The sequence below is a fragment of the Schistocerca nitens genome, chromosome 3 (genome assembly GCF_023898315.1).
Source record: "Schistocerca nitens isolate TAMUIC-IGC-003100 chromosome 3, iqSchNite1.1, whole genome shotgun sequence".
NCBI lineage: Eukaryota > Metazoa > Arthropoda > Insecta > Orthoptera > Acrididae > Schistocerca > Schistocerca nitens.
This window is the reverse complement of record NC_064616.1, coordinates 534,987,701-535,276,058: the sequence shown is the minus strand read 5'-3', so window position 1 is coordinate 535,276,058 and position 288,358 is coordinate 534,987,701. Positions and strand designations below refer to the sequence as shown.

Below are 288,358 nucleotides of genomic sequence, written 5' to 3'. Positions count from 1 at the left end.
TGTCTCTAGTATAACCCCAGTTAACATCACGTCGCTCTTCTCATTTCTGAGCTCGCAGTGAGTGCGTAAATATGTCTAGAAAATAGTGTCTGCCGCCAAGTACGAGGGCCTGGTGAGAAATTTCGCCTGAAGCTATGCAGCTAACATTACATAACTGTCGTGCTGTTTCGTCTTCAAGACAATTCTCAGCCGCATTCTGCAGGGGCAATGAAGATGCTCCTGCATCGTTTGCAAATGGAAATGTTAGATTACCCACAATACAGTCCGCAATTGTCTCCCCCTGAGTTTCATCTCTGGTCACATGAACCGCTGTCTTTGACGACAACATTTTGACACAGACAACGAGGTGTAGGCCAGCGTGGAGAATTGGCGGAAAGCACTGGCGGCTGCCTTCTATGATGAGGCTATTGAAAAGTTGGTACAACGCTATGACAAAAGTCTAAGTCAGAACGGCGACTACGTAGAGAAGTAGCTGAAAGGTGTAGCTAATTGTTACAAGTAAAACATTTCTGATGTTCACTGTGGTTTCAATTTGGCAATCAATCGGAGCTTACTTTCTGAACAGGCCTCGTACTTACGAATAACATGCTAAATAATGAGTCCAGATTGCATGTCCTTGTAACTGCAGAAAATACATGTTAGCTAAAATACTAATCTAGGCAGGCAAGCACACAAAAACATGGGGAGTCTGAATTAAAGGAAGAATGTGTTTAATTAGGCGTACTGGGAAAACACCATATTACGAAAGAAGGAAGGAAGAGGGTGTTTTGACGATTTTCTTGCGATGTACCGCCAAAACTATATATTTTTGTATTACTCGAAGAGAACTTCTCCAGTGTTTACACACATCGGCGCAACAGGACAAGAGTCGATATCTCGAAAGTAAGCTGATAAAATTATTTATATTTGTTGAGTGCAAAAGAACGTATAGGTGGCATATCGTTCTATGGAAATATAATTTCAGATATCGAAAATGGTATTACATGTAAGGTTTCAAGCGCAAAACACACTTAGTAACCACAATTGACTTTGAAATTCAATATTTCCACATTTAAATTTTCTGTATTCGTTGTTAAAATACAGTCCGCTTGATTATTGGCACTACTGAAATAAATCATAGGTTAGCAAACGAGTGTAGCCAGGATTAAATTCATCTAAATATATTAAATCGGTTCTCAAAATACAAATGAGCACTATTGCTAATTGTATTTAACTTCCAGACATTAAATATGTGACATCGATACTCTGCGGCCCACAGAGAAAAATGGCTGTGAGCACTATGGGACTTAACCTCTATGGTCATCAGTCCCCTAGAACTTAGAACTACTTAAACGTAGCTAACGTAAGGACATCACACACATCCATGCCCGAGGCAGGATTCGAACCTGCGACCGTAGCGGTCGCGTGGTTCCAGACTGTAGCGCCTAGAACCGCTCGACCACTCTGGCCGGCGGCCCACAGAGAGTGCTACTGAATTTTCAGGATCAACTGAAGCCTCTCCCACAATATTTCGCTCAAGCAAGACAGATGACGCAAGCTATCTATTGTTTGTAAACGTTTGTTTTTGTGATTAATTTCAGTTGTCATTAGTAGCATATAATCCGGGGTGGTTCAAGTACATTTTTTTCCACTCAAGCATCTTATTATTTGCCCCTCCCCCCTCACTTTTACCTTTGTAGACTTTCACCCATATCAGGTTTCCTTACGCGTTGTGATACACACTGTATTCAGGTCTTGCACTTGAGTGCCCCTATCAGCTTAGTGTTCCATGCGGTCACTACTGATTGTGTTACGTCCAATATAGAAATCAGTTTTACTGACTCTTGTTTGATTTTCGACACAGTAGTAACGTTGTTTACTGTCGTCTTCGACATGTGTATTTTACGCTACTGTGCCCATGTCTGTCGATGGATAATGGACATGTTTGACTTGTTACGCTCATTGGATATGAGACTTGTCGCAACAAGCAAAATGCTCGTTCAGCATGTACAGAATCGCATGTATCTGACTTCCTGCCTTGTGACACACTACTACAACGTAGATGCGGAAAATAATTGGTTTGAGGGTCCATTCGAGTTTTTCGTGTATGCAGGTGCTACTTTACGTAATTGCTTGCATAATATTTGGGAAAATGTCAGAAAAATGGAGCGTTAGGATACTCAAAAAATGTTCAGATGTGTGTGAAATCTTATGGGACTTAACTGCTAAGGTCATCCGCCGGGACCAGCTGCACAGTCCGTGACTGCAGCGCCTTAGACCGCTCGGCCGTTCGGATACTTCTGAGGACCCTTCAAAATACTGTGAAATACTTCAAATTACACGCTTGACGTAATTTTTGGATAAATGTGTGTGTGTGTGTGTGTGTGTGTGTGTGTGTGTGTATTGAACAATCGCCGATTGTTCAATACAGTATTGTGTACTTTTTTGATGTTTATATCATCGTCTCTCAAGTGTATACCTGAACAGGTGTAAACACTTGTCATTCTCATTATTGCGAAACACATCTCTTCTGATGGTCACTTTTGTCCCTTGTTTTCACCCAGAATATTGGAAGCAAAGAGCTTACAGTAAAAAAGGAAATACAGCTTTACACAAACAGTTTCTAGATTTCTTTGCAGGAAAGCTATGAAGTGCAAGGGCCACTTTTTTAATTTATTTATTGTATTCTTTGAATTACATCCTGGTTGAGATGCCTCATTTTAATACTGTACTGTGCTTGGCTAGAGGGGAGAGGAAGGGGTTATAAAACACAATTGAGCTAGTTAAATTGATTTTTTAAAATGTTTTGTTTACTGAAATTGCGTTCTGATAAGACTATCTTATTTTAATACTATGTCGAGATTGAGTGGCCAGGGTAGGTGATCGGGATGGGAATGATTACGTAATTCATTCAAGGTCGAGGTTAACTTCCCCTGCATCTATACAAGCCCTGCACATCGGCAACCTGACGGGCAGATAGTACCTTGAAATACCACTGTCACATTGGTGGATCGAAGGCTGTGTTGTAGTGTTACCTGTGTCTGTTACTTGTTTACTATTTTTTCATATTGTTTCTACAACTAAATGATTGAATCAGGTCTTACTGGGGTGCTGCAATTATTTTCAGTCACCAAAGGCAGAAAGATATGAACGTGTAACTGAAAAGAAGTAATGGTACCGTACTTCGTATCAAAATAATTTATATCATAGGCACTTACTAACAGAAAATTAAGTGACAAGGACGGTCGTTTTTGTATTACAATGGACCTTGTTGTGCAACGTCTATGGTGCCTTCTCTGTGCCATGCTTGTTCTTGTACCTGTAGGATGTCTATACCAGGACAAGGATAAACTTCCTTGTCTGGCAGTAAAAGAATGGGTGAAAAAGGTTTTCGAGTGTAGATCTCTTTTAGGTCCGTACATTTCGTCCATCGTTTCTCCAATGAATAGATTCCATACTTCACGTAAGATTCTGAAAGCTCTGCAGCACACACATCATTTACTGTCATAACCTGTTCAGTGGATTAAAAATCTTTTGCAATCGCAGATTATTTGTGACGTGGGATAGATGGTCAGTTGGTATCTAATTTGATGACAATGGCGGATTTACAAAGAATTCGTACTTGTAATCGCTTAGTTTTGCCAATATAAAAGCAATTTTGAAGGCGGATGAATCGTGCCACGGAATGGGGAGTCTGCTTTCCCAGGTAGTCCAAGCTTATTCGAAAGGATACTTCTTCCTGTAGTTAACCAAAGAAACGTGTGTAGTATTAATCAGTTGCTGTTTTACCGTTAACGAGACAATAAACAAGAAGAATCCCAGTCTCATTCAGGAAAAAACTGATCGTATCTATTCTGCTGTTTGCTGTTTCGTTTCTGGCGCGATGCGGTGGCCCATAATTCATCCACCGTAACAAATCGCCCATATGACTCAGCTCAAATTTATTGAGTTATTCATTTTCGTACTTCATTTGGTCAGCATCAACGAATGCGGTAGCTGTCGTCCTCGAAACACATTACACAGTTAATCCTTCACCTAAAATGCAGCATACTGTTTTTACTAATCTGGTTGTCCCGTCAGCTACGTTAAACACCTTCAATGGCCGATTGTTCAATATAATATTGTGTACTTTTTTGATGTTTATATCAGCGTCTCTCAAGTGTATATCTCAACAGGTGTAAACACTTGTTCATTCTCATTATTGCGAAACAAATCTCTTCTGATGGTCACTTTTGTCTCTTGTTTTCACCCAGAATATGGGAAGCAAAGAGCTTACAGTAAAAAATGTGTTTCACGGTGTCGAAGATGAAACAATGCTCGTAGGTCTTAAGTTATGCATTTAAGAGGCCTTGTTTACTGCATATTTTTCTTGATTTGTCCCATACCACCATCTCTGAAAGTTTGTCGGTGGAATTCTTGTTCACCCTGTATAGTCTACCAATCTACAATATGCTATTGCAGTTTTGGAATTACTCCATTTTAAAGCACAGTCAGTTTGTACTAGTGCAGGGTATAAGCCAATTTACAAGTGATTTGAACTGTTGTACATTACATGCCACTTCACAACATCTGAAGAAACAACAGCTTGTGCACCAGTTCCTGAGGGTGGTAACATTTGAATTCAATCGCTCATTTTTTTTTTTTATAGTTGAAAACTCAAACTTATTTCGGAATGTTTATTGCTGAATGAAAATCATCCAAAGCGTTTTACGATGGTACGATACTTTCGACAATCCGTTTCAACCAGACACACACAAAACGACTACTTTGGAAATCAGAGTAGGTCAAAATGTTCTTAAGATTAGGTTTAAGGTTACTTACTTGCGGAATATGAACCGTCATAAGGAAAACGGAGTGCCTTTGCCATAAACTCCTTCCATGTGACAGAGCGAGGGTTCTTCCCCCTTCCGTACTGCGATGCAAGACCCCAATCAACGAAATGGTCCATCTGATATCCGCAAAGATACTGACTTCTCTACTTTTGCAGCTCGACGAGACATCGATGTTTCCACTCAATGAGTTCGATTTCTCGGTTGTTCTATTGACTTGCGTATTCTGCAATTCTGTAGAATTTATTCTGAATCCAGAATGAAGGTTGTTATAAAATACTGACTTTTCATTGTCAGATATATTATCCAATGCAAAGAATGCTGTGTTACGATTTCCTTAAATCAGTCGATTTCGGGAAGGTCGGGTGTCATTGAAACACAGCACTCAGCCAGGACAGGCTCATCGTTTCATTACCGCTTCTCTCATTACTGCAGTGAGTCCTGCTGTCAGGAATGCCGACGGCGGGAGGTGGAAGGCATTCGGCTCTTGCTGGGGATCAGTCACAGTATCGCTCATGACATAGCATTTGAGGTTCCCACACAGGCTGACGGGGGAGCGGAAGTTAAACAGGAAGTCTACATCACTGCAGCACCTGGAGAAGTATCACGATGAAGAATGAAGTATATCGTTCCCTGTTCCGCATTGTCAAGAGAGATGAAGCATGGTGTCCATCATCTTGAGCCAGATGGCAAGCGTCAGAAACCAACACTGGAAGCACATGAATTTAACACCCCCCCAAACCCCCCCCCTCCCACACACACACACACACACACACACACACACACACACACACACACACACACACACACACAAAAATCCAAGGTCGTGTACGCTAGCTACAGGAAAGTAATGATGGCGTTTTCTTTGATAGCTTTTTCTTTGACTGCAAGGTCCCGCTGCTCGTTGACACACTGAAACGCGGCACCACAATTAACGCACAGCGGCACATTGACACACTGAAGAAACTGCAGCGCGCCGTCAAGTTCAAACGCACAGGAATGTTGCCGGACGGTATCAGTTTGTTGCAGGAGAGTGCCTGCCTACATGTTACAAAGATTGTTACCACTACGCTGCAAAATTTTCGCTGGGGAGGTGTTATACATGCTCCATACAGTCTCGATCTCTCCCCATGCTATGGTTCCGTACTCTAATGTTACATATCCCTTACCAACAAAATGTTCGTAGATGTACAGAAAGTAAATATCCAACGTTGAACTAACTATTCTAGTGCTGTCAACGTTTGTATGCTTTCGTAATTGCAGAGACATTATATTAGATTAGCAGATAAATGTGTGTCGTGCTATGGGTTTCGCATTGTGTAGGATGTCGGTTCCTGTTTATGCTTCCCAATTAGTAGGACCAAGGTTTTTCGTTTAAGTAAAAGCCACTGGAATATTGGTGTTTTTTGGCATCATCAGTATTTGTTCGTAAATTCTTGACACTTTCTAGAACACCATTTGTTAAGTAAATGCGTTGTGCTGCATTTCAGTACGACACAATGAACTTCATATTGACCGCTCTGGACAGCAACTAAAACTATTATGGCGCATTTGGCGCCTAAAATTTCTATAAGTATTACGTACATAGCTTCAAGTTCCTTCAGAATAGGATGTAGTTAAAATAATTTTATTATGACTATCTTAATTGAAATTACTTTTCAAGTATAATTTACATAATGTTTTGTGGAAATAATTATTGACAGAAGGATTTATGCTCCTAATAATTAATAACTGAAGTTACAAATTTAGGCATTTAAAAAACACCAACTTCACTACTTATATGATTGTCGATTGAATTATCGATGGTAAAATTAGAAGAAATAAAAATGTAAACAGAAATATTATTTACCAAAAAACTAAAGCATAATAATATTATATGAATGTGTGGTTTCTGTTGTTTCGGACATGTCCGAAAGAACAGACACAACATATTCATATAATTTGATAGGCCTAGCTGGGCAGTGAATCCACCTTCATCAATGCGGATGCACAAATACGTCCGACCTCCTGCGGGAATCTGAGAGCGAATATGGAGGAGATGGACAGTGACTACGGATAGGTGGCGCTCGATGGGAGTGTGGATCGGACGTGCGGCGTGCCGAGGTAGTCCGCACAGTTTCATAAAGACTGTGTCCTGGATGGAGCAGTGGTTACCGCACCTGCCTAGTAAGCAGGATATCCCGAGTTCAAATCGCGGTACGATACACATTTCCACCCGTCGTCGCCGATTCCGTGTAGTGTCCTAATGTAGTTGACAGCAGTGATCCCTTCCCTTTCTTCCCCTCTGCAACTGCAATTTTCATACGATAATAATATTAATTTCACTGTAAAGTAGTTTCTGACTCATTTGAGGTAATAGCTGTGATTACTAGTTTTCGTGGCTCAAGATCAATGTTGCTAAGCGGATCGATATGAAAAATTAAATTATATTACCAGGAAAATAGTGTTTTGGTGATAAAACATATGCAAAATTATCTCTAGATGTGGACGATATAATTTAAGCATAAAAATTAAGCCAGGCGGAAATTTATACGGAATCTAATATTACAGCTAAGGTACTAAAGTTCTGAGAAGGCAAGATTCATTGTAGTAGACAACCGCAATCATTTTCATGAAGTCAGTGACGTCTTGTCTTGCAGTGGCATAAATGTATTAACAGTTACGAAGATTACTTTTGAAATAATAAAAAGGTCGCTTACTTTCGTCTATGCATCTCGTTTCTGGCCCTCATACTTTTACTTCGTGAACTAAACATAAAAATCGTGCTTCGTGGTGAACAGGGTTTAATGTCATACAACACAAATAACCTGTTGCAATTCCTTGATAACTGTTGCAATTCCTTGATAAACGTAGCTGAAGACATAGGGAATCTGAATTTGGTGATTTCAAGTGCAGTCAACGCAGTTTTGGTGTTTAAAGCGATGCAAAGGGTCTTTTTGTGCATAAAGAATGTGCTCTTCATTATTGGGATGAATACCCACACTACGGCATCAGAATAGTCAGGTAATCCTCCCAGTGGACTCACAATTTCTTCGTCCTTACGTGTATGGTGAGCATAGGTCCTCGAGTCACTGCAGAATTAATCTTTTCTTCCTCCGTTCTGCAACTCGTTCTCTTTCGACTATCTACATTCTTTTCAGTCCTAACGACCCCATTCATGTTCTGTAATGTCGCTACGACAATCCCTTACGTTTTATTTCGGGACAATTCATTCTGTTTCTATCACTTTGTCGGGGTAAGAAACCCACTACCAGATTTCGGGTTGCCTTTCTCCTTTTTCCAAATTCTTATAGTGGTGCGAAGCTTTTGGGAAGGACTACTGTAGAAGAATCCCTTACGTTGAGTAGACTGATAATCTACACTTGAGCCCAGAAGGCCAACACAGTTGCAAATCCAATGTGGTGGAGTCATCAGGTACCTTCGCCATTGTAGTCCAGTGACAACGCAAGGATCGCACTGCTGATGGTAGAGGTATCAACTTCCTACGCATGCCATGAAGTATATGTTCATTCTTTTTGGGAAAAAGGGACTTCAGGCAATGACCAACAATGATATGACAATTGCTGTGGCTCGGTGGCAACCGTGTGCGACCCCTCGATGCGTTTAGGGTGCATCACATGTGATATCTAGCACACGCAAGGAACTTGCATTAGGTGATGTACCCAACATAAAATCTTTAACAGAGCTCAAGGCAAACAGTGTGAACACAGAGACCTTCATATTTGCAATCGAAGGAAACTTTACTGTGGAAGAAATAAAGGTCATGGTGGGGATACATCCACCACCACCACCACCACCACCACCTAGGTGGTGGTGGTGGTGGTGGTGGTGGTGGTGGAACATCCCACTACCCACGCAATGTTTAGATGTTTAGAAATTAGTAGCAGTGCCTATTAAACATTCTGTAGGCACAGGCCGCAAGGCACACGTCGTACAATTTGTCTCACTAATATCCAGTCAGTGGCTGCATTCAGTATCTCCAGCACATTAAGTCACTATCACACAAGTGCAGCACACCTGAATAAATGGACCCTACACTGTATCTGTCTAGTCTCCATTATAACATTCATTCCACTTTTTAAGGTACAGCCCCAAGATTTTTATATTTCCTCGAAATTGTTTCCAATGATACCTTGATGATTTTTTCCGATATTGCTCTTGCTGAGACGTAGTCCTTCCTGCGTAGGAGAAATAGTAGTTTCGCCTTGACACTATGTATCACAAACATGTCTTAATCGGCAACAAACGTACTTCCATTTACATCTGTTTCGGCATCTACATCTTCATCTGCACTCTGCAAATTACTGTGAAGTGCATGGTAGAGGGTACGTCCCATTGCACCAGTTATTAGAGCGTTTTCCCGTTGCATTCGAGTATGGAGCGCAGGAAATTTACAACGTGTAATTTTCTTCTCTCTAAATGTTCCTGGCAGTCCATTCATCACAGATTTTAACCATCATAATGTTGTCACAAAACGATTCTGTGATGGGCATAAGTCCATTTCTATTCTTTCTACTAATGTGTGTACCATTTTCGTTGTAATTTATGTTAGCGATCTCAGTAACAAGATTATCCAGGTTCTCCAATAATAACCACAAACCAAAGCGTTCATCAATTCGTCTCCGCTATTTCCCTAGTATATGGGAGATATTTAGCACTTTGGAGAAATTGACTTTGATACTTTCTGCTATTGGAGAAGACTGATCAGTTCTGGCTGTTAAGCGACCTTTTATACACAAAGGATCCTATATGGTGGTACTTCCAGCGATGTGATATTCCTGTCATGCCTGTACTTGCAATCCAATTGTGAACTCCTACCTCAACTGGACTATTTTGTGTGTTGATACTTTCCCTTGTCATAACTTGTGTGGGTCCACATCCATAACCTATCTCAGACATAACGCGGGTGGATTCATCTCCGAATATTAGAAAGGAGAGAAGACACTTTTAAAAATGTTTTGTAGTTCTTTTAACGTTTTTTGATGTTATTGAAATCCTCATCAGTGTTCTATATGTTATACTTAGAAATATTTCTTTTCTGTGGATTATTAAGTTCCATTTTTAATGGATAGAAAGCACTTTCCATTAGTGCAGGTGCACTATTTAGGTTTCTTAAATATCTTAATATAAAACCACAGCAAGCTGTTATATGTTTATTCACGACAGTGGACTTACAATTCCACGTCAAGAAATTACTCTGTAACTGTAACAAACTGTACGTTAGACAACTTCTTTATTGTAACTTATTCCTTAAAAAGCTTTAGAAGATTTGTAAACGTAAGTTTTGAACTAGATGAATTGATTTAAACCCATTATTTTAAAATAAAGAGAAGCGATCTGCAGATTGAAATTGGACAGTTTTGTAATGAAAGACTATTTGATCATTAAGGTGTATTAGTATCCCTTTTAGATTAATGCAATTAGACCATCACTTTCCACTGAGCAGATTCTGTTCCAGAAGTTCGATTATCAATCTTCTGCATATTACCCGTCTGTAGTCACCATAACCTCTTCATTGGACAGAAAAACATTTAAAGTCACAATTTTTTCTAGATGTGGAACTACATGTTACTTCTGGTAAACAGGATGGATGATCCAAATAGCTCTCTTGTTTCCATTTTCTCCTTTTACAATCCACAGTTTTTCTCATTTCGTTTTTCTTCCAACATGGTCTAAAGCAGTCATCCTCAAACTGGGGGTCGTGCCTCCGTGGGGAGAGGTGCAGGGAATAAGAAATTGAAATACTTGTATTTCATATTATGTAAGAAAGTCTTCGGGTAAAAAAATGTATTGCTAACGTCATATCCATGAACTAAGTTAGGAAGCTCCCCATTGTTCATTTGTTGTCTTGTATCCCAAGGACTGACCAGTAGACCCTGTCACCAGGAATGCTAAGAAAAGTTATGAGTAGTATTTCATCGCGGAGTCCCTGTCACCGATCACCCGCAGGGTTAGCTACTTACCAAACATTTAACAACCATTAATGACAATAAGCCGCTTTGCAATGTGACCGCCACATCCTGGCGTCACTGACTACAAGAATAGGTTGTTAATAAGAGCCATTGTGAGGGTCCATTCGAATTAGTTCAGTCTTCCGGAGTCAGTTCAGAGGTAGTGCGTAAGCTAGAAGTTTAATTCTGGTTTATGTTCAGTGAAAGTAGTTAACCGGATTTAAAATTCTAGGAGGTGGAAGGATGGCAGGCGGCGGGCTGTGGGTTGCTGCCGATACATATACAATGGATGGTCCTTGATGCCATTGGTCCGGGCGCGTTGGTCCCTGACCAGGCGCTCACGGCGGCCGCTATTGCTGCGTCGCGATAAGGCCCGTAGTGCTGGCTTGCACCACGGAAGGCGGCGGTGAGGTAGATCTCGGCTACGTCACGTTCCGAGCCACGGAGCGCATGAGACCCATGTTGAACCCCCGCCAAGGGCAGGGCGGACCGGAGCTGCTCGACTTGTCCTCTCTGCTGGTGAGAGGGGGGGGGGGAGGTGTGGCTCGCAGGACAGGTACTCAGGCAACACGGAGGGGTTCGGGGCCTGGTAGCGGCGGAAACAGTTGCGTCATTTGCATGGGGCAAAGTATCACGGACTTCGCCAGCTGACGAATCACGAATGACGGCGGCATCGGGTTTTAATGTAATGCTGCCTACTGATCACGTGATTGTGGCGTCATTAGTGAGTCATGGCGACGCCTCTTTTCCTGACCATATTTGGTAAGGTGTTGGTGTCGTCCCAAAGGCAGCAGGGTGTCGTAATTGGCAGTAGGTCACTTCCAGCAACCTTTCTGGGCCGTCTGGGCGCGCGGTCTGATGCAACCAGTTACTCAGCAGAGCAGCGGCCGGCACGACGTGTCCCCAGTTCTGCGGCCAGCTGCTTCGTCTGCTCCGTCCTCTGCTCCGAGTCTTGGTTTTGTACACAATAAAGTGATAGAATATCCGCCATTTCCACTGATAAATGACTGATTTGCAGTGGCAATAAGAGCTCCAATGGAAGTGATTCATCGAGTGTCTTCTCTCCTTTGAATGCTCGCAGTTCCAATTTTAATCAAAGTACATTCGTTCGTGTCTTCTTCTGTTCCTCTCAGCAACATTAGGTCTCAACGCAAAATCAAACTGCGTACAAATGAAGCTGAATAGCTGAGTACTCGGCATTGCCCAGGACTGTACGGTACTTATTCCATTTCTCGTCTCTAGTCTTTCAATTCATCTCCTCGCCCTCCCTCTCTTCGTCCATCTCTTCTTCTTTCCTTTCCATTGCCATCTCCTCCTCACCTTCTCTACGGCTCTCTCCTCGTCTTTACTTTCTCTGTCCATTTCGTCACTCACCTCTCTCACGATATGCTCCTCCAGCCCCTGTCCGTCCAACTCCTCACTCCGCACTCTCTGTCCAATTCCTCCACCCCACTACTCTCTTTCCGTCTCCTCCTGCCATTCTCTCTGTCAACCTGCTCCTCTCTCTCTCTCTCTCTCTCTCTCTCTCTCTCTCTCTCTCTCTCTCTCTCTTCATCTGGACTTCCCCCTTTCTCTGCCTATATATTTCTCCCCCCCCCCTCCCCCTGTCCATTTCTCCACCCCTCTCTCTGTCCATCACTTCCACTTTCTTTCTCTGTTAAGCTCCTTCCACCCCTTCTCTGTCCATCTTCTCCTTCCGAGTTTCTGTATGAACATTTCCTCTTCTACTCTCCTCTTGAACATCACCCTACGCTAATAGGTTGCTGGTTCTTGTACCTACACTATTTCTTCCCAGATAGTATGTAATATGTGCACCAAATGTGATTGAAGTCGATTCAGGGTTCTAGGTGGCGGCTTTTCCCACGTACCTACACCTCACATATATTTAACATATTTCACACCGCTTTGAACGCATATTTCAACTGTACCTCCAGCGAATTTCGTCGTGCAGTTCCTTTTTCCTGTAGGCCAATGTTTACGACGTAGTGTCTCGTGAACAATGTAGCATACAGTTATATACTTTCGCATGTACATTCGGTGGAATGTGTGAATCATGTCCGCAAAATGTCTTGCGAGTAGAGTTGGTTGTAAAGAAGTAATGAATTACAAGGTCATGCCTTATGCGACAGTTTTACTGCCGGAACACCTAAAATAGAGGAAGCGAAGAACTTTTTTTTCCTCTCACGATTTTGTGAGGGTTTCACCGAGAAAAAGTCTCGTGAAGGTTTGAAATTACGTGTAAACTCGGGTGCAAGTCACTAAATGCTCTCACTCGCAAATACTGGATGTTGAGTATATTCTGACCACTTTCGCGTCACGAGCTACGCTTCTTTTTAACCCTGAAACCCACTCCTTTGAGATATAGATGGTTCTTACTCCCAATAGTGGTCCTTCCCAGACATTAAGTGATATGTGTACCAAGTTTGGTTGATATCGATCTAGTGGTTTAAGGCGAGATGTGGAATATAGATAACACTTTTACATATATACATCCACTGTTATAATATGTACAGATTATCTGACATTAGTCTTCACCAGTATTCTTTTGAATAATGAGGTACGACCACAATGCATTCTTTGTTTGGAGATTTGAGTTAACGATAGCTCGAAGCCTATAAAGCTAAAGCTGTAACTCCTGTCAAATCATCCAGGCCATGTAAATAAGCCACCAAATTTTTCTAGCTTCATGAGCAACAGGTAAAATGAAATGTCAGATTCTTCAAAAACAAGTACCATTTTCTAAGAAAGCCGTAAGAGCTTCCCTACTTAATTGCAAAATCGGAATCACCACAAATTATTGGTGAGGAATTACTTCTTCCCGCAGTCGTCAAGACGTGTGAAATCATGCATGGAGAAAGTTTTGGCGCTGTTCTTGAAGTCGATTCTACTCTCATATGTTACCGTGGCTCGTGGTACTGATGCAGTAGCCACTGACTTAAAAAATCAATTGCTACCACGTCTTCATGACAGCCCAAAATTCGCCCTACAACTTGAGGCCAGTACTGATATCGGAAATCTTTCCCTGCTTCTTGTCTTTGAAAGCTACTGTTATAAAAATGAAATGCGCAAGGCCTTTCTGTTTTGTAAAGCTCTGGAACAGAGGGCTGAAGGCGATGATGTTTTCTTCCTTTTGAATTCCATTTTTATTGAAAACAATTTGTCATGGACAAATTATTGGAATTAAAAACGATTCATGTGTTGTTTCTCCTTCTGTAAAATTCACACATTGCGTGGTACACAGGGAGGCATTAGCTTCTAAAATGGACAACCGGAAGTCAGTAAAGTCCTCAGTGATGCTGTCATTGTTGTAAATTTCTTGAAAGCACGAGATTTGAACTGTAGGCTATTTTCAATTCCATGCTTTCCGTGGACATGGATACTCTGTCGTTCGTTGGTTGTTCGAGGTAAGATACTTCGTCGCGTTGTGAAGCTGGAGGATGACCGTCTCTTTCCCTATTGAATAGCAGTCCTACACTCAAGGCTATGTTTATGGATGAAAAACGGCTTCCAATATTGTGCAACTTGGCCGACATTTTTTACACACAGAATGATGTTCACGTATCACTTCAATATCGAAGTAGTGATATCATCTCTCTAAGCGAGGAAGCGTCTGCGTTTAAATATAAAACTTGGACTTTGGAAAACCCAAATTAAGAAGGGTGACTGCAAGATGTTTTCTTCTGTGAATGTTTTCGTGAAGGAAAATGAGCTGGATGTAGGTAAAATTAGTAGAATTGGCGTAGTACATCTCGAAAACCTTCTTCAGCAATTAGAGGATAAATGTCCAGAACCTTCGTTATAGTATGACTGGGTCCACAGTCCCATCCCACACGTTTGTAACAAGACCTATTGTAGACAGTCGAGTAAGAGGAGCTAGCAGAACTTCGAAATGAATTTAAATCGAAGCCCCTGAAAATTTTTGTGTGCTGACTGGGAATGAATATCCAAATTTAGCAGAAGGCAACTTACTTGTGTGAGTCAACATTTTCCACAATGGGATTAATCAACACGAAAAATCGGTCTCCGCAGCATCTTGAAGGTGGTCTGCGAGTTGCGGTTTCAAAGACCCAACCAGGTCCGCTTAAGGAGCTGCGCGGTCAGCCCGGTGGAGTGCTACCGAAGGGGCCTGCGTTCGACTCCCGGATGGGTCGGAGATTTTCTCCGCTTTGGGACTGTGTTGTCATCCTTACGTTAGCATCGTCATAACTGCCATTCCACTATGGGGGTGGCTGTATGGGAACGTCCCGAAAGCCAGTAAAAAAAATCCAGCCTGCAATTTTAGTATTGTTTATTTTACTTTTTTTATGATCAGTGTGAATATAATTGTTTTTAAATGAGCTTTTAAATATTGACATTTGGTCTATTATAATTTGTATATCGCGCTGTTTCAGCTATTAAAACATTAGAAATGAATTAAAAGCACTCTAAATATAAATAGTTAAACAGTAACAAAGAAGTGAGATTTTCACTCTGCAGCGGAGTGAGCGCTGATATGAAACTTCTTGGCAGATTAAAACTGTGTGCCCGACCGAGACTCGAACTCGGGACCTTTGCCTTTCGTGGGCAAGTGCTCTACCAACTTTTTTTTTCTCATTTTGTTCTCTTTTGTTCGTTGCATCTGCTCGGGGCGGACGTCGTAAGACATCCGTTTAAGTTCGTTGTTGATCGGTTAACTCAGCTTTTTATTACAGAGGGCAGATAACCGTCTGACCGAACACGCTGAGCTACCGTGCCGGCGCCAACTGAGCTACCGAAGCACGACTCACGGCCGGTACTCACAGCTTTACTTCTGCCAGTACCTCGTCTCCTACCTTCCAGACTTTACAGAAGCTCTCCTGCGAACCTTGCAGAACTAGCACTCCTGAAAGAAAGGATATTGCGGAGACATGGCTTAGCCACAGCCTGGGGGATGTTTCCAGAATGAGATTTTCACTCTGCAGCGGAGTGAGCGCTGATATGAAACTTCCTGGCAGATTAAAACTGTGTGCCCGGCCGAGACTCGAACTCGGGACCTTTGCCTTTCGCGGGCAAGTGCTCTACCAACTGAGCTACCGAAGCACGACTCACGGCCGGTACTCACGCACTCATATCAGCGCTCACTCCGCTGCAGAGTGAAAATCTCATTCTGGAAACAACCCCCAGGCTGTGGCTAAGCCATGTCTCCGCAATATCCTTTCTTTCAGGAGTGCTAGTTCTGCAAGGTTCGCAGGAGAGCTTCTGTAAAGTTTCGAAGGTAGGAGACGAGGTACTGGCAGAAGTAAAGCTGTGAGTACCGGCCGTGAGTCGTGCTTCGGTAGCTCAGTTGGTAGAGCACTTGCCCGCGAAAGGCAAAGGTCCCGAGTTCGAGTCTCGGTCGGGCACACAGTTTTCATCTGCCAGGAAGTTTCAGTAACAAACAAATCGATTGTTTTTGAAAAAAATATGTCGTGAAATCCACCAATTTTCTGCGATCTATTAACCACACACGCAGCCGTGGTTGTTTGTAAACTAATTGTAATTGTTAACTTTTACCGCCTTTGAAGAATAATACGGTAATTTTAAGAAAATAATTGTAATGTGCTCGGAAGACATTGTCTAATTATATTCAGGATTACTGTAGTTCTAACAGATAGCTCCAATAAACAGACAAAAGTAAATACATATTGTAGGCCGGTTCTGTGCGAAGTATGAGAAGTATGGAGGAAGGAAAGAAAAATGATGGGGGAAGGCACAATAATGTATGTTTCAGGAGTGTGGCACAACGGAAAAAGTTTGGCAACACCTGGTCTAGAGGACTTATCTAGTAGCACATACTCACTGAATTATACTAACTAGTTCTCAACCGTTGAAATGAATGCAGAAGATTCTTACCAACTATACACACTTTTCTTAGTACCTGAAAGTAATGCACTGTGTGCAGAACCCATGACGCTACTTCTTCATCCTTAACAGGTTGTGAGAGTACTATGATAATGCATTCTAGTAATCATTAAGCATAAAGGGTTCTTGGTAATAGATAATATTTGACTTACACTTAGCGAGGAAAAGTGAGTTTGCGTTCCATTGCAAGAATAGCCAATAGTGCTGCCCCTAAGATCGGGGATGATAACTGATGTCCCACGCCTTGTACTACTATATTTAATGCACTCACTTTAGGGTCGTATCGTGATTAGTCATCACACTTCAGTGCCTTCGGAATAGTTGTTATAAGAGGTGCAGAACAAAACACATGTCCCATACTTAGCTTACCGTGTTGTGAGGATGTCAATACCGATTCTGTACAATATGCTTACACATACCACATGGCCATCCGAACACATCTCATTTTTGGTGACCTATTTCAGTTTTCTTTACTCTTTGTGCTTTCTCAGATACTAGTGGTGGTGGTGGTGGTGGTTAGTGTTTAACGTCCCGTCGACAACGAGGTCATTAGAGACGGAGCATAAGCTCGGGTTAAGGAAGGATTGGGAAGGAAATCGGCCGTGCCCTTTCAAAGGAACCATCCCGGCATTTGCCTGAAACGATGTAGGGAAATAACGGAAAACCTAAATCAGGATGGCCGGAGACGGGATTGAACCGTCGTCCTCCCGAATGCGAGTCCAGTGTCCTAACCACTGCGCCACCTCGCTCGGTAGATACTAGTGAATATGCAGCCGGCAGTAGAATCTCGTACACTCACCACCATTCATTAAGTACATCTAATGGTGAGATGTTACATAGAAGTACAGGGATGGGAAAATAATATGGGAATACCACGAGAAATAGATGCTTAGACATAAATACAGATGCTAGCCGAAGCCTGCCAGTTGCTCTGTTGCGTTTGACCACGAACGACACCCGTGCAATATCCTCAATTTGTTGCAAGCGTCAATCATGGTCTGAACACTGTTCTGTGTAATGGTGACTGCATTATGCTGGAACCAAATGAGTTCAAACGTGGTCAAATTTTTGGTGCTCCTATGTTGGGTGCATCCGTAACCAAGGTAGCTGAAGTGTTTGGTGTTTCAAGCGGCACCGTATCCGACAATTATATCGCATACGGTGAAAGCGAAAGAACATAATCCAGAAAGTCACATCGCAGACGAAAGTGTGTGTCGAGTGATCGTGACGGACGGTCATTGAAGAGAATTATGAAGAAAATTAAGGTGAAAATAACTACAAATGTCACTGCAGAACTGATTGCCGCAGTCGGTAACCCAGTTAGCACGGAAACAATACGAAGAGATCTCCATAAGAAGGCAAATGCAGGGCAGGCCAGAGATCCAAAAGCACTCATCAGTGATGCAAATGCCCATAACAAGGAAACGTGGCGTCGAAGTTATAAAACCTGGACTGTGGAGCAGTGGAAGAATGTAATTTGGTGGGATGAGTCGTGTCCCTTGCAGTTTCCAACTTTTGGCCGGGTTTACATTGTAAGAGTGAAACATTGCGGGGACTCTTTGATGATTTGGGCAGCCACATTGCGGTACTTCCATATGTCCCATGGTTACACTTCAATGCATTACTGCCAAGGATTGTGTGACATCATTGGCTGATCAGGTTCATCCCATGGTTCAAAGTTTGTTCCCCAATTTTGATGTTCCAAGACGAAACGGTCTCAGTACTAGTCGCATCTTCCCTGATCACCACAGTCATCATATTTCAATATTATTGAACTTTTGTGGACTACTTCGGAGAGAAGAGTGCATTATCGCAATGCACCGCCATTATCGTTATCTGATCTTGCCTCTGTTTCGCAGGAAGTATGGTACAAGATGGCCTTGAAACCCGTACAGAGCCTATATTTATCGATTTCGGGACGACTCTAAACTGTTTTGAATGTCACCGGGTGACCTACACCGTATTAGGCATGGTTGTGAGCTGTTTGCTGTTGCCATATATTTTGTCCAGCCTGGCAGGTAGTGCATGTTCTGGTGCGTAGTATGAAGTTTCTTTTCAGTGAAATCAACCAGGGAAAGTTTTATAGCATTTCGATAGACTGTGCGGAATGTTGGCTATCAGCTTCTTATTATTTGTATATTTAGTCACGTATGTATCTGCCATTCACGTACAGGCGTATAGTATTCTGATGATAGCTTCTAATTCAAGGCTCTCTACGTGTTGAATGAGTCTGTAGTACTCTAATATGATAATGGTGCTAGGGTCGTACCATGCAGTGCATTGAGGCAAATCAGAATTTCACAGAAAGTAGGGAATCACTGATGAATTTCCTTTTTTTCTGGGCGCCAGGCTTGATCGTCATTAATATAACCAAATGTCACCTTTTCGTTCAAATAAGACTTCTAGTCAGGGATATGGGGAATAATACATCTGAATAACTAAGAGGTGAAGAGGGATAGTAATATCAAACATTTAGTAAAGCAAGGAGTATTATAAAATGCATAAAAGGTGTTGAATGTCGCCGGCCGGTGTGGCCGAACGGTTCTAGGCGCTACAGTCTGGAACCGCGCGACCACTACAGTCGCAGGTTCGAATCCTGCCTCGGGAATGGATGTGTGTGATGTCCTTAGGTTAGTTAGGTTTAAGTAGTTCTAAGTTCTAGGGGACTGATGATCTCAGAAGTTAAGTCCCATAGTGCTCAGAGCCATTTGAACCATTTGTTGAATGTCAGGGCGCTTTGACATCGCTGATACGGCAGAATGAAGGCGTTTGTGGGACGCTATGGGCTCTCTGGCGAGTTAGCTTGGCAGTTTGATCCCAACTATATCTTGTATCGGCTGCCAACAGCGGATAATTTCCGAGTAGCGGGCGGCGACGTGCAGCGGCGCGGGTGATGGGCTGCTGTCTCACTTCTATCTGGCCGATCGATCGGCGCTTGGTGAATGGCTGACGGCTGTCGGCAGCTGAACGCTTTCGACCATGTGAGGGACTAAAGTAGATGAAGACCGTTATCTGTCGGCAGGTGCTACTTGGCCGGGATTCCTTGCCACTCAGGTAGCCGGCTGGTAGGCTTACAATTAATTGAGGCAGTTATTAACTCGTACTTTGACATCAAGATGGAACTTTAGTTGAGGGTCGGAATCTCGCCTCTGAAGTGAAGGAACTGGAATTAGCATATGGTGGAATGTAGTGGAGTTAAGAATGGAGCAGATTTTGCAGAAGTGTCGCCAAAGGAATCGGAACTGAACTGAATGAGAGTGGTCATAAGAATGACTAGTTGGCAGCAGAGTCAGGACTCGAGTTACCACTGAACAGAGACTGCAATAGTAGCATCAGATTCAGAGTTGAGTTACTTGCATTAGAAACGAAAACGACGGGGAATTCTCGTGAAAATAGATAGAAATCCAGCTTAGACTGAAATGATGATGGAATTTGATCAACATGAAGTGCAAGTGAACACCAGGTCTTTCCTGTTGGATACTGACTGTGGTGTACTACGGGGGTGTGTCGTAACTGTGACATGTTTCGAGATTGCCACGGTACGGAGTAATCTAACACTCCATTGCTCGACATTCTTGGTCCACATTGACTCCCTCTTGTGCTTCCACTGCGCCGAACTATCATAATCTCAGCTTATTGGCTGGCGTCGTATCGTTGCCTGCCAGTAGATGGTGCCTCCTGTGCGATTGGGCTGAGCTATCTCCAAACCCTTCAAAGTCAGTTACTTGTGGCCAGCTGTTTTGGACTCGCCCAAGCCATGTGTCTCGCAAATGTTCTCACGGTCTTGCACTCCCTGCGGAGTTCCCCTTCGGCGCAAGGATGACGACTCTCAGCGTATCTCTGTGAGGCTATCACTTGCGTGGCCTAAAGGGGGTGCAGGGTGGTTGCACACCTGCATGAGAGTAGCGTGCCCGTTATGTTTTTCAGCGAGGCGTTAGCTTTGCAAAACAATATGTTTTTCTAGCACAGAAATTCTTTAACTGTCCAGAGGTTCAGTGATCACAAAAGTCTGCGCCTTAGCCTCATTCTTGAGCCGTACTAAGCTGTCGTAACCAGCCTTTCGCTAAGAAGTCTCTCCAGTGGGAAACAGTATGCTGAATGCAATTCCACCCTATCCATCACCTCTTTTGTATTTAAAGCTTGTGGTTCAAATGGCTCTGAGCACTATGGGACTTAAAATCTGAGGTCATCAGTCCCCTAGAACTTAGAACTACTTAAACCGAACTAACCTAAGGACATCCCATACATCCATGCCCGAGGCAGGATTCGAACCTGCGACCGTAGCAGCAGCGCGGTTCCGGACTGAAGCGCCTAGAACCGCTCGGCCACACCGGCCGGCTAAAGCTTGTGCACCTCACCTACATTTACTGCAGTATTTTTAGACAAGGAAACTGAGTCACTGGCACACTCCAGTGACTTCTGCACTGAAATGTGTCGTGAAATACATCGCTGAATAGGAAGCTGAGGATGCCCAGTGAATGAGTATTTGTAGGTGTACATTTCGTAATTACTCGACAGCATAAGCCTCCTAGCACTCACAGAGTATTAACAGCAGGATTAAAGACACACAAATCAATTTTTCTAAGTAAAGGATCCCTTACATAAGAAGGTACGCTTGAAAATTTGCTGTGTGTTTTACATGCCTAAAAGAAGTCTTTTAAAATATGAGAAAAGTGCATTCTACCATCTAGTTGTTGACAGCGCTGTCGTATAGCAGAATTTGTTCTCCTTGACTTACCGGCGTAGCAAAAAAAAGGGAAAAAAGGACTTTTCCGTTGGTACAGAGGCGTATGCGCATTCGTTCTTGCATACAATGTTAATTAATGCAAGTTTCTGAGTAGATTTATCGGGAGCAGGCAATAATACCAACAAGCCAAGGGTATAGGGTCAGGGATGTATGTTACCAGCAGTATCATGTTAAGTTAAAAAGCAACTCCGCATAGTTAAGTCATGAAGAATGGAGCAAAAGTGGTCAGAAATTAATCAGCTTTAAAGTAAAATACAGACGGAATTTATCGCTTTCTTAATACTCTGCCACTTTGCCAACGGCCCAGATTAAAACCTGTATGATGATAAAATGGAATAAATTCAGTTAGAAAAATGCAAGAGTCAGTGATAAATGGAAGTAAACTTGGAGTGAAAGAGGCTACACACCGGAGGAATTACCAACGAAGATCACTATGGATCACACTCACTTAGGTCGGTAGAAGTGGCTACGAGCTAAGCGACAAAGTGGCCTGCAAAACTCACCTATCTTTTACTGCACGAGTTCGTCCCACTCTGTGCTCCTTCTGGTTGCACATCAGTTTAATTTGAGGTAACTCATAGGGAAGTGAAGACGTTGGTTAGCCCCATAAAGAAGTAGACTAGTCTAGTACAAACAGATTCTATTTTGTTCTCCAATTATGTTGGTATACTAAAGTTTCACATATAGCTCAAAGTAAATTCTGATCAACACCAGAATATAAGGAGTCTTCACGGGAGCCATTAGTTAAGAGTAATCGTCTTCCCAACGCATCCTCTGAGAATTCGCAAAACTCATGGAGAATTAAACACACACGTGAGAGTTAAATGCTCACTTCTCACAGTAGGGAGAAAAGACGCAGGGGAGTAGCGAAGGTGCATTAATTATTGTCTAACCACATCTCAGCCTGGACGAAATGTTACCATACAATTTAAACATTTGTTCATAATATCTAAAGTAACTTCCTACATGATTTGACATATTTTACTTACCAAACACAAGTGAACTTCTACCACAGCTTACTTCACCTCTGAGATCCGACGGACACTGGTTACATAAATCGGCTGTCGGCCGATCCCCGTCACGATCTGGTGTGAACAAGGGGCTGATACTACTTTAAGTTAACTTTCTAACGTCCGTGATGCCATATACATCAGTTTTTTTAGATAACACAAACTGAACAATTTCACTTGCCCAGTATGTGACGAATGCTTATTCCTTCTCGAATCTATCATCGTAAAAATTTTATTACGTCCACTTACCTTCCAAATATTACAATTCTTTACGCACTGTGTTGTATGGTGCCGGCTTCAGGGACATGGACGCGTACATCTGTCTCAACCAAACTGTTTTCCTTTCCCTTCACACAGACTATAGCTCCCTTGTTCGTCTCTGAATTTTACAATTCCGCTGCTTCGCTGCCTTTAAAAGTGAATGTGATCCAAACCATTGGCTAATTGTGATGCGGACTGCAGTTATCACCTCACAATTTCAGCTGCACATTGTCAGACACAAATTCCAGTTTTATTAATCTTAAGCTGTCACAAAAATTACATTCTGGAATGAAATAGCGCTGCCACATTTCAGTCTGATAGCACGATAACCGCCCATATTTTTTAAAAACGTTCAAGTGAGACCTTACTGCATCACCATAAGGGAAGGTACGCTCAGAGGGAGTTTGTTGTGACGTTCTTCTGTTATCACTAGAGACCGGATTATATGCATCTTAAAAACTTTAAAATATGCATGAAAAATGTTTAAGAAGTGCATGGAAAGTGTCAAAACATGCAAGATCAAATAATAATAAAAAAAAACAAGGTAGTTACTGCGTACATATCATCTCAGAGTAGAACCTATGCATATCAGTTACTAGGAAGAGCACCGGCCACGCGAAAAATCGGTGCATTTAGAACGCTAATATAATGTTCTGAATACTTTCTGGTAGAGGTTAGGAAGGGTGCATTTCTGGGATAATTTTCTAAAAACTGGCAAAATGGGGACGCATACCGTGTTTCAAGAATTGTTCCTTCTATTGTTGTTGGTAACAAGCGGATACGATATGAAGGAGTTGCAGCGAAACAATCAATATGTACAGGACTAGCTTCGAGAAATATCGCGCCATAGAGGAGCACCCTCAAAAACTCCGTAATATTTTATTTAAAAAACAACAAAGAATGATGAATTTATTTTTGAACAGCATTAACTTTCCATTAATACTATTGGACCAAAGCATTATTTACAATTTATTTTACATTTTTCTACTGTTGTAAACATAAACGACCAAGTACTATTCCATATGTTCGGTAGTAAGATTGTGTCTTCGATCTCTCAAAACAATTTTATAAGCAGAGAAGGACCGTTCTACATCAACTGCGGTAACTGGGCAGTATTTGAATTTGGGTGTTATGTTGGCACTTACTGTTTTTTGTAAAAGTTCACCGTTCCATTAATAAAACTATCAATTTGGCACCGGGGATTATTGTTGAAAATGTTTTCAAACTTTTCTTTAAGGTTTCTTAGGAATACCTCTGGCAATGAGTTCACTAGAATAATTTTATTTTTTAACTGAATAAATTCATTCAACGCCAAACCTTGAGTTTCAAGTTTTTCAATATTTGCAGGTATATGGGGAAAATGAGTGCTAATCACAGCGATGTCTTTTTTAATATTGGAATCATTAAAAGCTTCCTTGCACTGGCAAACTGCTACAGCCTCTGCACTATCGATGTCGTTTACTACCCCTCCAATGGCCTCGAAATGTTCATTGTAAAACAACACAGCTTCGACCCACGTACCCCACCGAGTTACCACTGGTTCGGGAGGTTTAGGCACATTTGGTAGTTTTTCTTTGTAGGTCTTGATGCGAGCAGGAGCCTTTAGAAACATTTCCTTTGTGGATGAAATCAGTTTACTTACATTCAAAAACGTGGGACGTACTGCTTCAGCAAGGCGCTGTACTCCATGAGCAAAGCACGTCACATGAATAAAATAGGGATAAAATACTCGGAGATCTTTTGCTGCTTTGATCATACTGGAAGCAGCATCTGAAATAAACACAAACACCCTTTCATTCGCAAAAGATACTGGAAATATTTTTCTTATATCCATATTCACAGATCTGGCGATCGTAGAATGATATCCTTTTTAAAGTTCTGTGCAGGCCGTTAAATGGGAAGAAGAAGGCTCTTCTTTTAAAGTACCAACAATTAAATTTGCAATGTAACGGCCACAAGTGTCTGCAGTTTCGTCAACTGAAATCCATGTAATGCTGTCCTTGAGTTCATTGCGTATTTCTTCCAGAACATTTACGTAAATTGTCGGTATGTAATTTTTATGCAATGTTGATTCATCTGGTATATTTTAATTTAAGCAATTTTTGCGCAGGACGCCTTTGAGGATAGGGTTTGTAAGTTTGTGAAGAGAAATATTGCTTGCAATGAATGCTTCACATAGATCCGTGTTAAACCGACTTTTTTGGTTACCTTTGGACAAATCGCTGCTACTGCAACTTGCTGTTGTCAGAAGTTGTTGTCGTGGTCCTTTCTTCTGCATTCCTGCGATATTAAGACTTATCTTCACATGCTGGTCTACTTGAAACTTTTTGTTGTTGTTGTTGTTGCACGAAACGTTTTTCTCACAAACTCGACAATATAAAACAATTCCGGCATATGTAAATGTTCCAGGATGGTCATCTATCCACGAAACGACGTTTCTTTTTTTCGGGCCGCATGGCGCACAACACGTTACACACTACACGTCGTAAACACGTTCAACTGTGTACAAGTAAATGGAAAGCTAAACTGAAACAATGGACGTGCGACTAAACACTTGCGTAGTTTAATTGTTGCAGACGTGCACTGTATGACAGCGGAGGGGATTAACCGGAGGCGCGGGTGCGGGAGCATTTACTCTGTCTATCCGTTCCTGTTCCTCTGCTGTAATGATTTCGCTAGGCAGTGACATCACGGTTAGCGATTGCACGCAGTTCTAGGTCGCGGGCAGTCTGTGAGACATCAAAATGTGATCGAACTAGAGACCGCCCGTCTAAATTTTTAAAATATTCTAAACATAGAGCGAAAATAGGCATCGTCACTAGTCTTTAGTTAAAATATGCAATAACCGGTGAAAAGGAGCCAACTAAGCAAATGCATATAATCTGGTCTCTAGTTATCACCATGAAAGTATTAATTTGTATACTCGGAATGATATCCCACGTTTAAATGTATAAAAAATAGACGATCTGTCAAGGGATTCAGTATTATATCTCTCATAACATTGGGAAACACACAGGAAATCCACATCTAAGTCTGAATACATATTCAACTAAGCTCTACGTAACGTCCATTGCTCCACATGGTACTGTGTCGTATCTCTTCCTTTTAAAAAAAGTCTGTCCTCGTGTACTGCAACAGTGTCATACAGGATTGCGGGCGGAGGTTGTTGGACTTAGCGTACAGTTACTGTCAACATATCATTCACTATAAACCTGACATGGCGGACTGTGACTGTGGTGAGGATAAAGATTAAGATCTAGAGGATACTAGCATTCTTGTACAATTATTTTCATGCAGAGATACAGAACGCTTATCACAGCTATGGCTACTGTAATGATTTTATCATTTCACCGCTGTCTCTCAAAGGTCACCAAGGTCTGTGTCGTGATTTTGGGAATGCAGTAGCTGGTTTGAATAAAACATTTAGAGTGAAGGCAACTGATCGAAATAATATTGCGAGCTACTGGAAGTGGAGTACGAAGATGCTGGAAGTGCAGTTGTCAGCCACATTAAGTTGCGAATTGCACGCCATGTGTCATTGACAGCATTCGTAAATGGTTCCATAATATGGAAGCCATTAATTTTTCTATCATGAAAATCTCTCATACTTTCCAGCAGGATGGCAGTGTTCGTACACTAAACTCATGATCTTCCGCCGAACGGATGCGTAGTCGTAAAAAAATACATACGCAGATGATTATAGTTTCATGTATTGCGACTATAAAACAATACATTTAGTAATTTTTCTTGGCGTGGTACTTAATATTTATGTCCTATATACTACACAAAATAGTACGTTAGTGGTGAGAAACTGAGTAAAGTTTGGAGTAAACTAGAAACTGTCAAAAACATTGTTATTAGGATTTCATCATGTGAGGTATCGAGTAATGATACATTTGCAAAGAAACTGTAAACATACAGAATTAAATGAGCTTTTAAATTAGCCGATTAGCCGTATTTAGGGTATAATTTAACGTCTCCTGAGGTGCAAGAGTTCATAATATGAAAGAGAGGTAGTGAAATACGTAAAAACATGTTGAGAAAGCTTGTGTTTTCCCCAAGCAAAAATGATGAAACGAGTTTGACTAAGCTGCTCCCATTTTCAAGGACTTACCGACGTTTTAAATCAGATTGAGAAATCCCACACAAATATTAATGTGGTGCAACATAGTTTAAATTTGAATTTACTTGCGCCGCTTTTTTAAATTAGCAGAATCGATTTGTAACTGAAGTACTGATTTTCTAACTGGAGATTTAGCTCTTTCTGACAATTTGGATTCTTAACTAAGCATAAATCGGCTGGTTCTGTAATCTTTAATTTTTTCCTGTTATGTTTACAGAAATTGATATTGGTGGGGGAGGAGGGAGACGAGAGTGGATGGGTGACGTGCTTTGTGGGGAGAGGGGGGCGGGGTGAGTACAGCGAGTGTAGAAGTGACATAAACAGTGACGGCAGTTGGAGCAATTGCCTCAGGACTAGTACTACTTTTGCGTGCATGAATGTCTGCTAGTTTTTCATACTCACTTAACTGTACTAATGTGCTCATAGTAATAATTTGTAGATTCTCAATTTAAAATTAGTTGCAAGGAAGATGGAGATATAACTATTATCCAGTCTGCTTAGATCTCAGTATATTATGGACACATTATCGACACCTTTCTAATAATAATTTTCCTTCAATTTCAGGCTATGTACGAGTTCACTTGCCAAGACCATCCGGTGGTAAGTAACCGTGGTATCACTTTTATGTTATTTATGTGAAATTGGGTATGGTGTGCATGTACTTTGTGATGTTTGGTTTTTAACAGTTCTGATCTTGTTTTATCTTAATGATGAATGATGATTCTACAGTAAATAACTCAGTTCGTTCTTCGTGTAATGGCCGTGATCCCTAGCTATACTTATGACGACTTCTGCAGTGTGAACAGCACGACGACTCCTACTTCTTACTCACATAAGATGCGTGAGAGAGACTGTATGTATTGTTCTGAGAGTTAGTCATAGGTCATTTGCGGTTTATTTAATGCATTTAATGTTAAATTCACTTAGGTGCAGTCAGGCCAAAGCATTACTAGCTTACACTGGAGCAGGTATAATTTATCCATTTCACTGGTTGTTGAGCTCAGTGGCTGTGAATTATATTATGTTAAGAAATACAGCAATCAGCCAATTGTTACGTTCAAATGGCTCTGAGCACTATGGGACTTAACTGCCGTGGTCATCAGTCCCCTAGAACTTAGAACTAATTAAACCTAACTAACCTAAGGACATCACACACATCCATGCCCGAGGCAGGATTCGAACCTGCGACCGCAGCATTCGCGCGGTTCCAGACTGTAGCGCCTAGAACCGCTCGGCCGCTCCGGCCGGCCAATTGTTATGTATTTTTACGTATGTCAGTTCGCGTTTCGGACTTTCATCTATCATTAGTTGGCGTAATACATATTTGATCTTCAAAATTACTGCGCGGTTTTTTGAGCAGTATGGAAGTGGAAGAGTGTTTATAAAACATATGTAAAAACGGACGTGGGAGGAAAAGCAAACCGAGTAGAAAGTAAGTACACCTAATCAGCAATATATCGTAAAGTTACGACTCGCGAAGTGGAGTACCAGCACAGGTTAGCAGCAGCATCTAATTTCTTGTCGATGTGTTAACGATGTACTTACTGAAGATTCAGATACGTATTACGCCAACTGAACGTAGGTGAAAGCCTGAAACGGGTGTTGGCGTCAATAAAAATATATAAAAAAGTGTCTGCTATTTCAATCCGAATGCTGAAGTTTCAGCACATCTTCCAAATGATTAAGTTATAAAATTAAAGACTGTTTATCACCTTTCAAAGCATCTTGCAGGCTCTTATGGGAAATACAGAACTCCAAAACTGTGAAAAACCATGCTGCGTCTCATTAGGTGAAAAAACATATAACGAATCATATGTGAGGGTCCTGTGAGGAACATTTCTCATAGAGTGTTACACAGAAGTTTAAGAATAAATAAAGATTTAAATCGCGGAATAAAATTGACAATCACTTCAAAGAGAAACAGTTTGACCGCGATACGTTAGCTGGAGGCAGCTGAAACTGCTGATAGCAACAGGATAGTTTCTGTCCAGTGTGTTAACGTCAGTTGTCGTTGTCTCATGGGCTTTTCGTGATCTGTAAATCGAGTTTCGGGAAGTAAGGGCGGTGGTCATCGGTACCTGACAAAGGTATTCGAATACGCCTAGGTAATGCTGCAGTTAAAGTGGAGCGGCGCTGCATGACCAGAACAGTGTAGCGCTGCGAGCAGAGCAGCGCTGGTGAAACAAACAAGTGTCGCGCAGTGCGGGTGCTTGTAGTGGCCCTGCAAGCAGAGCGGCGCCGAGCGAATCAACCATGTTCGTTTCTGAGAGAGGCGACCAGAGCGGTAGTGGCACTGGCTGCGGCCGTGCAGCGCCGGCAGCATTCGGCTGTCGCTGTGGGTAGCAGCGTCCATAATGTTGCTGGCGCTTGTGTTTCTTTTGTTGTATTGCTGAGAAAATGCTATCAGAGGAATTTTTGATAGCAGCTGGTTCTGTAGTTGGCATTCTTCATTGTTGTTTGAACCACCCAAACAGCTGTCATCACAACTGATTCATTTTAGGCAAGTTGTAGGATAACGTGGCAGCAGAAAAAAATTGTGTGTGAAATCTTACGGGACTTATCTGCTAAGGTCATCAGTAGACCGCTCGGCTAATCCCGAGCGGCGTGGCAGCAGAATTACAGACTATAAGTACATTATGCGTTTAGGTAATCTTGTATCTCATTTCATTGTCTTAAAATGAGAGACGATAGTAAAACTGAAGTAGCATAGCTGAGTGTACATGCAAATCGTGTTTTATTTTGGGAGAAAGAGCTTTAAAAACTGTCTCATTTGGACGGTTTCGTTTGAGGCTCTCTTAAAGTTTCGTCCTCTATGGCAAATGTCTTGCGTAGAACGCTCGATGTCTGCTGTGTGTTGCTCACAGGCACTCAGAGATCCTTGTAGTTCAATGACAGTGTAGTGAAGGAGATATGCATTTCAAAATATTGTCATCAAATTCAAGCGAAGTATCTCTTGGGTTCCAAAATATGCTCCACTTAACCGCGCATAACTCCAAAAGCACATTCTATTAATCGTCATGGTCTGGAAAAGCTTTTGTTGAAATATTCATTCCACGCATTTAAAACACATTGACCATAATATCTGATAAAATGCCTCAACGATGGGTATGCCTAATCTCCAATGAATACAAAAGGCGATACAGCAGATGTATTAGGTAGTAGAGAGAGTGTCGGTGTATTAAGATCCCCTTCTTGCATCAAGCGAAATACACCAGAAGAATAAAATCTAGCATCATCCCTTTCCTTCCCAAATTCCCCGACATCCATTACAATGAACTGTCCATGAGGATCTGCAACTGTCTGTAGTACGATTGAATGAAAAACTTTATTAGTATAAAAGATTGCACCAGAATTTTCTGGGCATTTTAGACGAACGTGTTTCCTGTCAGCATCACCAGCTGCAGTTCGAAAGTTCTGTATGTTATATAAATCATGCATAGTATCTAAAAAAAAAAAAAGACACTCGCATGTGGAGTGGCTAGCCAACGGCCTTCCCGCAGTGGTAACACCGGTTCCCGTCAGATCACCGAAGTTAAGCGCTGTCGGGCTTGGATGAGCATCCGGTCTGCCAAACGCTGTTGGCACGCGGTGTGCACTCAGCCCTTGTGAGGCAAACTGAGGAGCTACTTCATTGAGAAGTAGCGGAACCAGTCTCGAAAATAGACATACAGCAGGGAGAACGGTGTGCTGACCACATGCCCCTCCGTATCCGCATCCAGTGATGCCTGTGGGCTGAGGATGACACAGCGGCCGGTCGGTAGCGTTGGGCCTTCGTTGCCAGTTCGGACGGAGTTATGTGAAGTGGCTGCAAGCAATCCCACAACAGAATGAGATTTTCACTTTGCAGCGGAGAGTGCGCTGATACGAAACTTCCTGGCAGATTAAAACTGTGTGCCGGACCGAGACTCGAACTCGGTACCTTTGCCTTTGGCGGGCAAGTGCTCTACTGTGAGGACGGGGCGTGAGTCGTGCTTGGGTAGCTCAGTTGGTAGAGCATTTGACCGCGAAAGGCAAAGGTCCCGAGTTCGAGTCTCGGTCCGTCACACAGTTTTAATCTGCCAGGAAGTTTCAATCCCACAACATTTTTGTAGTTGATTCCACAATACTGGTAGCGGTTGTGAATCTTGTGGTGAATGTCAGAGCCATGTCTCGAAACCTTCATCTCGGTTTCTAGGAACGTGTAATAATTCTCGTTTTATCAGATATCGATGGCCCTTAAAATGACGTTATTTCAGTGGAAAAATCTGTAATAGCTTGAATAGCGGTTACATAAGGAAGTTTCGACTATTAATCATATGGCAAAATATTCTTCACTATGTGTACTGTCTTTTTCAATACTCTTGTTTCGATATCTCAAAACATTTGTGAGTTATGAAGAGTGTTACAAGTACCTCATTCTGACTTCTACACTGGCTCTCGAATTCGGGGCGAAGTGCTTTACATACGGTCAGTTTTCTCGCGATTGGCGAAAGTGATATTTTTCTAAATTTAAAGAACAATTCTGTATGTTAGCTACATTTAATTGGCAGAAGCATATGACCTGACATGCACCAAACACAAATTCATAGCGACCCCTATTTTTCAATGCAAACTCCACGAAATTCTTGCTGTAGGTTACTTAATTTTTAAGTATCGGAATAACTATTAAGGAAATGATAGGCAGTTCATCATGAAGCTGACGAATAAAGCTATGAGATAATCGAGAATCTAATTTTTTATGTAGCAGTTCCTTTAAAATCGTTTGAGAAAGATTACAGATCGGTCGGCATGCGTGGCTGCAGTCCAGGCAGTCAAGTGTGCGGAAGAACTGTGTTTCCGTGTAACTGGCAACCTTCTGCAGCGGAGGCCCATGACCGGGGCCCGGCTATTGTAAGTGTGGCACTCAGTTAAACTGCCAAAGCTTCCTGAAGGCCGATCGATACCCAGGTCATTGGCACGCAAGCGCGGAGGTACGGGAGGGTCGGCATCTGCTGAACTGCAGCAACAGCGATGCCCAGTGGGTAGACCGTTGTTGCTACCTGTTTGCATTTCTGGTCTGCTTTCCATGCTGCTGGAATTCTAAACCGCAGCATTTACCGCATCCTTATATTATTCCGCCCATCCTTATATTATTCCGGGTCTCGAGATAACTGCGTAAGGATCTGGCTGCAACAGAGAAACTGATTTTTCCATAACCGTTTCTACACTTAACATTCTACTGCACAGAGCCGGAGTAACATACGTTTTCCATAATATTTCTCCACGGTTTATCTTTCTTCTGCCGTTGACTGTAGGTACTTAATAATTATTTATTTCACTTCACTATGGCAGTTGAGGCCTTCAGGTCATTATCAAGTGGTGCAGAAAAAGATTTTGCTAAGCGTTTTCATGATACCATGTATCCACGTCGGAAGATCTTGGCAGTCTGACATTTGCTGAAGCCAATTTTTTTGTAATACCACTTGATAATGGCCGATAGGCCTAAATTGCAATACTGAAATGAAGTAAATAATGTCTTTCAAAAAAATTCAACGTGTCTGTGCACCCTGACGATGAGAAGTTAATATTACATTACGTATACTGTGTATCCCTTCTCACGCTCAATGAAGCAGCTTCTAGGTTCACCTTTTTCACATCACTCACTGCGGTTGAGTCACTTCTTCACTGGTGCTGACACGACTTCTATGGACCCGCAGCTTGAAGGAAGATAAGGGTGGGATTTGGGCGACTCTACAGATGAGGTGGCGGTACCCAGTTCTTATTGTTATCAGAATTACGTAGGCGGCAGATGATGTGCTAGTTCGTATGATAATTAGTCGTTGGCGGTTTTGAGTCCGTTATTTCTTCACGTGGTCGAGAACGTGTTCCATCGCCACAACCATTTTTGTGCTGCTCTCATCTGGTTCTACGAAGAAAGAAGTGGCGGGTCTAGCATGCCATTTAAGCAGGTCAGGTTTTCTTCCTTGGCCAAGATTTCGAAGGCTGGTAGATGAACAAGTAACTGTTGTTGAAGGGTGATGATTCCAGTGATGATGGCAGGTAACCAGAAAGCAATTCCCGAGATGTCGCATTGTGTACCATTTGTAAGCAGTCCCTATCCCTCCAGTTCTATTCGCTGTGAGCCGCCGAAATTACTTTGTTGCAGGTACGCATGATAAGTACCGGTTTTCTTGCTGAGAATAGCTAGGCTGACCCTATCTTTTGAAAGAAATCGGTTTAGATTGTAATAACGTCCATGGGGACTCGGTCGCTGGCTTCTAGAAGTGAAACCGTGTGTACTCGCATGACTCAGGGACTGTGTGTATTCTATTTGTGGGCAAACAATGACATGCCCGCACTGCAGTAATTTTGCGATGGAGGGCGGCACTTCCTTAAATCACTCATCATCTTTCAGTACGCTGCAGAAGTTTTGCTTGGAAGCGCTTACACATCCTCCACTCAGTACCTATCTCTCCCTTGCGATTTCCATATTTTTGTAGCCCTGAAGAAAGACATTTGCGGCTGTTAATTTGCTTCGGACGAAGAGGTGCAAACCTGGACACAATAATGGTTCCGTAGGCAGCCACAGATATTTTTTCCATAAAGGCACTGACAGCTTTGTCTCATCGTGGGATAAGTGTGTCAAGAGTTACAGTGATTACTTTTGAAATAACAAACAGACTACTTAACTTTATCCATCTGTCTTGTTTTCACCCAGTATATGGTAGGCCTACTTATCGTCCATTATTTAACCACTGACTCTCCTCATCTCAAACCACTGGGCTTTGCGACTGAATTGTTTCACAACATTTGCGATGGATGATATAGCATTCTTTATTTTGTGTGTCCCTTAATGTAATGACAAGTTGCTATGTAACATTTCACATTTTCTTATGCGTAGTTTAGTCTACTTTGTACCTCTATGTAAGGCATTCGTGATTTACTTTTAATCAGTTCTATGGACGATGTTTGGGGTTTAAGATAATGCGTTATACATGTTAGTGTTCCTTAAAGTAATGACGAGTTGCTATTGATCATTTGCCATTTTAGTTTATGTAACCCACTCTAAACTCCACATCTCTGAAGACATTTATTAGTTGTTTCGAGTGTACTTTTAATTTGTATAATTTACACTACATTAACTATGTCTTACGACATTTCTTATTTTGTTTTATGCAGAACCACATTTTATAGTAGCCTTTTTAATTACTCTTTCCAGAGTTACTCAGCAACGTTCTCTGTAGCGTTTGAAACAATCCGATTAACCTCCTTCCGTCACTAAGATCAAAAGGAAAACTATAATATGTCTAGATGTTAATTATTACTTTGAGACAAAATGCATCGACTCGCTTTGTGTTAGGCGTTATTACTACATTTGATTATGACGCATCAAGAAGATAACGTAGCATAATAACGCGCCACTTCTGGGATTTGGCGAATTGAGCCTCCCCCAGATCGAATCCGTCTCACGGATTAACGATGAGTGCTGTAGAGTGGGCCTAGCTGGACATGGTCTTTAGGGGGGTTTTAAGGTCTCACATCTCGGTAATTTCGAAAATTCGCCGGCGGGCATGGAACGCGATGAAGGTTGGTAGTTGGCACGGCCACATCCGCGTGCACTACAATCGTATGTGTAGCGTTATCTTTACAAAGTCACAGGGCTACTCCCACCTTGCCGGCGAATTAGTGCTTGCTGCCGGACTATAAAACTATCCACGCCCTGGCCCTGCCTTCAGTTGATTGTTCGCTGTATTCCGTATCGCTCTTAAAAGTGATTCGTTGATTTAATCTGATTACTGGTAGTATAAATCTTGGGCAATATCTTGACCTTATCATAGATAAACACTTGGAACGTAGCATCAGCTGATTGTTCCTATTCTACAAGTACACGTTAGTACCGCCTCTGATCGGGTATCCCACCATTTTCAGTTTTCATTTATCATGAACCATAAGTGCAGTGGCCATACGACCCCTTCTGCATAGTATAGTTCAATCAGTCCGTGATCAGAGTGCGCATGAATATAGGGTTTTGGCGCCCGTTCTCAAGGGGAAGAGTACCAGATACTTCGAGAAGCCACTCGTGAGAAACCTGAAGAGTCAGTGAAACGCCTCACCTAAAAATTTTGTGGGAAGGACCGTTTCTCCATCTGCGGACGCGCTAGGAGTCACGCAGGCCACACAGGAATGTGCCGTTGTTCGTTCCTCCGTTTCTCATGTAAGGCAATGAACAGGCACAGAGTAGAAATTGCTGATCAGAAAGACGACTTAAAAAATAAAAATAAAACGCAGCTTATGCAGATGTTTCATTTGGGCATCGGTATTATCCCATAGAATTAAGAGACAAAAGTAATACGATTCCTAGTTAAGGTCCCGGCGGGGTCAGGGATTTTCTATGCCTCGTGATGACTGGGTGTTGTGTGATGTCCTTAGGTTAGTTAGGTTTAAGTAGTTCTAAGTTCTAGGGGACTGATGACCATAGATGTTAAGTCCCATAGTGCTCAGAGCCATTTGAACCATTAGAACCTAGTTAAGTTAATGTGTCCTATAATCAATGAAAAGGTACAAAAAACAATTTACTTTCACTGCCATCTTCGCTAGAGAAATTTTCCACAGGCCAAGAGACTTATAAACATCATCACATAAGTACTTGCACTGGAGGGGACACTAGCTTCAATCCAAGAACACTGAATACCCAACGTGATACAAAATTTGCCTTAAGGCCTGGCCAGACAGAATCCGGCCTGCCGCTGCGACGGACGGCGCGGCGGTAGGCCGGGCCAGTCAGCGGCCAGGGACGCCACACAGGCAACGGCCGGTCGGCCGGAGCGACTCTTGATGCGTCAGCTGTTACACTATGGAAGGGGCCGAGCCTCATTATTAAGCTTGCATGCGTAGCGCGATTGTCTTGGCGTTAGAAGATTTGGAATCTTCACGCGGGACACGTTATCTTTGCGGGAGATAATTTTTTTCTTTTTTTTTTTCTTATTGAAAATTGAGTAGCTCGCACTAGCGATACGAAATGGCACCAAGAAGAGAAGATGTTGGGTGCACGACATTAATAGCAAGAGAGAAAGCTTAGGAGAATACCATCGTCTGTGCATTGATCTAGAGTCTGACGAAGATAGGTTCTTCAAATATTTTCGTATGTCGCGAGAATGTTTCGAGGAAATGCATCGCCTGATAAAAAGGTAGCACCGAGAAGTGCAGAAGGAACTGGAGAAAGCCAATTGATACAAGGCACAGACTAGCCATTTGTCTGAGGTAAGTTTTACCGTTTGTGGCCTCTTTTTGCTTCAAATAGAAGTCATATAAATTATTCCATTTCAGTTTTGCTGTATCATATGAAATGTTCGGCGGAAGAAAGTGCTATCCCACAACGTAGTTACGAGTGGAGTGATAAATTTATCTGCAGTGTGTACGAATACAGCAAACGATAGTAAGATCTAGTTCCGTATGTCCCGCTAGAGAGAACTTTGTACTTAAGAGATTGTTTCCTTTCATTGTATTTATAACATTGTCATTGAATTTAAACAAACATATCTTTGGTCGTTAACTTATCTATTCGTTCTATCGGCATAATTGATTTTAATCTTTTCGAGATACTTGTTTACAGGCGACAGTCACCAGACCATAGCTTTTTCTTTTCGGTTACGACGTTCAAAGTCTCAGAAATTATGAAACAAGTGTGCCAGGTAATATGGACTGTTCTACAACCCAAGTATTTACCTACTCCTACAACAGAGATGTGGAAGAAATCTGAAGAAGGATTTGTAGAACTTTGGGGGATGGCGGACTGCCTTGGAAGCATACACGGAAAGCCTATCAGGTTAAAATGCCCGAAGGATAGTGGATCCCAGTTCTTCTGTTACAAACAGTTCTTTTAGCTAGTTCTCCTGGCGATCGTTGATCCATACTACCGAGTTTACAGTAGTTGATATGGGAAGTTATGGACGTCACAGTGACAACACTATTTCTGAGAATTCGGCTTTCTATCAAGGGTATATCGAGGGCAAAAGTATTCTACCTCCAAATCAGGATCGCGTGTATCATACAAAAAGTTGTATTCCCTCACCTCCTCTATAAGTCTTTCTGTGTTCATGATGCGTGCACTACGAGCTGCAAGACAAAAACCGCCTAGCGCCGCTGCATCCAGTGTGACCACAGAGCAGTTGAGTGCGCCAACAGAGCCAAGCAGCCGCTCCGGCTTGCGGCGAATCTGTAATCTGTGACAACCCGGCGGCGGCCGGTGCGGCAGGCCGCGTGCCGGTGCGTCAAAGCCGCACTCTGTGTGACCGCCGCCATACAGTAACGAGAGATTCAACAGTGCGGCCTGCCGGCTGCGGTTCAGGGCTACAGGCCGGACGGCCAGGCCGCGTTCTGTCTGGCCAGGCCTTTACTAAGAATTTATAAGAGAATGGTTGTGAGCATAAATTCGTTACCGTTATCATACAGCTGCTCCAGAATCCAAATGCCGTAAACTCAGTTGCTTTAATTGGAAATGTACTGATCATTAAGTAGCTTGTAATACCACTCAAATGGATGACTAATAAGGATGAGATGATAGTGTTGTTGAAGCCAAAGACACGACTTTCAAGCAATCAGCTATGGGAATATTAGAAAAAAATCTCAGAAATTTTTTTCACTAGTACTATCACATTAGGTAAAGCGTACATCAAAAACAGGGGTTTCTTCATTAATGCCATCACGATAAATCATTAATAAAGGCAATGTTGAAACACACATCACCAACAAAGAGCGTACACAGTAGGACAGAAAGAGATCCAAGCAAGTGTAAATTGATGTAACACCTATACAACTCTCACTAAATGGATTCAGGATTCACAACACCGTTGGTGTTATTAACATGTATCGAAACAAATGTGTGTAAATCATAGTGTAAACATTGTAAAACAGTGATTACATCAGCACATACAAGTTATCATAAACAAAACAGAAGTTTGCAGCACCAAAGGATGTGTAACATTCTGTACTGTGTCAAATCATGCAGACTCATGTAAGAGGAACTGGGAGTTTATATACTGTAAAAATAAGATTAAAATGAATATATGCAGATTAACACAACCGTGATGCTATACAACTCTATGCCAGGTCATATAATAAAAAACCTATTGCCAAGAACCAAATTAATCAAGGGAGAACAACTGACACAAAAAGGTTCACACATGTTTACATTAAACTAACTTCTAAGTTATTAGGAAAAAGAGACAGATAAAGAGAAAGACACACATATAAAGAGATGGGGCGGGGGGGGGGGGGGGGGGGGGAAGACAGAGAACGCAACTCGGAACAAGTCGTTAAAGACAATATAGCTGAAAAGTGTATCATAATATATACAGTAACAGCAGTAGTAAACAGAGTTCTTAAATCACAATTGTGTCATCAGCATTTCAATAATGTATACTCTAAGCAAGAGAAACTCGTTTGTCTCAAAAATCGAATTCATACTACAGATACACCACAGGCCTTAGCTGTTACATATTGCCTCGTAACTGTAGCAATACACTACCATACGAGATTAGCCACATTTGAGGTTGGCTACTCTCATGACGATGGCACTGTTGCAAGCATGGCATGTTTTGGTTGATTGGTAGTCCTGGAGTTGGCAGTCATTCGTATGGCACCCCTTTGACAACATACTGTTCAAAATCTAAGTGTTCATCAAGAATTAAGGGACCACAAATGTATCTTGATTAGAGTCTCTCACATTCTTCCATGTGGCTACAACTAATCTTGCTGCCACGAAAGTTCAATAACTGTCCATAAAAACAGCCATTGCAAATTTCATCCATCACACCGAAGTCCATCCATGGTCGTACAAGAATAGTGGGAGTGCAACCTTGTTTCCAAAGACTATGCTGTAGGAAACAATTAGAGAGTAAATTAGATCGCTGGAACATGCAATCTAGTCCCAAAAACCTAAATGAGTCTATTCCCAAAAACCTAATTGTGCTTGTGGCTGAGTCTCTTTTTGTGGACCACATTGCTTGACATTAACAGCTGAATCAAATGTTAATGTTGAAAATCGCACATCACAACATGCTTAACCTAGCAATGCTCAGAGTAAATAATTGTTCAGTGTGCGCTACAGTATAGTTCAAGAGTTGTAAAATTCGATAATATGCTTCCCACTGGCCAAAGAAATGGAAAAATGACTGTCGCCACTAAACGTCCGTGTGTTGCAGCAGTAATGACTTAAAACACTAGAGGTTCAGTCAAATAAAAGTTACATAATCCTCTCCTCTCTTAACTGAGACCAGGTGGATTACAAGCAACATCGTTAGCTGTAGCTACGGCTGTCACACCTTCGGTTTCAGTCAAGTGGAATGGCTCCATTAGACCGCTCCCAGCCTGTTTACAACCAACATCCATTGAGTGGTGGGTCTCGTTTTTGTTGCAAGACGACAAAGGGCGTAGGCAGCTGGTTCCTTTGAAGACTGCTCGCCTAACAGGCCCGGGGGGCGAGTGTGGGGTTTGTTGGGCCGCGGGGGGGGGGGGGGGGGCGGTAACGATGCGGCGGCATTGATGCAGCAGCTTACCTCGTTCGCTCTGGGACGCCGGTGTGTATGGTGGCTAATTGAGAGCCAGGCTGTCGGCAGTGTGCTCACGAGGGGGGCAGCTGATGCCCACCACAAAGTCGTCACGTGCTCGGCAAGATCGGACAGAATTCGCAGACTTCGCATTCGGTACATCAGTAGATGCTACCCCGTCACCTGCCGTGACTGGGATTCGGCTCACATGACTGACGTCAGTCGTAAATCTCCCATGCCGCGCCGACACAGTATGAAATATGGTTACAAAACGCAATAGTATTTGTTCCTCCATCTGCTTACATTCTCAACAGTGCCTCCAAACATCTATCACAAATTATAATAGTTCAGAGAGTGAAAAATAAGAACCTAGGATCCTAATATTCACAAAACAAAGTAACTTCTCATCATACAATAAGAGGTGAAAGACATATTAAAATTTACTAGATTGGCAAGGTATGCTTTACCTTACATGTTGCCCTCTGCATTTACAACACCAAATATATTAGTGAGAAACATATGATCTCTGTATCTCAAACTACAAAACATGTTGACTAAAAGGAAAGTCTAGCGAGACAGAAACAGAATACATCAGATAACGCTATTTATTATTTCTGATAATAATCAACTGAATACAAGGGTTTAGTCGAGATGTTGTGGGGGAGGAGTTTAAATCAAACTACTGCCCTTGCATCATGCTATTAATGGGCAAAAACTAGTCTGTACCACATCTCGATACCATGAGGTATGGAATGCTATCCATATCCTACCAGTCCCAGTATATTATGGTTAAGTAATTCATATATTCGTGCAAAGAGTGAAGTCAGTCTACAGGGTGTTACAAAAAAGTACCGCCAAACTTTCAGGAAACATTCCTCACACACAAATAAAGAAAAGATGGTATGTGGACATGTGTCCGGAAACGCTTATTTCCATGTTAGAGCTCATTTTAGTTTCTTCCACCTACGCTCAATGGAGCACGTTATCATGATTTCATAGGGGATACTCTACCTGTGCTGCTAGAACATGTGCCTTTACAAGTACGACATAACATGTGGTTCATGCACGATTGAGCTCCTGCACAGTTCAGTCGAAGTGTTCGTACGCTTCTCAACAACAGATTCGGTGACCGATGGATTGGTAGAGGCGGACCAATTCCATGGCCTCCACGCTCTCCTGACCTCAACCCTCTTGACTTTCATTTATGGGGGTATTTGAAAGCTCTTGTCTACGCACCCCCGGTACCAAATGTAGAGACTCTTAGTGCTCGTATTGTGGACGGCTGTGATACAATACGCCATTCACCAGGGCTGCATCAGCGCACCAGGGATTCCATGCAACGGAGGGTGGATGCATGCATCCTCGCTAACGGAGGACATTTTGAACATTTCCTGTAACAAAGTGTTTGAAGTCACGCTGGTACGTTCTGTTGCTGTGTGTTTCCATTCCATGATTAATGTTATTTGAAGAGAAGTAACGAAATGAGCTCTAACATGGAAAGTAAGCGTTTCCGGACACATGTTCACATAACATATTTTCTTTCTATGCGTGTGAGGAATGTTTCCTGAAAGTTTGGCCGTACCTTTTTGTAACACCCTGTACTAACTCTTCAAGACTGTGCACCCAAACAACGAACTGTTGCAACGTGAATATCATCAGTCTGCTATGGCTGCGGTGTATAACTATTGGAAACGTTTGTGAAGGTCAGTTGACTTGCTTACAGTATTTCTCTCTTCCTCAAGACTTGTAAAATTAGCTCATTTCTCAAGGAATACATTTGGGTAACGAATCTAAAACGCAAACCAAAGTCACTATCAAACTACTTGAAATCTAACAACATATCAAGACGCAATCATCTCCAGTCTCTTCGCTAATGTGAGGATCGAGACATACGTCTTTCCATCATTTCGATGCTCAAGACATTTGTTTCCAGTTAATGCATAAATGGTAACCTTTGCTTTGTCAGGTTCTCAGCACATTCGTTAATTCATGGTTCGATGTCGCACTGCAAACTATCAGTCTAATGGCTCTGAGCACTATGGGACTTAACATCTGAGATCATCAGTCCCCTAGAACTTACAACTACTTAAACTTAACTAACCTAAGGATATCACGCACATCCACGCCCGGGGCAGGATTCGAACCTGCGACCAAAGCGGTCGCGCGGTTCCAGAATGAAGCGCCTAGAACCGCTCGGCCACAACGGCTGGCAACTGTCAGTCCTTCCTGGCATCTGTTCCCCTTTTCGTCAGGGTACTTGATCCTTACTGTAATTGACAGTTCAAGTTTCACCTTAAATAAAGGATAGAAATCAGTCCTGGCGACTATCCATCGGCTTAATTGCCCTTAGTGCTTTCCTAGCACTGGGCTCAAACTCGGGTGGTTCAAATGGCTCTGAGCACTATGGGACTCAACTGCTGAGGTTATTAGTCCCCTAGAACTTAGAACTAGTTAAACCTAACTAACCTAAGGACATCACAAACATCCATGCCCGAGGCAGGATTCGAACCTGCGACCGTAGCGGTCTTGCGGTTCCAGACTGCAGCGCCTTTAACCGCACGGCCACTTCGGCCGGCAACTCGGGTGGTATCGGGATTTAAATAAAGGGCCAGTTATTCTTTGCCTACCAATGCGGCCCATTGTCGAAAATAACATTTTCCACGTAGCCTACCTCCATCATAAATTTGTTCGAAAACGCCTGTGCGACTGATTGTGCCATCGCAAATCTCAAAGGAGTAAACGTCACATATTTAGAAGTGAGTTCTACAGTGATTAACACATACCAAATTCCACGTGGCGCACATGCTACTGGCCTAAAAGGGTCTACTACGATCAATACTCTCAGCTTGTTATTTACAATACGAAATAATTCGGCCCGATGCGATGTTGTTGAAAATAAATGCATAAAGCAGCAACCAGTCACTTTTATGAATAGTTATTTATTAGTCCATGAACCGGTTTTTGAACCTTTTCAGGTTCATCTTCGGAAAAATTTCTGGAAGTTTATTTACTATTTCTAGTATAATGCTGGGTGCTGGCTCTGTTCAAATGGTTCAAATGGCTCTGAGCATCATGGGACTTAACTTCTGAGGTCATCAGTCCCCTAGAACTTAGAACTATTTAAACCTAACTAACCTAAGGACATCACACACACCCATGCACGAGGCAGGATTCGAACCTGCTACCGAAGCGGTCGAGGGCTGCTCCAAGATCAGGATGAAACTAACGAAAGTGCTGCACACATTGATTAGGAATACAATCCCTTCTTCGAAAATTATTTGCAGAGTCCTTGTCTGACGGTTATAGTACAATTCTCTCCTGGAAATTATTTGCAAAAATGGTTCAAATGGCTCTGAGCACTATGGGACTCAACTGCTGAGGTCATAAGTCCCCTAGAACTTAGAACTACTTAAACCTAACTAACCTAAGGACAACACACACATCCATGCCCGAGGCAGGATTCGAACCTGCGACCGTAGCGGTCGCGCGGTTCCAGGCTGTAGCGCCAGAACCGCTCGGCCACCAGCGGCCGGCTAATTATTTGCAAACCGAAATCTTATTTTGCATTTTCTTTTCATGCTTCTTACAGATATGTTAGCAAATACAGTATATATGTATTATTTCAGTTTATTTTCAGTGAAAGTAAAGTAAAAATTGAACAGAAAAAGTTTCCAAATCAGGATACGATCCAAGGACCCCTGTATTACCGTTCTGTACTATTTGCGCTGTGCGATCTACTGCTTGGAAAGTACGCTACGTAAATGGCTCATACCTCGCCTGACCTGCACCAAAAATGCTTCATTTCCTTTTCTAAACGCTTGACCGCCTTTACTTCTCTCTTCTGCCACTTCCGTTTATGGCCGTGCTCTGCATAAAACACAAATTTCAACGAAATCGGTGTTGGCGAATAGGAGTCCCTTTCGTCACATTACAAGATTACCATCTGATTTCTTCCGGTTAGCATCTTACGATTTGCCATCTTACCGCGTGTATGCTAACTCTGACAGCTGTATCAGGTATACTTATGCTGTTCTTTAGAGCGTGCATGATGTTTCGTAAGGTTTACCGTCTGCTAATATTTAAGGTTTATCCAATAAGAACACATCCATCCACTTTTTATGATGTCCTCTTAACTTGCACCAATCCAAACTGACCCCTAATCGTGATACCAGTCGTTAACTTTGAAATTAGCAGCTTTCGTCTGTTAAGGGCACTTCATTTTTGATAAGGTTTTCATTACCGGTACTACGAACACACTCTTCGTACTGCTCACTATTTATGCACTCGCAAGAACACCGGTCTGTCCGTCCGTCCGTCCCAGTGGTCAACACTCAGACCCAGAATAGCAGCTCGATTGCTAATTATTGCGTCAATATTCCACCAACAGCAGATGCTAAAATCCGACCTCAACACCAATTTCCGATAAATACAGACTTCGTTGAGCGCCTAATAAGAAAAGGAACTAGATCGAAAGGAATTTAGTAGATCTTGTTTGCCCCTCTACTTCCTTGAGTTCTAAACAGTAGGCCATCGTTTATTCACTACTTTACTGTGATGAGCGGAGGGGCACAGTGGTTAAGGCACTAAATACGCATGCACTGCATCCAGATTCGTGTATTCTGTAGAATTTTTAACATATAACGTATTCTGCGATTGGTTCTTCTTCTATGGTTGGTTGGTTGGTTTTTTGGGGGAAGAGACCAAACAGCGAGTTCATCGGTCTCATCGGATTAGGGAAGGACAGGGAAGGAAGTCGGCCGTGCCCTTTCAGAGGAACCATCCCAGCATTTGCCTGGAGCGATTTAGGGAAATCACGGAAAACCTAAATCAGGATGGCCGGACGCGGGATTGAACCGTCGTCCTCCCGAATGCGAGTCCAGTGTGCTAACCACTGCGCCACCTCGCTCGGTGTTCTTCTTCTATGATGCACCCGATTTCTTCCCCAGTAGACTACCTTTAATGACATAAGTGTTGACGTGATGCTTATGTCTAACACTGAATGTTCATTCTCGTGATGAATAAATCACTATATCAACACTTCATTTGAAGCCGTGGGAGGTTGGTATATTCACTGATCTGGTGATACACAGAGATCTGGTGATATACAGAGATTAAATAATTAGGATTATGTTGTCTCAGAATATCAGCTCAAGGGTTTATTACCCTCTTGTTTGCTTTATTAATACTTTTTTTTTACAGTGTGGTACAAAAACACCTTACTTAGCTCAGTGATCGTGCTGGCATTGTTCCGACGGGATAGCTAGAACTGACTCGTGTTAAACCATTAGCGCCTTGAGCGTAGTACCTTAATCACAGTCTGCCATAAGAAACGACGAATTACACTGAAGAGCACAAATATAATACACTGAAGAACCAAAGAAAATGGTACATCTGCCTAATATCGTGTAGGACCCCCACGAGCACGCAGAAGTGACTCAACAAGACGTGGCATGGACTCGACTATTGTCTGAAGTAATGCTGGAGGGAACTGACACCATGAATCCTGCAGGGTTGCCCATAAATTCGTAAGAGTAGAAGGGGGTGGAGATATCTTCTGAACAGCACGTTATAAGGCATCCTAGATATGCTCAATAATGTTCATGCCAGAGAAGTTTGGTGGCCAGCGGAAATGTTTAAACTGAGAAGAGTGTTACTCGAGCCAATATGTAGCAATTCTGGACGTCAGGGGTGTCGCGTTGTCCTGCTGGACTTGCCCAAGTCCGTCGGAATGCTCAATGGACATGAATGGATGCAGGTGATCAGACAGGATGTTTACGTACGTGTCGCCTGCCAGATTCGTATCTAGGCGTATCAGGGGTCCCAGTCACTCGAACTGCACATGCCCCACACCATTAAGGAGCCTCCACCATCTATTTTGCCTGTTTACATATCTCTGTATTTGAATACTCATAACTATACCAATTTCTTTCGTGATTCAGTGTATGTAGGCTATTTCAGATGAGATGTTTTTCTCTGTACCTTACAAATAAATGAAATGAAGGAAAGTTGCTCTTACTATGGAGCTATGAAGAAAGTGTATTTAGTTAATTCCAGAGAGCTAAAGGAATGAATATATATTTCCTTAAATAGAAGATAATTTTTGTATCATGCAGTTGATAGATTTAATCCAACTGTGTAAAAGTGCATTTAAATCAGATTTCTATCCATTTTAGTTATGGAGTTAGAAATGTCCAAAATTTTAGATATGGATCCAACATTCAGCACATAACTGGCTTGTTCAGATAGCTGTTCTGTTGACGGAATAGCTATATAAATGATATGTTCGGACGAGTGCCTATTTCCTGCATGCACAACTCATAGCACCTTCTAAACGACTTGCAAATGAGATGTAAAGTTTTTAGTTTCACGGAGCAACAATATTTCTTGATGTCCTGTATGAACTAATTTGGGGTTGTGAGTGACATAAACACAGTTCTTTAAACATCTCAACAAAAAGAAATCTACTTGTGTTCAATCGGGTGACCTTACAGGCCAGTCCTGACACATTTTAATTACTCATTTGCTTATGTACTTTATCTCTCTTCATTCTCCGTCAGTTAGAATTTTACCTGAAATAACCAAAATAATTATTGTAATTAAAAGCAGAAGAATGTATACGATTCATAACTAAAACCTGTCTTTTCTTACGGTTAGAGTTGTTTCTTTGTAGCTAATTATTATTTTTAGAGGTGTAGCTGATGGTACATACTGGCCTTATTGCTATTTGATGGGGAACTGTTCCGTGGCCCTTGTGTTGAGTGTAAAATGGTACTACTGCCATAAACATTGTATATGCTATATACACTCCTGGAAATTGAAATAAGAACACCGTGAATTCATTGTCCCAGGAAGGGGAAACTTTATTGACACATTCCTGGGGTCAGATACATCACATGATCACACTGACAGAACCACAGGCACATAGACACAGGCAACAGAGCATGCACAACGTCGGCACTAGTACAGTGTATATCCACCTTTCGCAGCAATGCAGGCTGCTATTCTCCCATGGAGACGATCGTAGAGATGCTGGATGTAGTCCTGTGGAACGGCTTGCCATGCCATTTCCACCTGGCGCCTCAGTTGGACCAGCGTTCGTGCTGGACGTGCAGACCGCGTGAGACGACGCTTCATCCAGTCCCAAACATGCTCAATGGGGGACAGATCCGGAGATCTTGCTGGCCAGGGTAGTTGACTTACACCTTCTAGAGCACGTTGGGTGGCACGGGATACATGCGGACGTGCATTGTCCTGTTGGAACAGCAAGTTCCCTTGCCGGTCTAGGAATGGTAGAACGATGGGTTCGATGACGGTTTGGATGTACCGTGCACTATTCAGTGTCCCCTCGACGATCACCAGTGGTGTACGGCCAGTGTAGGAGATCGCTCCCCACTCCATGATGCCGGGTGTTGGCCCTGTGTGCCTCGGTCGTATGCAGTCCTGATTGTGGCGCTCACCTGCACGGCGCCAAACACGCATACGACCATCATCGGCACCAAGGCAGAAGCGACTCTCATCGCTGAAGACGACACGTCTCCATTCGTCCCTCCATTCACGCCTGTCGCGACACCACTGGAGGCGGGCTGCACGATGTTGGGGCGTGAGCGGAAGACGGCCTAACGGTGTGCGGGACCGTAGCCCAGCTTCATGGAGACGGTTGCGAATGGTCCTCGCCGATACCCCAGGAGCAACAGTGTCCCTAATTTGCTGGGAAGTGGCGGTGCGGTCCCCTACGGCACTGCGTAGGATCCTACGGTCTTGGCGTGCATCCGTGTGAGTCGCTGCGGTCCGGTCCCAGGTCGACTGGCACGTGCAGCTTCCGCCGACCACTGGCGACAACATCGATGTACTGTGGAGACCTCACGCCCCACGTGTTGAGCAATTCGGCGGTACGTCCACCCGGCCTCCCGCATGCCCACTATACGCCCTCGCTCAAAGTCCGTCAACTGCACATACGGTTCACGTCCACGCTGTCGCGGCATGCTACCAGTGTTAAAGACTGCGATGGAGCTCCGTATGCCATGGCAAACTGGCTGACACTGACGGCGGCGGTGCACAAATGCTGCGCAGCTAGCGCCATTCGACGGCCAACACCGCGGTTCCTGGTGTGTCCGCTGTGCCGTGCGTGTGATCATTGCTTGTACAGCCCTCTCGCAGTGTCCGGAGCAAGTATGGTGGGTCTGACACACCGGTGTCAATGTGTTCTTTTTTCCATTTCCAGGAGTGTATATTAGTGGCATGTAAAACTTTTTGTATATACAGATACCGTTTGGAGACAATGAATGTATCAGTATAAGCCGGCCGGTGTGGCCGTGCTGTTCTAGGCGCTGCAGTCTGGAACCGCGTGACCGCTACGGTCGCAGGTTCGAATCCTGCCTCGGGCATGGATGTGTGTGATGTCCTTAGGTTAGTTAGGTTTAAGTAGTTCTAAGTTCTAGGGGACTGATGACCTCAGATGTTGAGTCCCATAGAGCTCAGAGCCATTTGAACCATTTGTATCAATATAACAACGCATCCCCTCGTATGCAGTATCTGTGATGCAGTGGCCTGTGGACAATAACATTTTTGGAAATGGACTGGTCTTCTCAGGGTTCCTACCTGAACCTAATTGAACACCTTTGGAATGAGTCAGTATGTCAACTCCGTTCCAGACACGAGTGTCCAACATCACAATGTTACTTGCTCTGATCTCAGTTCTTGAGGAAGAATGGGGGTGCTGTTCCCCCACAGGCATTCGGACACCTAAATAAGAGTGACCCCCAGTGAGTTTAAGCCGTCGTAAAAGCGATGTGGTGTTCCCCCATATTAATATCCACTATTATTTGTCTTGATATTTTTGACTAGATGGTGTCTAAGGTGATTTAATGAACTGCGATACAGGCTGAACGATGATCGTTTAAGTGATTCCCAGTGAAATCCATGATGTTTTTTTCATATGTGTAGTTTCTTATCATTATTCGTACTTTTTCACTACTTTATGTAGCAGTAATGATTACAACTAACAGATAAAGACTGTCACTGGGTTTATTTTTCTTTACAGGTTACTCACATCAGGGAGAGCCTGTACCAGGACGTTGTAAGTGGCAAACATAACTTAAATTTTCTTTTATATTCGCATAAAATCATATTTCTGTTAATCCAAACATTTAGCTTAGGCTACAGTGCGACTGGAATTGATATCGAATGCAACAAGAAGTTTACTGATCCATTTACTCTTTGTTTCCACAATGCGTTTCAAATGTTTAAACGTTGATTATCAGGCGCATTTATTTGTATTAATATGGCATGTCGGTCTTTTGTTTCGACTGTTGCACTGACTAGTAAAAAAATTAAAACACCATGTCAGAAAATGGCCGTGTGGAAGCCTTTGACTATAAATTGGACGTGGATATAAGTTTGGAAACAAAATAACTAAAACAGAATACCTCCAGGGATCAGCGGCTCCTTTCTCTGTCGAAGTACATCACGTATAAACTAACACTTCGTAAACAAAGATGGTGTCTAGAGACTGATCAGTGCAAAGGACGTATAGTATAAATAGAAACACGGTTTCAAAGTACAAATAACATAGCAAAACAAAGTTATTATATTAGAGCATTGTGAAAATTCCATGATGACTGGGTGTTGTGTGCTGTCCTTAGGTTAGTTAGGTTTAAGTAGTTCTAAGTTCTAGGGGACTGATGACCATAGATGTTAAGTCCCATAGTGCTCAGAGCCACTTGAACCATTTTTGAAAGTTCCACACGATGTTGTGCCTAGCTTCGACACTGTCGAGCAGTCGTCAGAATGCCTTAAAATTCTTATTTCCTAGCTCTTTAGCGACTTTCAGGGTCTCACTCTGCAACATGGGTCGAAACAAAGGTAAGGTTTTTCCCGCGCTCTTACTAACCGTTCCCACACTATCTCTTTGATTTCTTCTTTCCACATCTTCTTCGCCTTTATTTTCATTTGCTCGTTCCCTTTCATCCGTTCATCCAATATCTTATTTTCCTTTCTTAAATTGATGTTAAACCGCATTTGAAACGCAACATTATTTCGCGCTCAAAGAGTCTGCCTTTCTCATTCACCTCGATTACCTTAATCTTTTCGTTAAGTGTTAGGGACACAGAAATCTTGTTCAACATCATGTTATCACCTAGGTGCTGCTAGTCAGCTGACACTGACGTAAATTGATAAGATCCGAAGTGTGAAATAATTTGGGTGAAGGTCACGGTTAGAGCAGGCTCAAACACGATAATTGGATGTCTCTATAGGCCCCCTGCCTCAGCAGCTGTTGTAGCAGAGCACCTGAAGGAAAATTTGGAAAATATTTCGAGTAGATTTCCCCACCATGTTATAGTTCTGGGTGGAGATTTTAATTTGCCGGATATAGAGTGGGAGACTCAAATGTTCATAACGGGTGGCAGGGACAAAGAATCTAGTTAAATTTTGTTAAGTGCTTTATCTGAAAACTACCTTCAGCAGTTAAACAGGGAAGCGACTCGTGGCGATAACATATTAGACCTTCTGGTGACAAACAGACCCGAACTATTTGAAACAGGGAACAGGGAATCAGCGATCAAAAAGCGGTTACTGCATCGATGATTTCAGCCGTAAATAGAAATATTATAAAAGGTAGGAAGATTTTTCTGTTTAACAAAAGTGTCAAAAAGTAGATTTCAGAGTACTTGACGGCTCATCACAAAAGTTTTGTCTCAAGTACAGATAGTGTCGACGATCAGTGGACAAAGTTCAAAACCATCGTACAACATGCATTAGATGAGTATGTGCCAAGCAAGATCGTAAGAGATGGAAAAGAGCCACCGTGGTACAACAACCGAGTTAGGAAACTGCTGCGGAAGCAAAGGGAACTTCACAGCAAACATAAATATAGCCAAAACCTTGCAGACAAACAAAAATTACGCGCAGCGAAATGTAGTGTCAGGAGGGCTATGCGATAGGCGTTCAATGAATTCGAAAGTAAAGTTCTATGTACTGACTTGGCAGAAAATCCTAAAAAATTTTGGTCTTATGTCAAAGCGGTAGGTGGATCAAAACAAAATGTCCAGACACTCTGTGACCAAAATGGTACTGAAATAGAGGATGACAGACTAAAGGCCGAAATACTAAATGTCTTTTTCCAAAGCTGTTTCACAGAGGAAGACTGCACTGTAGTTCCTTCTCTAGATTGTCGCACAGATGACAAAATGGTAGATATCGAAATAGACGACAGAGGGATAGAGAAACAATTAAAATCGCTCAAAAGAGGAAAGGCCGCTGGACCTGATCGGATACCAGTTCGATTTTACACAGAGTACGCGAAGGAACTTGCACCCTTCTTGCAGCGGTGTACCGTAGGTCTCTAGAAGAGCGTAGGATTCCAAAGGATTGGAAAAGGGCACAGGTCATCCCCGTTTTTAAGAAGGGACGTCGAACAGATGTGCAGAACTATGGACCTATATCTCTAACGTCGATCAGTTGTAGAATTTTGGAACACGTATTATGTTAGAGTATAATGACTTTTCTGGAGACTAGAAATCTTATCTGTAGGAATCAGCATGGGTTTCGAAAAAGACGATCGTGTGAAACCCAGCTCGCGCTATTCGTCCACGAGACTCAGAGGGCTATAGACACGGGGTCACAGGTAGATGCCGTGTTTCTTGACTTCCGCAAGGCGTTCGATACAGTTCCCCACAGTCGTTTAATGAACAAAGCAAGAGCATATGGACTATCAGACCAATTGTGTGATTGGGTTGAAGAGTTCCTAGATAACAGAACGCAGCATGTCATTCTCAATTGAGAGAAGTCTTCCGAAGTAAGAGTGATTTCAGGTGTGCCGCAGGGGAGTGTCATAGGACCGTTGCTATTCACAATATACATAAATGACCTTTTGGATGACATCGAAAGTTCACTGAGGCTTTTTGCAGATGATGCTGTGGTGTATCGAGAGGTTGTAACAATGGAAAATTGTACTGAAATGCAGGAGGATCTGCAGCGAATTGACGCATGGTGCAGGGAATGGCAATTGAATCTCAATGTAGACAAGAGTAATGTGCTGCGAATACAGAGAAAGAAAGATTCTTTGTCATTTATCTACAATATAGCAGGTCAGCAACTGGAAGCAGTTAATTGCATAAATTATCTGGGAGTACGCATTAGGAGTGATTTAAAATGGAACGATCATATTAGGTGATCGTCGGTAAAGCAGATGCCAGACTGAGACTCATTGGAAGAATCCTAAGGAAATGCAATCCGAAAACAAAGGAAGTAGGTTACAGTACACTTGTTTGCCCACTGCTTGAATACTGCTCGGCAGTGTGGGATCCGTACCAGATAGGGTTGATAGAAGAGATAGAGAAGATCCAACGGAGAGCAGCGCGGTTCGTTACAGGATCATTTAGTAATAGCGAAAGTGTTACGGAGATGATAGATAAACTCCGGTGGAAGACTCTGCAGGAGAGACGCTCAGTAGCTCGGTACGGGCTTTTGTTGAAGTTACGAGAACACACCTTCACCGAGGAGTCAAGCAGTATATTGCTCCCTCCTACGTATATCTCGCGAAGAGACCATGAGGATAAAATCAGAGAGATTGGAGCCCACACAGAGGCATACCGACAATCCTTCTTTCCACGAACAATACGAGACTGGAATAGAAGGGAGAACCGATAGAGGTACTCAAGGTAATCTCCTCCACACGCAGTCAGGTGGCTTGCCTAGTATGGATGTAGATGTAGATGCAGGTAGTGCTTGACCTTGGCAGGTAAAATCATTGTTTAACGAAACAACACCCACATCTTTAACTGGGGAGATTGCAGCAGAGTGTGTATAGGTACGCAGCAATGTTCTAGTATGCGCGTTAGGCCTGCTTCAGGCGGGAGGCCGCCCATCTGAATGCAGTGAGCCGCTTTCTGCCGCCAGTCTTCGGCTCTCAGGGCCGAACTCCTGTCCACTGCAGCTATCACGTGGTACCTAAAAAGAAGTGCTGACTGTTGGCGTATTGTTTCTTGAACCAGTCAGTAACAAAAGTTTCCTGTAGAGCAAGTTGCTGCTGCAGTTGTTATGAAGAAACGCAAAGTGCCGAAAAGAGAGAATTGGTAAACTCCAATTACTAGTTGTCTATTAAGCTTAGGAGCTTTTCATTGTCTACGTGGAACACTTCGAAGAGATCCTGACGAATTTTTAAATTTTTGCCGTATGTCATTAACTTCATTCGATGAGTTGTGTGCAATACTGAAACCATTCATTCGGTTGGTGGACACTAACATGAGGAAGCTTACAACAGTGAAAGGGAGAGTGCCTCTGACTCTGAGGTGGGTGCAAATCATACTTCTTTGTTGCAAAAATGTGGAACATTTTATTAGAATTTTAATAAGTTATTTGTTATTGATACAAATGTCAATCAACATAAGAGCATCTAATATCATGGTAGTTTTTCCGAATGGTATGACAATTGAAGTATTGTACGTATTAAAAAGTTAAAAAAGTTTTTTAAAGGCTCAGGGTTGACGAATTATGGTACTGGTTTTCGATTTCTGGAGTGGGCTGAGAGGAATGTTGTGTGTAAGTGCTGGATGGATAGGGAGACTTGGGAGATTCATTTCAGAGGCGTTTGTGGAAAACTGCTGGGGTGGGTGAAAAGGAACTGGCCCTACATGACATTGTTGTGACATGTATGCTGCAAAGTTTTCATAACGTGGGTGATGCATAGATGTAGATATCCGTAGCTTATATTTAGCAACCACTTGAATTGTTCCACATATTGCGAGAAGATGGCCGTGTTCTGGAATAACTACGAAGTCTTTCATCAAAGATAATGGGAAAAAGTTTATCGTCATCAGATAGTTCTGTGCTGTAGTCTTCTGTAATTTCAGTGGTTCGGTGCAAAACATTACACAATTTTTCTGTTTCTGATTTTGGACCTTGTTTTGTAATTTTTCTCGTTTTTGAAAGGATCTGTTCTCTCTCAATAATACTAACTGGCAGTTCATTGCCATCTCCATCAGTAGTCGTTTCTAATCGTGTCATCGTCTTTACATAATTAGCGAATGTCCTGGAAAGAATCATTATGTGACAGCATTAAAAAAGTAAAGAATTTGAAAGCGTTCAGTTGTCTAGAATAAGTTAACACACGAGTACCGGATATATTGTATACTTACATTTTGTGCTGAATAACAGGTGACAAAAATTACAGGAGGTCAGAATAAATGTTTAGTTTTGTCAGTTAGTGCAGAACCACTCTTTACTTCTCTACATCTTTTAATATTCCTCACGTATAATAATCTCACAGACTCCCACTTCTTTTTTACATCACTTCCTAAAAAAATTGTAGGTGTCATTAATATATTTTGGTAAAGCTATTCTTCTTACAGGTACTTAGCATCTGGCAAAGTCAACAATGTGTGCCAAAACTGTGCGCAAAGGGCGACAAGCGGCTCACTGTATCCCGTGTGATAGTTGCCGTAAGGCTCTGTGTAAAGCGAGTAGCAAGCGATTCACTTGACAAGCTGCAGTGCGGCTCAATGAGTCCTGAGTGTTTCGTATGAAAGGACACTTCAGCTATCTGCAGCTGGATGCACGACCTGCCGTGTGAAAGGGCTGTTGTTCGTTGCTGCACAGAGCGGCGCGGTTTGGTCTCCACATCCGCAGCGCTGTGCTGGGCAGAACCTCTTTTCTTGGGCAACTTCACAGCACTGTCAGGGCTGTAGTCTTCTTGTTAAAAGTAGCGTTCTTGTAGAGTCGTGAATAACTAATGTGTACTGTAAGGCAGTAGTCCTATATAGTCTCTCTTCCGCTTTATACAATGGCGTATTAATTAAGTCTCAAAATTTGTATTCCGTTCTCGAGTTAGGCACGTTCCGCTTTATACAAAAAATTAGCATATAAAAATGTACAGAATGCGTCGACACAGAAATTCTTGTACGGTTTGGGCAGATGTACGAATTATACACGTTCCACTTTTATCAAGATTTACTGTATTTAGAAAAAAATATATGGTTTATTTTGCCGTCTCATTTGTATCCATTTTTATTTTTTCAACATTTTAGTGTCACCATAAAAAAGTTAGCTGAGATGGCAAAATAAATGATTTTTTAAAACCTAACGCTTGAAATTGTATTTGATGGTAACCGATCCCTTGCCTTTAGAAATGCTTTCCTTCCTATTGCCAATCATCAGTCATTTTGCTGCCCAAAAGGTAAAACTCGTTGAATACTTCTAGTATCTCAAAAAAAATGGCTCTGAGCACTATGGGACTCAACTGCTGAGGTCATTAGTCCCCTAGAACTTAGAACTAGTTAAACCTAACTAACCTAAGGACATCACAAACATCCATGCCCGAGGCAGGATTCGAACCTGCGACCGTAGCGGTCTTGCGGTTCCAGACTGCAGCGCCTTTAACCGCACGGCCACTTCGGCCGACTCTAGTATCTCATTTCCTGATTTATTCCCTCAGCATCGCCTAATTTAATTCAACTACATTGCATTACCCTTGTTTTACTTTTGTTGACGTCCATCTTAAAAGCTCTTTTTTAAACACTGCCCATTCCGCGAAGCTGGTCTTCCAAGTCATTTGCTGTCTCTTATCGGACTACAGTGTCATCGGCAAATTTCAAATATTTTATTTCTTCTGCTTAAAACCTTAATTTCTTCCCCATATTTCTTCTAGATTTTTCTTAATGTTTGCTCAATGTACAGATTAAATACCATCGTGGATAGGCTACAACCCAGTTTCACTCTGTCCTCAAACACTGATTCCCTTTCAAGTCCTACTCTGACAACTGCAGTCTGGTTTCTGTAAAAGCTGTGAATATCATTTCACTCTCTGTATTTTATCTACGCTACCTTCAGAACTTCAAAGAACGTATGCCCAGCAACATTGTCAAAAGCTCTCTCTGGTTGTTGTTGTTGTTGTTGTTGTTCTTGTTGCGACCTTCTGTCCAGAGACTGGTTTGATGCAGCTCTCCATGCTACTCTATCCTGTGCAAGCTTCATCTCCCAATACCTACTGCAACCTACATCCTTCTGAATCTGTTTAGTGTATTCATCTCTTGGTCTCCCTCTACGACTTTTACCCTCCACGCTGACCTCCAATACTAAATTGGTGATTGCTTGATGCCTCAGAATATGTCCTACCAATCGATCCCTTCTTCTAGTCAAATTGTGCCACAAATTTCTCTTCTCCCCAATTCTGTTCAGTACCTTCTCATTAGTTAAGTGATCTACCCATCTAATCTTCAGCATTCTTCTGTAGCACCACATTTCGAAAGCTTCTATTCTCTTCTTGTCTAAACTATTTATCGTCCACGTTTCACTTCCATACATGGCTACACTCCATACAAATCAACAAATTATAGTATAAACATAGGTTTACTTTTAGCTTGCCTGTCTTGCCGTAGGATCAGTGTCTCTCTCTCATGTTTCTACGTTTGCCCGGAACACAAACTGATCTTCTCCAACGCCGACTTCAACAGGTTTTCCAATCATCTGTGAGTAATTCGTCCCAGAACCCTGCTAGTCTGCAGACCAGACTAATGATTTGGTAATATTCGGACCTGTCAGCGCCTGCCTTCATTGGAACTGGAATTATACCATTCTTGTTGAAGTCTGGGGATACCTCGCCTAACCTCTACACCAATCCTAATAGCTTTATTACTGATGGCTCTTCCAACTTACCACAAAATTAGAGTGAGATATTAAATGGAGTAGCTGCACTTTGTTTGTTTCAGTTGAATCAGTCGCCAATTAAATTCACGTGCAATGTTTTAAATTTAAAAGAACTTAAAAGGAAAAAAGTCAAAGAAAATATACATGTCAAAAAAAGTTCTGCATCACCTCGGTTCCGAGAGTTCCGGAACCTGTACAGAAAATTGGGATAGAGATCAACATAAACATCATTTCCGCCCTTTTTATTGCTCATGAAAACCACACATCGCATGTTATACCACAGTACAGCGAGACCTTCAGAGGTGGAGATCCAGATTGCTGTACACACTGGTACCTCTAATACCCAGTAGCACGTCCTCTGGCATTGATGCATGCCTGTATTCGCTGTGGCATACTGTCCACAAGTTCATCAAGGCACTGTTGGTCCAGGTTGTCCCACTCCTCAACGACGATTCGGCGTAGATCCCTCAGAGTGGGTCACGTCATCCATAAACAGTCCTTTTCAATCTGGCCCAAGCATGTTCGATAGGGTTCATGCCTGGAGATAATGCTGGCCCCTCTAGTCGAGCGATGTCGTTATCCTGAAGGAAGTCATTCACAAGATGTGCACGATGGGGGCGCGGATTGTCGTCCTTGAAGACGAATGCCTCGCCAATATGCTGCCGATATGGTTGCTTTATCGGTCGGAGGATGACATTCACGTATAGTACAGCCGTTACGGTGCCTTCCATGACCACCAGCGGCGTACGAAGGTCCCAAATAATGCCACCCCAAAACATCAGAGACCCTCCACCTTGCAGCACTTTCGCTGGACAGTGTGTTTAAGGCTCTCAGCCTGACCGGAATGCCTCCAAACACGTCTCCCGACGATTGTCCGATTGAAGGCATATGCGACACTCATCGATGAACAGAACGTGATGCCGATCCTGAGCGGTCAATTCGGCATGTTGTTGGGCCCATCTGTACCGCGCTTCCTGGTGTCTTGGTTGCAAAGATGGACCTCGCCATGGACGTCGGGAGTGAAGTTGTGTATCATGCAGCCTACTGCACACAGTTTGAGTCGTAACACGACGTCCCGTGGCTGTACGAAAAGCATTATTCAACACGGTGGCGTTGCTTTCAGGGTTCCTCCGAGCCATAATCCATAGGTAGCGGTCATCCATTGCAATAGTACCCCTTGGGCGGCCTGAGCGAGGCATGTCATCGACAGTTCCTCTCTCTCTGTATCTCCTCCATGTCTGAACAACATCGCTTTGTTTTATCCCGAGACGCCTGGACACTCCCCTTGTTGAGAGCCCTTCCTGGCACAAAGTAACAATGCGGACGCGATCGAACCGCGGTATTGACCGTCTAGGCATGGTTGATCTACAGACAACACGAGCCGTGTACCTCCTTCCTGGTGGAATGACTGGAACTGCTCGGGTGTCGGACCCCTCCGTCAAATAGACGCTGCTCGTGCATGGTTGTTTACATCTTATGGCGGGTTTAATGACATCTCTGAACAGTCAAAGGGGCTGTCTCTGTGATACAATACCCACAGTCAACGTCTATCTTCATGAATTTCTGGGATTAGCGAGTGCTTATGAGAGACAAGGATATCGTCAGAAGCACCTCAAGGAAGTATGATTGTACCTCTATTCCTTTCTGTATACATAAACTATCTGGGTGGGGAACGATCTGCGGTCGTTGGCTGATCATGCTATGGTGTACGGGGAGATGTCGAAGTTGAGAGCCTGAAGGAGTGTACAAGATGACTTAGAGAAAATTTCTAAAAAAATGGTTAAAATCGCTCTAAGCACTATGGGACTTCACATCTGAAGTCATGAGTCCCCTAGACTTAGATCTACTTAAACCTAATTAACCTAAGGACACCACACACACCCATGCCTGAGGCAGGATTCGAACCTGCGACAGTAGCAGCAGCGCGGTTTTGAACTGAAGCGCCTAGAACCGCTCGGCCACAGCGCAAAATTTCTAGTTGGTGTGATTAATGGCAGCTAGTCCTAATGTAGAAAAATGAGAGTTCATGAAGATTAGTGGAAAAACAAACCCACAATGTCCGGATACAGCATTAGTAGTCTGCTGCTTGACACAGTGACGTCGTTTAAGTATCTCGGAGTTAATTGGCACGGCGGTGTGAAGTGGAATGAGGGTTGTAGTAGAAAAGGTGAACGGTCGACTTCGTTTTATTGGGAGAATTTGGGCAAAGTGTTGTTTATTTGTTAAGCAGGCCGCATATGGCACGCTAGTACGACATATTATTGAGAACTGCTCTAGTATTTGGGATCGGCACCAGGCCAGAATAACAAAGACTTCGAAGCATTTCAGAGGCATACTGTTAGATTTCTAACCGGTGGGTGGAACAACACGCAGGTATTACGGAGATGCTTCGGGAGCTCTAATGGGATTCCCTTGAGGGAAGGCAATGTTCTTTTTGAGGAACACTACTGGGAAAATTTAGAGAACCGGCATCTGAAGCTGACTGTAAAACGATTATACTGCTGAAGAAATGAATTAAAGTTTGTGCTGCGGTCGAGACTCGAACCCGGGTCTTCTTGCGTAAGGAGGCTACTCCCGCTACAAACGTCAGGAACTTATAGTGGGGAATGATTACGTAATATTTCGAAAGGAAACCCATGTACAGAAACTTCACCCAACGACGATACAGAACGTCAAAGTTAGGCGCTGACGCCTGTGAATGTGTGTATATGCCAGACGATTTCGTGATGATGTTACGGACTTTCAAGGACGATGTAGACGGATAAATGTATGAATTTGTGGTAAGGGCCCCTGGTTCTGAAATGGAAGAGTCGAAAGTTACAAGCGAAATTCATTCTGTTATCTCTGAGAGTAGAATACATGTACTGATATGGTTGTTGCGAAGAATGTATGGTATGCAACTTTCAGAGGTGGTAGTATGGACCAGAACAAGAAAAAATCCCCACTAAACATGGGTCGAAAATGCATAACTGAAGAACTATGAGCACTTCATCTTCGCTAGTGTGAAACATTTCCTCTGTTGAACGAGTGCTCATAGCTCTCAAGGTATGCATTTTAGAACCCAGGGTTACTGACTTTTTTTTGTCCATACTACCACCTCCGTAAGTTGCCTACTCCGCAGTCTAAGCAACAATAATACCGGTGGATGCTAGTATTCGTGGGCACACGTATTGCACTGTCAGAGATACCAGAATGGTTTTCGCATATAACCTTCGACTCGTTCGTTTCTTTCTCAGTGACCCTTATCTCAAATTGATACATTTATCCCTCTCCTTCATCCTTGAAAGTTTGTTACATCATCACGGCATCACCTTGTATATACATAGATTTACAGTTACCGGCGCCTATAGCTTTGACGCTCTGTAGCGTCGTTGGATGACGTTCCCGGACGTGGATTCCTATTCAAAATACTATGAATTAACTCTCCACCACCAGTCCTAGAAGTTTGTAACGGAAATTTCTGAACACCCAGTAGAAAGTCGTTTTTCAAAAAATGGCTCTGAGCACTATGGGACTTAACATCTATGGTCATCAGTCCCCTAGAACTTGGAATTACTTAAACCTAACTAACCTATGGACAGCACACAACACCCAGTCATCACGAGGCAGAGAAAATCCCTAACCCCGCCGGGAATCGAACCCGGGAACCCGGGCGTGGGAAGCGGGACCGCTACCGCACGACCACGAGCTGCGTTTTTCCATTACTCTCTCTTTGAGAGTGGCACAGGAGAGGAAATGCCTAGCAATGGTACACGGTACCCTCCGCCACGCCCCGTACGGTGACTTATGGTGTGTGTGTGTGTGTGTGTGTGTGTGTGTGTGTGTGTGTGTGTTGAGATGCTTGTTATAAGTGCAACACCAGGAAGGATACGAAACTACGAAATTTAACTTCTTGTGGTTCTGGAGTACAGTAGGACAAAAGCATGATTAAATTTGTGTGCATGATTAAATTTGGTTTTGGGATATACAGGTTGTGAAATTTAGTACACAGTTGCCACCTCTCGCATCAACGATGATTCTAACGTGGGTTATCATCGAGTCGAGCTGAGCTAGGACGACAGAGACAGGTATATCATTGCCCGCAACTCAACTGTATGGCAGAGTTGATCAGTGGGAATTGCTGACGACTTTTGGCAAGTCAGTCCATCGGCAACTCATGTTCTGATTTTTTTCAATGGGTGGGATATCTGAAGCACTTGCTGACCAGGGCAACAGTCCCTCCGTATTGAGGTAGGTCCAGACAGTACGGACAACTTGCATTATCTTGTCGAAAGGTAACATCATGGAGTCCTCGCAAATAGGGAATAGCCATCGGCCGCAACATTTCAGAAATGTAACGGCTAGTGTCCAAATTCCCTGCAATGCTCTTTAGAGGAGACCGTATTGGTACCCAATGGCACCTAAATAACCTAAGGACATCACACACATCCATGTTCCGAGGCAGGATTCGAACCTGCGACCGTAGCAGTCGCGCGGTTCCGGACTGAAGCGCCTAGAACCGCTCGGTCACAAAAGGCCGGCGCCGTGTTGACACTCAGCGCTGTTACAGACGTCATCGCACTATACGTTCAAATATATGCATTGCTACAAATAAGCAACGCATAACACGATCCTGTCAGAAATTACCAGAGCGCAAATGCGATTTCTGACTGAGAAGCCTGCTCGTAGTCCTTCCGTAAACACCATATATACAAAATGTAGATGGCATTACTAGTATGTGCTTTATGTTAGTAGTATGTGCTTTATGTGGTTGCGCAAACACACTAATCAATTGCATAACCAGGCGTGTACAAGATGTGACAGAAAGACGATGTCCCGGTTTTCAGAAAGTAATTACCAACAAAGAAAGATAGAGAAAAAATACTCTTGTGAACTAAACATGATATGCCATTTTACATTAGCTGATTTTTAAAATTATGTCCGGCAAATAGCGTCCTCCACTGTGGACATAGACGAATTTTTCCTTTATTTGCGTATTTAATGTAATATTTTGCTTCTGTGTGTCTTGAAACTGATAGAGACAAAATGTTTCAATGTGAAGCCTTTCCTTGAAGTTGTCCACAGTTCTTCGTGTCAGTTCTCGTGGAATGACAGCCACTTCGTGAGTGACTGCCTCTTTAGCTGTTGTAGGGCGATATTTGTACACTTGTTTTAAGTGTCCCAAAAGCCTGCAAATCTCCCAAAAAAATCACAAGTTGATAAATCGGGTGACTTGGAAGGCCAGGAGATGTTTCTCCGTGAAGAAAGAAAATGTCTAGGGAAACAGCTCTCTCAAAACTCCTTAGGGATGCTGAGAAGTGTAAGCTGTGGCTCCAGCTTGCTGCAATCAGACTTCTCCCTTTTGATGTTCCCCAACTAACTGGTTTAACCCAGGTCGGGGAAGGTCTTTATCATGTGATAGTAGCGATTTGTACCGAGCGAGGTGGCGCAGTGGTTAGCACACTGGACTCGCATTCGGGAGGACGACTCTTCAAACCCACATCCGGCCAACCTGATCTAGGTTTTCCGTGATTTCCCTAAATCGCTTCAGGCAAATGACTGGATGGTTCCTTTCAAAGGGCACAGCCGATTTCCTTCCCCATCCTAATACGATGGGAACGATGACCTCACTGTTTGGTCCCCTCAACCAACCAACCAGCCGACCGATCTGAATTAATCGTTATATCAGGTTACCTTCCATTAGGAAAGTGGGTGCACTCAGCGACTGTTACCTAATTTATAAAAGATAGAGCGCAGCAATCAGTCGTCCTTGCAATTTTTTTTGCAGGTTTTATAACGCAAATCCAAATTTCGGCTAGTGCCTATCCATTATCAATGCACTACTCTTTTAATCTCTATGCATGTAAGTTCCCTGTTGTTCGGGCGTCAGTCACAGTTCTTTGAGTAGTATTCAGATAACTATGACTGACGCCCGAACAACGGAGAACTAACATGCATCGAGGTTAAAAAATAGTGCATTGGTAATGGCGAAGCACTAACCGAAATCTGGATTTGCGTAATAAAATGTGCAAAAAAATTACAAGGACGACTGATTGCTGCGCTGTATCATTTAAAAATTAACTGTTATAGTTATGCCATCTTCTTCGAAAAATACGGACCCCAACATCAAATTTAGCATCGGCGCATTAAACTGTGGCACGATGCCTAAAAAGTGGTCGCTGGTGAAGTTTCTGAAAATTCTCTGCTGAACAGTGGCGGAAATTTTGTTTACTTTACCTGGAACTGGGCCTCATTAGAAGAAATTAAAACCGTACTAGGGGGAATGCTCTAAAGAAGTTCCACACACGCAGCTCTGCGAGTTAAAAAATTAAATTCAAAATTCTTGGGTAATCATCATTTAGTATGGGTGCATGTGAAGATCTCTGTGCAGGACGCTTCTTACACTCTTATCAGATTATTCCTGAGCAGTTGCGTGTATAAGTGCTAAACGCTTCGGAGATTGCTGAACGGACGCTCTCACATTTTCCGGCATCGTTACAGTCCGAGATAGGCCGACAGATTTTCATTTCAGTGCAGAATTCGATGGTACTCTAAAGCCTGATACCCAAACTCGAATAGTTTTTCTGTCAGGAACAGAATCATGTCGGTCAAATTCGAGCCGAACGCGAAATGCTCGCCGAGTAGTAATCACAGAACCGCCATTACGAATATACTCCTTCACAAGAAAAGCACGACGCTCACTTAGCCAGGCCATTGCGCTCGTTCAAAATGGCAGGTATACCGTTATCGATCGATACCCCCTCCACATCAGTATCCCCACCACAGCTCGCATAGCCGCCTCTGCAAATACGGGAGGTCTTTTTGCCGGACCCTGTAGTGAATACACGCCATGCCAATCTGAGCTTTGTTACCGAGCGAGGTGGCGCAGTGGTTAGCACACTGGCCTCACATTCGGGAGGACGACGGTTCAAACCCGCGTCCCGCCATCCTTATTTAGGTTTTCTGTGATTTCCCTAACTCGCTTCAGGCAAATGCCATGATGGTTCCTCTGAAAAGGCACGGCCGACTTCCTCCCCATCCTTACCTAATCCGATGCAATCGACGTTCTTGCTTTTTGGTCCCCTCCCTCGATTCAACCAATCTGAGGTTTTTTACATGTTGCAATTATAATGGCCAGCGTCGTACTAGTTGCAGTTATGTAACAGGTTATCTATGATGTGTTGCGGAAGGAAAATACATCGTTAACACAGCAGTAAGACTTCTGTATCTCAGGCACTAGGCAGTTTGGTACAAGGGACTGCCTCATGGACAGGCGTTACGGCTTCCTATAATTCCCGTTTACTTCCTTACATTTACAAGTGGGAAAGTGTGACAACATCGGAGGAAGATGGGATGGAATGTGCTTTCGAAATGTTTAAGTTACGTATGTCGCTAGTGTATGAATTGTGGAAGGACACGATGCATGGCAGATTGGGTTTCATGGGTTTCCAGCACCATCTCCCTCCTCCACGCCCCTTCCCCACCCCAAAAAATTGATTACAATAGGTGTTAGATTGAAGGTGTGCACGTGTGTCCCCGTTAGGCAGAAATGCAAGGACATACTAACTCTGCAGATACTTCATAGCCACTGAATGAAATGCAGTGGTTACTTGCACAGTTACCAGTTTCAGCATATTAATTTGTCATCGTGAGAAGCTTACAAAACTAGCAGTATTGTGAGTTATTGGATCTTGGCCACACATTTATATAAAGTACAAGAAGTATATTACTGGAACTTAATAAATTTTGATTTCGCAGATGTCACTATCTTCCTCAAATGGTGCAAATGGCTCTGAGCACTATGGGACTCAACTTCTGAGGTAATTAGTCCCCTAGAACTTAGAACTAGTTAAACCTAACTAACCTAAGGACATCACAAACATCCATGCCCGAGGCAGGATTCGAACCTGCGGCCGTAGCGGTCTTGCGGTTCCAGACTGCAGCGCCTTTAACCGCACGGCCACTTCGGCCGGCAGTATCTTCCTCGCAGAAGCATAATGCCAAGACATGTCCAAAATTGTGCATATTGTGATTATTGTAAACGCAGATATACAGATTGATAATTTACAGTAAATGAATCACATCTGTGTACGTGTCAAACTGTAGTTTCATCTGACATCAGCTACACCAGTACTAAGTAATATTATGTAATACACCTCTTATACATCTACATAAATGTACAGCCAATATCTGATGGCTTATAATATCCCTAATTTTGGAGGCTTCAGAAGTTGACAAATTAATTTTTTTAAAACCGGTAAAAAGAAATAAAAATATCTGTGCAAGCGATGACTGAATTTTATTCTGAAATATATACTGCAGTTTCTGAAAAAAATAACAGATATGAATAAAATATGTGAATGTAATTGTGATGAGGGTGTACTGTATTTTGACGATAAACTGATGTTCTGGAAACCTTGCTTAGACGTTGAGGCAGATTTGCGTTCTGAGCAGATCATTTAATTGTTTTATCAGCAATAAGTTATTCACAGTTCTTGTGGCAATTAGTATTTCCGTTTCATCCTATATTGTGGTGTGTATTGCCGGCCGGTGTGGCCGTGCGGTTTAGACGCTTCAGTCTGGAACCGCGTGACCGCTACGGTCTCAGGTTCGAATCCTGCCTCGGGCATGGATATGTGTGATGTCCTTAGGTTAGTTAGGTTTAATTAGTTCTAAGTTCTACGTGACTGATGACCTCAGAAGTTAAGTCGCATAGTGCTCAGAACCATTTGAACCATTTTTTTTGTGGTGTGTATTATTTCAGTACATTTCTTTGGCTCGGTCCTTCTTAGACAGAAAGCTTCTCACGCTAGTTGTTTAAGTGTTAGTTGCAGCCACGACATAAAACGAAAGTGGAGTGGTGTACAACTCCATAATTGTCATAGCTCACATCTACGACCGCTGTGGGTAGCCTACTTTACAAATTCTGTAGAGCGGCGGCTGATTAGGGAAGGCTGGCTTTGTAGGGCGGCCATATCCCTGAAACTGCCTCCCGGCGCCAGCAGAGCGCAGCAGCTGGAGGCTGAATCGCGTCTCTCTCTCTCTCTCTCTCTCTCTCTCTTTCTCCCTCTTTGTCCACATCCAGCTCTTGGGATGTCAGTGGGCGTGGTCTAGGAAGAGCCAATCGGGTAGTCGCTGAGCGAATCGGAAACTCGAATCCAACGCGAAACTCATACCTTTTACAGTGTTTCAAACGAGTGATCGCAATTTGTTCCTATTACCCGACAAAGCTAACTCCTGGCAGACCCGCGGTGTTGACGCCTGAGATAGAGAGACGGAGACAGAAGCTAGCGACTCAGATCATTCATAAATAATTTCACATTCTGTGACTATGCATTGACGTCAGCTGTTTGCGACACATGGAAATTTGTAATTATTACATGCACGCGTGTCTCAAGGACTTGTACTGTGAAGGTACGGACACTGTATAAATACAGACATAGTAAGCATCAATGACGCACGTCACTGTCAACTGCTGCTGGGATAGCAGACGACTTAACTGTGACAGATTGTTACAGGAATACAAATGTATTTTTCCCCTTGTTCTTCCTCTATGATGATCACGATATTGCACTGGCAGCACCCGTGCAACCAATTCCTGTGGCAATAGACTACCTCTCGGCATCCCCCCGAGCCAACCCTCGCGGTTATTCCGCGAAATATATCATGTAGCCTCGTGGTTATCCCGCGAAATAAACCATAGAGGCCGGTACAACTTCTCTTTGCTTGTAGTAGAACGTAAGCTCGGAATTTTTATACGTAAAGCAGGATTCCCACACGCAGCTAAAGAGACGCCACACAGATGGCCTTTCTGAAGTTGTGAGTGGAAACACAGCGTTTTTTAATGCCACCGATATACTGTATTTTTTAAATATATTGATAGTTGCCAGAATCATTTTTCACTTTACTGCGGAGTGTGCGCTGATTTAAACTTCTTGGCAGATCAAGACCGTGTGCCGGGGCTGGACAGAGATGACTGATCCGATAAGTATTTTATATTTGTAGGAGATGCTGGGAGGACATAATTCCCATGTACGGTCTGTTAGCAGGTTTAGCAGTTTTTGCCTATTGAGGTCAATGGTCGTTGGAGGCCGAAATACAGACTGCTTGACCTCTGCATCTTGGACCGTATTGGCCCATTTGACGTCTTATATCAGCAGCAATATGTGCCGGTTCCCCATTATGCATGTAACAGTAGTCGTCAAACTTGTTTGCTCATGAGCCAATACTGACATTGTAGAGCTGCACCTCAGACGGCAAATTTATCGTTCTGATTATTTATACGATTTCATAAATTAGTTTATGAGCCCCCAATAGTCTAGCTATAGTAATTGCTATAGTAGTTGCTGGCTCTCAAGTACTGATTGTTAAAAATCGGCACCATTTGAAACTTTTCGTCTCCACTGTTCTCTTCTTCAGACTGCTGCCATCCGCAGCTATTCTAAAGTTGTGACACTCTAATTGCTTGACGATGTGTTGTTGTATTGTCTCTGTGAGCTGATGATTAATTGATTAATAACAGTTACTATATTTACATTCAAATCCATTATACAACAGGAGACACTGCGTTATATTACAAAGGCCTTAAATTAATTTCATATTCGTTGCTGTAAAGATGTACTGCGTGTGAAGATGAGGGTCTCTATAATGCACACTCAAGAATCCACGTTATTCCGTCTGAAACGTAGCAGCTCATCAGTACGAGACACACGCGCCCATGCGTTGTCGTCATTGGAAGACAAACAAGAAGACTTTCAAATACTTCACCCTGCAAAGACAAACCTATCTGCTCTTGCTTCCAGTTTCGTCCCTGAAGTGACCGGCCAAATTTTCTCAAACCTGCTATAAGTCCTCCAATACATTTTTGATTCGACGACAGAGTCACGTACAGTCAATAACTGTAAATGATAAGTATTTATTCCTTGCTTATAAATTTAATTATAAAAATTACTTCATTAATGTGTCTTGTATGTACTTCTTTGGCTTTCTCGTCCATTACCTATTCAAGTATGTAAATCCATATTGCTTCTTCTAAATGCAGAATCCTTCTCCTTACAGTGCCATTAAAATTACTTTCTGCCTGGCAGCCGACGAAACGGACGCAGTGCGTTTCCACCTGTAATTGCACACTGACAGTTGTGACAGAGAGCATGTCTAGCAGTTCGTGCGCTACACTGCTAGATGTGATTGTTCCAGTCAGGTACAGGCAACACATGATATTAATCGCACTGTAGTTGCAGTTAACTTCTACAACACGTTGGGTAAACTTCTCTGTCCGTGCAAAGCCATTCACGTGGTAGTAACACATCGAGAAAAATTTTAAATAAAACTTCGACTTCACAGGTTTCTGCAATTGGAAGAACGCTCGGAAATTGCGCTTCTATAATTATTGGTCCCTTTTCGTATTGACAGTATTGTTCTATAGTAGACACGCGAGAAGGTGGCTGGCAGCCCCGAAGTACTGTTGGCTACATGTCAGTACTGTTGTGTAAGATTTCATACGCCGAGTCTTGCGGCAGCTGTAATCGTGGGAAAGCTGGGTAGGAGCAGAAATAATTAACGAACAAGTTTACACAGTAAGCAGAAGATGTACGTGCCTTTTATTTCTCTAAGTGAACGAAGACTCACTACAAATAATGAAGCAAGAAAGAGTCCATCTGTAAATGTCGACAAGGATTAGGCTCTCTGAACTAAGGTACAAACGATGATGATGTCTGAGCAGCAGGTAGGCGTCGTTTGCCTTGCATCACGTAACGAAGAGGCTCCTAGTGGCAGTGGGTTCTGTGGCTGCAGCCGGCCATCCTATACTACAGCGGCAGAGGGCGCTCATGGTACGATGTCGCCGGAAGCGTGGCTCAGCGGGCATGCACCATTGGACCTGCTGGATCCTGCACGACCGATCTCCGCGTTTTGACAGAAACTTGCAATTCCGTTGTCAACTTTGATGTCCGTGGGTTTGTTTCGATAAACGATACCACAGGTACCATTCGGGACACTTTGTGTTGATTGTCTGTTTTAGACTGCTGCCAATCTGAGCAATTTAACAGTTGTGACACTGTAGTTATGTTGTGAAACATTTTTTGTTTCACCATGTGTTCGAATGGCTTGGGTTAATAACAGTAGTCGTCCTCATAAAGTTTGATAAATGAGATCCCAGTGATCCTCTACTCAGTGCATTGTATTACAACAGCCTCAATTAATTTATTGTTATTTGCTACAGATACATACATTTGAAGTTGGCCGTCTCTGTAATGCAGCTTCACGAATCTGTGTTCGACCTATGTCAAAATTTGTACAGTGATAGCTGGTCGGTACACGTCGCAAACGCCGGTGAGTTGTTAGTAATGGAAGACAAAAAATACAACATTCCCTCTCTAACATCTCGTAACCCCGTAGTGGCCGTGCCAGTTACTCCTCTCCCCCTGAGGCAGGCGGCCAGTTTTACTTTGCTCACGGCCCAAGTAACCAGCGTCCATTAAAATGAAGCACATCTTAAAATGTTGCAATTTCTGTAAGTATTTTTGTTTGACACTGAGGAGGAAAACTACCCGCTTAAGAAGGTCTTAACGTTAGTTTACTTTTTGTTTCGAGTGTTACCTCCTAAATGCGTAGGCTACTGTTATAAAATACGACTGAGAACCACGGGCCGCACAAATACTTAATTCGGGCCAGTTTGAAGACTACTGCTGTAAGACCACACAGTTCGACAGCACAGTCGGTGTCATTTGCCCACCTTTGCTGAGTCCTTTAAAAATGTAATACACACGGACAGACTCTGACGGAAGTCCTAGGTGCCTGCAGGCAAGCTACACTGCTGCTCTTGCGTCTGGAAGGAGGCATGTGGAATGTGTAAGCGGTTGCCTGCCTTCAGGCACCTATAGGACTCGTGACACATTTTGTCTATGTACAGGTTCTTTTTTAAAGTGCTCAGCAGAGGCGGGCAGATGGCATCGATAATGTTGCCGAAATAGGTGTTCTTAGATAGGCTATTTTTCATTTTATTCGTGCATGTGTCAATGTCGCGTCCCTCCCTAATCAGGTCACAGGATGGTGCAAAACAGGAGGGCTGAAAAACGTAAGCACCTTTTCTGCTTCGATTCAAGTTAAAGTTTCTTCACATGTTCCTTAGCGATTTCAACCTATACACCAAAGCAAAAACACCTGGCTTACTGCACTTCTAGAGGAACAAGCATGTTAATGGGACTGCTAGACTATAATGTCGTTAGAGAAGGGCTGAATCATCCCAGGGGTGTCGTGTCAGCAGTTGAAAGGTGGTCAAGAATGTCGTCCTGTAACTCACTGCTCTGTGTAGTGTCGTTTTCGACTGCAAAATGTGTGGCAATCATTGCCCCAAGGACAGGGGTGGTTTCACTGAAGCCCTTTTGCTACCTTCTGTGGCATTTCCGTGTTGATTCTACGCAGATTGGTTGGTTGGTTTGGGGAAAGAGACCAGACAGCGTGGTCATCGGTCTCATCGGATTAGGGAAGGATGGGGAAGGAAGTCGGCCGTGCCCTTTCAGAGGAACCATCCCGGCATTGGCCTGGAGTGATTTAGGGAAATCACGGAAAACCTAAATCAGGATGGCCGGACGCGGGATTGAACCGTCGTCCTCCCGAATGCGAGTCCAGTGTCTAACCACTGCGCCACCCCGCTCGGTTTTCTACGCAGAACGTCGTGGTTCTGATCTCCTTAACACAGGCGTCAAAATAAGGGACGAAATGTGGGCAAGAGCGGGGTATGACGACCATCTCATCGTGTGACACAGCCACTGGGGGGTTGGGCAGAATTGAGATATTTCGTGCCAATGTGACATCATTAACCCATTTTAGACCTCACATGAAGTTTACACAATTAAGAGGGAGGTTGTAGGCAACTTTGAATCAAGTCTCAAACTTTTACTTCGCAATGAGAGAGAATTTCAGCATCTCGAAACAGTGATCCTTTAACTTTGATGCACAGTGTAGGAGGAGCGTTCAATAAGGAATGCAACACATTTTTTTCTTAAAGCAATTTGGTTTTAATCAAGATTCCAACACACCATATTATTCCCTCCCCCAGCTTTCAACGTGATCTCCGTTAAATATGACGGCCTTACGCCACCTTACTGGAAGGACGTGTATGCTCGCATGTTACCACGTCGAAGCCAACGTGATGGTGCTTCAGTAAACTCCCCATCATGGAAGTACTGCTTCCTGCGTAGTGCTTCCTTCAATGGGCTAAACAGATGGAAGTCGGAAGGTGCGACATCAGGACTGTATGGCGGATGAGGAAGAACAGTCCAATGAAGTTTTGTGAGCTCCTCTCGGGTGCGCAGACTTCTGTGAGGCCTTGCGTAGTCATGGAGACATTCCTTGGAATTTTAGTGGCAACGAACACGATGAACATTGCAAAAGTCACATCTGTGTGCGACCAGCTGGCATGTAGAAGAGCAGACAGGTTTGCGCAGTCTCCTTGCGATGATGACAGACGCCTCAAAAATGCTTCTAAGCACTATGGGACTTAACATCTGAGGTCATCAGTTCCCTCGACTTAGAACTACTTAAACTTAACTAACCTAACGACATCACACACGTTCATGCCCGAGGCAGGATTCGAACCTGCGACCGTAGCAGCAGCGCGGTTCCGGACTGAAGCTCGTAGAACCGCTCGAACACAGCGGCCGGCACAGACGACTCGCCCAACGACACGCCGTTATTTTGTTTACTGTCAGATCTCAGTAGAACTTCTGCAAGCATCTATGAATATCTGTGGTGCTTTGATTTTCCGCCGAAAGAAACTCAATGACAGGTCTCTGCTTGGAACGCACGTCAGTAACAGACACCATTTTGATGGCTACATATAGCGCCGCCACCTATCTGGAGTCCATAAAACTGTAGGGGTTGAAGCGGAAATGTTCCACGAAGTCCCACAACAAATACCGTAGTTTTTCAAACGAAATTGGCCGAGGAAAAAATGTGTTGCATTACATATTGAACGTCACTCGTATGGAGAGATAATGATGAATCCAGTAGGTGTGTGGGAACTGAAAGTTAGAGTGTAACAGTAATTAAGGGTGATAAACTTGTAAATATATCACGGCAGATGCCATATTAAATGCATTTTCATTTCCCTGATATGTTGAAAAGATTCGCCGCAGGTTTCGCTAGCCTGGACTAGAAAGTATATATGCGGTCATCAAGGGGAATCTCCGTGATGACGATCGACTCTATTACATAAGTACGTGGGGTATTGTACGTTCTGCACTTGATGCAGCTGTAGGTAATCAGATGGATACACAATGATCGTTTGATGAACCGTCTTCAGTTGAATGTCTGTTGAATCTTTCTAATAACGGTGTGGTTACATGAACTGTATACTGTAACACATTTTTGCACAGGTTCTGAGGGTAGGAAGTGGATTACCGAACAACAAAAATATAGGGTGCTGTTATTCATTTCTTCGTAACTAGCAAAGTTTCAGTTAATGCTCTAGTGGCAGCTAAATAACATTCGCTGTACAAATTTGTTCTTTGCTTTGCTTCTGGACAAAAAGTTATTTGTGGTAGTCAAGATAAATAGGACACCCTTTACACATCTGACTGCGTCACATTTCGCATTTTTGTATGCGAATGACCAAAATGTTTCAGACAAGAGCGTTTGATAATCAGTTCTGTTTCCAAAAATGGTAACGTGAGAATATCGCTTGGCAGTATTTGAACTAACTTCAATAGCAACAAATTTCTACATTAACCTGAGCTGCATGAACACGAGCATGACAACATATTTACGTATCACAAAAGTTGTAAGATTCTTCAGCATAAGAATGCTGAAGACACAAAGAAATAGTTACTAAGCAATAAAAAGCGTTTTTCGTGTATGTAAGTATGCAACTGTATAGCAAGGGGAGTGCAAGTAAAGTGATAAAGTTTGGGAGGAGCTAATTAAAACAATTAAATTATTGATTTTTTTCTCCTTCCCTGTGTGTATATCGAGGTGAATGAACACACCGAACACTGAGGAATGATTAAAACATAAATGTATTTATTTAAATTTTTTAAAGTATTGAGTAAAAATAACTTTGTGTCCTTGAGTCCTTTCGCAGTCTTTCTTTTCCACTAGCACCGGATTTACAATATTCACTGTCAGTGGGAGTAGCAATAGCACCTTGCTAGGCTCATAATGTCTCACTTCAATTCTTCCGAAAGCTCGGCATTTTCTGAGAGTATTCTGAAGCGAAGCTCTTATTATGGTGGCCTAGAAAGAAGCGCGTTCCAATCGCGACTGCAGGCAGTGAGGAGAGGTGATGTGGATTTGGCGGCCTCTAGTGCTGCGTGTAGCGCCACCTGACGGCGTACGACGTGCCCTCAAAGAACAGCGGTTCGCGGCGGCCAAAGTAAATGTCTCGTCTGCGGGGGTGTGAGCGACGCGCGACGCGCCGTGTGTGGTCCACGAAGACACAATGGATATCACATTTCTCAACCCCAAAACAGCGAACCGTTGTCGGATAGCGTGGGTGTGGACGACGATGTGGTGGAGGTTTGGGTTTTGCTGCTGCCCATGGAATTGAATGTGGGGCAGTGCCAGATGGTGCCAACGAACCTGCGTCCTGACATTTGCTTTGCAAATCACGGGAATATCTGCCAAAATACCGGAGGTAGGACGTGTATCCAGCGACACAGGTGGGAGCAACAGTGGCGGTGGTGCGGACGCTGAAGGATATACGGCTGGCACAGGCTCAATGTCCGTGACTGTGCTGTGGCAGTGGATGCGGTAGCGGCAGCAGCTGCGTAGGCGGGCCTCTGTCGAGCTCCATGGCAGTGTCGTTTCACGACCCATGCCCCCGAACGTCAGGCACCCGCAAGGGGACAGCAGGCTTGGATGCAAGCAGCGTTTTGAAACATGAAAATCTATGGCAAGATCAAAATAATCATGAAGACGAAGAGTTTAGTGCCGTCACTTGGCCCTGTTTCGCGAGAGAGAGCCTATTGCTTTCTGTCCATGTGAAGAGAGCTGCACTGAATTATCGAAGTTTTGCACAGAGCATGTCCCTTTTCAGTTCGTGCACTTCCGTCTGCGGTTCATGTGAGAGTTGCCAGGAGGAGTGGGTAAGGATTCACATTATGTGATCACATCAATCTCCATTTGCTCAAATCTAGATTGAAGTGGAACAGAATTTGCTTTCCACTACTTTTGCAGACATACTTATTGTGTATGTCCCAACTTGTGACAGTGACGATTTTCACTTGGCAGAAAAAGCAGTGTTTGCTATCTGCATCTACATGAGTAATCTGCAATAAGTGTCTGGCAGATGGTTCATCGAACCACGTTCAGACTGTATCCCTACCGTGCAGCTTTCTGACAGAACGTGGCATAAACGAAAACTTAAATTTTTCCATACGAAATCTTGATATTTTATATTGACCATTTCTTCCTATGTAGATTGACATCAGTGAAATAAAACTTCCTGACAGATTAAAACTGTGTGCCGGGCCGGGACTCGACCTCGGGAGTTCCCGAGTTCGAGTCTCGGCCCGGGACACAGTTTTAATCTGCCAGGAAGTTTCATATCAGCGCACACTCCGCTGCAGAGTGGAAATCTCATTCTGGATCAATGAAATATTTCTCTATTCAGAGGAGGAGAATGTTGCCAATTGAATTTTTGTGAATAGTTGAATGGACAGCCTTTAGATTTTTTGATTTACGGTGTAACCAAATTTAACGAATTCTTTTTATTACTTATGTGATGAATGACCTCACACATTACCTTATTTAGAGTCGTTGCCACTTTTCGCACCATGCAGATATCGTGTCTAAGTTATTTGCAATAGTTTTGATCTTTTATCGACTTTACTAGAGGGTAAATGACTGCATGACTTGCAAACAATCTACGAGGGCTGCTCAGATTTATTAGGAACAGCAGAGGGCTTGTAACATTTCTTTGGGGAACACCAGTTATCACTTCTGTTTTACCGGATGACTTTCCGCTGGTTACTACGAACAATGACCTTTCTGAGACGAAACCACGAATACAGTCTTCATTTGATGTCTTTTGTGAGGAACGTTGTAAAAAGCCTTCGGGAAACCTAGAGATATGGAATCAGTTTGAGATCTCCTGTCGATCATTCGTGATATAGCACTTGACACAAGATTTCGGGGCGCGTGAGTTTGGAGTGTAGGTGGCAGAGTTCCTCATGCCCTGCAAACCTTTTGCTGCAGCTGTTGTCAAAATGAGCTATACGGGGCAGAGCCCGCTCAGAACTAACCGTGGTGAGTGTTACAACAACAATCACATTGAAGTCAAGTTTCGCGACGTGTTGTACTTCATGAGCTTCGATTACTTTAAGTACATAACAAACAAGGACGGCGATCATTTAGAATCTCAGCCCGAATTCTGTTGTCTACCAGGTTCTGTATAATGGCATCACGAAGTATTTCGTCGTGAAAAGAAGTTCCACAGGTGCAGCTAAATTTACAGTTACCAGTCATGCCTTTGAGTTCAGCGATCCATTCCTTGTAAGGCGTGTTACTATGACAACGCGTACGAAAAAAATTGAAACGAGCAGGACCTACATTAATGTGAGTTTCCAAAAATTCATCTTACTTCTGAACGACATCCTCAGAGAGTTGGGTTTGGGGCTGTACTCGAGGGAACAGTTTTCTACACCACTGATACGCAAGGAAAAAAAATGAAAGTGGTTATATAGGGTGTCAAATGAGTTCGAGCTGGATTCGGTGCTTCTACCATTCCTTTTGTTTTTCCATCAGAAGAGTGGAAGGGAGAAGGCAGCACCTGGCCGCAGAATTCTGTACTTCTCTCGCTTGCCTTCTGTGCTTCCGCCGGTCTGGTAATGCTTGCTATCAAAATCTGGACTTCTTGGCTCTGAAACTGAATAACTGCAGTGAGTGGTTGTTCTTCAGAAGTTGCCACTGCGCACAAAATTTAAATCACTTCGAGAATAGAGATAACAAATTTAGAAACACTGTAAGAATAATCCAAAACCGAAGGAATCTAGACAATTTACTCTCCTGCCTGATTCTAAAAAAAGAAATATTTCAGTTAGTTCCACCAAAGAGAAATTAATAGGAATAATTTTGTATGTATTACTACACTTGCTGTACTGTTACTGATATGCATTTTGTTTGTGATTTCAGCCTGTGATGAACCCGGTCGCCCACCAGTACGTGGTAAGTCTAAAGATATTAAAGTCTTGAAATTAGCTCTTAGAAGAACGCTGTAATCATATATGGAACTGTCAGTAAATAATAATTAGATTTCTTTGTCTCTCCTCTGTATCTCCTGCAAGATTTAATCACCTAGTGTCGCTTCGCATCTCACGATTTAAGCTTTCACTTTTACAATCCACCAGTTGAACCATGTGATGTACTTGCTGATAAATATCCTTATACAAGAGGAATTATTTCCAGTAAGATATATTTCATTGTGAAAATCGGTTTCTTTCACTTTTTCCTTGAAACTCTGATAATGTCGGTAAATGTGGTGATGGTGTATAGGACATGAGTTTATTATTCTGGAGAATCGGGGTCCAAATCCTTGACTGAAGTTTTCCAAGAGTATCTAAATCGATTCGGCTCAATAACTGAGTGATTTTGAAAGCACCCGGGTGTCTATCTCCTTCTGAATACGCCTCAGAACGTACAACCGCTCTTACCGTCTCAACGACAAGTTAAACTCTGACATTCGTTTCCTTATTTTTGATTTCAACACTCGAACAATATATGGTGTAACCCTGATGTGGCAGTTTCACTGCCTGAACAACGAAAATACAGTAAGCGATGAACTTTCTACCTTTCATGATTTTGTCAGGGTTTAACCGAGAAAAAGTCTCGTAAAGGTTTGAAATTACTCGTAAACTTGGGTGCAAGTCTGTAACTGCTATTATTCTCAAATACTGCATGATGAGTAAATTCTGACTTCCTGCGCGTCATGAGCTACGCTTCTTTTTAACGCTAACACCAACTCCTTTGAGATTAGATGATTTTACACCCATAGTGGTCCTTTCCAGACAGTAAGTGATATGTGTACCAAGTTTGGTTGATATCGATCCAGTGATTTAAGATGAGATGTGGAACATAGATAATACTTATACATATATACATCAACTGTTATAATATGTATGAATTATCTGACATTAGTCTTTACCAGCATTCTTTTGAATAATGAGGAACAACCACAATGGATTCTTTGTCTGGAGATTTTAGTTAACGATTGCTCGAAGCCTATAAAACTAAAACGATACCTAGAGACAAGACATCCAGGCCATGTTAGCAAACTCATCGAATTCCTTAAGCTTCTTGAGCAACAAGTAAAAGGAAATATCAGATTTCTCAAAAAAACGGATATCATTTGTTAAGAAAACCTTAAGAACATCCCTAGAGGTTTCTCGGTTAAGTACAAAATCGAAATCACCACAAATTATTGCCCAGAAATTACTCCTTCCCGCAGTCGTCAAAACGTGTGAAATCATGTACGGAGAAAGTTTTTGCTCTAGTCTGAAGTCGATTCTACAGTCATATGTTACCGTGATTCGTCGTATTGAAGCAGTAGTCACTGACTTAAAAAATTAATTGCTGTCAGGTCTTGATTATAGCCCAAAATTCGTCCTACAACTTTTGCCGGTACACTACTGATATGAAAATTAAATACAGGAGGACTATCTGTTTCGTAAAGCTCTTTAAGGGAGGGCTGCAGGTGATGATATTTTTTTACTTGTGAATTCCTTTTTTATTGACAACTAATAGTCGTGGGCAAATTGTGTTGGTATATGTACGGACGGGGCGACAGCATTTACTGTAACTAAAAAGAATTCATGGCAAGAGTGTGTGCTGTTTCTTCTTCTGCAAAATTCACACGTTGGATGATACACAGGGAGGCATTAACTTCTAAAGTAGTACAACCGGAATGCAAAGTCGTGAACGATGGTGTCAATGTTGCAAATTTTGTGAAAGGACGAGCTTTAAACTGTAGGCTATTTTCCATACCATGCTTTGTGCGGAGATGTATACTACTCTTAATTCACTTCTATCCCATACGCAGGCACGTTGGTTGTCTCGTGGTAAGGTACTTCTTTACGTAGTGAAGCTGAGGGATTACATTCGTCTTCTCCTATTGAATAGCAGCCCTACACTAAAGGCTATGTTTCTGGATAAAAAATGGCTTCTAATATTGTGCTTTTTGGACCACATTTCACAGACACTGAATGATCTTCACGTAACACTTGAAGACCGAAATAGTGATATCATCTCTCTAAGCGAGGAAGTGCCTGCGTTTAAATAGAAAACTTGGACTTTGGAAACCCCAGATTGAGAAGAGTGACAGCGAGATGTTTTCTTGTGTGGATGCTTTCGTGAAGGAAAATGAGTTGGATGTAGATAAAATTATTCGTAGTACACCTCTAAAACCTTCAACAATTCGAGGATAAATCTCCAGAACATTCGTTTTAGTATGACTGGGCCCACAGTCCCATCCGATACGTTTGTAACATACCTGTTGCTGACAGTAGAGCAGGAGGAGCTAGCGGAACTTCGAAACGAAATTAAATCGTATCCTCTTGAAAATTTTTGTGTGCAGTCTGGGAGTGAATATCCCAATTTAGCAAGAAGGCAACTTACTTGTGAGTTAACATTTTCCAAAATGGGATTAATTAACACGGAACATCGGTCACCGCAGCATCTGGAAGGGGTCTGCGAGTTGCGGTTTCAAAGATCCAACCAGGTCCGCCTCGGCAGATTGCTAACCGAAGGGGCCTGGGTTCGACTCCCGGATGGGTCGGAGATTTTCTCTGCTTGGGGACTGCCCGTTGTGTCATTCTCACGTTAGTATCATCATAGTTGCCATTCCACTATGGAGGTGGCTGTATGAGCACGTCCCGCAAGCTTAAAAAAAAGTGGACATTTTTACTATTGTTTTCCTTTTTTCGATGATCAGTGTGAATATGTAACATACATTAATTTGTAAAAATCTGTGTAGTTAAATGCATATATTTTCTCGGGTCCAATAACTGCACAAGCAGCCGTTGTTATTTGTACACTAATTGTAACTTAACTTTTGCCGCCTTTGGATAATACAGATGTACGACAGCTTTTAAAAATGACTGTGATGTGCTCGTAAGATACTTTCTAATTAAATTGAGGATGACTGTTGTTGTAACAGATAGCTGCAATAATTAGACACAAGTAAATAGATACTGTGGACCGTTTTTGTGCGAAGTGTGAGAAGTACAGAGGAAGGAATTAATATTGGGGGAGCTGGGGGGGAGGCTTCTTACAAACTTTCAACAAACTGGACGATAAAAAGTCAAAAACAATCATTTCATGACGTCACAGTAGTCTGCTCATGAATGACCCCTGTACATACATTTAGCCCCTATTGACAATTTTCTTAGTACCTGAAAGTAATGCATTGCGCGCAGCATCCATGACGCTATTTCTTCTTCATTCTTAACAGGTTGTGAGAGAACTGTGATAATGCATTCTAGTAATCATTAAGCATAAATGGTTCTTGGTAATAGATAATACTTGACTACACTTAGAGAGGAAAAGTGAGTTTGCGTTCCACTCCAATTACAGCCAATAGTGCTGCCCCTAAGATCGGGGATGATAACGGATTTCTGGCGCCTTGTACTACTATATTTAATGTACTCACTTTACGCTTGTAATGTGACGGGTCATCACACTTCAGTCACTTCTGAATAGTTGTTATTGGAGGTGCGAACAAAGCTGATGGTTCATATACGTGATCCAAACTTGGTTTACAACGTTGAGAGGACGTCAAGGCCCATTCTGCTCAGTATGCCAGCATATATCACTTGGCCAACACAATCCATCTCATTTTCGTCGACCTTTTATTTGTTTATGTATTTTTAACTCTTCGTGCATTTTGAAGTATCTGGGAGCTCATATTTCGAGATACCGGTGATTACACATACGGAGAAGGATCTTGTACACTCCCCACCGTTCACTGAGAGTGTGGGTACACCTAGTGATGAACTGATACTTTAAAGCACAGAGGTTGGACACAAAATATGGAAACATCACGAGAAATGCCTGCCTGAACAGAAATGCAGATGGCAGTTAATGCTGCAAACTATCCTGTTGTTTGACTACGAGCGACACATGCGCAGTGTCCTCAATACGTTGCAAGCGTCAATCATGATAATTACAGTGTTCTGTGTAGTGATGGCTGCATTATGCTGAAGCCAAGTGAATTCGAATATGGTCGAATTTTTGGTGCTTACGTAACCAAGATAGCGGAAGTGTTCGGTGAGTCAAGATGCACCGTATCGGGGATTTATATAGCATACAGGGAGAACTCTCCTACCTCTGCGGCTAATTATGCTTTTCTGTATGGCCGTGTACCTAAAGCCACCTAATCAGTGGGGAAAAGGCATCTACTCCGAAGAATAATGTAAAACCGAGAGAAGTAGATGAAGTTATAACCGAATCGTCACTGCTCAGTACTTCAGCAATGACGATTAGAAACAAAGTTCTGTTATCTTTATATATTTTTATTACGCAAAGTAATTTTTCACTAACAGTAGTTAGTGGAAAATCTGGAAAAAAGTTTTCAAAGTATGTCATTAATGAAAACAATCAACGGTGCCATTTCCTCAACGGAACAAGAATAATTAAATTAAATCTGAACTTTATACTAGTAGGCAATCTTACGTTAGAAAAGTTATTTCCATTACGACGTAGGAACAGTACCTAACGCACACTTTCAAGTACATCACACCATACGTGTCGCAGTAGTCAGATATTAATCAAATAGGAAATACATAAAACATATTATATTAATTTTCAAAGATCATCTAAAGTAAGCCGGCCGAAGTGGCCGTGCGGTTAAAGGCGCTGCAGTCTGGAACCGCGAGACCGCTACGGTCGCAGGTTCGAATCCTGCCTCGGGCATGGATGTTTGTGATGTCCTTAGGTTAGTTAGGTTTAACTAGTTCTAAGTTCTAGGGGACTAATGACCTCAGCAGTTGAGTCCCATAGTGCTGAGAGCCATTTTCCCATAGTGCTCAGAGCCATTTGAACCATTTAAAGTAAGATTGTGTACTGGCTATGGGCAGAAACTTTTTGTTACGTTACTCACCGTAATACTGACTGTCGCAATTGTAGCAAGCACAAAGATTGTTTGAATTTACTCATTGGTAAGGACTGTCATTTACCTAACAGTTACTCGGATATTTCTTTGCAATAAAAGTTATAAATTATGCCACAAGCTATAAATTGGAACCTGTGCTTTGACCGTGGAATTCAGTGTCAAAGTTACGTAAGGGTTTACTACCAATTTTTTTTTTATTATGAAAGATACTCTATTTTTAGCAAATGAATTAATACTGGCTTTTGTATCATTCTACACTCCTGGAAATGGAAAAAAGAACACATTGACACCGGTGTGTCAGACCCACCATACTTGCTCCGGACACTGCGAGAGGGCTGTACAAGCAATGATCACACGCACGGCACAGCGGACACACCAGGAACCGCGGTGTTGGCCGTCGAATGGCGCTAGCTCCGCAGCATTTGTGCACCGCCGCCGTCAGTGTCAGCCAGTTTGCCGTGGCATACGGAGCTCCATCGCAGTCTTTAACACTGGTAGCATACCGCGACAGCGTGGACGTGAACCGTATGTGCAGTTGACGGAATTTGAGCGAGGGCGTATAGTGGGCATGCGGGAGGCCGGGTGGACGTACCGCCGAACTGCTCAACACGTGGGGCGTGAGGTCTCCACAGTACATCGATGTTGTCGCCAGTGGTCGGCGGAAGGTGCACGTGCCCGTCGACCTGGGACCGGACCGCAGCGACGCACGGATGCACGCCAAGACCGTAGGATCCTACGCAGTGCCGTAGGGGACCGCACCGCCACTTCCCAGCAAATTAGGGACACTGTTGCTCCTGGGGTATCGGCGAGGACCATTCGCAACCGTCTCCATGAAGCTGGGCTACGGTCCCGCACACCGTTAGGCCGTCTTCCGCTCACGCCCCAACATCGTGCAGCCCGCCTCCAGTGGTGTCGCGACAGGCGTGAATGGAGGGACGAATGGAGACGTGTCGTCCTCAGCGATGAGAGTCGCTTCTGCCTTGGTGCCAATGATGGTCGTATGCGTGTTTGGCGCCGTGCAGGTGAGCGCCACAATCAGGACTGCATACGACCGAGGCACACAGGGCCAACACCCGGCATCATGGTGTGGGGAGCGATCTCCTACACTGGCCGTACACCACTGGTGATCGTCGAGGGGACACTGAATAGTGCACGGTACATCCAAACCGTCATCGAACCCATCGTTCTACCATTCCTAGACCGGCAAGGGAACTTGCTGTTCCAACAGGACAATGCACGTCCGCATGTATCCCGTGCCACCCAACGTGCTCTAGAAGGTGTAAGTCAACTACCCTGGCCAGCAAGATCTCCGGATCTGTCCCCCATTGAGCATGTTTGGGACTGGATGAAGCGTCGTCTCACGCGGTCTGCACGTCCAGCACGAACGCTGGTCCAACTGAGGCGCCAGGTGGAAATGGCATGGCAAGCCGTTCCACAGGACTACATCCAGCATCTCTACGATCGTCTCCATGGGAGAATAGCAGCCTGCATTGCTGCGAAAGGTGGATATACACTGTACTAGTGCCGACATTGTGCATGCTCTGTTGCCTGTGTCTATGTGCCTGTGGTTCTGTCAGTGTGATCATGTGATGTATCTGACCCCAGGAATGTGTCAATAAAGTTTCCCCTTCCTGGGACAATGAATTCACGGTGTTCTTATTTCAATTTCCAGGAGTGTATTTCTGACTTTATTCATACTACAGCCTAGGGTTTCATTTTTACGTAATTGTCCAAAAGTTGGAAAATTGTTTTGATAATCTAATAAATTAATGTTCACTTCACTTTCACTTCATTTTCTGATCGTCTCGGTTCGTGCAAAGTGATAGGATGGACACTACTTGGATAATAACTTAGGAAAATTATTTACGTGACAATATGCACGAAAAAAATGTTACTTACACAAAAAATATTCAACTACGCTGGTCAGCCTATTACAATTCTAGTTATAAAAAGGCTAGATCTTACTTTACTTCATGATGCCGTTGGTTTGTCGAGCGGCATCATTTCGCGGGAAAATAGGGCACAGGCTGATCTTCTTGCCATACCATAGCCAATTACAAGGGCGCACAGTACTCTTGATGTTATGTGAATTACTCTTGCAGCATTTGTACTGTGCCCAATAAATGCCATATACATAGCTTGCCCATATTAAACATCCGGCAAAACAATCATTTTAGTTTTCACCGCTCCGCATTTCAGAAAAAGACACATTATCTCCGCAATTTTGCATAGCCACACCGACGAATATTCACAACCAACGACAACAACCGCCTCCTCGAGACTCCTAACTGCTACTTTCTGGACGCGCTCGCACGCCCAGCGATAATATATTTACAATTTATTACACTTTTTGACAACAGATTTTTCCTGGTTCAAATGGTTCAAATGGCTCTGAGCACTATGGGACTTCACATCTATGGTCATCAGTCGCCTAGAACTTAGAACTACTTAAACCTAACTAACCTAAGGACAGCACACAACACCCAGTCATCACGAGGCAGAGAAAATCCCTGACCCCGCCGCGAATCGAACCCGGGTACCCGGGCGTGGGAAGATTTTCCCTGACTAGGGCAGCGTGTCTACTTACAAAATGTTAACATTCCATGCGTATTCTTTGTTAAATAACAAATAATTGACAACATATTTACAAGAATAATATTCAGCACAGTTAATAAAACAGACTTCGTAAAACACGTAGAAAATGTGTGATCATCAACAGAGTTTTGGTGTTATAAATTGAAGAACACAATCCGCAAAGTCTTGGCGCAGACGAAACTGAGTGTTGAGTGAATGGTGACAGACGGGCACTGAAGAGGATTATGAAGAAAAATGCGGTGACAGTAGCTACAAAAGTCACTGCAAAACTGAATATCGCACTCGGAATCCCTGTCAGCACCGAAACAATAAGAAGGGAGTTCCATAAGCAACGAATTGCAGGGCGGGCAAGATTTCCAAAAGCATTCGTCAGTGATGCAAATGTCCTTAACAAGAAAACGTGGTGCCGCAACCATAAAACCTGGACTATGGAGCAGCGGAATAAAGTGGTTTGGTCGGATGAGCCTTGTTTCACACTGTTTGCAACTTAGATGGATTCACGTTCCAAGAGCGAAACATCGCGGGCGGTCGATGATGATTTTTGCAGCCATGTTGTGGTATTCCATTGGCAGCATGGATGCTCTGCAAGATCGCATTATTGTCACGGATTATTTGACATTGGCTGATCAGGTACATCCCATTTTTCAGTGTTTGTTTCCATAGGAAATGTTTGGTGTGTCCATATTTTTGTCCAGCTCCTACAAGTAGTGTATGTTCTGCGCTTAGTTTGAAGTTTCTGTTCAGTGATATGAAACGTGGGTAGTCTTACAGAATTTCGATAGCATGTGAGGAATGTCGGATATCAGCTTCTTATCATCGATATTTTGACTCGCATACGTACCGGTTCTAATGCAAGGGTCTATACAGGTTGCATATGTCTGTAGTGTTCCAGCGAGGTGATGATGCTAGGGCCGTACCGTGAACTGTATTGTGATAAATTGAAATTGCGCAGAAAGTAGGGAACCACTTTTTTAATAAGGACGCCAGGCTTGATCGTCATTAATCTAACCAGGTGAAGAGGGATAATAATATTAAAGCAAGGAGTATTATAAAATACATTAAAGGTGTTGGATATCAGGGTTCTTAGACATCGCTGACACGGCGGAATGACGGCGTTTGTAGGACGCTGTGGGTTCTCTGGCGAACCAGCTTGGTAGTTTCACCCGACCCAACTCTCGAACCGGTTGCCAACAGCGGTTAATTTCCGAGCAGCGGGCGGTGACGGGCGGCGGCGTGATGGGCTGCTGTCTCAGTTCTATCTGGGCGAGCGATCGGTACTTGGTGAATGGCCGACAGTTGTCGGCAGTTTAACGCTTTCCTCCTCCTGAACAAATTAATTAGATGAAGACCGTTAACTGCGGCTCATGATACTTGGCCAGGATTTCTTGCGTTCAGATAGTCGGCCGTTACGCGTCCCATTCATTGAGGCAGTTATTATTAACTCTTACTCTGACATCAAGATGGAACTTGAGCTGAGGGTCGAAATGTCGCCTGTGAATCGGATGCAGGGCGGAATCTGCATGTGGTGGAATGTAGTAGTTATGCATGGAGCAGATTTTCAGAATCACCAGAGGAATCTGAATTGAACAGAATGAGGTTGATCATAAGAATGACTCGTTGGCAGCGGAGTCAGGACTCGATTGCCATTGCAGTGTGTTTGCAGTGGCGACCATGAGGGTCAGAGTCTGTTGACTGGCATCAGACGTGGAAACAAAGTGAAATGCTCGTGAAAACTGATTGGATCTGATCAACATGAAGTGCAAGTGAACACGAAGTCCTGCTTGTGGGTTACGGACTGTGGCCTTACTGAGTGTAGGTTACTTGCTGTGGTGCACTGGCTGTGGTGTAATACGGGGACAGGTCCTGACTGACATTTTCTGAGATAGTTTCGACACGAAGTCCTCTTCCATTTCATTGCTCGGCAGACTTGATCCTCATCGACACTTCTTGTACTTCCACAGCACCGAACTTTTGTCATCTCATCTTATTATTGGCTGGCGACGTATCTGTTCCTGCCAGTAGTTGAGTCCTACTGGGCGATTGTTCCCGTCTTCTTTACCTATCTGTGGAAGCCAAATCTTTGCTGGACTATCTAAAAAATTCTTGCAAATCAGGTACTTGTGGCCAGTTGTTGTGGACTCTCCCTGGCATATGTTTTGCAAACGTACTCACGGTCTTGAATTCCCTGAAGGGTTCCCCTTTGGCGACAGGGTGACGACTCGCAACGTGTCTCCCCAATAAAGTCAAACACTTGCGTGGCCTTAAGTAGGTACGGATGCTCGTACACCTGCACGAGAGTAGCATGTCCGTTTAGCTTCTCAACGAGGCGTTAGATTTATGAAAGGGTGTCTTTTTTTTTAAATATATATGAGCACAGAAAGCCTTTAGCTGTCCAGAGGTTCAGTTGTCACGAACTTGTACACCTTAGCCACTTCCTTGAGCCATACTAAGCTGTCAGTCACTATCCTTTCCCTGAAAAGCCTCTTCAGTGGGAAACAGTATGCTGTTGGCACATCCACCGAATGCATCAACTTATCTTTCAAGGTAGGCTTCTCAACAACACCCACAATACATTAAGCCCTCCCCTTTGTACGTAACGCTTGTGCACCTCAGCCACATTCACTACAGTATTTTTAGACAAGGAAAATGAAACTGCCACTGCCCAACAACTTCTGCATTGAAATGTGTTGTGAGATACAATGATGGATATGAAGTTGAGGAGACGGTCGCTGTGACCGAGCGGTTCTAGGGCTTCAGTCCGGAACCACGCGGCTGCTATGGTCGCAGGCTCGAATCCTGCCTCGGGCATGGATGTGTGTGATGTCTTAGGTTAGTTAGGTTTACGTAATTCTAAGTCTAGGGGACAGATGACCTCAGATGTTAAGTCCCATAGTGCTTAGAGCTATTTGAAGCTGAGGATGGCCAATGAATGAGTGCATATCTGTATGTGTACATATCGTATTTGGTGATCAGCATAAGCCACCTAGCACTCACATAGGCTTAGCAGCAGGATTAAAGGCACATAAATAAATTTTTCTAAGTGACGGATTCCTTTCATAAGAAGGTAGGTCTGAAAATTTCCTATGTGTTTTACTTGACTGAAAAAATCTTGTAAAATATGAGAAAAGTGTATTCTACCGTGTAATTGTTGACAGACCTGTCGTATAGCGTCATTGGTTCTCCTTGACTTACAGGAGTATCAAAAAAGGGAAAAAAACTGTTCCGTTGATACCAAGGCGTATTCGACTTCGTTCTTATATACAATGTTAATTAAAGGTTTTGAGTAGATTTATCACGAGCAAAATGAAGAAGAGAAGTGTATAGGGTCTGGCCAACACCCATGTGTTTCCAGTAGCATCATGTTCATGTAAACAGCAACTCTACAAAGTTAACTAGCGTGAAGAGGGCAGCAAAATTGGTCAGAAATTAATCAATATTAAAGTAAAGCACAAACGCAAGTAATCGCTTTCTTAATACTCTCTCAGTTTGTCAGCCAACCTGTGCTGTACACAGAGCACATGAGAGCTCTAAAGAGTGACAGCACACATTCAACTTTCGCAAAACACCCAATGAACAAAATCCATAACCCCATTAATACCGAAAGTGATCTACACATTCTGAAACACAGCAACAGTCTATACTGACAATAGAAGAAAATTATTACATACAAAAGGCTATAGTGGAAGGGAAAAAGTTTAATAAATGAAAACACAACACCCTGCAACGACACACACTTTACCACTCTGAGAGAACTGACCAAGGACACAGAAAAGAAAGCACACACACGCAAAAGAACCACTTCCCCATCACACACAGAGATATAAAAAAGGAACAGAAGTCGTCGTAACTCCCACTACAGTTTTCATTGCCTTTTCGCAACATGCAATACATCTCCCGCGACACACGCGAACAGCAAGATGGCGTAATCTTGTGGGTCATAAACAAAGTGGAAAGTTTTGTTTTTCTGTATATAGATTCAGCTACATGCCGTCCAACGAACGTGAGCACAAGAATAACTAAGTAACAGCTCAGTACACGCCACAATTGTATTCCACAACACTACCGCAACCCCAATTGCATAACGCTGGCATAGGTAAATTCACCTTTTAGTATTTTCTTACTAACAGCCGCTCACACAGCTGCAAACGACATGATGTACGCTAAGAAAAAACTGCATCAGAAAAAGCACCGAAAAGATGCCGCAAACAGTGACAACGATTCTTAAAAAATGCCATAACATACAATAAATAAGGTAGAATGAAAGTATCGACAGAAAACTAGATTTCAAAAAAACGAACAGTAAAAATGTAATTATGTGTTCTGTGTTTGTATAACTATGCTAGTGCCCGCATCTCGCGGTCGTGCGGTAGCGTTCTCGCTTCCCACGCCCGGGTTCCCGGGTTCGATTCCCGGCGGGGTCAGGGATTTTCTCTGCCTCGTGATGGCTGGGTGTTGTGTGCTGTCCTTAGGTTAGTTAGGTTTAAGTAGTTCTAAGTTCTAGGGGACTGATGACCTTAGATGTTAAGTCCCATAGCGCTCAGAGCCATTTGAACCATTTTTTTGTATTATGGAGACATTGACACCTTTTTAATAATAATTTCCCTTCAATTTCAGGTTATGGACAATTTCGCATGCGAAGTCCAGTGAGTGGTAAGTAAACGTGATTCACCTTTTATTTTTTGTTACGTGCATGTGGTGTGCATGCACTTCGTGACGTTTGGTTCTTAACAGTTCTGGTCTTTTGATTTACCTTGTTGATGAATGAAGATTCTACAATAAATAACTCAGTTCGTTCTTCGTGTAATGCCCGTGATCCCTATATATAATTGTGATGACTTTTGCAGTGTGAACAGTACGACGACATCTACTTCTTACTGACATAAGATGCGTGCGAGAGACTGTACGTATTGTTCTGAAAGTTAGTCACAGGCTAGTTTCGCTTTATTTAGCGCATTTAATGTTAAATTCATTTAGTAATAGTCAGGCCTAAATATTACTAGGTTGCACTCTAGCGTTTATAATTTATTCATTGTACTGTTTGTTTATCCCTGTGGCTGTGGATAGTATTAATTTAAGAAATACAGCAACAAGCCATTTGTTATGTATTCTCATTTATGCCAATGCGCAGGACTTTCACCCCTCTTTAGTCGACGTAATACATATTTGGTCTTCAGTACGCACGTTGCTAAAACATCAACAAGAAATAGGATTCTGCAGCTCCCCTGTCCAAAATAAATTACTTCCTACTCTGTTGTTATTCCGATTTTCTCGTTCATAGATGTGACACACACACTTTACCACTTGTTTCTTGCATAAAAATACTGCGCTGATTTTTTGGGTGAGGTACAAGTGGAAAAGTGTTTCTGCCACGTCTATGAAAGCGAAAATAGGGGTAACAACAAGCAGAGTAGTAGGTACAACTAAAGAGCAATATATCGTAAATATACAATTCGCGAAGTGGAGTAGCTAAACGCAGTTGTTATTTTGTACAAGGCACCAGCTACATCCAGTTTACCGTCTGTGTTTTAATGATGTACTTACTGAAGATTCAAATACGTTTTACGCCATTTGAAAATAGTTGAAAGCCTGAAACGCGTATTGGCATAAATAGAAATACAGAATAAGTGCATGTTTGCTGCATTTCTTGAAATGAAACTATACAGCTGTTTCAGTTACAATGTTGGAGTTTCAGCACATCTTCCAACTGGTTAGGTTACAGCATTATAGACTCTTTATGATGAAACGAAGCGTCTTGCAAGCTGTTGTGGGAAATATCATAATGCCAAAAATGTGGAAAACCATACCGCGTCGTCTTAAGCGTAAAAACATACAACGATTCATATATATGGGTGAGGAAACCTTTCTCTTCGGGATTTACGCAGAAGGTTAAGAATAAATAAATGTTTCAGAGGCGAAATAAAATTGACAACCACTTCAAAGAAAAACAGTTTCGTCGCGATACGTTAGCTGGATGCAGCTTAAGTTGGTGATAGAAACGGGATAGTTTCTGCCCAATATGTTAACATCAGTTGTCATTGTTTCATCGAATTTTCGTGATCTGCAGGTCGAGTTTCGGGAAGTAAACCCGTTGGTCATCCTCGGTAACGTTCAGTTCTGAGTATGCCCACTATCTTATCAAAGGTATCCGAAACCCCCAACGTTATAGCGATGGTGAAGCAAAACAGTGCTGCTCAGTGAGGGTGATTATAGCGACCCGGCAAGGAGATTGGCGCGAAGCTATGCGGCATAGAGCGGCGCTGAGCGAACCAAACATGTTTGTGTCTGACTAGGGTAACTCCCCATCACAGACTCTTCAGATGTAGTAGTAACATGGCCCATTGGATAGTCCATCAAAAACTGAACACAGATCGAGGATGGAAACAGAGAAGCAAAATAGAAACAGTGAATTGTCCAAGCTAAAGATGTACGACATGGAGCGCATTTGAATAGCCTCGGCATGGTGGTTCTGTACGCACGGTGCTGGAGTGTGAATGGGGAGATCCATATTCAAATCTGCCTCGAGTTCCATATTTTTTCACACAATTATGAACTTGCCGTCCAATCACTGATGTATCTATCACTGTACTCAAAGTTTTGCTGTGTCGCGGTGTAACGTCCGTTTGCAAAAGCGAGGTGTAGGGAAAAGACGTCCAGACGTACATACTTCCAATTTGTTCTACACAATTACCACACGTAATGACTCTTGTGTTCCGTTTTGGAAGTACAGACCCTTGAGTTCCTTTGTTGTAACATAATTCATACCCGTTTATTTTTTGCTTTCAGTTCTGTGAGAGGTCTACGCAGCATCTCGCCTGCTCTTACTGTTCTTCTATTCGTCACATTTACTTACAACGATAATTTATTCTTACTACATGACTCATAATCTACAGCCAATGTATAGTGTGACAATGACCAAGATTACAGAAGGAGAACAGACCCGTCAGTGATCGCACGAAAAGTTCATAATTTTGTGGAAGAAAAATAGGCACGTGGAAGGTTTGAACACGGATATCACGCTTTATAGTCCAACACCCTAACCACACAACCATGACGCCGTGGTTCTCACAGTTCGCTCGATGTTGCACATCTTCAGCTTGGACCATTCATTGTTTCTACTTTGCTTCTTTTTTCACAGTTCAGAATATCTTGCTGTTTTCACGCTTGATCTGTGTTCAGTTTTTGATGGGCTGTACACTGGGCCATTTTATCACTAAATCTGAGGGAAGTGCGATAGGAAGTTTCCCTTGCGAGAGCGGCGACCAGAGCTATAGAGTGGCTCAGGCTGCGGCCGCGCAATGCCGGCAGTATTCGGCTGTCACTGTGGGTAGCAGCGTCAGTGCTGGTGATGGCGCTTGAGTTTCTTTAGTTGTACTGTTGAGAAAATGGCATCAGCGGAGGCTTTGAGAGCAGTTTTTTTTATTATTATTATTTGGCATCCTTTATGGGACCATCGAAGCACTATCATCAGAACAAATTTATTTTGGACAAGTTATGTGATGAGGTGGCAGCAGAATTACGGACTATAAGAACAAAATGCATTTCATTAATTTCTTATTTCTTTCATTGACTTAAAATGAGAGGCGATAATGCTGTCGAAGTAGCATAGCTGAAAAACACATGCAAATCGTGTTTTCTTATGGGAGAAAAAGAGTTCAAAACTATCATTTAGACGGCTTCATTTTAAGATCTGTTAAAATTTCGTCCTGTATGATAAATGCCTCGCCTTGAACGCTCGATATCTATTGAATGTTGCTCATCGACACTGAGGAATCCTTGTAGGTCAATGACGGCGTTGTGAAGTTAATGTACATTTCACCATATCATCAGCAAATTCAGGCACAATTTCTCTTGGCTTCGACAATATGCTCCACTTACCCGTCATTATTGCAAAATCGCATTCTGTTAATTGTCATGGTCTGGAAAAGCGTTTGTTGAAACGATAAGTACTCCTAATGTCCATAGAATACAAAAGGCAATCCAGCAAATGTATTTGGTAGTGGAGAGTGTGACGATGTACTCTTGCATCAAGAAGAATAAAATCTAGCACCTTCCCTTTCTTTTCCAAATCCCCCAACATCGATTGCAATGAATTTCAAAAATGGTTCAAATGGCTCTGAGCACTATGGGACTCAACTGCTGAGGTCATTAGTCCCCTAGAACTTAGAACTAGTTAAACCTAACTAACCTAAGGACATCACAAACATCCATGCCCCAGGCAGGATTCGAACCTGCGACCGTAGCGGTCTCGCGGTTCCAGACTGCAGCGCCTTTAACCACACGGCCACTTCGGGCAATGAATTTCCCCTGAGGATCTGCAACTGCTTGTTGTAAGATTGAATGAAAATCTTTATAAGTAAAAAATATTGTACCAGAATTTTCTGGGCACTTCAGACGAATGTGTTTTCGGTCAGCATCACCTACTACAGTTAGGAAGGTCCGTATGTTACATAAATCATTCATAGTATTTAGAAAAAGACACTCACATGTGGAGTGGCTGGAAGCAATCCACCAATATTTTGGCAGTTGACCCCACAATACTTGCAACGGTTGTGAATCTTACTGTTAATGTCAGAGCCATGTTTCGAAAACTTCTTCCGTTTTCTAGGAACCTGTAAAAATTCTCTTTTTATCAGCTATAGATGGCCCGTAAAAATGGCGTTATTTCAATGGAAAAGCCTGTAGTAGCTTGAATATCGGTTGGATATGGAAGTGTCGACTATTAATCATATGGCAAAATATTTTTCTCTTCGCGTACTGTCATTTGCAAAACTCTTGTTTCGATATCTCAAAACGTGTATGAGTTTTGATTAATGTTACAAATATCTCATTCTGACTTTTTCGCTGGCGCTCGAATTCGGGACGAAGCGCTTTACAAACGACCAATTTTCTCGAGATTGAGGATAGATACTGATATCCTTCTAAATGTAAGGAATAATTCAGTATGTTAGGTACTTTTCATTGACAGAAGCATGTGACTGAACATGTACCATGGAGATCAATTATGAAATAATAAACACATTGTTACTTTCCCCCGTGTGTCTTGGTATCATTTGTTTGTAACTTATATGGTACTTATCATCAATTATTTAACCACGGACTCTCCACATATCACAACACTTCGCTTTGCGTCGTAATTATTTCACGACATGCTTCACGTCACTTGTGATGGAAGTCCTAGCAATCTTTATTTTTTGTGTCTCTTAGTGGAATGACAAGTTGCTATGCAACATTTAACAGTTCGTTAGTCGTAGTTTAGTTTACTTTGTTCCCTAATTTACATTTGTAACTTATTTTAAACCAGGTTTATGGACGATGTGTGAGGTTTAAGTTAATGCGTTACACACGTTAGTGTTTAGTAACGTAATGACGAGTTACTATGATCATTTGCCATTTTAATTTATATTACCCACTCTAAATTGCACATCTCTGAAGACATTTGTTAGTTGTTTCGGTTGTCCTTTTAATTTGAATTTACACTACATTAACTGTGTCCTAAGCCTTTCCTTATTCTTTTGTATGCAAAGCCCCATTTGGTAATGGCCTTGATAGTTACTCTTGTCAGAGTTACTTAGTTTCTCTGTAGCGTTTGAAACAATACAGTGAATCTCTTTCCATCACAAACTAAGATTAAAAGGAAAACCATTATATGTCTGGATGTTGATTATTACTTTGAGACCAAATACATCGGCTCGCTTTACCTTAGTCATATTAGTACATTTCATTATGAACCATCAAGAAGATAGCCTAGCACAATAACACGCCGGTTCTGGGATTTGGGGAGGTGAACCTGACCCAGACAGAATCCGTCTCACAGATTAACGATGGGGGCTGTTGAGTGACCCTTCCTTGATATGATTTTTTGGTGGTTTTAAGTTACATCTCAGTAATATCGAAAATTCGCCAGCGCACATGGAACTTGATGATGACTGCTAGACGGCATAAAGCCGCGTGAGTACGCCCACCTTGCCGGCGAATTACTGTTTGCTGCCAAACTATTAAGCTATCCACGCCCTGACCGTGCCTTCAGTTGAGTGTCTACTGCATTACGTATCGCTCTTAAAACGTACTCTCTGATTTAATCTGACTACTGGTAGTATGAATCTTTGGCAATATCTGGACCTTTTCATTGATCAAGACTTGCGACTTAGTAACAGCTGAGTATTCCTGTTCTACAAGACCACATTAGCAACGTTTCCCACCAGGTATCCCACCTTTCTCAGTGTTCATTGGTCTTCAACCATAAATGCAGTTGCCATACAGGGTTCTGTCCAAAACGAATCATCTAAGACCTGAATTTGAGAGAGAAAATTTGCATTCTAACCCTGCGCACGCTAACAATAACTCGGTACAGCCTTGTGCAGATGACTACTTGATCATTGAATGCGATGTGTACCGTTCTGATTTCTATTACCGACTGCAATGATGATGGGACTAGGGGACGGGTAATTTAAAAAAATGCATTATTGACCATGATGTTTATTGACATTTCCTAGAACGATTGACAAGGGATTGGACTACAGACTTACGGAAAATTACTACATATTACTGGCCCGTAAGAATTCGTGTTGGAGTGAAAGCTGATGAGAAGACAGATCAGCGTGTAGTGGAGCGAAAGGAAATAGGCACTACATTTGAGTGGAATCTTAGCCGTGGAAGCACAAGGCAAGCTCAGTTAAATGAATTATGAAACCAACAGAGAGCACTGAAACTTTAGCAGTAGATACTGCATTGCATGTAAGATGCAGCCATGGAAAGGCTAGTTAGAGCACAGCTAATTAATGCTTTAGTAGATAATAGCGGGGTGGACCATTCCAGAACCTCTCTTTTCTGAAAGAGGAAATCGGACTCTTATGCGAGAGGAAAGAGTGATTCTAAATGTACCTATTTGCGTGATCTCCCAGAAAGCAAAGTTGATTTATAGAGGAAGATATTAGTTACACGGAGGCCTAAAACGCATAGATACTCTTATTCTCGTGTTCCGCAAAGGCAACACGGGCCATGGACTATTCCTTCCACAACCTTCAAACAGCTTCTTAGCCATTACAGAAGTATGAGAGGCAGTGTCTATAATCACCTGAAAAGTTTTTTTTCCCTATTTGTACACAGACCATCGGACAGCTCACTGTCAATAACTCAACTTATGTCTTCGATGTCTGTGTACAAAACAAATATTTGTGTCTCCTCAGAACTACGAACTCCCTCTCCTAATATTTCTAGACCATATCGGTCCACGTTTCTTTACTCATTGCACCTATTCCGAGACAGTCCTGAGTGTGACCATGCATTTCGTCTTCTTCGCCCACTTTTACGTCTGGAATAAGATCGCTGATGACTCCTTCGTGTCTCGTGGAATTTACGAGAAATGCGAAACTGATTTTGCTCTGTTGGTAATGGGGAGCATGGTACTGTGTCTCGATCGTAGCCAGACTTCGTCAGTAGAGATAGAAAACCTGGAATATTGCTTATATTCCTGCCATCAGTCATGATTTCTCTTTGCATTCTGCGGGCAGCTTGGTCTACATCTACATTTATACTCCGCAAGCCACCCAACGGTGTGTGGCGGAGGGCACTTTACGTGCCACTGTCATTACCTCCCTTTTCTGTTCCAGTCGCGTATGGATCGCTGGAAGAACGACTGTCTGAAAGCCTCCGTGCGCGCTCGAATCTCTCTAATTTTACATTCGTGATCTCCTCGGGAGGTATAAGTAGGGGGAAGCAATAAATTCGATACCTCATCCTGAAACGCACCCTCTCGAAACCTGGCGAACAAGGTACACCGCGATGCAGAGCGCCTCTCTTGTAGAGTCGGCCACTTGAGTTTGCTAAACATCTCCGTAACGTTATCACGGTTACCAAATAACCCTATGACGAAACGCGCCGCTCTTCTTTGGATCTTCTCTATCTCCTCCGTCAGCCTGATCTGGTACGGATCCCACACTGATGAGCAATACTCAAGTATAGGTCGAACGAGTGTTTTGTAAGCCACCTCCTTTGTTGATGGACTACATTTTCTAAGGACTCTCCCAATGAATCTCAACCTGGTACCCGCCTTACCAACAATTAATTTTATATGATCATTCCACTTCAAATCGTTCCGCACGCATACTCCCAGATATTTTACAGAAGTAACTGCTACCAGTGTTTGTTCCGCTATCATATAATCATACAATAAAGGATCCTTCTTTCTATTTATTCGCAATACATTACATTTGTCTATGTTAAGGGTCAGTTGCCACTCCCTGCACCAAGTGCCTATCCGCTGCAGATCTTCCTGCATTTCGCTACAGTTTTCTAATGCTGCAGCTTCTCTGTATACTACAGCATCATCCGCGAGAAGCCGCATGGAACTTCCGACACTATCTGCTAGGTCATTTATATATATTGTGAAAAACAATGGTCCCATAACACTCCCCTGTGGCACGCCAGAGGTTACTTTAACGTCTGTAGACGTCTCTCCAATGATAACAACATGCTGTGTTCTGTTTGCTAAAAACTCTTCAATCCAGCCACACAGCTGGTCTGATATTCCGTAGGCTCTTACTTTGTTTAACAGGCGACAGCGCGGATCTGTATCGAACGCCTTCCGGAAGTCAAGGAAAATAGCATCTACCTGGGAGCCTGTATCTGATATTTTCTGGGTCTTATGAACAAATAAAGCGAGTTGGGTCTCACACGATCGCTGTTTCCGGAATCCATGTCGATTCCTACAAAGTAGATTCTGGATTTCCAAAAACGACGTGATACTCGAGCAAAAAACATGTTCTAAAGTTCTACAACAGATCGACGTCAGAGATATAGGTCTATAGTTTTGCGCATCTGCTCGATGACCCTTCTTGAAGACTGGGACTACCTGTGCTCTTTTCCAATCATTTGGAACCTTCCGTTCCTCTAGAGACTTGCGGTACACGGCTGTTAGAGGGGGGGCAAGTTCTTTCGCGTACTCTCTGTAGAATCAAATTGGTATCCCGTCAGGTCCAGTGGACTTTCCTCTGTTGAGTGATTCCAGTTGCTTTTCTATTCCTTGGACACTTATTTCGATGTCAGCCATTTTTTCGTTTGTGCGAGGATTTAGAGAAGGAACTGCAGTGCGGTCTTCCTCTGTGAAACAGCTTTGGAAAGAGGTGTTTAGTATTTCAGCTTTACGTGTGTCATCCTCTGTTTCAATGCCATCATCATCCCGGAGTGTCTGGATATGCTGTTTCGAGCCACTTACTGATCTTAAGTAAGAGCAGAACTTCCTAGGATTTTCTGTCAAGTCTGTACATAGAATTTTACTTTCGAATTCACTGAACGCTTCACGCATAGCCCTCCTTACGCTAACTTTGACATCGTTTAGCTTCTGTTTGTCTGAGAGGTTTTGGCTGCGTTTAAACTTGGAGTGAAGCTCTCTTTGCTTTCGCAGTAGTTTCCTAACTTTGTTGTTGAACCACGGTGGGTTTTTCCCGTCCCTCACAGTTTTGCTCGGCACGTACCTGTCTAAAACGCATTTTACGATTGCCTTGAACTTTTTCCATAAACACTCAACATTGTCAGTGTCGGAACAGAAATTTTCGTTTTGATCTGTTAGGTAGTCTGAAATCTGCCTTCTATTACTCTTGCTAAACAGATAAACCTTCCTCCCTTTTTTATATTCCTATTAACTTCCATATTCAGGGATGCTGCAACGGCCTTATGATCACTGATTCCCTGTTCTGCACATACAGAGTCGAAAAGTTCGGGTCTGTTTGTTATCAGTAGGTCCAAGATGTTTTCTCCACGAGTCGGTTCTCTGTTTAATTGCTCGAGGTAATATACGGATAGTGCACTCAGTATAATGTAACTCGATGCTCTGTCCCTACCACCCGTCCTAAACATCTGAGTGTCCCAGTCTATATCTGGTAAATTGAAATCTCCACCTAAGACTATAATATGCTGAGAAAATTTATGTGAAATGTATTCCAAATTTTCTCTCAGTTGTTCTGCCACTAATGCTGCTGAGTCGGGAGGTCGGTAAAAGGAGCCAATTATTAACCTAGCTCGGTTGCTGAGCGTAACCTCCACCCATAATATCTCACAGGAACTATCCACTTGTACTTCACTACAGGATAAACTACTACTAACAGCGACAAACACGCCACCACCGGTTGCATGCAATCTATCCTTTCTAAACACCGTCTGTGCCTTTGTAAAAATTTCGGCTGAATTTATCTCTGGCTTCAGCCAGCTTTCTGTACCTATAACGATTTCAGCTTCGGTGCTTTCTATAAGCGCTTGAAGTTCCAGTACTTTACCAATGCAGCTTCGACAGTTTACAATTACAATACCGATTGCTGCTTGGTCCACGCATGTCCTAACTTTGCCCCGCACCTTTTGAGGCTGTTGCCCTTTCTGTACTTGCCCGAGGCCATCTAACCTAAAAAACCGCCCAGTCCACGCCACACAACCCCTGCTACCCGTGTAGCCGCTTGCTGCGTGTAGTGGACTCCTGACCTATCCAGCAGAACCCGAAACCCCACCACCCTATGGCGCAAGTCGAGGAATCTGCAGCCCATACGGTCACAGAACTGTCTCAGCCTCTGATTCAGACCCTCCACTCGACTCTGTACCAAAGGTCCGCAGTCAGTCCTGTCGACGATGCTGCAGATGGTGAGCTCTGCTTTCATCCCGCTAGCGAGACTGGCAGTCTTCACCAAATCAGATAGCCGCCGGAAGCCAGAGAGGATTTCCTCCGATCCCTAGCGACACACACAATTGGTGCCGACATGAGCGACCGCCTGCAGATGGGTGCACCCTGTACTCTTCATGGCATCCGGAAGGAGCCTTTCCACATCTGGAATGACTCCCCCCGGTATGCACATGGAGTGCACATTGGTTTTCTTCCCCTCTCTTGCTGCCATATCCCTAAGGGGTCCCATTACGCGCCTGACGTTGGAGCTCCCAACTACCAGTAAGCCCACGCTCTGCGACTGCCCGGATCTTGCAGACTGAGGGGCAACCTCAGGAACAGGACAAACAGCCATCTCCGACCGAAGATCAGTATCAGCCGGAGACAGAGCCTGAAACCGGTTCGTCAGACAAACTGGAGAGGCCTTCCGTTCAGCCCTCCGGAATGTCTTTCGCCCCCTGCCACACCTCGAGACGACCTCCCACTCTACCACAGGTGAGGGATCAGCCTCAATGTGGGCAGTATCTCGGGCAGCCACAGTCGTAGTCCGATCGGGGGATGCGTAGGACGAGCTGGCCGTCCCCGACAAACCCCCATCCGGACCCCCACAGTGATGCCCATTGGCAACAGCCTCAAGCAAACAAATTCTGATAAATTCGGGAGGGTCGTACAACGAATCGAGATCCTTAAAAATGGCATCAGATTCTGGTGTCTCGCATCGTGATATGCGGCAGCATCAGGATGCTAAGTCTTACTCGATCCAGCGTACTTTTCGATCAATATTTGGCGAAGAAACCTGTTCGGAACTCCGTGTATAATTTACGGTCTTGCATGCCTATACGCATCCGCATCATTACTTCACTTCTCTGGTGCACACAGGAAGTTCATTTTTCATGATGGATTGCAGCATCTCCTGTTTTCTTCATCTTCAGAGTCATTAATTGATCTGTTCAAAGCGCCCATGTAATACGTTGTCGGACTCCGAATTCTTGACTCTGAAACTCTCTGAGCTCGTCAGGAAAGCGTCTTCTCTTCTTCGTATCACTATTATCGGAACACACTGCTCCCTCGATTCCTACAGGTCCTCACCGTGTACGGCTAATTTTTGCAGTTCATCTGGAGCTTCATGGTGTCGCCAATTAATTGCCGCCTGAATCTCCTTAAAACAAAGCAGAATCTGTACCTTTTCCGTTTCTGCCACATCTACTAGACGAGTCCTGTTCGAATTATTCTCCTCAAGATCAGATAACTGTTCAACTGCCACCGTAAAAACTTCAATTTGTCTGTTTGTCTTGTATATTTCACCATCACTTTGGTTCAAGTCCTGCTTGCGTCTCGATACTTTCTGAGAGACATCCCGTAACGTGTTATTTTGTTCCTTGTTGACTTCTTCCAATACTTACTGTACAACGGCCGGTTTAGCTGAAATTCCGTTTTCTAGATTTTCAGCTACCATGGCACTGTCTTTCGTCATTTCGTCTGGCCACTGATTTATCGCCCCTAACTCAGATTTCACGCTTTGCAACTCCTGATGAAGGCTTAAAATTATGCGTTTACTATCAACTATGAATGAAATCTATCCTTTGATTAGCACTACTTCTTTTTTCCTGTATTCTCTTGGAATTTTCGTCTTTTTTATTGTTGTCTTTTTGTTTGGAACTATCTTTCATTTGTTGGAAGTATCTTTAATTTTTTGGAAGTGTCTTCTATTTTAAGTAATTTTTTGCAGTTTCATTTCCCTCAGTAAGGCTTGCAAGCTATTAAGATAAAAGACAGGCACTGGAATTCTTGCTGCATCTGATGTTACCTTTTCCGCTGGTGTTTGTAAGAACTCAGTCGTATCCTGTCTCGGGGCTCCGGGTGATAAACAACTCTCCGGACTCTCGCCTATTGCCTTTAGCTTTTATGCTTCATATCGATAGTTACCTATTGATCTGGCTTCCACCGCCTCCACGTTCTGAGCACTCTGAGTTGGCTTCGTTTCAAGAGAAAGCTCTGTCTCCCCTGGCACTCAGCAAGCCGAGCCTTTAGGTCGCGATCGTATTGTAACGCTCTTGACTAACCTGTTCTGTTTAACACCATAAGCAATTTAACTCCCTAACTTGAGACTGCAGTGAATATAAACCTATAACTGTTCTGAGTACCCAGATCAACCATAAATTTACTTAAACCCAATGATATGGTAGGCAGAAAAAGCAGAAACCATCATAAGCAACGCTGCATAATCATCAAAGGTGTATTACGATGCTGAACAACTCAGACGAGGCAGAACAGAATTGCCTGATGCCTGTTGAAAAGAGAACCATCAATTACAAGAGTAAATTTAAAGCTAAGTTAGCCTACTTTTCTTGTTCTGGCTGCGAAAATGTAAAGAAGGCCTTAAGGCAGGGATATCATACATGAAAGGTACTCGTTGATTTAAGCTGACTTCTGGTTGTATAATAAGCGGGTACACTACATCAGTAGTATTTGGTGTAACTTGCGAATTTGGGCCTCACATGAGGCATGTTAGGGTTGTCCATGAGATTGTGGTGAGCTCTGCGTGGGGATGGCGCAGGGGTAGCGCACCTGCCTAGAAGAGTAATGTATATATGTGTCACTTCTGTTATGCGACGTTCTTTTTAATGCTGCCCCATCAAATCAGAAAGAGCTTCTTTCTCACCTTGTAATGTCCAACTGCGGGCAATGAGCAACAAAGTTCCCTTAAATTGCGAAGTCTGCAATGAATTCTGGATGTTCTAATTTTCGTTCTTGTACTCCTTGTTTCTTCATGGATTCAACGATAACGAGTTTTAAGTGGAAAAATCGTTCCGGGCATGCCCCTTGACTTAACCAACGTACTTTGCAGTAATATACACTCCTGGAAATGGAAAAAAGAACACATTGACACCGGTGTGTCAGACCCACCATACTTGCCCCGGACACTGCGAGAGGTCTGTACAAGCAATGATCACACGCACGGCACAGCGGACACACCAGGAACCGCGGTGTTGGCCGTCGAATGGCGCTAGCTGCGCAGCATTTGTGCACCGCCGCCGTCAGTGTCAGCCAGTTTGCCGTGGCATACGGAGCTCCATCGCAGTCTTTAACACTGGTAGCATGCCGCGACAGCGTGGACGTGAACCGTATGTGCAGTTGACGGACTTTGAGCGAGGGCGTATAGTGGGCATGCGGGAGGCCGGGTGGACGTACCGCCGAATTGCTCAACACGTGGGGCGTGAGGTCTCCACAGTACATCGATGTTGTCGCCAGTGGTCGGCGGAAGGTGCACGTGCCCGTCGACCTGGGACCGGACCGCAGCGACGCACGGATGCACGCCAAGACAGTAGGATCCTACGCAGTGCCGTAGGGGACCGCACCGCCACTTCCCAGCAAATTAGGGACACTGTTGCTCCTGGGGTATCGGCGAGGACCATTCGCAACCGTCTCCATGAAGCTGGGCTACGGTCCCGCACACCGTTAGGCCGTCTTCCGCTCACGCCCCAACATCGTGCAGCCCGCCTCCAGTGGTGTCGCGACAGGCGTGAATGGAGGGACGAATGGAGACGTGTCGTCTTCAGCGATGAGAGTCGCTTCTGCCTTGGTGCCAATGATGGTCGTATGCGTGTTTGGCGCCGTGCAGGTGAGCGCCACAATCAGGACTGCATACGACCGAGGCACACAGGGCCAACACCCGGCATCATGGTGTGGGGAGCGATCTCCTACACTGGCCGTACACCACTGGTGATCGTCGAGGGGACACTGAATAGTGCACGGTACATCCAAACCGTCATCGAACCCATCGTTCTACCATTCCTAGACCGGCAAGGGAACTTGCTGTTCCAACAGGACAATGCACGTCCGCATGTATCCCGTGCCACCCAACGTGCTCTAGAAGGTGTAAGTCAACTACTCTGGCCAGCAAGATCTCCGGATCTGTCCCCCATTGAGCATGTTTGGGACTGGATGAAGCGTCGTCTCACGCGGTCTGCACGTCCAGCACGAACGCTGGTCCAACTGAGGCGCCAGGTGGAAATGGCATGGCAAGCCGTTCCACAGGACTACATCCAGCATCTCTACGATCGTCTCCATGGGAGAATAGCAGCCTGCATTGCTGCGAAAGGTGGATATACACTGTACTAGTGCCGACATTGTGCATGCTCTGTTGCCTGTGTCTATGTGCCTGTGGTTCTGTCAGTGTGATCATGTGATGTATCTGACCCCAGGAATGTGTCAATAAAGTTTCCCCTTCCTGGGACAATGAATTCACGGTGTTCTTATTTCAATTTCCAGGAGTGTATAAATTCTGTATACTCTTAGTTCGGTTGCATGGAAAACTGTTGCAACTGAAAGTGGAGGCATATTATCCAAGGACAGCTCAATGAATGTGGTATACGGGGACGTTTACCAGTTCTCTTACGTTCCTTTCTCTCCCCACGTTATTTTAAGTATGGAATCTGCAATACTTTATCAGTCTTTTTGAAGAAGAGAGCAGTGTCCATCAGGTGGTATTTCTGAGAACGATGATGCTCGTAACAGTTATTAACAGCATTACGAACGCGGGAGAGACCCTGCCCAGTGTTTACTATTTGTGAACGACTTCTCCACCTTGAGCTTGTTTTCCAGCATTACAAGTAGCACATGCCAGCTTCAGCTGACGGTCAGGAGACTGGAGGAGTAGGCAACTAAAATCAGGTTGGATTTCCGACTGAGAAATCTATGTATGTTCTTTTTAACCGTTTGCACTCCATTTTTACTTTCCCTGAATTGAGAATGAAAGGCTCCACTTAAATTTTAAGAATCCTGGGGTTCCTGGGCCTCACCTCTGACGAAAAACTGCCTTGTCTGCCACATCTGAAAGATTTGAAGGCAAGATGTCTCAGAGCGCTTAGTGGTTAGTGACAGAGCTTAGGAGCCAGACAGGACCTGATTGTCCCTGTTTTATCGATCCTTTGTACGATCGCGGCTATACTGTGGATGTATGGCGTAAAAGAATGATTCATCCACCACAAGGAAATTCGACCAGTCTTGAGGCATTTAGGACCAGCCCTATACCCAGCTTCTGTGCAGGAGGGCCACCACTTCACATCAGGTGACAACTCCTCATGGCATGACAGACGCACAGAATTTATTCCTCTTCCTTCTCACTTGCATACCACTCGATTGTTCAGTCACATTTCGAACGACTCTTTAACACCCGATGGCGAGGAACGAGGCTTATTTTGATACCTGCGAGGGTTTCGTTTTACAACTGGATGCGGCAGATATTGCTGATGTTTCACGCCAAGTTTGGAGTGAAAACCCGCTTCGACCTCTTGAGAGGCCAATAATTATTTTAGAATTGAATGTGTTAGACAAAGAAAGCACTTTAAGTGTAACTTTAGAGTTTCTATACCATTTCATATGAGCACTGCAATTTTAATAAAATACATACAGGCGGGCCGAAGTGGCCGTGCGGTTAAAGGCGCTGCAGTCTGGAACCGCAAGACCGCTACGGTCACAGGTTCGAATCCTGCCTCGGGCATGGATGTTTGTGATGTCCTTAGGTTAGTTAGGTTTAACTAGTTCTAAGTTCTCGGGGACTAATGACCTCAGCAGTTGAGTCCCATAGTGCTCAGAGCCATTTGAGCCACATACAGGCGGATAGAAACAAGAGGATATCTCAGTAGTCTACCCTAGTCGTGTCCCTTTACTTATCGACACTCTGACCAGTTCACAGTTTTTAGTGCTGAACCACAGGGGTCGGACAATAATATGGAAACACTGCGACAAATGCACGTTTGAGCATAAATGCAGATGAGAAGCAAGCCTGCAGATAACGCTGTTGAATTTGACCACGAACGGCACCTGTGCAATGTCCTCAATACGTTGCGAATGCCAGTCATGATCAGAACAGTGTTCTGTGTTATTGTGAGAGCATTACGTCGGAGCTAAGTGACTTCAAATGTGGGCAAATTGTTGTTCGTATGGTGGGTTCTTCCTAACCACGGTAGCGGAAGTGTTTGGTGTTTCACGAGGCACCGTGTCGAAGATTTATACCTCATACGGCGGATGCGGAATAACATTATCTGCTGAGTCACAACACGGATGCAAGTGTGTGTTGAGTGATCGTGACGGACGGACATTAAAGAGGATTAGAACAAAAATAAGGGGACGACAGTTGGAAAAATCACTGTAGAACTGAATGTCGCACTCGCGAACCCTGTCAACACCTAAACAACACGAAGGGCACTCCAGAAGCAGAGAATTGCAGGGCGAGCTGGAATTCCAAAATTATTTATCAGTGATTCAAATGCGCTTAACAAGAAAACGTGAAGCCACAGCCATAAAATCTGGGCTGTGGAGCAGTGGAAGAAAATAATTTGGTCATATGAACCTTGTTTCACACTGTTTACAACTTCTAGCCGCGTTTACATCCCAAGAACGAAACATGGCGGGGATTCCTTGTTGATTTGGGCAAACATGTCGTGGTGTTCCATGGGCTGCATTGGTGCTCTGCAAGGTAATGTCACTGTCAAGTATTATGTGAGCGTTTTTGCTGACCTGGCCCTTCTAATGGTACAATGTTTGTTCCCAAACGGTGCTACAGTGTCCCAAGATGACAGGTGCTCTATTCACACAGCTCGCATCGTTCAGGATTGATTTTATGAGCACGAGGACGACTTGTCACATTTTCCTTGGCCACTGCTGTCACCAGATCTCAATATTATTAAGCCTTTTTAGTCTGGTTTGGAGAGAAAGGTGCGGGATCGCTATCCACCTCCATCATCGTTAGCCGAGCTTGTAACTCTTTTGCAGGAAGAATCGTATAAGATTCCCTTGAAAACCACACTGGAACTGTATTTTTCCGTTCGGAGACGACTGGAAGTTATTTTGAATTCCAACGGTTTTCCTAAACCAGAGGTCTCCAAACTACGGCCCGCGGGCCGAAACCGGCCCGCGAGAGCCGGCAAACCGGCCCGCGTTAGCTGGCCGGACGTCCCCGGTATCCGGTCCGCTAAATATTTGAGGTGGTACCTATACTGCCAACAATTGAGTTTCGAGGCCTATGGCGACCAATACACCGCGACATTGGCTCTGCTACTCGCTACAAAACTACATAACTAAACTTATTGTTGCGCCCTTGAAATAACAATGCGTTGACATACTCCACCTCTGTTACGTCTTGCAGTAGTAGTGTTGCTAACATTGATTTTGAGATTTCGTTAACTTTGCAGGACGCTTTCGTGAAGAACGTGCAGTGATATACTTTTTTGTCGGTGAAATTCGCCAGAGTAAAATACGCCAGAATTTCGGTCAGGTACTTCCACCAATCAAAATTATTTAATTAAATAAAAATCGTAGTTCGTTTCAATGCTAGCTATTCCCACAACCTTAGATTTTTGCGATTTCATCTTTCGTTTAGCCTTACATTACGGTGATCATGGAGTGCTAGGGTGCTTTAATCCCACTTGGTAGATCTTGGCCCTTATGACTTCGTGGAGGAGTCAGGAGTAGTCAATGTGGCCCGCGGACCAAAAAGTTAGGAGACCCCTGTCCTAAACAGTACTCAGCATGGTGAAGTGTTGTGTTTTTGCTGTTTCCATATTTTTGTCCGCCCACCGTGTACGCTAACTTGAAGGCACTGGATCAGTCATCGAAGCAAGCAGTTTCTCATCATCTCAGGTTCCCTTAGTGACCTACAAATTCACCATCAACTGTACCCAGCAGAGAAGATGATCCAATTAATGCAGGATAAACTGCTGCTTCTCCATCATCAGGGGAAGTAGGTATCTTTCTACTGAATACGAGGGCATCTGGTATTTTTTTTAAAAAAAGGGGGGGGGGGGAACGAACTAGCTGATGTAGCAGCGAATAAGGCCTACGGAGAACCCATTGTGACTACGTACCTTACCCATCAAGTTTCCAACACACTGCTGAGTAAAAAAGCCATGTAACTGTGGGAAAAAGAGTAGCAAAGCGTCTGGGACACTAAGCTGCTGTCAGTGACGCCAACTACCCGGCTGTGGCGTACCTCATACAGGTCACCCCGACGGAACCAAGTCGCCCTAACTCGTTTCCGAATAGGATAGGCTAATATCAGGTGAGACGTAAACTTTGTTTTAGCTAATGAGGAGACGTCTTTTAGAATTATTTTTGTTGTCCGAACTTCAACCTAAAGTCTTAGTGTGGGGATGTTTTAGTCTCATGTGGAGTATCTGGCTCATGCTATTTCGTCTGATGATCAGCCAGTATATATATTTGCGATGATATTTTAATCACTTTTTTATTGTATCTGTCTCTGTTTTCAACAAATATTTTAGGATATGTGTATGTGTGTATATAAAATGATTTTTCAGAAGCCATTTTACTTTTATTTCATTATAATTTTTATCTTTCACCCATTTTAATCATACTCGTCTCATAGTTTAGTACGGGCGCTAAAGTTCTTGACGTCGTGCACTCACACAACCCTGTCATCCTTATCATCGACGGCAAGGCCCGGGAAGTTCAAAACCGCGTCTATCTTTCCATCACTGCACAATTCAGCAAGTGGTGATGTTCTCTTCTGGGAGGAAAGTAAACACACAGGGTGACAATTGTTGAACTATATGAAAAAATCGTAAATTAGTTACAAACTACGGCGTGCACTCACTTTATTCAACATGTAAACGTCACTGCAGACATTCGGATTTAGATTATGACATGATCGATATGCCTGCCATCATTTGCGATGATGTGGCGCAGACGAATAGCGAAATTTACACGACCCGCTGAAGTGCCGGAACATCGATGCTATCGATGACCTCCTAAACGGCTGTTTCCAGCTCAGCAATGGTTTTGGGATTATTGCCGTACACCTTGACTTTAGTATAGCCTCACAACAAGGAGTTACATGTGTTCAGATCTGGAGAATATGGCGGCCAATCGAGGACCATGCCAGTGGCCTCTGGGTACCCCAGAGCCAGAATGCGGTCCCCAAAGTGCTTCTCTAGAACACCAAAAATTCTCCTGTTTCGATGGGGTCGACCTCCGTCTTGCATGAACAACATCATGTCGAAATCAGGGTCACTCTGGATTACGGGGATAAAATCATCTTCCAAAAGCTTCACTGACCGTTGGGTAGTCACCGTGCCATCAAGGAATATCGCACCGATTATTCCAAGACTGGACACCGAACACCGCACACTCACCCGTTGAGGGTGAAGAGACTTCTCGATCGCGAAATGCGGATTCTCAGTACCCCAAGTGCGACAATTTTGCTAATTGACGAACCCATACAAAGGAAAGTGGGATTCATCGATAACCAAATCATACATGGCATAATAATTCCCATCATGCTCCTCAGCCAACCGTGCAGTTTGAACGTCATAACGCAAACCGTTCAGAAGTTATGACCATTTTATTTCATATAGTTCAATAATTATCACCCTGTAGGATTAAATGAGGCCCGCAATATGTCTGACAGAGGTTCTTAACTGTAGGTGTTACGGGAACATACTAATCCACACATTTGTATCCGTCTTTCGGTCTACAGGAAGGGAGGAGGGAAGGAAGGAAGATGATGGTTTAATGTCCCGTCGACAAGGAGGTCACTAGAGACGCAGCACACGCTCGGAATGTTTCAAAGATGTGGAAGGAAATCTGCCGTGCCCTTTCCATGGAACCATCCCGGAATCTGCAGGAATGATTTAGGGAAATCACTGAAAACCCAAATCTGGATGGCCGGCCGCGGATTTCAACCGTCTTTCTCTCGACCGCGAATCCAGTGTACTCACCACTGCGGCGCTACTTCCCTCGATGACTGAGGAGCGTATACGTGCTACCGCACTCAAACGAAGCCATTAATTTCGATCGCTTTACTGCTCGTCGTGTTAGAACTACACGACTATTTTGAGGAGACACACAATCAAAACTATCCCCTAATTAAGATATCTGATCTAGGTTAACGTGCATGTACTAAACGAACTGGAACTTAATTTCATTGCTCTTAGTGCAATCACTGTTAAGCCGGCAACTTTTTAGAGTCCCTATGTGCAGGTTGTATTTCCGTGAATTTCTGAACTGATTAAATAAACGATATTGATAAAAAATGACAGTGATTTTGAAACTGTCAGAAGGCTGTAAAGCTGCCAGAACCTCTGCCTCTAGCTATTATGGTCGCAGGTCCTACATATGCACCGTAATGAATGAGCCACTTCCAAGTGAGCATCCAGATGTGGCGACAGCGTACCATATTCTGGTCAGCAGTTCTGATACAGCTACTTTCTAGCTACTTTCAATCGTTGAAAACAAATCATTGAAGGTCGGTGTATTTGAAAGGCACCATTAAATTCCACAGTGAGGTGCACTTACGCAATATGTAGTCAGATAGGAGTAGAAAGTGACCAGTTATGATCATCAGTGCTACCAGTAATCTCTCATTGCTTTTTAATTCATGGTACCATGTTATTCCTCGCGTACATCTCAATATCATTGCATAAATCCTAACAGGGGTTATTCGTTTACCTTCACTAAACAATCTCGTTAGAGCGAATAGTTTTCAATAAATTTTGTGCTATTAAGAACCATGATCTTATTCCCCACAGGTGCCATATCGTAGGACAACATAACCATGCCTCATTTCTTTGGCCAACAGGACATTGAAGATCCAAGCATTCCTAATAGTAATTAGTGTTTCTGCTAGTTCTGTATTGCCTTAACGACCCTCATTAATGTCTTCGTTGATGGATCGTGCAGTTCAAAAGAGAGCTTTACATGTCGGTGGAGCATAACAATGTGTAGGTATTACATTGTAGTGCACTGACACTTGAGTTGATAGTTTTATGAAACTTTACGCGGCATAAGAACACGAGCTTCCACTTGTCGCTGTCCAGGAGTTACAGTGAGTGCATCGGTTCGAGAAAACCCGTCCTCCCGAAAGGCAGGTACTGAGAGCAACAGTGTGTTTATACGAGTACTTACCGATTACCTCTGATTGTAGCAGCGGATAGACGGATCACAAGGCAGGAAATCACTTTCCATATCATCTGGTGAGCAGCCGTACCATCCAGAACTGTCTCCACACCATCAGATACAGAAACCATCGCTTCACTCAATCACCGCTGCTCATTGTACATCACAGGGGACGCAGGTTAGCGTGGGGTCCGGTAGATACAGCCATCCACGCTTGAAACTTGGGAAAAATTCACTTACACTAATGAATGACTGTAAACATTGCTACACACTGTTGAGAGGCTACGTGCACGTCGATGACCACTTCAGGCGCGCATCCCACGCAGCATTCTGATTGATGCTAGACATATTTTCGTGCCGGTGTGTGTGTGTGTGTGTGTGTGTGTGTGTGTGTGTGTCGGGGGAGGGGGGGGGGGGGCGAGGAATATTGCAAGGGATGAAACGGAAGGATGTACGAAACCTGCGGCCAATGAAACTTGCATCCATTCAAAAGTCTTTACACTTGCGTCTAGTATTCCCTCCGTCATGAATATGCTCTAACATCACGGTTGTCTGTAGTCATTTCTCTAATCGTCATGTCTTGGCCATAGGTGAGTTAGTAAAATGAGTTATTTTTCGAGTGAATAAAAGCATATTATTTTACTTCAATTTCCTTAAACAACTTACGATACACCAGAAAAGTTTGGAGAGATTTTCAGCAACTGCTACAGTGGTAATGTTTTAACTATTATTCTTCAGTATGATTTATCTCGTTCTTACAGCACAGACATGAAAAATATTACTTCCTGTTAATTCCAGATTAATGCCCTTAACGCATTGTCAATTATTAATGTGATTGTTTATTAGTATCAAATATATTTTCTTGTTCTTTTCAGATCGGAGCAATTATTCTCTTAATATGGAGGTTGATGGTAAGTAACACTCTCATATTCAGTTAATCTGAAATACATTGTGTATTGGTAGTGACTCATTGTAATAAGTGCGCACTTTATTGTTCTGCCGTTCCCACATGTTCGCTCCACTGGTCATGTACTGGGTGTTACAAAAAGGTACGGCAAAACTTCCAGGAAACATTCCTCACACACAAAGAAAGAAAGTATGTTATGTGGACATGTGTCCGGAAACGATTACTTTCCATGTTAGAGCTCATTTTGTTATTTCTATTCAAATCACATTAATCATGGAATGGAAACACACAGCAACAGAACGTACCAGCGTGACTTCAAACACTTTGTTACAGGAAATGTTCAAAATGTCCTCCGTTAGCGAGGATACATGCATCCACCCTCCGTCGCATGGAATCCCTGATGCGCTGATGCAGCCCTGGAGAATGGCGTATTGTATCACAGCCGTCCACAATACGAGCACAAAGAGTCTCTACATTTGGTACCGGGGTTGCGTAGACAAGAGCTTTCAAATGCCCCCATAAATGAAAGTCAAGAGGGTTGCGGTCAGGAGAGCGTGGAAGCCGTGGAAGCCGTGGAATTGGTCCGCCTCTACCAATCCATCGGTCACCGAATCTGTTGTTGAGAAGCGTACGAACACTTCGACTGAAATGTGCAGGAGCTCCATCGTGCATGAACCACATGTTGTGTCGTACTTGTAAAGGCACATGTTCTAGCAGGACAGGTAGAGTATCCCATATGAAATCATGATAACGTGCTCCATTGAGCGTAGGTGGAAGAACATGGGGCCCAATCAAGACATCACCAACAATGCCTGCCCAAACGTTCACAGAAAATCTGTGTTGATGACGTGATTGCACAATTGCGTGCGGATTCTCGTCAGCCCACACATGTTGATTGTGAAAATTTACAATTTGATCAAGTTGGAATGAAGCCTCATCCGTAAAGCGAATATTTGCACTGAAATGAGGATTGACACATTGTTGGATGAACCATTCGCAGAAGTGTACCCGTGGAGGCCAATCAGCTGCTGATAGTTCCTGCACACGCTGTACATGGTACGGAAACAACTGGTTCTCCCGTAGCACTCTCCATACAGTGACGTGGTCAACGTTACCTTGTACAGCAGCAACTTCTCTGACGCTGACGTTAGGGTTATTGTCAACTGCACGAAGAATTGCCTCGTCCATTGCAGGTGTCCTCGTCGTTCTAGGTCTTCCCCAGTCACGAGTCATAGGCTGGAAGGTTCCGTGCTCCCTGAGTCGCCGATCAATTGCTTCGAACGTCTTCCTGTCGGGATACCTTCGTTCTGGAAATCTGTCTCGATACAGACTTACCGTGCCACGGCTATTGCCCCGTGCTAATCCATACATCAAATGGACATCTGCCAACTCCACATTTGTAAACATTGCACTGACTGCAAAACCACGTTCGTGAGTAACACTAACCTGTTGATGCTGCGTACTGATGTGCGTGATGCTAGTACTGTAGAGCAATGAGTCGCATGTCAACACAAGCACCGAAGTCAACATTACCTTCCTTCAATTGGGCCAACTGGCGGTGAATCGAGGAAGTACAGTACATACTGACGAAACTAAAATGAGCTCTAACATGGAAATTAAGCGTTTCCGGACACATGTCCACATCTTTTCTTTATTTGTGTGTGAGGAATGTTTCCTGAAAATTTGGCCGTACCTTTTTGTATCACCCTGTATATGAAGAGATCCGCTGCTTAAAGTCTACGACATGAAGTTGTTACACAATGGGATCAAAAGTATCTGGACACATGGCTGAAAACGACTTACAGGTTCGTGGCACCCTCCATCGGTAATGCTGGAATTCAATATGGTGTTGGCCCACCCTTACCTTTGATAACAGATTCCACTCTCGCAGGCATACGTTCAATCAGCTGAAGGTTTCTTGAGGAATGGCAGCCCATTATTCACGGAGTGCTGCACTGAGGAGAGGTATCGATGTCGGTCTGTGAGGCCTGTCACGAAATCGGCGTCCCAAGCATCCCAAACGTGTTCCATAGGATTCAGGTCATGACTCTGTGCAGGCCAGTCCATTACGGGGATGTTATTGTCGTGTAACCACTCCGCCTCAGGCCGTGCATTATGAACAGGTGCTCGATCGTGTTGAAACATGCAGTCGCCATCCCCGCAGTGCTCTTCGACACTCGGAAGCAAGAAGGTGTTTAAAACATCAATGTAGGCCTGGAAAGCAAGAAGGTGTTTAAAACATCAATGTAGGCCTGTGCTGTGATAGTTCCACGCAAAACAACCAAGGGTGCAAGCCCCCTCCATGAAAAACACGATCACACAATAACACCATCGCCTCCGAGTTTTACTGTTGGCGCTACACACACTGACAGATGACGTTCGCCGGGCATACGCCATACCCACACCCTGCCATCGGATCGCCACATTGTCTACAGTGATTCGTCACTCCACACAACGTTTCTCCACTGTTCAATCGTCCAATGTTATCGCTCCTCACACCAAGCGACGCGTCGTTTGGCATTTGCCGGTGTGGTATGTCGCTTATGACAGGCCGCTCGACCATGAAATCAAAGTTTTCTTACCTCCCGCTTAACTGTCATAATACTTGCAGTGGATCCTGATGCATTTTGGAATTCCTGTATGATGGTCTGGATAGATGTCTGCCTGTTACACATTACGACCCTCTTCAACTGTCGTTGGTCTCTGTCAATCAACAGACGAGGTCGGCCAGTACGCTTTTGTGTTGTACGTGTCCCTTTGCGTTTCCACTTCATTATCACATCGGAAAGAACTGGACCTAGGGAGGTTTAGGAGTGTGGAAATTTCGCGTACAGACGAATGACACAAGTGACACCCAATCACCTGACCACGTTCGATGTCCGTGAGTTCCGCGGAGCGCCCCATTCTGCTCTCTCACGATGTCTGATGACCACTGAGGTCACTGATATGGAGTACCTGGCAGTACGTGGCAGCACAATGCACCTAATATGAGAACTGTATGTTTTTGGGGGTTTCCGGATACTTTTGATAACATAGTGCATCTGTGTAATCGTCCGTAGCTCGTGATCTAGTGACTAGCGTTGCTACCTGTGGATCACGTGGTCTCGGGTTCCATTCCCGGGCGGGTTGGGCGTTTCCTCCACCTGTTGACTGGGTGTTTGTGCTGTCCTCATCATTCCATCATTATTCACGAAAGTAGCTAGATTGGACAGCGTACATATTGGGAATGTGCACGGGCGCTGATGACAGCAGTTGAGGTCCGCACAAACCAAACATCATCATCATCTTCTGTGTTCTGTGTTCCGGTTCCTTATGCCTATTAGATTTTATATAGATATATTATATTAGATTATATAGATATATTATATTATTATTATATTTTATATTGAATACGCAAAGGAACTTGTCAGTCATCTAACGTCATTTCACCATAGGTCTCGGAAAAAAGGCGCATGTTATTCTACTCTAGATGAAGCTTCTCAAGACGGATACGCAGAGCTCTAGGCCAATATCGCCGACGTAGATTTCTAGCAGAATAGTGGAACGTACACTGTACTCGCGTTTGATGACGTTCCTAGAGACCGAGCCACTACTACCCCAAACTGCTTCCCCAAGAAAATAGTTAAATATACTCGTAAGAAACCTTGTAACAAAAAATGGTTCAAATGGCTATGAGCACTATGGGACTTAACATCTATGGTCATCAGTCCCCTAGAACTTAGAACTAGTTAAACCTAACTAACCTAAGGACATCACACACATCCATGCCCGAGGGAGGATTCGAACCTGCCACACTGAAGCGCCTTTAACAGAAACTATCAAACATTATAAAATCTACTGTGTTATATTAAGAAAAGTTTTTAAAAAATCCAGGAGTATGTGTATGATGTCTGAAATCAGCAACTCTGATAATAAAATTAAAACAATTTGGAATATTATTAAAAGAGAAACAGGTCAACCAAGAGCAGAGGAAGACAGTATTACCATAAAATTGATTGAAAACTTTATGAACAAAAATTCAGAAGTTGAAAATATTTTTAATAATCATTTTCTAAATGTTGTGGATATAGTAGGATCCAGGTGTTCATTAGAAGATGCTAGGCTGTTAATGGAAGAGGCCATACCTATGCAATTTGATACAATTGAAATCTCACCCACTTCTCCCTCTGAAATTAGGAAAATAATAAACTTGCTTAAAAGCAAAAACTCACATGGAATTGATGGCATTTCCAGCAAAATACTAAAAGCTTGTTCTCAACAGATAAGTAAGATTCTCAGCCACCTGTGTAATAGCTCTCTGGAACAGGGTGTTTTCCCTGATAGACTGAAATATGCTATTGTTATACCTTTGCATAAAAAGGGGGATGGATCTGATGCCAATAATTACCGTCCAATCTCCCTTCTAACAGCTTTATTCAAAATTTTTGAGAAAGTAATGTATTCAAGAGTAGCTTCACATGTCTGTAAAAATGAAGTACTAACAAAATGTCAGTTTGGTTTCCAGAAAGGTTTTTCAACAGAAAATGCCATATATGCTTTCACCAATCAAATTTTGAATGATCTGAATAACCGAACGCCACCCATTGGGATTTTTTGTGATCTCTCAAAGGCTTTTGATTGTGTAAATCATGAAATTCTGCTAGACAAGCTCAAGTATTGTGGCATGAGTGGGATAGTGCACAAATGGTTTAATTTGTACCTAACTGGAAGAGTGCAGAAAGTTGAAATATGTAGTTTTCATAACATGCAAATATCAGCACATTCCTCAAACTGGGGAACTATCAAGAATGGGGTTCCACAAGGGTCAGTCTTGGGTCCTTTGTTGTTCTTAATATATATTACTGACTTGCCATTCTATATTCATGAAGAGGCAAAGTTAGTTCTCTTTGCTGATGATACAAGTATAGTAATCACACCTGACAAACAAGAATTAACTGATGAAATTGTCAATACTGTCTTTCAGAAAATTACTAAGTGGTTCCTTGTAAATGGACTCTCACTGAATTTTGATAAGACACAGTACATACAGTTCCGTACAGTGAATGGTATGATGCCATTAATAAATATAGACCTTAATCAGAAGCATATAGCTAAGGTAGAATATTCCCAATTTTTAGGTGTGTCCATTGATGAGAGATTAAATTGGAAGAAACACATTGATGATCTGCTGAAACGTTTGAGTTCAGCTACTTATGCAATAAGGGCCATTGCAAATTTTGGTGATAAACATCGTAGTGAATTAGCTTACTACGCCTATTTTCACTCATTGCTTTCATATGGCATCATATTTTGGGGTAATTCATCACTGAGGAATAAAGTATTTATTGCACAAAAGCGTGTAATCAGAATAATAGCTGGAGTCCACCCAAGATCATCCAGCAGACATTTATTTAAGGATCTAGGGATATTCACAGTAGCTTCTCAGTATATATACTCTTATGAAATTTGTTATTAACAACCAAACCCAATTCAAAAGTAATAGCAGTGTACATAACTACAATACTAGGAGAAAGGATGATCTTCACTATTCAAAATTAAATCTAACTTTGGCACAGAGAGGGGTGAATTATACTGGCACTAAAGTCTTTGGTCACTTACCAAATAGTATCAAAAGTCTGACAGATAACCAACAAGTATTTAAGAAGAAATTAAAAGAATTTCTGAATGACAACTCCTCCTACTCCATAGAGGAATTTTTAGATATAAATTAAGAAAAAAAACAAAAACATATTTAAAAAAATAAAAAATTAAGAAAATAAATAAATAAAAAACACAAAAAAGTAAAGTTGTTATATTAACTTAAGTATGTTGTTAAATTAACTTAATTATGTCATGTATTGGAAAATTTGACTCGTTACACATCATTACGAAATATCGTATTCGTGATCCATGGAACTGGTATTAATCTAATATAATCTCTAATCTAATCTAACTTCATAGGAGTCAACGTTGTTTCAGCAAGCACCAGTCCTGCGAAACACAATTCGTGCTCTATATGTGAATGTGGACTTCCCGGAGAATCAACAGCTCTTGCTCTTTTCGTTCAAGAGATCCAGAAGAATGTACATCGTTTGTTTCATCATGATGCCATATTTATTGACCTCCAAAAAGCCTTCGATACAATTCCACACCAACGCCTAGGGAAAAAATTATGTGCCCTCGGAATATCCGAACTGATATGTGACTGGATTGAAGACTTCCAAGCAAACAGAGCTCCATACGTCGTTTTTAACGGAGGGCACCGTAAGAGGCGAAGGTAGTGTACGTCAAGGAATACCTTGAGTAAAATAACTTGCGATGTTTGACAGTTTGCGTGGAGCGAGTGAAGGGAAGCACTGTTACCAGCACTAGCCAAGCGCGCCACTCGTACTTTCGGAATGTAGTCGTTAACTGACCGTCATTGAGGCATAGTCAATAATAAACAAACGAGAATACCGAACAGATCACTTACATCAATGAAAATTTTATAAATATGTCGAGCATGATGTAAACAGAGCGTCTCCCAGGGAAGAATCTTCCCTACCCTCTTCCTTGGAGAGGTCCTGAAGCTGACATAAATTATTGCCTCTTCGATTTCTTCCTCCACAAATCCTTCACATATTCATGTTTCTTCGACTTCCTGTTGGGTATGGCTCACAACCAGCCATTTGGGCTAACGATCGTAACAACTTCTTTTATTAACATTTCCACCTCTCTAAGATTTTGTATTATATCTTGCCACGTAACATTCCACCGAGGCCAATGTAAGTTCAGTATGATTGAAACAACCCTGATTGCAATATGTCTACTTACAAAGCTAGTTCGTCAACGTGTGTGTGCCGCTTTTTGTTTTTACAGCTTTAGAAGTTCCATTACTTTCTCTTATTCACGCCAGGTTCATATTTCTCGGATGGAACGTTTCTCTGCAACCAGAAAAAAATACGTTTTCCTCCCTGAAACGAAACAACAATAAAATTTGGAAACTAGCAAGAACAATGATTATGCAGCCACCCTTTCCTATTGGCATTATTGTTGCTCTTTCGTCTGTGTGGTTCGTCCACCCGTTTGCCAACTTATGGCATGCATTAACGCACGTTTCGTTAAGCCACACGATGTCATCCGATGAAATGCTTTTCACGGCACACAGATACCGACATCTCCATACCATGTCACGATGCTCGGCGATAAACTTCTGAGACGAGAACGTTTCGTGCTGGAGTCGCGCTCATGGAAAATGAAATAATCGTGTGGCATTCTCGGCCCCCGGGTGCAAGTCTTATTTCAGGCGGCGCCACATTGGGTGACTGCGTGCCGGTGATGATGAAAGGATGACGAGGACAAGACAACATTCAGAACACGAGCGGAGAAAGGTCTCCAACCCAGCCGGGAATCGAATCCGGACCCGCTGCGTAGTAGTCAAGCACCTAACCACTCAGCTAAGCAGGCTACCATGCAAGGGACGACTTACCCTCAGAAATAACTCAGCTACTTTGAGCTTAAAAAGAAGCTTATTTAACGCAGAGTACTCTTGCGTTGATAACAACCATACGCGTGCTTACAGATTGCGTCTTGCTGGGATGTGTCAGTCGTGTTTATCCGCCTGTCTTAACGTCTTTTCTTACCACGGGTTCTAAGGAGAGGGAAATCTGGTGATGCTTTATCGTTCGCGTCTTCCTTTCTTTCTCCTTTGAAAATCTACAACACTTCAGACCTGTGAATGTGAACCGCAGTTGCTGTTTTGGCGAGCAGTCTTGAAGCATCTAAAGTCGGATCTTTACTCCAGTTCAATATACTCGTACAAGGAGTACGCAAATTCGCGGACTTGTCCGCAGATTGGAATTCTGTTTTTAACGGTCGGTACCTTTCTCGGTATCTGCACAGGCATCTCAAAGTCGTGAAATCGTCCTGTCGGTACAAATGTAACTAATCTGGCCTGCGGTATCTCGACTACACAAGCCTCGGAGCTGGCTCCCAGAAGAGGGAAACAAACTTGAGGTGTAGGTTAATCTGTGGGGAAGCGGAGTCCCAATACCACATAGAGACGAGCACGGAGAAAAGCTCAGTACGCGACCAGCACGATTGACAACAACTAACAAGTGAAACCATGAGCACGGTACAGTGCGAAAGCCAGGTCCGAGTTGGTCGTTATCAGCATCAGAACTTTTGGGCCCAGCATTTCTCCGCCGGCACGTAAACACCTGAATCGCGCGTGATGTCCGTCACAGCTTGCCACACCGTTCTGCCGCGAGAACCACCCCAGTTTACATCGACGTCGGCTAGCGGGCCTACTAAAGCTTCTAAGCCTGCTTTCTCAGATGTCCTCTTTTTACGGCAAACGTCGTCTTCAGACTGTCACACTACTACAGAAGCTACTAAACAGCAGCAGCTGGCGAACGTAGAACATTCCAATGCTCGAAAAAACAGCACATCTCACAGCAATAGCAGAGGAACACAGAATGAACGGCTGTTCACCAGCACGTGCTACCGTTTACTGAAGGGAGAGAAAAATACTTGCCGACGTGCTGGTGCGACGGAAGGAAAAACGGACTAGTCATTGGTGTTACCTGAACAAGACGATGTCTCTGAGCCGGATGCAGTCGTCCACCCTCTTCCACAGGAAGCTTCCCGGCCCGCAAAGTCTGGGCATTCATAGAGGGTGGATTTGCTGGTGGTTGGGAGCTCCAACGTTAGGCGCGTAATGGGGCCCCTCAGGAACATGGCTGCCAAGAAGAAGGAAGCCAGTGTGCACTCCGTGTGCATTCCGGGGGGAGTCATTCCGGATGTGGAAAGGGTGCTTCCGGATGCCATGAAGAGTACAGGGTGCAGCCAACTGCATTTGGTGGCTCATGGCGGTACCAATGAGGTGTGTCGCTTTGGATCGGAGCAGATTTTGTCTGGTTTCAGGCGGCTAGCGGAAATGGTAAAGACTGCTAGTCTTGCTTCCGAGATTAAGGCGGAGCTCACCATCTGCAGCATCGTCGATAGAACCGTCTGTGGTCCTTTGGTGCAGAGCCGAGTGGAGGGTCTGAATGAGGGGCTCAGGCGGTTCTGTGACCGTGGAGGCTGCAGATTCCTTGACTTGTGCCATCGGGTGCTGGGTTTCCGGGTCCCGCTTAATAGGTCAGGAGTCCACTACATACAGGAGTCGGCTACACGGGTAGCGGGGGCTGTGTGGAAGAGACTGGGCGGTTTTTTAGGTTAGAGGGTCTCAGGGAACCACAGAAGGGGCGTCCGTCTAAAAGTGGGCAGCTAAAACACAGTAAGGTAGTTCTAGAAACGATTGTTATTATAGTTGTAAATTGTCGTAGCTGTGTTGGGAAACAGAAAGCACTGAAGCTGAAGTAGCTGTAGGTACAGAGAGCTGGCTAAAGCCGGAAAGAAGTTCCTTCCGATCTGATCATGTGGAATGTTTTCAAAGAGAGAGTATCAACAGAAATTGAGAGATATATACCACATAAATTAATAGGTGATGGTACTGATTCCCCATGGTACACAAAACGCGTCAGGTCGTTATTGCAGAAGCAACGAAAAAATCATGCCAAATTTAAAAGAACGCAAAATCCCCAAGATTGGCAAAGTTTTATAGAAGTTCGAAATATAGCGCGTACTTCAATGCGAGATGCTTTTAATAATTTCCACAACGAAATTGTCTCGAAATCTGACAGAAAACCCAAAGAGATTCTGGTCATACATAAAGCATAACAGTGGCAAGATGCAATCAATACCTTTACTGCGCAATAACCTTCACCAAAGAAGACGAAGTTAATATTCCTGAATTCCAATCAAGAACAACTGCTAAGCTGAGAAACATATCCTCGGTGTAACAAAGCAGCTTAAATCACTTAATAAAGGCAAGGCCTCCGATCCAGATTCTATACCAGTCAGGTTCCTCTCAGAGTATGCTGATAAAATAGCTCCATATTTAGCAATAATATACAACCACTCGCTCACAGAAAGATCCGTACCTAAAGACTGGAAAATTGCTCAAATCACACCAATACCCAAAAAGGGAAGTAATGATACAGGCTTGTAATTCAGTAGATTACTCCTAACGTCGATTTGCAGTAGGGTTTTAGAACATATACTGTATTCGAACCTTATGAAGTACCTCGAAGAAAACGATTTATTGATCTATAGTCAGCACGGATTCAGGAAATATCGTTCTTGTGAAACACAACTAGCTCTTTATACTCACGAGGTAGTGTTTGCTATCGACAGTGGATGTCAAACTGATTACGTATCTTCAGATTTCCAGAACGCTTTCGACACCGTTCCTCAAAAGCGTTTTCTAACCAAACTGCATCCCTACGGAGTATCGCCTCAGTTGTGCGACTGGATTCGTGATTTGCTGTCAGAAAGGTCACAATTCGTAGTAATAGACGGAAAGTCATAGAGTGAAACAGAAGTGATATCCGGCGTTCCCCAAGGAAGTGTTATTGGCCCTCTATTGTTCCTGATCTATATTGACGACATAGGAGACAATCTGAGTAGCCGTCTTAGATTGTTTGCAGATGATGCTGTCATTTACCGCCTTGTGAAGTCATCAGATGATCAAAACGACTTGCAAAATGATTTAGATACGATATCTGTATGATGCCAAAAGTGGCAATTGACCCTGAATAAGGAAAAGTGTGAAGTTATTCACATGAGTACTAAAAGACATCAGCTACGTTTCGATTACGCGATAAGTCTCTCAAATCTGAGGGCTGTAAATTCGACTAAATACTTAGGGATTACAGTTACAGATAACCTAAATTGGAACAATAACATAGATAATATTGTGGGTAGAGCAAACCAAAGACTGCGATTCATTGGCAGAACACTTAGAAGGTGCAACAGGTCTACCAAAGAGACTGCTTACACTACGCTTGTCCGTCCTATTCTGGAGTATTGCTGTGTGGTGTGGGATCCGCATCAGGTGGGACTGACGGATGACATCGAAAAAGTACAAAGAAGGGCATCTTGTTTTGTATTATCGCGAAATAGGGGAGATAGTGTCACATACATGATATGAGAATTGTAGTGGCAATCATTAAAACAAAGGCACTTTTCGTTGCGACGGGATCTTCTCACGAAATTTCAATCAGCAGTTTTCTTCTCCGATTGGGAAAACATTCTGTTGGCACACACATACACAGGGAGAAATGATCATCACGATAAAATAAATCAGGGGTCGCACAGAAAAATTTAAGTGCTCGTTTTTCCCGCGTGCCGTTCGAGAGTGGAACGCTAGAGAGACAGCATGAAGGTGGTTCATTGAACCCTCTGACATGCACTTAATTCTGAATAGCAGAGTAGAAATTCTTCCAGTCCATATGTGGCATAACAGCAAACCAGTGCTTAACAGTATCTTGGTGCCTCTCGCGTCCATCTAGAAAAGATAACCTGAAGATGCCTTCATAAGGCGAAACGCGTCGTTGAAAAATTAAAAAAATAGAAACAAAATTGCAACCAAGACTGTTTTTAACCAATACAATAGCAGAGTAATCACGTAGATGTAGATCGTCATGTTCCCTCCAAAATTCGCAGTTTATTTCAGTCTTCGTTATAACGATACACGGAGGGGCTTGCACACCATCGGCGCCTGGTACAAGCCTTGGATGCTGACTCTAACTATAGATAAGTGTTTATTTAATGGACGTAAGTAAACTGGTGGGCAAACCTTTAGAACGGAATTAACTTTCAGATGACATGCAACGACGTTGTGACACAGCTTGACGAAACTTGGACAATACATAGAAAGAACTCTTACAATATTTAACAGAATGTAACTGAAAGAAATACGCAGTGAGCCGAACATACTTCACGCTTTTATTCAAAGACAACACTTATACTGAAGTCACAGCGATTCATGGTGGTCACCTGGACATTATGAAAGGCCGGACAATGTTCTTAATAGGATGTGTGATCACCACAGACAGTAGTCCATGCTCTGCAACATGGACCCACGCTGACCGCAAAGTTGGTGTGGAGCAATTGTAGTAGGGAGTTCCATTCCTCCACCAGCTTGTTTGAGAATTGCTGGATGGTCAATGACGCACATGGACGTGTTGCGATATGTCTCCCCCAACCTGCCCCACACCTGTTCGGTAGGATTTATGTCGCGGAAACGGACAGGCCAGTCCATTTGCCGAATATCCATTCGTTCCCAGAGCTGCTTCACGTGTGTTGTTCAGTGCGGTCGCGCACTTTCATCCATAAAATAGAAGTCAGGACCGACTGCACCTCTGAAAAGACGCACGTGGGGAAGGAGCACAGCGTTACAGTAGCGTTGTTCGCTGAGTGTACATTGTTCAAATATTTAAGTCAATACGCCGACGCAATATTATGCCTCACCACACTATAAGACCACCAAAATGATCGTGTTCGAGATTGCTCCTGGGTGTATTACATGTTTCCATCTCGCTCCGTATTAATCCTGCGTCGACAGGATTCGAGACTGAAAAGATTCAGAGAAAAGCTACACGGCCCTTCACGGATTTGTTCAGTTAGCATCAGTGTATAACGTCAATGTTCAACAAACTGCAGTGAGAGGTGTTACAGGAGGAGAGAGTGAGCATGACACACTTTTTGAAATTCCGAGAGCCCACATTCCAAATTAAGTCAAAAAATGCAATACTTCTTCCAACATTAGACATAAAGGCCACGGCCTTAAAAATTAGAGAAATTCAGGCATGTGTGGAGGGGCACATATAGCCTTTCTTCTCACATACTATCAGAGAATGGATGGAAGTGGGTTGGGAAGCGGGTGATAAGACTGGCACACTACGTAACATCCACCACACATCGTATGATTGTCGAAGTGTAGATGTAGGTGTAGAAAACTTCTTCACTGGTGATATATGATTTACTTTTTACAACCGTTTCTTTCTCCATGAGTAATTTAAAGAAGGCACTAGGTAAAAGAAGACTTTTTTTATTTATCTTAAGTTAGTCAAAATGTCTGCGATAGAACAACGCAATTGTTTATTTTGTAAAATCCCTATTTATTTATTCTGTTTACTGTAACGAAGAACAACTCAATAATTTACCTACGAGTTACATTTTACATGTTGTTGTTGTTGTTGTTGGTGGTGGTGGTGGTGGTGGTGTCTTCAGTCCTGAGACTGGTTTGATGCAGCTCTCCATGCTACTCTATCGTGTACAAGCTTCTTCATCTCCCAGTACTTACTGCAACCTACATCCTTCTGAATCTGCTTAGTGTATTCATCTCTTGGTCTCCCTCTACGATTTTTACCCTCCAAGCTGCCCTCCAATGCTAAATTTGTGATCCCTTGATGCCTCAGAAAATGTCCTACCAACCGGTCCCTTCTTCTTGTCAAGTTGTGCCACAAACTCCTCTTCTCCCCATTTCTATTCAATACCTCCTCATTAGTTAAGTGATCTACCCATCTAATCTTCAGCATTCTTCAGTAGCACCACATTTCGAAAGCTTCTATTCTCTTCTTGTCCAAACTATTTATCGTCCATGTTTTACTTCCATACATGGCTACACTCCATACAAATACTTTCAGAAATGACTTCCTGACACTTAAATCTATACTCGATGTTAACAAATTTCTCTTCTTCAGAAACGCTTTCCTTGCCATTGCCAGTCTACATTTTATATCCCCTCTACTTCAACCATCATCAGTTATTTTACTCCCTAAATAGGAAAACTCCTTTACTATGTTAAGTGTCTCATTTCCTAATCTAATTCCCTCAGCATCACCTGACTTAATTCAACTAAATTCTATTATCTTCGTTTTGCTTTTGTTGATGTTCATCTTATATCCTCGTTTCAAGACACTGTCCATTCCGTTCAACTGCTCTTCCAAGTCCTTTGCTGTCTCTGACAGAATTACAATGTCATCGGCGAACCTTAAAGTTTTTATTTATTCTCCATGGCTTTTAATACCTACTCCGAATTTTTCTTTTGTTTCCTTTACTGCTTGCTCAATATAGAGATTGAATAACATCGGGGAGAGGCTACAACACTGTCTCACTCCATTCCCAACCACTGCTTCCCTTTCATGCCCCTCGACTCTTACAACTGCCATCTGGTTTCTGTACAAATTGTAAATAGCCCTCCCTGTATTTTACCCCTGCCACCTTTAGAATTTGAAAGAGAGTATTCCAGTCAACATTGTCAAAAGCTTTCTCTAAGTCTACAAATGCTAGAAACGTAGGTTTGCCTTTCCTTAATCTTTCTTCTAAGGTACGTCGTAAGGCCAGTATTGCATCACGTGTTCCAAAAATTCCACGGAATCCAAACTGATCTTCCCCGAGGTCGGCTTCTACGAGTTTTTCCATGCCTCTGTAAAGAGTTCGTGTTTGTATTTTGCAGCTGTGACTTATTAAACTGATAGTTCGGTAATTTTCCCATCTGTCAACACCTGCTTTCTTTGGGATTGGAATTATTATATTCTTCTTGAAGTCTGAAGGTATTTCGCCTGTCTCATACATCTTGCTCACCAGATGGTAGAGTTTTGTCAGGACTGGCTCTCCCAAGGCCGTCAGTAGTTCTAATGGAATGTTGTCTTCTCCCGGGGCTTTGTTTCGACTCAGGTCTTTCAGTGGTGTGTCAAACTCTTCACGCAGTATCGTATATCCCATTTCATCTTCATTTACATCCTATCTGTCTCACCCCTAGTGAGATAAGCCTCTACATCCTTACATTTGTCCTCTAGCCATCCCTGCTTAGCCATTTTGCACTTCCTGTCGATCTCATTTTTGAGACGTCTGTATTCCTTTTTGCCTGCTCCATTTACTGCATTTTTATATTTTCTCCTTTCATCAATTAAATTCAATATTTCTTCTGTTACCCAAAGATTTCTACTAGCCCTAGTCTTTTTACCTACTTGATCCTCTGATGCCTTCACTACTTCATCCCTCAGAGCTACCTATTCTTCTTCTATTGTATTTTTTTTCCCCCATTCCTGTCAGTTGTTCCCTTATACTTTCCCTGAAACTCTCTACAACCTCTGGTTTAGTCAGTTTATCCAGGTCCCATCTCCTTAAATTCCCACCTTTTTGCAGTTTCTTCAGCTTTACAGTTCATAACCAATAGATTGTGGTCAGAGTCCACATCTGCCCCTGGAAATGTCTTACAATTTAAACCTTCGTTCCTAAATCCCTGTCTTACCATTATATAATCTGTCTGATACCTTCCAGTATCTCCAGGATTCTTGCAGGTATACATCCTTCTTTTATGATTCATGAACCAAGTGTTAACTATGATTAAGTTATGACATTTTACATACAGACAACGATCATTTTAGTACTAGATCTATTCAATTGCAGTACTGAATCGTAAAACATTTCAAAAGTCCTCTACTTACATCCTACCGTAACATTAAAGAGGGATACAACTGTTAATTCCGCACTGGAATTCTACCCTGTGCCAAGATTTGAGTTGCCCGTGATCGTGCCCTAATGACAATGGAATTACACTGTGTTTCGTCTCCTGCGTGAGCTGAGTATTGAAAGGCAGAAAAGTTATTAGAGTGGTAGTCGAACAAACTGTCTGTTATCACGGAGTACAAGCTTTTGATAAGGCAAAATGAACACGGTCTTTAGTCTAAATTAGGCACATATAATTTCAACTAAATGTATAGCAGAAGGTAAGCAGCTACTGATTTAAACTTCGTTCAGAAAAAACTTTGCTGGATTGTCGGACACGAAAACAATTAGCATCCGTTTGCAGTATGCTTAGTCATGAATTAACCTGCTTTCTTGTTAATTAAAATGGCCTCAAACTATTTCACAATAGCGTGCGAAGGTTACTATGCCACTTAACGGGGGAAAAGTACTAGACAGTGTGACATGGGGTGGCCCGCAAATTGTACTGCTGATAAATTGTAATCGCGAGATAGTTACCAAGCCTTTGCATTGCATAGGACATGATTTGTTTCTGAGATCTCCGAAACTGTTATAGCTTAAGAAGTACAACAACTCGTAATGGGAAGAGCACCAATATTTTCAAAGAGTAATGAACTGAACATCACACAAACTTTCACTGTGGAATTACTAACACTAACACAGAGGGAGACCCTCAAACGGCTCTGTCTCTACATGGCTCTTTGTCCAACAGTTTCAACATTAAGCAATGGCAACAAAAACACAAATATCGATACACAAGTAAGCTAATTACAACATGTTATGCAAGTTAAATGTCCGCAGCTCGTGGTCTCGCGGTAGCGTTCTCGCTTCCCGAGCACGGGTCCCGGGTTCGATTCCCGGCGGGGTCAGGGAATTTCACCTGCCTCGAGATGACTGGGTGTGTCATCTTCATCATTCATCCCCATTACGGTTGGAGGAAGGCAATGGCAAACCACCTCCGCTAGGACCTTGCCTAGTACGGCGGTGCGGGTCTCCCGCATCGTCTCCTACGCTCTGTTAAGGAGTGTGGGACGTCATCATCATCATCATCATCATCATCATAATCATACAAGTTAAATTCTAATTTTATCCATGAAGGTGAACATGATAGTCCGAAACCGGTTATGGCACTAAAATTACATTTAAAAACTACTTGTGGCTGGTTGCGTCGTTCACCAACAAGCAGATATTTTGTAGGCCTTTAAACTGTTATGGCTTGGGATTTAATTTGTAATCACGGCTTATAATCAACACTTTCAGATTCTGTGAAATGACTTTAACAATTCGTTAACTTTTCTTATATAACTTCAATTAAATAGTATTTTAATATTAACTGCAATTATGATTTTCAACTACTAGGGAAAGCCATATAGCAAGAATATATTTACAAACCACCAAATTATTACTGCATGAAACTCGACAGTTCTTTCAGTTAGTTCAGTTATTCCTTTCGACATTTTCACTTGCTTTTAAAGCTCTAATTATTTGTGGAACCTGAATAGAGGCTTTACGTGGTTAGTGACTTAGGACAAATTACCCATTTCGTTCAACTGCTCTTCCAAGTTCTTTGCTGTTTCTGTAAGAATTAGTGTGTCATCAGGAAGCTTTAAAATTTTAATTTCCGCAATTAGAACTTTGGTTCAATTTCCTAATTTTTCCTTGGTTTCCTTCACCTCCTGCTGAATATGCAGATTGAATAACATCGTGGATAGCCTACAACACTTTGATATTCCTTTCTCAAACTGCTACCTACCTTTCACGTTCTTCGATTCTTACAATGGTGAGCTGGTTTCTGTACAAGCCACTCATATATAGATTAGAAATTTGTCGAGTTTTGAAGTAGCAATCGTGCATTTCACGAGACTTGTCATCCTCCACTTGTTTAACTGTGATTGTAACGCCAGTGGGTTCAGTTCGAACTTGTGACGTAGTGAACCGCAGGACCCTCATGTATAAACCGCATGAGTAATTCGTCTAGACGGGCTAGAAGACAGTGAGTAGGAAGGAAGTGTACACACTGCCTATAAGAACATCAGGACACTTCAACACAGTCAGCAACAATACCAGTTTACACATTAATCACGAACTGCTGCTAATTACGAGCTTGAGTAGTGTTGGGATGTTTAAGTTAGTGTTTCTATCAATTTAGTCCAAACACCCACAGTTGCGGGAAGCGTACTTCTGCTATCGTTCTAATAAAAGGTGGCACTGTGCACACTGGTAATACCTAAGTCTGCACTTGCTTGAATGGGCGGCACTAGAACAGAAATGTGGCAGCAACGTAAGTAATAATCAGTAACATTTATTAATAGTGATGATACACAATTTCAAATGGTTCTGAGCACTATGGGACTTAACATCAGAGGTCATCAGTCCCCTAGACTTAGAACTACTTAACCCTAACTAACCTAAGGACATAACACATATCTATGCCCGAGGCAGGATTTGAACCTGCGACTGTAGCAGCAGCGCGGTTCCGGACTGAAGCCACAATTTCAAATAACTTTAGTAACAATTTGATGCATCTCTGTTGATGTCCTATACGTAACACAATGAAACCTCAAATAACTTTGATGTCTCTTAGCAGTCTATGATTCAGTCAGTATGACTGAAAGTATTATACAGGCACTCGTAGCTGTTTCTAATGCTCCATAACTAGCCACTGCTAAGCAGAACTGTAGGCTTCCGAACGGAACTGGCGAAACTCGCAAAACTGTGTAACAGCTGGAACCGTACTACTGGTGCTGCAGGAACTGTGAGAGTGACAGCGGTGCGTCGTCTTTTGTGTCTTTGGCGGAAGGCACCAGTTCTAGGCGGAAGCAAAGTTGTCTATGATTGACAGAGCTTTCTCGGGCGCTGGCAACAATGCGGAAGCAGAAGCTAGTCGGTTAGCGTGCGCCATCTACCGTGTGCTGATGGCCTCTCGTGGTATTGCTGCGTACATGTGCCATGTACGCGGTCGAGTACATTAATGGTGACCACTGCCCATGTTAAACAGTAACCACTCACAGGCGCCGGGTGGTAGTAGCATTAGCAGTGGAAGATAAATAAAGCGCTTCGGGGGGGGGGGGGGGGGGACGGTGCAATCGTTCTCTTAGGTCGTGTTCTACGTAAGCGACCGACTGCGAGCGACTTCTGGGAGACACCCCGGCAACAAGTAGCAGCGTCGGGTGAAAAGCTCGGGTGTCCTGTGCGCGCGCGCGACCATTTCGCGCTACTAGACGGCTACTTAGAGCCGACCAGCTGTTTCTATAAAACGGCGCACCTGAATTGTAGAATACTGTAGCTGTAGAGTAAGGCTACAAAATTAGATTTACTTAGGAAAATAAAGCGAAAAGCAATGCTGTGCATAAAGTTACAGAGGGAGGAATATTCATGGAGAATTTCGTAATTTATATCATCAGCTACGAAGATCACCAGACAAATTCTTAGAATACACGTGAATGAGCAGAGGAGAATACGACTATCTCATCAATAAATTAAAGACGAATGTGTTTTACGCGATCAAGGGCTTTTGACAAGAAGAATAACTAACTACCGTAAATAATGAATGAGAACCTCAAACCAGAGCGAGCTGTGGAGTAACGACTGCTTTCAGAATGCGGCTACGAAGAGGACGTGGGTTGGATCCCAGCTCTTTGCTATTTTTTTAACCGATTCAGCTACGATTCTGTATACAAAGTTTTATGTATACTGTTTACACTGCATCGCTAAGTATATTTTTAATATCTTGCCAGAGTACTTTAAGTGTATACACACCTATCCCAGTACATCGCACACATTAAAGTCCTAATAAATTACATTGAACAACCATGAAATTTTACAGATATTTGATGTTGCGAACGTAATTCATCAGCAGTCAGTGTTAAGGCCAAGCGTTTCAGTTAATCTACTTAGTCCGCTAAAGTGAAGCATTCAAAATTTTTGAAAAGAAAGTCGAACGTTTTGTGAAATGATTCGTCTAAAGGAATGAAATAAAAAATATTAGGGAAACGTTTGATGCACCTGATTTTCTGTTCATGATTTCGAGCATTATTCAAAGCCACGGAGAACGTTTCCCTGATCTATTTATTTCTTTTAGCCAAATCATTTCACAAAATATTTGATCGATTTCTTTCATTTTTTGTTTTCACGTTTTATTCAGAAAGCATGATCTTACGGATTCCTATTTTGCCTGCCCAACGTCTTCTGTTCTCGAAAAGCGTAACTTTGGTACTTAATTCGAAGGAAGCCTTTTCGACATATAAATACCGCACCAGTGTATCTTTTGATGTGCAAAACAGCTAGGCCTTGAACAGATGAACTGTTTGACACTTCATTTACATTGCTTGGCAGCAGCTTATCGTGAAATATTTCAATTTTTTCTCCACTCATTAACTAAGTGTTCCTTAATTACTCTGATTACTTTTACAGTTATGTATTTTCATGCTAAACTAGACCTCACTGGTCACTTTGATACCCCGTTTGCCTGTTTCTCTCAGTTTGGCTATGAAAATTCGGATAAAACCTCATGCTGTAATTTATAGTGTCTTGTTTTTGCTTTGCTCACGCGTTTACAAAATCGTATCGAGTGTTAATCCTACGATAAAATAGTCCTTTCTGCGTGCCGTCATTTCCAAAAAACGTCGTTTCGATATCTTGAACCATTTATGAGATACGACAATTTTTAAGACCACTTGTTTCCCGAAGCGCCGGAAAGGATTCGGACGCGCCGAGTGCGACCCGTCCGCAGATGTAACTACCAGTATCTCAAGAATGAAAAGAGATATCATTCCTGTCTCAACTTTAAATACAATTTAGATATATTGACTACATTTGATACGCGATCATGTGTGGCCTGATTTGAACTATAAGAAAAGTCTACCCAATGTGGTGACATCTTCAAATTGTTAAAAATTTCGTGCAGCCGTGCACTTAGTTTCGTGCAGCGCAGTAACTATGACGAATAACGAACATAAATTCAGGCCTTTATCGAGCAAAGATATCAAGCTATAAGATGCGGAAGAATCAAATTTTTTCACTGAGTAGTTTTCTTAAAATCGGATGATAACTATTTCATAGCTGCCGTCACGCCCACTCCACAGCTTTGCCGAGGAGACACATAGCTGTCGCTCTCACTGTCGCACGTGCTGCAGCGACAAGATTCAGACACGTTTGAATTCAAACGTCGCTAGTTGTAGCAGAGGACAGACAGCGCTACGGACGTCGTCCACGTAGGATACTTCCTTAACTGTACCTACGGGCCGGCCGAAGTGGCCGTGCGGTTAAAGGCGCTGCAGTCTGGAACCGCAAGACCGCTACGGTCGCAGGTTCGAATCCTGCCTCGGGCATGGATGTTTGTGATGTCCTTAGGTTAGTTAGGTTTAACTAGTTCTAAGTTCAAAATGGTTCAAATAGGTCTGAGCACTATGGGACTCAACTGCTGAGGTCATAAGCGGTCGCGCGGTTCCAGACTGTAGCGCCAGAACCGCTCGGCCACCAGCGGCCGGCCTAGTTCTAAGTTCTAGGGGACTAATGCCCTCAGCAGTTGAGTCCCATAGTGCTCAGAGCCATTTTTTTTTTTGTACCTACGGTGGTGTTTTCGTCGTCTGAAGCTGTCGCGCGCTGTCGGCCGCTTCCGTCACTTACGTAGGACACGGCCTTATTACGGAAGCTCAGCGATTTATCTGACGTCCAAAAGGGCATGATCATTGGCTTTCGGACCAAGGGTGGAAGCATTTCCGAAACGGCTGAATTCGTAAGCTGTTCTCATACCGCCGTGGTTAAAGTATAACGTTCACGGAAAAATTGTGCTTTCCAAAACAGGCGTCGAGGCAACTGTGGTACATAACGGGCCTTAGATGAGGGGGGTGAACGACGGCTGCTGAGACGTATACGGGTGGTAAGACGTGCAAGTGTTGATCAGCTGACTGTGCAGATGAACCAAGGGGCTTCCAACAGTGTGTTCTCAACGACCGTTCAGGGAACGTTGCAATGTATGAGCCTCCGCAGCAGGTGTCCGGTGCAGGCACCCATTCTGACTGCTTGCTGTTCGTCGGCGACAAAGGCTGGAATTTCCGTGCACTGGACGTCCACTGAATTGTGACATGTAGCCTTTTCAGTGGAATCACGTTTTATGCTTCACTGGACTGAAAGCAAACACCCTGTAACAATCGTGGGAAGAGTCCACACCGAAGGAGAGAGGATTATGGTCGGGGGAATGTTTTCGTTGCATTCCCTGCGCGATTTCATCATTCTGGAAGGCACAATGGATCAACAAAAGAATGCCTCTCTCCTTGGGGGGCCACGTCCACCTCTACATGCAGTTTGTGTTTCCTCGGCACGATGGCATCTACCAGGACAGGACAGGGCAGCGTAGTGACGTGCGTGGTTCGAAGAGCACCCAGATGAGGTTACCGTGCTCCCCTGGCTACCAGACTCCCCGGATTTAAATCCAGTTGAGAACCTGTGGATCTACCTCGATCGCACTGTTCGGGCCATGGGTCGTCAACCAAGAAACCAGGTGCAGCTGGCCAAGGCACTGGAGTCATCATGGCTCCACATCACTGTCGGTACCTTCCAGAACTACATCCACTCTCTTCCTTTACATTTTGCAGCAGTCCGTGCTGCCAAATGTGGTTATTCAGGCGTTTGACAGGTGGTCAGATAATTGTGACTGGGCAGTGTAGTACTGTGCGTATTCCCATTTGTAACCGAAGACGATGGTTGTGAAAGTTCCTGATACGGTCCCTACATAACGTTGTTCCATTTGTGAAAGGCACAGATGAGAGAGTGGAGCAGCAACTTGCAGCCGAAACAGTTAACTCATTGCAGGTAATCATTAGGTAATAGAACCCACATACGTGAAAGGTGATTGCTGTATCCTATGTTAACTAATTTAGACACAACATTTGAGTTACTAAGAAACTGTTTGATTATCAGGCTCTTAAGGCATGTACAAAAAAATACACTGCGGTAGTCCTGGGGTTGATAATTGCAATTCACAGTCTTGAACTATAGCGCAGACTATGGGCGGCCTCAAGAATGCCCCAACCAGAGTTACGAGAGCCAATCCCTGCCGCAGGTCTCGACCGCAAAGGTAAACTTACTCAGCTGAAGACACAAAGTCTGGAAATGTGTCCGTGATCATATTGTGGCACTTTATTTTACAGGTCCGTCTTGATAACAGAAATTTTCACACTTTACTGTTACCATTTAGGCTACTACGCCGGCCGCGATGGTCTAGCGGTTCTGGCGCTGCAGTCCGGAATCGCGGGACTGCTACGGTCGCAGGTTCGAATCCTGCCTCGGGCATGGGTGTGTGTGATGTCCTTAGGTTAGTTAGGTTTAAGTAGTTCTAGGTTCTAGGGGACTTATGACCTAAGATGTTGAGTCCCATAGTGCTCAGAGCCATTTTTTAGGCTACTACGATCATCAGATCTGTCAAACACAAAAACAAGGTGTAACCAATTCAGTTCAGTTTACTGTAGCTAAATCTGGTGCTACATAAGGAAAACAAAAAATATTTATACGATTAACAGCCATGTATACCAGCCGTACAAACCATAAAATATTCTGATGTAGGTATCGACGTCAAATTATACGTGTAGGTACATAGTAAGTGCTGGTGATGTTGAGGATGCGTCTGGCACTTATACAAATAACTGAGGCCAGCAGACGGCACTATAGCTAGGGTACATAAGTAACCTGGATCGCAGATGTATTGGTTAAAATGCAGTATTCATAGTCATTAATTAAAATTACCTCACATAGCAAAATGAGCGTCTGACAATAAAACATGTACTCACATAAAATACGTGGAGTTAGATCCATACTTAAAATCCACATAAGAAGTGCAAATAGTAACAATGTGAAGCTCCTAACCTTGCAAAGTAAAACACACAATTGTGATAAAGCCAGTATAAAAAGTTTAAGAATAAAATCACATCTATAGAACGAAATCTTCCAAGAGGACAAAACAATTGAACCGTAACCGTAAGTACAAGTGTAAGGTAATTAACGAAACAGTGACTGTTAATTAAAAATTCGATAGTCGATAACACATCCGGAGTGGGATCTCAGTGACGGCACCTCGTGGCTTTTCTGTACAGCGTTCTTGTTTTGTTGTGGTGGAACTCCCGTAGAAAGGCCACGTCTCCTCGTCGCTGGAGCCAGCGCACACGACCGCACGCCAAGCTGCTGGGGCACTCGACGCTGCTCAAACTAATAGGTTTCTGAAAACGTCAAAATAAGTATTTAGGCTAAACTCGTTCTGTTCATTCGGCAGTAATTCCGGTTGCCGTTTTCTCTGTACATAAATCTCCAAATCCTCGAGTAGGTTCAATAATTGCCGCTTTGGCGCCCTATGCAACACTTTCATGTTATTCTCGGTTTCCTTCCGAATGTTTTTCTCTGCCCAAATCTGTACCGAAAGCGCTCTTGTTTTGAGCCTACTGAACTTATTTGGTTACACCCTGTTTTTGTTTCTAACAGGACTGAAGATGGCAGTAGCCTAAACCGGTAATAGTGAAGTGTAAAAGTTTGTGTAATCAAGACGGACCTGTGAAACAAAGTAACTACATCTGCTCACCCAGATATTATCATTGCCATACAGTCTTTAAAACGTCTGTACTTAATTACATAGCGTATTCTCTCAAGGTTGCGTATGTGGATAGGTTTTGTCCGTCTCATTACACACAGACCTCCATGTTTAGCAAGGACACTGACACCCATGATTTTGACCACCCTAAAACAAACAGCATTACATATGATCATCAGCATCTACATCATTATCGGCGTTATAGCGTACAAGAGTCCTGTAATCTCCCTCCCACTACACTTTCTGCTCACGCTTCACTTCAGTAGATAATTTGCGGCGGAAGGACATTGGTAGGGTGGCCAACAGTGAGAACACGTTTCGTTGGATAATTGGGCCGTTTTGTCTAAAAGAAAATGTCTCTCTTTACTTACAAGCATTAAGCTCCTCAAATTTTGGTGGAAAAAAGTTTGCTTTGATAGGATAATATCCCATACTATTTTACATCGTTTATTGATCCAATAAACGCTTCCTGACAATGCCTAGACCCAACCACGCTCGCGTTAAAGGTCAAATTTATTCCACATTCATACTGAAGTTTGCTATTGCTATATTGCTTTTCCTAATTAATCTTTCGTGCTATGACAGTCCATGGTAGCGGTTAAAATGATGTGTGTCGCTGACGATGCTACTGACTATGAATGACCATACTGATTTCTCCACGTATTTAATATGTAACTACGCACACCCTCCACGAATAAAACTAATCATCACTCACTGTTACCCTACTGAACCCTGGCGGTTAGCTTCATTCGTGAGCCACGATTTGCATCCAACTGTACCCAGTACGGTCGTTGGCTCATCAACTCCCAGCAAACATATTGGACACTGACCTCCTTTCCCGATCTGTCCGCTGTTTCGTCATGGGACTCCATCACGTGCGTAAGTACATAGTTCTATATTAGCAGCAAATCCACAATCTCCACATGTCCAGACCTTTCTGGAATATCGGCCCTAGTCGCAACAGAAGATGGGTCAAGTGCTAGCTCAGATGTATTTTCACAAATGGACAAGCCTTTAAACTCATTTGAAAAATCCTAGGGCCAACAGGTGATCGAATCCCAGTCCTTTGACTTTATAATCTGGTATTATCCATCTGTTTTCAAAAATGGTTTAATTTGTTTAAAAAGAGCTACACAGATTTTACAAATTCTGTTATAAGCATAGTCTTTGTCAGTACATTGATCCACTGCACAACCGAACAGCAGTCAGAGTACATTGTGAATTTCAGGTATTCTTGTGGTTGTGGTCTTCAGTCAAGAGGCTGGTTTGATGAAGCTCTCCATGCTACTCTATCAAATGGTTCAAATGGCTCTGAGCACTATGGGACTTAACTTCCGAGGTCATCAGTTCACTAGAACTTAGAACTACTTAAACCTAACTAACTTAAGGACATCACAAACATCCATGCCCGAGGCAGGATTCGAACCTGCGACCGTAGCGGTCGCCCGGGTCCAGACTGTAGCGCCTAGAACCGCTCGGCCACTCCGGCCGGCGCTACTCTATCCTGTGCAAGCTCCTTCATCTCGCAGTACCTACTGCAGCCTACATTCTTCTGAATCTGTTTAGTGTATTCATCTCTTGGTCTCCCTCTACGATTTTTGCCATCCATGTTGCCCTCCAATACTAAATTGGTGATCCCTTGATGCCTCAGAATATGCGCTGCCAACCGATCTCTTCTTCTAGTCAAGTTTTTCAGGTATAACTGCTGTAATCTGTAAGATACCTCAGGGGAACGTTTTATTTATGGCCATGTATAAATATTATTAAAAACAATGCCTTTTCAAAGAGTCTTTAAAATTGCTACAAAAAGCATTTTTTCATTGGACCCTAGGATCAATAAAAAAAAAAAAACACCAAATAAGATACTTCCACGCAGCAATAACTGTGTATCTAATCAGATGCGATTAGTAACAAAATTAAAGAGTAAGGAATACTTTTTTTCTAATGGTTGGATGGCTTGACAGTACCAAAAACACACTGTTTCAATTTTTCGTTATTTTACATGCCTACTATACAGTGCTGTCTTCTGGAAGATTACTTTTGCAGGACTGATATTCCGTAATGTATATTTCGGTGCATCCACTCATAACGTAGTTGGCGATTTCGTTGCACCTAACTCAGTACTTTGGCAATGGAGGACTAATCCACTTTGCACTTAAATGACCTTAAAATCTTGAAAAGTGCAAGTGTGTGTATGGTTTGGCAACATTGTAAGGACAGCATTTGCATCGACCAAAAATGTTGTAAGCGGTAGTGAACCCTCAAATTAGAAATTTCCATATCTAAATTATTCATCAAAATGTACATATTGTCAGTACTATAGTATTTCCACCTGAAAAATATGGAAGTTCCACCTAAACTGTGTAACCTAGCACTATTCACGACAGTGTTTATGACATGAACTAACAGTTTAAGCAGCGTCCGCCCCCGGTAGCTGAGTGGTCAGCTCGACAGAATGTCAGTTCTAAGCGCTCAGGTTCGATTCCCAGCTGGGTCGGAGATTTTCTCCGCTCAGAGACTGGGTATTGTGTTGTCCTATCGATCATCATTTCATCCCCATCGACGCGCAAGTCGTCGAAGTGGCGTCAGATCGAAAGACTTGCACCCGGCGAACGGTCTACCCGACGGGAGGCCCTAGTCACACGACAATCAAAATCAGTTTAAGCAGCACTTGTGAAGTGACAGCGGAACTTCAGTTTAAAGATTTCCACATCCAGACCGTTCATTGATACTTGTCAAGTCTGATAATGTCAATTCAATGACTAAAAGTCTGCAAAAATACGTCAGCAACACAATAATCCAATGTATAAATCAATTGTCACAATCTTATTTACTCTTATGTTCAGAGAAAAAGCAGAACACATTGAACGACCAGAGATGGAGGTTCATATTCATAAGACATGTACATTAGTACATTTGAACAATGTCGGCCCCCGGGTGCAAGGTAAACATAGATATTGCGGCGCAACACCATGTACCGGTAAACTGTGCCAGCGGCTCTCGTTGTCGCTATAAACCGAAGGTAATGGATCACTGTTACTTGAGCAGATGTTAAGGATGCTTCGCAGACGTATGCGCGAACCGTACCGTCAAATCAGTGATTTTGAAAGAGGGCGCCTTATTGGCATGAGAGAATGTCATGTATCTATCCGGGATTCTGTTGCTCGTGTGGGATAAAGAGTTTTGGCAGTGCAATGGTTGTGTGCACAATGGTTCACGGGAAGCCATATGACGAGATGGGTCAGGTCGCACCACCCAGACCGCCTCCCGAGAAGATCGACACCTCATCTGAATGCATTGCAGGTCAGATCTGCGTCCTCCTCGGCTCTGACGCAATAATGGAACAGTGTCACACATCGTACATAATCATGACTGACAGTCCGTTGCCGTTTATTACAGCATGGGTTAGTGCGCGTCATCCACTTCTCCCCCTACCTTTGACGAAGGTGCAGAAACATGCTAGACGGCAGTGGTGTACGGAACGACGCCACTGGGGACAGGAATGGCATCAGAAGAGTGTTTTCGGACGAATCCAGGTTCTGTTTGTTTGCAAATGATTCTCTGCTGACGAGGGGAGTGGCATCACAGTGACTGCATTCACACAAGACACACAGCGCCAACGCAAGTCCCTATGGTGTGGGGTGACATTGATTATAACCACAAGTCACAGCTGGTGAGTGTCTAGAGCACTGTGACTAGTGTGATCTACATGAATGACTTCCTGCGACACGTCGCCATATCCTTTCTGCATAACATCCCAGACACCATTTTTCAGCAAGACAATGCAGGATTGCATGTTGCTGCACGAACCGGTGCCTTTTTGGTGTCACAGGATGTCAGCCTTTTGCCCTGGCCCGCCAGATCACCAGACGTGTCGCCAGTCGAAAATGCGTGGGATATTGTGAAACGACAGGTGCAGCACTGTGACTCAATGCCAACCACCACAGATGAACTTTGTTACACCATGGATGGCTATAACACAGGACGCCATTCGCGCCTTATACACGTCGATGCCATCACGCATGGAACACGTTATCAGGGTCCATGGTGGATCCTGTACTTACTAAGCAACAGGACCCATGTGACTCAAATGCTAATCATTTCTGCAGAACATACTAATGCTACATGTCCTGTATATATGAATGTCCTGTCTCTAGTCGTCCAAACTGTTCTGTTCTTTCTGAACATGAGTGTAAATCGGTCAAAATTTATCTCTAAAACATGAGTATGAACTCCAAACTTAAGTGCCTCAGTGCTATTTCCAAATCTAAATTGTTACAAAATGCATGTGTCTCAAAAATGAAACCCTAAACAGATAGCTGACAATTCATTTATAGGTCCCAATAAGGAGATGTACCAAAATAAACATGGCGAAACCTATAACTTCAAAAACAGTTGTTCGCTAATATAGTATGCTAAGTAGGCAAACACGAAACGAATAGACAGTTTGAATTGCTGTCAGGATCGGAAGAATGCAATTAATGTTCAAATGGTTCAAATGGCTCTGAGCACTATGGGACTTAACATCTGTGGTCATCAGTCCCCTAGAACTTAGAACTACTTAAACCTAACTAACCTAAGGACATCACACACATCCATGCCCGAGGCAGGATTCGAACCTGCGACCGTAGCAGTCCCGCGGTTCCGGACTGAGCGCCTGAACCGCTAGACCACCGCGGCCGGCGCAATTAATGTTATCCTAGGCCTAAATGAGAGTATTGACAAAAACAAACCTGAAAAAGCACTGCTTTATAGTGAGGAAGATAACACATACAATCTCTATGTAAAGTATCACAATGTTATTTTCATATTTAAAATATCTATGAAACAAGTTAATTTTACATTTTATTGCATTCGATCTGGGCCTACCGGCTGTTATAAACAAAAGCAAAGTTTTGCGGTAGGCTGCAACACCTATTGATAGGAATTATGGTGTTTACCCAGGGCTGATCATGGCGCTGTGAAAGACCACCACAAACCCCACATCTATGTGCCTAGTTTCTGCTCATACTTTATCGAGGTCACTCATAATACTGAGTCCAAGATACAGTAATAGGAGTGGCCTGGATAAAATAGGAGCAGAAACTGGGCACACAAATGTGGGATTTGTGAAGGTCTTTCAGGGCCATATTTGTGAAGGTCTTTCAGGGCCATGATCAGCCCTGCGTAAACACTGCTATAAGGCATTTTAACACTGAGCTGAACAGGATGCTCCAGACACAGGCAAAATCTCACATAAGTGTTGTTCCAGTTACTGCTACTGGTAGGTGGGGATAGACAGACATGGCCTGCACCTGAATAGGAAGGGGAACAATAATTTAGCTTATCTATTAGAAGAAACTGTAAGGGGGGCCACAGTCACACGAGGGGTGATCCCAGTGGTTAATGGGTCCAGGCAGACGGAATTTTTAGGTTAAAACCTAAGTCCAGACAGACAACAATCAAGATAAATAGAATAAAAGAATCTTCATGTATATTAAATAGCAGAAAGGCTAAGGGAAGTATGAACTTACTTCATCAAAATATCAGGGGAATAAAAAATAAAGTAGATGAGCTATTAGTATGTTTATATGATCTCAAAAATAAAAGTGAGATTGATATAATCCATCTGTCTGAACACCATGTAACTGTGGGGATGGATAGCGTCAGTATAAATGGTTATAATTTAGCATCTTACACCTGTAGATCTAAGATGGATAAAGGTGGAGTTGCCATTTTAATAAAACAAGGTTATAAATACTAAACTGTAGAAGTAAACAAATTTTGTGTTGATCAGTACTTTGAAGTTTTTGCATGTGAACTTCAGCTAGATAGTGTAGTACTGATATTAGCAACAGTGTACAGGTCCCCATTAGGAGACTGGGAGCTATTCATAAAAAAGTTCGACTCCCTATTATGCTGTCTGTCAGACAAAAAGAAGAAGTTATTAATCTCTGGTGATTTCAATGTGAACTTTCTAAGTAATTCTGATAGGAAAAGTGAACTAGAAGTGTTATTAACAACATATAACTTAGAATCAGTGGCAGGTTCCATACACGTATAGTTCAAGACAGTAGCACTCTAATAGATAATGTATTTGTACAGAAACAGGATGTAAAACGAACACATCGTTTCCCTTTGGTAAATGGAGCAGACCATGATGCACTACTGATTAAGTTACAAAACCTAACAGGGTGTACTGTTCAGAAACCATTAAGTAAAAGTGTGAGGTTGCTCAACCCGGTATCTAGAGAGCATTTCAGAGAAAGTTTAAGAAATGTTAATTGCGGAGATGTATATAATGAGCAAAACGCTAATGATAAACGCAACATATTTCTTGATAAATGCATATCTCTTTTTGAACATTGTTTCACAAAGAAAATTAATACATGTAACGCCACACACTTTTCAAAGAAACCTGGGATTACTACAAGTATTAAAGGGTATTCAGAAAGAAACAGAAAACTATGAGACAGCAAGAACTAGTAAAATCCAGGAGGAGTTTTACACTATAAAAATTATTGCAACACATCGAGGAAAGTTGTAAGGAAAACAAAAAATATGTATGTTAGAGAAGATATTAACAACTCTGACAATAAAATGAAATCAATATGGCATGTTGTTAGAAGGGAGACAGGAAAAGTAACCACTGGGGTAGATAGTATTACTATTAAAAAGAATGAGATCATCCTAACCAACAGTACTCAAGTAGCTAATGTATACAGAGTGTTACAAAAAGGTACGGCCAAACTTTCAGGAAACATTCCTCACACACAAAGAAAGAAAATATGTTATGTGGACATGTGTCCGGAAACGATTACTTTCCATGTTAGAGCTCATTTTGTTACTTCTCTTCAAATCACATTAATCATGGAATGGAAACACACAGCAACAGAACGTACCAGCGTGACTTCAAACACTTTGTTACAGGAAATGTTCAAAATGTCCTCCGTTAGCGAGGATACATGAATCCACCCTCCGTCGCATGGAATCCCTGATGCGCTGATGCAGCCCTGGAGAATGGCGTATTGTATCACAGCCGTCCACAATACGAGCACGAAGAGTCTCTACATTTGGTACCAGGGTTGCGTAGACAAGAGCTTTCAAATGCCCCCATAAATGAAAGTCAAGAGGGTTGAGGGCAGGAGAGTGTGGAGGCCATGGAATTGGTCCGCCTCTACCAATCCATCGGTCACCGAATCTGTTGTTGAGAAGCGTACGAACACTTCGACTGAAATGTGCGGGAGCTCCGTCGTGCATAAACCACATGTTATGTCGTACTTGTAAAGGCACATGTTGTAGCAGCACAGGTAGAGTATCCCGTATGAAATCATGATAACGTGCTCCATTGAGCGTAGGTGGAAGAACGAAACTAAAATGAGCTGTAACATGGAAATTAAGCGTTTCCGGACACATGTCCACGTAACCTCTTTTCTTTATATGTGTGTGAGGAATGTTTCCTGAAAGTTTGGCCGTACCTTTTTGTAACCCCCTGTGTAACAACCATTTCTTAAGGGTAGGAGAAAAAATTGGTGAGAATAGTTCAAAAGAAAAAACCAGGCAGTACATGGAAGAGTCGGTTTTGAAAAATTCACTTAACAACCTCTTGTAAAATAAGTAAAATTATTAAATCCTGGAAAAATAAATGTTCTGTAGGAGTAGATGACATCTCTAATAAGATACTAAAACACTGTGGAGCAATTACAGCCGATGTTTTGAGTTACATATGTAATGCATCTCCATTTCGGCTTTTTGTATCTGAAAACAAGAAATAGGCTGTTGTTGTTGAGGTTTCAGGGCACTTAACATTGTGATTACTAATACGCGTACAACTAAAGCAGTAGCCGGCCAGAGTGACCGATCGGTTCTAGGCGCTTCAGTCTGGAACCGCGCGACCGCTACAGTCGCAGGTTCGAATCTTGCCTCGGGCATGGATGTGTGTGATGTCCTTAGGTTCGTTAGGTTCAAAGTTCTAAGTTCTAGAGGACTGATGACCTCAGATGTTAAGTCCCATAATGCTCAGAGCCAACAAAAGCAGTAGGCAACAGATAGGAATAAAACCATGACGAGTTGTAAAATCTTAACGAATCTAAATGATAGAAACTTCCATAAGTCGGTGTACTGCAGTATCGAGATATGTTCACAGCAGGGACGTGTGGCGTGAAACGTACACTAGCACAATTGGCTTGCCAGCGCACAAGTGCCTGGCGGGCGGGAGGCGGCGCTATGCATTCGATCGTAGTGTCGGTGGCTACTCATTGTTCTCAGTGAGGAAGTACGGAAAATATATGCGTGGGACAGCTTCTTGTAAGCTAGCTTGCTACTCGGTTTTTCATATAAAGTGAACGAAAGTACATTTTAGGTAGTCCTCATTTAATGAATTTTAACTAAGATTCGTTAAAATGTATTTATTTCCAATCACATTTCTCCGGAAACAAAAAAAAATCCGTGTTTACCCCGGGTAGTTGTATAAAAGCGCCCTAGACGCGCTCGGATGCCCTCAAAACTAGGGCAGATATCGGGAAAGCTGGACATATCAGAGTCCTAATCTTGAGTAATGTTAATTACGGTGGTAGAAAATAGTTCAAAATCGAGGTGCATAGCATCTGTTAGTGCTTAAATTGTTGAATATTTTTATTGGTTATTACCTTCACATTTTGTACGGAAGTAAAAAAAGAAATCTCAAAAATATTAGTGAACTGATGCTCCGCAATTCATCAGTTCAACGGGTCCCGCGCGACTTTAAACCGGAACTTCTTACCGGCTATGACGACCAGCGAAGGTCAAGTCAAGTGCAGTACGCACAAGGCAATTTTAAATTCAGACGAACAATACACAGTGACTGCGTTTCTCTAATTTCAGTAGTTAACGTGGCAAAACAAATAAACTTACTAATGGAAGAAATTAACTTTTTTACTGGTAGCAAAACTGATTTAAAGTTCGCGTCAGTACATTTCGACAAAAATCCGCTTTTTAAAAAAATTTCAGATTAATTATTGGTTCTAATAATGATGTTTCACTGTTCAGTGACTATGGCAACAGAATTTTTGAAAAGGTAATGGCTCTCTGTTAAATGAATGTGGTATTTTCCATTTCAGCTGTTTATTATTGAAACTTTTTCTTAATTTCGTGACTAGGTTGGGGTGTTTAGACCGTCTTATATCGTTACCTGTTTGGGTTTATAACGCTATCCGCAGTCTTTATGTGAGGAGAGATTATGCAGAAACAGCGTTTGAATGTTTTTGTTTGTGAGAAGGTAGTGGTCTCGCGTAAGAAGAAGAAACGTCTGCCACCACGCATCAGAATTAGACAGCAGCAGAAACGTGGCCACTCGAGACTGCGGTTCAACGTTCGGCAATTTTGCTGATCGCGGTGGTCGGGATACCACGACTGCCATGCGTATGATTTGATGGGTCCAGGAGGGCCATACTCAACGCCATACGGGCTCTCAACGGTCAGTGCTACTAGCGACCGAGAAGAGAGATACTGTTCGTTCGGCCGCGCCGCATCGTGCAGTCACGTCCCGTACCTTCAGTCAGGAGATAGGCTTGTTTATACCAAAATAGGTATCCGCACGATCAGTACGACGACGTCTGGAGCACTACGCGAGGACTGCTCAGTGACCATTTTGCAGCTACACTGTTGGCGAGACAGCAGAGAGAGGTGCTCTGACGATGGTGGGCCCAACGATAACATTGGTTGTAGGAGCTGCATCGCGTAGTGTATCAGACGACTTCCGGTTTTACCCACAGCGGAACAATGGGGTGAACGCTACGAAATTGCATTCGTCATTGTGATACGGGCCCACCACTTTGTCTGATGTATGGGTTGCTAAAGGATACACAGCATGATCAGATCTGTTTTGCAAATCCGGTGCTTTCGATCGCAACAGGTCCATTTCAGAAGTGTGAAGACCGTTGACTGTATCGTATTTTGGGGATCTCCGTGACTTGACGCAATACCGCATGTTGCTCGTGCTGTCTGAACCTATCGTGGAGTGTAACTGATGGTGTTCGAATGTTGCCCTGGCAGGCACATTCTCCAGATCTCTCACCAATTAAAAACATTGGGTCATGGGTTACTGAGATACTGGTAGGCCACAACTGCGACTGATGAAGTGTGTCGTAAGGTTGAAGCATAATGAAATTACATGTCCTCATCCAAACTCAGCCCGACTCCATTCTTATCCAGTTAGAGCAGCTTGCGGCACAATTTAATCTTGTGCTCTTCCTTCAGTACTGTATATACATAACAATTAAAATTGTTTTATGTGCAACCCTTCCTGGTGACACAATTTTAACGGTCAACAGTGTAGAAAGCTTCAAAAATTCACTAAATTAGAACGTTAAAGCCCAAATCAGATCGTACGAAAATATACCAAGTATAAGGGCAGTTCCTGGAGTAAATTTCATTGCCTTATTATCTAATGGAATAAAAACGCATACTTTGCCAATAACATATACAGTCATGTCCTATCACATACCATATGGGCTCGGCGACACAGCACAGTGATTAAGATACTGGCCTCATAGTCATTTGGAGCGGTATTCAAGTCGCCATGTTGCATGCAGATTTAAGTCTTCCACCATTTCTCGAAATCGCTTCAGCCGAATACCGACATAGTTTCGATGAATGAACCACCATGCCGCTTTCATTCACCTGTAAACTTTGGAAATTTGTGGCAAGGTCTTACGGGACCAAACTGCTGAGGTCATCAGTCCCTATGCTTACGCACTACTAAATCTAACTTTACCTAACTTACGCTAAGGACAACACACACACCCATGCCCGGGGGAGGACTCGAACCTCCGACGTGGGGAGCGGCGTGGACCGTAACAAGGCGCCACAGACCCCGTAGCTACCCCGCGCGGCCATTCACCTGTCTTGGCTAGTCCCTCCTTTTGCTTCGTCTGCAATAGCATCGTAGTTACCTGAATGTTAAACTTGACAGTTCCTACCTCCCACGTCTGTGTGCATCCCGAAAAAGGTACACATGTCACTGCGGGATGTCATTCTCATAGACAGCAGCTGTCATAGTTCTCCTAGAAAACGCTTGAAGTCGCGTATGTGCTCTAACACTCGGCCCTCAACGAGGACATTAACATCGCAATTTCGATCCCTTTCCATAAAATAGGCATGTGTTGTAACGTGCCCTTGGTGTGCACCAAATCAATAAACGGTGACGACTATCCCCAAAGCAGTATTGGTCTATGGGGGACATTCACCTTGGCTTCCACCTGACCTGTGGTAGTAGTGGAAGGCACGATGACTGCTGTGGACTACGTGAATGTTACTGCAAAACATCCGTGTCGCTTCATGCTTGATGTTTTCCCCGGGTGACATAGGTATCTTCCAGCAGGAAGGCCGGAATCGTGCTACAGTGGTTTGAGGTGCACGATATTCAACTCACTATGATGTCTTAGCCACCAGATTCGCTTGATCTAAACCCGAAGAAACGCTTCTGAAACGCTATCTGGCGCCAGCTCACCAGTCACCGACCAGTAGTTTATGATAATTGCATGACATGTGCATAGACATGTGGTATCACATACCTACTAAGAACTGGTCGAATCCATTCCACGCAGAACCGCTGCTTGTATTGCGTTCCAAATGTGAACGAAGAAGGTATTTGAGTGGTGGTCATAATGGTTTGGCTTATCAGTGAATGTACGCTGTGAAATCCTGCGTCTCTACCTTGTAATAGTGTGTGCTAAACGCAAGCAACACGAAATCAGAAATATCATACTAAAGATCTTTGCTCGTACAGACTGTTGCAGGCGCCGTAAGCAGACTCGTATTGGTATGCCACAGATGTCACACGTTTCTTCCGTCTTTTATCGCTAAGATTTAGTCTGCTCATTATTGCTATGAAGAACTTTTTTAATCGCTTCTTGAAGATTTCTTAACTTAAACACGTTTAAGACCAGCAGGTTGCAAACTACGAGAGCTATTCGGAAAGTAAAGTTTTTGCGGTTGCGAGATCGAAACCACTGTGAAAATTAAAAATGTTTTATCTGCAACAGTTAGCTACACTTTCCATCTACTTCTCCACATAGTCGCATTCAGACTGAGACATTTGTCGTGGCATTGTAGCATCTTTCCAGTAACTTTGTAATAGAATGCAGCTGGCTGTAGTTTGCGCCAATTCTCTAGAGTGATCTGCAGCCTGCTGTCTGTGCTAAAATGTTGTCTTCATAGTCAGCGGTTCATGTGAGCAGAGATGAAAATCAGAGAGAGCCAAGTCCTGCCAATATGGTGGGTGATCGAACACTTCCCATCTAAAACTCTGTAGAAATGTCCTCATTGCCCCTGCAGTGTGCGGCCCAGAATTGTCATGAAAAAGGAGATGCATGATAGTTACGTTATTTGGGCTGCATGGAATCAGGCGAAATTCTCACAGGCTCTCATACACACATCAAAAAAAGTTTTGCATCACCTCGGTTCCGAGAGTTCCGGAACCTGTACAAAATATTGGAATAGAGATCAACATAAACATCATTTCCGCTCTCTTTCTTGCTCATGAAAACCACACATTGCATGTTGTACCACCATACAGCGAGACCTTCAGAGGTGGTGGACCAGATTGCTGTACACACTGGTACCTCTAATACACAGTAATACGTCCTCTAAATCACTCCAGGCAAATGCCGGGATGGTTCCTCTGAAAGGGCACGGCCGACTTCCTTCCCAATCCTTCCCTAATCCGATAAGACGGATGACCACGCTGTCTGGTCTCCTTCCCCGAAACCAACCAACCAACCAATACATCCTCCCGCATTGATGCATGCCTGTATTCGCTGTTGCATACTGTCCACAAGTTCATCAAGGCACTGTTGGTCCAGATTGTCCCACTCCTCAACGACGATTCGGCGTAGATCCTTCAGAGTGGGTCACGTCATCCATAAACAGTCCTTTTCAATCTGGCCCAAGCATGTTCGATAGGGTTCATGCCTGGAGATAATGCTGGCCCCTCTAGTCGAGCGATGTCGTTATCCTGAAGGAATTTATTCACAAGATGTGCACGATGGGGGCACGAGTTGTCACCCATGGCGACGAATGCTTCGCCAATATGCTGCCGATATGGTTGCACTATCGGCCAAAGGATGACATTCAAGTATCGTACAGCCGCTACGGCGCCTTCCATGACCACCAGCGGCGTACAGTCTTAGACAAAAAAAAGTGGCCGCCGGCCGGCCGCCACAGAGACAAAGTCCGAGTCGTTCACTTAAGGTGGCCAATAAAACTGGCCGCCCCTGACAACTGTAAGTCCGGCCATCTGCACAATCTGGCAACACCGTAAGATGCGGAAGTGTTAGGAGGAAGTGTTGTCTACTTCCGATGTGTGCTCGCAGTGTGTGAGCCCGTGGTCTAGCGGTAATAGTCGCGCATTGTGAACTGATAGTCGCCTGTTCGCGTCCACTACATTTCGGTCCTCGTATAAAGTTATGAGTCTGATTGAACATCGAAGATAATTCGCTTGACATTCTACCCACCAGCAATAACAAGTATTCCAGAAACAATTCCGCAGGACAGCTCGTGGCTGCGTCGCGATCATAACAGCTTCCGCTCGAGCGTTTCCTCGCGCTGCAGCGGCTACCGGCCACCGGCCAGACGCAACCCGCCGCCTGAAATCCGGCGCCGCCCATGTGAACGCGACGCGACGCTGTCAGTATATGTTTTGTCATTTTCGAATTTGAAGTTCTAGTTATCATCTTGCATACTTGAAAATCATGAACTACGGTTAAGCATTGTAAAATTGAGTCGCAAGTGGAAGAAGGTGTAACATCTGCAACACAACGTTTACTTTTGGTATAACAGAGGGGTGAATGCAGAGGAGGCAACTAGAAAGATTTGAACTGTGTGTGGAGCGAGTGCTTTTGGGAAAAATACGCCAGAAAAAGATATTCTTGTTTCAACAAAGATCGTTCTGGCATGAATGATTTTCCACATTAAGGAAGTCTCGACTACTGATACATGTGATAGGTTACCATTTCACCATCATGCGACATTTGCAATCAACAGGAAAAGTTCAGAAGTCTGGCGTAGGAGTACTGCATGCTCTAATTCGAAACAACAAAAATCATGGAGTGACTATTATTGAACGTCATCAGGTCGCTCATTGAGCATTCGTATGCAGTACTGTTGTTGGTGACGTGTTATGATGCCTTTATCGTTAACTTCCTAAGAAGAAATGAAAGGCTGAGCCCCACCAAAAGACGTAAACTCGAGCAAAGAGTAGTGTGAACATAATATTTTACATCTGATAGCTCCAAAAGTGTGTTTTGGGCTACGAATTCTGCCCCACGGGGTGTGTGCAACACAGCTGGAATTTGTTGCCAACAACTAAGACACCTTTTGGTGGTAGTGTAAGGAAATCGAGCAACAAAACTACATCACCTGTGCTACTGCATGATGACGCACTCTGTTGATTTGAGAAACAAAACTGTCCAGGAGATTGATAGTAAAGTCGTCTCTCAGGCATTTGTATTGATATGGAAGTCCTCTCTCAAGCACATGTCCCTCTCGTCATATATTCGTAAAAATTTACCTTTTCCGCTCTTGATCGATCAACCGTCAAGGCAATTCACTTCTAGACGAAAATACTCTTAAAACTACACTGGTTTAATGACATCGTTAGAACTAGTGGGTTTCTACGGGCGTAGAATTTGTAAACAACATTAGCATTGTCAGATTGTTTTAGATATCGTGAAAGAAAATTGTGCTCCTGATTAATTTCTCTTTGGCGGTTACTGATGCGTTTAGTAAACTAATGGAAAATTTAATTAAAATATTCACTGTACTAATACAAATTAAATTCAGCTTACTACAGTAACAACACGACGGCAGTCTATCTTAATAAAACATTAAGTGTCTATAAGACGATTGATCCTATTTTAACGCGAATTAGTAGGATATTACCGACTTTTGACATCGAAAAGATCTGTATTTACTTCATTTCGTGTATCATTCGCAAGTATTTCGAAAATGTGTCATTTCATAGATAAAATTATGTATTCGCAACAAGAAAAAATATGTAGGTAGAAAACAAAAGTGGCATTATGAATTTGGCAGTACCGTAAGGTTTTCGTTCTGACACTAACAAGGTGAGGCCGCCAATTGTGAAATTTAGATTCGATTCATACTGCGCACAATAAAAGCTCATGGCCAGAGGTGTAATGTGGCAAAGCACCAAGATGCACTTCTCAGCCGTTGTCGAGTATATATATATATATTACAATAAACAAATACTAAAAAAAAATTTGCATGGTGCGAGATTCGATCCAGCGACCTTCGGATTACGAACCCGAGCGCTTACCGCTGCGCCACGACGCTGTAGAAAGTTACAAATTGTAGAGAGTATTTCACCTGAACGGTTTCTTTTAACTGTCGATTACACCTCTGGCTATGAGCTTTTATTATGCGCAATATGAATCGAATCTGAATTTCACAATTGGTGGCCTCCCCTTGTAAGGGTTCCTGAAAGTAGCAAGACCAATTTTGCTCGAGCGTTGTCTTACGATTCCCTTATTGAGTTTGTATCTGCCTGCTTGTAGCTCTGCTACAAAAGAATTAAAAATCTGGCTTTCAGCGAGTCTCGAAAGGCGAACGAAAGCAGCTTGCACCTGGTAGCCAAGCATGTTACCTCAGAACTGGTTTTTTCCTAACGTGGGAAGACATCCTTTTGAGGTTCAATTGTTGGCAAATGTCAGTCAGACAGGTGCCGTTGGTCTAAACGTTTCGGTGTGTTGAATTTGTACCAATGATTTTTCTACAGGTTTTTTCTGTCCCAAATAGAGAGTTGAAGTCTCCCATTAGCATTTTCACGTCATCTTGGTGAACTTTGCTCATAGTATTTTGAGTGTGTTCCAGAATTTTTTCGACATTTTCAGTGTTTTTCTTATTTTCGATGTTGGTGGGGACATGTGCATTGATGAGTTTATATTTTTTACTGGGTCTCTTAATGGGCACAGTCATAAGTCGGTTGTTGATGGGCAGGCCGCGGTGGCCGAGCGGTTCTAGGCGCCTCAGTTCGAATCCTGCTTCGGGCATGGATGTGTGTGATGTCCTTAGGTTAGTTAGGTTTAAGTTCTAGGGGACTGATGACCTCCACTGTTAAGTCCCATAGTGCTCAGAGCCATTTGAACCATTTCATTGTTGATGGGTGTGATTTCTTTGACAGAGTTGATGATAGATCTGTGTTCGACAAAGTCAATGCCAAAGATTGGTACACCTTTCGCTACCTTTTGTTGTATTTTGCTCTTGAAGATTCAATGGTTTCCGTAATGCAAGGATTCATTGTCAGTTAGTCGTGGTTCTTGAAGAGCAAGGGTGAGAATTTTTTGTCGGTCGATTTCTTATGTGAGATTATTTAGTTTTCGTGTTTTGATCAATGTATCGATGTTTAGTTTTCAAGTGCATGTTTTCTGCTAGTAGGGAAATTTACCAGAGATCTTCGATATTCTCTGCCGTGCTAACCTGGACTCCCCAGAATCCGAAAATCCGACTGCCGCCTGTCGACAGGCGGGTTGTGTACCACCTGGGGTAATGTTGACTTTGCTTGCATAGTTCATGTTTGTTTGTGTCTCATTGGTTTGGCCTGGGTGATTCCAGGACCGGACAGGACCATAGGGTGTTGAAGCCTTTGCAACCAAATATTTTCAGCTGAGCTCATTGAGCTGACAGACGGTGACCAGAGTAGCGGTGATTTTCACTCAGACGTGTCTGGATTTTGGGTTCAACGGATTGAGTAGCCGTTCAGGATTGTGTTAGTATTTGGTTCACCCCAAGTATTTGATTTCCTCGGTACCACCCATATGGGGGAGGGTTTCCCCTATCCGTCACACTGGATTATTATTATTGTCATTATGTAATCAGCAAATCCGATATGGTGTATCTTCGAACCACTGAAATAGATGTGTATTGTTATAATTACGTTACATTGCTGCTAGTAGACATATTTCTCACTTTATCTTAGACAGTTGCTACCTGTTACTCCATCATAGGAATTTATGTGCGCAGCATTGTTGCAATACAGTCGTTCAAATTATACGATTTCTGTAGTTTCATTTCGATACCAGATCGTTCTAATCGGATTCAGTCAGTCAGTCTTAATGTGGATATTCGACTACGACCCTCATCATATGATAGGCTGGGTAAACCACATTCTTAATCGGACTGTTGAATCTAGATCACTTATCTATGACAGGGTCTGAACTCTTAAACACTGTGGAAAATAATAATCCAATGTGCTTATTACAAACACGTTATTTAAATATAAATATATGAACTAACGAGATAACAGTTTATTTACAGGAGCAGAGCCCCATCCATCATAGCAGAGCAGTGCGAGATTGGTTTCAGGGCCAAGAGAGGATAAAGCTGTTGCCGTTTGTTGCACGTTCGCCGAACATCAGCCAGATAGAGAATATGTGGGTAGAAGTAACAAGGTCATTGCCATGTGGACCTACAAATGCAAGCGACCTTTGGACGAATATAGAAATCGTATGGTGGGAAGTAAACCATCACGCTACACTGTCGACAACTTAATGAAATCAATGCCCCTACGCCTGCGAGAAATCTTACGTAATGGCCGTTGGTCGGTTGGTTACTAAAAGTATAGTCCACAAAACCCATGTGGACAATTTTCTGATAATCGGTCAAGCTTTGCTTTGTCGCAGCTCTTTAGCATAAAAGTCCATTTACTTTCAGTCTCCTCCTTACAATTCTTGCAATGCAAGGTAATTGAAAAATCTCATCCACTCGACGCCAACTGAGGAATTGACTGGTGCATGTGTTGTTCAACACACAGTAGTTGTCACCCTCACTGGAATCAATGACTGTTTGTGCGTATGTGTGTGTGTGTTTTCGTGTTCACGCACAATCTGAATCAATACTACTAACATTAGAGAGACAACCAACAATAAATATTGCATCAAATATGACTGTAAAGTATTTTAATGCGATGAAACTGAATTTTTACCCAACCCACGTCCTGCGTATTACGTTAAGTAAGATGTATTAACTCCACAGTATCGTTAGCAGAGACAGTGCGCTCTTGCTGTCGAGGCTCGCGACAAGTACAGCGATTAGCAGTGCCCAATGCCGCCGCGCTTTGTTTATGCTGGCTGAGCGTGGACACTGCAGCAGACGCTTCGCCATAAACTCAAGGAAATCACCTTGGCTCTAACAGCAGTGAGCGGATATCACTGCCTGCGTGTTCTTATAGTAACCAACGTGAGACTCTACTCACAGGTGCCATGGAGCAATTGCAACGGGTATCATGTCATTAGTCATCAGAATATCAACCAGTGATGAAATGTCCACTCTATTTGAATCCCACGAAAACAGGAACCTTATCAGAAAGGAATGTGAGGTGGTATTAAAATTTATCCAACATGAAAAATTAACTGCAGGGTTTTCATGTATGCAGTAGTAGCACACAAGGAAATATTATGTCTTGGAAGCGTATATTTCATTTCCTCTTCTCATATTAACGCCCTTGTTTTAGTATGAAGTGAGAAAATAAACACGAAAAACTAAAGTTCCTGAGAAGTTTTTAAGTCATTATCTCTTCTCATATCACAACGTTTGTTTTTAGTATGAAGTAAAAAAATAAATAGTTTAGGGTTCTGAAGCATAGTATGACACCAGATTCTTATCGTAGGCGCTGTCGGAAACGCAAAAACAGGGAGCTGTCCATCCTTTTGTCCAACAGGCTGTTTCCTTTCATGCCTTACTCTTGCTAGGAGATTCTTATTTAAGGACTTGTGGGCATCAAGTTCTTCAGCAGAATAAGCCTTATCTTATTGTGCTAATTACGGTACGGAAAAAAATGCAACAAAGACGAGTTCCCCTGAAGCAGTGAGGATATTTGCACATGTCTGTATTCAGCAATGACTGCCAGCTGCCACAACACTTCACAGAAACCATGCGGCAGGCAACACAACTGTGCGTGCGCTTCAGACTTCATTCAGTAAGCCGTCAGGAGATGGATGGAAACGTCAAATTAACGTCGCTTTCCGAGTCGTACTCAATCCAGAATGAGGTGTTATTAAGGTAGTTGAGCGTTCTAGCAATTACACTTTCATAATTCCAATATGAGTATCCCGACAGCCAAAAGAACCCGTTAGTGTGAAACCATCGGGAACTGCATTAATAGCAAACTGCAAGAACTTGAGGCAATACGTCGACTCTTTTCTTCGCTGGGTGACCTATTACTGTTATTTAGGATTCTCTGTGTCCTAGTCGTAATGCAAATGGAACTTCAGAGGCGCTTTCCGCTATTCTTGACAAACATCAGCAACTTGTAATCACTGCGAGTTACAACTGCGTGATGATAATGGTTCAGGTTGTCAATAGTTGTGGTGGTGCTATGCTGTCAAACTGCTTACAGTAACGTTAATGTTGGCGCACATAATTTAGCGCTGACTACCTACTTAAGTAAAAATAGTGTTGTAGCGTCGTCGCTTCTCTTTATTTATCCTCAGCTTGAGTAATACAATTTTACGAACATACTACACCATTCGCGAGCTGCTAATGATACAGTATGACTACAGAGGTCATCGTGTGGGTGTTACATTAATTCTGCAATGAATTGCTTAGCAAATATTACCCTCAGCTATGCAGCTGGAATGACTCATTACACAGGTACTCTATGTTGCATTTGGTTAAGTGACCAGTTCGCTGCAATCCTGCTTCTACTGTTCGTAAATACTACTATATACTTAAAAAATGGTTCAAATGGCTCTGAGCACTATGGGACTTAACTTCTGAGGTTATCAGTCCGCTAGAACTTAGAACTACTTAAACCTAACTAACCTAAGGACATCAGACACACCCATGCCCGAGACAGGATTCGAACCTGCGACCGTAGCGGTTACGCGGTTCCTGACTGTAGCGCCTAAAAACACTCGGCCACCCCGGCCGGCATACTTGTATGCTGACCATCCGTTATTTGACTAAATATGAACTACAATCTGATTCGCATATATATGACATGGGTTATCGCCGGCACAAAGTAATGACTAAGGGTTGGATCCCGCTGAAGTCCCGTTACATTGATGGCAAGACAAATGTTCGCAAATCTCCTGTGCTGCCTCAAAAAGCAATTGCATCTTAAGTATCGAAGGACCGACGTCCACAATGTCACAGCGCGTTGAAATACAGCAACGATGGCAGATGAAAATTTGTGACCGACTGGGCTTCGAACCTGGACCTCCTAGTAACTAGACAGACGTACTGATCACTGCACTATTATTAATTTTTTTTTATAGTTTGAGAAGACATTCAGCACCAGGTAGGCGGAGGCGAAGAAGGCAGGTGTCGCAGATCCGAGGCCTCGCCACAATGCTTCCCCCGCACCTGTCACTGAGCAGTTGCATTAATTCCATGTATTCCATGTTTGCGCCCATATATTCCTTTAAATTGTAGAACAAAATTGAAGTAGTAATTAAGGTAAAATAAATTACAGTTGCCGCCTCCAATGGCGTGCATTCCTTGTAGAAAATAACTTATAATAGTGAAAAAGGTGACGGAAAAATACATGACAAACATTCATTCCGAAATATATTCACAATTTAGGTTATTATGCAGTGGATGCATATGAGGTCTGTAATGAAGACATATATTTATCAACAAATGAATAACGTTTCTGAGCCGGAGGGGTTTTGCCAAATTAGAACAGTTCTAATTTTAGGACCAACGTAAAAGAATATTCCGGGAATAAAAAACTGTCCCCCTTTTTGTAGCTCACATAAAGCAATAGATAAAAAAAATGGCATTCCTTATATTTATTATTCTTCTTCAGCTTAAAATGTTCTTCTGCAATATAAAGCATGTACTCTTCTTAGTTCTAAGTTTTGCTTCTTATGACATAAAACCCAAACGATCCCAGATGTCACGAATAACTGTTATTCTTTGCGGACGGGCAACATTTCCAGTCGGATTGTAAAGCTTCAGTTATCGGTATCTGACTTCTTGCTGTTCTGTGCTATTTTCTTCTCAGTCCAGTTCCAAATTCTGATTCTATTTTCACATAAGAACATGAGCGCTACAGTTTCTACCAGCCGACGTTTGTGGCAGTATGGAGATTGTCTCAATTTGATTTTCCATAATCGTTCCGCTGTGGGTATGGTTTCGTTTACAACGTCGCACCATACCGCACTGACTCTAGTTGGCAGAATGTTATTGTTGATATTTTTCCTGACGTTCCTCCAGTTTGTTGTAGGTTATTATACCGGAATTGGTTTTGTGAAGACGATGTCTGGTAATATAATAATCATAGACGGTTCTAGTGTTGGTTTGTGCTGGCGGAAGTCTTATACAGCTCCAATTGCCATAGTACTTTCGGACGTAATCTAGGCTGGCATGCTACATTAACAGGAGCGTTCCTATCCCCAGGATCTAACGAGAGGAACAGAAGTTTCTTGACGCCTGTCTTAGTAGCATGTATTAGTTTAAAAGCACGTCTTCAATTCCAAGTCCTCTGCCTCTGCAAGTCATTGCCTCTGCAATGTCGCCGTGTGGAAGGATACTTTGAAGATATTTTGTTTCCACACATACCAAGAGGCTACAGCTAATATTTTATGTGCAGTGACCTGCGGTATCGGTAAGACAGCTGCGACATGATACATTTTGCTAAGTATGTATGTATTTATAAACTGAACTTTCTGCAGTCGGTCTAACGATCGCATGTCGTTGTCCTTCAACAAGGTTCCGATGACATTTAGTTTCCGCTCCCAATTGTTCGTGGCCATGCGCTTGGGATTCGCCTTTAACCACAATCCCAGTTGGAGTCTCTCTTCAGTTACATCTAACCAGGGCGCACCTAATGCAATATTGTAAGAACCGAGATGCAGTATTTTGGATTTAAAGTTTTGCAAATTTGTGGTAAGAACTTATGAGACCAAGCCGCTTTAATTCATCGGTCCCTAAGCTTACTCACTACTTAATCTAACTTAAACTATCTTACTCTATGGTCAACACACACACACACACACACATGCCAGAGGGAGGACTCGAACCCCCGACGGTGGAAACTGTCGGGACACAGCAGCCAACCTCACTGCAGCACCTATCTACACGCGCTCCTCGTCAGACGCAAATTCCCCCGGTCCATTATTCCACTCTCTCGAGGCCACACTGTATTCCCACGAGGTTTCGGACGATGACGGGTGGTTAGCACTGAAAACTTTTGATGACCCGTCGAGACCTGAGTAATTATACAGCATGTTTCAGGAGGAATAGATAATCTTGTAGGAGATGGTAGTATAGACAAATTGCAGAAAAAATACCATATAGCGCGTGTCAAATTTTTATTGCGTACATGTAGCTGGGTTCACTGCATTTTCGTTTCGTATGTTGGTCCTTACAGGACCCAGTTGTCTACACTTCCTTGAAAATGAGCTTCCAGCGTTATTGGAAGGGTTTCATTTGGCTACAAGGATGCGTATGTTCCTCCAGCATGACGGGGCTCCTGCACATTCTAGTCGTCAGGTGACACAGTATCCAAACCTAACATTTCCCGGAAGATGGATCAGTAGATATGGGCACTTTTCTTGGCCTTCAAGGTCCCCGGACCTTACCTCTTTGGATTTTTGCTTGCGGGGATGGTTAAAGGCGAAGTCTACAAAGAAAAAGTAAACCCAAGAGCCGATTTGATCGTTCGGATGATGAATAGTGCAGCCCTCATAAAAGAACGCAAAGACGACCTCAGAAGAGCTACGCGTGGTGTTATCAAGAGAACTCAAATGTGCATTGAAGTTGGTGTGGGAATTTTTGAAAATCATCTTTGAACGTCCTCATTTGCCTTTGCTTTGAGTTTGTTAGGGTTACGTACTAACAACTGTATCTCTTTACTCAATAAAAAAATGGTTCAAATGGCTCTGAGCACTATGGGACTCAACTGCTGTGGTCATTAGTCCCCATAGAACTTAGAACTACTTAAACCTAAGATAAGGACAGCACACACATCCATGCCCGAGGCAGGATTCGAGCCTGCGACCGTAGCAGTCGCACGGTTCCGGACTGCGCGCCTAGAACCGCGAGACCACCGCGGCCGGCTTAATAAAAAGTGGACGCATTTATATGGAATTTTTTATGCAATTCGTCTGCACTACCACCTGCTAAAATATCTACTGTTCCTCCTGAAACACCCTGTATATGGATATATATATGTGTGGTGTCTGTTCTTTCGGACATGTCCGAAAGAAAATGCTTCATGGCATTCTGCAACGACCTTCGATCTAGTTGCAGGGGCTGATAGATATTTCAGAGCTTCTTGGCTGCCTGAATAAAAGTAGATGTTACGATTTTTGTAGGGTCTACTCTAATTCTCCTCCGTGCACATGCTGATAGAAGATACCGTGTAGTACTGTGGCCATCATCCTTAAAGAGATTCTAGGCAGTACACCAGACCTGGTACTTTCATCTGTTTTCGACCTGTCAGTAAACCACTATATTATGTCTCCTGCACGGTGTTGTGGTTCGTTCTTCCACTGCTCCCAGCTTCCAACTATTACATGGCAAGATTTATTGAAACAGCTATAAGCTATTGTATACTTAGTCGGCATTTCCCCAGCCATAGCAATACTGATTTGGGATTCCGTATATTCTAACTATATCCGGTTATTTCCAATTTTTAGCCTTTATGTCCCTGCCGCTGCCTCCATTTTAAGCCACAGGTGTATTGGAGGCACGTCTAGCATAATATCCATTTTAAGAGGGCTGCTAATCCCATCTGTTTGTGAACGCACGGCAGTCTCTGTAGTCTCTACAGTTTCATCGAAGCCACCTTCTGTTCAACTTTGTTCTTATTGTAGGCCAACAAATTATCATTGGTCTTTTTGCAGAGGTGTATATCCAGTACGTACTGGGTTTAGACCCCAGTTTACCCTACAGCAGCTTCTAGTGCTTATACGATTATCTTTCGCAGTGGAACATATTCTTTATGCGAGGTTTCATAATAATTTTCCATCCAGGGCTACCGCTAGATGCACTACAAGTCTCTCTACAGTTTCATCGAGAAACATAATTTCTCAGTATGTGTGCTGGACATGCTTCTCCATAAATAATACTACATCAATTTTCGTGGGGCTCGTCTTTAAATACTTTTCCGTAATCTTCAGTGCACATAGGTTTAACAGTACTAGCAAATTTTCTGAGTCTTACTGTGAATAAATCGTCTGCTTATTCTTTTCAAGAGTAGTCTCTCGCATTCAGCTCATCTATGAGTTCATTCACCACTAGCTTCTGCATCTCTAACCACTTACTCGAAGATCGTATTACTAGAACCCCTCGACATCCAGGAAGATACAGAGAGCATCCAGAAAGGGTAGTGCTTTTTCCACCTTCCCAACAAGTTGGTGAAGTGTTACTTCACATGATTTGCTTCGCAAGTATTGTGAAAATGTGGCAGTTCATAGATAAAATTACGTATTCGCAACAACAAAAAATATGTCGGCAGAAAACAAGAGTGGCATTATGAGTTTGGCAGTACCGTAAAGTTTTTGCTTTGACACTAAGGTTTACTAAAAGTAGCAAGGCGAATTTTGCTAGAGCGTTGTCTTACGATTCCCACACTGAATTTGTATCTGTCTGCTTGTAGTTCTGCTACAAAAGAACTAAAAAATCTGGTTTTCAGCGAGTCTTGAAAGGCGAACAAAGGCAGCGTGCACCTGACAGGCAAGCACTTTACCAAGGAGCTAGCGAACAGGTGCGGGCCTTTGCTGTACTTACTGGCTCAGTTGCCGCTATGGCAGATAAATCGCAACATAAGATACGAGAGTAGTTGTATTTCCCGTGTGGAACCACTTTCGTTGACTCAAAAGCATTAACTGATCTCCTTATGTCACATCTCAAGAGAAAATCACCCACAGTATTCAATTGAAATGACACGATAATATCAAGTGAATTTAGCAGGATAGTTCTATGCCATCAAGGAAGTAACTCGTCGGTCACAGAGTTGCCAAACATATTCTGCGCTGTTGCCAAGTATCAGTTATACTTCCAGGAAGGATACCAGCTGATGTGTTCTGTGAGTGACCTCAGAAGTGACTGTAGCTTCGTCTCACAGTTGCGGGTGGCTAGTGCCGCAAGACCCTCATTATATGTCAATGAGTCTTATTCACATTCTGTAACTAGGTTTTGGAGCTAGAATGCAATTACTTGTAATACATCGATGTACTGAATGCAAACTAAATGTCATAAATTAATACTGCGACAATTATTTGTGTTTTACTGTCTTCATCGGACCGAAACCTTGAAAGCGTATTCACCAGACGCGATTCACAATTTTGGAGCTTCTCCAGTGGTTGAGTTGGCAATGTCTCTTTGCTGTACAATATTGTTATTGAGATCACTGTCATTGGCATATCCCCCAGAAGACAGGCATGGCCTTGTTTATTGTTGTCAGCTTTCCTGACGGACATTCTGCCTTTGCTCGAAACGTGAAGACTTAAGGTGAATTCGACCATTCCATATGGCGAAAATTTGATGTTTCTATTCCTCCAGTTCTAACATTCAAATAACAGTTACAATTAGCGGCAGAAAAGCGCCTGTGAACTAACAGTTAATAATGCAATCATAATTAGTGGAATCTGACAAATTCCATCTGTCATCTGATAATTGTGAAAAACTACTTTTTCCATCTTCACAGCACCGCAATATGAATTCAAGGGTTTCATAGGATACCTATACTTAATTTCGTTGTGATCGTTTTCAATGACAAAGGGGAGGAGCAAAACCATCTGACTTGAAACATACTTATCCAGCGGGATTTGAATCTTTGGCTTCAGTTGCAGTAGCACGTCCAGTGAGGTATCAAGAATGTGAGCAATCACTCATTGCTATAGTATAGGCTAGGGCAGAAAGAAGCAGGTTTCCGACAAAGTAAACGATGAGAGGCACTGTCGCTGTCATTTTTTAAACAGGAATTGTTCAGAAAATTACAACTATACCTAGTGAAAGGAGTAGGTTGATGCAGCTCCAGTCCGGCACTATCACTGTATTGCCGAACATTTTCCGAATAGCACTTAAGATAAAAATGTGTGTGTGTATGTGTGTGTGTGTCTGTTCTTTCGGACATTTCCGAAAGAACAAACACTACGAATCGAAATAGCCTTGTTAAACAATTAAAGATTGAAAGACAGATGTCCAGACTGTCATGGGCATTAAAATAGAACAACGGCGTCAGATGAAAATTTGTCTCTGACCAGGTTCGAACCCGGATTCGTAGTGACTTTTCTTTCGGACATGTCCGAAAGAACAGACAACACACATATATTCATACACAGGGTGTTTCAGGAGGAACAATAGATATTTTAGCAGGTGGTAATACAGAAGAATTGCATAAAAAATTCCAAATAAATGCGTCCACTTTTTATTGAGTACAGAGATACAGCTGTTAGTACGTAACCCTAACAAACTCAAAGCAAAGGCAAATGAGGACGTTCAGAGTTTATTTTCAAAACTTCCCCCACCAACTTCAATGCACATTTGAGTTCTCTTGATAACACCACGTGTAGTTCTTCTGAGGTCGTCTTTGCGTTCTTTTATGAGGACTGCACTATTCATAATCCGAACGATCAAATCGGCTCTTGGGTTTACTTTTTCTTTGTAGACTTCGCATTTAACCATCCCCGCAGGCAAAAATCCAAAGCGATAAGGCTCAGCGACCTTGAAGGCCAAGAAAAGCGCCCATATCTACTGATCCATCTTACAGGAAATATTAGGTTTCGATACTGTGTCACCTGACGACTAGAATGTGCAGGAGTCCCGTCATGTTGAAGGAACATACGCATCCTTGTAGCCAAATGAAACTCTTCCAATAACGCTGGAAGCTCATTTTCAAGGAAGTGTAGACAACAGGGTGCCGTAAGGACCAACATACGAAACGAAAATGCGTTGAACCCAGCTATATGTACGCAATAAAAAATTGGTCACATGTTATATGGCTTTTTTCTGCAATTTGTCTATACTACCACTTCCTACAATATTTACTATTCCTCCTGAAACATCCTGTATGATTATTTGGGTCTCGACGGGTAATCGAAAGTTTTCAGTGCTAGACGCCCGTCATCGTCCGAACCATCGCGGGATACAATGTATCCGCGAGCGAGTGGAGACTCGAACTCGGATTGTGGTTAAGGGCGAATCCCAAGCGCATGGTTATGAACAGTTGGAAGCGCAAACATAATGTCATCGGAACCTTGTTGAAGGACAACGACATGCGATCGTTAGACCGCCAGCAGAAAGTTCAGTTTATAAATACATACATACTTAGCAAAATATATCATGTCGCAGCAGTCTTACCGATACCGCAGGTGGCTGCACATAAATTATTAGCTGTAGCCTCTTGGTATGTGTGGAAACAAAATATCTTCAAAGTATCCTTCCACACGGCGACATTGCAGAGGCAAACCGGAGGACTTGGAATTGAAGACGTGCTTTTAAACTAATACATCCCACTAAGACAGGCATCACGAAACTTATGTTCCTCTCGTTAGATCCTGGGGATAGGAACGCTCCTGTTAATGTAGCATGCCAGCCTAGATTACGTCCGAAAGTACTATGGCGATTGGAGCTGTATAAGACTTCCACCAGCACAAACCAGCACTGGAACCGTCTATGATTATTATATTACCAGACATCGTCTTCACAAAACCAATTCCGGTATAATAACCTACAACAAACTGGAGGAACGTCAGGAAAAATATCAACAATAACATTCTGCCAACTAGAGTCAGTGCGGTATGGTGCGACGTTGTAAACGAAACCATACCCACAGCGGAACGATTATGGAAAATCAAATTGAGACAATCTCCATACTGCCACAAATGTCGGCTTGTAGAAACTGTAGCGCACATCTTGTTATGTGAAAATAGAATCAGAATTTAGAACTGGACTAGGAAGAAATTAGCACTATCAACAGAACCGCAGAATGTCATATACCGGTAACGGAAGCTTTACAACCCGACTAGAAATGTTACGAATAGCAGTTACTCGTGGTATCTGGGATCGTTTGGGTTTTACGTCGTAACAAGCAAAACTTAGAACTTAGAAGAGTACATGTTTTATGTCGAAGAAGAACATTTCGAGCTGAAGGAGAATAGCAAATATAAGGAATGGTATCTAATTTTTTTTATCTATTGCTTTGTGTGGGCTACAAAAAGGGGGACAGTTTATTTATTAGAAGCAGAATACTATTCTTTCACTTTTTTTATTTCTGGAATATTCTTTTACGTTGGTTCTAAGTTCAGAACTGTTCTAATTTGACAAAACCCATCCGGCGCCGAAATTTCTTTTATTTGTTGAAAATTATATGGCTTCCTTACAGACCTCATATGCATCCAGTGCATAATAACCTAAATTATGAATATATTGCTGAATGACACGTTTGTTACGTGTTTTTCCGTCACCCTTTTCACAGTGATAGTTATGTTCTACAAGGAACGCACGCCATTGGAGGCGGCAACTGTAATTTATTTCACCATAAGTACTACTTCAATTTAAAGGAATATATGGGTGCAAACATGGAATACGTGGGATTAATGCAGCTGCTCAGTGACAGGTGCGGGGGAAGCATTGCGGCGAGGCCTCGGATCTGCGACACCTGCCTTCTTCGCCTCCGCCTACCTGGTGCTGAAAGTCTTCTCAAACTATAAAAAAAAATTAATAATAGTGCAGTGATCAGCACGTCTGTCTAGTTACTAGGAGGTCCAGGTTCGAAGCCCAGTCGGTCACAAATTTTCATCTGCCATCGTTGCTGTATTTCAACGCGCTGTGACAGTGTGGACGTCGGTCCTTCGATACTTAAGATGCAATTGCTTGTTGAGGCAGCACAGGAGATTTGCGAACATTTGTCTTGCCATCAATGTAACGGGACTTCAGCGGGATCCAACCCTTAGTCATTACTTTGTGCAGGCGATAACCCATGTCATATATATGCGAATCAGATTGTAGTTCATATTTAGTCAAATAACGGATGGTCAGCATACAAGTATGCCGGCCGGGGTGGCCGAGTGTTTTTAGGCGCTACAGTCAGGAACCGCGTGACCGCTACGGTCGCAGGTTCGAATCCTGTCTCGGGCATGGGTGTGTCTGATGTCCTTAGGTTAGTTAGGTTTAAGTAGTTCTAAGTTCTAGCGGACTGATAACCTCAGAAGTTAAGTCCCATAGTGCTCAGAGCCATTTGAACCATTTTTTTAAGTGTATAGTAGTATTTACGAACAGTAGAAGCAGGATTGCAGCGAACTGGTCACTTAACCAAATGCAACATAGAGTACCCGTGTAATGAGTCATTCCAGCTGCATAGCTGAGGGTAATATTTGCTAAGCAATTCATTGCAGAATTAATGTAACACCCACACGATGACCTCTGTAGTCATACTGTATCATTAGCAGCTCGCGAATGGTGTAGTATGTTCGTAAAATTGTATTACTCAAGCTGAGGATAAATAAAGAAAAGCGACGACGCTACAACACTATTTTTACTTAAGTAGGTAGTCAGCGCTAAATTATGTGCGCCAACATTAACGTTACTGTAAGCAGTTTGACAGCATAGCACCACCACAACTATTGACAACCTGAACCATTATCATCACGCAGTTGTAACTCGCAGTGATTACAAGTTGCTGATGTTTGTCAAGAATAGCGGAAAGCGCCTCTGAAGTTCCATTTGCATTACGACTAGGACACGGAGAATCCTAAATAACAGTAATAGGTCACCCAGCGAAGAAAAGAGTCGACGTATTGCCTCAAGTTCTTGCAGTTTGCTATTAATGCAGTTCCCGATGGTTTCACACTAACGGGTTCTTTTGGCTGTCGGGATACTCATATTGGAATTATGAAAGTGTAATTGCTAGAACGCTCAACTACCTTAATAACACCTCATTCTGGATTGAGTACGACTCGGAAAGCGACGTTAATTTGACGTTTCCATCCATCTCCTGACGGCTTACTGAATGAAGTCTGAAGCGCACGCACAGTTGTGTTGCCTGCCGCATGGTTTCTGTGAAGTGTTGTGGCAGCTGGCAGTCATTGCTGAATACAGACATGTGCAAATATCCTCACTGCTTCAGGGGAACTCGTCTTTGTTGCATTTTTTTCCGTACCGTAATTAGCACAATAAGATAAGGCTTATTCTGCTGAAGAACTTGATGCCCACAAGTCCTTAAATAAGAATCTCCTAGCAAGAGTAAGGCATGAAAGGAAACAGCCTGTTGGACAAAAGGATGGACAGCTCCCTGTTTTTGCGTTTCCGACAGCGCCTACGATAAGAATCTGGTGTCATACTATGCTTCAGAACCCTAAACTATTTATTTTTTTACTTCATACTAAAAACAAACGTTGTGATATGAGAAGAGATAATGACTTAAAAACTTCTCAGGAACTTTAGTTTTTCGTGTTTATTTTCTCACTTCATACTAAAACAAGGGCGTTAATATGAGAAGAGGAAATGAAATATACGCTTCCAAGACATAATATTTCCTTGTGTGCTACTACTGCATACATGAAAACCCTGCAGTTAATTTTTGCATGTTGGATAAATTTTAATACCACCTCACATTCCTTTCTGATAAGGTTCCTGTTTTCGTGGGATTCAAATAGAGTGGACATTTCATCACTGGTTGATATTCTGATGACTAATGACATGATACCCGTTGCAATTGCTCCATGGCACCTGTGAGTAGAGTCTCACGTTGGTTACTATAAGAACACGCAGGCAGTGATATCCGCTCACTGCTGTTAGAGCCAAGGTGATTTCCTTGAGTTTATGGCGAAGCGTCTGCTGCAGTGTCCACGCTCAGCCAGCATAAACAAAGCGCGGCGGCATTGGGCACTGCTAATCGCTGTACTTGTCGCGAGCCTCGACAGCAAGAGCGCACTGTCTCTGCTAACGATACTGTGGAGTTAATACATCTTACTTAACGTAATACGCAGGACGTGGGTTGGGTAAAAATTCAGTTTCATCGCATTAAAATACTTTACAGTCATATTTGATGCAATATTTATTGTTGGTTGTCTCTCTAATGTTAGTAGTATTGATTCAGATTGTGCGTGAACACGAAAACACACACACACATACGCACAAACAGTCATTGATTCCAGTGAGGGTGACAACTACTGTGTGTTGAACAACACATGCACCAGTCAATTCCTCAGTTGGCGTCGAGTGGATGAGATTTTTCAATTACCTTGCATTGCAAGAATTGTAAGGAGGAGACTGAAAGTAAATGGACTTTTATGCTAAAGAGCTGCGACAAAGCAAAGCTTGACCGATTATCAGAAAATTGTCCACATGGGTTTTGTGGACTATACTTTTAGTAACCAACCGACCAACGGCCATTACGTAAGATTTCTCGCAGGCGTAGGGGCATTGATTTCATTAAGTTGTCGACAGTGTAGCGTGATGGTTTACTTCCCACCATACGATTTCTATATTCGTCCAAAGGTCGCTTGCATTTGTAGGTCCACATGGCAATGACCTTGTTACTTCTACCCACATATTCTCTATCTGGCTGATGTTCGGCGAACGTGCAACAAACGGCAACAGCTTTATCCTCTCTTGGCCCTGAAACCAATCTCGCACTGCTCTGCTATGATGGATGGGGCTCTGCTCCTGTAAATAAACTGTTATCTCGTTAGTTCATATATTTATATTTAAATAACGTGTTTGTAATAAGCACATTGGATTATTATTTTCCACAGTGTTTAAGAGTTCAGACCCTGTCATAGATAAGTGATCTAGATTCAACAGTCCGATTAAGAATGTGGTTTACCCAGCCTATCATATGATGAGGGTCGTAGTCGAATATCCACATTAAGACTGACTGACTGAATCCGATTAGAACGATCTGGTATCGAAATGAAACTACAGAAATCGTATAATTTGAACGACTGTATTGCAACAATGCTGCGCACATAAATTCCTATGATGGAGTAACAGGTAGCAACTGTCTAAGATAAAGTGAGAAATATGTCTACTAGCAGCAATGTAACGTAATTATAACAATACACATCTATTTCAGTGGTTCGAAGATACACCATATCGGATTTGCTGATTACATAATGACAATAATAATAATCCAGTGTGACGGATAGGGGAAACCCTCCCCCATATGGGTGGTACCGAGGAAATCAAATACTTGGGGTGAACCAAATACTAACACAATCCTGAACGGCTACTCAATCCGTTGAACCCAAAATCCAGACACGTCTGAGTGAAAATCACCGCTACTCTGGTCACCGTCTATCAGCTCAATGAGCTCAGCTGAAAATATTTGGTTGCAAAGGCTTCAACACCCTATGGTCCTGTCCGGTCCTGGAATCACCCAGGCCAAACCAATGAGACACAAACAAACATGAACTATGCAAGCAAAGTCAACATTACCCCAGGTGGTACACAACCCGCCTGTCGACAGGCGGCAGTCGGATTTTCGGATTCTGGGGAGTCCAGGTTAGCACGGCAGAGAATATCGAAGATCTCTGGTAAATTTCCCTACTAGCAGAAAACATGCACTTGAAAACTAAACATCGATACATTGATCAAAACACGAAAACTAAATAATCTCACATAAGAAATCGACCGACAAAAAATTCTCACCCTTGCTCTTCAAGAACCACGACTAACTGACAATGAATCCTTGCATTACGGAAACCATTGAATCTTCAAGAGCAAAATACAACAAAAGGTAGCGAAAGGTGTACCAATCTTTGGCATTGACTTTGTCGAACACAGATCTATCATCAACTCTGTCAAAGAAATCACACCCATCAACAATGAAATGGTTCAAATGGCTCTGAGCACTATGGGACTTAACAGTGGAGGTCATCAGTCCCCTAGAACTTAAACCTAACTAACCTAAGGACATCACACACATCCATGCCCGAAGCAGGATTCGAACTGAGGCGCCTAGAACCGCTCGGCCACCGCGGCCTGCCCATCAACAACCGACTTATGACTGTGCCCATTAAGAGACCCAGTAAAAAATATAAACTCATCAATGCACATGTCCCCACCAACATCGAAAATAAGAAAAACACTGAAAATGTCGAAAAAATTCTGGAACACACTCAAAATACTATGAGCAAAGTTCACCAAGATGACGTGAAAATGCTAATGGGAGACTTCAACTCTCTATTTGGGACAGAAAAAACCTGTAGAAAAATCATTGGTACAAATTCAACACACCGAAACGTTTAGACCAACGGCACCTGTCTGACTGACATTTGCCAACAATTGAACCTCAAAAGGATGTCTTCCCACGTTAGGAAAAAACCAGTTCTGAGGTAACATGCTTGGCTACCAGGTGCAAGCTGCTTTCGTTCGCCTTTCGAGACTCGCTGAAAGCCAGATTTTTAATTCTTTTGTAGCAGAGCTACAAGCAGGCAGATACAAACTCAATAAGGGAATCGTAAGACAACGCTCGAGCAAAATTGGTCTTGCTACTTTCAGGAACCCTTACAAGGGGAGGCCACCAATTGTGAAATTCAGATTCGATTCATATTGCGCATAATAAAAGCTCATAGCCAGAGGTGTAATCGACAGTTAAAAGAAACCGTTCAGGTGAAATACTCTCTACAATTTGTAACTTTCTACAGCGTCGTGGCGCAGCGGTAAGCGCTCGGGTTCGTAATCCGAAGGTCGCTGGATCGAATCTCGCACCATGCAAATTTTTTTTTAGTATTTGTTTATTGTAATATATATATATATATACTCGACAACGGCTGAGAAGTGCATCTTGGTGCTTTGCCACATTACACCTCTGGCCATGAGCTTTTATTGTGCGCAGTATGAATCGAATCTAAATTTCACAATTGGCGGCCTCACCTTGTTAGTGTCAGAACGAAAACCTTACGGTACTGCCAAATTCATAATGCCACTTTTGTTTTCTACCTACATATTTTTTCTTGTTGCGAATACATAATTTTATCTATGAAATGACACATTTTCGAAATACTTGCGAATGATACACGAAATGAAGTAAATACAGATCTTTTCGATGTCAAAAGTCGGTAATATCCTACTAATTCGCGTTAAAATAGGATCAATCGTCTTATAGACACTTAATGTTTTATTAAGATAGACTGCCGTCGTGTTGTTACTGTAGTAAGCTGAATTTAATTTGTATTAGTACAGTGAATATTTTAATTAAATTTTCCATTAGTTTACTAAACGCATCAGTAACCGCCAAAGAGAAATTAATCAGGAGCACAATTTTCTTTCACGATATCTAAAACAATCTGACAATGCTAATGTTGTTTACAAATTCTACGCCCGTAGAAACCCACTAGTTCTAACGATGTCATTAAACCAGTGTAGTTTTAAGAGTATTTTCGTCTAGAAGTGAATTGCCTTGACGGTTGATCGATCAAGAGCGGAAAAGGTAAATTTTTACGAATATATGACGAGAGGGACATGTGCTTGAGAGAGGACTTCCATATCAATACAAATGCCTGAGAGACGACTTTACTATCAATCTCCTGGACAGTTTTGTTTCTCAAATCAACAGAGTGCGTCATCATGCAGTAGCACAGGTGATGTAGTTTTGTTGCTCGATTTCCTTACACTACCACCAAAAGGTGTCTTAGTTGTTGGCAACAAATTCCAGCTGTGTTGCACACACCCCGTGGGGCAGAATTCGTAGCCCAAAACACACTTTTGGAGCTATCAGATGTAAAATATTATGTTCACACTACTCTTTGCTCGAGTTTACGTCTTTTGGTGGGGCTCAGCCTTTCATTTCTTCTTAGGAAGTTAACGATAAAGGCATCATAACACGTCACCAACAACAGTACTGCATACGAATGCTCAATGAGCGACCTGATGACGTTCAATAATAGTCACTCCATGATTTTTGTTGTTTCGAATTAGAGCATGCAGTACTCCTACGCCAGACTTCTGAACTTTTCCTGTTGATTGCAAATGTCGCATGATGGTGAAATGGTAACCTATCACCTGTATCAGTAGTCGAGACTTCCTTAATGTGGAAAATCATTCATGCCAGAACGATCTTTGTTGAAACAAGAATATCTTTTTCTGGCGTATTTTTCCCAAAAGCACTCGCTCCACACACAGTTCAAATCTTTCTAGTTGCCTCCTCTGCATTCACCCCTCTGTTATACCAAAAGTAAACGTTGTGTTGCAGATGTTACACCTTCTTCCACTTGCGACTCAATTTTACAATGCTTAACCGTAGTTCATGATTTTCAAGTATGCAAGATGATAACTAGAACTTCAAATTCGAAAATGACAAAACATATACTGACAGCGTCGCGTCGCGTTCACATGGGCGGCGCCGGATTTCAGGCGGCGGGTTGCGTCTGGCCGGTGGCCGGTAGCCGCTGCAGCGCGAGGAAACGCTCGAGCGGAAGCTGTTATGATCGCGACGCAGCCACGAGCTGTCCTGCGGAATTGTTTCTGGAATACTTGTTATTGCTGGTGGGTAGAATGTCAAGCGAATTATCTTCGATGTTCAATCAGACTCATAACTTTATACGAGGACCGAAATGTAGTAATATATATATATATATATATATATATATATATATATATATATATATATATATATATATATATATATATATATATATAGGTGGACGCGAACAGGCGACTATCAGTTCACAATGCGCGACTATTACCGCTAGACCACGGGCTCACACACTGCGAGCACACATCGGAAGTAGATAACACTTCCTCCTAACACTTCCGCATCTTACGGTGTTGCCAGATTGTGCAGATGGCCGGACTTACAGTTGTCAGGGGCGGCCAGTTTTATTGGCCACCTTAAGTGAACGACTCGGACTTGGTCTCTGTGGCGGCCGGCCGGCGGCCAGTTTTTATGTCTAAGACTGTACATTGGCCCCACATAATGCCACCCCAAAACATCAGGGAACCTCCACCTTGCTGCACTCGCTGGACAGTTTGTCTAAGGCGTTCAGCCCAACCGACTTGCCTCCAAACACGTCTCCGACGATTGTCTGGTTGAAGGCATATGCGACACTCATCGGTGAGCAGAACGTGATGCCAATCCTGAGCGGTCCATTCGGCATGTTGTTGGGCCCCTCTCTACCGTGCTGCATGGTGTTGTGGTAGCAAAGATGGACCTCGCCATGGACGTCGGGAGTGAAGTTGCACTTCATGCAGCCTATTGCGCACTGTTTGAGTTGTAACACGACCTCCTCTGGCTGCACGAAAAGCATTATTCTACATGGTGGCGTTTCTGTCGGGGTTCCTCCGAGCCATAATTCGTAGATAGCTGTCATCCACTGCAGTAGTAGCCCTTGGGAGGCCTGAGCGAGGCGTGTCACCTGTATCTCCTCCATGTCCGAACAACATCGCTTTGGTTCACTTCGAGACGCCTGGACACTTCCCTTGTTGAGAGGCCTTCCTGGCACAGAGTGACAATCCGGACGCGATCGAACCGTGGTATTGTCCGTCTAGGCATGGTTGATCTACAGACAACACGAGCCGTGTACTACCTCCATGGTTAAATGACTGGAACTGATCGGCTGTCGGACCCCCTCCGTCTAATAGGTACTGCTCATTCACGGTTATAGCTTTCGTCGGTTTTAGTTAAATCTCTGAACAGTCAATGGGACGGTGTCTTTGATACAATATCCACAATCAACGTCTATCTTCAGGAGCTCTGGGAACCGGGGTGAGGTAAAACTTGTTCTGATGTGCGTACTTGTTTGGATACCTGATTTTCTAGGCATTACTACGTGCACAATGTACGCTCGGAACTGCAAAGAGCGATGTGACGCGATCTATGGGCATACTAGTGACGTTGTGCACCACATCTATGCAAACTTTGATCGGAGTTTCACTTTAGTTTCCATTTTGCAATCTATTGGACCTTTCTTTGCGAATAGCCCTCGTATATCCTTTCTAGATTTCCAAAAAAAGACAGGAATCGGCAACGTGATGCGATTATAGCGATAATCGTCACCAAAGGAAACCGTTTTATCAAGGAGACTAGGGGATTGTGTATTGGTAAACAGTATACTATTATTTGTTAGACGAGCTGATTAGAGCTGTGGTCAAAGGTCAAATCTATCGTCAATCACGACGTTTGTGACAGGTATACTCTTCCAGAACCTGAGCTCCTTTATTTCCTTCGCAAACTGCTCCACAACTTGCCGACGTTTGAATTAATTATGGCCCTGACATAAGGCAACTGTTGATGCTGGAATTTAATATAAAGAAACTAACAGAAAATGTGCGGTTTCCCATTCTTCCTCGCTGTCGATTTTAACAGAAAACAGGAAAGTTGTTTATTTATGGCTTATCGGCTCGTTGAAGTTTTCAACAGTAATTTTGTGTAATCTCAATTTTATTTCAGCAGACAAATGATTAAAAAGTTTTGTTATGGTCCATTTCGTTCACCTTTTTCTGAGTGCTACGTAATGTAACATCTTGTTCGCTCTCTTTAAGATTTCTGTAGACTTGTTCGCCCTCTTTAAGATTTCTGTAGACGCAGCTTTCACTTCAAACTATTATTTTTCATTTTCAGATTCCTCGGTATCTTCTGATGACGACGTTGTTCCAGTCAGTGGTAAGTACCATTTAGCTTCGTGCGCTATTAGTTCAGCATATGTCCTACCGTAAGAAAAACATTTATTCAAGGAGGAAAAAAAAAATACATGGAGAAATAGTACACAGTGGAATGCCCAGGTGCAACAGTAAGACGGTTCTCAAAACGAAATAGAAAGAGTCCATAAGTTCGTCGTTTGATAGTCGTGTTGAACATACTATGACTCTGCAGGCCAAAAATTAACGAGTTGGAATGTTAGGTGCAACTGTTATGTAGATGTCGGAACAAAATAGAAATAAGCCGTGACTTCGACTGAATAAATTACTGTGATAGTAAATAAAGTTCATGAGATTGACTCAAACCGTACACCAAGGACGTTGCTTTTATTGCCGGACAATCAGAGTAAGCAATACATGTGCCCTTGTTCTTTTTACGTGCTAATATTCCCCTGGCCGAGAGGGCTGTAACGTTAGGCGACGATAGAACAGTTACTCAGGTACACTAGCTACGTGTTAATATCTTTCTTCGCGATTAAATCCTTCCACCTTTATGAATAACACAGCATCAATGGATACTAAGTGGGAGCCAGACTACTCCTAGGAATAAACGCGGCCTTCACATTTCTCTTGTTGGTGGCGGTGCATTACATAGGTCATTTCCACGTATTGTCCTCAGAATGTTGCTTCATTTTAGGCAATAAAAACTTATCTCCAACGGATTTAGGCGATGTGTCTTAGACTTATTTACAAAGGACAACTGTTAGGTGAAATACCCCATACCTCAGAAGCTGGATTCATTAATTTACAAAGAGTCTCGTACATTTATTATGTCTGAGACTAGGACGTCCACTTACACGTGTGGATTGTAAGTTCTTTATACCTGCTTAAGCAATAGTCAGAGTCAACGGCATCCTGATCGAAATATGACTGTTTCATGAACTGGTAATAGAGTTTACCCAAGACGTGATACAGTGTTCTATTTCATTTGCTTCGTATCTTAGGCAACGTACTTAGTTTTACAGAGTCTGTGTTGGATTGTAAATTTGTTTTATACAACTATTTGTTTCGCCCAAAATATTTATAAAATATTATCTTCTGACATCCGTATCATGTAACTAAATAATTTTCAAAATTTTGGAAATTGTAGAAGATGACTTTTGAACGTTTTTCACCAAGGAACCCATTAGATAGTGAGAAATGGAGTAACCGCAGCATGTAGAGGTATTTTACCGCGTTTCTCTTTGATAGCTACATCTCCATCTATCGATGCCATGTTACTCATACAGTTGGAGGGATTTAATCGCAAAGAAATATGTAAACACACAGCTAGTGTGCCGGAGTAACTGTTCTGAGGTCTGCTTACTGTGCTTTAGACGCAATCTGTACGGACATACTTACAGATCGTCTTCAACTGGTTTGATAACAACCCGTCGTCATGCAAAGTAAGTAACTCATCTGCTGATAGGCAGTTGAACAGCTGAAGTAGAAACGTTTTAAGAGCCAAATCCAACATTTGTCAGGAGAATGAAAGAAATAACGCATCTCTGTATACACTACTGGAAATTGAAATAAGAACACCGTGAATTCATTGTCCCAGGAAGGGGAAACTTTATTGACACATTCCTGGGGTCAGATACATCACATGATCACACTGACAGAACCACAGGCTCATAGACACAGGCAACAGAGCATGCACAATGTCGGCACTAGTACAGTGTATATCCACCTTTCGCAGCAATGCAGGCTGCTATTCTCCCATGATGACGATCGTAGAGATGCTGGATGTAGTCCTGTGGAACGGCTTGCCATGCCATTTCCACCTGGCGCCTCAGTTGGACCAGCGTTCGTGCTGGACGTGCAGACCGCGTGAGACGACGCTTCATCCAGTCCCAAACATGCTCAATGGGGGACAGATCCGGAGATCTTGCTGGCCAGGGTAGTTGACTTACACCTTCTAGAGCACGTTGGGTGGCACGGGATACATGCGGACGTGCATTGTCCTGTTGGAACAGCAAGTTCCCTTGCCGGTCTAGGAATGGTAGAACGATGGGTTCGATGACGGTTTGGATGTACCGTGCACTATTCAGTGCCCCCTCGACGATCACCAGTGGTGTACGGCCAGTGTAGGAGATCGCTCCCCACATCATGATGCCGGGTGTTGGCCCTGTGTGCCTTGGTCGTATGCAGTCCTGATTGTGGCGCTCACCTGCACGGCGCCAAACACGCATACGACCATCATTGGCACCAAGGCAGAAGCGACTCTCATCGCTGAAGACGACACGTCTCCATTCGTCCCTCTATTCACGCCTGTCGCGACACCACTGGAGGCGGGCTGCATGATGTTGGGGCGTGAGCGGAAGACGGCCTAACGGTGTGCGGGACCGTAGCCCAGCTTCATGGAGACGGTTGCGAATGGTCCTCGCCGATACCCCAGGGGCAACAGTGTCCCTAATTTGCTGGGAAGTGGCGGTGCGGTCCCCTACGGCACTGCGTAGGATCCTACGGTCTTGGCGTGCATCCGTGCGTCGCTGCGGTCCGGTCCCAGGTCGACGGGCACGTGCACCTTCCGCCGACCACTGGCGACAACATCGATGTACTGTGGAGACCTCACGCCCCAAGTGTTGAGCAATTCGGCGGTACGTCCACCCGGCCTCCCGCATGCCCACTATACGCCCTCGCTCAAAGTCCGTCAACTGCACATACGGTTCACGTCCACGCTGTCGCGGCATGCTACCAGTGTTAAAGACTGCGATGGAGCTCCGTATGCCACGGCAAACTGGCTGACACTGACGGCGGCGGTGCACGAATGCTGCGGAGCTAGCGCCATTCGACGGCCAACACCGCGGTTCCTGGTGTGTCCGCTGTGCCGTGCGTGTGATCATTGCTTGTACAGCCCTCTGTCCGGAGCAAGTATGGTGGGTCTGACACACCGGTGTCAATGTGTTCTTTTTTCCATTTCCAGGAGTGTATAACTGACTTGTATCCAGAAATGAAGGTATTCTTCTGCTGCCACAGAATTATGTTGTTCGTCATAGCACCACTGACTGGTTCAAAGAGGCAATAAGAAAGTTTTTACAAGTTGAAGCTTGCAAAGGAGAAAACAGCAACTAGTCAGTTTTAATAATGCTGTTTGTTTATAGGCCGTTGCTGTTTTAGAACCGACAGGTTCGTCTTAAGATGGCTGTTCACACATATATTACATTAGTTGTTGAAAGTTTTTTCAACTAATGCAAACAACGATAAATGTAATATAAATGTGAACAGCTGTCGGAAAACGAACATGTCAGCTCGAAACCGTTAATGAAGCTGTTTACATAGATGAACAGTTTTATCAACAGTGGCTGGTTGCTTCTTTCTTCTTTGTGAGAATCAGCTTGGCATTTCGTACATGGGCACTGTCGCAAAAATGTCAGTTTTTGACAAAATAGCAGGAAGAAAGTTTTTGTTCATAGTCTTATTAATACTAACAAGGGGAGGCCGCCAATTGTGAAATTCAGATTCGATTCATACTGCGCATAATAAAAGCTCATGCCCGGAGGTGTAACGTGGCAAAGCACCAAGATGCACTTCTCAGCCGATGTCGAGAAAATCGACAGTTAGAAGAAACCGTTGCGGTGAAATACTCTCTACAATTAATAATGTTCTACAGCGTCGTGGCGCAGCGGTAAGCGCTCGGGTTCGTAATCCGTAGGTCGCCGGATCGAATCTCGCGTTATGCAACATTTTTTTTATTATTAGTTATATATATAAACTATTAATGAATTGCTTATGCATGTTGATGAAGGCGGATTGCTCTCCAATTGTACCGCCTCCATTTTTCCGTTTGTTTAACAGGGTGTACCAAAGCTCTCACGTCCGCACTGATTTTCGACGATGTTATAAGTTGCGCTAGGGACCGCATCTACCTTCTTTCGAAGTTAGCAGGCAACTACGCTGTTATGCGGCGGCTCGTTTCGGCCCATTCAACATCTGTCCTTAAAGTGTAACGAGCGAGTAACGGAGTTTATGTTTCATACCTGCCACAGCAACTTTGTCTTCGTGGGGTTTCTATTCTAATTCGAACGTTTGACTTACACTCTACGTATTCGTTTCGGAATATCGTTTCTACGTCTTCCGTTAACTATACGTGGTTAACATTATGAAGACAATTAATAACATTTGTGAAATATAACTTTGTTTGCGGAAAACATAATGATGTTCGAAGTCGCCAGTTTTTCCACGACAAACAACTTTCAACAACTTATTATATGTATAATTGTTGCAACTGATCGCCGGGAATTATATATATAACACACACACACACACACACACACACATTTGAGTTACAAAAAACAAATACTAAAAAAAAAAAAAAAACATGGGGGCGAGATTCGATCCGCCGACCTTCGGATTACGAACCCGAGCGCTTACCGCAGCGCCACGACGCAGTAGAAAATTATTAATTGTAGAGAGTATTTCACCGCAACGGTTTCTTTTAACTGTCGATTTTCTCTACAACGGCTGAGAAGTGCATCTTGGTGCTTTGCCACATTACACCTCTGGCCATGAACTTTTATTATGCGCGGTATGAATCGAATCTGAATTTCACAATTGGCGGCCTCCCCTTGTAAGACACTACGTTTTATTTGGGATAAGAAAAGCACTGAAATACAGCATTAGTTTTTGTACTTGTGGAACACCAGAGGGAAGCACAGCTTGGCACACAGACCGTGCGCCATCTTACCAATGCATGTTTAAATTACTTTCTTCATGGTTTGGCTCCTGGATCAAGTGTAAGGATAAGCAACAGAGTACTGAGAACACAAGAGCCAGGAATCGCGTTTTGCGGAAAACGTGGCACTGAGAACATTTTTCATCTCCACTCTTCCTGTGTGTGTGTGTGTGTGTGTGTGTGTGTGTGTGTGTGTGTGTGTGTGTCTGGAGAAGCTCACGAGAATGACAGTGCAGCCCCTTCACCTGCACGAGGAAAGATACCCGAACATGCGACTTCCTAGCAAACTAGTGCTCCCTGCCGCCGTTGGATAAGCAGCTGCAGCAGCAAGGCGTATACCCCTGGCTTACTTATTTGTTACGTAGTTTAATTCTTAATTTCTTTGCGTGTTTTTGGGTACTTGCATTGTTTAGTTCACAAATTTTGGGCGTATTATAGTATTTGAGAGTTGTAGCATCGCGCTTTAGTGTTTACTTCGTAGATTCTTACTTGCGTGAGAGTTTCGTATAGGAGGTGTAATTTCGAGTTTTAGTTACTGTGATGGTAAATTCAGGCAGATTGTAGCGCAGTCGTTAGGCATTTGCACAGGTTAGTTAATACATTCTTTGCGTGTTTCCCTTGCGTTATCTAGGCACGGACTCGTGTTTCAGTAACTGTTGTTCAACATCGATTAGAATGGACAGGGACTGTGATTGCTGTGTTCGGATGAGGGTTGAGTTGGCATCCCTTCACTCACAGCTGCAAGCGGCGCTGACTTCGGTCGCGCAGCTTGAGGCTGTTGCCAATGGGCACCACTGTGGGGAGCCGGACTTGGGTATCACGGGGATATCAACCTCGTCCCGTCTGTCCCCAGATCGGTCTTCCGCTGTGGTTGCCCCGGTTGCTGCCCGCAGTGGGGCTGAGCCCTCGCCTGTGGTTGATTGGGAGGTCGTTTCAAGGCGTGGCAGGCAGCGAAAGACGTCCCCGGAGGCTGATCAGAAAGCCTCCCCGGTGTGTCTGACAAACAGGTTTCAGGTACTGTCTGTGGCTGAGCCAGATGCAGCTGCCTGCCCTGTTTCAGAGGATGATTCTCAGTCTTCAAGGTCCGGGCAATCACAGAGGGTGGGCTTATTGGTAGTTGGGAGCTCCAATGTTAGGCGCGTAATGGGGCCCCTTAGGGATATGGCGGCTAAGGAGGGGAAGAAATCCAGTGTGCACTCCGTGTGCATTCCGGGTGGAGTCATTCCTGATGTGGAAAGGGTCCTTCCGGATGCCATGAAGAGCACAGGGTGCAGCCAGCTGCAGGTGGTGGTACATGTCGGCAGAAATGACGTGTGTCGCTTTGGATCTGAGGAAATTCTCTCTGGATTCCAGCGGCTATCTGATTTGGTGAAGGCTGCCGGTCTTGCTTACGAGATGAAGGCAGGGCTCACCATCTGCAGCATCGTTGACAGAACCGACTGCGGACTTTTGGTGCAGAGCCGGGTGGAGGGTCTGAATCAGAGGCTCAGACTGTTTTGCGACCATGATGGCTGCAGATTCCTTGACTTGCGCAATAGGGTGGTGGGGTTTCGGGTTCCGCTGAATAGGTCAGGAGTTCACTACACTCAGCTGGCGGCTACACGGGTAGCGGAGGCTGTGTGGCGTGGACTGGGCGGTTTTTTAGGTTAGAAGGCCACGGGAAAGTACGGGGTGGGCTGCAATCTCAAAGGGTGCATGGCAAATACAGGACGTGCTTGGATCAAGGAACAGTTGGAATTGTAGTTGTAAATTGTTGTAGTTGTGCTGGGAAAGTCCCCGAGCTTCAAGTGCTAATAGAAAGCACAGAAGCTGAAATCGTTATAGGTACAGAAAGCTGGCTAAAGCCTGAAATAAGTTCTGCAGAAATTTTTACGAAGTCTCAGACGGTGTTCAGGAAAGATAGATTAGGCAGAATTGGTGGTGGAGTGTTTTTGTCTGTCAGTAGTGGTTTATCTTGTAGTGAAGTCGAAGTAGATACTCCGTGCGAATTGGTATGGGTGGAGGTTATAGTTAACAGCCGAACTAAGTTAATAATTGGCTCCTTCTACCGACCCCCAGATTCCGATGATATAGTTGCGGAACAGTTGAGAGAAAATTTGAGTCTCGTAACAAATAAATACCCCACTCATACGGTTATAGTTGGTGGGGACTTCAACCTTCCCTCGATATGTTGGCAAAAATACTTGTTCAAAACCGGTGGTAGGCAGAAAACATCTTCCGAGATTGTCCTAAATGCTTTCTCCGAAAATTATTTCGAGCAGTTAGTCCACGAACCCACGCGAATTGTAAATGGTTGCGAAAACACACTTGACCTCTTAGCCACAAACAATCAAGAGCTGATAGAGAGCATCATGACTGATACAGGGATTAGTGATCACAAGGTCGTTGTAGCTAGGCTCAATACAGTTTCTTCCAAATCCACTAGGAACAAACGCAAAATAATTTTATTTAAAAAAGCGGATAAAGTGTCACTAGAAGCCTTCCTAAGAGACAATCTCCAATCCTTCCGAACTGACTATGCAAATGTAGACGAGATGTGGCTCAAATTCAAAGATATAGTAGCAACAGCAATTGAGAGATTCATACCTCATAAATTGGTAAGAGATGGAACTGATCCCCCGTGGAACACAAAACAGGTCCGAACTCTGTTGCAGGGGCAACGGAAAAATCATGCGAAGTTCAGAAGAACGCGAAATCCCGAAGATTGGCTAAAATTTACAGACGCGCGAAATTTGGCACGGACTTCAATGCGAGATGCCTTTAATAGGTTCCACAACGAAACATTGTCTCGTAATTTGGTAGAAAATCCGAAGAAATTCTGGTCATATGTAAGGTACACAAGCGGCAAGACGCAGTCAATACCTTCGCTGCGCAGTGCCGATGGTACTGTTACCGACGACTGTGCCGCTAAAGCGGAGTTATTGAACGCAGTTTTCCGAAATTCCTTCACCAGGGAAGATGAATGGAATATTCCAGAATTTGAAACACGAACAGCTGCTAGCATGAGTTTCTTAGAAGTAGATACCTTAGGGGTTGCGAAGCAACTCAGATCGCTTGATACGGGCAAGTCTTCAGGTCCAGATTGTATACCGATTAGGTTCCTTTAAGATTACGCTGATACAATAGCTCCCTACTTAGCAATCATATACAACCGCTCGCTCACCGATAGATCTGTACCTACAGATTGGAAAATTGCGCAGGTCGCACCAGTGTTTAAGAAGGGTAGTAGGAGTAATCCATCTAACTACAGACCTATATCATTGACGTCGGTCTGCAGTAGGGTTTTGGAGCATATACTGTATCAAACATTATGAATCACCTCGAAGGGAACGATCTATTGATACGTAATCAGCATGGTTTCAGAAAACATCGTTCTTGTGCAACACAGCTAGCTCTTTATTCGCACGAAGTAATGGCCGCTATCGACAGGGGATCTCGAGTTGATTCCGTATTTCTAGATTTCCGGAAAGCTTTTGACACCGTTCCTCACAAGCGACTTCTAATCAAGCTGCGGGCCTATGGGGTATCGTCTCAGTTGTGCGACTCCATTCGTGATTTCCTGTCAGGAAGGTCGCAGTTCGTAGTAAAACTGAAGTGATATCAGGTGTTCCACAGGGAATCGTCCTGGGACCTCTGCTGTTCCTGATCTATATAAATGACCTGGGTGACAATCTGAGCAGTTCTCTTAGGTTGTTCGCAGATGATGCTGTAATTTACCGTCTAGTAAGGTCATCCGAAGACCAGTATCAGTTGCAAAGCGATTTAGAAAAGATTGCTGTATGGTGTGGCAGGTGACAGTTGACGCTAAATAACGAAAAGTGTGAGGTGATCCACATGAGTTCCAAAAGAAATCCGTTGGAATTCGATTACTCGATAAATAGTACAATTCTCAAGGCTGTCAATTCAACTAAGTACCTGGGTGTTAAAATTATGAACAACTTCAGTTGGAAAGACCACATAGACAATATTGTGGGGAAGGCGAACCAAAGGTTGCGTTTCATTGGCAGGACACTTAGAAGATGCAACAAATCTACTAAAGAGACAGCGTACACTACACTCGTTCGTCCTCTGTTAGAATATTGCAGCGCGGTGTGGGATCCTTACCAGGTGGGATTGACGGAGGACATCGAAAGGGTGCAAAAAAGGGCAGCTCGTTTTGTATTATTATGTAGTAGGGGAGAGAGTGTGGCAGATATGATACGCGAATTGGGATGGAAGTCATTAGAGCAAAGACGTTTTTCGTCACGGCGAGATCCATCTACGAAATTTCAGTCACCAACTTTCTCTTCTGAATGCGAAAATATTTTGTTGAGTCCAACCTACATAGGTAGGAATTATCATCAAAATAAAATAAGAGAAATCAGAGCTCGAACAGAAAGGTTTAGGTGTTCGTTTTTCCCGCACGCTTTTCGGGAGTGGAATGGTAGAGATAGTATGATTGTGGTTCGACGAACCCTCTGCCAAGCACTTAAATGTGAATTGCAGAGTAATCATGTAGATGTAGTGTTCACCAGTGTTGATCATTGACAGAGGGAAGAAAGAGAGTTGTGTCAGGTGGTAAACGTGAGACAGGTACAAGAAAAATTATGCGAACCCGCAAGTTTGTAGATGACTTTTGCCAAAATCTGTGAGCCCAAGAGCAATCACATATACAATTTCCCATTGCAAAGACGTATGAAGTGTATCAAGCGTGTGATGTTTGTGATATGGAAGGCGAATTGTCAACTTCGATTTATTGGGAGAATTCTGAGAAAGTGTGTTTCAGCTGTAACAGAGGCCGCAAATAAGACACTAGTGCGACCTGTTCTTGGTACTGCTTGAGTGTCTGGAATCTGCACCAGGTCGGATTAAATGAAGAGATTTAAGCAGTTCAGAGGCAGGTTGCCAGATTTGTTACCGATAGATGCAAGTATTATTGAGATGTTTCAGGTACTCCAATGGCAATCCCTGGAGGGAAGGCGAAGTTCTTTTCGAGGAACAGTATTGAGAAAATGTAAGAAAACCAGCAATTGAAGCTGACTCCGGAATGATTCTACTGTCACCAAAATACATGTCGCGTAAGGACTATGAACATGAGATATTAGGTTCATACGGAGGCATATAGATAATCGTTTTTCCCTTGCTTTGTTTGCTAGTGGAACAGGAAAGGAAATGACCAGTAGTGGTACAGGATACCCTCCACCCCGCATCATATGGTGGCCTGCAGAGTATGTTTGTGCACCTCCTTTTACTCGGCTTAGTGAAGCAACTCAATGTGGCATGGACTCAGCAAGTGATTGGAAGTCCCCTGCAGAAATACTGAGCCATGTTGCCTCTAGAGCCATCTATAATTGTGAAATTGTTGCTGATGCAGGATTTTGTGGATGAACTGACCACTCAATTATGTCTCATAAATGTTCAATGAGATTCATATTGGGCAATGTGGGTACACACACACACACACACACACACACACACGTGTTTCCAACAAACACAGAGTTCAGTAAACTGCATAACCAACTTTTGTAATAATTTGAAATTTTGCGAGATATACCACCACCCTTAATTAATTTTGCAAAATGAAAACTTTCATTCCAACACAAATTAAAAAACTTTCATGCCACGTCCATCCATTGGTAATGAAGCTGGTATATGAAATGCTATTTTTAGAGAATAGGTTATACACATTTTGGTGTTGAAGTATTTTCACCATACTTAATTAAAATATCTAAACAACTATTATTAACCAAATTGTTTGGCTTGGTTTTATTTAATGTTTGAAATCATTATTTTATGTTTCAAATTCCTTCTTTATTTTTGTTATTTAGTTTACCTTTTCACATATGTGATATGTGTATTTTGTTAAATGAAAATAATAAGTATTTAATTGTTATCATACAAAAACATTAAAATATAGATAATGTGTATGGGAATGCTTAAAACATACCTTTTTTTACACCATGCACATAAAGTGAATGACATTTCTTCACATGTGGGACAACACAATATAAAACGAAATTCAGCAGGGTTCTCAAACTGTTGCAGCAGATCTTCTAACTATCTTAAATTGTATGAGGCACATTTCAGTACATTAGAAAACCCCAGCAAAGAGACTATTATGTACTAGTGTCTGCAGCTTGATTACCATATTTCATGGACTATAAGATGCTGTGGACTATGACACAGCTTAATTTTTAAACAGTTTTTTTAGAAAAACAACATTTTTGCCATTTTTGTTATTAGATAGCAAAGGCAGACGAAGAAAGATTCTTAGTTTATAAAACTGTGACCTTTAAAATCATCTTTTAGTTTTGGCTGTTTTGCATTCAGTCCTTTTTTTTCCAGTTCTTCTTTACCAGCCCACGAATTGCAAATCATTTTCTCTGTCGGTGCAGGACCAAAATGCCAATCAACTGCTATGTTTCCATGTTATTCTGTGTATGCTATTACTTTCAAATTACAGTCCACATCATATTAATACCTTTTATTTTTTCCTTTAAGAAACTAGCTACTAAAAAAAAAAAAACATTGTACAATTGCCCATAACACACATCACTTTATAGTTCACTGGCACCGCAGACTGCAACGACACATCATGAGTTTGGCAGTGTCCTGTGTTTGTATGGTGGGGTGGGGGACAGACAGTGTTAGTAAGCTTGTGAATCCTCATGACTCACGTTAGTTGCAGTGGTGCACTGCTGCTGACAGTTGAATCCAATGTTACCAGATAGAGATAAGTTCCTAATGGCATTGAATATATATCAATTTTTAATACTGGAGGGAATTTTAAATCAAACACTGGACGTCTTTATATTAATTTTGAGCATAAGACGCAAGTGCACATTGAAATCGTCATCATTCAGCAGAACTCGATCTGAAAATTCTTCAAATATTGTAAGCTGTATGTGGCGGTACCTGTTATGTTCAGCCTTTTGGGATCACCAGATGAAAAAGTTCTTTTTCCTTACGTACAATGCTCAAAATTGTTCTTTTGCACTGAGCACCCCAAGAATCTAACAATAATACTGATTTTTCTCTTGCTCTGGTAAAGAAAACTTATGTCAAACTTATTTTGACGTGGTTAGGCATTAGTTTATCAGATTTTGATGCTGTTACAAGAACATTTGTAGCTTCAAAAGGAGATTCTTGAATCATCAATCTACACTCTGCATTAGTTTCTCTTAAAACTGTGAAAATGGGGTCAGCGATCTCCCACCAGCAGAGATTGTGGGCTGAGTAACTGGGAGCCTGGCACTTACTTGCATGACACACACACAGTACAGAAATCAAATGCTACTTGAATCTCCTACTGTAGCTGGTTTTTCCTTTGCTTCGCATACTTTTTTTCATCCTGGATGAATGTACTGAGAGTCTATTTGGCTGCCCTTCTCATTCCTTTTAAAACATATCTATTGCTTTGATACATCTAGGATGGTGCCTAATGATATACTAATTTAGTCCCTTAGACTAATCCGTTCCATTATTCGTAAGTGACTACTATCAGCTCCTCCTTTCCTAACTGTTCTTCTTAAAACATCCTAAATACATTCTGTGAGTCAAGCAGCCTTTGTATACCTTTTGCCAGTTTCCTGTTGAGAATAATGGAATTATAACACAGTTTGTATATCAGCACAGTTTACTTCCTGTAGGTATCAAAAACAGCATGCAATGGTTGTCCCCCATTGAACATCAGATAGGGTAAAATTAAGTACAGTATTAATTATGCTCGGTGATTTGATGACTTCAAACCTGACAACATGTTAAAAGTTAATTTTAAGCATTCAGGCACTATTCAGAATCTTTTGAGATACACCATGGATTTCAAGTGCCACACTGTGATGTTTTCTGATCATTTCCATAGAAGATCTTCTTATGGCTAGTATGGAATTATTGCTTTACACAAGTGATTATAATTTCTTGTTAATGTTCTGAAGGTGCCCTAGCTACTTTTGATCTGAATTACTGTTTTTTCCAGAGTCATCTGATGATGAGAGAAGTGAAAATAATGGAGAGCAAGCAGACAATAATGCTGAAGTGAACAATTTTGAAGAAATAATAATAAATGACGATGATGAAGATGCTGAAGAGCAACAGAACATTATTTATGATGATGTAGGTGTCAACCAGCCAGAGAACATTGTTCAAGATTATGTGGATGTAAATCAGCAACAGAATTATGTTGATAATAACCAAGGCATAAACCAGGAGGAGAACTTCGTTAATCATGATATAAACGAAGACCAAATGCATGCAAACTGGAATGGTGAGTGCTTGGAAATGCAGCCAAAACCTCTCAGACAAACAGAAGCTAAGCGATGTCAAAGTTAGCGTAAGGAGGGCTAAGCGAGAAGCGTTCAGTGAATTCGAAAGTAAAATTCTATGTACAGACTTGACAGAAAATCCTAGGAAGTTCTGGTCTTACGTTAAATCAGTAAGTGGCTCGAAACAGCATATCCAGACACTCCAGGATAATGATGGCATTGAAACAGAGGATGACACGCGTAAAGCTGAAATACTAAACACCTTTTTCCAAAGCTGTTTCACAGAGGAAGACCGCACTGCAGTTCCTTCTCTAAATCCTCGCACAAACGAAAAAATGGCTGACATCGAAATAAGTGTCCAAGGAATAGAAAAGCAACTGGAATCACTCAACAGAGGAAAGTCCACTGGACCTGACAGGATACCAATTCGATTCTACACAGAGTACGCGAAAGAACTTGCCCCCCTTCTAACAGCCGTGTACCGCAAGTCTCTAGAGGAACGGAGGGTTCCAAATGATTGGAAAAGAGCACAGGTAGTCCCAGTCTTCAAGAAGGGTTGTCGAGCAGATGCGCAAAACTATAGACCTTTATCTCTGATGTCGATCTGTTGTCGAATTTTAGAACATGTTTTTTGCTCGAGTATCATGTCGTTTTTGGAAACCCAGAATCAACTACGTAGGAATCAACATGGATTCCGGAAACAGCGATCGTGTGAGACCCAACTCGCGTTATTTGTTCACGAGACCCAGAAAATATTAGATACAGGCTCCCAGGTAGATGCTATTTTTCTTGACTTCCGGAAGGCGTTCGATACAGTTCCGCACTGTCGCCTGATAAACAAAGTAAGAGCCTACGGAATATCAGACCAGCTGTGTGGCTGGATTGAAGATTTTTTAGCAAACAGAACACAGCATGTTGTTATCAATGGAGAGACGTCTACAGACGTTAAGGTAACCTCTGGCGTGCCACAGGGGAGTGTTATGGGACCATTGCTTTTCACAATATATATAAATGACCTAGTAGATAGTGTCGGAAGTTTCATGCGGCTTTTCGCGGATGATGCTGTAGTATACAGAGAAGTTGCAGCATTAGAAAATTGTAGCGAAATGCAGGAAGATCTGCAGCGGATAGGCGCTTGGTGCAGGGAGTGGCAACTGTCCCTTAACGTAGACAAATGTAATGTATTGCGAATACATAGAAAGAAGGATCCTTTATTGTATGATTATATGATAGTGGACCAAACACTGGTAGCAGTTACTTCTGTAAAATATCTGGGAGTATGCGTGCGGAACGATTTGAAGTGGAATGATCATATAAAATTAATTGTTGGTAAGGCGGGTACCAGGTTGAGATTCATTGGGAGAGTGCTTAGAAAATGTAGTCCAGCAACAAAGGAGGTGGCTTACAAAACACTCGTTCGACCTATACTTGAGTATTGCTCATCAGTGTGGGATCCGTACCAGATCGGGTTGACAGAGGAGATAGAGAAGATCCAAAGAAGAGCGGCGCGTTTCGTCACAGGGTTATTTGGTAACCGTGATAGCGTTACAGAGATGTTTAGTAAACTCAAGTGGCAGACTCTGCAAGAGAGGCGCTCTGCATCGCGGTGTAGCTTGCTCGCCAGGTTTCGAGAGGGTGCGTTTCTGGATGAGGTATCGAGTATATTGCTTCCCCCTACTTATACCTCCCGAGGAGATCACAAATGTAAAATTAGAGAGATTAGAGCGCGCACGGAGGCTTTCAGACAGTCGTTCTTCCCGCGAACCATACGCGACTGGAACAGGAAAGGGAGGTAATGACAGTGGCACGTAAAGTGCCCTCCGCCACACACCGTTGGGTGGCTTGCGGAGTATGAATGTAGATGTAGATGTAGACATCACTAACTGTTATTTAATGACTGTGTTGTCACAAATTGTTTTTAGGGTTTAATTCTTCCCATTACGTTGATTCATTGTTTTGGGGGAGGGGACCAAATAGCGAGGTCGTCAGTCCCATCTGATAATGTAATTCTTCCTATTATGATATAAGAAATGGAGTAGACTGACATTATTTATCATTTGTTGAGAAACTCCAAACTGCCATTTCAAAGCAGCTTCATTTCAAACTTCCTGATTGTCTTGGAAGTGTGTTATCCAATTTTATTCCCAGGTCATAGCCACTGCAGTCTGGCCCTTTCATGTTATGTCTTAGCAGGCTCCTTGTGTTAAAATATGTGTATCCTCTGTTTACATCATTTACTGCATGTATTTTAAAATTAGTTGCACAATTTAGGAAATTTATAGTGATAGTAATATGAGAAATACCTTTTACTTGAACTTCCATAGCTAATTATAACTGAAATTGCATAGAATCTTTACTACCTTTTAATTAAATATTGGGTTCTCTGTAATATGTTTGGTTACAGAGCATCTTCATACATTGATTCTTAAGCAAGTGTGTGAGCAAGTGGTTTAGTGATGTAGGCATCTGAGTTTTATTTGGGAGGAGCTGAGTTCAAATCTGCATCTGGCATGCAGCCTACTTTTTTATGTTTTCTCTACATCACTTACATGTGTGCAGATAACAGCACCTGACAGGATGCACAACCATCTAGAAAATTATTATTTTACTGCACCAAAATGTTGTCGAGTGAAGTAAGCCACACAACCTGTTTGTTTGATGAGAAGATTACCTTTGTAGACTGGTCGACTTTTCAGCTTTGAGCAGAACATTACCATTTGCATGGGGAGGAACAGACTGACAGTTAGAGAAGGAAACAGCAAATGACTGTGAGAGGGGATGGAGTAGATGAACAGAGAGTGAGGAATGAAGTGTGTGGACAGAGAGAGGGGGTAGGAGATGAACTGAGAGGTGGGAGGAGGAGATCGACAGAGATAGGGGGAAGGAGATGGACTAATAGAATTGAATAAACACATACCCAAGCAACACCAGATACTCAGCTAGTATTTCTAAAAATGATACTTCTACCTACAAATATGTTTCATTGAATGCATCCTTAAAATATTATTCAAGTTACTGCTACAAATGCACCACACCCACTTCCCATTTGCCTATCCTTTTGGCATACATATAAATTTACCCAGAAATAAATAGATGAAGTCTCAAGAACTTGAAAGTGAGATTTTATTTTAATCAACCTTACCATAACATATCTGTAAAAATGAGGTGCATCACAAGTCACACATAAATGTTTCTAGATGGCTTGGATACGATTTCAAAAGAAAATAACTATATTTTTCAGAGCAAGATCAGTACATGGAAGAAGACATCGGAGAAATACCACTTCATGACGAGGAAATGTTTGAAGAGTCAGATGAGGACTCAGATTATGGTAAGAACTATCAAACACTACTGCTGACTAAATTTCTTTGTTTGTCTCTTGGATCTTAATTGTGAGAAAGTAACTGTATCATAGAAAGCAACCTACAGTTAACCAGAATTGTCACTACATTAATTTACAATCTAAATGTGTATTAAAATTCTTCAGTCACATTTTAGACATGGCTGAATTAACAAACCATAAGATAAGTACCAAAATTTTAAGTAATAAATGATTATCCAGAATGATACATGATTGATAAAACTCATGCGCAGTTGTATTAAATTTTATTTTCCTATGAAAGGAGAGCACAATCAGGTTTCAGGACCACAGTCAGGTCCTCTGATGCACCTGAAAAATTATAACAAAATGTGATGACTATGAATATTGTTGAACTGTAAGAAAACCTATAGAACTTATAGTAAACTTGTAAAGGGAATACCATAATATGTACAACATATTAATATGAGTAAAATTAAATGGGTAATATAGTTATTCTCTGGTACATGGCGTGCAAGCAGGAAATTCTTAGACTTTGGTAATGTATATGGTCATCAAATGTAGTTGTACTTTTTCGGATGCTTGTGATGATAAAACTATGTTCCTAAAATCCAGTTTTGCCTCCTTTTAACAGAAAATAAAATTAAATAAAACTGCATGTGGATGTTATCAATCATGAATGACCTATACAACAGTTGTGGATGTCCTACCAAGAGAAACAAGTGTATAAAATTGTAGTTCTTCATGAAAATATATCTCATTGTAATAGCCCTAACAACGTAAACATTGTGTAACTAAATTCTCTTTGATATAATGTGACATTAAACTGACTAGCATTTTCACCAGCAGAAGAAAAAGTTTCCAGCAAACCTAACTTTAACAACTTCATTTACTGAGCCACTTATTTCTAGTTTCTTTGCACACTACTTTATGATTTATGAATTTGATACTTCTTGTTGATGAAAAATTCAGTTACTGCTTTTGTATGTGCTGACTGTTCAGGAACAGATATTCTGAAAAGTTTGAAGATGACTTGTGAAGTGCTCTATGAATGAATGAATGAATGAATGAATGAATGAATGAAGTTGACTTTCCTTGTTGAAAGCCCACAGCAAATTCACAAGAAATGCGCAGAAATGTACTAAAATTACTTCCTACATAGTTTTACCACATTTATTGAACTGTACTGTAAAATTTTCTACTACATGAAACTTTCAAATGGGTTATCATTGTAACCAGACATTCTCCCAAGGATCAACATTACTATATTACACAGCCACCTAACCATTTAAGTGTTCTATGAAATTTGAGACACAACTCAATTTCTTCATTCTTTACAGCAGTGGTTCCTAAATAAAACTAATGTTACATCATAATACATAAGAATAAATAAGGTGCATAACACAATAAAACATCACAATTAAGACACTCTAAGACAAAAAAGTGACACACCAAGAAGGAATTACCTGAATGAGAGAAAAGTCAGTAGATGCGATGTACATGTACAGACAAACAAATGATTAGAACTTCAGAAAATTGGATGGATTATTCAAGAGAAAGAACTTCACAAATTGAGCAAGCCAGTAACGTACTGGTCCACCTCTGTCCCTTATGCAAACAGTTAATTGACTTGGTATTGATTGATAGAGTTGTTGGATGTCCTCCTAGGGTATATCATGCTAAATTCTGCCCACTTGGCATGTTGAGTTGTTAAAATCCCAAGATGCTTGGAGCGCTCTGCCTATAATTTTCCAAATGTCCTCAATTGGGGAGAGATCTGGTGACCTTGCTGGTCAAGGTATGGTTTGGTGAGCACGAAAATAAACTTTAGAAACTCTCACCGTGTATGATCAGACATTATCTTGCTACAATGTAAGCCCAGGATGGCTTGCCATGAAGGGCAACAAAACAGGGCATAGAATATCACTAACTTAAGATTGTGCTGCCATGGTGCCATGAATGACAACCAAAGGATCCTGCTATGAAGAGGAATGGCCCCCAAATATTCACTCCTGGTTGTAAGGCAGTATGGCAGCTGACAATCAGGTTGGTATCCTACTGCTGTCGAGGACACCACCAGACATGTCTTTGTCCTGGAATCTCGTTGACTGGAGTATAATTGTCTTCAGTGATGAGTCCCACTTCGAACTGATTCCTGATGACCAGTGAAGATGCATTTGTAGATGCCCCGAACAGTGGTGGGATATCAATGTGACTGTCTCCCACCCCCCTTATGGCCTGACAACCACAGGTGATGGTCTGGGTTGCGATTTATTTTCATAGCAGGACCTGTCTGGTTGTCATCCATAGCACCCTTACAACACAGCAGTATATCAGTGATATTTGTTGCCATTCACCATAAGCCATCCTGGGCTTACATTTCAACAAGTTTATACCCACCCACACACTGATAGTTTCTACTGCTTCTATTCATGCTTGCCAAACCTTACCTTGGCCAGGAAGGTCACCACATCTCTCTCCAGTTGAGAATATTTGGGGCATTATGGACAGGGCTCTCCAACCAGCTCGAGATTTTGACTATGTAATATGCCATTTGGGCAGGATTCAGCACTATATCCCTAAGGATGATATCCAACAACTTTGTCAATCAATGTCAAACTGAATAACTGCTTGTGTAAAGCCTGCAGGTGAGCCAACACTGTATTGACTTTCTGAATTTATAAAGCTCTTTCTTGTGAATAAATCATCTAATTTTTCTGAAATCGCAATTTTTTGTTTGTCTGTACATGTACTTCACACCTACTGATTAATTTACAATTTAGATAACTCCTCCATGGTTGATTTCCTTTTTTTTCTTTCTTCTTCTTTTTTTATCTTATAAGTGTATTTACATGTACACTACAAGACATTAATATTTAAAATATCATATTAAAAAACCAGTATATCTTTTACAATGGAAGTAATTCATATTTATGCTTGCTCTAATGGGACATCCAGTTACATAATAAATCTACAACCATGTACACTCGTTTAAGCTAAAAAATTGCTAACTGAATAGAATGAGTTTTACAACAGCTAAATTTTCAATTTTCCCTTTAACTTTAGTTTTTCAAGAGAGAAACGTTTGATGCATATAGGTAGAGCATTGAAAACTTTTAAGCCTGAATAATGCACTCCTTTCTGTGCAACAGCTAAGTTTGTCTGGTTACTATGTAATATCTGTTTTGACCTCATATTCTGACAATGATATGCAGTATTAGATTTGAAAACAGAGTGAAATATACTAGAGGGAAGATACACAGAGATGTCCATCATGAAAAGATACAGTTTCCAGAACATGTTCCCGGAAGAGTATTTCGTGTGATGACTATTCACAGTGCATATGTGTGTGGTGTGCACAAGAAACTGTCAGTATTTCTCTAGCTCAACCTCTAGTGCTCATAATATATGTAGAGATCCTCCACTGCTGACTTAGGCTAGTACTAATTACCACTGACACTTTTATTTCTTCATTTACTGTGACACTTGGTATTTTCTGTGTATAATACTAATAAAGGCTGTGTTTGAAAGGAATAGGCCATTTACCTGTACTAAATTTCATCCTTCATTTTGCTCACTGTCAACAACAGTAGAGTAACAAATGAAGCCATTTCAGCCACCGGCACTGCAAAGTTATAGTTTAAGCACATTATCAACAAGTCATGAAGTAAAGTCACCAGTGTGAGTGAACGGTGATAGCTTTTGCAACTAGGTGCCAACAATGCTATGTGATTTATTTACATGGAGGTTTCCACTAATTCCTTTCTAGTCTGCAGCTACTTGGTACACACTGCTATTGGACTGTGAAAACAATTTAGAGGAATTGGTGAAACACAGCACTGACAGATTGGTCAGATTAAATTATGATCTCAATACCCATCAAAAAAAAAAGGAAAGTTTGTAGTTTTCCTTTGTCTTTGGAAAATTTCTTATTTAGGAGCTTTGTATTCACACTCATCTACAGATTAATTATGCTATGCAGAAATATTTGAGCCTAATATTCACAAATTGGAACTTTTTAATCAATTTTGGTCATGAACATGTAAGTTTCTAAAGTAGTGTGTACCATCTGCCCATTATTGAACTTATTTAAATGTAACAACCTTGTTTTTTTTTTTTTTTAGTCCTATATATTTGATCCCACCATGAACCATGGACCTTGCCATTGGTGGGGAGGCTTGCGTGCCTCAGCGATACAGATGGCCGTACCGTAGGTGCAACCACAATGGAGGGGTATCTGTTGAGAGGCCAGACAAACATGTGGTTCCTGAAGAGGGGCAGCAGCCTTTTCAGTAGTTGCAGGGGCAACGGTCTGGATGATTGACTGATCTGGCCTTGTAACATTAACCAAAATGGCCTTTCTGTGCTGGTACTGCAAAAGGCTGCAAGCAAGGGGAAACTACAGCCGTAATTTTTCCCGAGGACCTGCAGCTTTACTGTATGATTAAATGATGATGGCGTCCACTCGGGTAAAATATTCCAGAGGTAAAATAGTCCCCCAATCGGATCTCCGGGCGGGGACTACTCAAGAGGACGTCGTTATCAGGAGAAAGAAAACTGGCGTACTACGGATCGGAGCGTGGAATGTCAGATCCCTTAATCGGGCAGGTAGGTTAGAAAACTTAAAAAGGGAAATGGATAGGTTAAATTTAGATATAGTGGGAATTAGTGAAGTTCGGTGGCAGGAGGAACAAGACTTTTGGTCAGGTGATTACAGGGTTATAAATACAAAATCAAATAGAGGTAATGCAGGGGTAGGTTTAATAATGAATAAAAAAATAGGAGTGCGGGTTAGATACTACAAACAGCATAGTGAACGCATTATTGTGGCCAAGATAGACACAAAGCCCATGCCTACTACAGTAGTACAAGTTTATATGCCAATTAGCTCTGCAGATGATGAAGAAATTGATGAAACGTATGACAAGATAAAAGAAATTATTCAGGTAGTGAAGGGAGACGAAAATTTAATAGTCATGGGTGACTGGAATTCAAGAGTAGGAAAAGGGAGAGAAGAAAACATAGTGGGTGAATATGGATTGGGGGAGAGAAATGAAAGAGGAAGCCGTCTGGTAGAATTTTGCACAGAGCATAACTTAATCATAGCTAACACTTGGTTCAACAATCATACAAGAAAGTTGTATACGTGGAAGAATCCCGGAGATACTGGAAGGTATCAGATAGATTATATGATGGTAAGACAGAGATTTAGGAACCAGGTTTTAAATTGTAAGACATTTCCAGGGGCAGATGTGGATTCTGACCACAATCTATTGGTTATGAACTGTAGATTGAAACTGAAGAAACTGAAAAAAGGTGGGAATTTAATGAGATGGGACCTGGATAAACTGAAAGAACCAGAGGTTGTAGAGAGTTTCAGGGAGAGCGTCAGGGAACAATTGACAGGAATGGGGGAAAGAAATACAGTAGAAGAAGAATGGGTAGCTCTGAGGGATGAAGTAGTGAAGGAAGGCAGCAGACGATCAAGTAGGTAAAAAGACGAGGGCTAATAGAAATCCTTGGGTAACAGAAGAAATATTGAATGTAATTGATGAAAAGAGAAAATATAAAAATGCAGTGAATCAAGCAGACAAAAAGGAATACAAACATCTCAAAAATGAGATCGACAGGAAGTGCGAAACGGCTAAGCAGGGATGGCTAGAGGACAAATGTAAGGATGTAGAGGCTTGTCTCACTAGGGGTAAGATAGATACTGCCTACAGGAAAATTAAAGAGACCTTTGGAGGGAAGAGAAACACTTGTATGAATATCAAGAGCTCAGATGGCAACCCAGTTCTAAGCAAAGAAGGGAAGGCAGAAAGGTGGAAGGAGTACATAGAGGGTTTATACAAGGGCGATGTACTTGAGGACAATATTATGGAAATGGAAGAGGATGTAGATGAAGACGAAATGGGATATAAGATACTGCGTGAAGAGTTTGACAGAGCACTGAAAGACCTGAGTCAAAACAAGGCCCCGGGAGTAGACAACATTCCATTAGAACTACTGGTGGCCTTGGGAGAGCCAGTCATGACAAAACTCGACCATCTGGTGAGCAAGATGTATGAGACAGGCGAAATACCATCAGACTTCAAGAAGAATATAGTAATTCCAATCCCAAAGAAAGCAGGTGTTGACAGATGGGAAAATTACCGAACTATCAGTTTAATAAGTCACAGCTGCAAAATACTAACGCGAATTCTTTACAGACGAATGGAAAAACTGGTAGAAGCGGACCTCGGGGAAGATCAGTTTGGATTCCGTAGAAATGTTGGAACACGTGAGGCAATACTAACCTTACGACTTATCTTAGAAGAAAGATTAAGAAAAGGCAAACCCACGTTTCTAGCATTTGTAGACTTAGAGAAAGCTTTTGACAATGTTAACTGGAATACTCTCTTTCAAATTCTGAAGGTGGCAGGGGTAAAATACAGGGAGCGAAAGGCTATTTACAATTTGTACAGAAACCAGATGGCAGTTATAAGAGTCGAGGGGCATGAAAGGGAAGCAGTGGTTGGGAAAGGAGTGAGACAGGGTTGTAGCCTCTCCCCGATGTTATTCAATCTGTATATTGAGCAAGCAGTAAAGGAAACAAAAGAAAAATTCGGAGTAGGTATTAAAATTCACGGAGAAGAAGTAAAAACTTTGAGGTTGGCGATGACATTGTAATTCTGTCAGAGACAGCAAAGGACTTGGAAGAGCAGTTGAACGGAATGGACAGTGTCTTGAAACGAGGATATAAGATGAACATCAACAAAATCAAAATGAGGATTATGGAATGTAGTCAAATTAAATCGGGTGATGCTGAGGGAATTAGATTAGGAAATGAGACACTTAACATAGTAAAGGAGTTTTCCTATTTAGGGAGTAAAATAACTGATGATGGTTGAAGTAGAGGGGATATAAAATGTAGACTGGCAATGGCAAGGAAAGCATTTCTGAAGAAGAGAAATTTGTTAACATCGAGTATAGATTTAAGTGTCGGGAAGTCGTTTCTGAAAGTATTTGTATGGAGTGTAGCCATGTATGGAAGTGAAACATGGACAATAACTAGTTTGGACAAGAAGAGACTAGAAGCTTTCGAAATGTGGTGCTACAGAAGAATGCTAAAGGTAAGGTGGGTAGATCACGTAACTAATGAGGAGGTATTGAATAGGATTGGGGAGAAGAGAAGTTTGTAGCACAACTTGACTAGAAGAAGGGATTGGTTGGTAGGACATGTTTTGATGCATCAAGGGATCACCAATTTAGTTTTGGAGGGCAGCGTGGAGGGTAAAAATCATAGAGGGAGACCAAGAGATGAATACACTAAGCAGATTCAGAAGGATGTAGGTTGCAGTAGGTACTGGGAGATGAAGAAGCTTGCACAGGATAGAGTAGCATGGAGAGCTGCATCAAACCAGTCTCAGGACTGAAGACCACAACAACAACAACAACAACATATATTTGATTTCATAGAGAGAAACCTGATTATTCTGTTGGCAATGACTGAAAACTTATTGTTGTATATTCTCTGTTTAAAGATGAACATGATGTTTAAAGCAGCAAGGGTAAATGAGATGTAACTTCTTTGATTTCACTAAAGTTCATGTCTGGGAGCTTTTCTTTCCTCACTTGCTGATGTTACTGGAGTATAGTAAATGCCAAAAGGACTAAGTTAGTGGTGGTTATTATTAGTAAATTCAATCTCTTGCAGGCTAGATAACATCATTCGAAAACAGATGGTAGGCTACGTGCTACACTGAGAGCATAGAGATAGAAGATGTCACCTTATGGTAGACAGTGATGTCATGAAATAATGCCATTCTATCTGGCTCTTTCTGTTGTAAGTCTGCTTCTTCAACAACAGAATTTATTAAGCTCAACTTGTTCACCATTAAATCACAGAAATTAATAGTTACTGACACTTCTGAAAAAACACAAAACAAAAGACTTCAGGAGATGGATACATTATGATCAGTATAATATGTTGAATATTTGTTGAATAACTCACATGTCTGTGGTGAATGACACTGTTTGTAGTTTCAACTAGGAAGCAGTTGGATAAGAACCATGCCCACAGTACATCCACATGCCATCAGTTTGTTCACTGAAAATACTGTGTTTGGTTGAATAGTTATCAAGTACAGCCCCAAATTAGGCAGACAGACAGACAAATCCAGGAGCTAGTCAAATGTTATAAGTATTTAATAACTAAGTGCAAATCACAGTCCAAGAGAAAGCCATGTAGCACAGGGCTGTAATCAACAGATTCACTGGAGCTCTCTGTAAACATCAACTGGATGACAAGTGAGACTGTGGTGGTACATGTCAGCCCTTGAATCTTCCACAGGTGTTTTGGCATGGGACCTAGTGCTGGAAGATACACTGATCAGCCACAATTTTATGACCAGTGACCTACGATCAATATAAGCCCATCCAAGTGATAGTAGCATCACATGGCAAGGAATGACTGCTAGTTAGGCACATGCATAGTGCATGTAGTATCAGTGAGTGTACTCTTCGCATGTGGAATGGGGAAGGTGTACGATCTATCTAAGCCTGACTGAGGGCAGATTGTGATGGCCTGGAGGCTTGGCATGCGCATTTTGGAACCTGTACAATTTGTCGGGTGTTTGAGACATGCTGTGATAAGTTTCTTCAACACATGAAAAAACCAAGGTGAAACCACATCCAAATGTCATGGGGTTGGACAACCACCCCTCACTACAGTTGTTGGAAATTGTAGTGTGGGTAAACTGGTAAAACAGGACAGGTGTTGAACTGTGGTGGAACTAATATCAGACATAAATTCTGGATAGAATAAAAGTATGTCTGAACACACAGTGCACTGAACACTCCTAATAATGGGCTAAAGACCCATGCATGTGCCAATGTTTACACCATGAAATTGGCAACTACAATTGAAACGGGCATGTGTCCTTCAGCACTGGACATTGATGATGCAGTTTCAGAGTGTTGCATGGTCTGGTGAATCCTGATACCCTCTGCATTATGCCAATGGGAGCATGTGAATCTGTCTTCTTGCAAGGGAACAACTCCTTGACACCTGTGCTGCAGATCAGAGACAAGCTGTCAGTGGCACCATTCTGCTCGGGGATCATTGAAGTGGGCATCCATGGGTCCAGTGGGGCTAGTGAAAGGCACCTTGATGGCCTAGGAGTATCATACACTGGTTTCAGACCACATAGACCCTTCATGACAGTCATGTTTCCTGATGGCAGTGGCATTTTTCAACTCAATAATGTGCCATGTCACAAGGCCATGAGTGTGATGGCATGGTTTGAGGAACATAATGGTGAGTTCCAACTGATATGCTGGCATCCCTACTCAACAGATGTGAACCTGATTGATCATGTCTGGGATGTGACTGAACACGCCATCAGAGCTTGTCGCACCCCTCCCCAGAGTTTACAGGAAATTGGTGACTTGTGTGTGCAGTTTTGGTGCTTGCTCCCTCCAGCGACCTACCAAGGCCTTACTGCTTTCATGCCATGATGCATTACTGCTGTTATCCAGGCTAAAGGTGGAAATACTGGCTATTATGTAGGTGGTCATGATGTTCTGCCTGATCAGTGTATATCCTCCTGTGCCATGCGTAGCGATCTCTCTAGATGTATGCAGAATTACATGACTGTTCCATTGATATTTCCATCAGAAGTACAAGATCTCTCCTCAGTTGAACCAGTTCATAGAATCAGAACCATTCTGGCCAGTGTGTGGGAAGATTAGGTGACATGGCATGACCTACTGTGAAGGCTGGTGTCTGGCTTTGGACTGTGGGTGGTAGAGGTACCATTTGTGGGAGTAATATCTTCAGTTCTTCATTGACAACAGCAACACCCAAACATGTACAATAGTAGTGTGCTGAGCACCGGTATTACACAAGGAAAAGAGACAGTTAACTGCAGAATGCAAGTCCAGTTTGAGTCCGATCACATGCAATATTTCTCCTATAATTGTACAACCCTCCAAGTCAGTAAGCTGAACCTTCACCTGGCACAGCTGATGCACAAGAGAGCGGTAGCATGCTGCTGGGAGGAGACATCCCCTTATTGCCTTCTCATGTGTGCTGTCAAATACAAATGTTGCAATCATGGTTGCAGCATATGTGAGCATGTCACCACATTCCTGTCCTCCTCTGGGAAGCTGACATGGCAGGTGTCATTGAAAGAAGGCAGAGAACCAACTGTGTGGGGCTGACGGCAACAAGTTAGCATGGCTGAGGAGACCATGAGGGCTGCATTGGTTACCTGGTGGCAGCAACAGCTGAAGGTTTATGGTGTATTCTGCATTGGTTCCTTGGCACCGGCTTGAGGCTGGATGGTCAACTGTCTCTGGGCCGGCAGGGCATACAGCCAGAAGTGGTCCATATGATAGTAAGCATGCATCTTGACATCACCATTTTTCAAAAGCACATCAGTGAGATGCACACCTATGGCACCAGAGCCCTGGGATGGGGTGACAGCTGCATAACAGCTCCTTCCTGGTGGCTGCTGCAGCTGCGGGCAAGGTGGTTCATGTCCCCACTGAGGGCACTGCTGGTTCTGATAGTGGGAGATGGGCACTCCACTGGCATCCACTGTGAACATCCACTGACCACACATTGTACACAGCATCGTCAGTACCCATCCAGGCCACAGACTGATAGTGTGCACCTGGACAGGGTCTCCTGGAGCATAACATGAAGGACATGAATGCATTTGACATGACTGCTTCTTAGGTCTTGGCACAGACAGGACAGATAAAGTACATCCACGGCTGACATCTGTGGAGGATTGCCACTCGGCCGAGGCCACTCAGTGGGTTGGTGCTGTAGGTGCTAAGAAACAGAGGCAATGCCAAGTCTGCTGACAATCCTGACAAGCAAGCACTTATTTAACTGAGTCTTAAATGTGTCCACCATATGCTCCATCTCCCCATTTGACTGCAGGTGAAATGGAGCAGAAGTAAGGTGGGTAATACCACTGCAGGTGTAGGAAGACTGAAACAAAGCCACAGTGAACTGTTTGTCATAATCAGGGACAACCGTCTGTGGCAGCCCTTTGTTCATGAAAACCTGGGTAAGAGCCAGCACAGTAACTTCTGCGATGGTGGAGTGAGTGCGTGTGAAACATGGATAGTTGAACAGTGTCTCAGCTACTACCAATCACATGGAGGGTCATGCAAAGTCAATGTGGATGCTGTCCTACGGCTGACTCGGCATGGGCCATCTGGTGCAGTTGTTAGATTGGTTACTGCTGCTACAATGACAGGTTACCAAGATCTGAGTGAGTTCGAATGTGGTGTTTTAATCGGTGTAAAATTGATGGGGGACAGCATCTCCAAGGTAGTGATGAAGTGGGGATTTTCCCATGTGGCCATTTCATGAATGTACCGTGAATATCAGGAACCTGGTGAAACATCAAATCTCTGACATAACTGTGGCCGGAAAATGATCCTGCAAGACCGGGATCAGTTATGCCTGAAGAGAATCATTCAATATGACAGAAGTGCAACACTTCCACAAATTGCTGTAGGACCAATGATGGGCCATAAACAAGTGTCAGTGTGAGAACCATTCAATGAAACGTGATCGATATGGGCTTTCAGATTCTGAGTTTAAACACTTCTCCTGGCCACCAAACTCTTCAGACATGAACGTTATTGAGCATATCTGGGATGCCTTGCAATGTGCTGTTCAGGAGAGACCTCCACCGACTTGTACCCTTATGGATTTATGGACATCCCTGCAGGATTAATGGTGTCAATTCCCTCCAGCACTGCTTCAAACATTAGTTGAGTGCATGCCAGGTAGTGTTGCGAGGCTTATGCAGATTTGCGGGGAGTCCTACATGATTTAAGGCAGATGTAACAGTTTCCTTGGCTCTTCGGTGTAGTATGGTTTTAGAAGCACCATCAAATGGAAGATGAAAATAAGTCTTTGAAAGATCTGTCTTAGAGAAATACTGACTCCCTGCCAATTTTAAAAATAGGTCATCGGGATGTGGAAGGGAGTAAGAATCCACTATTGACTGTGTGTTTACCATACTTTCCAAGTTCCTAACAAGGTATAATGCACCATCCAATTTTTAACGGTGACTAAAGGTAATAACTATCTGCTATAAGGAATCAGGAACAGCACTTTTTAATTCCTCTAAGTGATCCAGCTCCACCTTAGCATCATACCACAAAGCTAAAGGTATTGGGCGGGCTTTAGAAAATTTTGCTACTGGAAAAATAAGAAGCCATTCCCCAATGTGGAGAAAATAAGGGAGCATATTAGAGATGTAGATAATCTACTTCTGCACATGGAATAGTAATCTGGATTGCTTGGACTGAGTGTTGGATAGAAAACCAAAAGGCTGTGTACGCATCCAGGCCAAAAATATTTTCCCATCAGGGATCTACTACAACAAAGAAAGGAAGGGTTCTGGGTGTGTACTTATACATCAGTTCCTGAACTACTTGGCCAGGTGTCAGAACTTCATGATGAAGCTATTTCCACAGTTTAGCTGCTACTGATTTTAAGGGTGGAGACCTTAATCAGAAATATGTAGGCTGATTAAGAATTGAGACCAAGGCCTCACTATCAAAATGGAATAAAATGGGAATTCCATGAACTGTCATTGGCAGCATAAGGCAGCATGGTGCTCCTCTAGACTCTGTGATGCGATTTATTTGCTGCTGATGGCACAGCTGGCAGTGGCAAACATCTGCTATGCACCCCTGGAAAAAACCACAGTTGACAGACAGCATTATAATTTGGGCATCTAGATCCAGCATATAGGGAAAAACAACCAGAACAACTTGTTGTCAGTGTCCAAAAACTGTTGTGGCACTTGGTTTGATTACTGTATGGTCATATGGGAACCACTCCTCTACCACCTGGCATGTACAACATTTTTGCAGTTTGGCTGTCACATGGACTAGGTCGCACCACACTTGCAAATAGAGATGACAGTTTTGATAGTCCACAGGCCTTGGAAATGGTAGCCTTGGCTGTTTGAGAAATCCTGAATGCACTAGCAATACTTCACCAACAGAAGGATCTGACTGCAATAACATCTCAGCTTGCACTTCGCTATCAGGTGATAATCTAATCACCACTTCAGATGTTAATGATTCTGTGCATGGTAGTCCACAATAACACATAAAAACCCCAGGGTAGGCCTTGAGGGAATGCAATCAATGATGCATAACTGTCTGATGTTGTCTTACAGTGTTAAAAGACCTCGAAAAGAGCAGCTACCACACGTAATTTTATAGCAAAATGTTCACTTAAAAGTGTGTGTAAAGTGGTGAGGGCAGCACTTATTGATCGGATAAGAGGGGCCAACTTTTATTTATAGGTAATACAAAGGCTTGCTGTTGCTCATGGTAATTGAATTTGCTTCCCTGGAAATGCAGTGCTTAACACTTCTGGTACGCTTTCTAATGCTCTTGAGCTTTAGCGAATGACTGGAAAACCAGGACTGCAAGAAGCAATTGTAGATGTGCTGGACCCATCAATTTCTTTATGAGATTGTACTGTTGTTAAAGCTACCATTTCCACATTTCAGGGAACTGAAACTCCCTTGCTGTTGAACCACTAAGCAAAATGGCAGGACAAGTCCTATTCTGGAATGGGGTGGGTGGCAGTTCCGAAAAATCTGTGTCACCACTGTTGTAAATCTGTCAGCAAGTTAGTTGTAGAAACAATAGGTATTGTAGTTGTAAATTGTCATAGCTGTGTTGGGAAATAACCAGAGCTCCAAACCCTAATATAAAGCACTGAAGCTCAAATAGCTATAGCTACAGAAAGCTAGCTAAAGCCAGTTCAGCAGAAATTTATTCTAATGATCTAACAGTGTTCAGAAAGGATAGGTTAAATACAATTGGTGATGATGGAGTATTTATTGCTGTCAGTAGTAGTTTTCCTTGTAGTGAAATTGAAGTAGATAGTTCCTGTGAAATAGTATGGGTAGAGGTTATACGTAACAATCAGACTAAACTATTAATTGCGTCGTTTTACCGACCCCCAGACTCTGAAGACATAGTTGCTCAACAGTTCAAAGAAAATTTGAGTTTCATTTCAAATAGGTACCCCACTCATACAATTATAGTTGGTGGTAACTTTAATCTCTCCTTAATATGCTGGAAAAATTATACATTTAAAGCCGGTGGCAGGCATAAAATGTCATCCGAAATTGTACTGAATGCTTTCTCCGAAAATTATTTTGAACAATTAGTTCATGAGCCCACTGAAGCATAAATGGTTGTGAAAGCATACTTGACCTCTTAGCAACAAATAATCCTGGGCAGATGTGAGTATCATGATGAATACAGGGATTAGCAACCACCAAATACTGTAAAACCTACAACCATCAAAAAGAAACACAAAGTATATCTATTTAAAAAAGCTGATAAAACTACTCTTAATGCCTTTTTAAGAGACAATCTGCACTCCTTCCGATCTGATCATGGAAGCATAGAAGAGTTGTGGAATGATTTCAAAGAGATAGTATCGGCAGCAATTGAGAGATATATACCACATAAATTAATAAGTGATGGTACTGATCCCCCATGGTACACAAAACAGGTCAGATGGCTGTTGCAAGAGCAGTGATGAAAGCATGCCAAATTTAAAAGAATGCAAACTCCCCAAGACTAGCAAAGTTTTGCAGAAGTTAGAAATAAAGCTCGTACTTCATTGCGAGATGCTTTTAATAATTTCCACAATGAAACTCTGTCTCAAAATCTGGCAGAAAACCCAAAGAGATTCTGGTCATATATAAAGCACACCAGAGACAAGACACAATCAATACAGCCACTGATCGATAACAATGGTGAAGTCATTGATGACAGTACCACTACAGCAGAGTTATTAAACACGATTTTCTGAAACTCCTTCACCAAAATAGACAAAGTAAATATTCCTGGAATCCAATCAAGAACAACTGCCAGGATAAGAAACATAGAAATAGATATCCTCAGTATCGCAAGGCAGTTTAAATCACTTAATAAAAGCAAAGCTTCCGGTCCAGATTGTAAACTAGTCATGTTCCTCTCAGAGTATGCTGATACAATAGCTCCATATTTAGGAATTATATACAACTGCTCATGCACAGAAAGATCCATACCTAAAGACTGGAAAATTGTTCAGGTCACACCAATACCCAAAAAGGGAAGTAGGAATAATCCATTGAATTACAGGCCCATCTCACTAACGTCAATTTGCAGTAGGGTTTTGGATCATATACTGTATTCGAACATTATTAAATACCTCGAAGAAAACAATTTTGTGACACATAGTCAGCACGAATTCAGAAAATATCGTTCTTGTGAAACACAACTTGCTCTTCATACTCGTGAAGTAATGAGTGCTATCGACAGGGGATGTCAAATTGATTCCATATTTTTAGATTTCCAGAAGGCTTTCAACACCGTTCCTCACTAGCGTCTTCTAATGAAACTGTGTGCCTATGGAGTATCACCTCAGTTGTGCGACTGGATTCGTGATTTCCTGTCAGAAAGGCCACAGTTCGTAGTAATAGACAGAAAGTCATCGAGTAAAACAGAAATAATATCCAGCATTCCTCAAGGAAGTTTTGTAGGGCCTCTATTGTTCCTGATCTATATTAGTGACATAGGAGACAATCTGAGTAGCTGTCATAGATTGTTTGCAGATGATGCTGTCATTTACCATCTTGTAAAGTCATCAGATGACCAAAATGAATTGCAAAATGATTTAGATAAGATATCTGTATGGTGCGGAAAGTGGCAATTGGCCCTGAATAAAGAAAAGTGTGAAGTTATTCACATGAGTACTAAAATAAATCCACTAAATTTTGATCACGTGATAGGCCATACAAATCTGAAGGCTGTAAATTCAACTAAATACCTAGGGATTACAATTACAAACACCCTAAATTGGAATGATCATATAGATAATGTTGTGGGTAGAGGAAACCAAAGACTGCGATTCATTCGCTGAACATTTAGAAGGTGCAACAGGTCTGCTGAAGACTGTGTACACCACACTTGTCTGCCCTATTCTGGAGTTTTGCTGTGCGTTGTGGGACCCGCATCAGATGGGACTGATGGATGACATCGAAAAAGTACAAAGAAGGGCAGCTCGTTCTGTGTTATCGCAAAGTAGGGGAGATAGTGCCACAGACATCATACGTGAATTGCAGTGGCAATCATTAAAACAAAGGCATTTTTCATTGTGACGGAATCTTCTCATGAAATTTAAATCACCCATTTTCTCCTCTGGTTGCAAAAACATTCTGTCGGCACCCACCTACATAGGGAGAAATGATTATAACGACAAAGTAAAAGAAATCAGGGCTCACACAGAAACATTTAAGTGCTCAATTTCCCCGCGTGCTGTTCGGGAGTGGAACGGTTGAGAGACAGCTTGAAGGTGGTTCATTGAACCCTCTGCCAGGCACTTTATTGTGAATAGCAGAGAAATCACATAGATGTAGATGTAGGTGTAGATGCTTCTTCAACAATACAGAAATTATTAACCACAACTTACTTACATTTAATTGCAGAAATGAATAGTGCCTGACTTTTCTGGAAATACACAAAACAGAAGACTTATGGTTAACAAAGTACTCTGAATGTTCTTTGAATGACTCACTCATCCATGCTAGAGAATATTGTTTATAGGTTCAACTGGGCAACACTCAGATACAAACCACACTCACTGTGTGCCCATATGCCATCAGTTGTCCACTGAAATCTCATTGGTTGACTGAACAGTGATCAAATACACTCCTGTAATGGCAGATATGAGTCCATTAGCTAGGCAAACGTCATCAGTACATAACAACTAAGTTCAAATCACCATCTAGGAGAAAACAACATGGAGCAGGATCATCTTTGGTAGGTACACTGGACAGCTTGCTGTAAAGATCAATGAGATGACAAATGAGACCATTGCAGCGCTTAAATATTCATGTGTGGATATGGAATTACTAAATCACTGAATCTTTCATGGCATGTAGTTGTATAGCGGATGGTGTAAGATTTCCAGGTGCCAGCTGAGGTGTCAGCATGCAAACGTCGACACCTGTGTCAACTAGGAAGTACTCCCTAAGAAGGTTGTCATAGATGAAGAGCCATGTGCCATTAGAATGTAGATGTGGGATATGATGAGTGTTGTCATTTTTTGTAGTGAGGTGGCTCAAAGCAGGGGAGCGACCTGATGCTCCTGTGTAAAGCTGCTGTACTAGTTTGGGTAGCTTCAGGATGGATGACAGCAGCACACTTCGGCACCAAAGCGTGCTTGGAACCAGCAGGGGCAGTGCGGCTGAGTAGGTGCAGCATTCTGGCTGGGTCAGTTGTGATGGTTAGGTGTGGGTTGATGGCCGGGCGTGAATGTGGCCGATAGTTATTCACATTTCACAACAAATACGGCACCTAGGTCTGAGCCAACCCTGCACTAGGCTTCGCAATGCTGGTGATCTGGTACTCACTACCCAACACTTCCTGCAGCTGCTGGCCCACACCAGTACTGTGTGAACTACCTAGCAGCAGAACCATCTTTCTGTTAGACTTTGTAACTGACCTACACTTCCTAACTACTGAGGACTGCTGCATGTCCTTACATCTACATCTACATATACAGCTACAAGTGGCTCCTCTCCACTCAACTCTGACAGTTGGTGAAATCTATTGCATATATGGAAAGTATAACTGTCTGAATAACTCCTCCTCCTAGCTGCCTTCTTGCCAACTGCAGGTTCACATTCCCCATGACCCTTCACCATCCTAAACCTGTCTAGTTCCCCCTTTGTGCATTGTAACTGCATCTGAAGGCCACAGATCTTACACTACTGCTCCTCTATCAACTTATTTCTACTACAGATTCTGCATTCCCAGGAGAGGATCTTGCTAGAATACCCACTGGCTTCCCCACTGCACTCTCCCCAATGAAAATACTTTTCACAGATCCCACACCGTAACCCACTACTCACAAACCTACAACAGAGCCCACACTTCTCACTCATGGTAAAATTTTACAGTTACTGGAAAAAAACTATGTCCATGTTTCGTAAGTTCAGTTACACCAGAAGAACTATTTATGGAACTAACAATAGTGGTTTCAAAATTCTCTGTTTACTAAAAAAGCAACTTCTTGTATTAATACTACTATACTACAGCTAATACCAGAATAAACAAAACTTCACAAAACTATTAGCTGAAACCAAAAATTCAAGTGGGCACTGTAACACTCAATGAAGTGAAAACACTGGATGAAAATTTTACTGAAACATTTCACTAGAAACAGTAAGAAATGTCAGCTGAAAACTAAAGCATGAAGTTTATTAAATAACTTCAGTGCCCAGGGAACTGTAAAAAACACAGCAAGCAAATGTTTTCTAAAGTTTATAAAAAAGTTATTTGGACAGAAACAGCACAAAACACTGCTGAAAACTATTAAATTTAGTAACTGTATATTAGTGCACAAATAACTTCATCAGTACTTAGCTTTATAACTGCTACAGCTGCAACTGCACACCACAAATGTAATCACACTTCTGAGGTGGGCGGCTTGGATGAACAACGTAAGCACACTCACGAATAACAGACCACTCGAGTCAATAACACATGAAGCAAGACTGAGATTAATGAAAATCCACTAATAAGTTACTTTTACAGCAAATATTAACACAAATAAATTTTAAAATAAGTAACTGGAGTTTAAAACTTTATAAAATATTGATGAGCAATTTCAACAGCAGTTCAGCATGTGATGTCACAGCAAAGGTAACAATCAAGTTGTGTGTCGTGTTTTCCTGTTGACACGTCTCAAACTGCAAGTGTGTTCACCTGTGTTGTTTGGAAGTCATTTCACTTCCACCATTTTCTGTTATCAGATAGAAACCAACAGTTAATGAAAACACTTTCAGTATAACAGACAAACATGAGATACCTACTTGAATCAACAGCAGCATTTGTTGCAACAAACTCAAGTAGCAGTGCAGCAGTGGAAATAAATGGTCTGTAAACTTAGCTCTCATAATTGATGAATTGGGACATGTAAATTACTTGCATGAGTAGAAAAATCTTTCATGATGTACCATTAGCTTAATCAGGTTTTCAAACCCATATTTATTACACTATTTGCATTTGCCCCAGATTCTTTACTGCAGGAAATGAATTAAACAGTTGATGTATGAAGTTCTGCTGTACTACAGGGTATACAGGATAGCACCATTCCTCTGTTATGTTTGTATTGTGAATTACTTGTAGAAGAAAGTCTCAAGATTATGTCTTGATGGCAACTGCGAGGACAAAACAGACAGCAGTGTTGATTGTACAGAAAGGTGCCAGTGGAAGCGTTGTGGTCAGTTTGTTCCTGGTTTCTGTTGAATTCCTGGGTTGAAATAAATGGACAGTGTATGTGACTTCCATTGTTTGCGTTGTACTTGATATTTCCCAAGTGAAATGCTCATATTTAGTTGACAGTCCTCTGCTCTGTTGAAGTTTACATTGAATTGGCTGTACATGCCATCCATCAGTGCTTAACGTGGATTGATTATGTACTTCACTCTCTTTATATTTTGTGGTGCCTTTATGTCAGATTTCCCATTGAAGTTAGTAATAGAATACATTGCTTCTCTTTTCAAAGATTATTTCATTACCTGAATTATAGACTGAGCACCCTTTACCACGCAAAGTTCTTGTTTACTGATGAATTCTGGATATTGTTCAGTTTTGTTTTTGTGATAATGTTTTGGTACGTAAGTAAAGGTATTTGCACCCTCACGGCTCCTTGCAACTTCCACTCCACCACCCAGTGCTGCTGAAAAATTTAGTTTATCTAGATTTGTGCAAATGTTTCACATATCGCATCTGGGCTGGACAAATACTTTGTTGCATGCATCTTCTTCTGTCATGAAAATAAAAGAGATAACTCAAACATTGTCAGTTCAAAACTTGACCATGTTCTTTTTTTGTTATAGCTCTGGATCTTTTGATCTAAAAATGAATGTCACAGTTAATAAATACATTGAAACTGTATTCCCTAGGTGTGTGTTTTTTTCTGTTAAAGGCACGCTGTTACAACGGCATTTCTTTCATGTAAGTCTCCAGGTCAGCCAGTATCTGGTATTGTTGTGTGTATAGTCTTTCCTACACACACAAACTTTTTATACTCACAACCACCCATGATAACTCACCAGCCTGTATGTGAACACTCCACTTGCATCAGTCCACTCTACATATTGTGAGCAAAAAATTGTTTCAGTTTTCCTGAAATGAGTAATTACACAAATTTGTTTGACGTTACTTTCAACTTCTGATAGTCATGGGATATCTGTATTCCAAAATACAGCTAGAAAATCTGTATATTTTCTTCAGCTTTACCAATAATTTTAAAATCTTTCATGTTCAGTAGAAAGAGACTTATGAAAGACTGGCCATTAAATTCAAGAAATTCTATCTTTTCTGCAGCCTTTGGAAGTGTGGATGAGATATCTAAAATAATGTACTTTGCCTTTATGCAGTCTGTGATATTACCAACTTCCAGTAATTGTAGGAACAGGTGATATGTGGAAGAAATCTGATTTTGTTAGGAAGCCAGAAATAGATACAAGCATTAAGAAAAGGGGCATTCTGCTGCTAAGTAGCAGTCAAGGGTTACATCTAGGTCCACAGTTGTAAGAGACTTTAGGTGAGGAGTACCAGATCATCAACATTTTTGAACCAAGTGCAGAGGTGACAGAGGAATGTGAGGCTCTGTGTAAGAACTTTACCAAAGACAATCAGATATTGATAGTGGGAAGTGTGGGGAATATCCTTGGTAGGGACTGGGATTTAGAAATAAGTGGTAACTTGTACAAGATTACTACTTAAACTTGAACCACTAATGTTCACCACATACAGTTGTTTCATTCCCCCGTCTTGACATTGTTCTAAAGTGAGTTAATATGGAAGCTGAGAGGATGCTGCTGACTGCTGACAAGACTCATGTTTCTGTGGTGGCAGTTGAGATTATTCATAGGTTGGGCTATGCTAGATACGGCATGCATGATTATAGGGTTAGGAAGGGATGATTGACTAGGTTTATGAGAAACAGCATGGTAAGTGGATATGGACTTACTAAAGGCTGAATTGCAGTGATAACATGTAACAGGTTTAGAACTGTTTAGGATGAAGCCAGGTAGGAAGTATCCCTGGTTGAGGAAGCTTCCTTTAAAGCTGTAGGTTAATTCAGTAAATGGGGAATGGAAATCATAAGGCACTGTAAGCTTATATCATCAACATGTTGAGGGGATTAATGGTAAAACAGGTGCATTAGTGAAAGATGCTGGCACTGACATGATTTGTATCTTGGAGCACCATTTACATAGCAAATAAATTCTGTGGCTCCCTTTGGTGTGGTACATCTTATCTGATTTCCAAGAGCTCATTACATTTATTAAAAAATGTGATTTTTTTTAAGTACTGTACTGTAAGGAAGAGATACTTTTAGGATAGGTAGAAGAGTTAAAATTTTCAAGAAAAAACTTTTTGTTCTAGGCCTCTACAGATGCCCCATTTCATATTATAGGACTTTCCTCTCTAGGTTTGGTACTGTGCCTGGCTCAGTCCTTAAGGAGGACAAGATGTAAATTTTGTGTCAGGATTTCAATACAAACTTTCTTGCTGATTCTGCAGAGAAAGGACTATTAATACTAGAACTGCCATATTTTTCAAACTCCCTAAAACTGCTGTCAGGACAAAAATGTCCCATCTTCAGTGGACCTTTTTTATTTTAGGGAATGTGTTTTTCTGTAACTGACACACAATCTAATGGTGAGTTATTTTGTACATTAAGAACATTCATGCTACCAAAATATGAGAAAGTGTTCAGCATATACTGAGAATTTTTATAGACAGGCATCCCATATTTCTGACCATAATTGTTAGCTCTTGAACAATGAAATGAGTGAACTGGCATTAAACTTTAATGGGAAATACTGTCCATCAGAAAAGGTATACGGATGATGAATACTTTGCCAATTTGTTGTAACTCTCCCATACACATGACATGACAGAAAATTTTCATTTTTTTAGTTGCTGCCACCATGTCAACTATAAATCAAATAGGAGGAACATCATGATTTTCTGGAAGTGATTATGTGACATCACAGACTTATAAAATGGTCTTGTACTTTTCTTCAAGCAAAGAAGATCCACTTCCATTCCTTTGGATTCAGTGGAAACCCTTACATGTGGAACAGCAAGAAATGCACCCAGCTCTTCAAATTGTAATGATTATTCTTCTACTTGCTCTATGGACTTCTGTTTCAGTGCATTTTTTAATATCTTCAAGAACAGATTCGTCAATAAACAAGTGCCATTCATTCAACAGAAAATCACTTATATCACACCTTTACCCATATGAAGAAGGACCAAAATTCTCCCAAAGAGTATTTTACATTCTGCTCTTTCTGTGAGTTCCAGTATTAGTGTGGGAACTACTTCCCACTTTGGTTCATCAGGAGCTTCAATATCTCTAATGACAAATTACTGGATAAGCATCTTTTACCTTAATTAGGATGCCTTTTAGCATCTTCATGCCACAATTTTGCATCATTTAGCTAAAAATAAACTCTGTTTATCATTGTTATCTTGTTAAATGCCATCTGAGCAACTCTCACTGTACAACGATGTCACATTGTGACAGAAATGCCTCTACCACCTTCCCTATTACTATGACAATGTGGTTGCACTTTGGGTTAGGTAGTGTCTATAGATAATTGAAATGAGCATTCCCCCTGAAATGAATACAGCACAGTGAAATTGGAAAAAGAAAGATGTACAGTCTCAGAAGCAGTTTATTTCATAACATTTCTGCTACTATGTATACATTATGATTCATCAGTATCTTCATTGCTGCCCTCTGGTTCATCTGATCTCTATGCTGCTCTTTGTTTTGCATCATAATCAGAATCAGTTGAAATACCACCTGCCTCTTTTTTTTTAAATTCAACTTATTCAGTATTATTTATCAGTGCTAACATCTGCTCATCTGTGAGACTGAAACAGTGAGGCAGGCTACACTGCTTCACAGTACATGTGTTTTCCATTTAAATGAAGTTTTATTGCATCAAAGACACCACACTTATAGTTTTTGATCTCTATTGCAGCAGCAAACCCATTAAAGGCTGAGAACAATGTGCAGCAGTTGGCACCACTTAGTTTATTCAGTAGAAAATGTCACGTTGGTAGTCCTAGGTATTCCTTATTGTTTCTTGAAAATTATGCAAGTGATGGCATTGATTTTTAGTTCATAGTGAACTATGTTAAGAAACCTTAAAAGTTATGAAACCTTATCCACCTCCTAAAACAATTAGAGGAAGGAGAGGGATTACAGTTTTGCTCTGGGACAAAAATATCCCATTGGTGATTCTAGTGTTAAGAGATTTACTTGAGTCTTGCCTAGTACAGATAGTATACTTTCCAACTAGGGATCACAGACAATATCTTAATAGACTGTTCTCTATTTGATGGGCACAGTGGGGTAAATATTAGTAACGGACGGTCAGGTCACAATCAGGGCACATTCAAATCCCAATGTAGTAAACAAAACAATTAGAGATATAAGCCCAGTTAAAATCAAAACATTTAAAGCCAATGCCAAAGGGCAAACTTGGCAAGTAGTTTACAATACAGACGGTTCAGATAACAGACAGTGCACTTCTTCAAACTTTTCACCACTTTCTTTGAAAGCTATTTCCCATTAAAATTGCCGACAGATATGCAGTACAGATAAGCAGTCCATTTGGGCAAGTGATGTCATTAGAAAATAACAGAAGCTGTATCCTAATGTGAAAAAGATTATTTCATTACACCCTATACTGCAGAGTGCTGAAGGATCTCATCAGACATGCTAAATCATTGCATTACACTGGGGGAATAGAAAGTACATGCAGGAAAAAGCATGTCAAAGTCATCATTAAGAAACTCATATTTTTCTGGAAAAGTGGTCTAAAATGAAGAAATACTATGAATTGATAAATGATAAAACAGGGACTCAAGTACACAAGGGAAAATAAAAATTAAAATATTGTTGTGGCTTTTGTGACCACTTGTTGACATAGTAGATGTTGCCATTTGCCTCAGGATCTTCAATTGATATTTATTTAACAATTTTTTATTACATGTTTCCAGCATGAGTGGCTGGCACTGTCAGAGAAATTCATCCTCCATTGTTGATGGCAGACTGAAGTCAAGCCCACAACCATAGGTTATATGTTCATAACATGCCAATGTCAAGGGCCTTTCACTGGTCATTACCACTGTAGTCCTCCTTGTGTTACCTATAACAGTCTTTCCCTGCAACACAGTAATCCAGTATCCATTTACGTTGCTGCTTTCTTGTTAAGACTATTGACATGTTCGTAAATTTTTAAGACTTTCCTGAACAAATGGGCAATGTGCTCTTTTCCCCAGTGAGAAATGTAGTGTATTCTCAACATTGCCAGGGGCCCCTTTGGACTTTGCCATTCTGAGACCATCTCTGGTCTTCTTGCTCACTTCTTCCATTTGTTTGTACAAATTGCCATTTGACATAAAGTTGGTTATGGTAAGACACACATGAAACAGCTTAATTACATCCTGCAGGGTAATGGAAGCTGGAAGGCAGCACCATGAGTGACATGCTCCTGACTTGTCACCTTTCAAACCTGGTGTGGGGTGCAGGTACATCAGCAATACCTTAATCATGTGAAACCATGGTGACGAACAGTCCACTGATTTCCAAATACATTTTGACCGTCTCCGCACTAACATTAAATGTACTATGGAAGTATAAAAGGACCAACAGTTACGCTTTGTATGTGTGCTGGTTAGGAGGTATGGTGAGAATCTGCACCACAGCATGTATCAGAAACTACTGCACATGGACTGCATCTACCTCTACATACACACTCCACAAGCCACCATGCACTGCATGGTGTAGGGTACCACATCCTGCTACTGGTCATTTCCTTTCCTGTTCCACTTGCAAATAGAGTAAGGGAAAAATGACTATCTGTAAGCCTCCATGTGAGCAATAATTTTTGACATCTTATCTTTGTGGTCCTTATGCAAAATGTACTTCAGTGGCAGTACTTGTATGCTGATTGAACCTACCAGTAACAAATGTAGTGGCATGCCTCTGAATTGTGTCAATGTCTTTGTTTAATCTGACTGTTGGGGATTCCAGTAACTCAAGCAGTACTCAAGAATAGGCTACGCTAGTATTCTATACATAGTCTCCTTTAAATATGAGCTAAACTTTCCCATAATTCTCACAATAAAATGAAGTCTAGCATACTCCCCACTGCTACCAACCTGACGTTCTCATTCCATTTCATGTCACTCTGCAGTGTTAGACCTAGATATTTAATCAATGTGACTGTGTCAGGCTGCACACTACTGATGCCCTATATGAAAATTGTAGGACTGCTTTTCCCACTCATCCACATTAACTTACATTTTTCTGCATTTAGAGCAAGCTGCCAGTCATGAGACAAACTAGAAATACTGTCTAAGTCATCTTGTACCCAATGACAGCCGCTCAATAATGATACTTGCGCAAACTTTCAGATCATCACCTAAGCCAGAAAAGAGATGATTAATGTGCTTGAAACACTCTCAAGACGAGCTTGTTAACCACAGTACCTTGGAGACAAAATGCAGCACCTGAAATGCATACTGAGACGCAAAACATACTGAGGCGCAAAACATACTCTACTAGTTAACATCAGTGTCACAAAACCTAACACTCAGTGAAGTGACACATTGGAAGAAGAAATGTCATATGTGGTCTTCCTGCCGTACATCCACAGCGTAATGGACAGAATTGAATGTATATTGTGCAGACACTGTTTGCAAACCAACCAGACAGTTCAGAGAGTGTCTCACATTGGCAAAAGATAAAAAGTGATCCACTCATAATGTCAGGAATATATGGCACACCATTTTTCTTATGGTAAAGTTTGTTGGAATGATCAGAAGACCCATTAATACCAAGATCATCAGACATAAATTGTATTGCAGGAGGACGTTTGGAGAAATTGGTCATGGTGGAATACACACTGTGTGAGACTGATCACATAATAAAATTCACTGACTCCCAGGTTTTAGCTTTGTAAAAGAGATACCACACAGATTGTTTCAGGCCAAAAAAAGGAAAAGGGAGAAGAAGAAGAAGAAGAAGAAGAAGAAGAAAGGTACAAACATGACAATAGTTTTAACAAGAAAGAAGAAAACCTCAAGGTAAATTTATCTTTGATTCATGTGCCACAGCAAAAGATGAATTTAGATTACATGGTGAGAACAATAGTGGTAATGACGCCCAAAATACCCTCAGTATTGCTATGGAAAATATGTACAATATCTGGACACAGGATTGAGTCCAGTTTGTCACAAGCAATTTGGGATAATTATTTGATAATGCCAGCCATTTGTGTTGGTAAAATGACAGAAAAATCATTCAGCAGGCTGAAGATTCTGAGACAAAAGCCAACAGGCAGTACGTCAAAATAAAAGTTATTGATCTTACATTCAAATGTTTACACACGTAGTCCCATGTTACTCGCAATTGGAAGTGAAATTATTTGTGGAATAATTATGTTTACATGACATTTTAAAGGATTTGTGTTGTGTGTGTTTACTTTAAATATATTAACTGCAAAATGTCCCCAAATTAAAATTTTTAGTTTCGGATGGCTTATCACCAACAGAAAGTCGGACAGAGTTAATAACATTTTACAAGAGTAAATTAAACAGTTTAATGTTCGTAACCATATTTGTTGTACTAAAATTGGAAATACTGATGAAAATATCCAGAAAGTATCAAATATGGTATTGGATGATTACTGATATGTGTAATAACTGACGATGTAGCCATACCATAAGAAAGAGAATGATATATTTTACATGAATAATTATCTGTGGGCAAGATGAGTGTGAAAACTGTGTAATACTTATTGCATGTTGACCAAAAGCAAATGTGAATCTGGTTTAAGAGAATCCAGTTGATTTTACGATCTGATTTCTTCCTGAGAATGTCAGTACCGTCTGCTGTAAATGAAATAACAATACAATTGTTATAAGCCTATAGCCCTGCACCTAAAAAAAGCACAACCATTGTCATCTAGCTGAATTTGTGGCCAGTGGTTTTTTGGAATAAGATGGGATTGATCTTTTTGATGACTTTTCAAAGAGTACAAAAAATCTGAAAACATACCATTCAAGATCTTTTGACCAGTTGGATGTAAAAATAAGTGATACTATGTAAAGTTTGATAAGAAAGACACCTTTTTTTTTCAGGATAATGGTATGTGCTTTGACAAAGGGAAACTGAAGACTTTGAAGTGGAACTTGTAACATCTATTCTATGTCCAATGTCTGTGACCTATAGCATTTATCTGTTCTTAAATCTGAAGAAATTTGAGGTAGGAACATGTTTTAATTCTACAGAAGAGGCTATGATAACCATAAAAGTGGATCTTGTTGACCTTTTAGAAATCCACTTTAAGAATGGAATCCAGTCATTGGATAACTTATGTTGTAAGATGAAACCTTTCCAAATGACTTCCAATATTTAAAACATGCTTTAGTTTGGTACATGGTGAATGCTGCACTGCACCAGTGAACTTAAAAGTGCTTGTGCAATGCGTACAATGGTGCAGAAAATGAGCCCCACATCACAGAACAAACAGCACCTGCTACATTCAAAACACAGTTGATAAAAGTAGTGTACTGATGAATATATAAATGTGTTATGCCAGTTGAAGATGGGTGAAATCCCAAAATGTGGATTGTCATAAATAAAGCTACATGAAAATGGCTGGTAGCTGCATTTTTTCAAGTAACATAATACAAGACACCTGAATTTTTCTTGAGTTATACTGCCCACAGATACTCAAGATCAGTACAGTACATCATTAGTCACCCACAACAGAAAATGTTCTATATTGTGTTACACAGTTTTCCTCTTCTGATCATAATAAACTGGCTCTACAATTTTCATCATTGGTTTGTTAGTGTGGAAGTTGTCACTATTGTTACTAGGTACAAAATCTGCGGATTTCACACATTTTCTCTGTATTTACATTTACATCTATATTCTGCAAGTCACCTTATGGGGCATCATTTAACCCTTTTCCTGTTCCAGTCATTTGTGGTGCTTGGGAAAAATGACTGTCAATATACCTCCATGTGAGCTTCTCCTATTTTATTGTCATGGTCATTTTGTGAGTTGTATGTAGGAGGAAGTAATATGTTGCTCAAATTTTCTTGGAAAGGATACTTGGAATTTCAACAGTGAACTTCTCCATGGTGCACAGTACTCCTCGTGTAACATTTGCCACTAGAGTTTGTTGATCGTCTCTGTAATGCATTCATGCTTACTAAGCAATCCTATAATAAAACATGCAATTCTTCATTTGATCTTCTTTGTTTCTTCTGTCAATCTAACCTAAGCTCCCGACTGAGTACTCTATAAATGTAATGCCTTTTATTCATCTCACAATATACTGTGTTTCAGAATGTAGGTCTGATTTACAGGAGACATTTCAGCATTACAATTTACTTACTTAAAATTTTGTTAGACTTGCAATATTACTTGTTGAGGAATTTATACAAGATTATTTCTAATGCTATCTCAATATTTGCATCTGCTATAACTAGCATAAATTTTTATTCCATTTTAAGGATCCAGCTCTATCATTTTGTCCTCCATGAAATCTTCCTGTGAGTAGCAGCATCTTTTTATTAGAAAATAATGTGACATGATATTTAAAACATTTAGCCTCATGTTCCTTATGTCACACTCTTTAATATTGTTGTGAGTTTTCATGGATTTATACTCAGGAATTTGACTGAGCTAAGTTTTTCCATTTTTGATTATTATGAATAATACTAATGTCTTCAGTTTTGGACTGTTTGGTTTTAAAACTCATCATATGAATTTTGAAATGTTCAGCATTAATGTATTTACAGAGAATCATGTTTCCGAATTAATTAACATACTCATAGCACTCTGTGGTATACTGTCAGCATTTTCATTTTCAATTAGGTCAGATGTATCATCTGCAAACAACAGGAATAAAAATTGGCCCAAAGATAGAGCATTTAGAAACACTTTGGGGCACAGATTTCCACTCTCAGAAGTAATTGGCTTCATTTGATGTGATTATTATCCTTTGTTTCCTCTTCATAAGATGTGATTCAAACCATTTCAAATCAATATCCCTTATTCTGTATTTGCTGAGTTTGAAAAGCAGCTGGTCATGATTTTCAGAGTTGAATCCTTTTGTAAGATCACAGAATATTCCTGCAACTTTAGTTTCTCTATCTAACAATGTAGTAGTTTTTTCATTAAATTAATTTATGACATCTACTACAGTTTTACATTGTTGGAATCCATATTGGTTGTTTAAAATGATATTGTACTGTGTGATGAAGTGTTGAGTCTTTGAACAAAATCCAATTCAGATGTAGCAAATTATGAGTAGAAAGCAAATAGTTGGGGGTTGAAAGGCAATGTCAGTGAATGACTAAAAATTCAAAACAACTTTGCAGATAGTTCTACTTTTATATAAAACTGAACCCCATCTTAACAGGCCATGAAGATCCAATGGCACTGACAGGCTGCAGTGTCACCCTCAGCTCACAGGTGTCACTGGATGCAGATATGGAGGGGCATATAGTCAGCACACCATTCTCCTGACCGTATGTCAGTTTATGGGATGAGAGCTGCTACTACTCAATCAAGTAGCTCCCCAGTTCACCCCAGAAGGGCTGAGTGCATCCTGCTTGCCAACAATGCTCAGCAGATCAGATAGTCACCCATTCAAATGCTAGGCCAGCCTGACAGTGCTTAACTTCAGTGATTTGTTGGGAACCAGTGTAAACACTATGGCGAGGCCACTGGCAACTTCTATGTACTACAATATATTAGTGGCAGTAAACTTGTTTAACGAAGGGGGGGGGGGGGGTGTATTATATTTGTAAGACATTGTAGTAAGTAAATATTACTGGTATAACCTTTTTACAGATATCACAGATATGATCTTTCCATGTGAGATGTTCATCGATCAAAATGCCTACAAACTTATGTTTATCAGATGTTTCAACTGTACAAAGTTATTCAACATCACTGTTATTATAATTTAACAAGAACTTTGTTACTACATTCTTGTTCTTATTCAGTGTAAGTTTATTCTTTGTTAGATATTCTGTGATCATTTCAAAGTTCTCTTTATTGCTTTCAAATGTTAGCCACTCAGTATGGCTCCAGTTAATAAATGATGTCTCATCAGCCTTTTGAGTTTTCTGGCTGTGTTACGTCAGTAATATCTAAAAGAACAAAGAATGGACAATCTATAAGTCACTGTGGGACTCCATAGTTCAGAGTTCTGTATGCTGATTATACTGTCTTAGTTTCATCATTTAACTGAGTTTAGTGCACTGTCTTTTATCTCACAGACAAGAACTTAAGAATTTCAGTGCTACTTTTCTTACACTTGGCTAATAGAACTGCATAATTCACAGAATCATATGCATTACACAAATCTGGAAAAATTCCAATAACTTCGTTTCCTTTATCCAGTCTGTTTAGCAGTTCATGGAAAAAAGCTGCTACTGCCGTTATTATGGATTGTCATTTTCAGAACCTGTGCTTCTAGTTGTTCAGTAGAATGTATTTACAGGAGGAGGATTCCATTAGGTATAGAATTACTCTTTCAAGCAGCTTGCTAGCTGTTGAAGTCAGTTATATTGGCCTGTAATTATTTGTCAGTGGTTGCACACTTTTTACTTACTGATCAAGTCTCAGTAATTTTTAAAAATGCAGGAAAGTTTGCCTGGTCAGTTGAACTATTTATTGAGTGTGTTATTTGTTTTATTAATTCATTTTTCAATTTTGTATGTAATGTAAATGGTATGTCATCCCAGCCAGTTCATGTTTTTATTTTGAGTTTTGAAATTATTTTCATGACCTCGTATTCTTACACTCCTTACTCATTTTAACTGAGTTTATTTGTAGTGTTGATTCATCAATTTCTTCTCTGCTTGCCTTACTAAAATGTTTTATGAAGGCCTTATAAACTGTCTTTGGCTCATTCAACAACATCATTCCATTTTCTTCTAGTGCTATATTTCTGCAGACTGGATACCCTCTTATGTTCACATTCTTTGTTTACAATATGCCAGGCTGTTTTGCTGATGTTATTGGGGAATTTTAAGGCTCTTTGTGTGATCTGATTTGCTTAGTTCTTTTTTTACTATTGGACATGCCTGGTTAAAACTATGCATAAATATTTCATAGAAAAGGCCCCATTTTTCATTTATATCCTGTGATCTGGATAATTTCTGCCCATATCTCTGTACAAGTTCCTTCTTAATGAGTAGGTCACTATGCAGAACTCTTTTTGGTCTGCATTAATCTCTATATATAGAGTTGTTATTTCAATAGTCCTTACCACTGTATCTGTCCTATCTACATTTCCACCAACATGATCAATGCAGGATTGTTAGTTAGATGTTATTCTGGTTGTTTCCTCATTTGTTTTGATATGGTTATAGCAGTGCAACATGTCAAAGTGTGTAAGATAATTTAAATTATAGCTTAAAGAGTCTGTGTTTACATCTACTGTTATTAACCTGTTTTTTGTTTGTAGATAGTTTACGCAAAAGTTTTTGTAAGTGGCAAAAGAATTCTTCTATTATTTGCTGAGCTATACACGCAAATAATTATTATGTTGTTTTTGCCTACCTTCATTGTAACTATTGCTACTTCAAAGGCCATCTCCATTGCGAGATATCAACCTATTCAATGTTTTTGCAATGAATGTTATTTCTGACATAAGTACCCATACCACCACCTTTGTGTATCTTTGTGTAGTGTGCACCCACAATTTGATAATTGTTCAACTTAAAACTACAACCCTCTTTGCCCTTATACAAAGTCCATTCACAATATATATGTGTGATTTACTTCCTGTTTCATCAGTAATGGACTGGACATTCTGGAACATTGTTTTACACTTTTTATCTTTCTTGATGTTGTCGGTAAATCTTTTGCCTTTGTGTGTGCACACAGAAGGTCTATTTACACTAAAAAAGGGATGTCAGTCTCACTCAAAAACTAAATTTTGCTTAATTTTTAGCACAGAATATGCTTGCCCTCACAGTTCAGATGTAGTCCATTTTTAGTTGCATGCTCTAATCTAATGTGCCTGTATCTAAAGGTAAACATTTTTCATATCTCAAGCATAATGATTTAATTCTGGCATATGTTTCTCTTATCTATTTGTCAACACACAAGCTGTACATTAAATCACATAGATGTGGGATGGTAGGAACAACAATGTTTTTTTAATTTGTTTCATTGTACAGACTTAGACAGATCTCCAATACATGTATCACCTTCATTACAAACAACATTATTTGTACCTATTATAGAGACAACAAAGTCATTGTCATGCAACATTTTGCTCTCTAAAGTTGAGTCTTCTCTGATGTTTTTCGTCCTTGCTCCTGGCTTCCCGGTGCTGCTTTATTGGATTTTATGAATTACACTTAGTAGAGTATCAGCTAATATTCTTCCATGACTATCAGCAAGAAAAAGTACATTGCACTGTACGTAAGATTTTTGAGTGGAGTTGCCATTGCTTTCATGTTGTTTATAAGGTTTGTTAAGTCTTTCTCCCACCTGATCCTACAGGATGACTCCTTTTAGTCATTGAGGATTGGCTTTTGTTGCATGGTTTGCTATTTTTTGGTCACTGGCAGTCAATTTCTGTTGCATTCTTCTCATGTTGACTGGTTTGTTTTTCTGTTCACACACTGTTTACAAAGTTTGTCATCCATATTGCACTCAATAGTACCAGTCAACAGTACACGGTACCTGTAGTTATCTGCAGATATAATTTCATTTGCTATGTTTGACACCCATTTGACACTGTCTTTGTGCTTCTCATAACTCATCAGATTCCCATTTTGTGGCTTACTTTGTGATGGTTCACCTTCTTTTAGTTCTTCATTTGTTGTCCTTGGTGTCGACGTACTGTGTTGCTACACTGGCTGAAAAATGGGGTGTGGAAGTACAACACTGACTAATTTAAATGATGTAGCCAATAGGTGCACATTTGCGTTTCACAGTACATTACTTCCACTGTTTACAAACCCCCAATAATAGACAGTTACGTTGCCAGTGCACTATTGTTTAACTTTTGATAAGCCTCATTAATAGGTTGCAGGCAAACATCCACATACTGCTGCAATAGTTTACTGTTGAACATTTACAAGCAGTAAATACCTAACCACATAGTTCACAGTTCTTGAAGAATAAAAAGGTACGTTTAGAACAGACACTGTCATTGTTTTAACTCATGGCCTAATTGTGTTACACTTATTTCACAGATGCATTGTTGTTGATCTAACCAATACAGGTTCCTCGTCTGAAACCCGGCCGTGGACTGACTGTCTCAGTAACAAAAAACAGGCCCTCATATATCCTCACAATAACATGTGCTGAAACCACACATTGATTGAAGTTAAATTTACAGAAATTACAATTAAACTCATTCAGTTAACTGAACACATTGAAAAATTGGTTGTTTCTAACAGTTTTTTCTACTACAAGAATTAGGCCAAATTATTTGTTTAAATCATGAAATTAACCAATATTGATATGCAAACAATACTTTTGACAAAACTGTTAATTACTTTGGAATTAATTAACGGCTGGCTTTGCTAATATGCTTTCGAATATAGCCAAATAGATTCTTCAAGAATACTATTAGTTATTCCTCCAGATGTTTACAGTTAGTACAGAATTTATATTTGTTTATAAGTCAACAATAGAGTTTAAGTTATGAAACAATTACTGATTTCACTCTATAACAAAAGATACTAACTAGGCATACTCAAAATTAATTAGAAAACCAATTACATACATAAAACTAAACACAAAATTAGATGTGGTGTTACACTCCTGGAAATTGAAATAAGAACACCGTGAATTCATTGTCCCAGGAAGGGGAAACTTTATTGACACATTCCTGGGGTCAGATACATCACATGATCACACTGACAGAACCACAGGCACATAGACACAGGCAACAGAGCATGCACAATGTCGGCACTAGTACAGTGTATATCCACCTTTCGCAGCAATGCAGGCTGCTATTCTCCCATGGAGACGATCGTAGAGATGCTGGATGTAGTCCTGTGGAACGGCTTGCCATGCCATTTCCACCTGGCGCCTCAGTTGGACCAGCGTTCATGCTGGACATGCAGACCGCGTGAGACGACGCTTCATCCAGTCCCAAACATGCTCAATGGGGGACAGATCCGGAGATCTTGCTGGCCAGGGTAGTTGACTTACACCTTCTAGAGCACGTTGGGTGGCACGGGATACATGCAGACGTGCATTGTCCTGTTGGAACAGCAAGTTCCCTTGCCGGTCTAGGAATGGTAGAACGATGGGTTCGATGACGGTTTGGATGTACCGTGCACTATTCAGTGTCCCCTCGACGATCACCAGTGGTGTACGGCCAGTGTAGGAGATCGCTCCCCACACCATGATGCCGGGTGTTGGCCCTGTGTGCCTCGGTCGTATGCAGTCCTGATTGTGGCGCTCACCTGCACGGCGCCAAACACGCATACGACCATCATTGGCACCAAGGCAGAAGAGACTCTCATCGCTGAAGACGACACGTCTCCATTCGTCCCTCCATTCACGCCTGTCGCGACACCACTGGAGGCGGGCTGCACGATGTTGGGGCGTGAGCGGAAGACGGCCTAACGGTGTGCGGGACCGTAGCCCAGCTTCATGGAGACGGTTGCGAATGGTCCTCGCCGATACCCCAGGAGCAACAGTGTCCCTAATTTGCTGGGAAGTGGCGGTGCGGTCCCCTACGGCACTGCGTAGGATCCTACGGTCTTGGCGTGCATCCGTGCGTCGCTGTGGTCCGGTCCCAGGTCGACGGGCACGTGCACCTTCCGCCGACCACTGGCGACAACATCGATGTACTGTGGAGACCTCACGCCCCACGTGTTGAGCAATTCTGCGGTACGTCCACCCGGCCTCCCGCATGCCCACTATACGCCCTCGCTCAAAGTCCGTCAACTGCACATACGGTTCACGTCCACGCTGTCGCGGCATGCTACCAGTGTTAAAGACTGCGATGGAGCTCCGTATGCCACGGCAATCTGGCTGACACTGACGGCGGCGGTGCACAAATGCTGCGCAGCTAGCGCCATTCGACGGCCAACACCGCGGTTCCTGGTGTGTCCGCTGTGCCGTGCGTGTGATCATTGCTTGTACAGCCGTCTCGCAGTGTCCGGAGCAAGTATGGTGGGTCTGACACACTGGTGTCAATGTGTTCTTTTTTCCATTTCCAGGAGTGTATATTCTTTGAAACTGAGGGCCAATCTTCCTTTTTTTATGAAAATGCATATTATACTCATGTATGTTACTGGCAATGAATTCAAAAATGAAAAAAAGAGGCAGCTGGAAAAACAAGACGGAAGTACAAGTATCCCAGCTTGCTTTGTCACAACTTGATTTGTTGTTTGGAATATGGTGCAGCTTCCTCACCTCAGAATTTTTATTTGGTAGATGCAAAATATCACACCTTACAATGTCCACAATTTTTTGTAAACTTGAAATGAGTTGTTTTTCTCCACTTTTACAACTTTCACAATTTCCTTTTTTTCACTGCAGAACTGCAACTCTTATTCATCTGGTTGCTATACATCACTGCACTTGATGCCATCTTGGAAGCTGTGGTATCCTTTATTCTTCAAAACTGGCTTACATATTCCTTGCTGAATGTGGTTGTGTATTGTCCTAGTAAAACATGGCATGTGGTGTGGCCTGAAAGATAAACCACCCCATGCTCTAAAATCTCCCCCTGTAGTATTTGCTATTCAGATCTCCCCTCCCTCAATATGTTTGGGTTGATATCACATGTTGTGTCCATTGACACCCCAAGCTATAGTCATTTTAAAATTAACTCGTACACGGTTTTGCCTCCCAGTAAGTAGACCCCATGGTGGTATCTTACATAAATGATAATACTGTAGGACAGGTTGAAGCCAGAAAATCTGATAATATTAAATGCAGGAACCCTTTTTCCACTTAGGCTCTATTTATTTAGGCATCTTCTTTGTTATTCAACTCGTGAAGCTTTTCTGAACCACTGTCTGGCATTTACATTAAATAAGACATACCTTTTGATCCATAGTCAGAAGATACTCCAGGATATAAAATATGCCAGAAAAACAACAATGAACAATAATTTTTTACAATGAAAAATATACTAATGCACCTTCCACAGATCCCAAGTGAAATGATGTCATGGATGTTAAATGAGTAAAACGAAAGAAAAATGCCTTATTTGGGCTCAACACTTGATAGTAGCTTACAGAACCAAAAGAAGTTTTATGACAAAGGAGAGGTCTAAATAAATGCAGCCTCAGTGGGATAATGCCACCTATGTTTAATGAGGAACTGTGCTGTGGTGTCCCTTACAAAGAAGATAAAACTATTACATTTTATCACTCAACTTGCCACTGATGAAGTCATTTTTCCACTGCAGCCAGCATCATATGTTTTACCGGAAAAATGGAAGCTGACACTGGCGTGCATACCACCAGGCCTGCCTGCTGCAGATGACACCAGCCAGTCATTGCAGTCTGGCCTACACCTGTTCCAGAACTTAGATTTAATAGAAGACTGTGGATGACACTGTATGGTCCACTACAGTCACATAGACAGGATGGAGAACATCCCACACTATGGCCATGTTCTACTATCTTTTACTTACTGTTTACTGCCTGCAACTACCTGATAATGATACTGCCTAAATAAATCTACGAATTACGAAAAGTGGGGGATATAATGCATCTGTTTATTTAGTATGCCAGTCAGTGTGGCTCCAACTCGTGGCAGGTGATATGAGTGTGTCTACAGAGCAGCAAGTTATCTGTGTATCCTTTTCTGTTTTTTCCACGTAGTGTATTTATTAAAGTTCATGTGTGTTTTTGTGTTTTAGGGGTTTAATCTCATGTTTTTGTAAGCATAAATTCATTTAGTCTCTAACACTGTAGTTGCTCACTGAACAACCAGCTACGTAGTTTATTAATGCATCAGCATCCACTGGTGGCAGATCAGGGGGGTAGCAAGTCACACATCTAGTATTGTCTGCTTTTACAGTTCACTTCTTCAGTTAGTCTTGCTAGGATGGATAGGATGTGTGCATGCTGTGTACAGATGCAGAAGGAGCTGTTCGCAGTTTATTAAGAGCTGAATGCTCTTTTAATTATGCTCAGTCACCTTCAGACTGCTGCCTGAGAGTGTGGCAGTGGTGGAGAAGTGTGGGACATCTCAGGTGTCACTTGCTTTGCCCACAGGCTTGGCTTCCAAGGTATCTCCTAGCACACCCAATGCTGTAGATCAGCCCTCACAGCAGGGTGAGTGGCAGATGGTAACACATTCATGTTGCTCGAGGCAGGAGGCCAATGTGGAGACTGGCTGCCTCGCCTTGGCCATTCACCCTGAGAGTGGACAGGTGGCCACTCCTTCAGCAGGGTCCGAGCAGGCACATAGGGGAAGAGGTTTACTGGTTATTGGGAGCTCCAATGTTAGGCGCATCGTGGACCCTCTTAGGCAGATATCATTGAGGACTGGAAATAAAGCCAATGTGCACTTGGCATGTCTGCCAGAGGCCTCATCCGAGATGTGGAGCAGCCTTGCCTGTGGCTATTGAGTGTGCAGGGTGCAGTTGTCTGCAAGTTGTGGCTCACGCCAGCACCAACGACATCTGTCCCATGGGTTCTGAGGTGATTCTCAATTTGTGTAGGCAACTGGCAGATTTGGTGAAAACTGTTGGCCTTGCACACAGGATGCCAGCTGAGCTCTCAATTTGCATCATCATTCCCAGAGTTGATCGGGGTCCTTTGGTTTGGAGCCAGATGGAGGGTCTCAGCCAAAGGGTTTGTCAACTCTGTGATGATCTCGGCTGCAGATTTACAGACCTACTCTATCATATGCGGTTTGCAGGACTCTCCTTGATAGGTCCAGGGTACACTACACAAATGAAGCAGGTACTCGGGTAGCAGAGTACTTGTGGAGTGCACAGGTGGTAGTTTTAGCTGCTCTACTGAACACTTGCCAGTCGATTCACAGCAAGGGAAGTCAAACGTTGTTCAGAATAAAAACACTTTCACTGTCAGAATTTTATCAGTAAACTGTCAAAATATTTGTAATAAAGTTCCTGAATTTACTACCCTCCAGGAAAGTTCCGGCACTCAAATTATCCCTGGGACCGAGAGCTGAAACCCAAAGAGGAAAGCTCTGAGGTATTTAGCAAGTCGTGGAATGTATATCAGAAAGACAGATTAGAGACCATTGGAGGGGAAGTGTCCATTGCAGTTGACAAAATATTGTCTTTATTGAGGTTGAACAGAAGTCATCTGGTCACGTATAGCAGGTGTAGGTGAAACTAAGTTAATTGTTGGATGTTTTTACCGGCCACCCAATTCTGCTGTGACAGTTCTAGAGTCATTCAAAGAAAGTCTACAGTCAATAGTGCATAAATACCCAGGTCATGCAATACTAGTTGGAGGCGACTTGAACATACTGAGTATCTGAGTATAGACTGGGATGTTAGGGATTCATTGGGAGAGAGGGTTGTACAGACACAGTCATGTGAAATATTTTTCAACACATTTTATGAAAATTGTCCTGAACAGCAAGGTCAGCAGCCCACACACAATGGAAATATCTTAGACCTTGTAGCTACAAATAGGCTGGACCTTATCAACAATGTCGGTATAGAAACAAGGATTAGTGATCATGAAGTCAGTACACCATCTATGATTATGAAAGTTAATAAATCAGTCAAGAAGGCTAGGGGAGTGTTTCTGCTAGATAGAGCGGATAAGCAGTTATTAACATCTCAGTTAGACAGTGAATTAGTTCCAGTAAGGTGGATGTAGAGGTATTATGGAGAAAGTCCAAGCAGATTGTAAATCATGGTCTGGAGAGTTACATGCCTAGTAAGTGGGTAATGGATGGAAAAAACCCACCATGGTTGAATAACAAAATTGAGCAAATGCTGAGAAAGCAGAGGCTGCTGCACTCTAAGTCCAAAAGGAGATTCACAGATGATGACAAGTGAAGGTTAATAGAGATTTGTGCATCTGTGAAATTATCTATGCACGAGGCACACAGCAGCTACCACAGTTACACCTTAGCAAAAGAACCAGCAGAGGACTTGAAAAAATTCTGGTCATACGTAAAGTCGCTAAGTTGGTCTCAGGCCTCCATTCAGTCTCTTGTTGACCAGTCTGCTGTGGCAGTTGAAGATAGCAAAACGAAAGCTGATGTTTTAAATTTCATGTTCAAGAAATCATTCACACAGCAGAACTGTACAGACATACTGTCATTTGACCATCAGGCAGACTCCCATGTGGATCACATAGAAATAAGCATACCTGGGATAGATAAACAACTGAAAGATTTGAAATCAAATAAATCACCAGGTCTGGGTGGAATACCAGTTCGATTTTACAAAGGGTACTCTATGGCATTGGCCCATTACCTAGTTTACATTTCTTGTGAATTTCTCATTCAGCACAAAGTCTCAAGCGTCTGGAAAAAAGAGCAGATGACTCCAGTATATAAGAAAAGTAAAAGAACAGACCCTCAGTATTACAAACCAATATCCCTAACTTCTGCTAACTGCAGAATCCTTGAACATCTTCTCAGTTTGAATATAATAAACTTTCATGAGATTGAGAAGCTTATGTCCACACATCATGGTTTTAGAAAGCATCACGCATATGAAACTCGGCTTACCCTTTCCTCACATGGTATACTGAGAACTATGGATGAAGGGCAACAGGCATGTTCCTTATTTCTAGATTTCCAGCAAGCACTTGACACAGTGTCCCATTGCCGGCTGTTAACAAAGGTACAAACATGTGGAATAAGTTGGCAGATATGTGAGCGGCATGAAGACTTCTTAAATAATAGAGTCCAGTATATTGTCCTTGTTGGCAAGTGTTCATCATAGACAAGGGTATCATCAGGAGCACCCCAGGGAAGTATGATAGCACCCCTGTTCATCTCTATATACATAAAAGACTTGGCGGACAGGGTGGGCGGCAGTCTGCGGTTGTTTGCTGATGATGCCAAGGTGCCAAAGTAGAGCGGCTGTAGGAAGGTACAAGACCACTTAGACAAAATTTCCAGTTAGTGTGATGAATTGCAGCTAGCCATAAATGTAGAAAAATGTAAGTTAATGCGGATGAGTAAGAAGAACAAACCTGGAATGTTCGGATACATTATTACTGTTGTCCTGCTTGACACAGTCAATTCCTTTACGTATATGGGCATAATGTTGCAAAGCTATACGAGGTGGAATGAGAATGTGAAAACTGTGTTAGGGAAGGCAAATGGTTGATTTCAGTTTACTGGGAGAATTCTTGGAAACACTGGTCCATTTGTAAAGGAGACCACATATAGGACACTGGTGCAACCTATTCTTGAGCACTGCTTGAGTTTTTGGGGTCTGTATCAGGTTGGATTGGAGGAAGACATTGGAGTAGTTCAGAGGCAGGTGACTAGATTTGCTACCGGTAGGTTCGAACAACATGTAAGTGTTGCAGAGATGCTTCATGATCTCAAATGGGAATCCCTCGAGGTAAGGCGAGGTTCTTTTCGAGAAAAACTATTAAGAAAAGTTATATAACCGGTATTTGAAGCTGACTGCCAAATGATTCTACTGCCACCAGCATACATCATGCATAAGGACAATGAAGATAAGATACAAGAAAATAGGGCCCATACAGAGGTGAACAAACAGTTGTTTTTCCCTCTCTCTATTTGCGAGTGGAATAGGAGGGGAAATGACAAGTAGTAATACAGGGTGCCCTCCACCACGCACCGTACAGTGGCTGTCTGTGTAGATACAGATGTAGAAGAAGCATGCTAAATTCTGTAATGCCAGAACAATGTTCTCTTAGTTGTTCAGCCAACATGTTTTTCTTCCTGCTGTAACTTCTGATATTGTCCTGAGGTGACAGACTGTTTCTTTGTGTGTCATTGATTACGTCGTATTTTTATGTAGCCTCATCAGTAAACTGCATTAACATACATGCATTCTGACTGGTATTTATCCTATGAAAATTTCTATTTGGGTAGCAATTTCTGAAATGTGAAGATCTTATGCACGTTATGGGTGAAATGAGTGCAAGCTTCCAGCATACATGTAATGTTTGCTATACACATGATCATAGAACATACAAACGTGCTGATAGTCATTGCATTTTGAAAATATGAATTGTGTATTGTTGTTCTGTGATACTCTACCTTGATGTATGTGAGATAGCTCATTCTACAATAACAAGAGATGACAATCTTCTTATGGGAACTTAGTGGACTGGTTACCGTGCATTCGACAGCTCATCCTATGATGACTTCCTGGCAAGTCACAGTCACATACTTCCTCAGTTCTTCTCCTATGGAATTAGTAAGGACAGTGGACAAAAAACTGGTCATCCACAGGAGACGACATACTAATATGATTTAACACTACATATAAACTTGAAAATGCATCTGTTTGACAAAATAAAGTTTCCTCAGTTGTGCTGTATCCAACTGAAGCCAATCATTTATGATTAGGTTTTGTAGTGTGAAATTGTTGGGATGTTGACTGCTATATTTCACCCATTGGTCCCAATAGTCCCAGACATTATTGGACCATCTGAGGTACTACACAGTGCCTGTGTCTTCAATAATGAATGTGTGTGTGCAGCTGTGTGAACACAACCGTTGTCATCGTGGAAGATAGGAGTGTCTACAAAATTTTGATGATGTAGAAGAAATCACAACACTTGGTCACTGAGAATGTTGAAATAAACAACCCAGTTTAGTGAATGAGTGGTCCTAAGTTGTTGTACAGAAAGAAAACCTAAAACATCATGTAACTACCTCTGGTCTGATCTACACCCTCCACATACTGTGTGCTAAACCCATTAGGCTATTTGTGCATTTGGCAAATTGCATTATTTGAAAATATGCAAAATTGTCCCTTAATGGACCACACTAAACATGGCCTGTTGGAGACTTGTAGCTTTGCGTGACGCTGTGGGCAGTGGCATTTTGGAAGGTACCCAAGTCTTGAATGTCAGCTGCATGCAGAGCCTTTACTAGTATTGGTTTGGAAACTGGTTTAGATGGACCTATATTCATTGACAATAGTAATTTGTGTGTGCTTTGAAACCTACTGTTATTTACAAGGCATAACACTTGCCTTCAGTCCCTATTAGGATATTTTTACAAGCAGTGTTCTTACACCATCGTGCATGGCTGCCAGTGGTACATCATTACTTATAGACACCTCGGACAGCTCCTTGTTTTAGATGTAAATTCTAAGCAGATTATCAAGACTACTAAATCTGAGTACAGGAGAGTAGCCAATCAACCAAAAATTGAGTGTTTTAGAAAACTTCTCAAAGTTATGAATTGGAAAGATGTTTATAGTGCTCATGACATGAATGAAAAATATAACACATTCATGAACAATGTCAGTACCATGTTTGAAAACTGTTTTCCTCTAAAAGTTACCCAACTTAAACAGAAGTCTATAATAAAACCATGGATTACACAAATAATAAAGATTTCCTGTAAGACAAAAAGGAAAAATGTATCTCTCGACCAAGAATAGCTCCAATGCTGATGATTTAGCGAAATACAAGGAATACTGTAAAATATTAAAAAAATTAATTCAGACATCTAAACAAATGCACTACAAGAAGAAGATAGCAACTTCAGGGAACAAAATAAAAACAATAAGGGATATAGTGAAAGAGGAGACTAGTAGAACCAGAAAGGAACAGGAGAAAATAGCATTAAGGGTAGATGACACATTAGTAACCGATGGGCATAGTGTGCCAAATCTATTTAACAAGTACTTTATATCTGTTACTGATAGAATGGGATTGTCAGGCTCAGTAAATAATGCCCTTGAATATATGAAACTAGCCTTTACAAATAGCTTCAGGTACATGAATATGTCACTCACTTCACCAAAAGAAATAACTTCTATAATAAAATCTTTAAAAACAAAGCATTCTAGTGGTTACGATGAAACAGCAACAGAGTTAATTAAGGCATGTTCTTGTGAGTGTAGTACAATTCTAAGTTACTTGTGTAACCAGTCTATTATAACTGGGACATTTCCTGACTGGCTAAAATATGCAGGTGTTAAGCCTCTATTCAAGAAAGGGGATAAAGAGATACCATCAAAATACAGACCGATTTCACTTTTGTCAGCAAAACTAATCTAATCTAATCTAATCTAATCTAACTGTTGGTTTTGATACACCAACAAATTATGCAACTTCATTCAGGATGTGGTCATTGGCATGTCCAAGTGCAGTAGCTCATTTCTGCTATTTTATCATATCATCTCATCTAATTGCGCTCATTCCATGCAGTCGATTGGCACATTCACACCAGTTAACTGCCATGATCTACACCAGTGATATAGGTCATATTACTGCATGGTACCATGCACAGTGCTACAAAGTAACCAGTGTGATGTTTTAAGTGGTGGCTAGTATTTTGGCATGTGAGTTTAATATCTAATTTCTCTGCCTCGTACTGACTGGGTGTTGTGTGATGTACTTAGGTTAGTTTGGTTTAAGTAGTTCTAAGTTCTAGGGGACTGATGACCATAGCTGTTAAGTCCCATAGTGCTCAGAGCTATTTAATATCTAATGATCTAGATATTGGTAGATGCTATTGTATTAACTTCCTATTTTGCCACAGTACAGGCTATTTTCTGCCATGGTTGATTTTTCAGTGCAGATGGTCAGTGATAATCTGTCTTGTGAGTTGAGAAGTAACCACATGAATAACATGGATCAGTATCATATAGAGAATAAATGATTTTGGATGGTATATATGCTCGACAACAATAAGACACATAAATGTTATTCTTAACCAGCATTAAATTAATAAGTGATAGGCTCCCTTGCAGACCATTTACTCACTGTCATAATGAATGCTATCCAACTGTTAATTGCATCTTCTACAAACCAGTGTCTGCAACATATTGAACTGGTGGGACTAGTTTCATCATGACAAGGTATACGAAGTACACTATAGACAATGAAATCTGTTGAAGTCCAACAACTGGTTCACTTAAAATGTAATCTTGACCATCTGGCCACAATCAAATGCTCTTAAATCTTTTATTTTACCCAACCTGTACACACCTGTCACTAAGGCTATCATTTCAAAGTCTAAGAGAAAGATCCTAATATGTCATTCTAAAGTCTCTCTCTCTCTCTCTCTCTCTCTCTCTTGCTATTTGTGTGTGTGTGTGTGTGTGTGTGTGTGTGAGTGAGAGAGAGAGAGAGAGAGTGTGTGTGTGTGTGTGTGTGTGTGTGTGTAATATTGGGGACATCTTCAATTAAACTGTGTGCAAGATTTCATGTTTAGTTCTAACTTTTAAGGGTTTCATGTACTAGTTGATTCTCAAATAATAAATTTCTTTTTTCACAGAGATCGTCTACATTGCCGAAGTAGAACGGAGACAGATATCGCTAACTAGTGAGTATACATTACTTTCAATTTTTATTCCATTTGGTATTTGATTGAGTATAAAATGTTTGTTTACTCATAAGATGCACATTCTTCTTTAATAATTCAAGATAACAAACTGTTTAAAGTAATCATTTGTCTAACAGTCTATGAAACACATGTGCGTGCATGCCCTCATGCAAGCTCGCTCGCTCGCGTGCTCTCTCTCTCTCTCTCTCTCTCTCTCTCTCTCTCTCTCTCTAAGCCATTTTCGGTATCCTGCTGGATAGACAAAGTGTATGGTTTGTAGAAAAAGTCACCGTCTGGTGCAGCGAAGCTGCCTGTGGATGTACATCATTGATGACACCGAGTGGAAGGAGCGAGTTACTTCAATATCCAAGCTGTGAGCCTAATAAGACCTTTTGTTTTGATCAAAACTTATCTAGTACAATCTGCTAAAATGTAAGCAAAGGAAATTCAAAGGCTACAACTGGGTCATAAACAGCTCTACTAAAAGTTTCATACAAGCAAACCAAACTGCATGCTCATTGCTACATGGACGTATTTTATCCACACAGTGAGCCACATCTCATTGGTGTTGTGATTCTTGTTAGCAGATTGGACAGCAATGCAGAGTATCTTTACCTTAACACTTTCTGTGCCATTTGAACCTATTCCATCTCTGGGTGGGGATACAAAAGTCTCCATATTTCTGGATTTTCGGAAGGCTTTTGGCACTGTACCACATGAGCGGCTCAAAGGGAAATTGCGTGCTTATCGAATATCGTCTCAGTTATGTGACTGGATTGGGATTTCCTGTCAGAGAGATCACAGCTCGTAGTAACTGACGGAAAGTCATAGAGTAAAACAGAAGTAATTTCTGGTGTTCACCAAGGTAGTGTTAGAGGCCCGTTGCTGTTCCTTATCTATATAAACGATTTGGGAGACAATCTGAGCAGCTGTCTTTGGTTGTTTTCAGATGATGCTGTCGTTTATTGACTAATAAAGTCATCAGAAGTTCAAAACAAACTGCAAAACGATTTGAAACAATATCTGAATGGTGTGAAAGGTGGCAGTTGACCCTAAAGAATGGAAAAGTGTGAGGTCATCCATATGAGTGCTAAAAGGAACTCATTAAACTTTGGTTACATGATAAATCAGTCTAATGTAAAAGCTGTAAATTCAACTAAATATCTAGGTATTACAATTACGAACAACTTCAATTGGAAGGAACACATAGAAAATGTTGTGGGAAAGGCTAACCAAAGACTGTGTTTTATTGGCAGGGCACTTAAAAAATGTAACAGACCTACTCAGGAGACTGTGTACACTACACTTGTCTGCCCTCTTTTAGAATACTGCTATGCAGTGTGGGATCCTTACCAGATAGGACTCACATTGAAAAAGTTCAAAGAAAGGCAGCATATTTTGTATTAGTGTGAAATATGGGAGAGAGTGTCACAGAAATGATACAGGATTTGGGCTGGAAATCATTAAAAAAAAAGACCTTTTTCGTTGTGGTGGAATCTTCTCACGAAATTCCAGTCACCAACTTTCTCCTCTGAATGCGAAAATATTTTGTTGACACTGACCTACATAGGGAGGAATGATCACCACGATAAAATAAGGGAAATTGGAGCTCGTACAAAAAAGATACAGGTGTTTATTCTTTCCACACGCTATAAGAGATTGGGATAATAGAGAATTGTGAAGGTGGTTCAATGAACCCTCTTCCAGGCATTTAAATGTGATTTGCAGAGTATCAATGTAGATGTAGATGCGGATGTAGGTGCAGATGTAGATCAGTACACCTAATTTGTATTCCATGACAAGCACTATATAACTTAATCACGCAATATCAGCTTTCACAGCTGGTACTCACCTCATTTAAAACTTCCAGGCTGATAGGCCATGGTTGACATACAAAACTTTTGCCTAATGTTTCCTCTCTGACTGTGGGAGATATCTTCAGAGGTAATGTGGCAAATATACGAGCAGTGTAGAGGGCATCACAGTTCATCACAAGACATTGACTGTGAGATTATCTCTGGTGATGCCAACATTCTCAACTGAACGTAATAAATTGTCACCTTATGTTGCAATGTTGACATGCAAATTTTATATAATTTATCATGTTCCTCTTTCTGTTAAAATTATTATGGTATTTATAAATCTTAATATCCTCTCTATAAATATGTGCATGATAATAACAAGGTTTTTGATATAATGCTCTATCAGTGACTTTCATTCCATGGTCACCTTCTTGATAAAAATGTTCCACCATGTATGATTTATCTGTATGTCCCAGGTGGCAGTTCCTCTTGTATTCAACCAGACAGGTATTAACACTTCTTTTTGTGGTACCGGTATAAACCAATCCACAGCTAAAAGGAATTTTATATACACCCAGTGAAGCCAAAGGATGTTGCATATCTTTTTCTGATCTCAAACATTCTTTTATATTCCTGGTAGATCTGAAGGTAGTTTCCACACCATATTTACTCCACACTTTCCCAATGTACTGTGTAATGGTACTGATGAATGGAAGGAAAACTTTTCCCTTTGGGCAGCCGTCATACCTCATCTATCCTGATTCTCTCCCTAGATTGAAGTTCTTGATCTATCTCTTGGTTAGAATAACCATTCCTCTTGAATGGTGACAGTAGATCTTCAAACTTGTCTTTTAAGTCAGTCAGTTCACAAATTTTGTGTGCCCTCTCTACCTCTTGAATCGTCTGGGTTGGCGGTTAAAATCTTTATGCAGGTAATGGTTAGTATGCATGGCTTTTCTGTATACCCTATGGCCTAACATCCTGCCCCTGGCTTGATAGCACACACATTCAAGAAATTCAGTTGGCCATTATTCTCAGTCTCCATACACAAATTGTATTTTCAGATTGATACTGCTGAGATGTATCAGTAAGGCATCCATTTCTGTACATTGTGTTCATACTACAAAAGTATCACTGATATAATGATAACACCTGGTTGGTCTTTTACTGGCAGTCTGAAAGTCCTGTTGTTCAAAGTTCTCCATATTCAAATTGGTCACAGCAAATTGGTCACAGCCAGACTAAGAGAACTGACCATAGCCACCCTGTCAATCTGTTCATAAAGATCATGTATTGAAAATAGAGCATGGTGATGCAGTGTCTGAATAATTCCACAATACCTGCTGGAAAAATAACCACTATACATGAGATATCTTCATTCACTGGAATTGAGGTAAATTATGACACATCAAAACTAATAAGGATATCACCTTGGTCCATGTGCATTTCTTTTAATTTTTGAATGAAATGATATAAATTCTTAATATGACTGTCAGTTCCACAAAATAAAGTTGCAGCAGTAAGGCAAGGCATTTAGGTATTAGTGGGTGGGAGACCCTATAGCACTCACAATAGGCCTGAAAGGAATCCGTGGTTTGTGCCCCTTGGGTAATCCATAGAGCCTAGGTGGTTTGGCTTGCAGAGTAACTTCTTAATGTCAGGGGAGAATGAAGATGCTTTAACCAATTGATTGGTGATCTTTAAAAACTTCTTAGTAGGATCCTTCTGAAGTTTGTCATAAATGGTGGGATCCATAATATTGTCGATCCTTTCATGATAGTCCTCGCTCCTCATCATTACTGTGGCATTATCCTCATCTGTCAGATCCCTGACTCAATATTTACTATAATATCCTCTGTGGGTACTTTAAAGCGCATCACAGAAAAATTGCTTCCTTTTGCTAGAAGAGAAATTTCAATTTCAGTTGAATCTTTACCAGACAGGTTAATAACAGTTCAAGAACTATCCACAATTGAAACTATTGACATGACACATTCTAAAATGATTTGAGATGTCAGTTTCCTATGTGCCAAAGCATACATTCTCTTCCTTTCCTGACCATCTAATCAGCTATCTTGGCAACTATTGAACATTAGAGGTCAGCATGACAGCTGAGAATTTTGTTTCCTGTTTCCCTGTTTTGTAAATACAGACTGAAATAATTTCCCTCGTAAATGATTATTGATATAAAAGTTCTCTGTAAACAATGCACCATTTACAGACATATATTTTGTAATGAATCATAGCTTATAAGTAGGACATTTTAGAGGCTATCTCCCATCATATTATGCATATTACCTGTGCCTTTCTATAGTATTGATAACCATTTGTAGATGGAAGCCCCTGTTGACAAGTGATGTAAATTTGTATCAGTGACTTGTCTGGGATACCATAGCCAATGAGAATTATACAAAGTGCATTCAATAAGTAATACAATACATTTTTTCTTGAAGCAGGTTGGTTTTATTCAGAATTCCAATACACAATATTATTCTCCACTCTTTTGGCCACAAACCACTATTTTTCAACATACGCTGAGGTGAGAAAAGTCATGGGATACTCCTAATAACATGTTGGACCTCCTTTGCCCAGTGTAGTCAGCAGCTTGATGTAGCGTGGACTCAAAAACTTGCTGGAAGATCCCTACAGAAATACTGAGTGATGCTGCCTCTGTAGTCGTCTATAGTTGTGAAAGTGTTGCCAGTGCAACACTTTGTGTGCAAACTGACCTCTTGACTATGTCCCATAAATATTTTATGGGATTCCTGTCAGGTGATCCAGGTGGCAAAATAATTCACTTGAATTGTCCAGAATGTTCAAAACAATCATGAACAGTTGTGGCCCAGTGAAAATTCCATCATTGTTTGGGAAGGTGAAGTCCATGAATGGCTAAAAATGGTCTCGAAGTATCCAAACATAACCATTTCCAGTCAATGATCAGATCAGTTGGACCATAGGATCCAGTCCATTCCCTGTAAACACAGCCCACACCATTATGGGGCAACCATCAACTTGAATAGTGTCTTGTTGACAACTTGGGTATGTGACTTCGTGGGGTCTGTGTCATGTTCAGACCATCAGCTCTTACCAGTCATGACTCATTTGACCAGGTCACGGTTTCCCAGTCATCTAGGATCCAAGTGATATGTTTACGAGCCCAAGAGAGGCACTGCAGGTGATGTCGTGCTATTAGCAAATGCACTTCCGTTGGTCATCTGCTGCCATAGCCCTTTAACATCACATTTTGCTGCACTGTCTTATGGGATCCATGTGTCGCATGTCCCACATTGATCCATACAGTTATTTCCTGCAGTCTTGCTTGTCTGTAAGTACTGACAACTCTACATAAATGCTGCTCTTTTCAGTCATTAAGTGGAGGCCATCAGCCATTGCACTGTCTGTGGTGAGAGGTAATGAGTGAAATTCGTTGTTTACAGCACATTCTCGACACTGTGAATCTCAGAATATTGAATTCCCTGATTATTTCCTAAATATAATGTCCCATGTGCCTCACTCCAATGACCATTTCCTGTTCAAAGTCTGTTGATTCCCGTTGAACGGCCATAGTCATGTCGTAGACCATTTCACATGGATCACTTGAGTACAGTGACAGCTCCACCAATGCGATTCTGTTTTATACCTTATGTACACAATATTACCACAATCTGTATATATGCTTATGGCTACCACATGACTTTGATCACTTCAGTGTAATCTTCATTGAAACACACTGGCCTTACACCACATTACTGGGGCCATGGTGCACATGGTACCACTCTAATGGTTGATGACAAGAGTAATGTGTTGCTACATCAATATTCTCCTCGTCATCCTAGTACTGCTTCCTGTGGAGTGCATCTTTCGCTGGGCCAAATTCATTGCTCTTTAAGGTTTTGTGTTAGACAGCAAGGAACCCACAGTGCTGACACCCTTGAGTACGTCAACTGGTGGATGAGTGTGTCAGTACTACCAACAGAGATGTAGCAAAGTGTCTGATTATGATCCATTGATCACCTCTTATGAGAGTGTTTGCATGTTCCAACATTGCAAGAGTCGCAGCTGTGTGCGGTCAGCCATCATGCAGAAGATGGGACAGGTTTGCACGAATTTGTTCTCATGATGACAGATGCCTTCCCAATGTTTCTCCATGCTTCTGTTCCCTTCCAGTTCAGATTCTGATTCAGATTCCTTAATTGCTGTTGACCACATGCAGTGAAATAGGCTTTATAATGATGTCTAGCTACATACAAAGTTACTATATTAGTTAGTGTTTGCATTACAAGTACAAATTATTTATGCTATAGTAATCAGTTGTACAGTATTGCAATCGTAGACTTAAAACTCAATTTCTATGTTACAAGTATCCAAGAATTCTGTAAGACTGTAGTATGGATTGTCAATTGACCATTTGTGCAGTTTACTTTTACGATTATTGAAAGGTGTATTGACTGCAGTATGTGGTAATTTGTTAAATAATTTCAAACAGTTCACTTTGGGAGAGTAGCCTGTTTTTGTCGGTCTATGTCTAGGAATGTCAATACTCTATTTGTTTTTCATGTCATGAAAGTGTATGTTCTCTCTGGCATTAAATTTGGTTCTGTTCTTTTTATCATATATCAGTGATGTGTGTGTGTGTGTATAATCACTGTCATTATTTCCATTATGATGAATAAGGGACGGCAGTGTTCCCGTGGACCAACCTTGCACATTATTCATAGCACCTTTTTCTACATCAGTGGTACATCACTGACATGATATGAGTGGCCCCATAGTAACAGCCCATAAGATATATGAGACCGAAAAAGTCCAAAGTAAGCTGCTCTGAGATATTTGTTACTAACTAGCTCATATATTTTCCAGATTAGATAGGACACCCTTGATAACTTTTTGCAGACATGGTTGATATGAGGTTGCCAGTTAAGTTTGAAATCAATGTGTATTCCAAGCAGTTTTACGAATTTTGATTCTACCTTGTTAGCCAGTCCCAACTGCAGATGATGAGTTTTCTCTGAATTACATAGAAGTTTGTTAGCCAAGAACCAGTTTAGTGTTACGGTGAGTGTGCCCTGTGATTTCTGGTGTAGCTTTGAGAAATCTCAATCTCTGCTGGTTAAGGTTGTATCATCCGCATAGGAGATAACTGACTCAGGCCCAATATAAGATGGCAAATCATTAATTGCAACAATGAAGGAGAAAGGACCAAGGACAGAGCCCTGAGGTACACAAGTTGTGGCATTATTCATGGAAGAGTGTTGACACAAATTGTCTCCTGTTATGTAGATAAGAGTTGATTATTTCTAACTCTCAATTATTTATATCATAATACTTTATTTTGGCTAGTAGGATATAAAAAGGGGATACAATCAAATGCCTTGCTCAGATCACAAAGTTCAAGTGATACTGTTTGTTTGTTTTCAAATGCTGTTAATGTCTGATTAACTATTTCAAGGACTGCAGAGGTGGTATTTTCCCTTGTCAAAAACCATGCTGTCTATTATGGAGAAGGTCATACTTTTCAAAATAGTTACTTAGCTGTTTGTGGTCTATAGTTTTTAGGGAGGTGTTTTTCCTCCTTTTTGTATATAGGTATAACTTTGGAAATTTTGAGCTGATCAGGGAAAACTCCAACTTCTAGGCATTTATTCATAATAAAAGATAGTGGACTGCAAATGAAGTGTGTTGTCCTATTTATTGTGTTGTTAGATAGCCAGTAGTAGGCCATACTTTTCGAGTTTGATAATTTTCTAACAATATTTATTATATCTGTGGGTGTGACAGGGTCCCAGCGAAATTCATGGCTTTTAGGTAGCTGATCAGCAAGTATATCAATTGCTAGTATGTCTGACTGTTTAATTTTTGATTTTAATTTATTTAATGTGGTTGTAAAATAATTATTGATCTCTTCTGGCTCAAGTAGAACATCCTGTGTTTGGGTAGAGGTATGTTCTTGTTTTATAATATCCTAAGCAGCCTTGCATTTGTTTGGGGCTCCTTCTATGTAATTTTCATAGGCCATTTGTTTGCTAAGGTTAAGGTTGGCATTGTTATGTTTTTTATATGTCAGGTAGTCTTTATAATAAGTATCATTTTGTTCTGTCACACATTTGCCGTTGTTTTTAAATGTCTTGTACAGTTAAAGCATCTTATTCCGAATATTAGCAAGGTCATCAGCGTAACATTTAAGCTTTTTTCATTTTCTATTTGGTTTAGTACTGTTTCTTTTCATTGGTGAACAAGAGTACCATAAGTCAGTATGTGTCTTAATGAAATTATTAAATAGAGTTTCAACAGTTGATTGATCTGTGTCATATTCATAAACAAAGCCCCAATCTACCTTTCTGAGGGAGCCTGTGAATAACTTGATATATTCCTCTTTCTGACCTCTAACCCATGTCATGCTTGGTTTCTTATTTGCAACCTTATAATTATTATCTGACTGTGTATACTGGTGTGTTGGGAGTAGAGGATCATTATCTGCCAAACATTCATCTGCAATGCTTACACTATATAGGTTTCTTGAAAAATTAACTATAATATTGTCCAAACAGGCATATCTACATTTTGGGCTATTGTTAGTATAACATAGATTTAGTGATCTGAGTGGGTTTAAGAATGTTTTTGGGCTGAGTTCCTGTGTGTGTAGTAAGTCAATGTTAAAATCACCACATATTGCTACATTTGTTTTGAGTTTTAAGATTTTTCTTATCATTTGTTCAAACTTTTCAAAAAATAAGTTAACACCACCGTTTGGTGATCTATACTAGCTAACAATTACAATATTTTGGTGTATCACTCTTATACAAGTAAATTTGCTATTTAATTCTCAGGACTATGAACTTACATATATTTTAGAGAATTGTGTACATTGTCTGATAAATATTGCAGCCCCCTCCATTTTCTCTGTTGTTTCTACACATTATAGCTGCCAGAATGTACTTGTTAGGTATGAACAAATCTACTTGATATTCTGTAAGCCAATGTTCTGAAACACACAGTACATCACATTTTTTTTCTTTCTTTCTTTTTTTTTTCAAAAATATTCGAACTCTTAACAGCTTGTTCCTAATGCTGCAAATGTTGACTTGCAGGATGGCAAGTGGGCCTACTTTACATCTATTTTGTTCCCTCTCTGAGCCATTAAGTTCTTATTTTTTACTTTTGTGTGTTTTAATTTCCTTTTTGGGAAGCTTGTCATTATTTTTGGACCAAATCCTGTAAGATTTGGTCCATTTTAGCAGTTTACCTGTGAAGGAGCACCCAGCGCAATTATAGGCATAATAATGATTTTCTTTTTTTTGCGAAAGATTTCTTCTTTAGCCTGGTTTATATCTGTGATAAGTTCCCTTTCGCCATGCTGATTCAGGTGCATACCATGTGTAGTGAAACTGATCCTTTCATAGCCATTACTATCTAATAATTTTACGTTTATAAATTTAGCTCAAAAATATCCCAGTTTATCATTAGTTTGCCTAATTTGTGTATTGACACATGACCAATCAGACAGGTCATACCTGAGTGGTAGAGTGGCTACAGTAACATTAGTGAAGTGTAAGTATTGTGTTCCTAAGATCAGTTTCTGAATGAATCAGTTGGCATTGTTTTTGTTTACATCGTTTGCACCTCCAATCAGCACTACACAGGCCTTTTTTGTGAGTTTGGAGCATTCATTGTTTATACCAGCAGTAACTGTGTTGAAATTTGGCCCTGGTTTTACTTCACTGTAAATACTTACACTGTTCTCAGCCTGCATTGACATTAGATTTGAGATGTTTCACGCATGGCTGTCCCCAAATAATTTCACCTCGTGTTTCTACGGACACTGCTGCACTTTCACATCAGACGTCTTGTATTCATTAGCAATAGAGTGCTGATCAATCTTTTTTTCACACAGTATTTCGTAACATTCTTCAAAATCTAGTGTGATGATTTATTGGTCACAGTTATTTTGCTTACCCTTTTGATTTTCTCCTGCATAATACTTGAGGAGACGCTGTTTTTCGCTCAGTGCCATGTATCCATACTTGAGGTGTGAAAGTCATTTGGATGGGATTCTTTTCCACATAGTCTATTTTCTGTCACTGTATTTTTCACTGAGAGCAATGTACCTATTGTTTAAAGCATTGATATCACTCTGAAGCATTTTTATTGTTTCGTCTTTGTCCCTAACAGCGTTTGTGATTTCTCGTTCATGTATTTCCATGCCGCAGGTACGGCATATCCAAGTGAAGTAGTTTGTTACAAATTCTACACACACTTCTGAGCATTTCTCGTGGAACCAGCATCGACACTCTGCGCACTGAACTCCTTTTATCACCTTCTTAGCACACGCTTTACAGTTATTTTCACTTTTAATTGCATTTTTGCCCTGGCGGTTTTCACTAACAACATTAACCGGCACCATCTTGAACATTCTGCAAACACGTGTGAATATCTGCGATGCTCTTGTTTTCCACCCTAAGCAACTAAGTGACAGCTCTCTGCTTGGAATTCACCTCCATTACAAACACCATTTTGAAGGATGCATATAGCACTGCCATCTATTGGAATTTAATGAAACTATAGTAGCCAAATCTGGAGTATTCCACAATGTCCCACAACAAATTCAGCATTTTTGCAGCTGAAATTTCAAAAGTTAACTTCTCTACTGTTAACAATTTTTAGAGTAAATGAGAAAGTATTCGTGTCTGTTCTGTATGTTATGTATTTTGATGTTTATGTGAAGTGAAGCAAAATTTATATTCAATTATGAATTCATAATAACTAATCTTCTTTATTGCAGCAGTGACCATAAGGCGAGTAAGAAGACGACGACGTTAAATTATATGTGACAATATCTGCAGTGTTGCAGTATTGATGATATATTATGAAGAATACATGTAAAAATTTTTTTTTTCAAGTGTGAAAGTAAACTTTTAAATATATATCTGTATAACTGTCATTAAGATTAGTTTTCAGTTGAATAATTTAAGACCATTATGTATCCCATTTAGTAAGTGTATTGTCGTGATGTGCCTTAATATGCACATACGTACTTTTTATGTGCTGTACATGTATTTTTCAAATATAATAAATGTAACATTTTTGTAATACTGCATATTGTGTTATAAAATGTCCTCTAGTAAAACCTATACTGCTGTGATTATTGGTATATGTAAGGCTCATCCATAGGGAAATTTAGAACTAAAACAATAGATGTAGACAGAGAATATGAGCCCACATCACAAATCTCTCTTAATGTCTTTAAAACGTATGTTCTTAGATACAAATGACAACTAAGTTATGAGTATTTTCAATATCTTAGCCTGAAGAAAATGTTCCAGAAAAGAAGGAAAAAAATGGGCACAGATATTCAAAATTGGAAGATGTATAAACACAAAATTTCATCATTTTTACAAAGTCATTTAAGTAGGATGCTTAAGGCACCATGCATTCAGCTACCAAGTTTCAACCACTTTTAAGGGGCAAAACAGATTTCTATTCATTTTTTAGTGAAATATCAATCAATATTAAAAATTCAAAGTGCTTACATTGCAACACAAGAAATTACCTGTTCTGTCACTACAGAGAATCCCAGGAGGAATGGTTTATACTCTGGGATATGGCAGGAATGATCACTTGAAGCAAAAAACTTCATATGGACATATGCCCTATTCAGAATGGTTTCTGAGGACCATGTCTAATGAACATGGTTAGTTCTTTTATGTATTATTGAGCAAATTGTCAGGTATTAACCAAATACATGTGTAAAACATGCACTTTACAAAGTATCAATTGAAATACACTATTTTTAAAATATTCACATTTAAGCATTACCATACTCATCACATTACAGCTGTTGTACAGTTCACAATAATTTTCAAATATCCCACTGTCAGTTACACTGCAGTCTGAGTGCCTCTGCAGGTTGCATAATTAGGGCAACAACATCCATGATGTGGCCTAGTAGTTCATCTCACATTTGTACACTTTCCATTTATACACCTAAGACCTCATCCAAGCCCATAACCAAAATTTGAATGGCATAAGGTCTGGCTAACTTGGTGGCCAGTTAATTGTACTACCATGACCAGTCTAGTGATTAGAGCAAGTGTGGTTAAGATGTTCCTCACATATGTGGAAAAATGTGGAGGAACTCCATCTTACATTGCAGTCTACATGACGAAAGGAATGTGCTTACGGTGTTGAATGGCTGAGTTTTCCGAAAAAATGCAAGTAATTCTGTCCTGTCATTCACTCTTCTAAAACAACTGGACCTATCAACATATCACCAGTCATGCTGCATCATATATTGATTGGAAAATGAACATAGAAATTGGTTTCCACTGTAACATTTGGATTATCCTGCAACTTTCAATGATCATTACATGTGTTGTTGATTACATTCCATGTAAACATGGCTTCATCAGTGAAAAGTATTAATGGAAGCAAATGATAATTGTCATTTAATCAGTGGCAAAATTGAAGAAATGTGGCATTGTCGCCAATGTGAAGATTGTGTACATACTGTATGTGGAATGTGTACAAGTTGTCCACATGTAATGTCAGCCATAAATGTGTTTTTGGGACATGATACCAGCAAAAATCAGTGTGTGCTATTAATAATACAATGCTGCACCATTTCAACAATGTGTTGCTGTTCCTTGTTACAGCAGTGGACAGACAAATCAATTTTCCATACATAAATGTCAGTACTGCCTTGTAATCATCAGCCAGCTTGCAAAGTTAGTTCCTAACCAAGCATTGAAAATGGTATATTGTGGAGCAATTTACACCTTTCTCAATTGTGGAATTGAACTTTGGGGCTGTGCAGTTGATGTACACATAAAGAGAATACTGTTGTTACAGAAAATTGCAATAAGGCTTATACATGGGGTTGGACCAAACACATTCATGTAGTTAAGTGTTTGTGCAGCACGTATACCTAACAATACATTCTCTGTATCAAACAATGGAAACTCCAGTTAGGAATACCAACAAAGTAAGAAAACACAGATTGTTTCTTACTGTAAAGAAGACACATCAAGTTGCAGACAGCAAGCAAGCAAGCAAGCAAGCATGCAAGCAAGCAAACCTCACACACACATGACCATCAAGTCCAGCATCTTCGGTCAGAATACATCATCACGTGGGATGCAAGCAGCAATCTGGAGGGGTTGGAGAAAGGGAAGGGGAACGGATAGTGGTATACGGATGGCAGGAGATTACAAACTCTGCCTGGTGGAACGTGCAGAGATTAGACTGCCAACAGGCCCAACATCAGGAGGTTGTGGGGCATGGAGGTGGGGGAAAAAAGGAGAGTAGTGGGGAAAGATGGGCAGATGTATTGGCAGAGGGCTGCAAAAAACAGGGTGGGAGTTGAGAATGGGCAGCAGATGGCAGGACAGAGAGGGTGGAAACTATTGGGTGAAGGGTGTAGGAACAGTATGTTACCATCGGTTGAGGCCAGGATTACAGGAGTGGAGAACGTGTTGTAAGAATAACTCCAATAGGTACAGTTCAGAAAAGCTGTTGGTGGAGGGAAGAATCCAGTTGGCTCGGTTACTGAAGTAGCCATTGAAATCAAGTGTGTTATGTTCAGCTGCATGCTGTACCACAGGGTGGTCTACTTTGCTCTTGGCCACAGGCTGCAGGAGGCAGTTCATTCTGGTGGACAGCAGGTTGGTAGTCATGCCAATATAAAAAGTTGTGGAATGATTGCACCAGAGCTGGTAAATGACATGGCTGCTTTCAGGGGTGGCCCGGCCCATGACAGGGTAGGATAAACTTGTGGCAGGGCTGGAATAGGAAGTCATGGGTGGGTGGACTGGGCGGGTTTTGCACCTGGGTCTTCCACGAACTAGCCACAGAGGAGTGTCCCCGTCATCACCCAGTACCACCCTGGACTGTAACAACTGAACCACATCCTTTGCGAGGGCTTTGATTACCTATCATTGTGCCCTGAAATGAGGGACTTCCTACTTGAGATACATTTCATCCCTTTTAAAGTGGTTGTCTGTTGCCCACCCAACCTCCGTAACATCCTACTCTGTAACTATGCCAATCCCAAACCCAACCCCTTGCCACAAGGATCATGTCCCTGTGGAAGACCCAGATGCAAAACCTGCCAAATCCTCCCACCCAGCACTTCCTGTCACAGGTTTATCCTACCCCATCAGGGGCTGGGCCATCTGTGAAAACAGCTATGTCATTTATAAGTTCTGCTGCAATCATTGCACAGCTTTTTCTATTGGTATGACTACCAACCAGCTGACCACCAGGATGAAACACCACTGCTAAACTGTGGCCAAGACCAAAGTCAACCACCCTGTGGCGTAGGAGGTAGCTGAACATGACACACTTGATATCAATATCTGCTTCACTACCTGAGCCATCTGGATCCTTACCTCGACCACCAGCTATTCTGAACTAGCCTCTCCCCCCCCCCCCCCTGATGCCCCCAACACCTCCCTGCCCCACAACCTCCTGATGCTGTACCTGTTGGCAGTCTAGTCCTTGCACACTCCATCAGACAATCTTCATCTTTCTCTCCAACTATAAACAGATTCCTGCTTGCGTCCCATGTAGTGTTGCATTCTGGTCCGAGATGCTGGAGTTGGTGATGGTGTGTGCATGAGCTGTGCTTGCTGGTGTGTGTGTGTGTGTGTGTGTGTATTTTATTGATGATGAAGGCTGTAACTGAAAGCTATATTTGAGTGTCTTTCAATTGTACCTGTCTGCAACTTGACGTGTCTTCTTTACGATAAGTAGAAATCTGTCTTTTCCTACATTAGTTACATTTTTTATAAGCCAGTTAACAGAAGTTACCAAGTGCAGTAATGTATATGGTCACAATGCCAGGACAAAATTCAACCATTTCCAGAACAAAACAACATTAAAAACAACCAATACGATCCCACACATCAATGGTTCAATTTGGTGCAACAAACTACAAAATTCTGAAAGAACACACACAGGAAATGTTTTTAAGACAAAATTAAAATCTTTTATGATAGAAACATGTCTCTATTCATTCTACAAATTTTAAGACTGGCTGTAACATCAACCAGTAGCATGTTAGCTGTAGTGGAATAAGTGTATAAAACAGATGCAAGGTGAAACGGTTGCTGTATGTAACATATTTTGGAAGTGTTGTTATGGTCATACTATTATTTCTGATGTTCCTAAAATCAATCATTGTGATGGCTGTATGCAAGGGAAATGTAAATAAATAAGTAAATAAATAAGGAGTCTCATAACTACATCCCAATCAGCATGAAAATATTGACATGATGTAATCAAAGATGCTTATTTGTCAGAATTATCAGGCATGTAAATGTATAAAAATATGTTATGGAAGCAGCACTGTAGAATAGTAGTTTCAATAATGATAGTTGACTTACCCATAAATAGTGCTGATACCCATCTTAATTATTTGAAGAATCTGTGGCTCAACTCATCATTGGAAGATATTTTGGAGTATGATTCCTTAGGAGGCCCAGGTTTGTTGCATTTCAATGACTATATTAATTTTCAGATGAAAAAACATCATACCTCATTGCCAAATCCAGCTCTTCCTACGTAATCAACAATTAACTTCACATCTGAAACTTCTGGAAATTGCTAAGGGGAGTCACTTTTAAATAGAGACTGACTTCATAAATGATGAGAATGCATTGATTTTTATAGTTGTAGAATTGTAAAATACATAACTGACATTCATGTCGCACAGTGTTGACAGTGATCAGTCCAAGAGACACAAAATCAAGTCCCAGATTTGACACAACATGACTGATACATCTCCAGAAATGCCCAAAAAATTTCCCTTGAAAAACTGAACAAAAACATTACAACTTGTTGTTGCTGAGCACCAGCAATATGTATCACTGCGATCCTGAGTTAACATTTACCAAGAAAACAATATTCAGAATATAAGAAAAACTTATAGGAATAAAATAATTATATATTTTTCAACATAATTTTGGAATGAAATTTTCATGACCAAATAATGTGAAATGCTGAAATATCTGCCAGCTACCAGTGAAAGAAGCAAATGGAATTTTATAAATAGTAATTGTCCTTAATTCCCAGTGATAAAAAAGGATTTCCAGAATAGTACAGTATATATGTAAAATAATTAAATTTTGAATAAATGTACCCACTCAATATATTGATCACATAAGCTTCTTTTATGAACATTGCAGTAGCCGTTTTCACACGCGCGTGTGTGCGTGCAGACACACACACACACACACACACACACACACACACACACACACACACACACACACACATGTGCCTGTCAACTTAAACTGAAGGAGGGGTCTTTCATAATTGTACCATGATATACACTCCTGGAAATGGAAAAAAGAACACATTGACACCGGTGTGTCAGACCCACCATACTTGCTCCGGACACTGCGAGAGGGCTGTACAAGCAATGATCACACGCACGGCACAGCGGACACACCAGGAACCGCGGTGTTGGCCGTCGAATGGCGCTAGCTGTGCAGCATTTGTGCACCGCCGCCGTCAGTGTCAGCCAGTTTGCCGTGGCATACGGAGCTCCATCGCAGTCTTTAACACTGGTAGCATGCCGCGACAGCATGGACGTGAACCGTATGTGCAGTTGACGGACTTTGAGCGAGGGCATATAGTGGGCATGCGGGAGGCCGGGTGGACGTACCGCCGAATTGCTCAACACGTGGGGCGTGAGGTCTCCACAGTACATCGATGTTGTCGCCAGTGGTCGGCGGAAGGTGCACGTGCCCGTCGACCTGGGACCGGACCGCAGCGACGCACGGATGCACGCCAAGACCGTAGGATCCTACGCAGTGCCGTAGGGGACCGCACCGCCACTTCCCAGCAAATTAGGGACACTGTTGCTCCTGGGGTATCGGCGAGGACCATTCGCAACCGTCTCCATGAAGCTGGGCTACGGTCCCGCACACCGTTAGGCCGTCTTCCGCTCACGCCCCAACATCGTGCAGCCCGCCTCCAGTGGTGTCGCGACAGGCGTGAATGGAGGGACGAATGGAGACGTGTCGTCTTCAGCGATGAGAGTCGCTTCTGCCTTGGTGCCAATGATGGTCGTATGCGTGTTTGGCGCCGTGCAGGTGAGCGCCACAATCAGGACTGCATACGACCGAGGCACACAGGGCCAACACCCGGCATCATGGTGTGGGGAGCGATCTCCTACACTGGCCGTACACCACTGGTGATCGTCGAGGGGACACTGAATAGTGCACGGTACATCCAAACCGTCATCGAACCCATCGTTCTACCATTCCTAGACCGGCAAGGGAACTTGCTGTTCCAACAGGACAATGCACGTCCGCATGTATCCCGTGCCACCCAACGTGCTCTAGAAGGTGTAAGTCAACTACCCTGGCCAGCAAGATCTCCGGATCTGTCCCCCATTGAGCATGTTTGGGACTGGATGAAGCGTCGTCTCACGCGGTCTGCACGTCCAGCACGAACGCTGGTCCAACTGAGGCGCCAGGTGGAAATGGCATGGCAAGCCGTTCCATAGGACTACATCCAGCATCTCTACGATCGTCTCCATGGGAGAATAGCAGCCTGCATTGCTGCGAAAGGTGGATATACACTGTACTAGTGCCGACATTGTGCATGCTCTGTTGCCTGTGTGTATGTGCCTGTGGTTCTGTCAGTGTGATCATGTGATGTATCTGACCCCAGGAATGTGTCAATAAAGTTTCCCCTTCCTGGGACAATGAATTCACGGTGTTCTTATTTCAATTTCCAGGAGTGTAGGTCCCCTTCAGGAAACTTTCATTTATTCCTGGAAAACTTTGATGCCTTGTTGTGCTATCTGTCAGATAGGAGAAAGCAAATTATTATTTGTGAGGACTTCAATGTTAATACACTGAAAGAGAGTAATGGGAAGAATGACATGGAATTCTTGCTCGGTTCTTTCAATTTGACATCTGTCATTAATTTTCCTACTCTGGTAGTAAAGGACAGCAGCACATTGATAGATAACACTTTTATAGACCAAGATAAATTTAAAAACATAGCTTCTTGTCCTGTTGAGAATGGCCTTTCTGATCATGGTGCTGAGCTAGTTACAGTATATGACATAGCTCCATTCAGTTATTCAAAACTACCCTCCAAAGTTGTGCGTTCAATTAATGATCAACAATTAGAAATTTCAGGGAAAATATTCAGCAGTTAGACTGGGATGAGGTGTACAGGGAATTTGATGCTAATTTAAAATATAACTTATTTCATGATACACTTGTAAGAGAATTTGAAAACTGTTTCCCCAAGAAAGTAGTTAAATCTAATTATAAGAAACCATGCAAAAAACCTAGGCTTACTAAAGGAATAAATATATCTTCTAACCACAAAAGGGAACTGTATCTAACAACAAGAAAGAGTAATGGCCCAGAAACAGCCAAATACTATAAAAACTACTCTGCTACATTAAGAAAGGTTATTAGAAAGTCCAGAAGCATGTGCATCTTGTCTGAGATTAATACCTCTGATAACAAAATGAAAACAATTTGGAATATTATTACAAGGGAGACAGGGCAACCAAGAGTACAGGATGATGGCATATTACCATCAAAACGAATGGAAACTTGACAAACAACAAGCCGGAAGTCAAAAACATTTTGAATAATCATTTTTTAAATGTTGTAGAGAAAATAGGATCTAATTTTTCATTAGAAAAAGCAAGGCAGTTAATGGAAGAGGCCTTACTCACACAATCTGATACAATTGAAATTCCACCCACCTGTCCTTCTGAAATTAGGAAGATAGTAAACTCTCTCAAGAATAAAAGCTCACATAGGATTGATGGCATTTCCAGCTTGTTCCCAAGAGATAAGTGATATTCTTAGCCACATATGTAATAGCTCTCTGAAGCAGGGTATTTTCCCAGGTAGACTGAAGTATGCCATTGTTAAACCACTGCGTAAAAGAGGGGATACGTCTGATGTCAACAACTACCACCCAATCTCTTTTCTGACTGCCTTATCAAAAATTCTTGAAAAAGTAATGTATTGTACAGTAGCTTCACACCTTTGTGAAAATAATGTTTTAACAAAATGTCAGTTTGGTTTCCAGAAAGGTTTTTCAGTGGAAAATGCTATATATAATATTAAATGCTCTAAATAACTGGAAGTCACCCGTTGGGATTTTTTTGTGGTCTCCCAAAGGCTTTTGATTGTATAAATCATGGGATACTTCTAGATAAGCTCAAGTACTGTGGCATCAATGGGACAGCGCTCAAATTGTTTAAATCATACCTATCTGGAAGAGTGCAGAATGGGATGCCTCAAGGTTCGGTCTTAGGTCCTCTGCTGTTCTTAATATATATCAATGACTTGCCATTCTATATTCACGAAGATGCAAAGCTTGTACTTTCTGCCATATAGCTATCACACCCACCAGACAAGAATTAACTGATGAAATTTTAAACGATGTTTTTCAGAAAATCATTAAGTGGTTATCTGTAAACGGGCTCTCATTAAACTTTGACAAAACACAGTATATACAGTACCACACAGTAAATAGAATTACACCATTAATATATATGGACTTCAATCAGAAATTGGTAGCTAAGGTATAATATTCAAAATTTCTAGGTGTATGCATTGATGAGGGGTTGAACTGGAAAAACCACACTGAAGATCTGCTGAAACGTTTGTGTTCAGCTACTTATGCTACTAGGGTCATTCCAAATTTTGGCTATATACATCTCAGCAAATTAGCTTACCATGCCTATTTTCATTCTCACCTTTTGTATGACATCATATTCTGAGGTAACTAATCAGTGAGTACAAGTGTGTTCATTGCACAAAAGCATGTAATCAGAATAATTGCTGAAGCTCATCGAAGATCATCCTGCAGACACTTGTTTAAAGAGCTAGGGATCTTCACTGTAGCCTCACAATATATATATATATATATATATATATATATATATATATATATATATATATATATATATATATATATATATATATATATTCACTTATGAAAATTTTTATAAACAATCTGAATGAATTCAAAAGTAATAGCAGTGTACATGGCTACAACACTAGGAGAAAGGATGATCTTCACTACTCAAGGTTAAATCTAACTTTGGCTCAGAAGGGGCTAAATTATGCTGCGACAAAAGTCTTTGGTCACTTACCTAATAGCATCAAAAGTCTGACAGATAGCCATATAGCATTTAAAAGGAAATTAAAAGAATTTATGAATGGCAACTCCTTCTACTCATTAGCCAAATTTTTGGATATAGTAAGTGGGTAATTTCCCCACTCCCGCAAAAAAATAATAAAAAAAAAGTGTCATGTAATATTTTGTGTAATGTAATACCTTGTATGGACACCATTTATTAACCTGACACATTCCACATCATTATGAAGTGTCATTTTTATGATCTATGGGACAAGTACTAATCTAATCTAATCTAATGTAGAATGGGTATGAATTCCAGAAATATTTGCTTATGTTAGTTTTTTACTTATTTGTACCCTTCCTTTTTGTATTTCAGGCTTTGAAAGGTGTCTGTTGATTTTTATTGTTGTTTCTAATGTACCTTGTAGTACAGGTTTCAAAGAGTCATTGCTGGGTTTTATTGTAGACACAAATGTAGATTGTAATTATACCATTTGAGAACTTAAATCTTTCACGTTAGCTCTCATTACTCTCAGCAAATTTATTCAGTCTTCAGTTATTGACATTTTTGTTAACATAATCACAAACTACTGTACTAAAAAATAATTAATCTTGAGCTTTATATACTTATATTGATCTCTGCTACAGTGTATTGTTTGCAAGTCCCCCGTCATCCTTTTTACTTTCATTCATCATTAACCATTTCTCTTGTAACAAATTTGGTACATAATATTCATGGCCAGGTTCACTATTTTTACACACTTTTGCTATAGAATCTCTTTCTTAAATCATATTTCAGAACTAATTCTCTCTCATTAGTGAAATACACTGTAAAATTAATATCTTCTCAGCAATAAAGGATCTCAGAAAAATCCAATGGTCCTGTCCCCACAGTCAGGTCAGCATGAAAATCTTAAATTTAAGATATTTCTTTGTCAGAACTATCTAACATTTTATTTTTTTATTTAGGCATCAAGTTCCATAGGACCAAATTGAGAAGAAAATCTCCAAGGTCATGGAATGTGCCAGTACAAGAAATTACAACATAAAAGTAATAACAGATAAAAATAAAACGTTTATGAACCCAAAAAAAAGTCAATCCATAAGTTTAAGTGAACGCAATCAACAATACAACAAGAATCAGCTTAATTTTTCAAGGAGAAGCTTGACAGAATAGAAGGAGTGACCCATGAGAAAACTCTTCAGTTGTGATTTGAAAGCACATGAACTACTGTTTAGATTTTTGAATTTGAGTGGTAGCACTGTGTAATGGGAAATGGCATGATAGAATACTAATTCCAGTGATGGCTGTTGATTTAGCCATAAACAGTTCTAATACTCATCTTGATTTTTCGTAGCATCTGTGGCTCAGCTGATTGTTGAAATATTTTTTGGGGTATTAATTTTTAGGAGACCCAGGTTTGTACAGTTTCAGTGAAGATATTAGTTTGCAGATGAAAATCGTCATAGTTTATATGCCTAATCCAGCCTTTCCAACATAGACAACAATTAACTTCACATTTTATCATCTGGAAACATGCTAAAGAAAGTCAGTTTTAAATAGACACTGGTTTCATAAATGACAAGAATGCATTGTTTTTTATAATTGAAGAATTACAAAAAATTAATGTTAATGTTACACAGGTTGTTCACAGAGATCACTCCAACAGATATAGCTCCACTCCATCTTACATGAAAGTTAGTCCAAGACTTGACTCGACATGACTGATCTCTTTCCATAACAGCCCAAAGACTTCACGCGCCCCCCCCCCCCACGCGCGCGCGCACACACACCTATTCCCTACATGGTGCCCACTAGACTAACGGTGCTAATGATTTTATTTTCAGCAGGTAACCTGGTTGTGGTGGGGGTAGTGTTGGATGGGGCAGGTAGAGAGAGAGGGACGCAGGAAGCATGGGGAAGGACTAGAGGGGCGTAGCTAGTGACTTGGAGGGAGGTGGGCATTTTGCTGGCTAGGAATGCAGGAAGAAGGGTGGCAAGCACATGGGTTGGCATGATTGTAGTGGCCAGTGTGAAGCGACACAAGCTGTAGATGACCTAATCCCAACATTGAACCTTGCCTCTTCTAGTTCGTACCACCATCGAGCTGTGACCCTCCCACCTTTTCATCCCTAGTCAGCTTCCAGAAATTCCTTACCTCCAACTTAGCCTCACCATCATGCCACAGGTCCCTTCCTAAGAACACTAACCTTTCAGCAGAAGAAAAGACAGTCATACACATTCTGAAAGCAGATACAGACCTAATCATCTTCCCTGCAGACGAAGGCTCCACCACTACCGTGATGAGTCATAGTGTCTACCTGATGGAAGGTCTCTGGCAACTGCCTGACTCCTCCACCTACAAGCTCTGCCAGAGTGATCCCATCCTCGAAGTCCAACCTAACCTCCAATCCCTACCAAAATCTGTAGGCCCTTCTCAGGATCTCTTATTGAGTCTATTTCCCTCCTAACCCAAACAACAATATGCACACTGGCGTTCTACATGCTCCCCAAAATCCGCAAAGCAACAATCCTAGACACTCCACTGTGACTAGCTATTATGATTGAACTGAACGAATTTCTGTTCTTGTTTACTGACACCTCCAATCAATAACTCAAAACCTACCCCCCACAAATTAAAGTTGCTAATCACTTCCTTCACCAGCCTACTGACATCCCCACCCCTTTACCCACTGGATCCTTACTCATCACTGTTCATGGCGCTTCCCTGTGCACTAACGTCCGTCATGTCCAAGGCTTTGCTTATCTAACACTATCTCTCCCTTCCAATGTCTTTCAAACTCCATACACCTTGTTGTTGTATGTTAACCAGGGACCTAGAGATGACGGAGGGGCTCTGTCCTTGCCACAGCCGCAGTGGTCCACAACCCCACGATGACTACCGCAGTTCACTTCACCCCTCTGCCGCTCCACACCGAACCCAGGGTTATTGTACCGTTCGGTCCCTAGTGGACCCCCCCCCCTCCCCCAGGGGGAACGTCTCACACCAGATGAGTGTAAACACTATGTTTGTGTGGTAGAGTAATGGTGGTGTATGCATATGTGGAGAAGTTGTATGCGCAGCAATCGTCGACATAGTGTAGCTGAGGTGCAATAAGGGGAACCAGCCCGCATGTTTTAAAGAAATCTTGTGTTAACGAAGAAATCAAAAAAGCTAACAGACTGCTTCACAAAATAACAAAGTGCTACCCAAATTAACATTTGTCCAGCTAGATTTCAGAAAACAACATTTCATAAACAGTGGAGATCTCCTAAATAGAGCAGGACAGCTGTATGTCTGTGCTCAAATTATGAAAACAATAAATAATCTCAATGATCAACACAAACTGCCTGGTATCCTCACCATAGCAGTAACTGAGCAAATGGAAATTTGCAAGGAAATGTCTAAGATGAGAGAGATAGCTAACATACCGGTACCAGTATCTGAAGGAGTGGTAGAATATGGGGTACCAGCAGAAATGTCAGGAACATCCAGCAGAGTTGAAGAGAAAACAATTTCATCAGATGAGAAAGCGTACAAACCTAGTGTAAACTCATGTGCACCTGAAACCTCCAAGACTGTAGCTGTCAGCACATTCGACACACTTAATGCCTCATGCTCACTTGTAACTAGGACTGCAACGACACCAACAGCCAAGAACCATTCTACTAGATCCAGAAACTCATCAGCTGCTCTGCAGACATCTCAAAGGAAGAGTCTCAGGATAAGAAGAGCTGCTGTGCATAGTGACTATTTTTTATGGGATGTTTGCAATTCGAAGAAGAAGAAAAGGCAGAATCTTTACAGTGTCAGCAACAAGAAAATATGAAGGTAAATAGTGCAGCAAATCCACTACATGAAACTTTAACAGTTGTATACCAAAATGTTCAGTAACTAAAAAGTAAATTAGCTGAAATAGAAGTTCTATTAACTGACTAAGAGACATTAACATACTGTGCATAAGTGAGCACTGGGTAAAAGAAATGCAAGCGTCTAGCATAATTATTCCCAATTTTGAAATTATTAGCAAATTTTGTAGACTCAACCATAAAGTGGGTGGGACATGTACTTATGTTAGGACAGGGGTAGAATCAAAAGAAATTAAATGTAAACTAAAATGCATAGGAAAAGATTTTGAATACAGTATATGTGAGCTAACCAAATTAAAAATTACTATTGTGTGTTTGTACCGATCATCATTGGGCAACTTGGCCATTTTTGTGGAAAACCTTGAGGGACTACTGAATGAACTTAAACATAATGTAATTGTTCTTGGTGATTTTAATGTTGTTGTTGTTGTTGTTGTGGTCTTCAGTCCTGAGACTGGTTTGATGCAGCTCTCCATGCTAATCTATCCTGTGCAAGCTTCTTCATCTCACAGTACCTACTGCAACCTACATCCTTCTGAATCTGCTTAGTGTATTGATCTCTTGGTCTCCCTCTACGATTTTTACCCTCCACGCTGCCCTCCAATGCTAAATTTGTGATCCCTTGATGCCTCAAAACATGTCCTACCAATCGATCCCTTCTTCTAGTCAAGTTGTGCCACAAACTTCTCTTCTCCCCAATCCTATTCAATACCTCCTCATTAGTTACGTGATCTACCCACCTTATCTTCAGCATTCTTCTGTAGCACCACATTTTGAAAGCTTCTATTCTCTTCTTGTCCAAACTGGTTATCGTCCATGTTTCACTTCCATACATGGCTACACTCCATACAAATACTTTCAGAAACGACTTCCTCACACTTAAATCTATACTCGATGTTAACAAATTTCTCTTCTTCAGAAACGATTTCCTTGCCATTGCCAGTCTACATTTTATATCCTCTCTACTTCGACCATCATCAGTTATTTTACTCCCTAAATAGCAAAACTCCTTTACTACTTTAAGAGTCTCATTTCCTAATCTAATCCCCTCAGCATCACCCGATTTAATTTAACTACATTCCATTATCCTCGTTTTGCTTTTGTTGATGTTCATCTTATAACCTCCTTTCAAGACACTGTCCATTCCGTTCAACTGCTCTTCCAAGTCCTTTGCTGTCTCTGACAGAATTACGATGTCATCGGCGAACCTCAAAGTTTTTACTTCTTCTCCGTGAATTTTAATACCTACTCCGAATTTTTCTTTTGTTTCCTTTACTGCTTGCTCAATATACAGATTGAATAACATCGCGGAGAGGCTACAACCCTGTCTCACTCCTTTCCCAACCACTGCTTCCCTTTCATGCCCCTCGACTCTTATAACTGCCATTTGGTTTCTGTACAAATTGTAAATAGCCTCTCGCTCCCTGTATTTTACCCCTGCCACCTTCAGAATTTGATAGAGAGTATTCCAGTTAACGTTGTCAAAAGCTTTCTCTAAGTCTACAAATGCTAGAAACGTAGGTTTGCCTTTTCTTAATCTTTCTTCTAAGATAAGTCGTAAGGTTAGTATTGCCTCACGTGTTCCAACATTTCTAAGGAATCCAAACTGATCTTCCCCGAGGTCCGCTTCTACCAGTTTTTCCATTCGTCTGTAAAGAATTCGCGTTAGTATTTTGCAGCTGTGACTTATTAAACTGATAGTTCGGTAATTTTCACATCTGTCAACACCTGCTTTCTTTGGTATTGGAATTATTATATTCTTCTTGAAGTCTGAGGGTATTTCGCCTGTCTCATACATTTTGCTCACCAGATGGTAGAGTTTTGTCAGGACTGGCTCTCCCAAGGCCATCAGTAGTTCTAATGGAATGTTGTCTACTCCCGGGGCCTTGTTTCGACTCAGGTCTTTCAGTGCTCTGTCAAACTCTTCACGCAGTATCTTATCTCCCATTTCATCTTCATTTACATCCTCTTCCATTTCCATAATATTGTCCTCAAGTACATCGCCCTTGTATAAACCCTCTATATACTCCTTCCACCTTTCTGCCTTCCCTTCTTTGCTTAGAACTGGGTTGCCATCTGAGCTCTTGATATTCATACAAGTGGTTTTCTTCTCTCCAAAGGTCTCTTTAATTTTCCTGTAGGCAGTATCTTTCTTACCCCTAGTGAGACAAGCCTCTACATCCTTACATTTGTGCTCTAGCCATCCCTGCTTAGCCATTTTGCACTTTCTGTCGATCTCATTTTTGAGACGTTTGTATTCCCTTTTGCCTGCTTCATTTACTGCATTTTTATATTTTCTCCTTTCATCAATTAAATTCAATATTTCTTCTGTTACCCAAGGATTTCTATTAGCCCTCGTCTTTTTACCTACTTGATCCTCTGCTGCCTTCACTACTGCATCCCTCAGAGCTACCCAATCTTCTTCTACTGTATTTCTTTCCCCTATTCCTGTCAATTGTTCCCTTATGCTCTCCCTGAAACTCTCTACAACCTCTGGTTCTTTCAGTTTATCCAGGTCCCATCTCCTTAAATTCCCACCTTTTTGCAATTTCTTCAGTTTCAATCTGCAGTTCATAACCAATAGATTGTGGTCAGAATCCACATCTGCCCCTGGAAATGTCTTACAATTTAAAACCTGGTTCCTAAATCTCTGTCTTACCATTATATAATCTATTTGATACCTATTAGTATCTCCAGGATTCTTCCAGGTATACAACCTTCTTTTATGATTCTTGAACCAAGTGTTAGCTATGATAAAGTTATGCTCTGTGCAAAATTCTACAAGGCGGCTTCCTCTTTCATTTCTTCCCCCCAATCCATATTCACCTACTATGTTTCCTTCTCTCCCTTTTCCTACTGACGAATTCCAATCACCCATGACTATTAAATTTTCGTCTCCCTTCACTACCTGAATAATTTCTTTTATCTCGTCATACATTTCATCAATTTCTTCATTATCTGCAGAGCTAGTTGGCATATAAACTTGTACTATTGTAGTAGGCATGGGCTTTGTGTCTATCTTGGCCACAATAATGCGTTCACTATGCTGTTTGTAGTAGCTAACCCGCACTCCTATTTTTTTATTCATTATTAAACCTACTCCTGCATTACCCCTATTTGATTTTGTATTTATAACCCTGTAATCACCTGACCAAAAGTCTTGTTCCTCCTGCCACCGAACTTCACTAATTCCCACTATATCTAACTTTAACCTATCCATTTCCCTTTTTAAATTTTCTAACCTACCTGCCCGATTAAGGGATCTGACATTCCACGCTCCGATCCGTAAAATGCCAGTTTTCTTTCTCCTGATAACGACGTCCTCTTGAGTAGTCCCCGCCCGGAGATCCGAATGGGGGACTATTTTACCTCCGGAATATTTTACCCAAGAGGACGCCATCATCATTTAATCATACAGTAAAGCTGCATGTCCTCGGGAAAAATTACGGCTGTAGTTTCCCCTTGCTTTTAATGTTAACTTTAAGAATGATTGTAGTAAACAACAGCAACTGTGCAATCTGTTTTTGTGTCATAATATGATGGCAACTGTAAATGAAGTTATCAGATGTGGAAATATGCCTGAAACTATAATAGATCAAGTATTTATAAACAAGGACAAGTGTGAATATAACATTGAAGTAATTGATACTGGTTTCTTGGATTACATCAAATTGAGTTTAAATGTCACATCTTACAAGGACCCTGTTATCAATAACAATTACAGAGAAAGGAGATTTATAAATGGTGACGGCATAAGAATTTTTAATTACATTCTGGAAAACAACAACTGGGGTAGTGAATCAAGTGGTGATGTCAACACATAGTTTGACTCATTCCTTGAAAGCTACAAACACTGCTTCGATGTTGCCTTTCCTATAAAAAGAGTCAAAACTAAGCGTAAAGCCAAAACATGGGTTACACAGGGGATTAGAAAGTTATCAGACACTCTCAGAAAGTTAAATAAATCAGCCAGTAAGAATGTGGCACTGAAAGCACATGTCAAATGTTATAGAAGCCTGCACAAGAAAGTAATAATTGTAACTAAGAAGCTTGATAATGATTCATACATTGAGGAAGGTAACAACAAAATGAAGTCCAAAACTAAATGCAATTCCAATAGCAAGGTAAAAATCCCCATGAATGACATGACAATGTTCCTTTATCTAGTAACTGGATCAGAGGTACTAAATGCTATAAATAAGTTAAAAAATAAAATGTCATGTGGGTGTGATGGGATTCCTGACAAAGTCATGAAGCAAAGTGCAGGAATCATAGCCTCACATCTCACTGAAATTATAAATGAATCTTTTAAAATGGGGGTATTTCCATCAAAACTTAAAATGTCAACTATAAAGCCACTTTACAAGAACAGTGATAAATATGATGTTAGTAACTTTAGGCCTTTATCAATGTTATCAGGTTTCTCAAAAATAATAGAAAGGATAATGTATCACAGACTATACAAATTTCTTATTAAGAATAGAATATTGGTAAATGTGCAAAATGGTTTCCGTAAAAATAAATATACTGAAACAGCTATCTTCAATTTTTTGCAACTTGTTCTACATTCCATAAATAGAAAGGAATTAAATTGTGGATTGTTTTTAGACTTATCAAAGGCCTTTGATGTCATCAATCATAAGTTACTGCTTAGGAAGTTATATGCCTATGGGATACGTGGAGTTGCCCACAAATGGTTTGAATCATATCTGTCGGACAGGTATCAGAAGGTGGAGATAAGCCATGCAGATAGGACATATTCATCAAGATTCGAGAGAGTTTTGTATGGATTACCCCAGGGATCTGTATTAGGGCCATTACTGTTTTTGATATTTATCAATGACCTACCAAGTCAACTATCTGAAGCATTGGCAGTACTATTTGCTGACGATACAAGTTTGTTTGTTAAAGCAAATAGTGTAGCTGACTTAAAGGAAAAAGTCACATTAGCAACAGATGAAGCAGACAGATGGTTTAATGAAAACAGACTCATTGTGAATGCCAAAAAACCAACGTGGATCAACTTCAGACATATTACAAATAAAATAAAAACTAACCTTACAGTAGAACTGGGTAAGTGTAAGATTGAAGAAGCATCATACACTAAATTCCTGGGAATATGGTTTGATGAACACTTAAGATGGGAAAAGCATCTAATATCATTGAACAAAAAATTAAGTCAAACATGTTCTATACTTAGAATGCTTAAAAGCTCATGTAATATTAAAACAGTGTTATGTGTTTATTTCTCATTCATGCACAGTTTATTAAGATACGGTGTACAGTTTTGGGGGAACAACAGTCTAACAAAACATTCATTTAGACTACAAAAGAAGGCAGTCAGAATAATAAAAGGTATAGGATATAGATACTCTTGTAGGCATGCTTCCAAAGAATTAAAACTCATTACACTACCATCCTTATACATATATGAAAGTATATGTTTCTTAAAAGAACACGAGAAATTTTCTATATTAAACAGAGAAATTCACAACTACGAAACAAGGAATAGGAATGATTTCCACAGAGAAATTCATAAGACAGCTATGTATCACAAAAGTGTACTATGCCAACCCAAAATCCTCTACAGTGCTCTCCCCAAAGAACTAAAAATAATACCAAAACTGCACATATTTAAAAGAGAATTAAAAAACATGTTATTGAGCAATAGTTTTCACAGTATTGAAGTGTTTATGAATCATTGACAATAAAAGTGCAGTTAATATTTCCCTGACATAATAAATATGTGTAATTGCTTACATTTCAATACTTGCTGTTTCTATGAAAGTGTGAAACAGTGTTAATGTAAGAATGGAAATAATCTTTGATGTGAGACTCACAATTTTTTTTTTTTGTACGTTGTTATCCTACTTGTATATTTTTATGTTAATGTTCTTATAGTTCTATTAAAATTGTAATGTCTAAGTGACAAGTAAATTCAATTATAAATTTTCATGTACATGTATTTTAAATTGTAATGTTTATTGACAAGTCCTATGTCATTTTGATGCTGCACTACAAGGACACTAATAAATTGAATTTAATTCCCCAAGGCAGATGGAAAACCACCTAAAAACCATCCACAGACTGGCTGGCTCACCAGACCTTGACACAAGTCCACTGGGCGGATTTGTGCAGGGGACCAGGCGCTCCGTCCTGCTCTGGAAAGCTGTGCGTTAGACTGCTCAGCTAACCGGGCGGGCCCTATACACCTTACTAACTATATTCTGACCCACAACTATTTTTCCTTTGAAGGGAAGGTTACAAGCAAATCTGTAGCACAACCATGGGCACCCACATGGCACCACTGTATACCAATCTGTTTATGGGCCATCTGGAAGAAATTTTCCTAGCCTCCCAAAACTACCATCCACTTCAAATGGTCCTCCTCTACTCAACACGTCACCTTCCTGTACATTGACCTCCACATCTCTTTTGGCTCCACTCACCTCTGTCCACATTAAACCTACTAAGCACGAATAGCGGGGTGTGTGCAGAGTAATGTTGCCAGTAGATTCACAGTTGGCAGGGCACGCATGGGGGGGAGCGGTGGTGGTGAGGTGTGCAGGCAGGCACTATAGGGGAAATTCCAAGTGCTGCAGGGAAAGTACCATTCTAAACTAAAGCCTACACTCATATTTTCTTGTAAATATTAAGCGGAGCCCCTCCACGCCCACACTTACAAGATGACCATTCAAAAAGATACACTGTCTCCTCTGCTTTGGTTAGTATAAAAAAATCCACTGATAATGCAACAAAAGCAGGAATTTATTTTCACCTGGATTTTAAACCATTTGTAACTCTCAGAGAAGCATAATGAGTAGCGAATTTTGAGTAAAACCTACAGTTCTTTTGTTGGCCTGTTAAAATTTGCTTCTTTTGCCAAAACACAGTGCAGTTTACAAAATGTCACCTCATTGAAATGTTGTGAAGGAGCTATCGTGAGAGAATTCTGAAACAGTGGCTCACTAAGTCAGGAACTGAGGAAAAGTAAGGTCAATATTTTATCAATAAGCATATCTTTGGTACAAAAATAAATTTGAAATGTCTTCACCTATGTTCAAAAACCCACAGCATTATTCATTTCAGAAGCTATCAGTGACACTTAAAAATTACATTCTTTCATCAAAAAAGTCCGTAGTGAATGGAATAATTTAATAGATAATGAAGTTTTGCATAATAAACATATGGAAACATAGTCTCACCATCACGTGATATCATGGCTGGCACACATGTTCGCGAATGTGTGTGCCACATAAGAGCAGTTTTCTTGAGATTGGTAACATACATCCAAATCTAAGGAAAATTTCAACATGTTACTTAAATTCCATACACAGCAACACATTATGTAATGTGCCCAAACGCAAAATCATAGCAACCTCTACGTTTCATTGCAAACTTTTTCAGTTTTCTCCCAGTGTCTTATTTAAATGCAAATATCCCAATAACTAAGACCATTAACAAAACGGTGGGCACATCATCATGAAACTGATGTATAAAGCCATAAGTACCACAAAAATGAAATTCTTTTACTGAACAGTTTCTATAAAACTGTTTGAGATAAACTGCAGGGTGTGCGCCACCATTCTTTGATCACAGTGCATCACTGATGGCCAAAAGTAGGTGAGAGGAGGCAAACAATATTGGCCTCCCCTTCTGAACAAACAAATGGCATTCCAGCACATTGGACAAAAACTGGTCACTTCACTTTGGCCACTGCATTTTGCATGGACTCTAGTACATGTATTTCAACAGCTGTAATCCTTTCCACACCAAAACACCCCTCCCGTACAGCCTAGCCCCCTTGTATGATCTATTTGCAGTCATGAGAACTCCATTGCCCAGTGTGCTGGTCATCTCACAAAGGCTTCCACAGGCAAAGACCTTTACAGGCAGTAGCACCCTCCCACTCCAATCCCAGTCCACAACCAGATTTCCTGTGCCATATCCTCACAGATCTCCAACCTTCCCCCCCACCACCAAGAAGCAGCTACAGAATTGTGCCCCCCCCCCCCCCCCTCATCGCCCAGTATCCCCCTGGACTGAAACAACTGAGCCATATCCTTATCTAGGGCTTTGACTATCTCTCATCCTGCCCTGATATGAGGGACATCCTACCCAAAAACCCTCCCACTCCTCCTAAAGCGATGTTCCATCACCTACCCAACCTACACAATGTCCTAGTCCATTCCTATGTCAGTCCCATTCCCAGCTGCTTGACTCAGGGATCATATCCCTGTGACAGACTAAGTTGCAAGACATGCCCAGTCCTTTCACTCAGCACCTCCTACCCCAGTTCTGTCACAAGCTTATTCTACCACATAAGAGATAGGGCCACCTGTGAAAGTGGCCATGTCATCCATCAGCTGTGCTGCAAACACTGCACAGCCTTTTATGTTGGTATGGCTAGCTACGAGCTGTCCACCAGGATCAATGGCCACTGCCAAAAGGTTGTCAAGAACAAAGCTGTGCACCTGGTCGCTCAATATGCCACATGTTCAATTTCAGTGGTTGCTTCACAACCCAAGGCATCTGGATCCTTCCCCCCACCACCAGCTTCTCTCACCTGTGCAGATGGAAATTGTCCTTGCAACACCCCCCCCCCCCCACTCCCATAATTGTCCTGGCTTCAATCTCAGGTGTCCCACTATAACTGCACCCTACACCCAATAGTTTCCCCTTCCTCCATCTGTCACCCCTATCCCTTCCAATTCATGTCCCCATGTCACCTTCAGCATGTGCTGCTTCCTAGCAGCTGCTACAGTCATGCCAGCCCATATACCTGCCACCCCTCCCTCCCGCATTCCTAGCTCGTAAATCAGGTGCATCCCTCAGATCCACCCACCTGCAGTCCCTCTCCCTGACTCCCTCCTCTCTCTTCCTCTACCCACCTCACCCAGCACTACCACCTCTACAACCAGTCCATCTGCTGAAAAATAACATTGGCACTATTAGTCTAGTTGACTCCGTGCCGAGGCATAGTTGTGTATATGTGAATGTGTGTGTTTTTCCATTTTACTGTAGCTTGTCAAAGGGTAAATGCAAAAGTTAGAAGTCTTCCTGCACTTGTGTGTGTCTACTGAAATCTTATTGCTTCTGCCTTTTGGTGAGTGATCTCACTTAATCCTGAAGTATTTGCATTCTACAACAACGTTTCTTCAACAATCATACAAAAGCAATACAACTTTCTGATCACTGCAAGCCTGAGTAAACATCTACCAAGAAAACAATATTCAGAATATGAACATAATCTACAGAAATGAATGTATTATATATATTTTTCAACATAATTTTGGAAGGAATTTTTCTTGACCAAATAATTCAAAATACTGGAATATCGGCCAGTTACTGATGAAAGAGGCAATTTGAATTGGATAGGACAATTGAGATTCTTAAAAGTCGGTGATACAAACAGATTTCCAAAATATCACAGACAATATGAAATAGACTGAAATTTCAAATAAATGTTCCCATACAATATACTGACGCCAAAGGCTCCCTTTATGAGCATCAAATTTGAAATTTTTTAAAAAAGAAACATCATATTTGATAGATGAATGGAATTATAAATTTTATATCTAAAAACAAAGATAATGTGACTTACCAAATGAAAGTGCTGGCAGGTCGACAGACACACAAACAAACACAAACATACACACAAAATTCAAGCTTTCGCAACAAACTGTTGCCTCATCAGGAAAGAGGGAAGGAGAGGGAAAGACAAAAGGATGTGGGTTTTAAGGGAGAGGGTAAGGAGTCATTCCAATCCCGGGAGCGGAAAGACTTACCTTAGGGGGAAAAAAGGACGGGTATACACTCGCACACACACACATATCCATCCACACATATACAGACACAAGCAGACATATTTAAAGACCAGGAAGTGGAAATAAAGTGAAAGTTATTAGAGCTGGCCGAAATGGTTGTTTAATACGTGAAAGCAGCTGTTATTGAACTAGAAACGGTGGATTTTATAGCAGCGGTAGTGTTGAAAGCGGAAAATAAAATATTTTTGGTTATGGTTTGGAAGTGGGTTACGTATTATTGAGTATATATAGGCGGGATAAAATTGTATAGTAGATTACGGTAAAAAGGGGAAGGTGAATACAAAGTGAGACTACTGGTAAAAACAGAAAGAGAAAATAAAGAGAAAATAAGACGACAGGAAAGATTTCGAAATCCAACAGCGACAATAACAAACGTAATTGTTGGGTTCAAATTAATGATATGGTTATAATAGAGGGAAACATTCCACGTAGGGAATATATATATATATATATATATATATATATATATATATATATATATATATATATATATATATATAAATTTTGTTAATCATAATATATATTGCAACTTACTATCGAGCTGAGGTTCCAGTCATACAGATTCTTTATATCTTTGCACAGGTTGTTGAAGTACGTGGTCAGCAGCTGTAAACATGCACCACATGTACATATTCTTCATTAGTGTAGATGTGTGGCATTTTAGTCAGTGCATGTACAAACAAAGATACACATTGCTTCTCTGTGATACACTTTCAATCCCTCACACTATTTTACTCACAGCACGCCAACACTAACTGCATGTTGAACGGGCTAGTTTTGTGGAGGTTAAAAAATGTGGATCTGCTGCTACCTGTGATAAGCACGGCCACCGATTGAAGCATGGTAGTCTGTCATGCTGTGGAGCCAAGGTAGTGAGTTTCTTGGTTAAATCAATGGGTGGTGCTTGCCCTCTTAGTTCATATGTGTAATTGACAATTGTTTCTGAGTACGTATTTTGATACAGCATACTTTCAAGGAGGGCTACCCACATTTCAGACAGTTTATTTATTATTTCTTAATGCAAAATCTAATTCATTAGGCATGGCTTACATTGTGGGATAGTGACCAAACTGTTACTCTCATTTTAAATTAAATGAAACTGTCAGCCATAAGTAATTCACAGTAAACACAGAAAAAGACTTTTTCAGTTATGACACAACCAAGCTCCACAATTTTTGATGTTCCCTACTTAAGAGTTGCTTTTTATTTGGAATAGTACAGTACTGCACAAAAATTGTTGCTACAGATTTAATGCTATTAAATATTTGTACTAAAATAAATTTTGTATCACCAGATGTCCTTTGGACTTCCAAGGACGAATGGGCTGTGCACGCAGAGGCTAATCCACAGAACAGAACTTCTGTGATTCCATTGTACATATCAACCAGAATTTTAACTTGCCTTTACACTCAATAAAGCACAGATATTCAGCTATGAAATTTGTAAAAAAAAATTTCAAGGAAAACTAGGGTATGCTCTTAAATGCAAATTTTATTTGAAATATAAAATTATCTAGTTCTTTGTCACTAAATTGTAATATCACTTCTCACAAAAAAATAACAGTACAGCAACACACAAAATTTGTAACATTTCCAGTCATATTCATACACAGTTCTAGACAATTAATGACAGAGAAAAAAGTACAGAAAATAACTGGCAGTTTTCATGCACATAAGTAGATCAACAACAATGAGAAAAGGTTAATTGGACTTTGCAAAACCTATAATCTCAAAATCATATGTCCACCCATTTTACGATAAAAATTACTCAACAGAAGACATGGAGATCAGCAAACACATACAATGGTATGTTCCAAAGTGGCCATGTAGTGATTTCATTTCCCCTGTTACAAGGAAATTATGGATGTTAAAAGTTGGAAAGGGAGCCATAGCAGATACAGACGACTACCTAACCAGAATGAAACTTAAATAAAAACCTCAAAAGTTTATTACACAGAGACCACTATATCTAAACTTTGACACATCAACATTTGAACAACTCCTAACAGATGAACTAAATAATAATAAAAAAAAAACAAAAAATTGTCTAGAAACTGAACACAAAATGATTGAAACATTTCATACAAAATTACTGAAACAGTTCAAACCTCAAAACTTAAGCATGAACACCATTGCCTCTTTTGCTACTGGCAAACAGTCTGAATCAATACCAAATCCCATATCAACATAACCGAAGTATCAACGGCCGTCAAACTCAACATTTTATCATATTGATATCTCATCCATTATTGGACTGCAAAGGACAGAAAAATCTGAATCACCTAAGGTAGGTTTCACTTTCAAAACCTCAAAGGGCTCACTTGTGAAATCAGGAGCCCCATCCGCACTTTGGTACCATTTACTCAAAGGTGGTTTGATGAAACCTCTGCTACTCACTTAATTGTGAATTGCCAGTACTCATGTAGATGTAGAAACAGTTATTGTTCTTGGCTGTGGAAAGCATGTGTCAAATGTAGGCCTTACCTAATCATATGCTTTAATGAATAAAAGTTATGCGTTAGTGTAAAGATCTTCTGGCTGAGCCGAACTTTCTAGACCTGTAGTCTCAGCAAACTGGAAAGCCAGCAACTGTTCATTTATTTCTGGTATGCCTTTAAGCACAGAAATAGTCTCTTCCTGTATGTTCTGCAGTACCTTCAAAATATCTTCATCAGATGGCAGTTTGCCTGTTGAAGAATTTTATTTTCTTCTTGTAATGCATATTTGCCTCATACACATTATTCAACTTTCACTTGATTCAGGCAACGGTCATGAAGTGGTTTGTCTGGGTTTAGAGGCATTGCATTTGGCAACATTTTAAAACACACAGATGCATAAAATTACTAAAGCAACATGCCACAAAAGTTTTTGATGGGCAAAAGTTTTTACTGGAGCAGTGGTTCTGAGGCTTTGCTTCAGAGATCCCTAGTACAGGGTGAGCACAAAGTCTTGTCCTGATTATAAAAATTTATAACAAGATAACTGTTTGAAATAATAAGTTACATTTGATGCCGTTACATAGGTTAGTGTTACTAGTTGTTGTGACCATTAGATGGTTCTAGTGCTCAACAACACTGACGCACTCTGTTAGGTCATGTTAGTTGCTGGCAAAATGGCGTCGAAGCAGGAGAAAGCGCAATATGTGCTTTGGTTTCACGAAACGAAATCACCCATCAGTGTTCAGTGTAAATTTTGGGCTTCTTATGGACGCAGCCCCCCTGACGTTAAATAAATAAAGCAAAGGTATGCAACATTTAATGAAACAGGCAGCATTGAAGATCGTGGCAGGCCTCGTGTGAGTGATGACAACTGTTGATCATGTTTGGCAATCATCTCAATGAAGTCTGTCTAAATCAACGCGTCAAGCATCACATGAACTTCAAATTCCGCAAGCAAGTGTGGTGAGAATTCTTCATGAAAGGCTTAGGTTGCATGCTCACAAAGTGCAAATTGTGCAGTCCTTGCAACCGAATGATTTGATGACATGTGCAGAATTCGCAACTGAGATGCTCAACAGAATTGATGGCACTAACAATTACTTAAATCCCATATGCTTTACTGATGAATCCATCTTTCATGTCAGTGGAATGGTAAATAGTCATAATGTCCATATATGGGGTTCAGAGTCTCCACATGCTACTGTACAGTTACAGAAAGACAGCAAAAAAGTGAATGTTTGGTGCGACCTCACGCATAACAAGGTTTTGGGCCATTTTTCTTCGTGGAAAAATCCATTACTGCTAACATTTACTTAGACATTTGGCAACAGTTCATTGCCCCACAGTTAGAAGAATATCAACCATACAACCATGGATAATTTTCGAGCAAGGTGGAGCACCCCCCCCCCCCCCCCCCTACTAGGCTTTGATAGTACATGATATCCGGGATGAAACATTTCTGGATCGGTGGATTGGAAGGAATGGTCGAACACACTGGCCAACCCGCTCTCCAAACATTACGCCCCTTTACTTTTTTTCTGGGACTATATCAAGGACAGAGTCTTCGTCTCACCAGTTGCTGACATCAACGAACTAAAGGCTAGGATACAAGCTGCTGTGGGTACTGTGACAGAACACATGTTACGAAACACCTGGCGGGAACTGGAATACCGCCTCGACATTCTCCGAGCTACCAAGGGAGCACACGTTGAGGTTTACTAATGTAAGTGATCTTAAAAAAAGCTAGTAACACTAACCTACGTAATGGCATCAAATGTAAATTATTAAGCCAAATGCTTATTCTGTAATAAATTGTTATAATCAGTTCAAAACTTTGTGCTCACCCTGTATTTCTGTACACATCTGCGAGGATTTTTGCAACTACTATTGTAAAACAAATAGCATCTGAATCTCTTCTTCATTCCCTCCTTTGCATCACCACTCAAACACAATTAACATGTGAGATATAAAGCAAGCTGAATGCCCTCTGCCATACAAAAACATTTTTAAAATAACTCCACAGGACTAGAAACGGCTGGGAACCACTGCACAAGTAGTTTGAGAGCCTAATGATTGGTCATCATCTTTATTATATCTCACATATGTCATTTCAGGTGATTCAAAAATGTAAGGAAACCATAGATTGCTTTTTATTTACTCGTGTCCAGAACATAACATACATATATAGCCGATAGACAGCAATTTACACACAATATAAGTACATGATTAAACTCCATATGACATCAATTTACAAACAGTATAAGTGCTTGATTAAATTCCAAATGATATCAAAAATCCTGTTGTTTGAACTGCTGTATCATTGGCGATAACCAGATCGTCCATGGGGCTGGGAGGTTTCTACAGTTGAGCAGGTGTTGGTGATCTTGCTGTTCGCCACATTTGCCTAGTTCATCTCCTGGGGAGAAACCCCATTTCTTCAAATTGATCTTGCATCGGGATACACCAGTTCTCAGCCTGTTGAGGACCTTCCATGTTATGTATAGGAGGTGACGTCCTTTAGCAAGTTCTTCTTTAGGGCTGTTCCAGTGCCTCTCTGATGGTGAGTTACGCCAAAACTGTATTCAACGATTTGCAAGTAACGTTAAAAGTGGTTCTGTTGAACAGAGGATACTCTTTCTTGCTCTTAATCTTGGATGCTGGTATTCACATCCGAACAAGGGGTGCCTTGAATCTGTCCCCAGTTTCCGCTCCTCTTTTTTCTGGTGCTGTTCTTCTTCTGATTTATGGAAGTGCTATGCCCATGAGATGATATATTTTATTAATAGGAGTTGCCCGCAAGCAGCCAGTGACAATGCATCCTGTTTCTTTAAGGGCAATGCCCACTTGTTTGGCATGGCTGGAGTTCAGCCACACGGGTGCTGCATATTCAGCAGCTGAAAAGCATAGGGACAATGCAGATGTGCGAAGAACATCTGGTCGTGCACCCCAATTGTTACCTGTCAGTTTACGAATGATGTTGTTCCTAGCAGATACTTTCATTTTTGTGTCCTTGCAACGGACTTTGAAGGTGAGGGAACGGTCTAGCTTTACCCCCAGGTATTTTGGGGTATCGCAGTTGGTCAGTTGTTGTCCTCTCCAGGTGATGCTTAGGTTCTTTCTAGCCTCTCTGTTCCGTAAATGGAAAGCACACACTTGTGCTTTAGAGGGATTTGGTTTCAAGTAATTGAGATAATAGGCAGATAGTGTTTGAAGACCTGTAGTTAGTTTTTCTTCCACCTGCTTAAAGGTTCTTCCTTGGGCAGCAACTGCTGTATCATCTGCATAGTTGAAAGATCTTGTGACAGGTTCAATTGGTTCGTCATTGGTATAAATATTATATAACAATGGAAGTGTCCTTGTGGAATGCCATTATTCTGTATCTTCCATCGACTTCTTTTGTTTTGTAGAGCAACAAAGAAGCGTCTATTTTGTAATAGACAGCTCATAAATTGCGTCAGATGATAGTTTTTTGTAACAGCAAAGGTCTTTTCTAATAATTTATTATGGTTGATGGTGTCATAGGCGGCAGTGAGATAGACGAATGCAACACCAGTTATCTGTTTGCGTTCGTAACCGTCTTCTATACATTGTGTCAAATGCAAGATCTGTCCACAACAAGACTTCCCTGGACGAAAACCCACCTGCTCTCTTATCAGTGTTTTTTTAATATGTGCTGAGATGCGATTAACTATCATTCTTTCCAGGACTTTATAAAGATGACACAGAAGTGATATGGGTCGGAAGTTTTAGCTTCTGTGGGCTGTTTTCCAGGTTTCAGCAGAGCCACTATTTTGCTTTTTCTCCAAATCTTTGATGTCTAGAATCCACTTCTTAGTCGTTGGCCTGAACGTTTTTACTTGTTCCATTCTTAGGTCATCTAAGCCAGCGGCTTTGTTATTTCTTCATTGCGCGTATTTCGATTTCTAATTCTCCCAGAGAGAAACGTGTGCCAATATAGTCGTTCTCTTCAGGAAATCTTTGATGTCTTTTGTTTACATATCTTTTCTTTATTTTCCCATTCAACAATAATTGGTGCGTTATCTGATTAGACGTTACATCAGAAATAACTGTGGGAGCGGTCAATGGGTCATTGTTAAGGTTCTTCAACAGTTGCCATGCCTTCCTGCTATTTTGTTTTGTATCAAGTTCTGTCATAAGATTGCACCATTTTTCTTTTCTTGTTGCTGATATGGCTGACATAATATCTTCTCCTGTTTGTATTGTATCATCAGAAAATGGATCTTCTTCGATAGATTGCTATTTACCAAAAAATTTGACATGGTAATTTGCAGACCAGCACAACTAAAGGATGCTACACATTAGCTTTCATCCACAGCCTTCATCAGAAAAGGAGACACACACAAGTTCATTCACATAAGCAAGCGCACCTCACACACACATCACTGCCTTCTGTGGCAGCTCGGACTCCTTTCTGGTGCAAACTACTGCAGAGTGCAACTGCATGTTCGTGAGGTGTGCTTGCTTGTGTGTGTGTTTTCTTTTCTGATAAAGGCTGTGGCCGAAAGCTAATTTGTAATGTCTTTTAGTTGTACCTATTATAAATTATGTGTCCCTTTGGAAGTCAGGCCTGGAAGCTGGAGAGATTGAATAAGAGTCTCTGATCGTTCTTTCCACCAACCTGTCGTCTTCTAAAGTTGTGTCCCTAGCGCAGAAGACAGCTCATCGGCCGTGGGATCTACTTCGACAGAGGCTGCTATGCTGTCAATTTGAATATGTGATTTTCCTTTTTGTGGGATGCCACTGGCCCAGGTTAGTCTCTGTATCTACAGAGTGCAAGATCTGTAGTACTGACAATGATGGTAGGCGACACTTCTCATTGTTGTATCCTGTTTAATATCCAAATATTTATACATTTACAGTGTCTTTTCCAACAGTTGACACAGCTTTCTTAATTCTATGGTAACTTTTCCATCCAACTTCCGAAGTATGATACACATATCTGGCTCTCCGGTACACACTAGACAGAGTGAGTATTACATATTCAAAACTAAGTTACACCCAATGTAGAGTACAGCATGTCCGGCTCCGAAGAAGACCCGAAACAGAATGCCTATTACATTTCACATGTGAGTAACACACGATACTGAGACGTGTCCGACCCTACAGAACACCCGAAACAGAAGTACGTGTCCGGCGCTCCAGATCACCCGAAACAGAGTGACTACCGCAGCCGAAGTACTTCTTCTCCCAGTTGCGCCAAAGCAACCTGAAGCACTTCAGTTGCAATATTGTTACTCTTATGTTTCTCAAAACTAGTGAAATTTAATAAACAAAAACGATACACTCATTGGGTAACCATGAGAGATTGTATTATTAAAAACTGGGTGAAATTCAACGAAAAGTATACAAATTATTACTAGGAAAAGTTAGGCGTTTTTGGGACTAGCACCCGAAAGTGCCAACCCATCAGAAGCCAGTTCAGTACAACTGGTGGACTATCCCATGGGACTGGTACATACTGTACCATCTGTCACTTTTACCTCACTCAAGTTTTGTACCATATGCTACTTCAAGTGCATCAAGCTGCTTCTAGCAAAATAAAATACTGGCGGCCACAGCCAGGAATATCACACATCCCCCTCATTCACTGATTTCCAAAATTGGCCTGTTCTCGAAGGTAACTAACAAGATTGGAAATGAGAAAATTTTGCCCCAAATTTTGTAAAAAATTGAACTTTCCAATCTCTCAGTGGCTCCCCTACTCTCTCATTCATGGAAACTTAAAAAAAAATTAAGACGTTGCTGTTCCTAATATAACACCGCTATTTACCATAACCATCGACTTCCTATTGCTAAACATAATTTTTATCATGTTAATTCTATCAAAAAACGTTAACTAAACACACATTGCATTATAAACTTCTTCTTGCAAAAAAATATCATTTATGATTTTCAGGTTATATATTTCCTTTAAATGTTCTGTAGTCTTGTTATTCAACAATAAACATCTACACGTAAACCATTAAATCTCCTCATAAACACTCACTACACTTATTGATATTAATATATGATAGGAACTACATAATATATGCCGTCGGCGCAATGCCGTCCATGTTTACACATCACACATTTCCCATCTACTATGAGTGCAACGCCATCCACTTTTACCCAATAACACTCACATTTTTTTTTATCTAACATTGGCGTAGTGCCGTCCACTTTTACCCACTAACACAAAATTTTTTACTTATGCCAGCAATAGGCCATCCATATATATTGTTTACTATCACATAGCTTAGAAATACTCTAAATCATTTCAGCATAAAAGTGTCCTTACATAAAATTCATACATAAATGTTATGTAGTTTTACAATATAGATAATGTTTTTTCCTGTTCAACCCACATTTCAAGTATCTGTTTTAATGCAACTCCCATATTATCTATATTTTTACTCACCTCAATTAGATGAGGTATGTTTTCTACCTTCAATTACACCTTCAGCCACCGTTATACATCAGGCATGACTCATCCTAGGTAGTGTTCACTTCCATTCAAGATTATACCAGTGCTTGATGCACTGCTATTATACTTCTACATATTGAGAATCGAAATGATATCAGAATAGCTCTCATTTTATACGGTACTTCATGTTTTGTTTTCATTTCTTTCAATACACTCAACTAGGCATTGAAACAAGGTTCACAGGTCTTTTGAGACAACTGAAGATACCCTACATCATGATAACAGAGAAAAATAGCGAAATAAATCCTGTTGCTTTATTTCGCTCGAAACTTATTAAGGACTTTGCTGCTCAAACATGTAAACGCTGTGAATATAACAAACATTTCTCATGTGATTTATGTATTTGTACTTCAATACTTATTACTGTCTGTGAGATTTATGTCTTGTGTCCATTAGCTGTGTGGGTAATATTTCTACATCGTGATACAGTTAATAGCAATGCTTCGGCGGAATGTGTGGCCGATTCTCACGTCGCCTATTACCTTCCTGTTCCCTATCATCATATATGAGTTGTCGACTTCTGTGGTCGATCCAAAAGTCTTTCATTGTCATTTATATAGCTGGACTCATCCTAGCCTAAATATATATGCATTGCAGCGGGAACCTCATTATTGCTTATAATCACTCACAGAACATCTACGAATTGTTGCTAATAAAGTTTAATATAAGTGTCTCAAGACCATTGCGTATTGTTAATTCTGATTGTTTCTGCTTACTTGGTTTGCCATCGTCCTGTTCCTGTGTGCCAGCTGCAAGCTAGCTAAATAAAGAAATATAGCAAATTGTTTATATGTGTATGTAATTTCCTTGTGTTTCATAACTTATGCAAAAAGTTTCTTTTCGTAGTTTATAGAGTGTTCTCCTGCATGTAATGATGCTGACTGTAGATCTTATAGCATAGGTTCTGTACTTTTTTTTGCAAACTTTAAGATGCATGTTACCTTTGTTATCCATAAGTCTAGTCTATGACTGGCTGCTTAACTATTCAGTCAGTATGTCTTTTGTTTCAATTGATCCCTTTTTTTGTCTCTTTTCTATCATTTTATCTTTTTGTCTTGAATAGAGAAGAAGAACAGATGACAGATTTTAGTTCAGAATGATGAAGAGGGAAGAACTAACAGTGTGAAAATAAAGGAAGTAAACTGTTAGTTAACTTGGGTACCTGGTAAGTTTCAGCTACCTAGCAATGCTAAGAGTGCTTTTGCCCCCTGACGTTTCCTTGTTTCTGATGAAAGTTTTTGATATCAACAATGTTATACAATCCTTTGCTCTGTCCTGTCTTTGGGTTGGCCACCTCCACAGCACTAGGTTGCGTCAATTTAATTGTTCTATATGCACCCTCATATGTTTCATGGAACTTCTTGGTTTCTGAACCGATTTTTGAGGACGTCGGTCTGGACTTAATTAGCACCAGTTCATCAACTTGGTACCATACCTGTCTGATTTGCTGCTCATTGCTGTTATAATATTCCCTGCTACCATTATGGTTATTTCCTGTCCTAAAACCCCTTTGAAATCCACCTCTTCCCCTTCTAGATGGACTACAGTTACTATCATGAAGTCTGTCTTCCTCCATTCGACCATGCTCCTTGTTATTGTTTGATGTGCTATTCCTATTTTTATGCCAGCTTTCCGGCACTTTTATGTTGTCAGAAAGCTCATCCAGCTGTTATAATATATACATGAGGTGGTTAGCTTCACTCTTGTTGACATGAATTAGTTTCTCCTGTACAGACACTGGAAAATTAAGAACTGCTATTTCTACTAAGTCAGATTCACGTCAAGGATCAGTTAAATACTGGTTCTTTTCCCAGTAGTGCTGAAAGAACTCCTTATAACTATCCCAGCCACTGTTTTCAAAGTTCCTAGCTTCAGATATTTCTGTTCTTATACTGTTTTGTGTACTGTTGGACCAGTAATGGTTTAAGAATGCTCTAACAAATTCTTGGAATGTTTTACATGTGTTACTGGCTCCTGTCCCCCATGGTTACGTTTTCCCATTCAAAAAGACTGTCTACAAATTTGATTTCCTGCTGTTCTGTCATGTTGTCAGGCGTGATGCCCTCAGACTAGTGAATGAAAGCAACATGATGTATACTACCTTCGCTAGAAAAGTTATGAAGTTTGTAAGCATTGGCATTACTAACTACTTCATTAATATAAACAACACCCTTATGTTTTTCCTGTTCAACCCATTTCGAGTTTCTGCTTTGACACAACTCCCGTATTATCTATATTTTTACTCACCTCGCTTAGTTGAGGTATGTATTGTACCTTCAGTTCTATTTCTCTCAAACGACCCTGAATTGTATTTCTATTACCACTACGAACAGTTTCTATTTGTGATACTTGAACGCTAAGGACTGCATTTTCGTTCTTTAGGTCTATGAATTGTTTGTTTTGCCTTTCATGGGTAGCTTTGCAAGTTTTGTCTAGTTTACTCTGATCTTTACTTAATTTAATGACTTCATCCCTGAATGACAATACAATGATAATCTTGAGGTTGCATGGGATCTTTTATTTTCACTACTTCATCATCAATATTACGATTAACCTCTTGCTTACGCTTTTGCAATTTCTGACACCATTCTTTACTCTCATGTTCAATTCCTTTTTCACAGGCCCCTATTCTAGTTTCATGAGAATCATCCCTGGTCTCTAAATAATTAAACTTACGATTAATTTTTGTTGTCTCCTCGATTGTTGCTTCTGTTTTATCAGCAAGTAGCTATTCCCATTCTTTAATTCATTTGAATACTTTTCTAATTCTTTTTGCCACTGTTCTATCTTTCCTTCTAGCATTTTTTAAAATTCTTTTTACCCCTATTCTATCTTTTCTTCTAGCCCTATTTTTAATTCTTTTTGCCTAGAAACTAACTCCACTAATATTTCAACCATACGTTTATTATTACCTTGTATAGGCTTTTGCTGCGCCATAGCTTAATCTAATTGTTCTACTTGTTGATTCATTAGCAATGGCAGTGTTGGAGTTATCATCTCTGACATCACCATTCACCTTATTTAACTTATCATTAACATCAATGTCATCTGTATCAGAATCCACCTCTCCAATTTTACTATTGCTAATATTTAAAGTTATGTTTTCTTGTAAAACTTCGGTTTCTACATCAGATTATTCTGGTAAATAGCTATCATCCATTTGATTTTGTACACTTTTCTGATCTACTACTAAATCTAATTTTTCCAGTTCATTCTCCATTACTGACTCTCGGTTAAAAAATGGTTCAAATGGCTCTGAGCACTATGGGACTCAACTGCTGTGGTCATAAGTCCCCTAGAACTTAGAACTACTTAAACCTAACTAACCTAAGGACATCACACACATCCATGCCCGAGGCAGGATTCGAACCTGCGACCGTAGCAGTCGCACGGTTCCGGACTGCGCGCCTAGAACCGCGAGACCACCGCGGCCGGCACTCTCGGTTAATATGCTCTTTACTTATATTACTAATTTCATCTGGCATGCCGTGTAATGGGCTTGCCTCTTCAGTTTCATTAACCTGAGGCTGCACTACCTCGTCCCTTCTAAGATTGTACGGTGTTTCACTTTCCCCCAAATTTTGTTATTAAATAAATTATTACATAACAATTTAAAAATATTCTTAAAAATCTATAAGGTTGTCAACACTAGCTTCCTCTCACTAGCTGTAAAGTGAGAAGCGTACTCGGTACCTTTTTCTACGGTGCGATGCTGCTGCTCGACGTGTTGTTTTTCTTGTGTTGGGTGTCTTTGGCTGCTGTAGTCCACCACAGATTGCGTATCTCTGCCGTTTGTCGCATGCTGACGTTGGACTGCAGCTGGTGGAGGCGACAGGTGTACACTGCTCTGCTAACTGCTCCATGAAGCGTTGTTTCTCGTAGTGACGAAACAAAACGTAATCCTTTTGGAGCACGTACTCTCTTAAAACTTTACACTTCGATTTTGCGTTTTGGTGTTTTCACTATCAACTATGTGACGTGGATTAATTATCGGCATTTATAAATTTTGTTGCCTAACAGTTCAAAGAAACTTACAAAAGTTCAAACAGGATATTATTTCACAGTTCACACAGTGTCACTTTTTATCTTTTTCACTGTTCATATACTACTGATTAGCTCATTTTATGATAATAACTACAGTCCACTGTTCTCACTATGAATTTCACATCTCATCCAGTACACACTTCTCGTTAATGGATAGTAGTCTCTTCTTTAAATACACGGTTCCCAGCAAGGAGATGCCATGTATAAATTATGTGACCCTTTGGAAGTCATATCTGGAAGCTGGAGAGATCGGGAGAGATTGAATAAGAGTCTTTGACCGTTCTTTACACCAACTTGTCGTCTCAAGTTGTGTCCCCAGCACAAAAGAAAGCTTATTGGTCATGGAATCTTCTTCGGCGGAGGCTGCTACACTGTCAATTCGAACCTATGAATGTGCTTCTTGCGGGATGCCACTTGCCCAGGTTAGTCTCTGTATCTATAGAGCGCAAGATCTGTAGTACTGACAATGATGATAGGAGACACTTCTCATTGATGTATCCTTTTTGGTTATTATTCAAATATTCACACATTTACACTGTCTTTTACAACTCTTGACTTAGCATTCTTAATTGTATGGTAACTTTTCATCCTACTTCCGAAGTATGATAGACATGACAGAGTGGCCGGCCGCGGTGGTCTAGCGGTTCTAGGCGCTCAGTCGGGAACCGCGCGACTGATACGGTCGCAGGTTCGAATCCTGCCTCGGGCATGGATGTGTGTGATGTCCTTAGGTTAGTTAGGTTTAAGTAGTTCTAAGTTCTAGGGGACTGATGACCTCAGAAGTTAAGTCCCATAGTGCTCAGAGCCAGCCATGACAGAGTGAGTATTACATATTCACAACTAAGGTACGCCTGATGTAGAGTACAACATGTCCGGATCTGAAGGAGACCCGAATCAGAGTGCCTATTACATATTAACATCTAAGTAAAGCATGATACTTAGACATGCTTCCATTGTAGGATTTCAGATGTTTGCTTCTCCAAACTAAGTCTCTGCTGGTAGCGTGCAATATCATAATACTTGCTCAGAAAGCAGGATATATCAAGCTGCGGTCAAGACCTACAATCTGAAACTGCGAACATTTTGGAATATAATGTAGTTGTGTAATTCATATTGACATTAACAGATTATAAAATATTATAGTAGTTCAAAAGTTCTGTAGTATGGTTTAAATAAAGGGTACAGTTTGGGACTAGAGCAGAAACAGTTGATTGTGTGGTTAAAGAAATTAAGCTGATTTATTTTTAAAGGGAGCAAATCATAACTTCAGGGACATTTCCATTAAATTTCTTCAGTTGTGTTAACTTTCTTTTAGAATAGAAACAGTTGCATGGACACAAGGAATAGTACTTGATAACTGTGCTTTGTCAAACTGTCACTGCATTAAAACGCAGGGGATTACAAAACTATGTGCTGTTAACAGATACCACGTGGGGTAGCCGCATGGTCTGTGGCGCCTTGCTACGGTTTGGGCAGCTCCTCTCGTCACAGGTTACAGTCCTCCCTCAGGTATGGATATGTGTTTTGTCCTTAGTTAGTTTAAGATAGAATAAGTAGTTTGTAATCCTAGGGATCGATGGTCTCAGCAGTTTGATCCCATAGGAACTTACCACCTGATTTCCCTTCCTTGTTAAAAGATGCAGAATAATTGGAAACCACAATTTGTACCTCGTACAAAAGCCATACAAAACACTCAGACGTTAAACTACAAATAGCCAATATTGTTTTTCAGTCCAATAATGTACTACTTGACTCTCGCAATATCAGGCAGATTCAGTTGTGTATCAGATGAAATGAACTTTTAAATTAAATAAAAGAGAAACTGGATTCAAGAATATATCAAACCAATCACGTTGCTATAAGAGAATGTTTCCCTACAGGAGGTATCACACCAAAATAAACATCAGTTTCTTTTGAAAGACTACCATAAACCATCAGCCAAGACTATGTATGCCAACTTTTCACAATATCCATTATAAATTACATCTCGAACTTACACCATATCAATCTTGCAAAGATACTTTCTTACATAGTGCAGCCAAACATTATGTGCAGGACTTTCAAGAAAAGTAGGAATCTGCCTTTCTAACTCTACAATATGGTGATGTGCAGATGGCAGTGATTTCAGTTTTGCAGTGTAATGGGATCTTCCCCTATTTTAAACTCCTTGGCTAGTTTTATGACAGAAAGACACCCTGAGCAAAGAGGTTGAATGCAGTGAGGTAGGTTCATGCATAGACTATAGATAAAAAATTTAGGTACATTCAAGTAAAGGTATCAAAAATGAGTGCAACCATATTAAAACTGTCTGTACTGTGCATGCGCAGCTTCAAGACAGTTTTGACGGCCAGAAAACTTTGCGTTATTTGAACGCATATTTCACATATTTTGTTGTTTGGCCACCTGTAGAGATAGTTGACATCTTTTCTCTCTTTGCAATGCCTAAATGAGCCTACTTACTATTAGTGGTCAGCTCTTCTTGCAGTGAGCACCTAATAACATGAACAGTAATTTTTGCGACAGCGCCACATTTGTCACTGAGATGGAAGGTAAGAAACTTGTGTTACATCTCCATTGTTATCTTGGCACTGAATATGGAAATTGTACATTACAATTTACACTGGTGACCAAAATTAAAGCAACAAACGGAAATTTTGCGAGGTTGGATTTATTTTTCTACAAAACAGTATAAACAGGTGATAGTAAAGTAGAAACAATGCAAAGAATACAGAACATAAGCAACTGCAACATGTATAATGATAGACAAAAATGTTCGTTTTCTTCCAACTTAACTGATTTGCACTCACCTTCCAAAGACTGTTAATGTTCTCAGTATGGAGTGTGACCACCTCTGGCAGCAATACAGCGCTGGAAATGATGGGACAAGTGTGAATGATGTCATCAATCTCATGTTGATGCATTAATGCCCATTCTTCCTGCAGAACTGCTCGCAAGCCTTGGAAGTTGTTGGTGGATACTGACGTGGTGCAACCCATCTCCCTAGTGCAATCCCACGCATGCTCTATAGGATTCAAATAGGAGGAGCGAGCAGGCCACGCCGTTCGTGCAGTATCTTCCGCTTCCAAGAAAACACAACCTCTGTGAAGTCAAGCGTTATCGTTCATACCATTAGGGATCCTCCTTGATATCGGCCTCTTTCCACAATGTTTGGGTTCCAAAATCGTGTTCCACATGCCCTCCAGATGTGAATCACTCTCCAAACCAAACTGACATTCATCTGTGAAAAGGACATTGGCCCACTGTTCGACCGTGCGGGTGGCATGTTGATAACTCCACTCTAGATATTCCCTTCTGTGAAGTCGCGTTATAGGTACACATACTGCAGGTCTCCGACAATAGATGCCACTCTGCCGAAGCAAGCAAACAACGTACAGAATGCAGCAGATACCGTGATGGTGCAGAGCAGCGTTGCCAACCTTTTAGCGTTACTGGATCGCATAATTGAAACGAAATTTTCATATATTTCGTTGAGGGATCGTACGTATCTACAGTATAAAGTCCGTTTTTGGGTGTCTGTCATGGACTTCTTGTTGCAGGTGACCTATCTGACGGCTTCCAGGAGCAACAAGAAGGTCATTTTCAATATTTCGCTTAATTATTGACTGAATTTAAAAATTTAACATGCTAACATAATCGACTCATTAAGAGTAAGTTAAGTTTAACATGATAAAATAAATATTACAATTAGAAAGTAAGTATTTGTCTTGAAGGTGATGACGCTTAAATATTCCAGTTTTGTTCATCCATTACTCGAAAATTAAAACATTTAGAGATTTCCAACAAACTTCACATTTAACTTCAAATGTTTAGGTAACTCCTTCTCGCTAACAGCCCCCACAAAATGAGGGAAGAAAAACGTTTATCGCCTACAGTATTTTCACTGCTCATGTGGTGAAACTTCGGCATCTGCCATGCCGTTTTAATTTTTTACTTCTTTCCCACCAACGCTATTCGCATAACACTTTGCACACAGTATCTATATATGTCACTGAATGTACCTGCAAAATTATATCACTGTGCGGTACATAGTTCCGGGGGGTACGATGTGATGGGCACTTAGACGTTTCAAAACCTAGCTTCTGCTTACATTTACATGCAATAAAACTTAAACATCAGGCGTGAGGTTTTAATTTATCACTGGTCTTTACTGCTAATGCTATTCGTAACACATTTTGCATATAGTATCTACACAATCACTGAATGTACCTGCAACATAACATCACTGTACAGCAAATACTTCAGGAGATATGACGTCAGAAATAATGAGATTTGTGAGAAACTCGCTTCTCCTTAAAATGGAGCGAAAATTACCTATCCAGTTATCATCCAATCATTCAAAGTAAAAGCACTTAGCAACTTCCAAAAAACTTTCAGCATAATTTCAATCTTATTCTAAACTTTTTCTCACTTACGTGCTTATGGTCAAGAATAACGGAATTAGAGCGCTGTTATGATTGTTACAGTGCATTGAGAAGTCGTGGCTCGTCTCGTCTGCGGTTTTATACTGGTACCAAATAAAAACAGACTTGTTCGATTCTTCCACGTTAACGTCGCCACATTTTAATGCTCTTCATTTTTAATTTTTTTTATGTATACGATTCATAAAATCATATAAAATTTTTTTCCTTGTTTGCTTACCTTGGAAGAAGACTTAAAAATGGAATGCATCATCATTATCATCATCACATCAACATCATCTTCCTCCTCTGGAGGGTCAGGAATAAACGAATTCTAAGCAGATAACCCCGTACATAACTGTGTTTTCTTCATGCTACTGAGCATATTTTCCTTAGAAACAAAATTTCTGCATGAGGCTGCTGCTGCTCACACACTGTCTGGCAAGCAAACACCCATTCACTGTGGAAGTAATGAGCCTATTCCCATTTTCCACTTTTACAACATTCTTCTAACTAACAATTCTTTTGCAGTCAGCATTCGAATGTGGAAGGGATAAACACGAGAGCGCCAACTCTGGTAGGCCAAATAAAGTTTTTATGTTGAGTATGTTACCCCAAAATATCCACTTCTGCGCAGTTCTTAAAATTTTCGTCAATTTTGTCGATAGGAAGTTTTCTCCAGTCATCATCGATTTGTTGTAGATGCTTGTTATCATCCAAAGAAACTGTTCTTGGAAATTTTGACATAAGAGGTACAAGAAAGGGCGTTGTTTTCCTTTCTTTGTTTTACCCTCTAGTACCTCCGGTTACATATATGTAACGTAAGCTTTATATGGGTTTTACTGGCGTTTAGCCAATGCTAGTTCCCCAATTCCCACTGTTACACATTTGTACAAGCTATGCAGCGAATTCTATGAGGAATAATTGGAACTACTGTATAAATATAATCTTTGACCATGTTTGTAACTTCTTAGGCAGAAGTTGGTCGCTATCATGTAGCGCAAGGTATGTGGTATCCTCTATTTGTGTGGATAAAATGTTTTGAATCAGTTTATATTAAATATTTTCCCTTTAAATAAGTACTAGTGGACCAGTTATTTGTATTATTTTTGTTCTGCGTATTGAAATACCCTAGGAAGGTTGAAATGAACTCATGTTACATATGTGTAACTGTGGATGTTTAGGGTTATGTTTATGAATGTTCGTATTGTGATGTTTAGGTATTTTATTTCATTTCCAGTTAACGATTGATGACATTCTTGAGGTTCTAAATAATCCTGATGAAAGTGATTTTTCTGAACTTGGTGTTGAGGATGATGATGAAATTCAGACTAATGGTAGCACATATCATGACGGCAGAGAAACTTCTACTCCAGAGATGTTGCAAGAGTCAGCTGTTTTTGATTCAGTAAATCCTGAGGATGTCCCAGAAGATACAGAGTTGTGGAGGGTCGATGATGACTTTACTCCAGAAATTCATCCATTTGTGCAGCTTCCAGAAGACGAACATGAAGAAGTGCTCACCCCTTTGCAGTACTTCAGATCTTTTGTGACATGTGAAATGCTGGAACTCTGTATTCAACAAACTAATATTTATGGTGTTCAGAAATTGGGTACAACTATTGACATTACCCTAGCTGAGCTGGAGCAGCTTTTAGATATTTACTTGCGAATGGGCTTGGATCAAAGCCACTTCCAGAAACTAGTATCTTTGTTGCATTTCCAGGACATACAGAAAGAAGATAAGCTACAGAAAATTCGACCTTGGCTTACTTTGTTCTCACAAACGTGGCTGAGAAAACTGCCTGAGCAGAATCAGTATGCTGACGAAATAATGATCCCTTTCAAAGGATGCACTAATCTTCAACAGCATATACAAAAGAAGTCAACACGGTGTGCATTTAAAATGTGGGCTAGAGCTGGTTCCTCAGGGTATTTGTATGATTTAGACGTTTACCAAGGTGCAGCGTCTAAGGTAACAAGGCATGTCACTGGAAAAGGTCTTGGTTACAATGTTGTAATGAAGCTAACTGCAGCATTGGAAGAAAATCCCTTTTTCAGGGTTTACACAGACAATCTCTTCACACCGTAACTTGGTGCTGAGAGCCTACTGAAGAGGGGTATTTATTATATAGGCACAATAAGAGATGGAAGATTCAAGCAATGTACTCTTCCTGATGAAAAGCAGATGAATGCGCAAGTATGTGGTACTACAGCTTCACAAGTTGCTGCAACAGGCAAGTTCATCATCGTGAAATAGTATGATAACAAATGTGTTACGTATTTTGCCTAACAGGTATAGAGCCAAAGGACATGACAAAAAGATGCGATAGAACTAAGAAAGAACATATTTTCATCCCTAGGCCATCCATTGTCCAAATGAACAGGTAATATGGGAGGAGCAGATCTTCATGATATGTTGACATCGCTATACAAATTCCCCTAAAATCCAGAAGATGATATTTGTATATCTTCTGGCACACAATAGCAATAGCTGTTGTCAATAGCTGGCTGAAATATAGAGAAGACTGCAAGGCCCTGTCTGAAAAACATTTTTCTCTCAGACAGTTTCAAGCTAATCTTGCAAATGCATTGTTATCTGATGGACAAAGAAAATTCAAGAGGGGATGTCCAAGTACTGAAGATATGTCCAAGAAATTCAAGAAACCTGCTACTACAGTAACTCCAGTGTTGGAACGCCAAAAGGACAAAATTGACCACTTTCCTCGTTGGAATAACGCGAGAGGAAGGCGCAAAATTTGCATGAAACAGAATACTTTTGTTTAGTGCCAAAAATTCAAAGTTTTTCTGTGCCTCAACAAGGACAGAAACCGCTTCAGAAGATTCCATTACTGAAAGAAATGTATGTAAATACGTTTATTGTTACATTATTGTACAAGCTTTTGTAATAAACCGATTCAGAACGCAAAACTGTGATTATACATTCACCTTACACATGCCAATACTATCACCTTCAATCCCAATGTTACATATGTGTAATTCATTGGAGAAAAAGGACTCAAAACGAAAAAAAGCTAAAAGTTGTACATTTGTCCTCCCAAAATACTGGTAACTGTAAATAATACTCTGCTAAGAACAACCTACAATTAATATTAATTGTTGTCAATCCCAGAGGGTTAATAGAGCACTCTTAGGCGTCAAAACTGCAAACAATGACAATAAATCATCATCAAAGTTATATCTCTTTTTCAGTTATGACCATTCTGTCTGCACGAAATCCTTATATCTGCATCAAAGTCTTTTACGGCGTCCTGTTCATTATATGTTTCTTGTTTCTGGGTGCCCTCAAAACTTCAACTCCTAAATACATTTGGCTGTCAGGAAGAAACTTCGACCTGTTGTTGAGGTCAGTGTCAGTCAAATTACTGGTTATGACATACTGCTGGTCCATTTAGCAAAGTGACACTTCCTTGTAGCCCTCTACCATATTTCCATTTAAGTCAATAATAACAACTTTACCACTCCGGAAATGCTTATTTACATCTGTGAATTTCAGTAAAATAAAAGCCAAAAGTGAATAAAATAATTTAAAAAGAATATCATTGAGGGATCGCTGAATATCTTCTGCAGCAACCAGCCTCTCCCTAGGTTATTTAGAATCAAACGAGAGATGCAAGGCATTGCACTGTTCTAAATGGTTCAAATGGCTCTGAGCACTATGGGACTCAACTGCTGAGGTCATAAGTCCCCTAGAACTTAGAACTACTTAAACCTAACTAACCTAAGGACAACACACACATCCATGCCCGAGGCAGGATTCGAACCTGCGACCATAGCGGTCGCGCGGTTCCAGACTGTAGCGCCAGAACCGCTCGGCCACCAGCGGCCGGCTGCACTGTTCTAAAATTCTCACTGCAACGGCCCGCAAAGATAGCCATCTAGTCTGTGATGGATGCAACAATTTATGAATTTTTATATGTAAAAACTTTTGAAACTCATGCAGATGTGCCTCTCTCTTAGCATTAGCTTTAAAATGGTTATGAATGTTCCTAGCTACGTTTTCACATCGTCTGGGAGCACATTTACAAACTTCGCTGGCACATATGTGAAGTGAGGAGAATCACAACCATCAGAAGCAGATCCTTAAACACTCCTTTCAGAAACATTGGACTCAGAGAATGAAAGTATTGGATTAGCATATAGGTTTTTACTTGTTTCACCTTCGTTTGCCTTATCTTATTCAGCCGTCTTAAAAATTTCACAAAGATTACAAAATTTACTTTCAATTTTATTTGTTTCTTTATCAAAGTATCTAACCACGACATATGACATTTTAACAGATCCTATGTCTGTTGACTCATCAGTAAAAACAATGAATTTTGTCTCAGTTTTTCTGCAAGTTCGTTCTTATGGCTCTCTCCTGCCATGTTCTTTACCATCTGTGAACATTTACTGCGATGCACATGTGTAGTGTGAGCGATTTTAGAATCAGATAAACCACTCTTAACCACACCCTCCAAGTGATTTACAACAGTGAAAGGCCTCCACAGTATCTACAAGAGTGAAAGGAAGATAGTGTTCTGCCACGAATTCTGTCTATTTAATTTTAGCAATGTGAGCCTGATTATTTCAGTTGTAGCATTCCACAAATGTATTCAAAATTGTCTGGCCTTTAGATGACACAAGCTTCAGTTTTTTGACATAATTTTTCAGTTTTAGAATGTTTTCTAACATGTCCCAATTCAGACACAGTAGTTACATTAGAGATTCTACTTCTAGCCCTTTTAGAGTATGATTCATCACTGCACAACCAACCTTTAAATTCAGGGTTAGTTTCCCAGAATTTTCTACATTTTTGTTTTCGCCTCTTACGTTCTTTCTAGGGACTACTAGGACCACTATCAGACCAATATCACTGTTTTCTGTTTCCTTTTACACAGTTCTGCACTGTTTGACACCTTATAAATCGCCCACTGTCCTCACCTGAGCCAACAAATTGATTGTAATGTTTTTCACTTTTGTATGAGCATGCAGGATGCAAAGCAGTTAATATGGTGAATTCCCCAGGGTGATTCATCTGGGGGAACTACCTAAGTTGACTTACACAGCTGCAGTGTAATGAAATTGGGGAATCCAACTGCTTGACAGACTGGCATGTAGGCTGCTCACAATTGTATTTATGAAATAATTATCAAAACTGAAATAAACCACAAAAATTAAAACAATGAAAAGACGAAATCTTCACAATAGTACGTTTTTCAAAAGATTATAGAACAGACTTGCTATCTGAAGGACTGATCTATTCTCATACACCATCTTAAATTACCATACATATATGATCCAGATCGTACGGTTGGCAATGCTGGTGCAGGGTACGGTTGGTTGGGGGTTGTAGGTTCCATGATTAGAATGGCTCAGCGTCAGATGGAGTGTTCTAGCGATCTTGGCAGCGAAGTGATAGACTTGCTGAAAGTGCAGGATGAGAAGCGTCACCAGGGAAGCAGGAGTTCCAGTGACAATATATTGTTGATGGAGTAAACGTGGCATACAATAACAGGATCCCACGACTGTTTGAAGAACATGAACCAATTGTAATAGCAACAATAAGGGGTAACGTATCACTGAACAGTCAACTATGGGGACTGGATGGCAGAACAGCCTATTGAAGATAATGATATTTCAAATACTTCCGAAATGCAGATGAGAGGACTTGAACAAGCAATGGAATTAAGAAGCGCAGGAGTGCCTTCGAAGGAAACTGACGTTATTTATAAATTCGTATTCGGTGGAAATTTCAAGTACAAACTGCCCATAAGGCCGGATAACGATTCTGCAAAGCTGTTTGGCTCCAAGCCAAGTGGGAAGAAGCCAAGGACATTTGTAACCTTTTGCTTCATGAAAGAATGCTTCAAGAATTTAAATGTCATTCTGTAGGAAGAGTAAAGGAAGAGAATTTGGTACTGACACCAGAATTTGATAGAAGAGCCATATGTAAGGATTTGTTATATGAGTAAGAACCAATACCCTTGCCACCTGAGGTAAACGCTA

General features: G+C 41.5%; 2 protein-coding genes and 1 non-coding gene across 3 annotated transcripts; 2 read left to right on the top strand and 1 right to left on the bottom strand.

Annotated features, from left to right (window-relative positions):
• Positions 1 to 15,743: 15,743 nt before the first annotated feature.
• On the bottom strand, positions 15,744 to 15,818 carry Trnas-cga (transfer RNA serine (anticodon CGA)). Its single transcript has one exon. It is a non-coding gene; the product is annotated as a tRNA-Ser (tRNA).
• A 71,391-nt stretch (positions 15,819 to 87,209) lies between these two features.
• Positions 87,210 to 242,011, top strand: LOC126248452 (glycosyltransferase-like protein gnt14). Its single transcript, XM_049949443.1, has 7 exons — positions 87,210 to 87,233; positions 109,017 to 109,052; positions 170,458 to 170,499; positions 183,143 to 183,430; positions 186,670 to 186,759; positions 231,293 to 231,340; positions 241,922 to 242,011. The coding sequence occupies exons 1-7, from the start codon at positions 87,215 to 87,217 to the stop codon at positions 241,957 to 241,959; spliced, it is 561 nt and encodes a 186-aa protein (XP_049805400.1). The 5' UTR covers positions 87,210 to 87,214; the 3' UTR covers positions 241,960 to 242,011.
• Positions 242,012 to 254,748: 12,737 nt separating this feature from the next.
• On the top strand, positions 254,749 to 284,441 carry LOC126249322 (uncharacterized). The gene is made up of 2 exons (XM_049950975.1): positions 254,749 to 254,895; positions 283,590 to 284,441. Exons 1-2 carry the CDS (start codon positions 254,749 to 254,751, stop codon positions 284,439 to 284,441), a joined length of 999 nt encoding a protein of 332 aa, XP_049806932.1.
• The last annotated feature ends 3,917 nt before the right edge of the window (positions 284,442 to 288,358 follow it).

Excerpts from the sequence above, each read along its gene's own strand:
- LOC126248452 (XM_049949443.1), top strand. Across the intron at positions 109,053-170,457 it reads TCTTAATATGGAGGTTGATG|ATTCCTCGGTATCTTCTGAT; the intron begins GTAAGTAACACT and ends TTTCATTTTCAG. Across the intron at positions 170,500-183,142 it reads CGACGTTGTTCCAGTCAGTG|AGTCATCTGATGATGAGAGA; the intron begins GTAAGTACCATT and ends TGTTTTTTCCAG.
- LOC126249322 (XM_049950975.1), top strand. The coding sequence starts at position 254,749 with ATGTCAGGAACATCCAGCAGAGTTGAAGAGAAAACAATTTCATCAGAT. Across the intron at positions 254,896-283,589 it reads TTAATGCCTCATGCTCACTT|TTAACGATTGATGACATTCT; the intron begins GTAACTAGGACT and ends TTTCATTTCCAG.